The sequence below is a fragment of the Stenella coeruleoalba genome (genome assembly GCF_951394435.1).
Source record: "Stenella coeruleoalba genome assembly, chromosome: 1".
NCBI lineage: Eukaryota > Metazoa > Chordata > Mammalia > Artiodactyla > Delphinidae > Stenella > Stenella coeruleoalba.
Genome location: NC_137169.1, coordinates 103015034 through 103303391, shown reverse-complemented (window position 1 = coordinate 103303391; position 288358 = coordinate 103015034). Strand labels below are relative to the sequence as shown.

General features: G+C 40.4%; 2 protein-coding genes and 1 long non-coding RNA gene across 4 annotated transcripts; 1 reads left to right on the top strand and 2 right to left on the bottom strand.

Moving 5' to 3' along the window:
- Nucleotides 1-6035: 6035 nt before the first annotated feature.
- Nucleotides 6036-23415, bottom strand: TENT5C (terminal nucleotidyltransferase 5C). 2 transcript variants are annotated; one of them, XM_079902599.1, is made up of 2 exons: nucleotides 23295-23415; nucleotides 6036-7497 (listed from the first exon to the last, which is right to left on the bottom strand). In XM_079902599.1, the coding sequence occupies exon 2, from the start codon at nucleotides 7469-7471 to the stop codon at nucleotides 6296-6298; it is 1176 nt and encodes a 391-aa protein (XP_079758725.1). In that variant the 5' UTR covers nucleotides 7472-7497; nucleotides 23295-23415; the 3' UTR covers nucleotides 6036-6295. The 2 variants fall into 2 exon arrangements, with proteins under 2 accessions (XP_079758725.1, XP_079758726.1); XM_079902600.1 differs by having other exon boundaries at nucleotides 23268-23393.
- A 683-nt stretch (nucleotides 23416-24098) lies between these two features.
- On the top strand, nucleotides 24099-27217 carry LOC307184741. Its single transcript, XR_013827817.1, has 3 exons — nucleotides 24099-24163; nucleotides 24817-24887; nucleotides 26694-27217. It is a non-coding gene; the product is annotated as an uncharacterized lncRNA (long non-coding RNA).
- Nucleotides 27218-87418: 60201 nt separating this feature from the next.
- Nucleotides 87419-248650, bottom strand: MAN1A2 (mannosidase alpha class 1A member 2). Its single transcript, XM_079931821.1, has 13 exons — nucleotides 247455-248650; nucleotides 200029-200284; nucleotides 191523-191619; nucleotides 173984-174102; nucleotides 168549-168629; nucleotides 152200-152294; nucleotides 148367-148490; nucleotides 143252-143345; nucleotides 135729-135844; nucleotides 131679-131898; nucleotides 125995-126167; nucleotides 122454-122569; nucleotides 87419-93299 (listed from the first exon to the last, which is right to left on the bottom strand). The coding sequence occupies exons 1-13, from the start codon at nucleotides 247754-247756 to the stop codon at nucleotides 93167-93169; spliced, it is 1926 nt and encodes a 641-aa protein (XP_079787947.1). The 5' UTR covers nucleotides 247757-248650; the 3' UTR covers nucleotides 87419-93166.
- Between the last annotated feature and the right edge of the window lie 39708 nt (nucleotides 248651-288358).

The following is a 288358-nucleotide window of genomic DNA, read 5'->3' as shown; positions in this document are numbered from 1 at the left end:
GGAAGCTCTGGCCTGTGTTCCTCCCAGAGGTTGTTTGATACACCCTCGCAGGTCCTGTTCATGTTCTCAGCATCTTCCAGCAGATGTTAATCCCAAATTACATGTATGTGACTCTCCCACCCAAGTCACTACTTAGACAGTGAAGGAGAAAAAAATGCCCCACTAATTGAAAGTGTGCTCCTGGAAATCCTGGGTGGCGCTGGGAGCAGTATTCCAATGCCAAGGAATTAACCCTCGGAGGTTGATTCAGGAGTTCTACTAAAACACCGGAAGGGAAAGTCTGGGGGAGGGGGGTGGTAATAGGTGGGTGGGGAGTTCGGGAGGATACAACAGAGTGTGAAGTTTGCAGCCGTTAAGTACTGACCTTGTTCAGGAGGTCAAGAGCTTGCGGTCAACAGTGCTCCAGCGTCCGGGAGGTAACTACTCATTCTGGGGAACTGAGCACCACCGCTGCCCACATCAGTTGCTCTGTAAATATTGGTCTGGACGATGCCTGGACTAAAATGTTTCCCAGCACGAGAATGAGGCATGATAACACATCCATGTTAGTATCCAGGATTCAGCCTCCTGGTTGCTAGTGGCCCCAGTCCAAGTTCTCTACGGGCAAAAACACCAAGTTCAACATTTGCACAAGTTCAATCTCTGACAGTTGTGTGGGAGGCAGGCTGGGGAAAACGAAACAAGCAGGTGTTCATGATCTAGGTGAAGCGCTGATGCAACACAGTAAGTACAGGAGTCGAAACAGAAGCGGGGAAGGTGGCCTGGGAAGCAGGGTAGATGCGACAGCCCGGCTGACTTTAGGGGCTCGCTGCACAGAAGGACCTGTGCGCCCCGGGACTGGAAGGAGGGCTGCTTAGCAGGGGAGGTGTAAGGCTGGAGCTGCCTGCAAAGGACTCCTCATGGGTTTAAGTCTGACATCTGCCCTTGCACAGCAGAGCCTTAAGCAGTTTTTAATGTCTGGAAGGAGCACAGGCAAGTCTGTTTTAGAAAGAGCCCTCGGATGAGTCGAGAAAAGCGGAGGGGAGACACATGATCTGACTCATGAAATAACCCAGGCAAGAGGTGAAGGCCACACTAAAACAGGCAGAATCAAACATTTCAGAAGGAACATGCAGTACAAACGAGGAGGAAGAGGATCCTGGCATTGGCTCGTAGGGAAACATAAAAGATTGTAAAATTGCTCTCTGGTGGATCCTAATTCTTGTGGCCATGGAGGGAGCTGCTCCAAACTTCAGGAGCAGCTCTAGGTCCACACAAAGTATAGCCGGTGTTGAGTAGGTGGCCAGAACGGGGGTAGTCAACGTAAGGCTGATAGAGGCCACTGATTCGGATGTTGACGGCGCCAGGATAAAGGGCGGGGTGAGGAAGCAACAGAGGTGGTGCAGGCTGGGACTCAGGGCTTCAGAGAAAGTGTCATCAGATAAACACGCCATAGTGATCTGGAAGGACTCCGCATACTGGACTGCAGGTCATTCTCATCCTCAGACCAGAAGGTCTAAGGAGGAGGAGCAACAGGCAGATTGAAGACAAGGGGATGAAGGATTTTACACATTTAAAGACAAGACAACCACTCAGGCATCACTTGGTCCCTTCTACACTTCTTTTCCAATGTGGAGACACCATGATAGCAGTTGCATACAGTATAGTTGAGGTTATTTTGGTTCTCTTATTGAAATAGGTCTGGGGCCAAGGTCAAGCTCAAGAGAATCTAGCCTTTAGCACTGAATCGAACAAGGTGCCAGAGAAGGTGGATTATCAAGACCACACCACCTAATGCAAACGTTAGCCGAGATGCTGTGGTCGATAACAAAGCTCAGTTTAAATCCAAATATCAAGGGAATTGCAGCCCCCGAGGTAACCACACAGAGAAAAGCACCACCTTTCGGACAAGTATCCAAGGCTGATAACCGCTGACCGCTGTGCAACGTGTTTCCTGAAACCTAAAACAAGTTCGCCGTGGAAGAGACATAAAGAAATGCGCAGAACTGACATGGTCTTTTTAAATATAGCTTTATTTCTCAAACTCAAAGCTTTATTTCATCAAGTTCTAACACATTTTGCATTGACAAGTGATTTCACCTGCATCCCATAAGAAGGTCAGTGGCCATTACACCAAAGAGGAAACCTCACATATCCTAGGAAATTAGTATTTGAAAGGCTACGCAAGTATACGATAACAAAAAAGCTTCCAATTTAGTCTAATTTGTACCTTTTCATCTATAGTAAGTTGGAAATTAATGGATGAAAACCTAATTTTCCTAAAGCAGTGAGTTTATTTTAAATTCATGAAAAAAAAAAAAAGACCAGATTGCTTGAGTTTTAAAACACCCACAGATCCATATTATTTAACGACTTCCTCTTTAGCGGATGGTCTTCTCACCTTCCTATGCAAACACACATGACAATTTGCACCACCCCTCACTAGCCCAGGCAAAACTCCAAGCATTTTCTTTTGCTTCCACTTAAACTATTCTTTAAGGGATAGGTAAACAAGATTTAGAACTTGAACTCAGAAGAAAAGCATTTTCTTTCCTGATCCTCACTTTGGAAGTCTCCACAAATAATCCTGAAAACTTGCCAGGTCTCTTTAAACACATCCCCTGCTACACACCCCTCCCTTGGTCCTCTGAATGGAACTGGCCGAACTGGAGTATGTTCCAAAGTCAGCTGTGACATTCTGGTCTCTGCCAGGTTAAAAATCGAGTCTAACCTTGGCACCTGGATGTTCTTCCACCTCACAGAATCTACCCCAAGGGTTCTTCCCTAGTGTGGAGCCCATCAGATACCCGGGAAGCAATGGCCCCAAGGAGCATTAGGGTCTCTGCTCACGACTAGATCACTATCATTTATTCTCTGGAAGAGGACATTTGAGCTCAGAGTCTAGCTGCATCCTAAAACAAGGCACTGGTACCAGAAAGTGAACTAGAAAGGAGGTATTCCTAAAGTTAGGAAGTTGCTTTTGAGTGGTACCATTTCCCAAAGTTAACAAAGCAGGACTAGGTTAAAATCCTAATCTACCATGAAGGTAAGGGGCTAGCGCTAGCAGACAGGCTGAAGGACAAGCACATTCGGGGCTTTAGCAATTTCATTATTATTGCATCACCACAAAACACACGTTCACACACAGTTCTCTGTGACTCAAATCCCCGGGGCGGGGGGCGGGGGGAAGAATATCAAACTGGGGGAAAAAAAAAACAAACTCTTGAATGCCAAACCACATCTGTTGCCACACACCAGGAACCCAGCATCTTTCCTACCCGCCTCTCCCCACCTGCGAGGCCCTCCCAGCTGTGAGCCATGCCACCTCCCACGTGCAGTCAGCAGGAACCCTGATTTGAAGGTGTCGGTGATGTAGTTTAGTTTCAGAGTTGAAGTTATTGAGTGAGGAATAGTGTCTCACTGCCAAGGTAAGATTTAAAGGTGAGATGAAGCTCGAGGCCAGGAATTGAGCGTGTCCTCTTCTGCCAACGCATGGGGGAAAAGGTACAGCTTTAATCTCACAGCTGCTCAGCCTGATTCCAAGAAGCAGGCTGGGGTAACATGCCCGCAGGAAGCATCCGAAAACTGCTAAGAGTCCTGAAGCAAATGAGGCTGCTTCCATTTATATTAGAACTTGCACTTGAACTTTAGTGCCCTTTGCCACTGCCAAGTTTCATATTACTCAACACACAAAGAAGAGGAACCACTGGACTCAGTACAAGTTCAGAGTACCTGGTGCTTGTGTGAGCAGCACAAAAGGCAGGTTCCAGCTAGAATTTCCAGGCACCTGAAATTCAAGGTTACCTGTTCTGAGGCAGGCAAGAGGCTCACAGAGCAGATGGAGACAACACTAGACCAGGGTGGGATTTAAAAGTGCAGCTTTGGGCGAGGGTAGCTTTTTACCCTGATGGTGCTGGAACACAGGTCTACCCTCAAACTTCAAAACAGCTGGGCTGACTAAGAACTTCAGGTGCAGGGAGTCTATCGAGATGGCCATCGTGCAATGGTGGTAAATAACTGGGGGGGCTGGGGATTTCTAGCAACTTCTGTGCCTCCCTTCATCCTTAAAGGAGGACTAGTACCAGATAGCAGACAGAACGCCAAAGACAAACCGGAAATTTAATGACTTGATGCAGTTCTGATCCCATCTTCATCCGGACCCTCGTTACCCTGATCCACAAGCCTTCTAGTAGAAGCAATACTGACTTCTGAGAGCAAGTGCTTATGCTGGCGGCTTTGTCACATTTCAGAGCTTTGGTTAAACAGATCTGTCATCTTTGTGCAAACATGTTGCCATCTGACAACAATGGCAGCCTTTTAAGGTCATGGATGACCACAGAGTTTTTAAAGTTGGGGCTCACTCTTCACTGCCCTTTTTAACACTGAAGCACCCCAGGACCCGCCTCAAGGTAGAACCAGCCTTGACTCAAAGCCAGTGAATTCAAATCTAACTACTGGTTCACAGGGAAACAGAAGCTGGTTACGCTAAGAAGTGGCTTCTATTCAACTAGTCCACAACATGGATACCAACTAAGCCTCGGGTTTCAGTCATGCCCGATCTGCTTTCAAGAGGACAACATATTCCAGAGAAAAACCTGAAAATATAATCTTCAGAAAAAGGTACACCACTCCTTTCCTACTAAGCATTAAGGTAACTTCATTGCTTCAAGCAAGGAGAAAGCAATCACTCAGGGCTTGGCATTTTTATGGCCACAAGAGAAAGTAAAACCCAGGAGCATGGATTTAATTAAATCACTCAAGAAACGAAGCTGGCTGGCAACATGGAGTTTCTTTGCCCTTGACACCCTAAAGTGACGCTTTCTAAGAGAGCCCACGAAAAGCTTCGAAACACAAAGTCCCTTCCTCTACTGGGAACGCAACAGTAGCCTAGAATTCTCCCATGTGCTAAGCTTGCTTCAGACTAGAGAGTAACACTGTTTGCCTTCTAAAGTGCAGAGTATAAACAAGTCTGGTCAATCTACCAGCGTAAGGGAGATTCTTCTTCTTCGTCCTCTCAATTCTTCCCAAATACACCGGCAGGAATCCTCTTGAGGATGCCTCGGGGGCTCGGACACACACGAGGCCCTGCTGATGGAAGGAGCGCCCGCCTCACACGCAGCACGGGGACAGCAGGTGCGAATCTAAAGCAATTCTAAACCAGAGAACTCTGCCCGCAGGCGCGGACCATTCCACAGGTCACTCGGATCTACTGAAATCCCTGGATTGGTTCACGGTCCAAAAAGCCTGGAGAAGGAAACCACTATTTCTGAAAAAACGAAAACAGAAATCAGCCAAAGTACTCCAGAAAAAACAGCCGGTCATACTTGGAATGTGACCAAAATGGGTTTCCGATTAAAACATGGGAAGACCCTCACATCAGTTACGGCAATGACCCTAGACTCGGCACAATCCTTAGTCTTGGGAAGAGCAAAACAAAAGTGATGAGCTGATGAGGGAAACAAAAAAGTGTCGTTCAATAAGAATTCCTCACTTTTAAGAAAAGAAAAATTGAACATTCACGTTTCCTATTTACAATCCCCCACCACAATTCTACTGAACGTTATGTTGCACAGTTTATTTTGTTTTCAAGTTACATTTCAAGAAAAGGTCTTTTTTTTTTTCATTTTTTTTTTTTCTCAGCAATATCTCACAACTCCTCGTGATAGCACGGCATCTAAACCATAAACCACTTCCAACCAGATAGTAATTCTCCAGCTATCGGCTTTGGTTTATTGAGGAGAGAAATCCTCAGCTCTGCTGACAGAGAATAAACATAAGCAATTTAGTCCCTTGAACAAAAATTAAGCCACAAGAGCACCCTCATGTTTACCATTTTCTGCAGGACTAAAATGGACACAAGAAAATAGACCATCCGCACAACTTTCACGTAAGTGCTGAGGATTCCAAGTGAGGGCCGACACCCCCTACCCTAGGCTCCAGTGAGAAGCCCAGCAGCTGGAGACTTCTACACTGCCCACGTGTTTCCCAAGCTCAACGACCGCACGGAGCTCGGACGGCCCCGTGCCGACGTTTGGAACACGGCATGTTAGTGTCTGTCTTGGAAAGATGTGGATGGGTCATAGTTCCTATAGCATTTTCCAAAGTGGCCCTGGAATAACAGGTCCCTTTAGGGTTGGCTCATGATATACTGGAGACCCATTCCAATGGGCACACAAAGAAAAAAAAAAAAAAAAAGCATTATCAGAGCTGAGTTCCCCTTTAAAAGCCAAACATCTACATCTAGAAGGAGTCTCCCCTACCTGAGAGCCCTCGCCCTACGGGGGTTCCCCCCTGCGGAAACCCTCGGGTCTCAAGGTTAGTTACAGGGCAGCCAGGTGGGGTAGGGCTGGCTGTAGGTGACCGGAGGGTGGGCCACGTAGTAATTGTTGAAGTTGCCGTCGCTGACGTACGGCGCGGGCTGGTAGTAACAGGTGACAGTGGTGGCATTGGGGATGATGTTCTGCTCGGCCAGCACGCGCAGGGCCAGCAGGGAGATGAGGTTCAGGGTCTGCCTGCGCTCGTGGCCCATGAGGCACACGGTGCTCTCGTTCACTACCCTGCGCAGGGTCATGAGGTAGTCGTACTTGCTCCTCTCCTCCTCAGCGAAGTGGTTCTGCAGGTAGGTCTCCAGCTTCCTCTGCTGCTCGAGGATGTCGGGGAAGTCGATGAAGAAGCGGGAACACATGTAGCGCTCCAGGGTCTTGATCTCGTCCTGGTCGGTGGGCCTGAAGTCCCGCACCAGGAGGTTGCTGTACTTGAGCAGCCCCCCGCCCCGGATCTCCTCGGGGTTCTTGGTGGCGATGAGTCTGTTCTGCAGGTGGTCCAAGGCTTCCTCGAAGTCCCCGTACACGCTCTCCCCGATGACAGTGGGGTGCAGGTGCTCGGAGACGGGGTGGCTGGAGCAGTCATAGAAGAAGAGCAGGGAGTCCAGGATGATCTGGAAAGAGTCCACACTGAACTCGAACTGACGCCGGATGGAGTCCACGAACTTCAGCTCCACGTTCCGCCCGTTCTTGTTGGAGAGGGAGATCAGACTCCAGCGGTCGGTGTCCGTGCGCACCTTCACCAGCTTCTGGACGTACGCCTCCTTCAGGGTGACTGGGCTGATCCGCAGCTTGTTCACGCCCTCCGGCAGGAAGTTCAGGAGGGAGCACAGAACCACATCCCTGACCAGCTGAAACTCGGCCTCCGTGGGCAGAGCCACGTGGAAGATGAGGTCCAGGTCTTTGCAACCCAACCCGTTGTCTTTGACCAAGACGTGGCCGGCCGCGGAGCCGTTCAGCCGGACGTCCTGCACTTTGATGCCCGCCTCCTCCAGCCGGCCGCGGACTGTCTGCACGATGTCCTTCAGCGTGATCTCCAAGGTGGGGAAGTTGCCTCGTCCGTGGATGGGTACGACCTCGGTCAGGACCTCATGCAGCCGGCTCACCTGGTCCCAGGTGAGCACGCTGAAGGACACGCAGTCGCTGGTACTGGGGCTCTCCTCTGCCATCTTGGGGGATGTTCTTGCCGGGGAAACTGAAAGAGAGGGAAGAGAAACAGAGTGAGGATTCACTTCTATGTGGCAAAGCAGCTCCAGGGACTCAGAGACGATGCTGGTTTCTCTCTGAACATCTTCCTTACTGCAAAGTGGCCAAGAGCACCTGCTGCCCGGTGCTGCTGCTGAGGATTAAGTGAGTTTAAGCACGTTAAGAACAGTGCCTGCATGGAGTAAGGACGATATACACATAAACTTACTCTACACCAAATCTGACAACTTCGGACTTTTGTTTTCTGTGGGGTTTGTTTGTTTTGCCCGTTTTGTCTGCATGAGGGTAGGGTCGGGGGTGGAGTCTGTGTGTGAAGGGAAGCAGACAAACTTACTAAACCGAGTAACCTAAACACAACATTATTCAGTAAAGGGTCTATAGGTTTTGCTGATTTTCCTTGTTTTCCATGGAAATCACCTCTCCTGCTTTGGGCTCCCTAACTACAGCCTGAGCTGGTTGATACCTCGGGACAATGCCCACACAGAACACAGGATCCACAAGAGAAGCTTCCTTCTCTTCTCAACCCTGGGCTTAGTCCTGCTAGAATCAAATACGCCGATATCCTCTTCACTTACGGGAGCTGTCTGCCCCGTAACAAACAATCCTGTTACCCAGGGGAGGACCAAGGAGGTGTCCGAATGACAAAATTCCTGAGTAACAAAGGGTTAGGTCAGCCAAGCAGTGGAACCGCTCTGCCCAGCAAGGAGGCCCCACACAGGATATGGAAAACCTCCTCAGGGCAGTGTGATTTTTCAACTGTGTTTTGAAAAAGAATCCCTGCAGTCTACCCAAGGAGAACAAAGTTAGCACTCAGTACTAGGAGCAAAACATGTTTCTCGCACATCACCGGCTAGAACCACAAGGTTACCAAAGTAATTTTCAACTAAGTTATATTGTTCAGAAAATGAAACGACAGATCCCCTGGAAATGCTAATATGTAATAACAAAAACGGATACATTAGAAAGCCCAGGTGCTTTGGATCCACATGGGTCACATATTAGCTAGATGGATGTAAAAGGCTGAGGCGCTGCCCTCAGACTTCACTGCAAACAGAAAGTTTGGCCCCCCCTTCACTTTTCTGACTCGCTAGACACACAGAATCCATCCCAATGACCTGCAGCTTCATTGTTTGGAAGCAGCTGCCTTTGAAAGCACGTCCAGCGTGCGTGGTCCTGGGGTTCCAGCTTGGGTTTTTAATCCTGCACTGGCGCCAGGGACCCTCGCCTTATCTATAGAGCTCAGATCAATGGGATGGTTGTCGATCCATGTTGGGGGCACCATTGGACACACCAAGACGAGCTTTCTGGGAGCTGGCCGTCAAGGAGGAGGGTGAGAACACAATGTCTCAATATGAGGCAGTGTGTCGGCGAAAGAAAACGTAATATGAAGGTAGAAGAAGTGTCAGTTGATTGGGGCGAACGGGAAGGCCACAGAGGAGCTCATTTATGGGGCGGGGACACAGCTGACAGAAAGGTAACAAGAGCTCTCAGCTGGGGTTTGAGGGGCAGAAGACAGCCGAGACTTGACAAGTTGTCCAGTCCGGCCATCATGCGCCTCTTCTCAGGCCAGATCACAGGCTCCCTTTAGTATGTAGGTTAAGAGACTGAATTCGCTTAGTCGGCCATGGGAAAGTAGATCACGTGATTAAAGCAGGCTCCAGGAAGGCCAATGGGGGATGGGCACTCTTCTGCTTGCTACTGAAGAATACTTGCCAAAGGGAAGGTAAACGTTTTCCTTCAAACCTGTTTGGACAGCGTTAGAAAGCCCTAGGCTATCTAGATTATCCTACCAAAGCACTTCTAAGTTACGGATACCATGCAAAATTTGTGATGAAATACCTGATGTTTACTGAGGCCGTCCTTTGGTTTCAAGTCAGATTTGGGACAGTAGAGATCTCTTTTTAACGTGCTCTATATGCGCTTGGTTCTTTGTGGCCCCTTTAATGACGAGCGTAGCACACGTTACACTTGTGCCAAGTGTGTAGGGCACTACACGATTAAGTTCAAATGGTTACAGAAAGGTATGGGTCCAGCTTTGTTTTGAAACACTGTTAAACTATGATTTAGTGACATAGATTTCTGCCAGGTGTGTTGATTTACCTATAAAAATACAACTTGCTTTACCCTGTGTATCAGCTGTTAGCGTGCTTCCAAGGCTCGGGTTTCTGATGTGGGCATAAGAAGTCGCAGCCACAGAGGAGCTGCAATTCAATCAGTACTTGGAAAAGAAGGAACAATTAATTTTAAGAAAATCTCTAGGAAGAAACTCGATAATGTTGTAGAGGAGAATAGTTGTAGGAATCACTTTTGACTCGTGCCTTTTTTTAAGGACTTGTTTAAAAAAAAAAAGAGTCATCTAAAGTCAGGACTACTCCCACCTCTAGAACAGTAGCTCTTAACATTAGAAGCGGAACATCTAAGACCAGAGAGAATCTGAGGAAAGCTATCACTCATTCTTGGGGCGGGGGTGGAGGGTGGGAGGTGTAGTACCTATGCATGAAAATGTTCACATATTTTAAAATCTCTGACATTGTAGTAGATTCAAAGTTAGAATCTATTTTAGACTGAAAATTTGTAAGGTTCTAATGGGAAGAGGGGCAGGAATAGCCAGAGAAGTTATTAAACATTGGAATGATGTCTACTAGCCTCTGGTAAGAGATATTATGAAGCTACAATAACCGATAACAGCAATGATATGGGCAGGAAAAGGCAGACAAAGAGATGAAACCGAATTTTTAAAATCTAGAATGAAAATCTAGTACATAAGGGGATTTAGTGTATAAAAAGGAGGCATTCGAAATAGTAAAGGGAAATTTTTGAGACATCTGGATAGTTTTCTAGATTTTAAAAATAAGCAAGGATGGCTCCTTAGCTTGTGCCAATCTAAGATCTAGATGGATGAATCAAAGACTTAAGTGTAAAAGGATGAAACCCTAACAATACCAGAAAAACATGAAATTTATGTAAATTTACATAGAATGGGTATTCCTTTCTAAATCACACAGAAGTCGCAAAAAATTGATACATTTGCCTATATAAAAATTAAAACATCTACATGGTGAAAACACCATAAAGACGTGAGAAGACAAAACCAGGAAAATACTTGTCACATTAGACAAAGCAGTCATTTCCTTAATGAATAAGGAGCTCCTACACATCAGGAATACTAGAACCCCAACATAAAAGAAGGGGCAAAGGACATTAACAGTGGCTCAGACACTTAACATATTCAAACTCACCTTAAGGGGTGAGCAAATTTAGACTCCGGTGTATCATTTTTCCCTATCAGATTGGCAAAGACCGAGAAGCAGACACTTCTGGTACACTGCCCGCGGGTTCTCTCTGAAGAACAACATGGGACCCTCAGTTTAAGTGGACACACTCTTGGGCATAGCAATTCTACTTCTAGGAAGTCCACTTTGGATTTTATCCTGTGAGTATACATGCAAGTATGCGCAAGGATATTCGCTGAGGAATCATTTATAAAGCTACAAAGAGTCACCGGTAAAGGAAGTTAAATGACTCGATGCATGTATACAACAGGATACAAATGCCTGCAGTTGTCCAAAAGAATGGTGGCTGCTCTATCTGTATGAATATGAAACGCTTATCAAGATTGATTAAGAAAAAGCAAGTGTGAAACTGCGTGTGTAAAAGCACAGGTCTATGCTTACACAATCAAAGATCTCCGGAAGGATATCCAAGTAGTTCAGCTTACACCAAATACCACTTCTAGGCTGGGGTACAGGGTACAAAGAAGACTTATTTTATCTCTTTTGAATTTGGAACCTACATATGTATTAGTTGAAAAAAGTTAAAATCTTATGAGCCATATTCCAAAATCTCTCCCCTTTGAGCCGTCTAATCTGCTACCTTGTTTAATTCCTTCAATTCCTTTCCTCCTAGCCCTCCCCACCATCCCTGTGTCCACGTGCCAAAACCGAATACACTTAGAAGCTTCCCCTCCAAGCCTAAAAACCGATCTCTAGAGGGGCAGGCAGAGGAGGAGGGACAGTGTTTATCTGGAATGGCTTTTAGTCAATTTTCTACTTCTGCGGTGTTTAAAAGATGATGTCTGTTGTTTATCCAAAAAAAAAAAAACCCAAAACTTTCAAAACGATGGATAAGTCATCTCATCTAGTGTCATTCTATGTTTAGTATCCAAAAATGTTTTCTGTAGTTTTACAAGAATTACTATGTCTCATTTCAGACGTATTACAGCTACCCTCATGGTGCTGTTGGTTACTGGCTACAGTTGCAAGAACCTTAATAAATGCAGTAAACACTTTTTCAGAAACCTAAGATGCCTATAGTTGGCATCTTCCATGTCAACGACTTCTGACACATATATCAATAATGGAGTTAGCTCTTAGAAAAAAGTAGTCTATATAAAAGCACAGTGCAGAACATGTGCCCAGTCCATGGTATAGTTTTTAATTCTCCCAATTTACTGTGCCATAGATCTGGAGCAGCTCTCGAAGCTGTTGAAGGCTCAAATTTAGGCTGAGTTATATTTGTTGTTTAGCTTATTAGAAGAGCCCAACGTAAGTTATCGGTGCCTATTAGAAATGAATCCTTTGTTTTCCCTCACCCATCCAAACAATTTCAAATATCAAAAGTACATTTACAGGTTACTTAGACAAACGTATTACCAGAATAAATCCAAGTCATAGGCCCTTAGTGCTTAGATAACACACCAGAGCGTCGTGTAACGGTTTTAGTTTTGATTAACCACTTGAGATCAACATTGATATAATCCCCGTATAAAAGAATCACTTGAAACACACAGTCTCAATTCATGAAAGGCTCTGGTTAAAGGCAAATTCTAATTAGCAGAATTAACGAAATAGTAACTAGAAAAAAAATTAACTTGCAGCCTGGTAAATTCAGACTAAAGTGTTTGATTTCCCTTTACTTGTCTGAGAAGCAGATGCCTTGTATTTTGCACTAGAAACTGGGAAAGGTGGGAACCGTGATTTCTCACTGATTTGAAAATTCAGGCACCTTTTTACAAGTGAGGACGACCAGCTGCCTGCTCCGTTTAAGCTACTTAATCTTCTAAAAAGTTTGACTTGTGATGAATGACTATCTCAGGTTCCCCTGAATTCCCTTTTCTTTTAGCATCTGGCTGCAGCAGAAGGATAAAATACACACATGAGTGGAAAACGAGTTTGTAGAGATGGCAGCAGAAGGTGAGAGGAAAAGACGAACTAAGCCCAAAGAGTAAACCAAGCTCCCTGAGCACACTAACTTTCCTTTGTTTCCCACTGCCTGGCACACTCGGGGCAGGCTGATCTGAAAACCAGTTTGAGCCCTCATTGAAAAGAGAAAAAAAAAAAAAGTTATTTCTACTGCTGCTCCCTGCCTTATCTAGATCCCAGAAACAAGAGTGACAGAGGCTACGAGAGCACGAGGGGACTCCGGGTAGGCAAGAGGACAGGCAGATGGACAGGTTGGAGATGAACGCTAAGAGCACTTGTAATACGTCTAGGCCTTATGGACGAGGGCTTGGGTCAAATCAACACTGATTTGTTTGTGCCCGGCCTTAGCTGTAGAAATGCCCAGAGTCTCCTTGGCATGTGTGGAGATGTATATCCGTGAAGTTAAAGACGGTATATATTTAAGCCTAGGCCTGTGACATCTGACATGGAAGCTCCAGAAGGTTTCATGGAAGTGCCGCAGCGTGAAAGAGGCGCTCTCAGCTATGGCGGCCCATCTAGCCCACAGACAACTGAACGGCACCCACTTCCCCTGACCCTGCCGTGGGCTTAAGAACACAAAAGAAACTCAAACACGTTACAGCATTCCTTTGATGACAATGTGCTGTTAACCGGATGTTACCCCAACGGCCTGGATCTTCCTAGTGACCCTTTCCAGCTCAGGGTCAGAGACCCAGCCATGCGCGGTGGACTGACTGGTGACAGACTCCAAGGGAGGTGTGTGTGGGGCACAAAGACCCCTGCCGTCCCCGGCTCCTGGCCCAGGGGGGGACCCATGTGCCCGTGGCTGCGATCTCCCACACATCATCTTCTCCTCCGTGTACAACTGAGGGCACTTTAAGCAAAAAGAAACTACTTCCTTGCCTATAGAAGCTTAGAGAATCTAAGCAGAAGTGAAAGTAGATGGCAACACTCGTCATAACATCCCATCCCACCTCTTCCTTCATCTAGCTGACGGAATGGAAACCACAGCTCTGGGCCTATTTCTTTTTCTCCTCTAAAATGAAGGCGTAGAGGTGTGTGGGCAAGCAGGCAGAAGAGTACTCAGTACAAGCCGCTTCACGTCCACTCCCATTCATCCCCACAAGCACTCTGAGGAAGCGACAACTGTCCCTTTTACACAAAGAACAAGGATCAGGAAAGATTCAGCAAATTGACCCCAGATCCTCAGCTCTGGACCTAATGTTCTGACTCTTGGAACTGGAAACAACTTCCACCAAGGTCAAGTTCTGCCACTGGTGGGCAGCAGGCGGGGAGAAGGCAATAAGCTCTTAAGCTACAAACCCACACGTGCACTGGGATGACCAGAGCTCACTGCTACCAAAGCGATCTTTTCTAAAACAGAAATTGTACTGGTCTTATCCCAAAAAAAGGAGCTACCTTCTGCCAACTCTACGACTGCGACGCCTTACCTTCCCATCGGCCCTTATCCCCGCTGTACACGCTGAAGACAGCAAAGCTTCAGTCAACCAGCCTTCACTGCCTGCTTGAGTGCAGGCTCTTCCTGTAGAGACGGCCACAGCCAGGGGACGCCAAGTGTGACCAGATGTTTGGCCAGGTGCCCTATGAGCCACCAAACTATTTGACAGTGTCCCAAACAGGCGGCGAAACAGTGCTGTAAGTTCACCTGGATCAACCCATCCGGTTCCTACAACAAGCCTGTACGGGAGATACTATTTCACTACTTTCACAGGTGGGGAAACTGGAGAACAAAGAGGATACACACGTTGTGAACTGTCCAAGGACACACTGCTGGGAAGTGGCAGAAGTGGGACTTAGGAGGCTTCCTAGGTGGCAGGCAGCTTTGGTATCCGTGTTGGGGTGAGGGCAGGGCTTTGAAGGTAAGCTGGTTGTTCAGGTAGTTGTAGGAAGGAGACAGAGAAGAAAGGTATGAAGCTTTGTTATCAGAGGGTGGGAAAGAAGTTGGCTACAAGTGTTAAGGCCCCCGGCGTGGAGTAAGGCCAGACGGCAAGTGCTGCAAGCAGGCAGAAGCATTTAGAATGAAAGTAACTAACAACTGTCAGTACAGAAACTCCCTCCCTCAAAACCATCACGGATTTGGGCGTGTGTCCAGCCTGATGGGAGCCACCAGAATGAACATAATTAAGTGTAGTCATGCGAATGTTTGTTGTAAAGGAACAATGGCTGAAAGATGAAGGCCTAGGATCCTCATTTCTGAGGAAGCTCCAGGATACCAGCCAGGTTGGGAGGCAGTGGTGATTTCAGAAAAGCAAGTCCTGAAGGGAGAGAGGAGCCAGGAGTGGAAGGAGCTGGGATAGTCAGCTTACTGGGCAAGCATTAAGAGGAAAAAATAATAGCACAGGAGAGAGCTTTTAGGAATGGGCTGATCCTGGTCTGGACCTGCAACGAAGGCACATGCCCTGCTCACAGAATAAAGGAACAGCTGCTGGGAGTCACTCTGGTGGCTGGAAGATCAGGATTGTGAATCTGCGGATGAAGCAACAGAACAAGACACTCCCTGCCGACAAGACGGTAACTTTATCAGATCCAAGAACAAATAACCCAACGGGAGCTGCAGAGAGAAGGTAGGTAGATTGGCAAGAAGTGATCAGGACCCCAAGGGCTGGCACAGGAAGGAGAGCTGGAACAGACTTGAAACAGAAACAGCCTGGAACAGACTGACGAAGGCCTGCACGTTGAACCTAAGACTGGACACCTGCCCCTTTTCCCACCTGTGTGCAGTCTGACCCCTGAGATCCTTTCACCCTCGAGAGAGAGCCAGGGACTTGGAATGACCACGGACTTGATATATGCTGCAGCAGATAAGGGGGCAAAAAGGAGAAAAACCAGGGTCAACAGGGATTCAGCCTTCTGCAGAGAAATCCTCCCTTACTCCTTGAATTCCTAGGGAGGTGAAGGTCAAAGTCATCTAGGACCAGAGGGAAGCCTGAGGAAGCCTTTTGTCTGCCAGCTGCCAGCCCCTCGGCAGGGCCCCCAGCCCACCACCTGGGAGGAGGCCACATTCTGGAGACGCTCCCCGCTGCCCCCAAACACACTATGAAGTCACAGATCACTGAGACCACACCTGTGGTTCAGGTACCTGAATAAGAATTTCCATTAGTAGACAGCCCAAAGCAACAGAACCAGATAAAATAACCAGATAAAATAATGCCTCGCTTATTAAAAGGACAAGAAAATTTATCCTTTGTTAACTTTTTACAAGAAGTTATGCTTACAGCTGCTCACTCAAACACCCACAAACACACTCTACCTCAGTCCAAAGATATAAGTGCCCCATGCCACAAAGCTGCGCCCGGGGAAAACTGCTCTCGGTCAGGGACACAACAAACCCCGCAGGTGGTCTTTTCTCACTCAGCTCCAGCACGTTCAGCCAGAGGCCTCAACCTATTTTCTCAGGGTTAGCAGCATCCTCCTAGCCATTCAGCGCTCATGTGTACTAGAGTCTAAAAATTTGGTTCAATTCCCACGGCAACAGGGATGCTGCCTGAGCCAAAGGCAAAGAGTGTCCCAGATGGAAGCAGAAGTGGGAAGAAAGGCCAGTGCCCCGTCGCTCTGCCCAGGCTTTCCCAGCGGGAGGGCCCTCACAAGCGCTCCCTCCCCACTGATGCCAACATACAGTCTTCACGGTTATCAGTGCCTGGGCCCCGTCCACAGACACCCGCCCTGAGACGACTCCAAACAGAAAGCTCTTTCCTGTCTTTCAAAATAGGACGCTTAAGTAAGTGTGGTTGGAGAGATAACGCTGGAAGAACTCACGCTGTGGCAGCAAAACAACGTGAGACAGAATAAAAACACTGTCCCGGATGTTGTAACAGGGACACCACAGAAGTTCAAGTGCTTAAAGGAATACCCTGAATCGTTGCAAATGTAAGTATTAACAAGGTCAGAACACAGATATCTCTGGATGGGAGAGAGGCATAGAAGCCTTGATTTTTCCAAGGTGTCAGCATGATTAAGTGCTGCGTACTCAACTTGAACTGGAAATAATCCTTGCTGCTCCTGGGTACCTCCCTCCCTCCTACCAAATGCCTGTTTCTAAGGCAGAGATGTTACTAGTCTGAACTCATTTAAAGAGACCCCCAGAGCTGGCCCTACAGTTTTAGAGACTGACTAGGCTGAGGAAAATAGGACAATTCCTAGGAGACTTTACTGTAAAGATGAACAAGTTTACATACAACCTGTAGGGTTTAAGGGCTGACAGCCCCCAGGTTTTTATCAAGGGCTGTGTCCACAAACGAATTTACCATCTAACTTTCTAGTTCAGAGCTTTGAACTGTTGTTAGTTGTCCAAAATGAGGGCCTCAGTCAGCTAAAAGCCCCACCTCATCACCAGCAGCAACCCGTGGGCCTTATCAGGAAAGAGACAAGCACTCTCAGTTGCTCAAATGTAGCATTTCTCCTGCTTTGGACATATACCCCCCTTTACGGATACCTGAGCATGAGCCGCCCCCATTTCAGGGAGGATGCTAATTACACATCCAGTTCCACCCCAGTCGTAGTTTTGCATAGATCCTTCCCTGCAGAGTTAACTTTCGCACAGCAGGTACCTGACCTCCAGGTACTAAGCATGGTGGCAGCCCAAGCGAACATCACCAGGCTCAGGGGTCCTTCTGACATCATCAAAAATACTGCTAAGAACAGAAATCGGGGTAGGAGGGCAGGGGAGGGGGGGAAGGAGTGGAGGGGTAGGATTAAAGTGAAGGAGCAAGGCCATGGAGTGGTAGCTATTTCCGCACCAACTGCACAGGAGGAGGCCAGACCCCCTCGTCTTTGGTGTCTTCACCTGTGTGAGCTGTACAAGCCCTGCATGTGGCCCACTGGGATGCCTGTCGTCAAATTAGCATCTACCAAGTCACGTGCTGCTGTTATCAGGCATCTTGTGGACACCTTTTACATGAAAGTTATTTTCTCTACCATTTTCAAATTTTAATTGTCGATAAATTGTTAGAGTCCTGGTCCCCTGCCAATCTCAGAAGATTTTATCTTCAGTTCTTCGAAATTCTATTACTACCTTATGATGATTCTCTAAGAAACTATAGACAAACAAGAGAACAAGCACTGGACTAGGACTCAAACATCCTGTGTTTCGGTGTCAGGTCTGACTCACACAGTGAACGATTATCAGCAAGGGGGCCACAACGACTGAGCTTCCTTTCGTTCCTTCAGATATCTGAGTACCCACAACATTCCAAGCACTGTTCTAGGAGCTTACGGTCTATCGGGAAGCAAGAGACCAAGATCTCTGCCCCTGCAGAGCTTAGAGCCTATAGGTCCTAGCTCACACAGTTCCTCCAAAACCTCTTGCCTCCCACACGAGGAGAATCAGGATTTAACAGTGAAACATTTTTGCAGATGGTCTAGATCTGGTCTAGATACAATAATGTATCCACAAGCTGTTGGGCGCCTGAAATGGGACAAGTCCAAATTGAGATGTGCTGTGAACGTAAAATACACACTGGATTTTGAGGATTCCGTATGAGGGGGAAAAAAGTAAAATAACTCATTAATATTTTTATATTGATTACAAATTGAAAAGATAGTATTTGACATGACGGGTTAAACAGAATTATGTTCACCTGCTTATTTTTACTTTTTAATGTGACTACTAGAAACTTAATTGTGACTCATATTTCTACTGTCCTTCTTACCGTGAAGAAACTGAAGAGGTAGAACCTAAAGAAAGAGGCAGTGGCGCTTCCAGGACCAGAACCCAGGTGTCCTCACAACTAAAGCAGCCTCAGAAGCGGGGAGGGGGTAAGGATGAAGACAACAAAGGGTCTGGGCAAGGGAGATAGCAGCAGCGCCAGTGCCCCACCCAACACCCCCAGGGCCGGCACCTGGACACACGGCAGGTGCCCAGTTCGCACCCGGTTCATCTCTGCATGTGGGTCAGCAACCTTCCCAGGACTGGCCAAGCCCACACAGAGGCAGCCGGCTGCGGTGGTCCTGATGCCCACCTCCTCAGCCGTCGCAGGTCAGGGATAAACAGGGTGTGTCTGGAGGATAAGGGGTAGCCAGCCAGGCGAGGTAGAGGATTACCCCTTCTCCCATCCTAGTAAGGGCTATGCAAGGTGAGAGGAGCTTATGACAACACGACAGGGTGGGAGCAGTTCAAGATTCATGGATAATTTTCTTCTCAAAATGTGTTTACGGGGAGCAAATCGAGAGACAGATATGGAACTTTTTGCGCTCATCCAATTTAAGATAAGGTTTGAAAAAAAACTAGAAAATAAGGCACAAGGTAGAACTGCAAAGAAGTACTGATGAGAAGAGGTGTGGGATAAGGGGATCCCCAGATGGGGTAAGATCAGACGCCTCTGAGAGGGTCCAAAGCTGGATTAAAATAAAGTTTGGTGAGGAAGAAGGAGCACTAACTTGCTCAAATATTTGAGTGTGTATTCCATGAGGCAAGGTAGGTCAGTTAGGAAGGGAGGTCAGGAAAGAACAGAAGGTCAGAAAGGTACAGGTCCTCAAAGGAGCGCATCTTCTAGAGGGAGGGGCAGTTCCCGTGAGTTCTTAAGGTGTTTGTCGGAGGTGCCGGGACGGAGAGCTGGCCAGAGACAGGGAGAGGCGCTGGGCCAGAGCTCTCATGGAGCTGCTGTCTGCAGCCCTAAACCAGGTCAGCGATGGCAGCGGGAAACAAAAAGTTAAAAAGAGAAAGACTCAGCAGAACGAGCACCCAAGTGAATGTGGAGAGAGAGAGGCTGAGTGCGCGTTGCGAGGCTCTGCTGGGGTGGATGGGCAGGGGGAAGGGCTCGAAGGGGGCGGGTCTGGAGCTCAGCCTGAGGGGTTTCAGCTGTCGGCCAATTAGTCCTCACTGCTCCTCGCTCCAAACCTACACCAGAGGCCTCCGTTTTTAAAAAGGCCCCGAAGCCACTCAGCATTCTGGGCCCGGAGCTTGCGATCCAAAAACGTGTGCCAGCACCTTGGCCCATCAGGACGCCATCTCCTGAAGTGTGCTTCCCTCTCTGAGAGGAATGGCAGTCGGATGCCAGCAGAGCACTGGATCCAGTTAACAGGCACACCTTCTGAGTGCCAGGTCCTGCACTGGGCATTCAGCAATGAGCACAGACCCCTGCCTTCCTGGGGCTCACAGGCCAGCGGCTGCGACAAACCGGCAAAACCCAAGTGCCTCAAGGACATTCTGAGGTGGACCCAGCTCCTCTTGCATCCAGAGCATTTCCACAGGCCTTTTCACATACCATCAAGCACCTGGCACAAACTACTACCTAGGAAGCACTTAACCACTTACGGACTCAGTCACTGTTATCCAAGAAATAAACACTTTACACAGTTGGGTGACCAAGACTCCCAAAGGCTCTGAGACTAAAAAACATCCTACACAGAGAGTTGCTTAACATCAGCAATTATTTCTTCACATTAGTTTTTCCCTATTGTTCCAAGAGTTTCTGCAAACAGTTCTAGAACAGGCTACAGGGCCCAGCTGTACAAAATCTATTAATTCTAAACAATTCATAAGGCTTCCTTACACAGTTGGGCTACACAAAGATGCTTCCTCTAAACCATTTAAATTCCAAATATAAGCTTCCTTATGAATGCATGTAGTGAAAGGATAAAAACGTTTGAAACCAGAAGTTCCAGAAGCATCACAAGAGATCAGCACGACTGCTGTACCCGAGTGGCTTTAAACACATGAACACTTCTTTAAACACAGAGGTGTCTGCTTCATCATAATACTGCTTATGCCCATTTATTTAACATGTTACAGTCAAAACACCAAGATGGCAGAAAGCATTTTTCTATATCGCCTTGTTTACCTCAGTGACAACACATAAAAGCAATGGACCTTATCTAACCAGAGTAATATTTTATCCCAAGTAACACCTCAGACTCTGCACTGCTTCCCCTTAAACCCCGCCCCACCCCCACCCCCCAATAACAACAACAACAGATACACCCCAGAGCCCCGTGTGAGACCGAGAAACCCAAACACAACATCACTAGTTTAACTTAACTCATGAAACTAGGCCCGGGCATCCATAAGATGTTTTCTCGGCAACACAACAAGGGTTTACCACGTCCGTTCGCTGCTCTTGGCTTGTCATTCTTTAGTGACTGACACCATGCACACAACATATCAAAGGTGAAAATGAAGACACGGTACTACTTAGTTGAGCGGTTGAAAAAATAATGGCATTTTCTAATTTTGTATCGAATGTGCCCAGTTTCTGGCACTGGGAGAACAAGGACGCTACAGTCCACTCTAAGTTATCTTTACTGCTGGGCAGTTCCTCGGACTCTCAGAAGTGTGAGGACTTCTCTGTTCTGATGGGCAGTGCAAGACGTGCACAATCTGGCCTGGCCTTGAACACTGCGGGACGCAGGCCCAGTGCGGCACTGAGAGGTGGCGCAGGGGAGCTTCTGCAACTCAGGATGTGATTTCGGTGGCTACTTGTACGCTCAGGAGAGCTGAGCACATTAGTAGGCAGAGCCATAGGTGCTCAACCAAATCACGGTCATTCTGACAAACAGGCCAAACGCCAGTCCTTTCCTTCAGTTACCCCAACTTAATCTCTGGATACAAGGCAGGTATTGTGGAAGAAATTCAACATAAAAAGTGCTGCTGTTCGCTCTGTGGACACACACTAACTTATGAAATTAGGGACCTTTGTTTGGGGTAACAATTTAGAGGCCTTCCGGCAGAGAAAAAAGTTTTTTTTTCACTTTGAGGTTAAATTTACCCATAGCTACCTGAAAAATTATATATAATATACCAAAATCTGCTTTCTAAAAACTCTTTATTGAGAATAAATGGACTCTAAAGATGTGGGTATACCTTAAGACACAAGGTTTCAGTTATCTCAAGTAAAAGCTTGACTCCAGAGATACTAAGCTCTCCATCTTCCCAAACAAGAATGTCAAAGGGCAGAACCCCTGCTGGTCCAGCTCAGAGCTTCCCTGAAAGGGAAGAGAAAAGTCAGCGTTCTCTAGTCCCCACCCCAACCCCTTGGATGGCAGGGTCTCACTCCCCCAGTAACACCTCTGGGGGTTTAAGAAGGCACAGTTCCTGGTAAGCGCTCCTACCACCCTGACGGCTGCCTGGCTTGCTTCCCTGCCAAGTTACTCACGTTGAAAGGTTAGTGTAGCCAACAACGGCCACTCACATCCCCCCTGCAGGGCAGCTGGGCCAAGCCAGAAGTCTACTTCAGGAGGATTTAATAATCTTCACTTTATTTCCTGGGGAGGTTCAGGCTCCCAACCCACCTACCAAATATCCTGAATACCAACTGTCACAATACAAATGATTACAAAGTCCTTATAAACGCTTACTGTAGTAAGTGCACTTGAAGAGTCCACGGTTTGCACGTTATAACTCCATAACAGATAAACAAACGTTAAAAGGCAGCAGGTCCCTACTTAAGACAAAGATTTAGTCAGCCCCGCAGAAGTCTTCCTCCGGACAAAAAAAAAAAGCGGGGGGGGGGGGGAGCGGAAGGGGACCGAGCTGATCGTTGCCGCGGGGTCCAGCTCTAATATTCGGTTCTAGTGAGCCCTGCTCAAGTCGCGTTCTCCAGAGAAACTCGCCAGGCATTTCCCCGGAAGTCCTCCCTTCCTTCGAGGCAGCGTCGTTTTGTTTTCTCCGGGCGTTCTGCGTTTAGGTGTACAGGCTACCAACCTGTACTCGTCAGGTTCGTCCCCCTCCTCCGACTCCCTCCCACCGCCGCGATCTGGACTGCGACACCTCCCGGGCACCGTGCCTCTAAGCCGCCCGCGGCCCCGCTAGCCGACTCCACTTAACGGCCGTGGCTTTCAGACTACAGGTTAAGCAAGTTTCACTCCTCAAAGGGGAGGAACCAGGTCACCGACGCAGTATTCCTGAGAAGTTTCCGAGAGGAGCGCAGCGCACGAGTCACTCGCTTGGATCACTTTGCGGCTCTCGGTGTCCCCAGTCTAGTGCGAGTGCAGGAAAAGTTAGGGATCTCCGCCCTCTCCTCAAAACCCCGGCCCAGGTTCCGAGCCTGGGGACCACCCCTCCCCTCCCCGGCCAGATGCAGCCCCCGGCCGCCGCGTCTCCAACTGCGCCTTCCGAAACCGCCGCCGTCGAATTTGCGCCCGGCCGACCGGCCGAGGTGTGCGCGCCCGCGGGAGCGCCGGGGCGAGCCCGAGAGACCGCACGCAAGGCAGGGGTGGGGCGGGCGCCGTCGGACCCGGGGAAGGTGCTGAAGGGCCCCATCACACACTCTTCGGCCGCCCGGCCCGCGCCCGGCCAAAGCGCAGCCTGCGCGATGCGCGGAGCAGGAACTCGCTGAAGTTTGCCAGCCCCGGCCGAAGTCTCTGGAAAGTTGTAGCTCCCTCTCGGAGCGTCTCGCCTGGCCCTCGGGGGCGGGCTGTTTAGGGGGCGGGGGTGACGTCGCGGGGGCTGGAGGGGAAGGGAGCACGGGGGCCCGGCACCTGTCCGCACCTCGCCTCTGGCCGCCGTGCCCCCACCAGGCTTGGAGAAGACTGGAGCTCCGCTCGGCCGGGGCAGATTTCCCAACCCCCCCACCCCACCCCGAGGGCAGAACTCGCGGCTCTCCGGAACTGCGCATCCTCGCACCTTTAGAGAAGGGGGCCGTGGACTCACCCGGGCGGCAGCGGAGGAGACCACAGATGCAGGTCCTTGGCGTGGGCAGCCCCCAGCAGGAGCGGCGCGGTCACTACAGCCCCCAGGCAGCGGCACAGAGTGAACCGTCCTGCCGCCGCCCCCTCCGTTCTTAAACGACCTGACCACGCCCCCGCCCGCCACGACCGCCCCAACCCCCGCCCCTTAGCCTGCCCTCCCGGGGGAGCGAGGGGCGGGGCGGGGCGGAGCCGTCGCCCAAGGGATCCTTCCGCCTGGGCGCTGACGGCGAGGGCAGGGCGAAAGGTGCCCTCTGATTGGCTCCTCGGGTGAATGGTTGCCGAGAGACGAGTAAATCTTCGGCGGCTAGAAGGGGCCGGGGTGCCAAAGGGAGTAGCACTACGCAGGCGCAATAGAGAGGGGCTGCGTCGACACCCCCTTAACTTTGGAGCTGCTGGGACTCCCTTCCTTTCTGCTTTTCACTACGCTCTTTTCTGCCATTCCTATCACATAACTTCTCCACAACCCTCCACATCCCGCCCAAGTTTTTCCCGTCTCTATTCCGCTCCCGCGCAGGCCTGTTTTTCTTTTGCTCCTCTGGGGATTTTCGCTTTAGTTCTCTCTCCAGGAGTGGGGAGTGAAATCTCCAAGCCTACCTCCGACGTGTGTTTTGAAGTCGGAAAAAACTTTTGGTTTCTGAGCGGGTCGAGCCTTCCTGATTCCCCAAACAAATTGGCTGGAGGTCATTGGGGAAAGGGCAGGCACCATTGGTTCTCCGGCGTAGTTACCACCTGTGTGCAGTTAGTGGGACTAAGAGCGGTGAGGAATCCATCGCCAAGTCTGGCAACCGTGACAGCTTCAGCCCGACTCGGAATGTCACAGAGCTCAGTTGTGTATGTTATACAACATGCAGGCGGGGCTTGGACACCGTCCAATCACTCCGTAGCAAATGGTTTCGAGTCCTGGTTCTAAATTCAGATTAACCTGGGTTGGAATCTACATTCACCACCTAACTATCTGTAAGGGCTTGGGCAAGTAACTTAACCAACCCTCCATAAGTCTCTGTTTCCTCACCTGTACGGTGGGACTAAAAATGGACAGCTTTTTAGGGTTATATAAGTAATAAGATAATGGAAAGCTATTAGTGCAGTGCCTGATATAAAGTGTGTGGTGACTATTATTTATATCAAGTTGTAGTTGCTATTATTTATCAATAAACGTTTATTGAGCTTGTAGTGATCTTGTATTAGGTTGTGGGAGGAAAGATTACTTCCTAGATGAAGTATTTCTCTACCCAGCCCTTTCCATCCCTGCCTGAAATTAATGTTCTCAACGTCTGCCAGGATAGAGTTCTCAAGTATATGCCTTCCCTGGGGAGAGGGAGGTCCCCTGGAATATTAATGAGATAGGATATCGGTGTGAACGCTTGTAGGGATCAGGATAGATGGTCTAATTTTTTTTAAACTTTTTGTTTTTGAGGTACAAATTCGGTAAAGTGCTTTGTGTACAGAACAATGAATTCCTATGTATGTGTATCCCCATGTAGCTGCCACCCAGATCAAGACATAGAACATCTCCAGCTTCCTCATGCCCCTTCTCATCCAGAGTCCCACAAAGGTAACCACTCTTCTCACCTCTATCACCAATGTTTGAACTCGTTGTGGATGAATTACATAGTATGTGCATTTTTGTGTCTAGCTTCTTTCACTCAACAATGTGTCTATGAAGTTCATCCATGTTGTTGCATATAACATGGTTCATTCTTTTCCATTGCTGCGTATTATTTCATTACGTAAATATTCAATAGTTTATGTAGTCATTCCACGGGTGGATGTTTGAGTTGCATCAGGTTTTTGCCTATCATGAATGAAGCTGCTACAAACAATACTTTTTACCAGCTTTATTGAGGTATACTTAACAAAAATTGTATATATTTAAAGTGTACTACATGTTGTTTTGATATACATGTACCTTGAAGCTAATTAACAGCCAAGCTAATTAACATATCCATCACCTTACATAATTACCTTTTGTATGTGTGTGTGTGTGTTTGGGGACGGGGGTGGGGTACGGTGAGAATGATTAAGATCAAATCTCAAGTATATAATACAGTATTATTAACTATAGTCACCATGCTGTACATTAGATCCCCAGAACTTATTCTGAACCTTTTTACCCCCTGACCTACAGACATTCTTATATATGTCTTTTGGTGGAAATACATCCATTTATGTTGGGTTTATACCCAAGGATTGGAATCGCTGGCTCATAGAGTACACACATATTAAGCTTTAAGTATACTGCGAAACATTTTTCCAAAGTGGCATAACAATTTATATTCCAGTGACATGAGATTTCTGGTTGCTTCACATGTTTGCCAGGGTTGATACTGTCAGTCTTTTCAATTTAAAAACGGGGTTGTATATTTCACTGTGATTTCTATTTACATTTCTCTGATAATGATGTTGAGCAGCTTTTCATATGCTTTTTGGCCATTTTGATACCCTTTTAGTGAAATACCTGTTCAAGTCTTTTGCCTATTTCTCGGGGGTTTTCTGTCTTAATGATCTGTGAGAATTCTTTACCCATCATGGATGAGCCCTTTGTCCAATACACGTATTACAAATACCTTCTCCCAGTCTGTGGCTTTCTTTTCATTCTCTTGATGTTATCTTTTGATAAACAGAAATTCTTAATTTTAATGACATCTGATTTATTAATCTTATCTTTTATGACTAGTGCTTTTAATGTCCTGTTTAAGAAATCTTTGCCCAGCCTAAGGCCATAGAGGTCCTCTCCTTCATTTCCTTCTAGGAACTTGGTTGCCTTAACTTGCACATTTAGGTCTATGATTCATCTCAAATTAATTTTTTGTGCAGTCTGGGGTCAAGATTTATTTTTTCCCATACAGATATCCAATTAGCTCAGCACCATTGGCAAGTAGTTTTGTTGAATGAATGAATGGATATTTATTAAATGAAAAATTTGGTTAAGAAAACAAAGTGACCAGTTACTTAAAATCCAGATTGTCCAGAAAAATCCAAGGTACATGATCACAATAAGACAAATACAAATTATCACATTACATTGGTCCTAGGACCATTTCTACTTTTTCAGTGTGTCATGGATACCATTAGCGCAAGCAGCCTCAGGGTAGAACACGGGTCAGAAATTCTTACCTAGAATTTGATCTAGCCTGATTTAGTCCCATCTTTGCTTAGGTCACATTTTGTTCAGCGTCCTGACCCTTAGGCGATTTTGTGGTAGGGGGGAGGGGAGAGCCAAGAGCCAGAAGAGAAATTCCTTATTCGTATGTGTGTATATATTTTTCTTTGAGCCCCTTTTTATTCCTGGGGCATTACTTGACTTTTATAGAATTTTATTCCCATTTTTTTGTTTGTTTGTTTTGTTTGTTTTTTAAAGTACACAGTTCTTTCTACCCCATGTGGCCTCCTGGAACTGGAAGGAGCCTCGAGAAGTCATCAGGTACTGCCCATGGGACATGGACCAGATATTGAAACCGTCTTTCCGAGATTACTGGAGCCTCCTTGCCCATTCAAAATGATTTAAAGACCTTTGCTTTAATTCACTGATCTGTACCTAGGAAAGCTGAGAAAAGGAATGAAGAGGGAGTAAATAGTCTTTAAAATGCAGGCATGACTCAACTGTCACCATGACACTGAAGAAGTTTTATGTCTCAGTAGGATTTAATTTAAATACTTAGGAAATTCTATCGTTAATCCTCATTTTCAAGGCTAGAAATACCTTTTGTATAGTGCCCAGTTATCCTCATTTATCAGTTTTCTTAAGTCTTAAGTATTTGTATTACTTTATCCCAAGGTGGATCACCTTGGTAAGCATTTATTAAAATGCCCTTATCTAAATATCTTGTCTTAAAATGATTTTTAAGTTTTTATTGATGTTTATTGACATATAGAGAAGTACACAGATCATCAGAGCACAGCTCAATAAATTTTCACAAACTGAACAAACTTGTCACTAGCACACAGATCGAGAAACTAAGGAGCACCACAGCACTGGCAGACCTGTTTTAGAACAGTGGCATTTTCTACATCCTCACAGGTCTCGGTGGGGGGGCCAAGGCATGACTCAGCTTTCCACTTCCCACCTAGAACTCTCGCCAGTAAATCCCTGTCTCTTTTCAGCTTCTTTAGACCAATATTTTTCTTGGGTGTTGCAGAATGAGAGCTAGGTTTGGAGTAAGAAGGTGTGAGTTTTATGGGAGGAGGTAGAGGGCTGCATCTTTGGGCACAGCTATGACAGCAGGCTCAAGCACGACATGGCAGTGGAAGCCCTGGGGCACGGAGGCAGCATGAAGCAAGATGGGGGACCAGTAAGGGGAAGGGGGTGATGGTGGCACTGCCAGAGAAATGAGGATGCCAAAGATGAGCAGGGCTGACCTCACCCCTCTGAGGTAGTATCTCTAGACACCCTTCCTGCCCACCACCCTAACAGTGTCACTTGAGAAAGGATGTAGGGTTTAGTCAGATGGCTGGTATCCCTGTCAAATGGCTTAGCCCCTCTGAGTCTCAGCTCCCTAATCGACGATAACTGGCCTCCCTGCTTCGTGGAGGTGTGTGCTGATCAAATGAGGTAGTGAATGCATGTGAGAACAGTTGCCCTGTTCACAGGATTTATCTCTGCCAAGCTTGGGCCCTTTTCTCTCTTTCTGTTTGAAGAGCTTGGCAAGCAAGTCGGATGAGAGCAGAGGAGGGTAAATTCTCAACACCTTGCTATGGCTGCCTTCACTTCTGGGGCTCTGGATCTCTTATCTGAGGATTAAAGTTTTCAAATCTCCCTTCAGGGAAAAGGAATTCCATGAAAGTGTAAATTGTCAACTGATCGTTTCATATCTCGTGACCAATCACTGGGTCCATTCTGAACCTGCCTTACATTTAGGTCCCAGATGTCTGTCTCGCCAGCCACCATAACGCCTGAAACTCGCAGCACAGGAGTCTGTGCCTGTTGGCGAAGAGACTCCCGCCATTTCCACACAGATTACCAGAGGAAGAGGATGCCTCCCTGCTAGGAATGTCTGCCTCACCTCCCAGGGGACCTCAAACATTGTCTTCCAGGCCACATATTAGCCTAGATTTTCAGGTGCAAGCAATCAAAAATGACTCTGGGGCTTCCCTGGTGGCGCAGTGGTTGAGAGTCCGCCTGCCGATGCAGGGGACACGGGTTCGTGCCCCGGTCTGGGAAGATCCCACATGCCGCGGAGCGGCTGGGCCCGTGAGCCATGGCCGCTGAGCCTGCGCGTCCGGAGCCTGTACTCCGCAACGGGAGAGGCCACAACAGTGAGAGGCCCGTGTACGGGGAGCCCACGGAATCAGCAGGATGACTAGAGAACTTGACCAGTTGGATGTGCTACCAGGAACAAGGCTTAAAAATCGTACTGTAGAACTGGTCCAGGGAAGATGCCATCACCACAGATATAGGCAATGCACGTTGCTGCTGCCGCCTCTGGAAACGATGTAATTGCCACTCCCACCACTGCCGCCACCCATTGGTAGGTAGAATTTTTGTGTCCCATCACTAGCTTCTGATCCAAAATCTGGGTTGGAACATCTGATCAGCAGAGCCCAGATCATGTGCCCAAGCCCTGGTTGCAAAGAAGGCTCAAAAATCAGGTTATGTGATTTAACTCAGAGTTTTAACTCTGCAAAGTGGGCTCTGCCTCTTAAGGAAGGGAATTCTCCAAATTCAGATGCTGGATGGCCAGAACATGTGCCTCTTCCTTCCAGTCTTTACATCCATCTCTTGTGAGCATTGATTGAATGAATAAGCATTCTTTGATCCATCTAGCCCTGGGACACAGATCCAGACAAGTTTCTGAAGCTTACAAGTTGGAGAACCAGGAAATGGATTCTTGAGAAGCTTTGAGGATGGAGGCCAGCCAGCTAGCCTCACCTTGCCTGTACACTCTGCTGTTTGGCCAGGTGATACTTTTCCTCTTCAAAATTCTTCAAATAGACACTGAGTGAATGATGTTTGGTAAAAGGAAGGAAGGAAGGGGACTTCCCTGGTGGCGCAGTGGTTAAGAATCCACCTGCCAATGCAGGGGACACGGGTTTAATCCCTGGTCCCGGAAGATCTCACATGCCTGCGGAGCAACTAAGCCCGTGTGCCACAACTACTGAGCCTGTGCTCTAGAGCCCACATGCCACAACTACTGAAGTCCACGCACCCTAGAGCCCGTGTGCTACAACAACTGAGCCCATGCGCCGCAACTGCTGAAGCCCATGCTCTAGGGCCCGTGCACCACAACTACTGAGCCTGTGCTTTAGAGCCCGTGAGCCGCAACTACTGAAGCCCACGTGCTCTATGGCCCGTGCTCCACCACAAGAGAAGCCACCGCAATGAGAAGCCCGCACACTGCAATGAAGAGTAGCCCCCGCTCGCCACAACTAGAGAAAGCCCGCACACAGCAACAAAGACCCAATGCAACCAAAAAAATGTTTAAAAAAGAAAAAAAAAGGAAGGAAAGTGGGAGGGAGGGAGGGAGGGAGGAAGGAAGGAAAGCGCCTTGAACACATCACCCACCCTTCCCCAAGTCTCAGGTTTCATTCCTAGCTCTGCGTTACTTTAACCACTGCTCTGGGCCTCAGTTTCCCCATCTGTTAACAAAGGAAAAAAAAGGACCCAGCCTGGCTTACCTCCAGCACCTCCAGCTCCAATAGTGTCATGAAGGAGCTGAAGGGTATGTGGCGCGGCTGCCCAGCACATCAGGGGGTTGGCCGCGTATACTGACAGTGTCCCAGAGCTGGTGCTTGTGTAACAGGCGGATTTACCGAGAGGGGACGACTGTTTGCTCAGCAGCCGAGAAGTCTATAATTAGACTGTCACAACATCAGCAAAAGTACAGGATCAATGTAATCAGAGAAGAAATGGAAAAGAACACGGCGTCAGTCAAAGTCTCCAGTGGGTCCCCGTGGTTTCCGGACCACTAATCGCCCAGGCGATTCAACCTCCCGCTTGTGGGTTTCCTCCTGGTGATGACCAGGTTGGTTTGGGCCTGACTGCCCTTTACCACTACCCAGCTCTCCTCCTTCTCTTCCCCTTCTCCCTTCCCCTGCTCACTGAGTCTTAGGAATGAGAGACCAGAGGAGGCAGGACCTGTGCCACAAACTCATGGGCCGAGGCACCTCTTTTCCTCATAATGTGTATGTGTGTGGAGTGGAGGAGAGCCAACTATAAAATCCAGATCCCTGGGCCCCATCTTGGCCCTACTGGGTAGGTGCCTTAGAATCTGCATTTAGCACATCCTCAGGTGGTTCTAGGTACGCTGAAGCTTGAAGACCACCGGGCTGAGCCATCCTCCTGCCTCATGGCAGCCCTGCCCTTTTGCTTCTACTCTTCATCTGGCCCGGTCATAACCCCGTCAGGATGGCAGCAAGATTTGAGGCAGCCCAGGTTAAAGGGCCCTTCCAAAGCCAAGAAATGATAATGGGCCTCTTATTTTCTTTTTAATCACCTTAAGAATTCCAGGGCTTCCCTGGTGGCGCAGTGGTTGAGAGTCCGCCTGCCGATGCAGGGGACACGGGTTTGTGCCCTGGTCCGGGAAGATCCCACATGCCGCGGAGCGGCTGGGCCCGTGAGCCATGGCCGCTGAGCCTGCGTGTCCGGAGCCTGTGCTCCGCAACGGGAGAGGCCACAGCAATGAGAGGCCCGCGTACTGCAAAAAAAAAAAAAAAAAAGAATTCCAAGCTGCAGACGGGTTTACCTCATTAATCCTCACAACATCTGATCTAGGGGGTAATGGCCAGTGTCTTTAGTTTCTTTCCATCAAAGTGGATCAGGGCCCAGGTCTGCCCCTGAAGGATCTGGATCCGAGGGCTTCTAGGCTCCCCCAAGCCCCATCCTCCTACATAGAAACAACTGGATTTCATAAACCTGTGAATCTTCATTTCAGACACAATTTTTTAACATAAATAACACAAGTTGCATTGTATAAAAATCAGAAAGTGCAGGGAAGCAAAAGGAAGAAGGAAGTCATTCCTCATCCCTGATCCCACAGCAACAATTTTGTAAATACTTTGGTGCTTATCCTTCCACACTAGTGTGTGTATGAATACACACACACACACACACACACACACACACACACGTATTCTGTCCCTGCTTCAGTCTGGGTCCCAGAGGAAAGAGATGGCACACTCAGTCATGGCTACTCAGAAGAGCTTGATGAAGGGACCATTTATCTAGTCATGGGCAAGGTCCAGGGAAATCTTCACAAGGGATGGGCACTAGCAGCGAGCCATTTCCACGCTACGCCTGAAGAGATGAGAAGAGGGAGGTTCCCAGAACCTGGGGCGCCTCACTGCAGCTCGGAGAGGGCCACCTGACAGGAGCTGTAGCCTCTGGCCGAACAACAGTCTGCTCCCAGCACCGAAAGAGCCAGGGGAAAGCCGCCTGACTGCTGGTTCCTCCTGCCCTCTGCCCTCCTGCCTGGGCCTCCCTGTGTCCCGACTCAACCAGAAGGCAGGTGGGTGCAGTCACCGGAAGGCATCCTCCCCGAGACGCAGAGCCGGGAGTTAGAAGGGTGGCGGGAGGGTCTGGATGGGCAGATGGAGACTGTCCCACACACTTTCCTAAGTGCCTTTATGCACGCGATGATTGGTTTTGAACTTCTAGAATTGCAGATCTAGGACGTGCAGTGTTCTGAGTTCATTCTCTCCTGGACCACAGCGAAAGAGTGAGTTGTGGCTTTGTGGTGTCGCCTTCAACACGGTGAGCTAGGAGCCCTGTCTGCTAGCTCTGACCCCTCTATGCGGTCCTTTGAGGCAGAAACAGCTGTTGAGTTCTTCGGCCCGTGTGGCCTCCTCCACGTCGTAAGACCCAGTGCCGGGGATCAAAGGCAGAATCCGAGCAGACTGGCCCCCAGGAGGCTATAGCCGCACGGGGTGCTTAGAGACCCGACACCAGTATCTTAAACCAGGCAGAGGGGCAAAGCCCCACGGGGAAGGCACAGCGGTCTACACCAACAATAGTGAGTGAGTAATAAAAGCTAATATTTTCGGCCAGTGGTAGCTAATATTTATTAATAACGTTTACTATCCTGGCCTGTTCTAAGTGCTTTATAGGTATTTATATCATTGAATCTCCCAGCAGCCCCGTGAGGCAGGTCATATTATCAGCCCCATTTTCGAGCTGAAGAAACAGGCATGGAAAAATTAACTCACACAGAAATTGAGGTATAGAAAGGTTAAATGGTGAAGCCAGAGTTTGAACCCAGGCAGGCTGATTCAAAAACCCACTTTCTCAAAATCTATGTTCTATTCCAGTGAGTCTGCCATCAAAACTATGTGGAAGATGATACTAAGTCATCATTTGCCGTTTGAATTCTCATCCCCTCACGAGTACCCTGCGAAGCTTCCAGAGGCTGCATGACATGGGATGACATCATTCAGGCTACTGGAATGTTCTGTGTTTTAAAACTTTCTCAGTTTGAGTTTCTAATACAGTCAATCCCGATAGACTTAACTCACATAGACAAAAGTTCCTCCGTGTCTTCAGGTGGGTCCTGCAGGGTCCTGTGAAGGACTCTTGAGACCAAAAAGTATGAGAACCACTGTACTACTCTTTTCCTGTGGGGTTCAGAGGAGGGGGTCCCACTGGATTATGAGATCAAATTTATTATCACTAGTTTCCTTGCCTAAATCATACGATGTGTAAGGCAGATTCTACACTAGAAAATTATAGAACCTGAAGGAACCCAGAGGGGTCAAAGGGCCATTTTCTTGGTTTGGGGAGGATGGCTGCAGCTGGGCTGTGGGCTTCCCTGCCCCTGGCTGCCTCATGGGCCTGCTGATGGCCAGGGGGGCCCTGCTGGTATTGTCCAGGACCCCTGGGCCAAGCCCAGGTCATGTCAGGGGAATGGAGAGTATCTGGTTGAAAGACCACACCAGTAATATTTGTCATCTCATTTGCAAGGAAGAGTGGAAGTTTAAAGCTTTGTGATTTTCAGTAGAAGAGTATAATTTTACTTATCTGTCAAGATTTATAAAACATGATTGCCAGGTGCCCTTGTTTTTTTAGTCTATGAAATGGGGAATAAGTAATAATAATTGCTTTTTAGTTGGTAGATATTGGGAATTATAGCAAATGAAGTTAGCCAATCATGGGGAAAGGCTAGAATCTAACACTGGGGATGGCATAAAGTCATTGATGTTCCTTGCTTCAAAGTGAAGAGATAATGGGAAAATGTACGGAGTGGACATTCTAGGCTGGTACCCAGCATCCATTTCTCCTTCCGCAATTGGGGAGCTGCCATGTTGCTTGGGTAGAACTGATGTGGACACCCCAGTGTCCTCATGATGGGCCTAAGCCCATCAGTGTAATTCCACCCCTTGCCCTTGACCATGACCAGTCAGGGATGAGAAGTTATCTCAAGCTCACGTTCAGTGGCTGGAGGAAGGGAAGCCACAGATGTGCGTTTCTTTCTGGACAGGATGATGTGTAGATGTGAGTCCTGGGATGATTGACGTTACTTTGCTGCCAGGAGAGAAGCTGATGTGTGATGAATGAAGTCTACACTCCAGCAAGAGCAGAGCCAAAGACTCAAGGACAGACAAGCCAGAAGACCACACTGCCACCGAGCTCTTCTCTTCCAGAAGCCCAGGACTCCCTGTGTTTTAGCCAATTTAACTATTTTTCTGATACTTAGCAACCAGAGCATCTGATATAATTAAATAACTTTTTTCCAACTCAAATACTGTCAGAGACAAAAAGTAGGACTGTCATGTTGACCAAAGAGTGTCAAATCTGACAATTTAAGGATAATCAATCCTGATTTTCTGTCACCTTCACTTCCAAACCTTCCACATAGGCATTTCCTATGTTAGTCTTTCTTTCCAAATAAAACGCTCCTTCCCTCTTTGACTGCATAGTGACCAAGCATCAGATACTTGAGTCTCAACAACTGAAGCTTCTCAAGTGTAAAGGAACGTGCGGGGCTCAAAGGACAGCACCACATGTCTCACGAGGGTCACTTGAGCCGACTTCTCTGCAGCAGGACAGATGTGGCAGGCCGAGGGGCAGGACTCATCTGATGGTTGGAAGGATGGGCTCCCGGATCAGACTTGCTGGGTTCAAGCTCTGCCTGTCTCTCTGGGAGAGCTATTTGACCTTGCTAAGCCTCAGCTTCCTTATCTCAAGATAACAAGATGGTGATAATAAGAGGACCTCTAGCCTCTGGATGTTGCAAGGATTAAACGAGCTAATGGATGTACCATGCTTTTGTGTGGCCAACGGGAATTTTTCCAAAAATGTCAGAGACAGTCCAAGAGACTTCCCCTCCCTGGGACTCAGGTTCCTCTCCTGACAAAGGAGGGGGGATGTCCAGGGTCCCCTCCAGCCAGACGTGCTGCCCTTGGCAGAGACAGGAGCCGGGTTCTCTGCTTGAGCAGCAAGGGGCCTGGGGCAGAGCGCTCTCCTGCAGGGAAGCCCGCCTGCCCTCAGAAATGACGCAGGGGCCATCTGTCAGGTGGCCTCAAGGGCCTTCAGGAAAGATACCTATGTTTGTTTGGTTTGGGCTTTGGTGTTAAGTGTAGAGACTGCAGCAGAGAAACAGGGCCACGCGTGCTGGTCGGCATGTCATGAGCGGGGCTGAGTGTGCAGACAGCATGGGTCCAAGGGTCTAAGAGACTGTGTTGTTCATTCTGCTGGGCCTCACGTTGTTCATCCGTAAATAGGGACACCCTCCCTGTCTCTCAGAGAGACTGTGAGGGTTACAGAAAACAACCCACGCGATGTGGGAAAGTGCCTGTCGCACCTCAGTGCCTTGGTGTCAATACTGTTCCTTTCCTCTTTCTGGAGCCCAAGTCCACCAGCCGCCACTGCAACAGGAAATGGAGCTGGAAAGTGCACCCCCTGAGGGTGCAACCCAATAAGCTCTCTAAGCTTCAGATGGAGAGTTGCTGGGGTCCTGAGGAGACAGGCATCATGCAGAGACCCCCGACGGGGGAGAGCTGACCTCACGGCACCCGAGACCCACACCTGGATGTGCTAGTGTGGGAACTAAGACATCAGGGTGGCTCTAGCGACCCATGTTCCTCATTGCCCTTCAGAAGTCTATTCATGATTTCTGTTAACTCATGAGACTTGGCTACTCTCTTTTCTAGAGTCTTCTCCCCCCACAAATTCCCAACTCCTCTGTTATTTAAAATTCAAACTCCCAGAGGGAGAATCTGAGGGGCAGGTTGGCATCAGCAGTCACCATGTGGGCGCCTTCCCTCTGGTGGCCTCCCTGGCCCAGGTGCTCTCAGCTGAGGTCACAGGGATGGGATCACAGGCACAGGTGCTCAAGGGACAGCAGAGGGGGGCCAAGAGCCTGAGGTCGTGCAGCTGGATGGGGTCACCAGCTTCAGGGACAGCAGTGTGACACAGCTGTCACCAGTGTGGGCTCCTTGCCCAGGGCTTCCTCCCCCTCTTTCTCATTGTCTTGTTTTGGGGCAGCTCCACCCCAGGCCAAAGATCGTTTCCCGTCAAGATGGTACCACCCCCAGAGCTAGAGGGATCATGCTATGAGGGCCTGGCAGCTGTCTTAACTTATCTCGCAAAGGGCTTGTTTCTTGTTGGAAGAGCCTGAAATAATCACAGGCCTGGGGCTTGCAGACAGTACCGGGGTTTTGTAACCACGTTGGCCCTGATCTGTACACAGTCGCTGAAGCCCAGGGTGAGATGCTGCCGCGGCCTGGCCTGTGGGTGCAGGTTTCCTGCCCCAGTGTTTAGAAGTCTGTTTCCGAGCTGTCTTGTTCGTCATCACGTACACAGGGTGAGGTGACCCCTCTCCCTCGTTCTTGCTGGTGGGGTCTGGGGCAGCCTGGATAACTGAATGTCGCAGCAGTGAGGGATGACCCAGTGTACCTGCATGGCAGAAGACGCTCTGGTCACTGTACTGAACCAGCACGGAGGACCTACCCTGGGGACAAGGCTGCCCTCTGTGAGGAGGGGGAGGGTCACCTCGCAGGGTGGGATCAGACCTGCTGTCAGTCACCTGGAGAAGAGGTGTGTCTCTCAGATTGCAATCAGCTGAGCTTCCGGGAGGAAGCCCATCCCTGGCATCTTGACCTGAAATGCCTAGAGAGGGCATCCTATCTGTGGGCATTAACTTTGCTCCTTTATTTAGGACATTGTTCTTCAAACTTTGAGACCATTGGAACCCCCCGGGGTACTGGTTAAAAAGGCACGTTCCCATATCCCAACCCCAGAGGCTCCTATTCTCTGAGGTGGGACTCAGGGGTCTTTGATCTTGACAATCACCCCTAGTAGTTCTGATTCAGATGACCATGGACCACATCTAAAGAAACCTGGTCTAAGAGGAAGGTTAGTGTGTCAGGTAAGCCTGAATTCAGAGTCTGGCTCTGCCACTTGCATGCTCTCTGGCCTTTGGCACGCTCTAATCTCTCTGTGCCTCAGTTTCCTCTTCTGAGAAATGGGAACAATCATATCAACCTCATTGGGGCATTAGGAAGAATAAATGAAGTGAGATGCTGCTCTCAAATGCTTGGGAAGGGTGGACATGGGTGATTGATAGAGTCCGACTGAAATCTCACTTGTAGAGCTGTACTTATCAAGGGACACGTTGCAGGAATGAATGGTAATTCTAATGTCCTGAAGAAATGCCACCCTTAGCTGCTCCATTCAGAATCATCATTGGTAAACAAGGCAACCCTAACACACCCTCACCCCAGGCACACTCACACCCTCCTCCCTTCTCTCTCAACTGGCCAAGCCCTTTGCCTGGAAGCCCAGTTCTCCATTGCCTGGTCCATGGTCTACCCCATGACCCCCAAACAGACCACCTGTCAGCAGGAAGCCTGTGTCCCGTGCTGACATCCCAACTGTGCAGCCACGCTGAGTACTCTTAGGTCTCAGACTTCTGGTTTTTTAAGTAGTTCCAAGAACTGGTATCCAGCTCTTGGAGAAATAGGATATTCTGTGTGGTCAACCATCTGGGCTCACTGAGAGACGGCACGAATCAGTTGTTTGGCTGATTTTATATACATTAATATTCGAGAATATTTACTTTATACAGAGCGTCTGGCCACTCCCAAACTCAGCTAAAAATAATTGACTGTTCAAGCATTAGAAAGTTACATTAAAATCTTCCAAAGCTCTGTTGTCCTTAGTATGAATAGTGATTATCATGGTATCTGAGAATCCCCGAAAGGGCATTTCTAATCATTAGAATTCAGGGTAAGCCAGCTTCTACCTCATTAAGCCTAAAGCCCTGGCAGACATCCAAGAATTGTGGCTATGCCACACACCCAGCTGGGGACCCGGGTGGGGAGGGTTCAGAGACCTGGCTTCCGGTCATCGCCCTCACCTTGCTGTGTAACCTTGGGCAAGTGTCTCTGAGCTTGTCCCATCCATACAGCTAGGCGGTTATTCCTCAGTCCCATACCTTCTAACGTAGAGTCTGTGTGTCTGGGTGAGCTGACCTTCATGTTTCCGTAGAATGACGCTTGGTCTTGGTTCCAGTTTAACAGGCCAGAGGGCAGTTAGAATCCATCCTTGTTGCCAATGATCCGGTACAAAATGCATTTCTATTTGTTTTGTGCTAAACCAATTCCCCAGGGCAGCCATCCAAGCAGAGCGGAGTTGGTGGTAATGGAGAAAGCCCAAGATGAGGACGTAGTTTCCAGCACCAAGGCCATTAGCCAAGTCTTCCTGACGCCAGGATGGTGAGAGGAAGAGTGGACAGCTCCTACGGGCACCCACGCTTTGGTCCTGACCTGTGCCTTTGGCCCCCGTGCTGACAGAGTCCCTGCTTCTCTGGCATTGTGTAGAGGGGACACGGCTTTGAGGGGCTGGCAGAGCAGCCATGGGTTTGTGCCACCCACCGTGCCCCTGCCCTGTGGTACACATCCAGGAGAGCGGGACCAGCTTCTTAATGGCCATCGTTTCCAAGATGGCACCTGGCAATGTCAGTCAGAGGGTGAGGGCTTGACCCGGTTTGTCCCTTCATCTGGCCAGCTTTCCATGGGTCACACTGATGAAAGGAGAGGCTCTGCAGGGTCGGGGAGAGGGCGGATTACAGAGCTTTGGAGCGAAGCTGGCCTGACTCTTTTGTTGGATTTGCCCCTTCTCCATACTCACCCTTGTGCCTGTTTGTTTGGCTGGGTCTGGCTCTAAGCTGTGGAGAAGTAGCAGATGAAGAGGAGGAGAGGCTGCCGGAGTTGATGGTAACGATGTTCCTAACAGTAGCTCACACATTTGTTTAGTGCGCCAGCAGCTGTACCAAGGGCTGTCTCCTAGAGGGAGGATCTTTTGTTCCACATGGAAAAACTGATGTGAGAGATTGAATGACGTGTCAAGGCTACAGGGCTGGTAAACCGGGAGAAAGCATTCGAATCTAGGCCATCCAGCTCCGGAGCTGGCCACTATTGAAGAGCAATGCCTTTGTAGAACTTTCCAGACACCTCCTAGGCAGCTCTGGGCACACCCCCTTTCCACCTCCTTTAATGGAGCTTAATGCTGTGGCCTGGAGGGAAGCAGACTCCCCCCCTGAGAAGTTTCCACTATTCACCCAGGGTGAGCTGCTTTGCTCCTTTGCTCCTGAGGGACGCGAGTGCGGCGGCCTCCCTTAGAAGCAGCGGGCAGGGGGCATGGCCTCCGCCCTCCTAGGCCCAGCTTTATAAACGCTCCTCAGGCCACTGTCTGGGGGGACACCACCTCTCACCTACCTCACACCGTCTGAACCTTAAGCAGCCAGAGGGCCTCTTTGGGGCCCCCTAGCCTGGGGACCTGTGCTCCAGCTTCGAGATGGAAAGACCTGGGCGTATGTGCCATCCATAACCCTCTGAAACTCTTGTTTCCTCTGAAAACACGGATAATGATGACTGCCTCATACCTACTGCAGCTTTACCGTGAGGGTGCAATGCAGTCGTCGATGTGACAGGTTTTTCATGAATTTTCATAACGAGCTCACCTTGACTGAACTTTCAAACTTGACAAGCAGCATCTTCATCTTGTTTAGATGCACAAAAGGAAGTTCAGAGGAGTTCACGAACGGCCCAGCACCCTGCTTAGGAGCAGCAGGCCCACGCTTGCTCTTGACTCACCTGAGTCACAGCTGTCCCCTCCCTCCCCAAGCCCCGGTGTCATACAGATGCAACGTGATGCTGATTCGGGACCCACTGCGAGGTGAGCCCGGTGTTGCAGAAACCAGGGCGGAGCGGAGATGCTCTGCAGAAGTGTGGGAGCTGTTCCACTCAGAAGCGAGCCTTAGAAACATCTCCTGCCAACAGAACCTGCCGCTTCGGTCACTGGGCGCGGCTGTGTCACTGCTCCGCCTGCGGACAGGGACACCAGGTGGCAAGCATGTTCAAGCCAGCCCCAATTCCGTGCTCTGGGTAATGGCTTCACCTGCTGCCTCCATCGCATGCTTTCTCGGAGGCGTAGCCAAGGAGCAGGGAGACATTGAATCGGAAGGCATCATTACCTCCACCGCTGAGTCCAGTTCACCACCAGCGGGCTTCTGCACCCCAGTCTTTCAGCCACGCTGGCCCGAGGGGCAGGCTTCAGTGACCTCCCTGAGACCCCAGACACAGGTGTTCGCAGTCTCTTGGGACCCCCGTTCTGCAGCTGAGCTCTTGTGCCTAAATCTTTAAGCGTGAGTCCTTCCAGGTCCCGGTTTGTGTAACTAACATATTATTCTCTTACAATAATGTTAGCTACAAAGGAGTTGTTACCATTTTCCAGAGGACTAAGTGCTCCCATAGGGCATTGTGCTGTGGCCTCTGCCTGCATTATCTTAGGGAATCATCCCAGCTAGGGCGCTGTTATTCCCATGGAACAGATCAGGAAACTGAGGTGCAGAGATCGGAAGTGATTAGCCATGCTCAGCAGGCTAGTAAGAGACAGAGGGGGGGAGTGAGCCAGGCTGTTGAGCCCCCAGGCCACACTGGCACGGCCACTGTCCTTGCTCCCGGTCTGATCATCTGCCCCTATCCAGACGCTGCCACTCCTCTGCCCTCCTAGAGGTCAGGGTGTGGGACCCGTGCAGAGACCCTGGGACCCTGAGCCCCCATCTTCCCGGGCTTGACTCCTTCCCCACTCCACCAGGCCTCCGCACCGTCCATCCTCACGGGCCCTGCCCAGCCCTTAGCCAGGCCCGGCGTATTTCCAAAGCGTCCCAACCTGTCTCCCAGCTTCCAGGTTTCTCATGCTTCAATCCATCCTCTGGTGGCTGCCAAAGGCCTCCTCCTGAATCATTCATGCTCCTTCCTCAGCAAGACGCCCCAGCCCCAGCTGCAGGTGACAGAGTCAGGCCCAGACCTGAAACCTGGCATCCAAGGCCTCAGAGCCTGACCTGAACCCCCTTCAGCCTCTCTCCTGCCCCGCCACCTTCAGTCCAGCCATGCCTGCCTCCTCCCCTGCTCCTCACGGGTACCTACGATTTCTCCCTCCGGTCACATCGATTGTGTGACTGGATTGCTCACTTAGCCACTCAGAAATGTCCATTGAATGCCTACACGTGCTGAGCATCATTCAGGCACCGTGGGGGCCCACATGGCCAGCTCCTGTCGCACGGAGCTTGCAGATTCGCAGAGGACACAGAGTTGGGTGTCTCTGAGGAGCTGAGAAGCCAGGGTTGTGGTGCAAGGTGGGCTGGGGGCCTCTCAGGAAGTTTGACAGCAGTCACACCGAGGTGGCTCCAGCCAGTAGGGGGCAGCAGAGCTGAGAGACCCCCACGAGGGACGGCAGTAAGCAGATGCCACAAAGCACTAGACGGCGTGAGCAATCAGAAGCATATGAGATGGGGAGGAGAGGAAAGAAAGATGGCGGGTAGGAGCCACGGAGGCAGCAGCCGAGACAAGCCGAGCTGCAAGGATGATGAAGACACAGGAGCAGAGAAGAGATGATGCAGCATCGGAGGGACCACAGGCCTCTGTGCGGAAGCCCTGCTGAGGCAGCCCGAGCTTCATCCCTGCTCACTGCTCTGCCAGCAGTGCAGGAGGTTGCCCAAGCACGCCCCTGGTCCTTGCATCCCCAAAGCACCAAACGCAGGACAAAGCTGCCATGAGCTGCCATGAGCTGCCATGAGCTGGGCGGCCACCAGCCTACAGAGGCGGCTTCTTTAAGGCCTCCTGTGATGATTACCCAGAGCGACCACACCAGACCAAGATTTGCTCGGAAAGTCCTAAGTGCAGGGAGAGCCTGCAAGAGCCTGCCACTGGGTGGCAAATTGCAGGATTGGAGACCACAGAAAGCCACAGGAAAATTCCCGTCAGGGCCAGGAGCAGACACAAGGGGAGAGGGGCTATGAATGGCTCCCTGGATGGGAGGGGAGATAGAACGCTCAGCTAGCTGGTATGGAGGAAAATAAAGAAACGATGGAACAAATGCCTGGAATCCCTGAGTGGAAAGGCTGGCACGGAGAAAGGGAACTATGTGACCAGATGTTTGCTTTGCCTCCTGGATGGAAAGCACTCCAAATGGAAAATTTTCCCGTACCAGTGAGGTCAGAATGTATGAGCAGCCCCTCTTCCAAAAAGCAAGATGGTGGTGTCTGCCAGCCCCTCTGTGCCTCTCGGGAGGACTGCTGTGGCTGGAGGGCAGGCAGCATGGCGGAGACCTCAGCCCCTTCCCTCTCTGGTCCTCTCTGAGAAAGACCACTTGTGGACCGGACAGAGTGTGGCAACACACCATTTGCTCCCCAAGTTTACAGACCTGGCTCTGGAAGGAAGACCCACGGGAAGGGAACCACATCCAACCGGAGGCCGGGAAATGTTTCCCTTGGTCTGTGGCAGCAGCTGGTGTTGGCCTGCTCCCTTCTCACCCACAACAGCATGGCATGAGCGAAGGCAAACAAAACAGCAGCCAATGCAAAGGGTTCTTGGGCTTTCTGATGTGAACGATCCAGGAACCAAGGGCAGGAGCAACGGAGGAGCCCCCGGGGGAGGGTGGGGGACGAGAAGACCCTGTGGGAAAGCTAGCCGGCTCCAGGGACCTGCTGACTAGTACAGGGTCTTATGGAAATAAAGGGCAGCCGATGTGGAGGGTTGCCTTGTGTTTCACGTGTGTGTATGCCCGTGCACACCTGCGTGTGCATGTGTTTTGTCTACTTCAACCCCCTCCTTGACTTCAGCCTCCAAGGCCTGGCACCTCTCCTCTCTCGAGGCAGTGGGACACCTCCTTAGAGCCCCTCCCCCTTCCCCCTCCCCTCCCCCCTCCTCCTTTTTCCCCCAGTTTTATTGAGATATAATTGACGTACAGCACTGTATGAGTTTAAGGTGCACAACATAATGATTTGACTTACATAGATCATGAAACGATTACCACAGTAGGTTTGGTGATCATCCCTCTCATACAGATACAACATTAAAGAAATAGAAAAAAAAAAGTGTTTTCTCTGTGATGAGAACTCTTAGGATTTACTCGACAGCAGCTTTTATTTAAAACCTACAGCAGTGTTAATGATCCTTATCATGTTATGCATTACATCCCTAGTACTTATTTATCTTATAACTGGAAGTATGTACCTTTGACCACCTTCATCTTATTCCCTTCCCCCGAGCCCCCTACCTGTCTCTGGTAGCCACAAACCTGATCTCATTTTCTATGGGTTTGCGTGTTTGTTTTTGAAGTGTCATTGACCTACAACACTATGTTAGTTCCTGGGGTACAACAGAGTGATTTGATATTTATATACATTTCAAAATAATCACCATGATAAGTCTAGTTACAAGATGTCACCCTACAAAGATATTACATAATAATTGAGTATATTCCCCGCACTGTACATTTCAGCCCTGTGACTCATTTATTTTGTAACTGCAGGTCTGTACCTCTTAATCTCCATCGCCTATTTCTCTCCTCCTCCCCACGCCCCGCCCCTCTGACAAGCACCTGTTTGTTCTCTGTGTCTATGACTCTTGTTTCTGTTTGGTTATGTTTGTTCATTTGTTTTGTTTAGATTCCACATGTGAGTGAAATCATACAGTATTTGTCTTTCTCTGTCTCATTTCACTTGGAATAATACCCTCTAGGTCCATCCGTGTTGTTGCCGATGGCAAGATTTCATTCCTTTTTATGGCTGAGTAATATTCCAACCCCTCTTCTTCTCGATACTGTGTCAGTTCGGCTGTGGTAACAAGCAGCCCCAGTGTCTCGGGGGCTCACAACCACGCACATCTCCCTCGCACTCACATCACCTGTGGGAGGCTGTCGGCTGTGGCTCCACGGGCTCCGCCCCACAACTCCTCATCCCAGGGCCCAGGCTGTAGGAGCTTCCCCAGCTGGTCAGTGCGTTCTTCTGACACACTTCTCAAGCAAGTGCGATGATGGAAACTCTCGCTAAACTTCTGCTGAGACCTGGAGTACATCACTATATTTATTCACATTCCGTGGGCTGAATTGTATTACATGGTCAAGTCCAATGTCAGTGGGGTGAGAATGAACATTTCTCCCAAAGGGAAGGAGGGTGAGAATGAGTGCAAACTACCATGTTATTTCATATTGTATGTCAATATTGTCTACCTCCCTTCCAGCAGGTCTCTCCACAGCTCAGCAGTCTCCTCTGAGCAAGCCTCTTTTGTTCTCCTAACAACCTTAAGAAATAATCGCAATGGCAAAAGTAATTAACTTTAAAAACAAAAAAGTAATTAACTTTTACTGCCTCTTTCTTTGTGCCAGGTGTTGTTTAAGTGCTTTACAGGCGTTCTTTGAGTTAACACTCACAGCAGCCCCATGATGTAGCGACCACTGTTATCCCCATTGTACGTGTAAGAAAACTGAGGCTGAGAGGTTGACTGGCCCAAAGTCACACAGCTGCTAAGGGTCAGGTCTGGGATTCACTCCGAGGGCGCCAAAGGCTGTACTTTCAACCCCAGCAACTACACGGCTTCTTCCTATGAGGCCAGGGTGGGGTAGTGGCCCCATATGACAGATGTGCAAACTGAGGCCCAGAAAGTTGACTTGACCTGACCAAAGATACACCCTGTAAACAGAACTAAAGTAGAAATGCCGTCTTCTCCTCCTCAGCAATCCGTCCCCTACACCAAGCCGGGGACATTGTCGTCTAGCACTTTGGGGACACTGACTGCCACCCTGGCCTGGAGCCGTGCAGAGGGAGGCTCCAGTGATGGTGCCTGTCTGTCGGCCTTTTCCTACCGGTCAGCCCAGGGTGCTGAAGTAGCCCAGTCCTGGCTCGACCACTGACGACCTCAGGCAGGTTCCTCGACCTCTCTGAGCTTTACCTTCCTGGTCTACAACATGAGAGCCACAGAGCTTAGAGCATAATGCCAACCAGAGTAACTGGCCTCATTTTCACTCTCCAGCTCCTCCACTCTAAATCCTGCTGGATTTCTTTGGTTAAGACACTCTTGCCCTCCACCTCACCTTCACTTCCTACCCCAGCCCTCCATCCATCCTTCTTGGGTTCGTGTCACCTCCACTGCGCACTCAGACAGGTTTGAGAGGAGGCGTGAGATGAGGTGGGGGCCACAGTCCCACCTGAGCGTCAACAAAGAACCGAATGGGCTGGCTCTCTGTGCTCCCCACCTGGATACACGTATACACGTGTGCACAGACATGCCCACATGTATATATCACACGCCCACATCACATGCGCGTGTATACAATACGCAAAACACTTACATACCTGTACACAAATACACACATACCCATGTACCTGCATGCACACGTGTACACACAGACACCTGTACACATATACAGAGACACACATACATATCCACACAAACACACACATACATATACGCACCTACACAATATACCTGTGTACATGTGTACACACATACCCACAAACACACACATGCACATGTCCACAAATAAACACACAAATATGCACACATACATACACTCCACGCAGGCACAGCCACTGGACAGGGTGTGGCTTGTGGGGCATATAATGCTGTCTGTCCAGCCAATTCCTCCCCTGGAGGGTAAGTGCTCTTCTGGGGGCGGGGCCTTGGTCACAGCCAGAGAACGGCAGAACACGAGGGCCCGTGGGGGTCAAGCCCCTCCCTCAGCTGCGTCTTGCAGGTGAGGAAACCGAGGCCCAGAGCATAACGGAAGCACACAGTGCTCCAATATGCCAGGCACAGTTCCAAACTCTTCATCTGTACTAACCCACTCACTGGACACTCACAGTCACCCGCTGAGGGACCCACTGTCTCGTTTTTCCAAACAGGAGAACTCAGGCCCAGAGGGTCACGCGTTAGTGGTCCCCCAGTGGGCAGTGGAGTCAGGCTCAGGCAGCAGCTCCGGTGCCCCTGCTCCTCACGGGCAACCTGGGCTGCCCCTCTGCTGCCATCGCTGATCGCGTGACACTGGGCAGAGGGACCGTGATCGCTGCCGAGTCAGGTCGGACCCAGCTTCCGACCCCTGCTGCCTCAGGCAACCTGGCCGAGAGGCTGTCGTCTGACCACGTGGTAATTTTCAGGGACACGAGGACACGCCAGACAGGCGGGCCGAGGGAGGGAGGTGCCTGGGCGGGCAGTGCCATGCGTGCTGCTGTGGTCTCTGCCCCTCCTGCTCTCGGGGCATGAATGGCCCGCCTGCCCTGAGACGGGAGCCCAGCGTCTGAGCAGGCCGGATGCCTGGTTTCTTTGGCAACTCAACTCACATTCTCCTGGCTGTGCTTTCTGGGGCTTGATTTAAGTTTAATTCCAGCCGGAATGACTGGAAATACCAAGTATTTCACTAGGATTAGTGCTTGGCTGGAAGGGCCAACTGCCTCTGCCACAACCAGGTACCGTGGACCTCAGAGGAGCGTTAATCCCAAGGAAGTCTCCGTGACTCAGCCTCGGGTGGCTTCTCAGCCCCAGGAGGGCCAACGCGAGGCACAGACGCCCGGGCTGGGCCTCCGCTGAGCTGGGGGAGGGGAGAGGCGGCACAGGAGGGCTTGCCGAGCTCAGAGCAGCCCTGCTCTCCCACCCACGGCAGGGACCCATCCAGCCCATCCCCCAAAGCACACGCTTCGGGGAGAGCGGGGAGCAGAGTGGGGCGGGGCAGGCACACAGTGCGGGCACCCCTCTGTGCCCGGGGTGGGGGGCGGTAAGGAGGCACCGTCTGGTGGTCCGGGGCACAGCTGCCAGTCTCACCAGCACTTAGTTTCTCGGCCCTGGCCACGTCTAACCGCCCTGAGCTGTGGTTTCTCGTCTCTAAGTAGGGATGATAACAGCACCTCCCACGCGGAGCGGAGCGGAGCGAATATGAAGATTAAATGAGGCAGGGTTTTCAAAACACATAGCACAGTTCCTGGCACATGGAAAGCCCCAGATAAATACTAGGGATCAATGTGAACCATTAGCTTCTCACACCTGCCAAGCCTTCAAGATTCTGTGAAGGAAAACAGTCAAAAATGTGAAGCACCTCCCTTCCCAAGGTAATGGAGCTGGTTTTCCTTCCTACCTATTGGCTCCAGCCTGACAAAGGTGTCTACATCAGAGGAAGGTCTTCTAGCAACGGGCTCAGCCCCACCTGGCAGCTCCGGGCTCCCATGTAGCTCTCTGAGCCCCCATGCTGCTGCCCAGAGCAGGCATCCCTAACTGCCTCTGTCCTACCCCATGGGCTTGGCTTCATCTTCTCTGCCCTGGTTCCTATGCCTGGTTCTGAGCAGCCCTCCTACTGGGATCCCAGGTGCCCTCCGAGGTAGAGCCCTGCTGTGAGCCCCACATGGTGATCAGTGAGCAGGTGGGGAGATTGCCCTTCAAAGCTGGGGTCCTGTCACCCACAGACAGATCCCCACTAGTTTCCTGGGCATCAGCTGCCTGCCCGAGTCCCTGGCCTGCTTCTCGCCTCTCCACGAGCTGCTGGAGCAGCTCTAGACCCTGCTGTGTGGCTGGGAGGGTCCCGCAGTGCCTCACACCCAGTCCCAGACTATCATAGAAGGGGCAAACCCAGAGGGAGACAGGGGAGTTAGTTAGAGGAAAGACAAGAGAAGGCCACGGGGAAAGGATGGCAGGGGCAGAATGCAAGCAAATGCCAATCAGACATAATTTGAGGCTGAAAGCAGTCAGTGAAGGACTGCCCACACTGCTCTCCAAGATGAACGTCTTCCTCCCCGCAGTCACGCTTGGTCACCCCAGCAACCCAGCAAGGACTTTATCAATGATCCTAGCTCTGTACCCATCATGGACCTTCAGTCCTCCAGGCCCTGCAGAAACTTTTCTTTCTGCTGGAATACCTGCCAGCCTTCCCTAGTATGCACCATGAGTGAACTCCTATTTATCCTTCAAAACCCAGCTCAAACGTCACCTCCTCTAGGAGGCTTTCCCTGAACACTCCCTCCCATATTCAACCACAGCCTCTTGAGATGCCCCACAGTGTGCTCTACATCTATGTACCTCTCTTTGTTGTGGTTTATTGGCTCATATGTCATCTTCCCTTGCTGTGCTCGGGGCAATGAGTGTGTCTTATCCATCTCCACATCCCCAGCTCCTATCACAGAGCTAAGCACGGAGTGAAGCCTCAGCTAAAATTTGCTGACATGGAAAGCAACAACAACAAAACAACATCTTTTGACTAATCCTTCACACCTCCCTGGCGAAGCAAATCTAAAGTCCTAACTCAAGCCCTCTGAGGGGCTGAATGTCTAAGATGGACTTCAAGACAAAGTCCCAAACATCACACAGCCTCATGGAAGTATCAGGACATGCCCGGCCTCTGGAAGGGTGAGCCAGAAGGAAGCTTCCAGAGGGCTCAGAAATCACCCACTGGTGTCCTGCAGTGAGAAAGCCACCCTGGCCGGTGGCGATCTGAAGCACCAGCAGCATGAAGAATGAAAAGGCAGAGTGTGGCCAGAGCTGAGAGGTTGGCATTTGCAGGCTAGGAGCCGAGGAGGAGTGGCCCTGGGGGAGAAACTGAGCTAGGCGTGACCCCTAGCCCAGGGGGTTCCAGGCAGAAGAACAGCCCACTGATGTCCCTCTCAAGCTATGGGAATATTGTGGGCACTGAAACCCCATCTCCTAAGAACACTCTGCACTGCTCCAGTCCCAGGCCTGACTCCATCGGGACCGTACTGCCAGGGGCGTCAAGTCCAAGCTCCAAGTCTGCCTCCCGGCCCCCCCCCCGACACCGCTGCCACCAACTGCTGCCCTCACTGAATTCTCTCCTCTCCCACCCACTGCCCAGGCCCAATCTCAGCCACCATCACCTCCCTCCCAGCTCCTAGGGGCCAGCCTGTGGGGCTGTCACTCTTCCAGCCTTGCCCTTGAGATGCACCTGGACAGTCCCCATTAACATGTGGATCAGACCCTGTTTAAAAGTCTCCCTTATCGATCCTGCTCTGGAGGAGGCTGCTTTGGGGAATAAGGTAGAGGGTCAAATGCGTGAGAAACTCCCTGTCCAGCAGAACTGATGCCCTCTGCTCACCTCTCCAGCCACTTATCATTCCCACCATACGACCTCTTATGCTCAGATGACAACGTCCTTTCCTCCTTTGTCCACCTGCCGCCCTCTAGGTCTGTCCCCCCAGCTGAGGGAGGCACCCCCACTGTTCCCACAACCCCCCCATCTCTGTTATCTCTCTCTCTCTCTGGACTGGGGGTTCTGAGCTCTCATTCCTGAGCGCCGGGAATACAACAGCAAACCAAACAGAAAAATCACGTACGGGATGGAGAGTACGTAAGATGCGTACGTAAGTATATACGTACACGAGATGTCTGGTGCTGGGGAGAAGTTTTAAGCAGGACAGAGGGAATGAATGCTGGTGGCGATTTAAACAGGATCCGAGGAGGCAGGGAACCAGCCGTTGGATCACTGAGGGAACTTCGTGCGGTGGGGAAATGTTCTATGTCTTGCCTGTGGCAGGAGGCTATGCAGTTGTATACGTTTGTCCAAACTCCGAACTGTACGCTTAAAACCTGTGGATTCTACTTGTATAAATTATATACCTCAGTAAATCTGACATCATAAAAGGGTGTCCCAGACAACAGAAACCTAGAGGCAGGAGCATGCCCAGAAGGACTGGTACAGGGGTGGAGGAGCCACAGGCCAGGCACTGTGGACAGGGCAGAGGTGATGTCCAGCGCGTGCGTGCGTGTGCCTGCGTTCCGTGTTCTGGGTGGGCCCAGGCGTCAGTCTCCTTCTAGATGTCTGCAGGTGGCGCACCGCTGGTGTAGGTGCCGCTTCTCAGCATCTTCCTCATCACCTGGGCTGGCAGCCCCCGGAGGGCAGGAATTGTGCTCTACTCATCCCTGCATCCCTGGGAGGTACTGAGGAGGGGCTCGGTGCACGGTGCATGGAGGTTAAATGGAGCTGATTCCCACTGAACCACGTCCAAGGAATCTGAAGCTGTCTGCAGCAGTGGACATCCCCCATGCTGGAGGGGCAGGGCCCAGTCAATTTCACTGTGGATTTGGGCTGGGACAACTCTGTCTCTGGGGTTCACCTGTCCCAAGATGATGTGTAAGGAGGGGCCGGTCAAGGCCCGCTGTTCGTCGTGTGGATTCCAGACTCTCTCCCCCTCTACCTGACTCCGAGGGCTCCGGGTGGGGTGTGGGCCAGCAGCCCTAAGCCTGGACACTGTCAGCCGCCTCTGTCTTCAGGGGCAAGAAAAGATGGCAGAAAAAGGCTGATGAGCAGCTCAGACTCCTCTCCTCCTCAGCTCAGACTCAGCTTCCTTGAATGAGCTTGAGTGGCAGAGGCCCTGCAGGCTTTATCTGTGTGCACCTCTGGTGGGGGCTCCCGGAGCCTCACTTCAGAGACTCTGAGAGCAGAGCCTGCGGTGCACTTGGAGAGGAGAGGAAACCTCACATTTCTTGAGCAAATGCCATGTTTTGGGCACTAAGCCAGCACATCACACATGTCATTGCTTTATCTTCACTGCAACCTGCAGGGCGCCAGGGTCCTTGTTTACAGGCAGGGAAAATGGGTCACAGAGCGGTTGAGTCATTGTCCAATGCAAGCGTGGCAGAACCGAGGTCTTTCTGTTCCCAGGGTCAGTGCCACCTCAGAGGCGAAGGAAGGAGGGGGCTGCTGTGAGGAAGGTCACTGGCTGAGAGGAGCTGGGAAGGGGATGGGGTGAGTGGAGTGGCAGCGGCTGAAAATGGGCTGCTTTGTCCAGAAGCCAAGGGATGGCCCGGGATTCCAGGCAGAAAAGGTGCTGTTTCCCCCAGGCCAAGGTGAGTAAGTCTGGTAGGGGCCTGGGGTGAAAGTAGGGTCAGCCCAAGGAAAGGACAGTGGCCGCAGCAGGGCTCTGAGCCAAGGGCGACCGGAGCACAAGGGAGTCCAGGAGGCCTCACTTCCAGCCTGAAGATGACAGATCCCTGTGGCTGTGATTCACCAGCTGCCATGACCACAGTCACAGCCCCTGACATCTGCACAGCGTGTGGCACTCTCCACGGACCTTGCAAGTGTCCACACATGACCACGTTCCATCTCACTAGCAGCCCCCTGAGGGTGGCAGGGAGGTGAGGCAACGAGGGCTGGAGGGCTTAAGTGGCCGCCGAGGTCACACAGGGGTAAATGGCAAATCAAGGCTTGAGCGACCCCCATAAATGGCAATGCTGATCCCCTGTCTGTCCATCTTTATAATCATCTGTGTGCTTCTGGAAGGCCTGTATGACCAGACTGAACGGTGGCCCTGGATGGAGCTGGTAGAGTGCTAGAGACTAAATGTTTGTGTGCCCCCAAATTCTTATGTTAAAACCTAACCCCCAAGGAGATGGTGTTGGGAGGTGATTGGGTCCTGAGGGTATAGCGCTCAGGAACGGAATTAGGGCTCCTGTGAAAGAAACTCTGGAGAGCTCCCTCACCGCTTGCACCACGTGAGGCCACAGCGAGAAGAGAGCTGACTAGGAACCAGGAAGTGGGCTCCACCAGGCAGAGTCAGCCAGCACCTTCCTCTTGGACTTCCCTGCCTCCAGAACCGTGAGAAATAAATGTTTGCTGTTTAAGCCACACAGTCTGTGATATTCTTGTTATAGCAGCCTGAACAGAGTTAAACCAGGCCAAGGATACCAAGATCTCAGCCTCTGGAGGAACAGTATCACCCTCCCTGTCCATGCTCCCCGTGGGGCTCAGGGCTGAGCTGGCCAAAGCAAGTTGAGTCAATGGGCTTTTGGTGTGGGGACTGCCAAGGAAATATCTGTTTCAGCACTGGGGCTGTCAAACATGCAGAGACTGAAAACCATCCATCCATTCATTTTGCCAGCCAGCCAGCCAACAACCAGAGCTCAGGTGTGTGCACGTGTATATGAGGAGACCTCTGACCCCAGGTCATCAGGTTATTCATGGTCCTCAGCACTTACCTCTTTGGGAGTCAGGCGTGAGGGTCGTGCCTCCCTCTGGCCTTGCTGGTGGGAGCCTGGAAGGAAAGGAAACCCCGTCCTTCATTGGGCACAAATGCTGGCGCCTATGGAGCTCTGTTGGGAAATAAAAGCTGCCTTCATGCCGGTCCTCATATTTATGTTCCCCCAGGTTCCCAGACAGGTATCCAGCAGATGGACCTCGGAGCCAATACGCTTGGGATATTGTCTTCAAGGCCTGAGCAAGCCCCTCCCTGATCCAGGCTCGGAGAAGTCTCCCTAATACAGGGACCAGCTGACACTGTCGCTCAGTGCTTCCCAAGCGTATCATCCCCAGGTCCCTTTTTGGGGTGTGTAGAAGTTTTTAGCCTGGCACACCCGTTGCCACGGGACGCACTGGAAATCACGGTGCCAGAGAAACTTCCTGCCTCGGGGCTCCCGTTTCCCGTTCTGGGTCGGCACTCAAGGGCTTCGCACGCACACCTGCGGGGCTCCCAGAATCAACGTGCTTTCTCATCAGAGGCGTTTTTGAGTGTGCAGCATGGAGAGGAGATTTGTGTTCCCTTATTCAAAAAATATTTATTGAGCTCCTTAACTGCCTTTCCCTTTGTTAAGTAATGGCTTCATATGTACTTTGCAGGTGGATCCGCAGGGGGCAAGCATTTCCCAACACAATCCTGAGCCTTCGGCCCTTCCCTTACTGCCCCCTTCGTGGGGCCGAAGGAGAGCTCCGGACCGGGGGCCCTGGCCAACCACAGAGCCAAGCGAGATCAAGCCTACGGCCAGTGAGGTACGTGCATGGTGAAGGGGATGTGGGGGAAGGGCTGGGGCTTCAGAGACGCGAGAGGGTGGCCCTGAGAGGACCGAGGCCATCCTGGGGTGAACGTGGGGAGGGGCCCAGGGAGAGGCCTGAAAGGCTGACGGAGCTGTGTCCTAGGGAAAAGGCAAAGGGAAGAGGAACGAAAGAGTTCCTTCTCTCCAAGGGGCAAGGAGCCCCCGAACTCAGTCCAGGTTTGGGTACCCTTCTGGAGCCAAGGGCTAAGGACGCAGAGCTGGTTTGGGGAGGAATGGCAGAAGGGCAGAGGCCTGTGGGCCAGACCAGGGACAGAAATAAGCCTCTGCCGTGACAGTAGGTATTGGGGGCCTGCCCACCAAGCCACACAGCAGTCACCAGCCAGCACAGGTTCCTGTGAGCCCCTCGCCGGTGACATCGGGTGCGAACGGTGCCAGGCCCCAGCACCGTGTTGGGTGGAATCAGGAGAAGGCCTGGCAGAGATAAGCCTAACACAGTGGTCCTCAAGGTGTGAATCACCCCGGAACTGGTTAGAAATGCAGACTCTCACGCCCCACTCCAGACCCACTGAGTCAGAACCTCTGGGAGGGGGCCCCATAGTCCACTAACAAGCCCCCAGGTGATTCAGAGGCGCACTCAAGTTTGAGAAACTCCGGCCTAAAGGAATCCCTGACTCTCCTTCCCCCCAGCATCCCAGGCCGCAGCTGGATCAGGGCAGGCGGGGCCTGTAGGGTTGGGCTCTCGAGAAACCCACGCAGGAGCACCGGAAGCCTGAGTGGTTAGAGTCTGTGAGCCGTGCCCTCTCCTGAAGGGAAGCCTGACAGATGAAAGGCAGCAGCTGCCGCCCTGCTGCTCTGCTGCCGGGTTTGCAGCCTGGCTTCCCCGGGCCTCGGGCCCTCCCGAGACCTGCCGCCCAGGAGGAGGCCTGGGCCAGGCACAGCCTCCCATGCGGGGACTCGGCTGGCCCCGAACGAGACCCATCAGGGCACCAGGAGTTCGCCACATACATTTCATCCCCTGTTATCTCCACCCCAGCCTACTGAATTGAATGCTTTCGGTACGCTGCCTGTACAGATGCGGGTTTCAGAGTTTCAGAGTTCAGTAACTTGGTGATGCCACTCCCTCCTAAGCCGCGGAGGTGGGTCTTGAACCCGTTCTACACGTGCACTGCCTCTTCTAGCCTCACCTCTGATTCCCTAAGCCTTCACTCTGAGGACCTGCTCCCCGTCCCCTCAGCTCGGGGGGTGCAGACTGGCATCTCAGGGGCCAGTGGGTTCCCTTTCAGGAACAGGCATTTGACTTGGTTTTCTCATCCCGGAGCATGTGAATGTGTACGCTTTGTCCAGCATCTCTCAGGAGTCTCCTTCCGGAAGGAGTCTCTAGTTCTGAAGCCTCCCCTCCTGGCCTTCCTCCCACCCCAGCCCGCCACGGGCATCCGCAGCCGTCTGCAGGCGACGTGGAGACAGGCCAGAAAAGCCCACCTTGTTTCGGGTGAGGCAGCGTGGTGGGACGACGGCTCGCTGGGGCCCTACTTCGTGCTGCTCTTGACGTCTCGTTTCCACCGTGTGCTCACGCAAGGACCTCGCTTCTGGAGGAAAACAGATGTGACTGCGTGTGGGCAGGAAACCACAGGGCGGCCTCCTGCCTCATCCGTCCCCATCACTCGAGGCAGCCTCATGTGCTGACGGGGGAAGCTCCCTGGTGGTGATGCTCCAGGCTCAGCCTGCGATGCAGGGCCAGGGTGACCCCAGGCAGCAGGAAGGTGGGGCTCAGCGCTGTGCAGCTGTCAGTAGGAACGGCTAGACATGCAGACTGTCGGCCCAAACCCAGATCTACTGAATCAGAGACCCTGGGGGTGCAGCCGGGCAGCCTGTGTTTTAACAAGCCCTCCCGGCAATTGAGATGCACCCCGCAACGGGCGATTCCCAGACGGCCCCCATCCCTGTTTCCAGCCTCTTCTCTCACCACAGCCCACACCCTCGCACAGCCCTCCTGCGGCGCTCACACCCCTCCTTCAGCCGGCACGTCCGCTTACCTCTTCCTGGCAAGCAGGCTCCAGGTTACACTTCGTCATCCCAGGTCCGACACACAGCATCTCACGTCACTTCCCTTCACGGCTCTTTTCTTCCACGTCCGACTTTCCCTTCCTGGGCTTTATGTCTATTTTCCTAACACCAAAAAATTGAAGCCTCTGTTCATAGCGCACCTGCCTCCACCCAACATTTGTCAACTATTTACCAGGGGGGACGTGGCAGCCGACAAGCAGCAGGGCCCCAGCTCTCACAGAGCTGACAGTGCAGTGGGAACTCATGGAAGAGGTGGGCTGAGGCCTTTGCTGAGCCATCCCTTCACTCTCCAGGCACCCATCAGGCCCCTCCCGGCTTTGTCACCTCTCTGAGCACATGCCATGCCCAGTGCCACGCCAGGCCAGCACAGCGCTTCCTCCCCAGGCCAGGCCCAGGGCTCAACGCTGCTTCAGCAAACCGGAGGTGAGCACGAGTGACACACACTGGCACACACGTGCCCACACACACCGCACTCCTCAGCCCTGCTGGGACGGGGGCAGAATGCAGTGGGCACGGCTAGGCAGGACCCTAGAGAATCTTGGTGGCTACATCGATCCTTAGTACTGGTCACTCTTGGTAGCCAAGGAAGAGGTACAAGGAAACATCCCCTTCCACTGAACGCAAAGGAAAATGGATAAAAACCATTTTCCATCTGTTTTCTGTACCTTGCCTCCTCTGATGGACACCAACACCTCACTAGGTCGTCTCAGGTGTTGCTGAATCTCCCTGTCAGTGCTGTTCTCACAGGGGCTGACCAGAAGCTGGCCCCAGCCATGGGGTCTCAGGTCTCTGTACCCTCCTGCCAATTCAAGACTGGTTGACCAAGAGTACCTGTTGCCCATCACCAGACAGTACAGCAGCGGTACACGGTGCTGGGTGAGGCTACGGTCTGTAGAGTCAGACTGTCTGGAATCAAATCCCTAATCTACCACCTACTCACTCACTGTGTGACCTCAGACACGTTACTCGACCTTTCTGAGCCTTCATTTCCTCATCCCCCTGTTAACACGGGCATAATAATAAGGTCTATCTCATAGGATTGCTATCAGGATTAATTACTTAATACACACAGCTTACTGAGTAAATACTCAGTGCACGTTAGGAATTGTTATGATTGACTGGATGGAAGACGACAGACTCAAAGGCCCGTACTTCTCACAAGGACTGGCAATTTCAAGCAGCAGATGGCACCTGAGATCTCAGCACAAAGTTTCTGATAGGAGGCTGTCAGCAGGAGGGGGAGATAATAAATCAACTCCCTCTTGATGTATTATCTACTTTACCAATTAGGCTTCCGTGGGAAGGTGCCCTGGGGATTTCCATAAACCCATAGAATAGATGCATGGAATTGAGTATTTCCAGTTACTAGTTAAGATAAGTTTTAACAAGTGTGAGATCAGGTCAGTTTTCAGGGGATCATCCCAATGGACGAGAGAGAACAGACGCCCAAGCTGGTTACTAATCTACCCCCACTGGCGTGGCCACTGCTGCTCGTGGGAATGTGGATGTCTCAGCCTTTCTTTTCTGGAAAGCCGCCTGGCAACACACGAAGAACAGTAAATGAGTTCATACCCTTTCACCTGGTAATTCCTCTTCCAGGCATCGACCTCAAGGGAATAAGCAGAGAGGTGCACAAAAATGTATATGTAAGTTTGTCCATCACAGCGTTGTTTGCATTTTAAAATAAAATAGGAACAAATGTCAAATACTAGAGAAACAGTGAAAGGAGGTACATGCCTAAGACAGAATACTATATGGCCTTTAATCATCTCTTCAAGGAATATGTAACAGTGGCACGATGGCTGGTTTGCTCCTCTGTGAAAGAGGGTGACCACACTGAACTCACAGGCTCTCCCGAGCCTTAGCCCAGCGAGGCCCTGAGTCCAGCAGAGCGCAGGCCACCTGGTAAACACTCAAACGGGGGGCTGCCATTACTAGGAGCTCCCACCAGCTGCCATGAGGTAAGGCCTAGCCTCCCATTTCAACAAGAAGAAACACAAAGCTCAGGGCCTGCAGGTTGGGACAAGGCTGTCCCAGCCTCAGAGGAAGTGGGTACAGGTGTGGCTCTCCCCGACACACCTCTCCCATCCTCACTGGCTAGCACGCACCCCATCTGTAGAGCCCCTTTCGGCTCTCAGAGCACACTCTGCATTATTGCTGCAGATCTCTCTGCAACCCATGAGCCCAGCTGGGCCAGCGTCATTCCAAGTGACCGGCCTGAGAGAAACAAATTCAAATTCCGACACCACACCACTTAGCGGCTATGTGAACCTAGGCAAGCCAGCCTCGCGGGGCCTCCGATTTCGTTTCTCTGGCTTCCGCCTCTTCCTGGAGACGCTGCAAGGAGCAGATGTGGAAGTGTCTTTTTCATCTGCACAACGCAGAGTCGTGCTCTGAGCTGTGCTCTTCAGAGGAGGAAACCAAGGGTTGAAAAGGCTTAAAAAAAATCTTGCTCCAGGTCCTGGGAATAGGTGGACACAAAGTTGGGAAGCACCCAGCTCTTCCAAAGTCCTAACCTTTCTTTTCTTTTCTCTTCCCTTCCTTTCTTTTTCTTTCCTTTCTTTTCTTTTCTTTTTTAACAGCTTTATGCAACATAATCCCCATGCCATAAAACTTATTCCTTTAAACTGTACAGTCCACTGGCTTTTAGTGTATTCACAGAGTTCTACCCCATCAATACAATCTAACTTTAGAACATTCTTCTCACCCGCCAGAAAAACCCTGTGCCCATCAGCAGTCATTCCCCATTTCCCCCCAAGTCCCTCTGCCCAGGGCAGCCACTAACCTACTTTCTGTCTCTATAGATCTGCCTAACCTGGGCATTTTGTATAGCTGGAATTATACTGCATGGTCTTTCAGGACTGGCTTCTTTCATTTGGCATAATGTTTGCAAGGTTTGTTTATGCTGAGCATGAATCAGCACTTCATTCCTTTTTATGACTGAATAATATTCCATTGTGTGGGTAGTTTGGTTATTCATTCATCAGTTCCTGGACATCGGATTGTATTCACTGCTTAACTATTATGAACAATGCCACTACGAACATTTGTGTACAAGTTCTGTGTGGACATGTTTTCAATTTTCTTGGGCATATACCCAGGAGAGAAACTGCTGGGTCACCCTGCTTTTCTGTGCTGTTTCTCAGAACTTTTGACATAATGTGCATTTTCCAAACTTACTTGGCCAGGAAACCTTTTTTCCACAAAGCATCTCGGATGCCTTTGGCAAAGTCTGATTTAGCCCAACCCCCCTCATTTTGGGGAAACAGAAGCCCAGGAGGGTCCAGCACACTGCCAAGATCACACAGGAAGTGAGACGCGCAGCCACCGCAGAAACAGAAGAAACACGTGACCATCTGAATGGGAAAGGCAAACCAGGAGAAACAGGAGGAACCCCTTAAACACGAAAGATACTGAAGAAATCATAAAGGAAAAGAAAGATGAACGTGGCTGTACACATAACATTTAAACTTCTGAACCTCAAGCTGCTTATAAAACTAAATTAGCAAGCAGATGATGATACAAAACTAGACCACCATATCCCAGCCCTGGCTACCTAGGAGAATGGCCTCGGGAATGCTAACAACCTGGCCTCACCCACAGAGATGGATTTAAGTTTTAAAAGCTTGTAGGTGATGGGCATCTGGAATTAAAATTTAGAGGACCTAGTGTTCATGTAATTAACAGATAAAGACTTATTAAAAGATCAGTAAGAAAAAGCCCTGTACTGCCATAGAAGAGTGGACAAACAACAAACACATTATCTGTCAGAGAAGAAAGATAAGAAATATGAAAGTTCAACTTTACCGCTAGCCAAAGAAGTAGAGATGATACATTTATTAAGCACCTACCGTGCTCCACACAGCTTACATTAAGGTAGTTAATTCTCACAACAATTCCACAATGTAACCCCATCCTACAGATGAAGAAACCGAGGCCAAGGAGTGTGGCCTAGTGTGAACAGGGCCATATGGCCCTAGGGGCAGGGCCGGGACTCCACCCATCAGTCTGCCCCTAGAACCTGAACTTAAACCAGCACACAGCATGCTTAATCACAGGGTGGATGCCCTTGTTACCCATCAAACTGGAAACACTCTGGAGAAGCTAACTCTCCGTGTTGAAGAGGATGCAGGGAAAGAAGTGCTTTCACCTACTGCTGGCAGAATTCTCAACTGACACAATCGCTCTGGATAACCATTTGGCAATATGTAGCACCAGCCTTAAAGGTGCTGATGCCCTTTGATCCAGGACTCCCGCTTCCAGCCATCTGTTCTGAGGAATAAGTATAGGTGAGGACACAGGACGTTCCAGGCAAAGTGGAATCCTGACCCCGTTTCACAAAATGAGAAAATAGGGGCTCAGGAAGATGAGTAATTTGCCGAGGTATCTTGGGTCATTGAAGTTGAGGGGTTGCCATGCAGGGTCAGAAGCCCTGAGCCAAGCCTAGGGGTATGGCTGGTACCTCTCTTCCAGGGGCCGTGTACGGTTCCTGTTGGAACAATCCTAACCCTCCCAGAAGCAATGGACGGCACTGGCTGAGCCCTGAGAGGGCTGGTGGCAGGCATGGCAGGGGTGGGGGTGAAGGGAGAGCCCACACATGGGGTTTAACACGTTTCTTCCCGTATACCAGGCATATGTATGTATGTATGATTATTCTTATTTGCCCAAGGCTGCCAGTGGAGAAGCCACCAGCTCATCACTGAACACTCCACAGGCACCACTACACGGCAGTCCTGAGTCCACCGCCTGCTCCAGAGTCCTGGAGGTCAGGGTCCGTGGTTTGCTCCTATCTTGATCCCCAGCCCCTGGCCCACGTGCTGTTTGGATCACCTGACATCAAGGAAAGAAAATGTTAACTATTTAATAATTGTTAGTTATCCTTTGGTGACTCTTGCCCATCAGATCTGTTCTGCTGCAGGACAATGGCATCAACGACTGCCTGAGGAACGGGTCCTCACTGCAGAGGCCTGCGGACGGAGAGACAAGCCCTATGCCCGGAGGTACGTGACCTTGTTTCCAAATTATGTGACCTCTGGAAGTCAGCCTTCCCAAGCCTCAGGTTTCTTATCTATAAAATGGCTGCAATGATAGATTGGGTGGCCAAGAGGTATTCTTCGTAAGGCGCCCTGGCTTCCTCCTGATTCTTGCATTTCAGGGCCTGTCACAGGCCAGAGGGTAGATACGTGGTTACACACAGGCCTTCCCAGTCCCTCAGATCACATACTGTTTCCCCTGGGACCCATGTCCTGAAGTCAGATGGTGCCGCACGGTTCTGTGCCAGGACTGGGAACCGGTGGAGGTTGAGCCACCATACCTCTGCCTGTCTATGAGCTCTCCATGCAGCAAGGCGGGCTCCCCCCAGCACAGCTGTGGCTGCTGTCCCATCCCGGCCTGCCTGAGCCCTGCAGTCAGCACCCTTCCGGGCTAACCAGGCAGATGGCTGGCCCTCTCCCTGGCCCTCTCCTGCCCCCGACCTCCCCCGCCCATTCTCCGTTCTGTCACCAAGGTGATGCTGGGCAGTGGTCTGTGAAAGCAGAAAGCAGGTGTCCGAGCTCCCGCAGGTCCATTAGTCGTTAAGTTGGAAGCGCCCTGGAGCCTGGAGCCTGAGGTGCAAGCAGACACCTGTGCACCCTGGGGAGGGCAGCTTCCCCGGAGCGGTCTTGGAGGCCCGCCTGTTTGTTGGCCTCCTCCCAGCCCCATGTGTGCTGGCTAGCCCAGCTCACTCAGAAGTGTCCGGCCAGCCCTGCAGGGGAGATCTGGCTGGGGAGACATGACCCACAGCTCCTGCAGGGGCTTCCAGAGGCAGGGAATACGGTCGTCAGTGAGGCAGCCCTACAGCCCACTGCCCGTCCCCCAAACTTCTCTCCGACTCGCCAGCCACAGGATCGAGGATTCATTTTTTAACATATACAATGTTCCAGGCATCAGGCTAGACCTTTGAGAGACCAATTGCAGTCCCTGCCTCATGGAACTCACAGTCTAGTCGGGGCACCGACAAGCAGAAGGAAAAATCACAACTCAGCCTAAAAAAAGCCACGACAGGGTATGTGTAGGCCGCTTTGGGAACACGCGTGGGGTGGAAGCAGGAAGGCTTCCCAAAGGAGGGGACGGAGCCTTGGATCGAATGGGGGCTGTGTGAGGGCGGCGCTGTGGACTGTGAGGCTGCACCCTGGCTCATCCAGAGAATATCTTGGTTGATTGGTGATGTCTGTTACAGAGAGAGAATAATGGCAGCACTTGTGCCAAATACTCACTGACCCTGTATTAGGCCTCAGCACGAGCAAGTTCATCAGATTCTTTCTAAGGAGCTGACAAGCGGAACTCAGATTATTTTGATTATAGCAGACGCTTATGGATTATTTCTTATATGTCAGACATAACCCTAGATGATTTCGCGGCAACCCTCTGAGGTAAGGACTATTTTTATCTCTATTTTCTAGATGAGGAAATGGAAATCTGGAGAGGTTAAACAACTTGCCCAAAACCACAAGTCATCAAATGTCAGTGCTGGGAGGAACCTCAGTGATCACTGGTTGAAAGCCCTTCTTTTACAAATGAGGAAAAGGAAGGCCTGGAAGAGACACGTTTTGTGCCAGGTCATTCAGAGCTGGAAGGATGAGGAAGGTCCCCATGTCCAGCCAGCTCGGGGGTGGGCTGTGGGCAGCCAGGGCCTGTGGAGGAGAGCCAGGAGCTATTTAGAGTGGGACAGTGAGTCAAAGACCACTAACTGCCCCAAGCATCCTTGCCTCCTTTTCCATTTGAATAATAAACCTCGCTGCATTTCAGCAGGGCACGAGGCTGCTGCACTAGAAACTACATTTCCCAGGAGCCACTGTGGGATGCGTGACCACGTGACAGTTTAGGCTGCGAGATGTCAACAAAAACAACTCTAAGTCACTTCCCTAAAGACCAGCTGCACGCCCTCTGTCCCCTTCCTGCTGTCTGGAGAAATGGTGACACATGGGGCAGTTGCCTTGGACACATCAGGTGTGGAGAGTAGCAGGGCTGCCCCACTACTGGTCCCTGGACGGCCTCTGGGCCTACTCAGGAGAAAAGAGAGTCCTTGAGGGTCTCATGCAGGTGATGAGATATGCATCTCGGAAGGGGTCTGTGCCACTTCTGCCCTGAACTAGCTCCCTGCCTCGACCCAACCACAGGAGACCTGGGAATCTAATCCTACCACGTGCCTAGAAGGTGGAGAGCCTCTGGAGAGTAGCAGTAGTGAGGACCACGGCCTACTCTACAGTTCTGCCTGGCCTGGTTCTGCGAAGGGCTGCCCTTGACTCCATGAAGTCCAAAAGCCACAGTGTCTAGAGCCACGGCTCACAGACTGGCCCACAGACCAGCGTGGGAGAGGAAAGGCCTCCTGTGTTCCCTGGGCCATGTACCCTGGCGTGCCCAGAAGCTCCACATGAGCTCAGAGCTGTGTACCATCACTCTTCCTCCCCACGCCTTCCCAGCGCCCAACCAGGGCCTGACCCAGAGCAGACGCTCAACCCAGGGGATGGATGGATGGATGAAAGGAGGCTGAGTGGCAAGGTGACAAGTAAAGGAACAAAGGGCTTAAGCCTCCCTCCTACGGTGGGCCTCCCGGGGGCTTGTCTGCTTCCTTCCTGAGTCCAGATGCAGCTAAATTTGCTCCCAGGGTTTCTTAGTGGTGCCTGAGTATTAGATTGATATGATTCAATTCCACAGGCACTGATGGAGCAGCTTTCAAATGCCCGACCCTTTTCTGGGCTCTTCTGGGGCAACGGGAATGGATCAAGCACAGCCCCTGCTCCTCTTGGCCTGGAAGGACTAAGAGACGGTTCCAAGGAAGGAATCGCCCAGGGTGAAACCGCCTAAGCGGGATAAGAGAGGAAGCAAGCCTGTGCTTCAGGAGCACTGAGGAAAGAGCAGTGACTTCTGCCGCCTGGAGGTGGGGGGAGGGGGGAGGGAGCTGAGAGGACGTCCTGAAGCGGTGACAGGTGAGCAAGGCCCTGAATGATGGGTGGTCCATAAGGGTTCGGGAAGGGAGGGATGCAGGTAGAGGGACCTTCCTGAGCGAAGCAGGCGGGCAGGTGCGTGAATGCCAGGCTCTGGGTCCCATAGGCAGAGCAAAGAGGGCTGATCACCTCTCATTTCCAGCCTGGTGAGAGCTGACCCTCCCTGCTGCCTTGAAGCGGAAGACCTGGGCAGACCTCGCTGTTTACCTTGGAGACCCAGTTATCTCTCTGGGCCTCAGGTCCTTCCTTGTGAATGAGGGCCCCGAGCCGCCACAGGAGGAAGCTGCGCGTGGGAGGCGTGTCTTTCGTCTCTGGTGCCAGGCTCTAGTGCCAGGTTCTCTCTACCCAGAGGGACTCGGGCACCTGTGGGGCCAGCTGGCTGGCTGAGGTCTCAGCCCTGGGGCCTGGGGCTCCCCGTTCTCTCTAAAGGTGAAGCGGTGACATCAGCCGGGGCCCTGTGAACGTCTCCCACTGGTTCTTCCTCCTCTTCCCAGGCGCTGATGACAGAAACGTGCCCTGACAGCTGTGGGGAGCAAGGGCCTTTGACGAAGTGGGGCTGGGAGAGGCTCGGCTTTATTTGTTGACTATAAAAATGTCAGCTCCTTTGGGCAGCTTCTTGAATCAATATTTGCTGTTCTGAGGCTGAGTTCAAATGCTCAGTAATCCACTCGGCTTGCCTTCTTCCTCCCTCACCTGGGTGAGGACTCAGCCACAGATATTTAGCAGGGCCCCTTACTGCCCAGGATGGGGAGCCTGTTCCCTGCCTTCCCACCCCATCCCTCAGAGGGGCTGCCCTGAGAGCTCTGTGGCCCAAAGGGAGCTCCCTAGAAAGGAGGGTTCCAAGAGAAAGGATTTCTGAGTTTCATTTTGTTCATCTGAAAAATGGGCAGAATAATGACTCCTCCCGCCCAGGGTGCCGTAAGTTCGAATCAAAGAAGGGATGTGCAAGGGTTTCATCAGTTGTTAAGCTGGGCAGCATGACAACCGTAATGACGACGACGATGATGACGATGATGATGATGGGGAAAGCCACCTGCTGAAGCTTTCCAGGTGTTACTGTGGGGCAATTTATCCTGTAGCCCAGTCTTGTGGCAGTGATCTGAGAGCAAACAGATTCTGGGACACTTTTCCTTGGGAACCTCCACACCAACTGGTAGTTCTCAACCTCCCGCAGCTGCCCACTTGAGGTCTCTTTCTGGTAAGGGGCCAGAGGAATGTTGGTGGAGAAACATGGGACTCTGAAGGTAGATGGATCCTGATTCCCCACTTAGTGCTGTGTGCCTTTTGGCCAGTTACTTAACCTCTCTGAATCTCAGGTCCTCATCTGCAAGGTGGAACAAAGCTTACCCGGCAGAGTTAAGTGGGGCTCAGAGACAGTGCACATAAAAATACCCAGCAGGGCACCTGGCACCCAGTGGGTGCATCATAAGCGCTCATTCCCCTGTTCCACAGTTGGTGTCTCCCAGTCTAACACAATTCTCCCCCTCGCACATGGAATTTGTACTGGAAAACACTGTCCTGGACATCAGCCTGAACAACACCATCCTGAGAAACGGTGAGGCTTCTTAGCTGGCACATAAGCTCTCATTATACAGACTGCTTCCAAGTTCCTCTGTCCCCTGCCTTTGTTTAGCTTCTGAATTCGCTTGGCTGCCAGAGTTGGCAAGCAGCTTGACACCCGCAAGGCACAAGGGCAGGTGGAAGCCTGGTGTTTGATGCCAAGGGTGGCCTTGGGGTGAGGGCCACACAGCACCAGTCTGGGGCTCTTAAGCATCACTGCAGATGGACGCAGGGCCCCCCAGACTCTCCGTACCTACCGCCGTTTGCCATGAAGTTCGGACGAGATGGCCATACCTTTGAGGAGGCATCATGGGGAAAAGTCTCATGTGCTAGAGGGAATAAAAAATTGTACCATTACTCCAGAAAACTGGAAGTTTCTTTAAAAGTTAAACACATATTTACCCTAATTTGATTTTATAGGGAACAACAACAAAACCACACTCCTGCATTTGGGATGTATTTTTAAATGTATCTTTTAAAATTGAAGTTATAAAGGTAAATGGTTGAAGAGTCAAATAATTCAGTATGATAAAAACGAATTGTCTTCAATTCCCCATTTCCCTTTACCAAGAGGGTTATCATTTTTCAATACTATTAGTTGTTTCTTTTAGTTTTTTTTTTCTTCAGGTTTTCAGATTTTTCAGTCTAACTGTTTCTCATCAGAAGATGAGAATTTAGGTCTCTTTAACCACCACTACTACACATATTGGTATCTCTTCCCCCACCATCCTTCCAGTGCAGCTATATCTCAAATTTTGTTGGATATTTAGTATTCATAATGTTATGACTGAGCCATGTGCTATACTAGTATTATTTTTCCTTCCTTGTACTACTTTTAGTTTTTGTTGAAGTTTCTTGTTGAGTCATTGGTTCAGTTTTAATCTTAGGCTAGGTCCTCCAAAAAGCAGAGTCTGCACTAGGGATTAAAGTGCATAAACCTCCTTTGGGAGATGCAAATCCAGGTGGGTGAGGATAGGGAGGAAGGGAGGCAAGGAAAGATGGGAAGCAATGCAAAGTGGTATGCTGTCAGGCTTGGCAACAAAAGAGCCACTAAGAGACAGAGCAGGTTGCTCAGCAGGTATGTTCACTTGCACCTGCCATTTCTCCAGATGAGCCATGCCCAGTGACTCTATGGAAAAGAAGAAGAGAGAATTTATCTGTCTGGCTCCTTCTTCTCTCTGGTTTCTCATTTGGTAAAATTCACCCCCTGTGAATTTATTCCCTTGTACTTCCAGATTGCATTATGCAGTTCCTTAGTGGGCTGCCCACTTGGGATACCAGATCCCACACCCTGTGGTGTAGTGTTTCATCCCTGGAAGTGATGGAAGGAGACGAACTCTGGGAACTGGCTAGTTGGCCCAGCGGCGGTAATAGCCAGAAGAGGCTCACAGAGTTTGTGTCTGATACAGTTTTCCATATACTTATTACTAAATGCAAGCCCAGCTCTCATCTGTCCATCTAAAAGTCCCTTGAACAGCCAAACCCATCAGGGTTTCTGTCAATTTCCACTTCCTGGAGCTCTGCCTCTGGATCCTCCTGACCTGTCTGGGACTGGCTGCTAGCTACACCTGTTGCACAACTTTTGTCCTAAAATCTCCTTTCACCATAATTTGGAGACTTTCTTCCTCCCTTTCTCAAGTTGGAACTCCTGTTTCCTGAATCTCAGGTTTTCTTCTTTCTTGGTTTACACCTTTGTTTTGGTAGAAGACTGCCTAAGAAATGGGGCATGGTATGCACACGGTGCCTACTAGTTCAATTTTGGCCTTGCTGTGAAGCCTCAGCCTTAAAAAGGCCAAAGACAGGAACAGAGACACAGACGTAGAGAATGGACTTGAGGACACGGGGAGGGGGAAGGGGAAGCTGGGACAAAGTGAGAGAATGGCATGGACATATATACACTACCAAATGTAAAATAGATAGCTAGTGGGAAGCAGCCGCATAGCACAGGGAGATCAGCTCGGTGTTTTGTGACCATCTAGAGGGGTGGGATAGGGTGGGTGGGAGGGAGATGCAAGAGGGAAGAGATATGGGGATATATGTATATGTATAGCTGATTCACTTTTTTATAAAGCAGAAACTAACACACCACTGTAAAGCAATTATACTCCAATAATGATGTTAAAAAAAAAAAAAAAGGCCAAAGAGCCAAATGCATACTTCAGCATAATTTCTTGCATTCATGAGTTTGTAATAATCAATAATCATGCGACCTTGAGAGTAACTACCATATAAAATTAGTGCAAAAATGTCAGCAATATAAGTCATGCCATCCAAATTACTGTTAATATTAGAATATTCACCTTCAAATATAAGTAATCATTTTTGATGTATTTTGGAGAGAGAACCACCTTGTGTGTTAATTCTACACATTAGTTGAATATAAATATTATTGCAAAATTGAAATACTACCATAATTAATGAATAATTTTGTGTACAATAACAATTATTTAAAAAATTCAAATAGGGAATTCCCTGGCGGTCCAGTGGTTAGGACTCTGCGTTTTCACTGCTGAGGGCCCAGGTTCAATGGTGGGGGAACTAAGATCCTGCAAGCTGTGTGCGGCATGGCCAAAAAAAAAATTCAAAGAGTTAAAGATATAGGAAACAGATTGTCAATTGATATGAAGTGTAAGAAAGAGTGGGTTAGAAAAATAACTATAGGGAGAAATTTCTGAACCAAAAATGTTAATAAAAAACTAAATACTATAGAAAAGAATAATAGAGTTTACATTATAGCATGACTCGAATGATTATAGAATGGTTTGATATACTAGCATTCACAAAACTAACAAATTTCAAGAACTATTTTTAGCTTTGTGTCACTTAATTCCATTTAGGCCAAAGATATTTCAGTAAAATTTGTCACAGCTTGTGAGGATGTAATTTGTCCCCTCAACATTCCATAAGAAAGAGAAAAACTCCAAAACCATGTACAACATCATCTATGATAAACCATCATCTGTCTAAATACAGTATATAAATAATGTATAAAAAAAGAAAATTTTCAGGAAAAAAATGAGGTAAACAAAACATATTTTCTTCTCACTGATCAGATTTCAAAGTAATAGACATCACAAGAGTGCTTTAAGATAGTTTTTCGTAGTTTTGAGTCCTAGGAGGTTAAAAACGTAAACAATATACTCGATAAAAGAACTGAATAGAATGCCATTAATTTTCAGTAATTAAAGATGATGTATTTTTGAGATTTGTTCAAGCTATGAATTCCAGGTCAAAAAAAAAAAAGAACTATGATATTAGAAAACTTACTCCTAATATCTGCTATGCAGAAAAGGCAATATTATCAGTAATATTTCTGATATATGCTTACTTTTGATTAGTATTTCCATGGTGTGCCTTAATCCATTTTATTGTCTTTAACATTTCTTATCCTTATATTTCAACTGAATCCCTTGACAGCATCATATAACTTAGTTTTTTGTTTTTTACTCCTTGCTGACAATATTTGCTTTTAATTGCAGCATTTAGTTCATTTATATTTAATGTAATTGTTGAGGCATTTGGATTTAAATATCATCTCATCATTTGTGTTTTGTCTCACCTGATCTATGTGGCTTTTCCTCTCCTGTCTTCTATTAAGTTAATAAAGATTTTTTATTATTTCTTTCTTCCACTCCATTAGCTTTTATTTTCCTTTTCATGATTACCCTTTGAAATTACAACAGGTGTCTTTGACTTATTAAGGCCTACCATAAATTAGTACTTTACTAATTCCCACATATGGTATAATATTGTGATATAATAAGAGAGATAAATTTTGGTCTTCAGCCCAGCTCCTGGTCAGTGCTCCTAGAACTCTTTATAATTTCCTAAGTGATAAAGGTGCTAGGAACATCTTTTGTCCTAATATTTGGTCTTTGATTTTGGCTCCTGACAGAGATTTTCTAAACCCCTTGGAATTTCCTGGGTGATAGGAGCATCTTTTGTTCTAATGAGTTGACTCTTGGTGGGCTCCTGGATAGCTTCAGGATGGAGGCTGGTCACCAGAAAGACCAACCAATGATTAGCAGCTTGGAAATTTCAGCCCCAATCCCCTCCTCCAGGGAGAAAAGAGGGGCTGGAGATTGAGTTTATAATCAATTATGCCTACATGATGAAGCATCCATAGAAACCTACATGGTTCAGAGAGCTTCCAGGTTGGTGAAGACATTTATGTGCTGGGAGGGTGACATACTCCAACTCCACAGAGACAGAAGCTCCTGCTCTCGGGGCCCTTCTGGACCTCCTCATGTATCTCTTCATCTGGCTATTCATCTGTATCCTTCATCATATCCTTTATTATGTAATAAACAGGTAAACATAAGTGTTCTCCTGAGGTCTGTGAGCTCTTATAGCAAATTATTGAAGCTGAGGACAGGGTCTTGGGAACTCTTCATTTGTGGCCAAGTCAGACAGACATGTGGGTAACCTGGGGACCCACAGTTGTGACTGGCATATGCAGTGGGGACAGTCTTGTGGGGCTGAGCCCTTAACCTGTGGAGTCTGATGCTAACTCCCTGTAGATAGAATGCGAACAGAATCTAGTTGTAGGATACCCAGCTGGCACTGGAGAATTGGTTGGTGTGAAAAAAAATCCACACGTCTGGTGACCAGCAGTATTGGTGTGAGTAGTAGTAGTAAAAGGAAACTGGTGGTTTTTTTCCTTTTCATAAGATAAGGACTTAAACATTTTAATTCCCTTTACCTCCTCTTGCTTCTTGTAGTTTAAATATACATGTATTTTCAACCCAACAAGAAATGACTGCTGTTTAATACAGTCAATATTCATTCAGATTTACCCATTTATGTACCCTGACCATTACTCTCCATTCCTCCTGCATTCCCAGGCTTCCATATGGGATAATTTTTCTTTTTCCTAAAGAAACATTTGTTTTAGTACAGCAGCAGATTCTCCCAGGCTTTGTCCCCCAGAAAATGTCTTTATCTCATATTCATTTTTGAAGGATATTCTAGGTTTCCAGTTATTTTCTCTTCAACACTTTATCAATATCATGCCAGTATCTCCTATCTTCCATGGCTTTTGTTGAAAAGTCAGCTATTGGTTTTTTTTTTTTTTTTTTTTTTTTTTTTTGGTGGTACGCGGGTCTCTCACTGTTGTGGCCTCTCCCGTTGCGGAGCAAGGCTCCGGACGCGCAGGCTCAGTGGCCACGGCTCACAGGCCTAGTTGCTCCGCGGCATGTGGGATCTTCCCAGACCGGGGCATGAACCCGTGTCCCCTGCATCGGCAGGCGGACTCTCAACCACTGCGCCACCAGGGAAGCCCAGCTATTGGTATTTTTGTTGCTCCTTTGAAGATGTATTTTTTTTTCCTCTGACTGCTTTTGTCTTTGATTCTTGGAATTTTCATTCTGATGTATCTATTCTTTGTAGCCATACTACTTGGCTTTCATAGAACTTTTAAATCTGTTGCCTGAATTTTAGAAAATTCTTGGCTAGTGGCTCTTAAAATATTGCTTCTGTCCCATTCTCTTTCTTCTCTCCTTCTGAGACTCTAGTTGCATTTATATTAGAACTTTCACTATTGCACATATATCTCACACTCTTCTTTATGTTTTCCATCTTTTTTTCCTCACTCTTTGCACTGCAGTATGGATCTTTTCTATTAACCTGTCTTCCTAGTCATGACTTCTCTCTTCTGCTGTATTTAATCTGCAGTTAATCTGTGTAATGCTTAGTTTCAGTTATTTTATTTTTTACTCCTGTAACTTCCATTTGACTCTTTATTTTTTTATTGGAATATAGTGACTTTACACTGCTGTGTCAGTTTCTGCTGTACAGCAAAGTGAATCAGCTATACGTATATATATATCCCCTCTTTTTTGGATTTCCTTCCCATTTAGGTCACCACAGAGCACCATCCATTTGACTGTTTTTATAGGTTCCAGTTCTCTGGTAAAATTCTCCATATTGTCATCTTTTCTTAAAAATATTAATCAATTATTTTAAAAATCATGTCTGATAAACTCCAATACCTGGATCATCTGTGAGACTGTTTATATTGTAAGGTTTTTCTTCTCTTGGATTTTAGTTACGTGGTTCTATTTTCTATCTTGCCTGGTATTGAATGGTGACTGTTATGTGTAAAAAACTGTAGAGCAGATTTGAGGCTCTGGATGATGTTATATTCCTCTGGAGGGGAGTTAATTTTGGTTTCTGATAGAGTTAGAGGAAGGACAGGTTATATTAATCCAGTGTGGGGTTGTACTGCTTCAAGGTTGGGTTTCAGTCTTCTGTGAGTACCATCTATTTCTGGTTTACCCTGGCTCCCAGAGTCAGGCTCTTGGGGGTCCTAATGGGAAATCTGGGGTGTTTATTAGGGCCTGTTCTTGGTAATCCCAGAACTCACATCTTCTTTTCCTCAGCTTTTTTAGACGACGGAAAGCTCTGTTCAGCTCCCTAGCTTCTCAGTTCTGTGCTGCTCCTAACTTGGCAAATGCGCAAATGTCTCCAAAGAAAAGCACTGCAGAATACAGGGTTCATCTCAATGAATCTTTCTTCTCTCAGGGATCTGGCCACTCAAGTCCAAGGTACCTTGTATCCAGCTCTCTGATGCCTTCAAAGAGATGCATTTTTGTATTTTGTCTAGCTTTTATGCTTTTCCTTGGTGGGAGAGTTGATCTGCAACAAACCACCCCACCATTACTGGAAGTATACATTTTCATAATGTTATTCAGTGTGCTACTTCTGTAACCTGTACTTCAGTCATTTAGATAAGCAGAACCGAGCAGAAGAATTTGTTTTTTAGAGATTGTCACCACAATGGATTAATGATGAATGCTTGCCAAGGAGTAAAACCAGGGAGTGGGGGTAGGAAAGGGCAGTCTCACCAAGAGAATGGTGAAACTGATAGAAGACTTATTCACAGAACAGAAAACCAATCTTTAGACTGACAATAGAAAAATCAAAGTGAAGAAATTACAAGCAAAAAATGTCGTGTACATCCTTAAGTTGTGTATTAAGAGTTATAACAGTATGTTTGAACAGAGTTCCAGGCTGAAGCAAAAAGATAGTGGGCCATTTTCATCATTCTTCTGCTGTAAAAGAGAAACTACATGCCTTTGAAATGGATTTGCCATTTACTGATACAAGATGGTCAAACAAGTTGGAACTGCAGCTATTACATATTAAAAATGACTTGACTTTTTAAAATGACTTAATATTGTGTGTCAGGTAATAATACTAAGTTGGTGGGATTTGCTAACACCCAAAGGTTAGTTGCAAAGAAATAATTCATTTGCTGGAATCTGCCGGAAAATAATCAAAATAATGGACCTTGAGAGGGCAGCCTTTTCTTAAATTATATCTGTTGAAATCCTCTTTTCATCCTTCTCTAGAAAAATGCCGAAATTGGTGTGCGTGCAATAAAATCTTAGGTCCAGATGAAAAAATTTTTTAACAACTTCAAAACTCCATCATCTTTGTTTACCTTTATTTTATTATTATTTTTTATTTTGCGGGCACGTCACGCAGCTTGTGGGATCTTAGTTCCCTGACCAGGGATCAAACCCTGGGCTCTGGCAGTGAGAACATCGAGTCGTAACCACTGGGCTGCCAGGGAATTCCCCAGATGAAAATTTATAGAAGATTCTGAAACCCAGTTATGTTATTTCATTTCCATAATTGATTATCCCAGGTTTAAAGAAATACAAATTTAAGTGAGAACAAAAATCTGAAGTTTCCTTATGAAAATATCCCAACAGTACAAACCTTCAGTTTGCAGGACTGCTTCAATCAAATGACATCTTCATCAGCAACCAGATTTTCAAGTAGGACTTGAAATAAGCAGTACCTTAGTTACAACAGAGAAAAGAAAAGCTTAATATGTTGGAAGCATCATTACCATCAGGGGTACCTTGTGCTGGCGAGGAGACAATCAAAATAGTTGCTCTTCTAAAAAACCTCAGTTGAAAGTGAGCATCTGTTTGTATGACATATATAATGATCATAGGAGTAATCTAGCATCTTGATATGCTGACAAAATATCATTCCTGCATTATAATGCAAAACTTTAAAACTTGACCTCTAAAACGTTTAATAATAAAATTATATTACTAAGTAAACTCTAAAAATAAAATTTCTGGCTTAGTCATGTGTCTCAGGAGTTCATTCAATAATGGGGACTTTTGGCTTCAGCCAATTACCAATTTTAGCTTGCTATTCTTCAGCATCTCCTATTAGGTGGTACATTTTTAAGACCTTGCTTGTCTGAAATGTCTTCATTTTAAGCCTCTTGCTTGATAGTTTAACCAAATATAAAATTCTGGGTTGGAAATAATTTTCTCACAGAATATTGAAAGTAATGTTCTTGCTTCCGGGGTTACTATTGAGAAATCTAAACCTATTCTGTTTCTGATCCTTTTTATCTGACTTTTATCCAACTGACCCTCTTTAGAAGCTCTTCAGATTTTTCTTTGTTCACAGTGTTCAGAAATGTCACAGTTTCACATATGTAGTCTATTTTCATCTTTTGTGATGGGCACTCAGAATCCTTTCAATGCATAAGTTCATGTTTTTTAGTTCGAAGAAATTATCGTTATTTCTTTGATGATTTTTCTCCTCTATTTCCTCTCTCAGGAAATGCTATTAGTTGGATGTTGTGCCCCACCCCCACCCCCGCCCTGCAGGAATTGCCTTCTGCCTCTTGAACTGAGAAATCTGTTAAAACCTAAATGCCAGGTTTTATACTTATCTAAAAATGTTCCTTCTTTGTTGGAAAAACACACAAACCAAAGAAGAAAGACTAGTGGGTGGGGCTGGCTGGAAATATCGGCTGGAGTTGGCCAGTTTCCCTTCCACTGCTCCCTCTTCCCACCAAAACAAGCTCTCACACCTGACGGCAGAAAGAGTTGGTTCCACACCAGACAAGCTGGTTTCCATTCTCAGCTTTGCCACTTACCATTGAGTGATCCCGGGCAAGCCACATCGATTTCTAGGTTGGTGTCTCCTCATCAGTAAGAGGAAATGTGGGAAATAATAACGCATCCAGCCTAATAAAATAATAAGATCTCCTCACATGGTGAAGTGTGAAGGACTTGTGAGAGCAGGGTTTTTGATATCATCCAAGCTTTGTTCAAGAGGGAGGAAATCTTACTGCGATAACATTAGAGCTGGTAGTTTTAAGATACTGTGTGTGCGTGTGTGTTTCTCTCTCCTCCAGTGTTTTTCTAGTTTCTGGGAGAGCAGAGTCTCAAATGACCATTCCAGAGACAGGGTTTCAATGTGACAGTTTGACAACCTCCTCCCTCAACAGCAGGATTAGAAGGCCCAGGCTTCTTAGAGCACTAACGATGTCACTTGTAAGTGAAAAAGGGTCAGCTTCTCACAGTTCCGGAGGCCTTGACGTTGAGCTCAGAATTCAGGTCTGGTTTCGGCACAAGGGCTTATGTGTCCCTGTTTGAGATCAGAGGCCCGAGGCTGTCATTCTGACTTTAAGGGCATGGCCATTTGGGGCTTTATCTTAGGATAACTGACATGTCTTTTTCATCTCCCCCGCCCACCCTGCCTATCCCTGCTGTCGCTGCCAGAGCCTCAGCTCGGGCCCTCATCATTCCCAGCCTAGATGATGGTGAAGCTTCCTAATGGTCATTCCTGCTTCCTGTCTCGTCCCTTAGTCCACACTCCATGGTCCAGGCAGTCTCGTCTTTCTAAAGCACAAGTCTGATTAGTCACTCTCTTATGTTCAACCCCTCAATGGGGGCACTTCACTTTTCCATGTCCTTAATCATGTAGTCTTGCCTGGCATTAATAGCCTATCACGGTTTTATTTTAACCTGACAATTTCTGGTTTTCTCCATTTTTTTTTTTTTTTTTTCCCAGTACGTGGGCCTCCCACTGTTGTGGCCTCTCCCGTTGCAGAGCACAGGCTCCGGACGCGCAGGCCCAGCGGCCATGGCTCACGGGCCCAGCCGCTCCGCGGCATGTGGGATCTTCCCGGACCGGGGCACGAACCCGTGTCCCCTGCATCGGCAGGTGGACTCTCAACCACTGCACCACCAGGGAAGCCCAAGGATGGTTTTCTCCATTTTTTCCCTTTAAAAAAATTCATCAAGTTATTTCCTTTGTTTCTTTTTTTCTCTCTCTCTTTACACATTTGGAATGTTTGTGTGCTATTTCTGGTCTTTCAGTGGCTACCTTCAAAGTTTACCATACATATTTAACCTAAAGTCTTAAAGTTGAACTACATCTTCCTTCCTCTCCTAGAATTCACCTCTCTTCCCCCCTCTCTGAACTCACACCGTGCTGTTTAGAATATTTTTTAACTCAGCAAAGACATTTTTGAGTTTATTGATATAGTTGCCATTTATTTGCTTCCCATTTTGCCTTGTACATCATACCATCCTGTTGACATCACTTTCTTCCTTGAATTTTACTCTTCAGAATAGTTCTCCTCGTAGTAAATCCTCTCAATTTTGTTTCCTATATATAATTTGCCCTTATTCTTTTTTTTTTTTTTTTTTTGCGGTATGCGGGCCTCTCACTGCTGTGGCCTCTCCCGTTGCAGAGCACAGGCTCCGGACGCGCAGGCTCAGCGGCCATGGCTCACGGGCCCAGCCGCTCCGCGGCATGTGGGATCTTCCCGGACCGGGGCACGAACCCGTGTCCCTTGCATCGGCAGGCGGACTCTCCACCACTGCGCCACCAGGGAAGCCCTGCCCTTATTCTTGAGCAATACTTTTCGAGTAGTACACAAATCCAAGTTGACAGCTATTTTCACTCAACCCTTCTTGGTCCAAGTTCTGGCTTCTACTGTTCTGTTGAGAAGCTAGCGTCATTCTAACTGGCCTTTTCAAGTGATCTGTCTTCTCTTTCTGGCTGCTTTCAAGGTCTTCTCCCCATCTTGGATGTTTTGTCATTTCACTACAGTATGTCTAGACACGGACCTCTTTTTATTTATCCTGCTCCCTGAAGTTCAGATCCAAGTATCCCAACTGCCTGCTCTGTATCTCCACTCAGCTATCTAACAGCATTTTACACTTGCCACGACCAAACTTAAGCCCCGGAAGTCCCCCGCCCCGGCATTACTCCTCTTGCTATTTCCCTATATCAGAAAGGTCAACTCTATTTTTGTTTCTCAAATCGAAAAGATTTCACAAGTCCTCCTGGCTTCCCCTTTTGACATTTTACAGTTTATTCTCAACCCCACAGTCATAAGCATCTCTTAAAAACACAAATCAGATCATCTGAGTGCCTATCCAAATCCTCCAGTGGCTTCCCATCACCCTTAGAACATGATCCAAACTCCTGGTGTTGGCCCTTCCAGACCTGGTCCCTGCTTGCCTCTCCATCCTCATTCCCTTGCTATTCTTCTGCTCATTCATGATGCTCCTGCCACCTGGCACTCAAACATGTTTCTACCTCTGCCGTTCCCTCCGCCTGGAGTACTCCTCCCCCAGCGCTCCCAGGCTTGTCTGCCACTTCATTCAGGTCTTTGCTCAAAAGTCCCCACCTCAGAAAAGCCTTCTCTAACACTGTATTTGAGATGGAATACACATGCCTTTCCCATTTGTCCTATTTGTCTCCTCCACCCTGTTTTAATTTACAACACTCATCGTCACTGAAATTATGATATATTTATTTATTCACTTGTTAGTATCTGTTACCCATCCCTTCCCTACTGGAATGTACACAAATGGTTAGGCCTTTATCTGTGTTACTCATTGCTGCATCCCTGGTCTAGAATGGTGCCTGGGACATAAATATTTGGTGAATCCCTGGATGAATGATTAAATGAATGGACTTGGCTGGGAAAAGAAAAAGAGGATAGGACAGATAGAAGAGTGTGCAGAATTGAGGAGGACTGTTTTAACTGTCTAAGGCCAACTTCTTCAGAATTTCCAGCCACGTGGTTGTACTCTCTCTGCCCACAGCATGTCATGCCTTTTTATGGCATGTAATTCACCTTGTAGTTCGGATATATTTAGACGGTGACCTTCTTGAGAACAGGGACTGTATCTTATTCACCTCCACACCCCTGGTGTCTAGCCTAGTACCTGCCATATAACAGATGCTCACTCAATGCTTGCTCAGTTGAATTAAACCCATATTGACTCAGCTAACTCTGATTAAAAATGTCTTTAGCTTAATTGTTAGCTGAGTCACTTTTGCCTAAAAACCCAGATTTAAATTTTACTGACAAAAAGCCTAGCTGGAATGAAGCCCTTTCCAGGACAATTTTCCTGATTCAAAGCAACCTGAGAACAAAGTTGAAATGACAATATAGTGATAGGTCCTTAAGGGTAGGGACTAAATATAACGAATCTTTGTAAACACTCCAGTAACTTGGCACTAATGATTACTGAATGTGCTTTGTAAATAAACAAAAGTTGCATGAATGAATTTTTAAAAGAGCCCTCCTCCCTCTCCCATTTTCTTTCTTTTTTTGGTTTCCTAATTTGCAAATTATCTTCAAGGACAGTATCTAGGACCCATTAAACTAGATTAAAAAAAAAATTCTAGCTTATTTTAGGAGGAGGCTGGTGGTTCTCAAGCCCAAGAAGGAGAAACCTATGGGAAGCTCAGTCTGCGGCTAACGTGTGCTGGGTGGTTTTGCCCTTTGCATCCTCTGCTCTCCTGATATTGCTGGGAAACCAGGAAGCATGTCAACTGAGGTCCCTTCTGGCATCTCCTGGGTCCTGGAGAGGCCAAGGAGGACCCTGCCTCTCTGTTCTTTTTTTTTTTTTTTTTTGGCGGTACGCGGGCCTCTCACTGCTGTGGTCCTCGGGCACGAACCCACGTCCCCTGCATCGGCAGGCGGACTGTCAACAACTGGGCCACCAGGGAAGCCCTGTTCTTACTTGTTAAGAAACTTTGCTGGCCTAGGAGCATAGGGGCAGGCTCTGGGTGAAGTCGGGGGTTCTCCTCTCCAAGAGGTCTCCCTTGGTTCCTCCACCAAGGGCTCAAGGCCTTGTGAGCTGAGTGTGCACAGCTTATCTAGGCCCTCAGCCTGAGCTGGGCTGACAGGTAGTGTGGGTGGAGGAAGAAGGAAAGGACTGGAGTGAGCGACGAGTAACATCTGCCCTATAAATCATAGATGTTTGCCAAGTGGAAAAACACCCAACCCTCAGAATGTTTCATTTTGTGCTTCTTGTTTCATGAAAGGGGTCAAATGTAACGTGGCATCTCCACTGGAGCCAGGTGTGAGTTGCTTCCCTCTGTCCTCCACAAACAGGGCTGTTTCCCAGTATTTGGTCTGAAGTGTGCTGGGCCCCGAATGCCCAAGGGCAATGGCACACACTGCATCACACACGAGTGCCCTCTTCAAGAGAGCATCTTTGACGAGCCTGGAAGCTTCCAGCAGTGCCCAATGCTCTCCTCATTCCCGAGCTCTTCAGGGACTGCACCCTGGGCAGCACAGCTCCTGTAAGCCACAGCCCGAGCAGGGAGGAACCTCAGGGCCACACGGGCACCCCAATGAGCCCTTGAGGGCGGAGGCTGGCCAGGCTTCTGAGATCTGTTAGGTGCAGATCCCCGTGGGCAGCCCAGTGCTCCAGCTAGACTCACCCAGGCCTGGCAACACGCTTGGACCAGGATGGGGAAGAAGCGGCCCACCCGGCTCTGAAGGGAACTGCAGGATCCCTCTCCCTTTTCCAGCGGGCTCTCAGGGAAGGTTGGCTTCATGCTTAAGCTAAAGTGGCCAGCGCTGGGCCCGCAGGTGGACTCCATCAGCCCGTGTCAGAGGTGGTACGGCTAGAGGTTAGGAGTATACGCTCTCATTTCAAATGACCGTGGGGAAGCTACTTAGCCTCTCTGAGGCTCTGTTTCCTCATCTGAAAGTGGGAGTGATCATAGGACCTACCTCACGCTGTTAGCAGGATTATATGAGATGATGTTTGCAATGCGATTAGCAGGGTGCCTGACATTTTAGAGGGGATTGGGATACAAGGGCATTATTGTTCATCTGAATGAGGAGAGCCTGAACGATAGAGGGATTTATAGTCATCACAGGATGTCCGGCAACCACCCTCTACCTATAAAAGCGGTGGTAGACTGGGAGTTGTTGGGCAAGGCTGGAGCCAGGTGGTGGGTCCGTGAGTGAAGTCCTGACTCCTTGGCCTGGGCTCCCATCCAGCAGGGCAGCTGTTCAGGAAGCAAGGCTGGTCTGAGCCTCAGCTGGTCTGGCCTAGTGGTGCCATGTGGGACAAGCTATTTAAGCCTCCCAACCACCCTGTGAGAGGTATGTATTGTCCCATTTTTCAGATGAGAAGATTGAGACTTAGACATGTTGGATGTGTGGCTCGTGGTCACCAAGTGAATATGCACCAGACCTGGGATTTGAATCCCTAGTGTTCGACTTTATAGAATATCTGTCTTTTCTGTTGTTGTTTCTCGCCAGCACTTAGAACTTCCAAATTTTAGGGAATCCCTTACTACATGATTCTCGATGGGCAGAAAGCTCCTTGCCCCCGCCAGCCAGAGTAGGCAATTGGACCCTTCTCCACTGTTCACCAAACACAAACTTCCAACCTCACATGAGGCTGCAAAGCAAGGGGCCCCTAAGAACAGGTCTGTGACAGACCCACGATGGAGGCTGTGTCTGACAGTGGCCTCCTGCCCAGGGGTTTCTGTGTCCTGGCTTCCTGAGTCCCTGGTTCCCACCCAGTCTCCAAGCCTGTGCCTCGAGCTTTCTGCAGCTTTGCCCTAATAGGAATTGCAAAATTCACATGTTCAAGAACAAATTTCTAATTTCACCCTTCCTAAATATTAACCATTCTCATTCTGTAAGTGGTAACTCCATTCTGCCGGGTGCTCAGGTCAGAAACTCGGCAGTCAACCTTGACCCCTCTCTCTTTCACATTCACCCCCACCCACGAACAGATCACGTCAGCTTTACCTTCAAATTATAGACCCGATCCCCGTCCTCGCCACTGGTCTGAGTCACCACCATTCCTCACCTAGATTATTTCGGTAGCCTCTAAACTGTCCCCCAACAATCTGTTCTCCACACAGAAGCCAGAGGACCCTTTACAGCCACAGAGCTGATCACGTTGCACCTCGCTCAGTCTTCCAGGGGCTTCTATCTCACTCAGCGTAAAAGCCAAACTCTCTACAGCAGACACAAGGTCTCAGGTGACTGGGCCCCTGTCACGTCTTGGGTCCCCTCCCCTTCTACTCCCCCCAGCTCATGCAAACATGTCATGCAGCCCTGCCTGGAAGGACTGGTTGCTCTAAAGTGTAATCCCTTCTTCCCTCAGCATCTCAAATATGATCATATTGAAGATCATATTCCTTTTCCTAGAATGACTTTCCCTTGTGTGTTGCAACTGGACTCCTACCACGTCCAACAAACTTCTCATTCCCCAAAGTTCAGTCAAATGCTTCCTCTCTGAAAGCTCGAGTGAGGATGGTTTGGTTCCTCGGCACTCTTTCTTCACCACCAAGTAGCTTTGCCTGCTCCAAAAGGTACAAACCCAGCCCTCAAACCTAGTCTTTGCTTAGGAAACTCACTTCCCCTGCTTCACAGACGGGGAAGACTTGATCAGGGCTGGTTATCGGTAACCGTGTTGCTGTCACATCCTCCTGCCTCCCCACCAGCAGCAGTTTCTCTTTTCTAAACTCCGGGAGCATTTGGTACACACCTTTACTGGAAAACATAATTTGTGGCTTGCCAATCTATCTTCTTCTGGCCCAGCAGATCCACAAGTTAAGTGTCAAAGTTGGCTCTGTATCTTCAGTGCCTTGCACGATTCTTGACACATAGATGTTCAATAAATGTTTAAAGAAAAAATAATTCCCAAAGGACTTAAGCAGAGTTGTATAAATAACTGCAAGCATTAGAATTTGACTTATAAAGTGTCATTAAATACACTATTCCACAACATATCGATTGTCTGTGTGAGCTAAAATCATTCGTAGGGCTCAAATTAGAATTCTTCTAGGTCTATCTTCTGGTATGAGACGTTTTTCGTCTTCTAATAAGTCTTACCTATTAGTTCAAAGCCTTTAAAGGAAGGGAGGTCATATTAGGAAAGAAATGGAAAAGTCTTTTTTAGGCAATATTTGTCTTCTGTTTGGCAAACGTTTCATCACTGACTTGGTTTCGGTGGGGCATGAGCCGAGGGGTGGGCGGAACCCTGTGCTGAGGCTGCTGTAGGTCCCAGCAATTTCTTAGTAACAGGCTTTCCCGAGCAGCCAAGAGCTTGTGGCATCTGTCCGTTCATCAACGTCAGGGTGTTTTGAAAAACTTAAGCAAGAGGTTTCATTGCATCTCAAGCCTCCCAGGCTTCAAACAGCTGAAGATTAAAAAAAAATTTTTTTTTGAGATTATCACTCTGTGGTGGCATACATTTCTGGCTACTTACTGCTGAACTGTTTCAAAATACCGTGCCCATGCTAATTTGTTTTGGAGTCATCCAAAGTTTTTTGTTTTTTTTTTTTGCGGTACGCGGGCCTCTCAGTGTTGTGGCCTCTCCCGTTGCGGAGCACAGGCTCCGGACGCGCAGGCTCAGCAGCCATGGCTCACGGGTCCAGCCGCTCCACGGCATGTGGGATCTTCCTGGACCGGGGCACGAACCCGTGTCCCCTGCATCGGCAGGTGAACTCTCAACCACTGCGCCACCAGGGAAGCCCCATCCAAAGTTTTGATGAGTATTTTTGAAAGATATTTCCAGGGGACTCCCTTAACCTCTCCCTAAATAACATTCATTTTGTGTATTTCATGGGCTCCTTGATATTGGTGGATGACTGAAACTAGACTTTCAGAAGGGACAGCTACTCCTGGGATCTTGGTGGGTGCCCCTGTTGGCCCACCCTGGCTCGTGGACAATGCAATCTCAGGGCCTGAAAAGGACTGCATGAGAGGACTGTTCTATGGGTCTCAGTGAAATGGTGTACTTTCTCAAGTTCAAGGCTAGTCTTCCTACCTGTGCTCTGGATCTCATATCCCTTCCTTCTTCAGGCATCGCTGCCTTATCAAATAGCTCCTTTCCCCCTTACCTTCAAACTCTACTTCCTTGTGAAATTCAATTCGAATGTCTGGTTCTTGAAGAATCTTTCTGGATTATCTTCTCCCCTCCCAAACCTACCCTAAGCTTGATGAGATGCTCCTCCTACTCTGCCCCTATAATATGGAGTGCATTCCTCTCTTAGAGCATTTGTCACAATATTAAGCAGGCCAATCCCTGTTTGGGGGTGGAGATTTTATTTTGATTTATGTATACTTGAAGCTTGCTAGAGCTTCTGGAAACAGCAGGTAAAAGTTCAATAAATGTGTGTGCTATATAATAACCATATTAATTATCTCATGAATCACATGCAAATTTCCTAGTCCAGGTTCCTCATTTTATAGAAAATACACGGAGGTCCAGAGAAGTTGAATAACTTGACTAAGGCCCTACAATCATTCAGAGGAAGACAATAGACTACAGTTTTCGACTCCTGACTAATCGAAGATACCTGTTCCTCCCACTAGGCCCTTCTGATATTCTGTGCACCAGCTGCACTGTGTATTTCCCACATTTGCATAAAAAGGACACAATACATGACATATCCCTTTTCTAACGTTTAGACTTTTCTTAGTGTATAGGCTTTGATAAAGTTTTTGCTGCAAGAAAACTCCAAATCAAGAGAAATGGACCCTTAAATGGGGTAGCCTGATCTGGTGGAGAGTACTGAGGTCTGAGAAACGGGTGCTTATTCAACAGATATATAAGTTGTTAAGTGGGTTAAAAGATGACTACCATACTTAAACGTTGTCCTTAAACGTTGGACAAGCTAGTAGGGGACGTAAAGGCATGTTCACACATAAATGTAAGGTAGTATGTGATAAATCGTAAGAAAGTTAAGAATAAGAACAATGGATGTACAAATGTGGAAGAAATCCCTCGAAGTTAAGGAAGTTAGGGAAGTCAGGGAAGGTTCTGTAAAAGTTTCATTGCGTGAGAACCCCAAAAAATAAGTAGAATTTTGATAGAAGTGGATAAAGGCCTTTTAGGTGGGAAGAGCAAGGCTTTAAAGCTAAAATTTCTAGAGGAATTTACAAAGAATGTCAATAAAAATATCCATCCATCCATCCATCCATCTTCTACTTATTCCTGGAATGGCAAATGGCAGAGTGAGGAGCAAATCTCTTTCCCCAAAGGAATAACATAGACAAACTTTCTAGAAATTGAGCAAAGGCATACAACATATCAAGAAGCATTTATGCAAGAAAAATTACTGACCTTTGGGTGAGAACAGTGTGTCCGCAGTATTTCAGCCTAGGGCTGCTCCCATGTCCTTCCAGCTCCATCAGCATGGCAGTTCTCCCAGGCAGGACAAGCTGGAGTGGAGCGAGGGCAGAAAAATTCCATTCTCCTGGGCATTGTTAGAAATAGCAATCTCAGTGGCAAAAGAACTCGAAAGATCAATGCAGCTAGCCTGAGGTTTTGGTTCTGGTTGGGACCAGCAACAGTTGGCAGACTGGCCAGAAATTTAACAGGGAGATAGGTCCATGGAATGACACAAACATGGTGCACCTTGCCACATGTCCCTGGTGGTTTGGAAGGCTGCAAGCAAGAGCAAGGCAGAATATATATTCAGGGGAGACTAGAGAGAGCCCTAGCTATTGGTATACATTCCTGGCTGAATGTGAGGCCTTGGACCCAGGCAGTTATCACTAGTGAGGGCCCAATGTAAAGTAAAAGCTACGTGAACTTGTAAGATGCACACAGTTTGAATGTGTTCCACAACCTACACACAGATCCACTGGCAAGGGTGGAAGCCCTTACTGGCTCAAGATATTTGAGCACAACTTCTGACAAATCACTGGCTGATCACTAAGCTATGCTGACGCAGGGCTTACTCCTAGGAAGATGTATTTAAAAATATAAATAAGATGTAAAACATACAACACTGAGCAGAGATATCAGTGGTCATACACCCCAGGAAAGGTGATCTCTATAGAATTAGACCAGGGAAATCACTAAACAAAAAAACAGAGAAATGGCAGTAGCAACAATCACCACCTCCCTGGGTGGAGGAGATCAGATCAGAATCCAGAGTTGCTACAATATTACCTAAAATTTCCAGTTTTCAATTAAAAAAATATAAGATATGCAAAGAAACAGGAGAGTGACCTATTTTCCGGGGAAAAAAAAGTAGCTAATAAATACTGTCTCTTGTCCATGACCTCCACTCACTAGATGCCAATAGCACCATCCCTCCTACCGCCCCCCCGCCAAGGTCACGACAATCAAACATGTCTTCAGACATTGGGGGATGCAGGGCAAAAATATCCCTTTATTGAGAACCACTGCTCTAAAGCAACAGTAATCAACATAATGTGGTATTGGCATAAGGAAAGACATAGATCAAGGAACAAAATTAAGAATCCAGAAATAAAACCTTACATTTATGATCAATTGATATTTTGCAAATGTGCCAAAGCAATTTGATAAGGAAAGGACAGCCTTAACAAATATCAATAGTACTGGGATAATTAGATACCTACATACAAAAATGACTTTAGACATTTATCATACATGAGAAATTAATTCAAAATGAATCATACACCTAAATGTAAGAGCTAAAACTATAAAACTTTTAGAAAAAAACATAGTTCTAAAGTCTTTGTGACCCTGGATTAGGCAAAGAAAGGAAAATCCATAAAAGAAAATATTGTTAAATTACTTTATCAAAATCAGAGTATTTTGCATTCAAAATAGAGCATTAAAAAATATTGTAAGGGCTTCCCTGGTGGCGCAGTGGTTGAGAGTCTGTCTGCCGATGCAGGGGACACGGGTTCGTGCCCCGGGTCCGGGAAGATCCCACATGCCGCCGAGCGGCTGGGCCCGTGAGCCGCGGCCGCTGAGCCTGCGCGTCCGGAGCCTGTGCTCCGCAACAGGAGAGGCCACAACAGTGAGAGGCCCGCGTACCGCAAAAAAAAAAAAAAAAAAAAAAAAAAAAAAATTGTAAGACGACAAACCCACAATCTTAGAGAAAATAAATACAGAATATATAAAGAACTCTTACAACTCAGTAAGACAGTCCACTTTTTTTTTAAATGGGCAAAATATTTGAATAGACATTTTACCAAAGACATATGCACAGCTAATAGCATAGACTCAACATCATCAGTCATTAGGGAAATGCAGATGAAAGCCGTATTCAGATACAACTTCACACCCACTAGAATGGCTATAGAAAAGACAGTAACAAATGTTAGTGGGGATGTGGAGAAGCTGGTACTCTCACCCTTGTACATTGCTGGTGTGTATGTAAAATCAGTCATTTTGAAAGACAGTATGGAAATTTCTTTAAAAGTTACACATAACTTTGCCATATTATCCAGCATTTCCAACCCCTAGGTAGGTACATACACAAGATAAATGAAAACATATGTCAACACAAAGACTTGTATGAAAGGTTCATAACAGCATTGTCCACAATAGCAAAAAAGTGGAAACCAAAATGTCTATTAATTGATGAATGGATAAACAAAATATGTTATATCCATAGAAATGAAATCTTTTCAGCAATAAAAAGGAACATACTCTTGATACTTGCTACAGCACAGATACAGCTTGAAAACCCTATGTTAGGTTAAAGAAGCCAGATGCAAAAGACGGTATACACAGGATGCCATTTGTATGAAATGTCCAGAAAAGGCAAATCTGTAAGACAAAAGGCAGATTAGTGGTTGCCAAGGGCTGGGACAGGAACAGAAACCATCTGCCAATGGGCATGCAGGATCTTTGTGGATTATGGGAGGGTTGTGTAGCTCTATAAGCTTACTAAACATCACCGATATTCCCACTTACAATGGGAAAGTTTTATGTAAATCATACCTCAATAAAGTTAATTTTAAAAAGCAAATGGCAAAAAGTAATTCTCTTATATCCTTGCCAAAGGAAGATAATTGCTGTTAACTTTCAGTGTATTTATTTGTTGGTGTTGTGTATGTGTTTTAACAAAAAGTAACTTCTACTGTACAGTTTTTAAACTGATTAGTTCATATATATTAATATATTTGTATGTCACTAATAACAATAACAAAACTGGGGCTTCCCTTGTGGCGCAGTGGTTGAGAATCTGCCTGCTAATGCAGGGGACACGGGTTCGTGCCCTGGTCTGGGAGGATCCCACATGCCGCGGAGCAACTAGGCCCGTGAGCCGCAACTACTGAGCCTGCGCATCTGGAGCCTGTGCTCCACAATAAGAGGCCGCGATAGTGAGAGGCCCGCACACCATGATGAAGAGTGGCCCCCACTTGCCACAACTAGAGAAAGCTCTCGCACAGAAACGAAGACCCAACACAGCAAAAATAAATAAATTAATAAACTCCTACCCCCAACATCTTCTAAAAAATAATAATAAAAATTTTTAAAAATAACAAAACTGCATGAGACACTTCATGAAATCATGAATGATGAAATTGCAAAACCACTTTAGAGATCATCTAATGCCTTCACTTTATGCCCTTTTGTTTCAATTTCCTTACGTATAAAACAGGAGGTAGAACTATAGTTTTCTTGGATCTTTATTGCCTTTCCCCTCTTTATTAATTCTTTTCTATTTCTTTTGGAATTTTTACTCCAATCTGCTGCTAATGAAAATAATTTAAAAACAGCAACTCTTTGCTGTTTGTGAGCTTATTTCAGTCCAGGTACATGGATTTTTTCTTATTTAGTTCTCCTAAAAAATCGCTATTATCTTCCTTTTACAGATAAAAAATTAAGATTTTCTTCGGGTTAAGAAATTGAAATTTTCTTGAGGGAAGGAGAGAATGGAGAATTATTGCTTAATGGTTACAGAGATTGTCTGCAGTGATGAAAAAGTTTTGGAAATAGATAGTGGTGATGGTTGCACAACACTGTTAATGTAATTATTAATGCCACTGGGTTGTACACAAATATGGTTAAAATAGCAAATTTTAAGTTATATTTTATCACAAAAAGAAATTGAAGAAATTTGTTAGGTCTACTAACAAGGTACAGTCTCTCACCATCTGAACCCACAATCTTTTTTTTTTTTTTTTACAGCCTTACTGAGATACAATTGTCATAACATGATGTAAATTGAAGGTGTATATGATTTGATATATGTATGTACTGTACAATGATTACAATAAGCTTAGTTAACACATTCATCACCTCACATACATTTTTTGGAGTGTGTATAGTGAGAACATTTAATACCTACTCTCTTAGCAACTTTCTAGTATACGACAGTGTTAACTATAGCCATCATGCTGCACATTGCATCCCTAGAACGTTTATCTTACAAATGGAAGTTTGTACCCTTTGACCAACATCTCCCCATCTTCCCCACTCACCAGCCCCTGGCAATCACCAATCTACTGTTTCCATGAACCCATACTCTTAACATGATTGCTATTTGCATGTTGACAGTGTTTTGTAACCCAGTAAAATAATGACGAAAATTTCAGATAACTGGCAGAGGCCCAGACTTTATCACATTATAGTCACTCAGAGATCTTACTCTTTTATCTGGTCCTGTTTTAGTTGCTTCTGAAAAGATAAGTCCATAATTAATTGATACATCTATAATTTAAATTTCCTAGTTTAAAATTTTGATCAAGTTAAAATCTACTGTGCCAGGAAGAAGTAGACCTCAATGATGTAAATTGGTTGTTATTTTGGGCTTTACTACTACCTCATTTGACGCTCCATGGGTACAGAGTTTTAAATACACTGTGCTTTACAGTATCAATAGATTAAGCCACTATCTATAGTTTAGCTGATCCTATTCCTAAAGCCCCTTAGGCCTATTTTTGCTCAAGAATCACTTAAGAATTCTTAGGGTCAGGTCAGATTTTAATGTGACAGAATGAGATCCAGTGATTAAGGCAATTTTTAAAAAATATTTTTTTACCTATTATTTATTTGGTTGCACTGGGTCTTATTTGCGGCACTCAGCCTCCTTAGTTGCAGCATGTGAACATTTTTTTTTTTGTTTTACATCTTTATAGGAGTATAATTGCTTTACAATGGTGTGTTAGTTTCTGCTTTATAACAAAGTGAATCAGTTATACATATACATATGTTCCCATATCTCTATGTGAACTCTTAATTGCAGCATGCACGTGGGATCTAGTTCCCTGACCTGGGATCGAACCTGGGTCCCCTACTGCATTGGGAGTGCGGAGTCCTATCCACTGTGCTACCAGGGAAGTCCCAAAGCAATTTTTAAGCTTGATGGTCTCAGAGGTTGGATTAGACTAGGTCTTGGAGATAACAGGCACAGTCATACTATAAGATTGTTGCACAGGCCTATAGTTTGTTTTCTTAAAATTAGATGGCATGAAAATTACCCTTTAAGTAATCTCTTCATGTTTCTATAACATCAAGGAATGTGAAGATTAGCTGAACCAAAAGAAATACTCTCTGAACGTGGGAGACTGAAGATTACCAGTTACTGTAAAAGCCAAAGTTGTTCTGAAAATAGGAAGATTGAACTGTATTGTCATCCTGGGTACAAATGAAAGCTAAACAGACTTTTCACTTAAAGAACATCTTTATTTAATCTTTAATATACAATATTACCTTTAATTTATAAAAATTACATATGGAGGACATAACTGGAAATCAGTTCAGGAGCGGCCAGTGGGTACCGATTTAGGAGGTTATACTTGCCCCTCTCATTAGTTTAGGGAAAAATTATACCACTGAATTTGAGACCAGTAAGACTGAGGAACGGCATTTCAACTTCCAAATCCAGTATTAAAATTGGGGATGCTTTATTCAGTTAATCCGAACAAAAACTAATTTCTAAGTTTTCTAAAAAATAACTTTTCCCAAGAAGAGCTGAGCTTATCTCCATGGAGTTTTCTGGTATGCAATTTGCAGAATTCTGTAGCATCCAAATTGTTTAAAATCCTCTGCACATTAACATGTATGTATGTGGGTGTGTTTGTGTACTCACACTTAACGTTCACACTGGGCTGAAGCCATCTGTATAGTATGCTGGACCTAGAAAGGTAGCTCATTTAGAACATGTGCTCCCCTATCACTCTGAGTACAGGCTTCCCCTCCTCTAGAATTTCCAAATACAGTGAAATATTTGATAAACTTCTTCGTGAAAAAGCTATTCTCAGGATGACTGGTGCATTGCAACGTACATACATACATACTAGCAATATGGTGTCGTGTAATTTCATGAGTTCTACTGTGCTCAAAGTTTAAAATGGATTAGTTGTTAAACAGTTAAAAGGCTAAGGCTGAGGATGCTTTAATTTAAATATGATGCACACTGACATTCTGAAATAATGCTATTGACTTGAAAAGAATTTGAGGCAAGTGCAAGAAGAGGAAGGGGAACTCTTCTTTTGGATCCATCTTTTCTCTGCACTCCTCAGATTTAGGCTGTTGTAGAGGTAATAAGGGCAGTACCTTTCTGCACTCTAAAAAATAGTGGTTGCCAAATGGCAACTGAGGCACATAACCCATTTCTCCTGTTGCTTAAAATTTTTCCAAGAGATTGGTTTCTTTAGCACAAAGGTCAGAAATTCTATCATATTCTTGTCATAGGACTCTACGAGTATTCAAGTGGAGGAATTTTTGCAGCTCCAGCAATCCAGAGTCGTTGGTCCAAAGATCAATGAGCAGGCAGAACTTGGAGCAAATATACTATTTTGACACCACAGAGACCCTTCCTTTTACACAGAGACTCTGAAATTGTGGCATTAAATGACAAGGCAAGGATAAGGACTGATAGCATACCCCATGAACAAAAAAATGCCTCTTTCAAGATAGTTGTACCATATTGAAACCTGAACAGACTCCAGTAGAGTATAGCTGTTTTCAAGACAACAAAATATATAGCTTTAGGTTACACAAATACATACAATCTTACATACACACATCTTTTTTTTGCTCTAAAAATGAATTATGTACTCAAAACACAGATAAAAGATGCAGGTCAAAGATTATAGGGTCTTATACAAATTTAAATGGGGATCGAGGGTTAACAACTATGATCCAGAGGCCAAATCTAGCCCTCCATGTTTTTGTAAATAAAGTTTTATTGGAACACAGCCACACCCCTTCCTTTATATATTGTCTGTACTTGTTTTCACAGTTCAACAGCAGAACTGAGTAGTAAAGATAGAGACTGCATGGCTCACAAAGCCTAAAATATTTATCATCTAGCCCTCTGGAGGAAGCTTGCTGATCCATTATAGATCACAAAGAGTGTGATCTGAATGAGCTGAAGGAACAAAAAATCATCTTCACCAATGTTCCTGAACCAAGTAAGTGCATTAAAATATCTCCAGATCATATTTGGTTCCTCAAATATTCTGCTTAGAATTTGTGCAGCCAAAAACACGTTAACAACCGTGTTTGTTAATTAGCAGACAGAGACAGTATTAAAAATCTCTGTGTACAACTGTATTTATGTATGTATCTACGTAAAGAGTGGGTAAGATATGAGCTAGCCAATTTGAGGGTAAGGAAACCTAAAGAAAAATAAGAACTCAAGATACCATTACTAGGAACTGTTATTAGCAACTCAGAAATATTTCAGTATATTTTTCTTTATATTTAACAGCATGGGACCATTACTAGGAACCATAGCAGAGCATGAACAATTCACAACTGCAAATTTTACCCATGAATTATGTGACAAAATTTTTGAATATAAAATAATCAGCATTTCTATAAAACATTAACTTTTAATTATGTAATTAAAGTGATAATAGCAAAATAAGAATGTTTTTATTTCTAAAGTAGATATTTTAGTTAAAGTTGCATCAGAAATCAAGTATTTCTTTGACATTTTCCAAGAGACTTATTAACTACAATTATAGCTGTTAGTATTATATAGTAATACATTGTTTAAAATATATTATAAACCATTTCTTTCCTTATTTAATTTAAATGAAATACAAAATTAAGGATTTTGTAACATGAATCATACTGGAAAACACTTAAAATGGTATGAACAACTCTTATACAGAAAATGCCACTGGAATCACAAAAAGTTCTAATACTTGAAAGTAGCTAGCACAACGCTTGGCACATATTAGGTACCCTGTGTTTATTCACTCACCCTCTCATTCACTCACTCATTCATTCAAAGAAATCCAGGCCTAAGGAGAAGCTCCATGATGAGAATGGCGAGCACAACCTTTTAGCAACAAATTTGTAGTTTTGACAAAGACTTTGGCAATGGAGAATGGAGATGAGAAGTTAATGATCAAATTTTAAACTGCTTGGTTAAAATCTACCAAGTGAAGCCCTGGGTTGTCCTAGAGGACATCATAGAGAATCAGGGTCAATATTCCACAGAAGGAATATATTCCTTCAATATCCAGGTTTTGCTTTTACATATAAACATCTGTTCAAAGACAAGAATAAGTTGGTGTCAGAGAGACATAAAAGAGCATATCTGTGCAACCCACGAGAAAGTAAGAACCCTGTGACTGGGTACTTACTTTTCTGCACCAAGACTTCTTTTTGATTGGGACCACATTCTCTTGGTTTTAACAACTTTATACTGGTTTGAACCAAAAAGTATGATCCTAAAATTCTAAAAGAAAAATAAATATAGAAGGTAGAGGGGGTGTTCAGCATCTCTATTCTTTTTTCTTATATACCAAATGATCTATCTACTCTGCACATCTGTGCCAAAGGCACAAAGTAATGTGTCTGCTTTTGAGGAGGCACCTGGAAAGGAGCATTTCTGGGCTCTCTGCAGAAGGTCTTATAAATGTAATGAGTATTTAACCTGAGTAATAAGGTCTACAAAATGCAAAGGACTGTAAAGGACAGAACAAAGTAAAGTATGTTCTTGGAAACTAGCAGAATATGGGATACTATGGAATAAGGATGGATCTTGGAGAAAATAATTTTTTTAATCTATAACAAAAATAAAACATGACACTGGCAGGTCATATGTAGCTGACTTAAATTTAATTGCCTTTGGTATTCAGAGAAGAAAAAACAACAAAAAAAGGAAGCACACTCATAAGCGCTAGTCTTCTCACAAGGAAGGTAAGGAGATGATGAAGAAGACTCTTCCTTTGTCTCCCTCAAGCTTTTTGCTTGTACCAGAACTGGCTATGCCTGTACACTTCTCTGCCTTCTCCCGAGCTCCAGTTATCCGAGAAACACAAACAGAGCACTTGGGGCGGGGGTTCTGTCTTTTCATTCCTTGGGAAGTTCTTGGGGAACCAAGAAGGCCCCTTTACTCAGCATTCTTCTAAACGAAGTGAGGGAGGGTTCACTGCCATCTCTACAGCTGTTCTGGGTCTTTTGCCAAGTCAAGTTTTTCATTCTTTTTAGTGACCCATAAGTGGGCTTCTGCTGTTTTCAGGAGGAAAGCTAACATGTTTTGAGAACCAAATACTTTCCCCTTTCTCTTCTAAAGTTAGTCATCTACACTTTTCATTTAAAAATTTTAATTTTTCAACTAGTAAAAGGTATTATAGTCTCAAAATATGTGTAAAATTAAACTCTCCTAAAGATTTAAATAATGCAACTGGCTCTACATCCTTACTTTCTATGTATACTGAAAATCTTGAGGTGGTTATCATTTATGGATCATTTGCTGAACTGTGAGGACTGCTTGACTATGTGTGATATAAGATGATCACCCTTAAAACATATTTAATCATATTAATTTATTAAATCTTTTTCCAATTTAAATCTACCACATGCTAATGAAAGAGTAAACAAAATAAGAAAATAAGCCTTCAGAACTCTAAGGTGGGCTTCCTGCACACTGTTTCATGAAATCTTCAAATTCAGAGTAAATACTAGACTAATACTACTACTCCCAACTATTACTGTCAATGGAAGCTGTCTGTATTAAAGGTAAGGAAGAAAAAGTGTCTTGCACTGCGACATAAATTCAAGGGACAGAAAATTTATTAAGTCAGATATTTATCTTACAGTTCTTGATAAAATTTAAGTTCTTCCCCTCCCAATATAGAGAAATCATAATTTCTTTAAAAAGAAATATCATTGCAAAATCTACTGATGGTAAGAGAAAGCCCCTTAGATATATCCCATGTTTAGTGTAATATAATTAATTATACCACATTTAATCACTAAAAATTATTTTGAAGCTATTCTGATTAATTGTTTGAATTTCTGTAAATACCCTTGGAGAAAAAAAAGTTGAATTTATTTTTTACATAAAATATTTGTGAAAAGCTCCCTCGTCTAATGGGATAATAAAGGATCCCCTGTCCCAAAAATAGTTAAGGAAGTTTCACTATATTTTGTTTTTGATTTAGTAAATTGTAAAAGTAATTTGCCTCCTCAAGGTAAATTCAGAGCTGCAATGACAGTACAGTGAATTTTGCCAAGCCCCATAAAGAGAGTTGTAAATGGAGGGATTCTACTAAGTTTGTAATGAGGTTGAAGTAGATAAAATTTACTTGGTAGATTTGCTGCTTTGGAAAAATAATCTCCTACCAACAAAACCAAGGCTTTCTCTTAGGACAGGTTTCAAGGCAACAAACTGCGGCATTGTCCCCACTTTTTGTCATGCTACCAACACTAGACTGAACAACATGCACAAAATCCCAAACCCAGGTTCGTAAGTAGTGGTTATGATAAATAGCAGTTTCAATGATTCTATATGGAGACAAAGACTTGAAGAGTATTCTTTGTGAGATCATGCCTCCAGAGAAAAGAAATTTAACCAAGGAATTTCAATGGAATAGATAGACTGAGATTTGAAATGGCTGCCAGTCTGGTCATCTAATACGAAACTTGAAAATTCGGACAGGGATAGTATTCTGTTTCCTTTTTGAGTCTTCTTGCTGCTGATGCAGTTACACTGTTCTTTTGTTCTTATTTATTTTAATTCATTCCGTTATTAAAAATGGAGAAAAAAGGGATAAACAATGTGTAAATATTTTGACTTGAGAGCTGCTCCACTTTGGGAGGAAACAAATATATAATTGGTTCCAAAGGCCATCTCCAACTCCTGCAAGGTGCTCCACATTCTTGGCTTATTCTCAGGAAATCTAGCCTCCAGATTCCAGGACTCTAAAAGCAATAAGCAGTAACAGGCATAATTTCTCAAGTGACCATCTTGTTAAGAATCAAAGCACATCAGGTCTCTGTCCTACACACACCAGAATATGTTTTGGTCAGGTATAAAATGGAATCATTTCAAAGTTGAAACATCTACAAGTTGAAAAGTCTTGCAGGGAAGAGTCACGTTTCACCCTGCCATGTTGACTTAAGAGGTCCAGGTTTTCAAAAGGCCCCTCTCCAGACTAATTTCTGTAGTGGTCCATGTAAACAAAACACAGGTGAGAATGGTCTTTCTGCAGCTGCTTTCATCGAACAGCAGGGTTTCTTGAAAGTGTGGTGTTGGCTAAATGTAACACAGGCAGAGGGTGAGCCTCTGTATTAAATACCCAGTGGTCTAAAGGTAAAAGGTCATCACTGGAGAACAGAAGATACAAGTATCTGAAAATAAAAGGGGAAAATGAGTTTCAATTAGAATTCAACAAGAAGATCAAGTGATCTCAGTTATAATGGCAGAGGACACCCATGACCTATTTTGAGCAGGTTTGATGAAAAATACACCAGAAAATGAACCTCATCCATTCAAATGATTAGAAACACAAAATATTCCAGAAGAGTGCATAAGAAAATCCAGTAAGATGAACAACTAGACCTCTGAAATAAGGCAGTTAAAAAGCAAATCCCATATACCTGCCTGAAACATATAAAACAACAAACTGTAAAATGGCATAAAACAAACCAATTCACAATTTTTTAGAGACCTTCTTTTAAAACTCAGATATAATATCAATCATATGTTTTGGCAGCTTGGAGACCTCATAGTATAACTAGAAATTAATTAATCTATATTTATTAAGAAACACAGAAGGAACAAGTAAAGCACATTATTTGGACACAGCAAGGACTTTCACATACTCCTAATACATTAGTTTTTGCAGTTCTTAGAGCAGGTACTGCAAATTTAAATAAAGGTTTCAGAAACATTATGGATTTACAGGAGGTTTAATAATTAGTCTCTCTTAATAGGTAATAGCATTGTTTTTTCGGGGATATTTTGGCTGCATTGGGTCTTCGTTGCTGTGCGTGGGCTTTCTCTGGTTGTGGCGAGCGGGGGCTGCTCTTTGTTGCAGTATGTGGGCTTCTCATTGCAGTGGCTTCTCTTTTTGTGGAGCACGGGCTCTAGGTGTGCAGGCTTCAGTAGTTGCAGCACGTGTGCTCAGTAGTTGCAGCGCATGGGCTCTAGGGCATGCGGGCTCCAGTAGTTGTGGCTTGCGGGCTCTAGAGCGCAGGCTCAGTTGCTCTGTGGCATACGGGATCTCCCCGGGCCAGGGCCCAAACCCATGTCCCCCACATTGGCAGGCAAATTCTTAACCACTGCACCACCAGAGAAGTCCAATAGGTAATAGCATTGTTTATATGAAGGCATATGTTTATACCTTTCCATAAACACTGCAGGCCACAGTGGTAACTTAGAAATTAAAAATGATAGTTTACAAAATGATTCTTACCACTATAGGTAAGAATATTATATACTATAATTGGGCAAATTCTAATCTGAATTCTATTAGGGGGTCATCAAAGTAAGCTTAAAGAAACAGCTATACAGAGTCAGGAAATCTGGGTTCTAACTCTTGATCTTAGCAATCGCTGGGCCTTACTAGGCTTTGGTGAAGAATCCCTTTACAATATTCTAGCTAAACTTACTTTAAAAATAGGCACATTAATATCTTTTCTGCTTACTGTTATAGTTCTGGATGACAGAGTAAAAACACAGCACTGGGGTAAAGGAGGGTTGCTTATCAACTTTATAACTGATAAAGCTAGAATGGAGAGTGACAGTGCTTCTAATTTCACTTTGATTCTAGACCTTGAGATCTGCTTGACTGATTTACTCACCAGGTTACAGGCAGAGAAGGTAGAACTGAAAAAAGACTTGGATGGACATAGCAAGAGACTCTGCTGGGTCAGCTTACTGAATGGAGATCAGAAGCACAAGCCCTTTGTGTTCTGGGCACAAGTATGTCCAGGAGAGCTATGTTCTGTGCAGTTCCATGTCTCTTGGTTAAATGTGGGCAAATGTATCAGGCTCATTCTAATCTTCTCACTACTTGGGAGAGGAGTAAGTGAAGGAATAGAGAGAAAATGCAGTTTCCTGCAAAATGATTCCTTTCCATTGGGGATGCTATAGAAGTACCTCACATAAACACACAAGTTATAAAAATCAATAAGATAGTGATTGTGGAAGTTTTAGATAACAGAAAGTGGTATTATTATTTTTAAACAATCATTTAAAAAATAATCTTAATACTACTGTAGTGGGTTGAACAGTCCCCATGCCCCCCAATTCATGTCCATCTGGAGCCTCAGAATGTGTCTTTATTTGGAAGTAGGGTCTTTGGGGATATAATTAGTCAAGGATCTCAAGAGGAAATCATCCTGGGTTTAGGATGGGCCCTAAATCCAACGACTTCTACCTTTACAAGAGAAAGGAGAGAGAGATTTGGACCCAGAGACATATAGGGACGAAAGTCATGTGAAGGCAGAGGCGAAGACTGAAGTTAAGCTCCCATCACCCAAGGAACACCTTCGGAAGAAAATGATTTCAGACTTCTGGCCTCCAGAGATGTGAGAGAATAGAATCTCTGTAATGCCACCAAGTTTGTGGTAATTTGTTATGGCAGCCCTAGGAAACTAATACAACTTCCATGTCTACCCTCCTTAGGACACCTCTGGAGCTTAAGTAGGGGTTTGGAATAAGACTAACTACTTCTTGGAAAGTCAAATAATCCCTAGGGAGCAGAGGCTAGACTATAGATATACAGATATATTTAAAATTTATAACAAATGTTTAAAAGTACAGTAATATAGCTAAACAATTCATGTCAAGGACATGGTACACTACTACTGACTTAAATTTAAGATTTTTAACTTGGATTTTAAAAATAGAACAATTGGAGAAGTGTGATCTTTGCTGCAAAAGTTGAGGAAAGTCTAATCTAAATTAGCTATCAGACTACTAGATGTTTTTTCCTCTAATAAGGATTTTTTTTTTTAGTGTTTTGTTTTGTTTTTGCGGTACACGGGCCTCTCACTGCTGTGGCCTCTCCCGCTGCGGAGCACAGGCTCCGGATGCGCAGGCTCAGCAGCCATGGCTCACAGGCCCAGCCGTTCTGCGGCATGTGGGATCTTCCCGGACCGGGGCACGAACCCGTGTCCCCTGCATCGGCAGGCGGACTCTCAACCACTGCGCCACTAGGGAAGCCCTAATAAGGATTTTTTAAAACTATAGTTCAAAGTTAGAGATAATAGATGACAAATGGCATTGACAAAGGCCTGTAAGTATATAAAAAGGTGCTATTTAGTACTTCAGTTTTACTGGATGTCTTGCTGACTTTTTAGAGCTACTTTTAAATGCCGCTCACATACATCTCTTTTATCTTTCTCTTATCTACAAAGACAAGACATTCAGAGGAGGTGATGGTGCCAGAAGTCATCTCAACATAAGTGTTGGCGGTAACCACCAAATAGGAAAGTTTTACAGAAAGAACAGTCAACAAAATCTGAGGAGAAACATTTAAGTATCTATGGAGAAATGGTAAGGCTAAAAGAACCAACTACCAAGCTAATATGTTCTTTATTTAATCCTTTATGTTTACCAAATGAGACTTGTCTATTCTTTTTCACAACTAGCAGTGGCAGTGTCCAGGGTACTACAGATAGATGTTACAATGCTAAAGGCTTGCATTAGGGACTACTACAAGTAACTCATAATAAAACCTCAGATTGCTTGAAAAATAATTTACTTAAACCTTCCATTTCATTTATACTCCTAATGTTTAAATGATGTCTTAGAATAGACTGGTTAGAAATCGAATTAAAGACACTCAGTGGAAATTATGTTCTAAAAGATGATACATTGAAATATACAATTATTAACCTCTCCAAAAGATCTGCCCCTCTCTGCCTTTCTCCACATCTTTTCTCAAATCTTAAAAGTTGTTTTTTGGTGGGGAAGAAAAAATATTGAAACAAATGTGGGTGTACTGTGGATTCAAATGCATTTTTTAAAAGATAAACTGAAGGAGGCAGAACATTTCTGGTATGCTTCAATGGTTTAGGCTTTGTCGTGAAACATAAGGGGGCTGGGGAAAATTCATCTTCCTCTGTCTTTAGGGGTCAAATAATTTAGGATGACTTTCCTATAGGATAGAGGATACCTATACTATCAATACATAAACAGTTGGGGTTATCTCACATAACAAAAAGCCCAGAGGTAGATGGTAGCAAAGGTTGGTTAATTCAGCAGTAAAACATTGTCAGATCTCTGGGTTTTTAAAGATTAATGAAAAATATTAAATTTTTCCTGGTGCCAAAAGACCTTATCCCTTTTTCCCTATTCTTAGGTCACTGCCTTGAGTCCCTTTGATATGTATGTAAAATCTTTTTAAAAGCTTCATAAACCTCTTACCAGCTTTACAATCCAGGAATGTTTTTCTTAAAAGGCCTGAGAGCCATGACTTTGAAATATAAACATCAAGGAAGATAGCACCCCAATCTCTCTGTCACTGTGGGAGGTTAGCTTAGGTACCTTTCTCCAAGCTCTGATTACCCCTTTGTCATAAATACAGAAGTATTACTTTTCCACTGGATAAAGGCAATTAACACAGATGGCCACCCCAATCACCATGTGAATTTAGAAGGTACTAGGTATAGCAAATGGTGTTGTCAAGAAAGTACCCCTGATCCCTAAACTAAGTGGGGGTTAATTCGAGTACAGTATCCCTGAGTCCTCTGTATTCCTAGTTCCTCCACATCCATGGATTCAACCAACCTCGGACTGCGTACTACTGTAGTACTGGATTGGCCAAAAAGGTTGTTCAGATTTTTCCATAATATGGCTCTAGGAGCGCTTAGTTGTCTAACTTCATTCAAAACAATTTTGTTAGATTGTATTGTGACAGCTGTCATATCAGCATGCATTTAAAAAAAAACATCAAAATTGGTGAATATTGTGTAGCCATTTTTATATTGAAGATTGAAGAAAAAAGCAACATTTTCGGCATATGCTTTATCATTTCAAGAAAGGTAAAAATGCAACTGAAACGCAGAAAAAGATTTGTGCAGTGTATGGAGAAGGTGCTGTGACTGATCAAACATGTCTAAAACGGTTTGTGAAGTTTCATGTTGGAGATTTCTTGCTGGATGAGGCTCCATGGTTGGGTAGACCAGTTGAAGTTGATAGCGATCAAATCGAGACATTAATTGAGATATAACAATCAACGTTATACCACGCAGAAGATAGCCAACATACTCAAAATAGCCAAATCAAGTGTTGAAAATCATTTACACCAGCTTCGTTATGTTAATCACTTTGACGTCTGGGTTCCACATAAGTTAAGCGAAAAAAAACTTCTTGACCACATTTCCACATTTGATTCTCTACTTAAACATCATGAAAATGTTCCGTTTTTAAAACAAATTGTGATGAGCGATGAAAAGTGGATAGTGTACAATAATGTGGAATGGAAGAGATCGTGGGACAAGCGAAATGAACCACCACCAACCACACCAAAGGCCAGCCTTCATCCAAAGAAGGTGATGTTGTGTATATGGTGGGATTGCAAGGGAGCTCTATTATGAGCTCCTTCCGGAAAACCAAACGATTAATTCCAACAAGTACTGCTCCCAATTAGACCAACTGAAAGCAGCACTTGATGAAAAGCATCTGGAATTAGTCAACAGAAAATGCATAATCTTCCATCATGATAACCCAAGACTGCATATTTCTTTGATGACCAGGCAAAAACTGTTACAGCTTGGCTGGGAAGTTCTGATTCATCCGTCATATTCACCAGACATTGCACCTTCCAATGTCCATTTATTTTGGTCTTTACAAATTCTCTTAATGAAAAAATTTTCCATTCCCTGGAAGACTATAAAAGGCACCTGGAATAGTTCTTTGCTCAAAAAAAGATAAAAAGTTTTGGAAAGATGGAATTATGAAGCTGCCTGAAAAATGGCACAAGGTAGTGGAACAAAACAGTGAATACGTTGTTCAATAAAGTTCTTGGTGAAAATGAAAACTATCTTTTATTTTTACTTAAAAACCGAAGGAACTTTTTGGCCAGCCCAATATTTACTATTGATAAATATCCACGTATAAGTGAACTCATGCAGTTCAAACCTGTGTTGCTCAAGAGTCAACTGTAGGGCTTCCCTAGTGGCACAGTGGTTAAGAATCCACCTGCCAATGCAGGGGACACGGGTTCGAGCCCTGGTCTGGGAAGATCCCACATGCTGCAGAACAACTAAGCCCGTGTGCCACAACTACTGAGCCTGTTCTCTAGAGCCCGTGAGCCATAACTTCCGAAGCCTATGTGCCTAGGGCCCATGCTACGCAACAAGCCACCACAATGAGTAGCCCACGCACTGCAGTGAAGAGTAGCCCCTGTTTGCCGCAACTAGAGAAAGCCCGCATGCAGCAACAAAGACCCAACACAGCCAAAAATAAATAAATAAAAAAGAAAGAAAGAAAAGAAAACAAAAAGGGTCAACTGTACTTTTACAGAAGGATAAATTATCATTTATCTTCAGAACATGTATGTAACTGATATATCTGCCTGGTTATATAGAAAGGTAAGATTTCTTTCTGTCTTTGCAATCTGCCTGTGATGGAAACTGTACTCTGGTTTAATGCTTATTCAACAATAAAAATGTTTTCTTTCTCTGCTACATTTGCAAAGGCAGGAGATTTTGTTTCTAATTCTTTCCCCAGTAATCAGAATCTCCATGATTTTCTTGACTTTCTCCTCAGAATTATAAGATGCTCCAAGCATTGTATCTCCACACAAAAAGTCCAAACTCCAGAAATTAAAGAGACATCTTCAGGTGTGGGTAAATTCTGACATTCTAATAGGTGTGTAGTGGTATTGCATTGTAGCTTTAATTTATGCTAATGATGTTGAGCACTTTTTCATGAGCTTATTTGTCATCCTTCCCTCTTCTTTGAAGATATAAGTGACGTGTCTGTTAACTCTTTTGCCTGGTTTTAAACTGGTTGTATATTATCTTATTCTTGAGTTTTGAGTATTATATAACCTACAAACAAGTCCTTTACCAGATATATACTTTGCAAAGATTCCAGTCTGTGACTTGACTTTTCATCATTTTACTTCATTTCCTTTCAAATGTTTCTCAAAGAGCTTATGTTTTTATATTTTTTAATGTTTATTTATTTTCTTATTAGTCATCAATTTTATACACATCAGTGTATACATGTCGATCCCAATCTCCCAATTCATCACACCACCACGCCCCCCACCGCTTTCCCCCCTTGGTGTCCATACGTTTGTTCCAAAGAGCTTATGTTTTTAAATTTTAGACCAATTGATCAATTTGTTCTTTTATGGATTATGCTTGGTATAATATCTAAGCAATTTTTGCCTAGCCAAAGGTCACAAAGATTTTCTCCTATGTTTTCTATTAAAAGTTGTATATTTTTAGGTTTTAAATTTAGGTCTATAATCCATTTTGAGTTGATTTTTGTATATGCATACAGAAATCCAATTATTCTAGCACCTTTTGTTGAAAAGCCTATCTTTTCTCATTGCATTGCATTGCATCTCTTTGTACCTTTGTCAAAAATCAATTCCCCCCCATTTTTTTCATATATTTGGCTATCAATTATTATTATCTATTACACCAATACCACAGTGTTTTGATTATGATAGCTTTATAATGAGTCTTGAAATCACGTAGTATTAGGCTTTCAACTTTGTTCTTTTTCAAACTTGGTCATTCCAGGTTCTTAGCATTCTCATATGAAATTTAGAAAGAGCTTATTAATTTCTACCCAAAAAAGCCTCCAGGGATTTTGACCGGGATTGCGTAACTATAGAACAATTGAGGGAGAATTAACAATACTGAATTCTCAGAACCATAAATAAAGTGAGTCTCTCCATTTATTTAGGTCTTTAATTTCTCTCAGCAATGATTTTTAGTTTTCAGTGTACAGGTCTTTTATGTGTTTTGGCAAGATTTATCCCTAAATATTTCAATATTTATAAGTGGCAATTTTTTCAGTTTCAATTTCTGATTGTTCACTGCTAGTATATACAATTGACTCTAATATATTAATCTTCTATCTGTAACCCTGCTAAATTCACTTATTAGTTCTAGTAACTAATTTTTGAGAAACTCCATAGGATTTTCATAGAGAACAATTATCCTCTACAAAAAAAAAAAAAAAGGTAGCTTACTTCTTTCTTTCTAATCTGGATGTCTTTTATTTCTTTTTCTTGTATGGCTGCACTGGAGAACCTCCAATACAAGGCTAAATAGAAGTGAAGCGAACAGACATCCGTGTCTTGTTTCTGACCTTAGAGGAACTTAGGAGGATTTTAGTTTTTCAGTGTGATGCTAGATATATGTTCTTCATATATGCCCTTTTTCAGGTTAAGAAAGTTCCTTTCTGTTTTTTGTTTGCTAAGAGTTTTACCAGGAATGGATGTTCGATTTTGTCAAATGATTTTTCTGTCTATTGAGGTGATCATATGGTTTTTCTTTAACAGTTCACTGATTGATTTTTCCAATGTTAAATCAAGCCTCCATACATGGAATAAATCCATTTGGGTCATGATGTATTAACTAATATGCTGTAGATCTGATTTGAAAAAAACTTGTTTAGCTATTTTATAGTTACGTTCAGAGGGATATTAGTCTTGTTTCCAATGAGAACTCTGATGTCATTCTTATATTTGCTCCTTTTTGGCTAACTTGTGCTTTCCCTCTGGTTGCTTTTAAGATTTTTTTCTTTATCACTATCTTTGAGCAATTTGAGTACAACGTGCCTTGGGGGAAGTATTCTTCATGTTTCTTGTCCTTGAAGTTTATTCAGCTTCTTGGATCTGTGAGTATGGTGTTTACATCAAGCTTGGAAAGAGTGTGGCCAATTTTTTTTTCATCCATATTTCTGTCCTCTCCTTCAGAGACTCCCATTTCATATATTTTAAGCTACGTGCAGTTGTTACACAGTTCACTGATGCTCTTTTCATTTTTATAAGATTCTTTTTTTTGTTTCATTTGGATTTCTATTGCTATATCTTCTAGTTCAGTAATCTTTTCTTCTGCAATGTCTAATCTGCTATTAATCCTATTTGGTATATTTATTTTCCAATTCAGACATTGCAGTTTTCATTTCTAGAAGTTTTATTTGGGTTTTTATATCTTCCATGTCTCTACTTAACGTTTTGAATGTATAGAATATAGTTATAATAACTGTTTTAATGTTGTCTGCTAATTCTAACATCTGTGAGTTCAAAGTTAGTTTCAATTGATTATTTTCATGATAGGTCATGTTCTCCTGCTTCTTTGCATACACGATATCTTTCAGTGGATGCCAGACATTATGAATTTTACCTTGTTGGTTGCTAGATATTTTTGTAGATTATCCACCTCTACTGAGGCAGGACTTTCCTGAGTACTCTACTTGGTGCACACTAAATTAGGAGTTTTTCCAGCCAGGCTACTGAAACCAGACACTATTCCTGGTCCAATGTGATTACCATAAACTGTTCCCTTTAATCCCTCACAGATGAGTCCTTCCCTCAATTCAGGTAGTTCCTTCATTCTGCTGAACACTCCAGGGGGTTTTCCTGGGATCCCTGTGCAGCTCTCTCCTCTCTAGTACTCTCCTGTGAACACTAGCTATCTTAGTTTCCTTGGAATCACAGCTCCATCTCCTCAAGGAATCTGTTGCACTCTGCCTCAGGTCCCCTTCCTGTGCAGTGGACTGGAAACTCTATCAAGACAGCAAGCTGGGGCAAACACAGGGTTCACCTGGCTTGTGTCCCATCTCTCAGAGATTACAGTCCTTCATTGCCTCTTGTCCAGTGTTCTGAAAACCATTGTTTCAAACACAGTTTATCTGTTTGTTTCAAGAGGAATGGTAAATATGATCCCTGGTATTCCAGCTTGGAGGAAGCAAAAGACCTACTCTTCCATTTTGAAATACTTTGTCAAATGATTTGCTGAACATTATGTAACTATGTTCATGGAATCTCTTACCCTCTATTATTAACCCGATCCAAAAAGATCATTAGAGTTTATCCACCAAGAACTTGTTCTTAGGAACCCTTTCTGGCTCTTCATGATCACTGATTCTTCTCTAAAGACTTCATACCATGACTTTCTAGAATTTTGTGAAAATGGACATTAAGTTCATCTATCTTTATTTTTCTCAATCCAACTCTTCCCTTCTTTAAAATTATATATCTATTCTGTTGTGTTTCTCTCCATCATTCCTGAAAGAACATTAATATTGATTACAAAATCACATTTGTTGTAGTATCTTGATGTGTAATTTCTTTGGGTCCTTGCAATCATTTAAAATAACAAGTTACTTTTCTCCCTTTGGGGCTCTCTCAGTCATATTTGTTTTCCTTTCACTACATTCCAGGGTAAGCTATAGGGGTTAGAGTTAAAGTACAGATGTTTTGGCACTTTATCTTACAATTCCCTTTGTAGCACGACATTGATTCTCTAGTTTTTTATTGTGGTAAAAACACAGAACATAAAATTTACCATCTTAACCGTTTTAAAATTCAGTGGTGTTATGTATATTCACATTATTGTGAAACATATCTCCAAAACTTTTTCATCTTGCAAAACTGAAACTCTACACACTGTAAACAACAACTTCCCTTATTCTCCTCCCCCAGCCCCTGATAACCAACTTTTTTACTTTCTTTTTCTATGAACCTGATTATAGATACTTCATGTAAGTGGAATCATAACAGTATTTGTCTTTTTGTGACTGGCTTATTTCACTTCACATAATGTCCTCAATGTTCATCCATATTGTTGCTTCCCTGATTTTGATTCTAGAATCCTATCTCCCATTACTTCTACTGAATATTCTTTAGTCAGGATAATTTTCTTACTGTATTTTTAAAGAAAGGTAGCATTTATTTTCTCAAGCTGGATCCCTCTTTTCATGAAGTGACTTTCTGCTTTATATCACCTATTAACATCTTACGTATCACTTAGCATCATTTCAATCTTTTTTCATAACTACTCTAGCTCATACCAAAGTTCCCTTCTCTGAATTTCCAAAACATTTATATTCTATTTAGCACTGTATATATACTTTGTACTTTTATTGAGTTTGCCCATGACCAGAAGTAAGAGCTTTCTTAACTACACTGCAAGCTCACGAGTAGAGTATATGTTTCATACACTTTAATTCTCAAATAGCACAATTCTGAGATGAGAACAACTCCTTAATAAATACTTTTGACTTGACTTAGTCTATAAACCAAGCTTCAGGGCTAAGTGAGCAGAGAATAGCAGAGAACAGGAGATTTAATGCTCTTTTCTCATCCAGCTGGAAAAATAGTCTTCTCATGGTAGAAAGTTAACTTTAGGATACAATTACAGATAAGATAAAAGATTTTAAAAAAAGATAAATGGAAGAGAATAGTGGCTTTGTTTTTTTGAGTCTTCCCTCTTGAACTACTTTTTCCTGTCTAAGAATCCTTACCCCAATAATCTATCTCATTGATTCTTCCTCTCTCACAAATGTATTACTTAGACACTTATGATGACAAACTGGAATCATACTACTCTTGATGCTTTGTTGACAAAACCATTATCACAACTGTCTTTGAACCTACTTCAAAACCTTGTTCACTAGGGAATTAGCTTTAACAGTCTGGTAGCTGGCTAACTGTACATTCATTTGCTTATATTGAGAATAACTTTACAGGCAAAGGAAGATAACAGTAGCTATAAAAAGAAGAATTGGAACTACTATAGGATATGATAACAACATCAGCAATAATATCTGTCTCCTGGATAACAATTTACTGGCTCTTTTCCTCCTTTCTCCCACCTCAATATTTTATTATAAAACTTTCAAACCTACAGAAACTTGGAAAGAATTTTACAGCAAAACCCATATACACTCATTTTCTAGACACTACAACTAACATTTTTGGTAATTTACCACAAATCTGTTACTCTATTTGTATATTACTAGCTTTCTTATAATACTAAAATATTCCCCTAGAAAAAGCACCTAATTAGCCAACTTAGGTAAATATCAGGAAAAACATGCATAAAATTGCTTGCAAAGGGAGAAACAGAAGTCTCACTGGAATTTTTTGACCAGGACAAGCTTAGAACAAAAAACTTCAGTCAGCAATATTTACTTGAGTTTTGAGAGGAAGACTGTTGCCACAGATTTTAGCTCCTACAGTTCTATATCTGCCGTCTCTGCTTTAAGAAGCCCCAAGATTAAAAACATTTAGAATTTTGTTTAATAGCAAATTATTTGATAGTAATTATTTGGTAACAGCAAAATAGGTGGCATTAGTTACTTTTAAGGGAGAAATTTAAAAATTCCTAGATAGAAAAAACTAAGAGCAAGACACTGATGTGTAGTCAAATGGTAAACAAACATAATTCCTTTCAAAAGCATATGACTAATGAACCACCAAAAAGTGAATGAATAAAGAATATGTGGCACAGCCATACAACAGAATACTACCAAGAGAAAGGAATGGACTACTGATACATGCAGCAACACTGACTGAGCTAAAAAAATGATGCTGAAAAGAATGCCAAACAAAAAAAAGTGCATAATACAGGCAACCTATAGTAACACAAAGCAGCTATGTGTTCAGGGTTGGGGTGGAACTCACTGCAAGATGAGGATGGAAATATTCCATATTACCTGTGGCTGTAGTTACTCAAGCTTATATATTTGCCAAAATACAATGAACTGTACACTTAGAAAACTTTAATAAAGCCAATTTTTATTTTATTTATTTTGTATTCATTTATTTTGTATTGGCGTAGAGTTGCTCTACAATGTTGTGTTCGTTTCTGCTGTACAGCAAAGTGAATCAGCTATACATATACGTATATCCCCTCTTTTTTGGATTTCCTTCTCATTTAGATCACCACAGAACACTGAGTAGATTTCCCTGTGCTATACAGTAGGTTCTCATTAGTTATCTATTTCATACATAGTATCGATAGTGTATATATGTCAATTTTTAAAGTTAAGAAAAAAGAATGATGGAAAAGGAAAATAATCTTATTATGTGTTACTGCTACATAAGTATAATTTGAATTGTAGCTCCCTCTACTGCAGCAAAAGAAAACTGGCAAGGATATTTCAAAGTACACAGCTTGCAAACTGAAAAAAATGCTTATATTAAACAGCGCAAGTGAAATTCACTCTGTGTGTGTGTCCCCTAGTGTCTAATATGTGGATTGCAGTGACACTGTGGTAAGTCCTAAGAGGGATTAAAAAATATGGTATACCTTCAGTATACCATTTGAGGAGACTGGACCACATAAATATAGCCATGATTTGTCCACATGACCTCATGGTATACTAGCTATTCCTTGTCAGTATAGGTAATTCCTTGATCCCTAATTGCTTCCATAAGTGGTTTACGGAGTCACAGGTGTCAGTGGTCTCAAAGTGTGATCCTCCAGACCAGCAGCATCAGCATCACTTGGGAACTTGTTACAGATGAAAATTCTCAGATCCCACTCTAGACCTTCTAATCAGAAACTTTGGCAATGGAGCTCAGCAATCTGTTTTAAGAAGCTTTCCAGATGATTCTGATGCATGCTCAAGTTTAAGAACCACTGCCCTAGGTTTACCAATTTTGTAACTTCTATCACCAGTTTGTACTGTTTCTGCTTTTCTCCTTCATGTGGGCATCTGAACCTTTGACTCTCTACTGAAAACAGATCAACTGCCCTGACTCCTCCACTTTTCACATCTTGCCTTGTGCCTTTCCTTCTTGCTTTATTAATTTCTTGACCCGCTCATTATTAGCTATATTCTAGCACTAACTGAATTCTGAGTTCAAGCCCTGAGCCTCAAGCAGGAAATAAAATAGTTCTATTATTCTCTTCTCCTTCCCACTCTCATTTTTGTAAGATCTTATAAAATGGCTGTTTTTCAGCTCTCTCTCAGAATCAAATGATTCAATCCTTTACTCCACAAATATTTAATACTGAAACAACTATGTGTGGCTCCACCACTGATGCTGGGGATAAAACAATAACTAAAATATACAAATATCACCGCCCTCGTGGAGTTCATATTCTAAGGCGTATATTCTTATATGCCTAAGGGAATTATACAGTATGTTAGAAGACAGGTGCTATGGCGAAAATTAAAGGAAGAGAAAATGAGGGAATAAGGGGACAAACTGAAATTTTATATAGGATAATCAGGAATGCTTTAAAAAATACAATTAGAAATGATAAAGTGATACAATCAGAAGCTACTTAAGACCTGAAACTGTAAAACTCCTAGAAGAAAACAGAGAAAGAGCTCCTTGACATGGGTCTTGGCAATGATTTTTTGGATATGACACCAAAAGCACAAGCAACAAAGGCAAAAATAAATAAGTGGAACTACATCAAACTAAAAATCTTCTGCACAGCAAAAGGAACAATCCAAAGAATGAACAGGCAACCTATAGAATGGGAGAAAATAGCTGCAAATCATATATCTGACAGGGGTTAACATCCAAAATATATAAAGAACTAACACAACTCAATAGCTAAAAACCAAACAACCCAATTAAAAAATGGGCAGAGAAACTGAACATTTTCCCAAAAAGACACACAAATGGCCAACAGTTGATACACGTAAAGATGTTCAACATTACTAACCATCAGGGAAATGCAAATCAAAACCACAATGAGATACCACCTCACACCTGTTTCAAAGACTATTATCAAAAAGACAAAAGGTAACAAGTGTTGGTGAAGATGTGGAGAAAAGGAAACCCTTGTGTACTGTTGGTGGGAATGCAGTAAAAAGTCTTGCACACGATGTTCTACACGATGAATACTTAAGCGATGATGATGACACAAAAACATCTCATTCCATACAGTTCTTGCCATACAGTTATTAGATTTTCACACGGAGACACTCACACACATGCACAACAGATAAGTTTATTAACTGTACAACATGATGATCTAATCATTAAGTGGACCACCATCAGAAAGGTCTCCATCCTCATCATCTTCATGTTGAGTAGGCTGAGGAGGAAGTGGAAGAGAGGAGGTTGGTCTTGCTGTCTCAGACGTGGAAGGGGAGGTAGGAGAGGAAGGCGCATTCAGTACAGCTTTATGGAAACACATCATAAATTCTGACTTTTTTGCTTTTTCATTTCTCCAAAAAAGTTTCTATGTGGTTCCAATCCTTCCTCCACTGTTTGCTTTAGTTTCAGTGCCCATATCATAGAAGGTCCATGTCATAAAAGAAGTCAAAAGCAGTCTTGAATAATTGGAACCCTCCTGCCAAATTGTCTAAGGTCCATCTGTTTTCTGCACTGCTTCTTCCATGTCTTCTTCCTCATCATCTGCCACTGGTTTGGAAGCGCTCATCTTTTGTTAATTCCTCTGGTGTGGTGTCTAATAGCTCTTAAATTCCTCCAACATCTGTATCTTGAAACCCTTCGCCTCCTCCCTGTTTTGCCATATCCACAATCTCTTTCATGATTTCCTTGACTGGCTCTGTTGTAAATCCTGTGAAGTTATGCACAACATCTGGACACAGTTTCCTCCAACAAGAATTTAATGGCTTTTTCTTTAATAATGATGGCATATTCAGTGGTGTAATCCTTCCAGACTTTCATGATGTTTTCTCTGTTGTGGTTCTCTTCCACAGCGCTGACAGCCTTTTCCATAGAGTACTGTGTAAAATGTGCCTTAAAGGTTCTTATGACCCCCTGATCTAGAGGCTGAATTAGAGATGTTGTGTTTGGAGGCAAGTAGGCCACTTTGACGCCTTTGGTGGTGAACTCTGGGGTTCTAGGGGGCCAGGGTCGTTGTCCAATAACGAAAGAACTCTAAAAGGCAGTCTTTTTTTTTTTTGAATTTTATTTATTTTTTTATACAGCAGGTTCTCATGAGTTATCCATTTTATACATATTAGTGTACATATGTCAATCCCAATCTCCCAATTCTTCACACCACCACCCCCGTCCCCCCGCTGCTTTCCTAAAAAGCAGTCTCTTACTGGCAAGGTACTTCCTGACTTCAGGGTCAAAGCTACGATGGAACACATTCAGAAAAAGGGTTCTCCTTCAGGCCTTCTTACAGTATAACACAAACAAAAGACGTGCTGCTGGTGTTTGTCTTTGCCCCTCAAGGCTCAAGGGTTAATTAGCAGCTTTGGAGATAAGGGCAGTTCTTACAATAAACCCAACTGCATTTGCACAAAACAGTAGAGTTAGCCTATCCCTTCCTGCTTTAAATCCTGGTGCTTATTTCTCTTCTTTACTAAAAAATGACCTCTCTGGCATTTTTCTTTTCCAGAAGAGGGCACTTTTGTCTGCATTAAAACCTGTTTAGGCAGATATTCTTTCTCCTCAATGATTTTCTTAATGGTGTCTGGGAACTCCTCTGCTGCCTCTTGGTCAGCAGAAGCTGCTTCTCCTGTTGTGTTACAGTGACATTTTTTAAGCCAAAGCTCTTTCTAAAATTAGCAAACCATTCTTTACAGGCATTAAATCCTGCACCTTCCTTTTGCTTTAAGTTGTCATATAATGACTTTGCTTTTTCTCAAATTATATTAGAGTCTATAGGAATGCCTCGCAATCCTGCACCCACATAAAAAGCTGCATTTTCGGGGCTTCCCTGGTGGCGCAGTGGTTGGGAGTCCGCCTGCCAATGCAGGGGACGCGGGTTCGTGCCCCGGTCTGGGAGGATCCCACATGCCGCGGAGCGGCTGGTCCCGTGGGCCATGGTCACTGGGCCTGCGCGTCCGGAGCCTGTGCTCCGTGGCGGAAGAGGCCACAACAGTGAGAGGCCCGTGTACCGCAAAAAAAAAAAAAAAAAAAAAAAAGCTGCATTTTCAATACAAGATAAAAGGGTATTTTGCAAAAAGTGCAAGGTTTTTGTGCCTGCTGGTGTAGCTGCAGTGATGGCTTAATGAATTTTTCTTTTTTTTTTCACACTCGTCCTTACACTGGATTCATCTATCATGCAGTCGTGAGAAAACACAGCTACAGACCTCAATCTACAGTACATATCAAGCAATTCAACTTTTTCTTGAAATGTCAATGTCTTGACTTTTCTCTGCTTCTTAGGAACATGTCCAGCATCACTAGTGGCACTTTGTAGGGGTCCCATGGTGCTATCCAAGATTTACAGCATTACACTAAACATGATGAAAAATATACTTAAAAACAGGGAGAGATCGCTTTTTTCTTGATACACAATTTACTAGAGAGATGAACTGCTCACATGGAGATGATTAGCATCACTAGGCATCTTTTTTTAATTTTTGGATTTTATTTTACTTTTTTATACAGTAGGTTCTTATTAGTCCTCAACTTTACAAACATCAGTGTATACATGTCAATCCCAATCGCCCAATTCATCACACCACCATCCCCACCCCACTGCGGCTTTCCCCCCTTGGTGTCCATACATTTGTTCTCTACATCTGTGTCTCAATTTCTGCCCTGCAAACTGGTTCACCTGTACCATTTTTCTAGGTTCCACATACATGCGTTAATATACGATATTTGTTTTTCTTTCTGACTTACTTCACTCTTACTTACAGTCTCTAGATCCATCCACGGCTCAACAAATGACCCAATTTCATTCCTTTCTATGGCTGAGTAATATTCTATTGTATATATGTACCACATCTTCTTTATCCATTCGTCTGTCCATGGGCATTTAGGTTGCTTCCATGACCTGGCTACTGTAAATAGTGCTGCAATGAACATTGGGGTGCATGTGTCTTTTTGAATTATGGTTTTCTCTGGGTATATGCCCAGTAGTGGGATTGCTTGATCATATGGTAATTCTATTTTTAGTTTTTTAAAGAACATCCATACGGTTCCCCATAGTGGCTGTATCAATTTACATTCCCCCCAACAGAGCAAGAGGGTTCCCTTTCCTCCACACCCTCTCCAGCATTTGTTGTTTGTAGATTTTCTGATGATGCCCATTCTAACTGGTGTGAGGTGATACCTCACTGTAGTTTTGATTTGCATTTCTCTAATAATTAGTGACGTTGAGCAACTTTTCATGTGCTTCTTGGCCATCTGTATGTCTTCTTTGGAGAAATGTCTATTTAGGTCTTCTGCCCATTTTCGGATTGGGTTGTCTGTTTCTTTAATATGGAGCTGCATAAGCTGTTTATATATTTTGGAAATTAATCCTTTGTCCACTGATTCATTTGCAAATGTTTTCTCCCATTCTGAGGGTTGTCTTTTCGTCTTGTTTATGGTTTCCTTTGCTGTGCAAAAGCTTTGAAGTTTCATTAGGTCCCATTTGTTTATTTTTGTTTTTATTTCCATTACTCTAGGAGGTGGATCAAAAAAGATCTTGCTGTGACTTATGTCAAAGAGTGTTCTGCCTATGTTTTCCTCTAAGAGTTTTATAGTGTCTGGTCTTACATTTAGGTCTCTAATCCATTTTGAGTGTATTTTTGTGTTTGGTGTTAGGGAGTGTCCTAATTTCATTCTTTTACACATAGCTGTCCAGTTTTCCCAGCACCACTTACTGAAGAGGCTGTCTTTTCTCCATTGCATATCCTTGCCTCCTTTGTCATAGATTAGTTGACCATAGGCGCGTTGGCTTATCTCTGGGCTTTCTATCTTGTTCCATTGATCTATGTTTCCGCTTTTGTACCAGTACCATATTGTCTTGATTACTGTAGCTTTGTAGTATAGTCTGAAATCAGGGAGCCTGATTCCTCCAGCTCTGTTTTTTTCCCTCAAGACTGCTTTGGCTATTCGGGGTCTTCTGTGTCTCCATACAAATTTTAAGATTTTTTGTTCTAGTTCCGTAAAAAATGCCACTGGTAATTTGATAGGGATTGCACTGAATCTGTAGATTGCTTTGGGTAGTATAGTCATTTTCACAATATTTATTCTTCCAATCCAAGAACATGGTATATCTCTCCATCTGTTGGCATCATCTTTAATTTCCTTCATCAGTGTCTTATAGTTTTCTGCATACAGCTCTTTTGTCTCCCTAGGTAGGTTTATTCCTAGATATTTTATTCTTTTTGTTGCAGTGGTAAATGGGAGTGTTTCCTTAAATTCTCTTTCAGATTTTTCATCGTTAGTGTATAGGGATGCAAGAGATTTCTGTACATTAATTTTGTATCCTGCAACTTTACCAAATTCATTGATTAGCGCTAGCAGTTTTCTGGTGGCATCTTTAGGATCCTCTATGTATAGTATCATGTCACCTGCAAAGGGTGACAGTTTTACTTCTTTTCCAATTTGTATTCCTTTTATTTCTTTTTCTTCTCTGATTGCTATGGCTAGGACTTCCAAAACTATGCTGAATAATAGTGGTGACAGTGGACAGCTTTGTCTTTTTCCTGATCTTAGAGGAAATGCTTTCAGTTTTTCACCATTGAGAATGATGTTTGCTGTGGGTTTGTCATACATGGCCTTTATTATGTTGAGGTAGGTTCCCTCTACCCACTTTCTGGAGAGTTTTTATCATAAATAGGTGTTGAATTTTGTCAAAAGCTTTTACTGCATCTATTGAGATGAGCATATGGTTTTTATTCTTCAATTTGTTAATATGGTGTATCACATTGATTGATTTGCATATATTGAAGAATCCTCACATCCCTGGGATAAATTCCACTTGATCATGGTGTATGATCCTTTTAATCTGTGGTTGGATTCTGTTTGCTAGTATTTTGTTGAGGATTTTTGCATCTATATTCATCAGTGATATTGGTCTGTAATTTTCTTTTCTTGTAGTATCTCTGTCTGGTTTTGGTATCAGGGTGATGGTGGCCTCATAGAATGAGTTTGGGAGTGTTCCTTCCTCTGCAAGTTTTTTTGGAAGAGTTTTAGGAGGATGGATGTTAGCTCTCCTCTAAATGTTTGATAGAATTCCCCTGTGAAGCCATCTGGTCCTGGACTTTTGTTTATTGGAAGATTTTTAAATCACAGCTTCAATTTCGTTACTTGTGATTGGTCTGTTCATATTTTCTATTTCTTCCTGGTTCAGTCTTGGAAGGTTATACCTTTCTAAGAATTGTCCATTTCTTCCAGGTTGTCCATTTTATTGGCATAGCGTTGCTGGTAGTAGTCTCTTAGGATGCTTTGTATTTTCTGCAGTGTCTGTTGTAACAACTTCTTTTTCATTTCTAATTTTATTGATTTGAGTCCTCTCCCTCTTGATGAGTCTGGCTAACGGTTTATCAATTTTGTTTATCTTCTCAAAGATGCAACTTTTAGTTTTATTGATCTTTGCTATTGGTTTCTTTGTTTCTATTTCATTCATTTCTGATCTGATCTTTATGATTTCTTTCCTTCTGCTGACTTTGGGTTTTGTTTGTACTTCTTTCTCCGGTTCCTTTAGGTGTAAGGTTAGATTGTTTATTTGAGATTTTTCTTGTTTCTTGTGGTAGGCTTGTATAGCTATAGACTTCCTTCTAAGAACTGCTTTTGCTGCATCCCATAGGTTTTGGATTGTCGTGTTTTCATTGTCATTTGTCTCTAGGTATTTTTTGATTTCCTCTTTGATTTCTTCAGTGATCTCTTAGGTTATTTAGTAACTTATTGTTTAGCCTCCATGTGTTGGTGTTTTTTTACCTTTTTTTCACTGTGATTCATTTCTAATCTCATACCATTGTGATCAGAAAAGATGCTTGATATGATTTCAATTTTCTTAAATTTAATGAGGCTTGATTTGTGACCCAAGATGTGATCTATCCTGGAGAATGTTCTGTGCGCAGTTGAGAAGAAAATGTAATCTGCTGTTTTTGGATGGAATGTCCTATAAATATCAATTAAATCTATCTGGTCTATTGTGTCATTTAAAGCTTCCGTTTCCTTATTTTCATTTTGGATGATCTGTCCATTTATGTAAGTGAGGTGTTAAAGTCCCCCACTATTATTGTGTTACAGTCGATTTCCTCTCTTATAGCTGTTAGCAGTTGCCTTATGTATTGAGGTTCTCCTATGTGGGGTGCATATATATTTATAGTTGTTACATCTTCTTCTTGGATCGATCCCTTGATCATTATGTAGTGTCCTTCCTTGTCTCTTGTAACATTCTTTATTTTAGAGTCCATTTTATCTGATATGAGCATTGCTACTCCAGCTCTCTTTTGATTTCTACTTGCATGGAAGATCTTTTTCCATCCCCTCACTTTCAGTCTGTATGTGTCCCTAGGTCTGAAGTGGGTCTCTTGTAGACAGCATATATATGGGTCTTGTTTTCATATCCACTCAGAAAGCCTGTGTCTTTTGGTTGGAGCATTTAATCCATTCACATTTAAGGTAATTATCGATATGTATGTTCCTATGACCATTTATTTTCTTAATTGTTTTGGGTTTCTTTTTGTAGGTCCTTTTCTTCTCATGTTTCCCACTTATAGAAGTTCCTTTAGTATTTGTTGTATAGCTGGTTTGGTGGTGCTGAATTCTCTTAGCTTTTGCTTGTCTGTAAAGCTTTTGATTTCTCCATCGAATCTGAATGAGATCCTTGCAAGTTAGAGTAATCTTGGTTGTAGGTTCTTCCCTTTGATCACTTTAAGTATATCAGGCCACTCCCTTCTGGCTTGTAGAGTTTATGCTGAGAAGTCAGCTGTTAACCTTATGGGAGTTCCCTTGTATGTTGTCGTTTTCCCCTTGCTGCTTTCAATAATTTTTCTTTGTCTTTAATTTTTGCCAGTTTGATTACTATATGTCTTGGCATGTTTCTCCTTGGGTTTATCCTGTATGAGGCTCTCTGCGCTTCCTGGACTTGGGTGGCTATTTCCTTTCCCATGTTAGGGAAGTTTTTAACTATAGTCTCTTCAAATATTTTCTCTGGTCCTTTCTCTCTCTCTTCTCTTTCTGGGACCCCTATAATGTGAATGTTGCTGCATTTAATGTTGTCCCAGAGGTCTCTTAGGCTGTCTTCATTTCTTTTCATTATTTTTTCTTTATTCTGTTCTGCAGCAGTGAATTCCACCATTCTGTCTTCCAGCTCACTTATCCGTTCTGCCTCAGTTATTCTGCTATTGATTCCTTCTAGTGTAGTTTTCATTTCAGTTATTGTATTGTTCATGTCTGTTTGTTTGTTCTTTAATTCTCCTAGGTCTTTCTTAAACCTTTCTTGCATTTTCTCGATCTTTGCCACCATTCTTTTTCCGAGGTCCTGGATCATCTTCACCATCATTATTGTGAATTCTTTTTCTGGAAGGTTGCCTATCTCCACTTCATTTTGTTGTTTTTCTGGGGTTTTATCTTGTTCCTTCATCTGGTACACAGCCCTCTTCCCTTTCATCTTGTCTAGCTTTCTGTGAATGTGGTTTTTGTTCCACAGGCTGCAGGACTGTAGTTCTTCTTGCTTCTGCTGTCTGCCCTCTGGTGGATGAGGCTATCTAAGAGGCTTGTGTAAGTTTCCTGATGGGAGGGATTGGTTCATCACTAGGCATTTTAAGCATATACTCGAATCACTGGATGCAAATGTCACCAACTATAGCCTAAGTGTTTGTGTAAGTTTTGAGAAATTTTAACTTTTAATAATAGATTTGTGTATATTTTATGGCAGTAAATGGTATAATGGACCAGTATGTACATATATTTTATGAATTCATGATGTACCTGACTTTTTCCTTAATTTTTTCAATATTTCTAGACCACTCAGTTCACCTGCATATTTTTTCAAATTGTCACAAATCTCCAAAAACTTTCCAGTATATTTATTGAAAGTAATCTGTATATAAGTGGATCTGCAAGGTTGAACCTCTGTTATTCAAGGGTCAACTGTAGTTATCTTTGGGAAGTGAAACTACATGTGGAATACAGAGAAACTTTTTTCATTTTTTCTGTTTCATACTACTTAATTCATTTTGCTATATCCACATACTGTTTTTACACTTTAAAAAATATCTGTATTAAAAACAAACCATATTAGCCTTGATTTCTCAGGACCTACACAAGACAGAGGAGACAGATGTTTATCTGACTAATTTTAACATGACAAGTGCTATGCTGTTATTTCTGTACAGTTCAACAAACATCTGTTGAATGTATGTATACTCTATCCCAAACATGAAAGTAAGCAGTGAGGATATTAATATTTCACGTAGACTATCAGAACAAAGGAAGTATTTTAAGTATACCTAAAAATGGCTTAATTCTGTCTTAGTGTTGAAGAGGATTCACAGAGATAGTAATATTCGAGCTAGACCTTGACAAAGTAATAGGATTTTGTAAGGGATTAAAAAAAAGGAACGTAAATTTCACGCAGAAGGGAAAGCAAGAGTAAAAACACATAAGTGAAAATGTACAGTGGGCAGGTATGGATCAAATAAATGCATGGGGAAAGTGGTGTAACAGGAGATGTGCCTAAAAAGGTACATGCAGCACTTAATCTTAATTATTCAGTATAAGAGAAAAGAATATAAACAATATGGAAGTAAGGAGCAATCTTTTTTATCCATCTTTCTCACTTGGGGAAGTATACCTGTAGGGTAACTTCTAGAAGTAGGATTACTGAAGCAAAATTAATGTGCTCTTAATATTTCAACAGGTTCTTTTTCAGATTTCACTGAAATCACTCACATCAAACAACATACATTCTCACTTCCAGTGTTTATAAGTGACTGGATCCATACATCCTTATTAACACCAGATTGCAAACTTTTAAAATCTTAAGTAATCTGATAGTGAAACATGGTATTTGATTATTAGTTTTATTTCATTTCTTCATGAGTGGGTCAAATGTTTATTTTTCATGTATTTATGGTATTTTCCATCTGTATTTTGCAGTGAACTGCCTTTACTTATTTTAGCTTAATACTTATTCCTTAATAATTTCACATTTTAAGAAAATTTACCCATTGACTATCAAATGTATTGCAAATATATTTTCCCAGTGTGTCATCTGTCTTACTTTGTTTAATGTTCTTTTTTTTTCTTACAGATGTCCATTTTTCTGTAGTTAAAAATTTAAATCTTTTTCTTCTATGGTTTCTGGGGTTTGTGTCATGCCATCTTCACCCCCGGAGTTGGGAGAAAAAAAAACTTCCAAATTTTTTCAGGATTTTATTTCATGTTTAATATTTAAAGCTATGTTCTATAAGATCAGTTTTATTATTTACAGGAATACCGTTTTATTTTTTTTCTAATGGATAATTTTTCTAACTTCCTTTATTAAATTATTTAATTTTTCCTCAATGATCCGAACTGCCATTTTTCAAAGATAACATTTCTACATATAAGTGGGCCTATTTCCAAACTATCCTGTTCCACTGTTCCATTTATTCTTGTACTACTACTAAAGCCTTTTAATTAGTATAGCTTTATAATACTTTTAAAATGATCTCTTTTATATACAAATACTGTATACCATATGATATAAAGCAGGTTATAATATTTTTCACTATCTGGAGGGACCTGTCTCCTGTGGTGATTGTATACTTTGTCAGCATAGCTAAGCTGGAACTGTATTTATCAGAATTACTTTCTCTGTATATTCTGGGTTAGGGTTGGCTACAAAAACATATGCATGCGATGTGGAGGCTGAAGTAAAGCAGGAGCCATAATGCTCTGAGGGACGGTGCAGGGTTGCCACATGCTGTTAAAGTTATGCATGTTGTCAGTGATTACCTGGCTCACCTCAGAGGTGTGGGGCAGCTGCCAGACCTGCAATTTCTGCAGTTCCTGTTGGAGCTCCTCATCAATTTCTCCAGTTCCCAGGCCAGGCATGTATAGCCCTGTGGCAGAAGGTGCCAGCTACTTCTGCAAGTCACCTGTTTATCAACGCTAAAGGCAGTGAGACACATATGTGGGATCGTTGGTCCTTGTGAGTTCTAGTTTGTCCTTGTCCTCCATTGCTTCATGTCTACCTTTTTTCCCCATCTCCCAGCCCTACTGTCCTATAGTGACTTTATACCTGCTATCTTGTATTTTGTGCCAGGTATAATTCTAAGGGCTTCGCTATATTAATCCCCATAATAAGGCCTTGAGATGATACTATTAGTAATTCCTCTTTTACGGATGATGAAACTGAGGTAGAGAAATTAAGTAACTTGTCCAACGTCACACAGCTATTAAGGGAAAGAGTTGGGAAAAGATAGGTAAGTATGAACTGGTTAAGAATACATAGGTTAGATGTCTTTAATGTTTGATTAACTTGGGTATATACAGAAAAGGCATACCTATTAAATCTGTAAGTGACACAAAGGTAGAATAGCTAATACATTAAATGAAAAACTCAAGAGTTCAAAAAAATTTCAATAAATTAGAATATGTTAAATCTAACAAAATAAGATTTAATAATGGATAAAGGTAAAATGTAATAAATTTCATAAAAGCTAATCATACCAATGTAAGATAGAAAATAATTATCTTAGTTCATGTTAAAAAAAAAAAAAAGACCTATATCAAAATTTCAAGCTATATTGACAGGGCTACCAGAAAACAGAATACAATAGTATCTTGCTTTGATGAAGGTATAAAGACCAAATTAGCAACTGGTACTCTGCACTGGTTTATTCACATCTTAAATGCAGTGTTCAGTCTAGAAAACCATGGAATCATCTCTAGAGAAGTCAACCAGACTGGTATCGGAAAGAAATAGTACAGAAACTTGTCACCTTTAGCCTGATAAATACAAGTATTTTTAGTTAACATCCATGTAGAAGACTCCGTATTTCCAAATGGTAAAGTATGGATCACTGAATGGAACGCACAGTGAAGCAGATTTTAACTCAATATAAGAAAGATATTTCTAACAATGAAAGCTTCTGAACAATGTAATGGGTTAGCCTTATGAGGCAGTGAGCTGCCTGTTAACTAGAGATTAACAAAAAACTAGAGATTAACAAAAGACTTTATGACAAAATATTCTGTATGTTGTAAAGAGATTTTTTAGCATTGGGAATGTCTATGTGTAGAGGGGAGGAATGGATTGCAGTGGTGTATGTTGGATCTCTAAATTTTTTTGCAGCTCAAAAAATGTCTTTTGATTCTAGGCACAAAGACAGCAAATGAATTTGAGACAGGAAAATGTGACTGCAGTTTAACTTATTTAAAAAAATGTTTTACCTGATTACAAAAGCAAAACCAGGAATGGATTTAAAAGAATACCACCAATTAAGCTAAATCACAGTATACATTTTGATGTTATTGAAATAATATTAAGATGTGCATCTATATATGTATATATGCACTTAATAGCTCACTTAACATTATACTGTGATGAGTCTATAATTGCTGTTGGTTCCATAATACCCGCTGTGGATGTGCCATAATTTATTTAACCTTTCAACTAATATTGAACATATAGTAACTCTTTATTTTTATAACTTCAATAAACATCCATGTACATCTTTTTCCATAGCTTTCACTATATAAAAGTATTGACATATTCTTATATATATAGTTTTCCAGAATTTTGCCATTATATTCAAATTTTGAATTTTAAGATAGGAAGGGGGAAAAAGCACACAAGCAAGATACACAGACAGGTGCACACACGCAAAACAACTTCTGCCCTGGAGATTCTGATACCACTGAAAGCAGACACACCATGGTGGTAAACTTGGTCTTAATTTTATGTATTTCTCTTTTCTTTTAATAATAAATTCATTAAGAAGACTATGTTTCCAACTAACCTGTGATTTTTCTTAGCCATTTAATATCTGACATATATGAACTCAAGAAAAACTGACTGAAATGTATCCTCAACATGCACAGTTTTCTCAATTTATCAGACCTTCAAATAAACATGCAACAATTGAGCTGAGGTGAAATGAATGTAGTGCTCAACTGTGATAATTTTCTTAGCCTAGGTTTTGTTATAAATACCTGTATGATTCCTCCTTTGACTTTTTCTACTTTTATTTATCCAAATGTATTTGTGTGTGTGTATATATATAACTGGTTACCTAGAGTACTGCGTTGAGAAGGATTCTTCCTGAACTTGAACTTGGCAGGGAAAAGTACCAAGGTCAACTGGTGATATCCCATATACTACAAGGGGAAAAGCAGCACGGCACATGTGTATTTGCAGCCCTACCCCATGTGCTAAAGTGCTCAAGGTGTGTACTGAGGAGGCATTTGAGAATTAATTATGAAAGCCAACCTGCAAGAGGTAAGATCTGAACTTTATTTAGAGAGGGGCATTAACTGATAGAAAGAATAAAGACATTCCTGCCAGAGCCAAAGAAATATCAAATAGACAATGAAATTCAAAAGAACAAATTATAGATGGGTAGATATATAAACAGATAGATTAACTTGGTTTAAGGATAGAATATATAAAGAAAAGACGTGAGAAATGAAGCTAGAGATGAATGAGCCATTGGAGCTTTTGAGCAGGAGAAGAGTGACATGAAGAAAATGGTATATGAATGTTGAAAATCAAGTAATTTCTAAGACTAGAGGAGGCCTCAAAATCAGCATTTTACCTCTACTGTAGTAATATTCAGTTCAGGGAAGATGCTCAGGAAAGATGCTAATAACACTGAGTGAGAAAGACTGTTGGAAAAAGGATATTCACACAGTCTCAAAGTTATCACTCCACAGATCACTTATTACAAAAAGAAAAAAGATTCTTTACATGACCTTATAATCAAATCTAACCCTATGATCAAATTTAAAATCATCAATGAGTTAAACCGTTATCATGTGCCTCTTTATGAGATGAAATGAGGCCACATCATCTATATAATATTCATGCCAAAAATGTTTAACCTAAATCTGATCATAAGGAAACAATCACAAATATCTAAATTGAGGGACATTCTTCAAAACAACTAGCCTGAATACTTAATGTCAATGTCATAAAAGACAAAAGAAGAATAAGGAAACTTTGTTCTAGGTTAAAGTAGACTAAGAAACATGAGAAGTAAATGCAACAATTGATCCTTTATTGGACCCTGGGTTGGGGTTAAAAAAAAATTATAAAGTACATTATTAGAACAATTGAGAAATTTGAAAATGGACTACATACTAAGCAGCAGTACTGTATGAATGTTAAGTTTCACAAACGTGATAACCGTATTGTGATTGTGTAAGATATGCCCTTTTCCTAAAAATTCCTGGGTAAATAACAGAATGCTGGTAACTCTCAAATTATAAAGCAAATAAATAAATAAGCAAACAAGTAGAACTGTGTCTATGTATACATATACATGGGGGTATGGGAATGCAGCAAAAATTAACAAAAGGTAACTCTAGGTGAAAGATACAACCATTGTACTATTCTTACGATTTTTCTGGGCTTAAAAAACAGTAAACAAAATTTTAAAGGAGAGAGAGATCTTACATAATTTGGGTCAAATTCCACAGCTGACAACTATGAAAACTGAAAGCAAGGAAGTTTTATTTTGACATGTTCCTTCAGCTAGGTTGTAGCAAGTGTATAACTAAAGCTCCTGCAGTTTTAGCTTCCAGTCCAGTGCTCTTTCAACTATCTCGTACAGTCTCAAGCCTAATGACACAGGATAAACAAATACAAGAAATGACTGGAGGGAGGGAACTGACTAACCCATCTCAGCAAAATAAGGGTTTGGTCTAGGGTCAACTACAGATATGGAAACAAGGGGGCAAAATAAAGAAATGATATAACAAGAAAGTGATATATTAGAATGAGAAAAAAAGAAATAACCATAATGTACAAGCTGAGAAGATAGGAAAATAAAAATGTGAGGGATAATAAAAGAAAAATTGGAGTAAGATTGCCATTTAGGATAAGAAACGTAGTTTGAGACATGTACGTTTAAACCATAATACACCAGAATGTAAGCTAGAAGTATACTAGAATGTAAAGTCCAAGAGACTGAGAATTTTTTTCCCTTTTGCCTACTGATATATCCTCAAATAACCTGAACAATGTCTGGAAATAATATTTTTTGGGACAAATGTAGTGACAGTTTATGAGGTATTCAAGTAGAGACTGACTGGAAATAGAAATGTGAAATTTAAAAGAAGGTATTAAGGACCTTACTTTGCAGGGGTTTTGGGAAGTAGACATATTTAAGGTCTCCACCTTCTTCCAGGAAAGTTTGTATAATTCTGCCTGGGATTCTGACTATAAGCCCAAATAATAAAGCTGTCTTTTTTCTTTTCAATTATTCCCTTTATACAGATTTCTTTACAGGAAACCTCATTGGGAGGATGGGTGGCTATGGTCATACACCCTCTAGTAACCATCAGAACTCTTATGATTGTTCCTAACAGATTTCATTAGCTAGAACAGGGAGTTGAGGTGTGATCCCAGGACCAGCATCATCCGTACCACCTGGGAGTTTGTCAGAATGTAAATTCTTAGGGTCCACCCTAGACCTACTGAATCAGAAACTGGGCATGGCCTGGTAATCTGTATTTTACGAAGTCTTCTAGGTGATTCTAATGCATAGTAAAGAGCTAAATACAAAATAAAGGTACTCTTATTTGACAAAATGCCTTCATGAGATGTAGCTAAAAATTGAAGACACAATTACATAGAAAGATTTTTGTAATAAAATATAGTGTAACATCACATAGTCATAATTCATCATGTAGTGACCACAGAGCAAAACCCCCCTACAATTAAAAAAAATTTTTTAAGGCATCTACTTACTTTAATGTTTCAGCAAGAAAGAAGCTCTGCTGTACATCATCATGTGTAGGAGTAGAGGAATATACATCCTTCACGCCAGAAAATCCACCAGTGACTCGGCAATACTTTTCAATAGCCTGTAAAAGAGATGAGACAAAAGAGTCAATTCCATAGAGTTTCAAACTTGGAAGGACAAGTTAAGGAACCACAGTCAAAAGTTTACAGAGATCTCTATGAGAATTTGACAGTTTCAGAATAAGATTTTACTTGTCTGGTCTTCCTCCTTTCTAATGAAAAGCTAATTAACACTAAAAGTGTTTATTTAATCAAACTGTTAATTTTTATATAGTTCCATTTTGATTACAGCTTGGTTTATAAAGTCTCCTTGCCAAAGGGTTGGTACTTTTCTCTAAGTATTTTAAACATTTTTATTTTTTACATCTTTATTGGAGTTGCTTTACAATGGTGTGTTAGTTTCTGCTTTATAACAAAGTGAACCAGCTATATGTATACCTACATCCCATATCCCCTCCCTCTTGCATCTCCCTCCACCCTCCCTATCCCACCCCTCTAGGTGGTCACAAAGCACCGAGCTGATCTCCCTGTGCTATGTGGCTGCTTCCCACTAGCTATCTATTTTACGTTTGGTAGTGTATATATGTCCATGCCACTCTCTCACTTCGTCCCAGCTTACCCATCCCCCTCCCCGTATCCTCAAGTCCATTCTCTACGTCTGTGTCTTTATTCCTGTCCTGCCCTTAGGTTCTTCAGAAATTTTTTTTTTTAGATTCCATATATGTGTGTTAGCATACAGTATTTGTTTTTCTCTTTCTGACTTACTTCACTCTGTGGGACAGACTCTAGGTCCATCCACCTTACTACAAATAACTCAATTTTGTTTCTTTTTATGGCTGAGTAATATTCCATTGTATATATGTGCCACATCTTCTTTATCCATTCATCTGTCAATGGACACTTAGGTTGCTTCCATGTCCTGGCTATTGTAAACAGTGCTGTGATGAACATTGTGGTACATGTCTCCTTTTGAATTATGGTTTTCTCAGGGTATATGCTCAGTAGTGGGATTGCTGGGTCATATGGTAGTTCTATTTTTAGTTTTTTAAGGTACCTCCTTACTGTTCTCCACACTGCCTGTATCAATTTACATGAATACGTTTTTAAACACATATTCTTCACAATGATCATGCATCTTTACCACTGAAGAACATCGGAGCAGTTTAAGGATACTGTGAAAGTATCAGGGAGGCATGACTAAACTTTAAGCCATTTAGAGACATTTCTTAAAGGCACGTTTTCATGCATAACATATTCAAGTTTGGAAATTTGAATATGTAAATTGGAATAGTTAAAGCTACAGAAGACATGAGATACCACTATTCTATTCCAGCTTGTCTTCCCTTTTCTTTCTTTAAAACCAACATGGGAGCCAGTGGTGGGCAAGAAGGAAAATTCTATTTAAGATGTGAGTTCTTCGCTTTTGTCTCCACACTGCACCCCCTTCTCATCATGTCATACTTTTGAAACTTGAATTTTAAGTATAATTATTTCAGTTCTTGTTCTTCAGAGTTTGTGTGTGTCCATAGAGGCTACAGAAGCAAAATTTTAACTCTGTAATTCAAATATGGACAGATATGGGTTAAAGTTTGAGCTTGTCAAACCTTTAAGAAGGCGCACAGGAAAAAAAAGAACCTTAGGAAAAGGACAAATTATCCTTTAGTGTTTCTCAATGAAAAGATGCATTTCTGCCACCATCCCTCACCTCCCTGCCCCACATGATTCAGATACATCTCCCATATTCCTCTAAATAAGAAGCATTAAATATTAGTGGACTTTCAAGTCATATTCATCGCAGGATTACTTTACCTATTTCCCCTATATAAAATATTGCTTGATATATGTAAGCGTTAGTAAAAGCCATTGCTACACTTCTGTGTGTCTGTATGTGTGTGTGTCTTATTCCCAAACCACTGTGCCAACATTTTGCCTATCTCTCAACTGCAGCAGGATCCTCCTGCACAGAGAGTTTCACTAGCAGCTGTGTTTCCAATTTTGGACACAGGTAGTCAGAGAAAAGCAGCAACAATAAATGCTTCATCTGTTCCTGCTCTGTATTCATAACTGCCTTGTTTCCATTAATATTCTCTTATTGTTAAACTCCATAAGGACCAACTATGTCTGAATGACAACACGTAAGTGTCCTCACCTTAGTTCGTCTTTATCACATTATTCCTAGATTATCACAGTGGTCTCCAAAACCCACCAATTTGCAGATTATAATCAGATTCTTTTGTTTTGTTACTCCCCACTAAAAAGTCTTCAGTAGTTCCTTCCCCTTTCAAAAACCTTTAGTAGTCCCATAACGGATTCTTAAAGTCAGGGAGCTCTGGTGGGTAGGAGATGGTGAAGAAAAAGAAGACCTGAGGGGCTTTTTAGACAGGAAAAGGACTTTTAATCCCCACCTGCCAAATAAGAAACACTTATATAGTAACTGAGAAAACTAAGTATGTGTGTGTTATTCCTGAAGCACTAAGTAAAGTATTCATGCCTTGATCTGGCATGTAAGACCATCTACATAATGGCTCCAAACTTCTCTCTCTGGAGTTGCCCCTGCGAAACCTTTTTACATAAATTGGTCTATATTCTGCCCTAAAACACATCATGCACATTCTTGTCTGAGCAATTTACTAACACTACTTACCTCACCTAGAATGTCTTCATTCTATCTAGATTGCAAGTTTAAGCTAAACAATTTGAATATGAATATCCATCATAATTAGTACTATTTATCATAATTAGTATGTCTTAGAGAATAAAACACCTCCTCACTCCCAGTGATAAGCTATACTTTCATGAAAACCCTAATGATTTCTCTTCCTCCCAGGTACTGATGACAATGGAATTCTCTGAAAGGCTAGCATTTTATGAGTAAACGATTTGCTTACTTTACTAACCATTAAAAATTCCTCATTACAAATACACACACACACACACGTGTGTGTGTGTGTGTGTGTGTGTGTGTGTGTGTGTGTGTATATATATATATATGGAGAGAGAAAGAGAGAGAGTGTGTTGGGGTTTTTTTGTCTTTCAATGTAGAAAATTTTTAACAATTCACTTCTTATGGCGCCACTAAGGAATTACTCTGAACACAAGCTGAAGTGAATGGGGGTTAATCTACCCAGGCTGTGAATCTGGGCAATTTCACAATGATTTTATTTTTCCCCCAGAGGTTAAGCATTAATAGGCAAGTATAGAAATTTTATAATCATAGTGAAAAACTGCCATTTAAATGACTCCTTTAGTTATTCAGTAAGAATAATGAGTGAATACTAGGAGGAAAATAGTTCTAACAGAAAACTAAACTGGATTTTAAGGTTTACTTCTACTGCTTAAGAAACAAACTAACAGTTTTTCCATCAAAAAAAAAATGAAAGTAGCCCTGTAGTTACTGAACATGAGGTAACACGGATGAGGATACATGGCACTACAGGAGGCTTAATTGAACACTCTTGCACATTAAATGAAATATCGGCTTATTTACCAGTGCTGCTTCCCAGCCCCACTCCCTATATCTTGGATCGTGAGTGAATCGCCACAGGTACCAATAGGTTTCAATTACTTCTGGACGTAGGATGTAATACTTTTCAGCCTGCCGAACTGCCACAGCCTCTACTGCACCATCAAACTTGAATGATTCAGGACCTAGCTTTAATGCTGTAACATGACAAAAGAAATAAATGAACAGAATAAACCATTTGTGTTTGTTTGCCAGAGTTTTTTCCTCCCCCTGAAAGAATGCAGCATGAAGTAAAGTTGTTTTGTTGTTTGTCTTATTTTTATTGTTGCTGTTTTGCAAAATCAGTGATTTTAAAAGATCCGCATTTGATTTTCTTATAAATATTCCTATTATTCTAACGTGAAATATTTCTCATAAATAATGTACATCAACATACTGCTATATCTAACTAAACTGACAAAAGTCTAGTAATCCTTTGGAAACAAATGCCAAGCTAGACATAAACACATTACATATTCTGTTTTGGTCCAAAATCAAATGAGACAGGTAACCGTATTGTGCACAATAATTTTTTTAAAAGTCAAGACAATTTAAAAGTCCTTTTAATATAACACATACATATAAGAAAACATTTTAGAGCTCAGATTTTGAATTAGATTTAGTTAGTCCCTAACCTTTTAAAGCATACCACAGTTAAGAAACAATACATTTTTAAAACTTAACCCAGTTTTAAAAATCATCTCTCTTTGCCTATAGCTTCTGTATATACAGCTAGGAAGAGGTTCAAAACGCCAACCACTAAGAATTTCATCAGTAAATTGCCTATTTATCAGTTTGAATAAACACCTGAAACTAACACAATATTGTATATCAACTATAGTTAAATAAAAATAAAAAAATTTTTAAAACATGGCCATAACACATATATTTCAACATTACATAATACTCCTTAAATGATATGACTTCCATTCAGGCTGGAATACAGCACTACGTGAAAGGCTTTTTAAGAACCTCTTTCTAATCACACCCAGAACCCTAAACCTGGCAATATAAAACCATCCTCCACTGGGGTGCTGGAGTCACACACAATTACCACTCTCAGCTGCCATCTTTCTTTCTTTTTACTAGTTTGTACCAGTGGCAAACAGTTTCGAAGTCTCTTGCCTCTTTCAAGAAATGCTGGGCACTTTTATATTTTCTCAGAAAAGGGAGAGTAAGAACTATACCATAAACAAAATCATGCCACAGTTGTTGGCATGACATGTGTTGCAGCAGCCAAATTTTAGCATTACCAGGGTGATGCCATAAACTCCAAATAATCACAATTCAAAGGAGGTGAAAATAAAGCATTTCGTACCACTCCCCAACCCCAAGAAAAAACACAAAACCAGAAACACTATAGTGATGGTAGACAGCTCTATTAAAAGCAAGGCGTGTGATCCAGAAGAGTTAATACTCACAGTTTGTTTACTGCTAAGTCTTGGAGAACTAAAGCAGAACTTAAGCAGGGGTTTTTAACCTGAGGATCATGAACTCTACGGTAGGCTTTGGAAGAGGGAGATTAATGTGTGCCAAAGAAGCCTCTGAAATTACATGCTAAACTTTATGTGTGCTCATACAGCTCTGACCACCTCCTCAATGGGATTTGAGGTTAAGACTAACTAAGAAATTATCAATGTTTTGTAAGAAAACTTCTGCTCAGCTTATTGACAAGGTCTGGCATACAATCAAATATTATTTGTCATTTAATAAATGTTTTAAAAATAATAAAAGTCAAACATCATAAGCACTGAGATGATGGTAATCCAATAAATAGTAAGATAAGTCATTTTGTCTGGATTTCTTGTTTTTCTTTTCTCAAAGACTACGAGTGTTAATTGATCATACAGAGTTTTCAAATGATACTCTTAAGGCTAACTTTAAATTAGATAATAACTTCTGTAATTATAATGATATTATCACCTGAATTGAAGTAGAAATTGGCTGCATGGAACTAATATTTTAGACTTCTTATGAAAAATTTTATTTCACTGATCATTCATAACTTCACAAATAAAACACACCAGAAAGATAACATATTTGTTCTGTGAGGAGCTGGTGAGTAAAAAACATACAAGCCACAGCCATTGGTATGCGGTATGTAACATATACATACCACATACCATTGGTATGTGATATGTAATATATTACACACCACATCCATTATTTTTGTCAAATCATTGCTTTCATGTTTCTGAGGGCATTATTTCTTAGGTGCTCTTCTGTCTATGCAATGCTATAAAAAAATAATTTCATAACATTCTACCTTGCACTTAATTTCTATTCCCTGTCTTAAATTTCCCACTTATATTTGATATATCATTTCTAAAAGGAAAATAACTAATCCAACAAGTAAAAATTGAGTCAAAATCATAAATAATTTAGTGTCTAGGTAAAAAGAACTCTAGAGGATGCAAAAATCATATAATGTAGGTAAAGGAAAGAGACATGCACAAAGAAAACAATTGAAGTAAAGTATCAAATGTGCTAAAAGTCAGTTGTAAGAAAATAAAAGATCATTTTAAAGAAGGTACAGATTAGTCCGTAAAGTCATGGGAAAAAAAATATTCATGAGTCCTCCAAGACAGGCAGAATCTGTAGAGATGGAAAAATAAGTACACTTAAGTCAACAAAAGAAATTCAACAAAAGCTAAAAAGCATGAGGAATATCTGGGACAGGCAATCTGAATACAGTTTGAATGGGCTAATAGTAAGGGAAGAACTTAAACTATTTTCCTGTATCCTTCCCTCCTATTAACTTCTCTTAAGGAAAAAATAGTTGTAGAAACTCTTAAAATATGTCCATTACTCCATGTTCAATGGATGTTTTGTCCATTGGACATGTTATATGTATCTAAAGAGATTAAATTTCCCCCCAAAATGCGATAGCACATAGTCTAAGAAAGGTGTTATCCAATTTCAATATGAAATAAATTAAGTTATATAATAGTCATTATTTTAATGATGTTCAGCAATTTTTTTTTTTTAATCTAGAAACCCAGATCAAGAAGGTACTATATTTTGGAAGTCTAAGATCTAGTTTGGGCATTAATTTTGCATTTTACCTCAGAATAAACTAAAACAATGTATCAAACTAGCTTCCCATGTAGACATAATAATGTTTAACTACCAGTAAGTTACTGCTCAGTCTCATGAAAAGATTCAGCAACATTTCCTACAAACCCAGCTAAGTATTAAGCAGCAGGCCATGTTTATCAGTAAGTGGAATATATGAAGAATACCAGATTTTGAAATAATGTTAATTATAATTCCAACAAACTGAAGTAAAATCCCAAGGCAGTAATTATTGTATGAATTTAGCCCAAATAACTGCTAAGAAGTGAATATATTTTTAAACAAGGTTGCCAAAAATTATAGCCTAGCTATAAGAAAATACAGCAGAAGATGTAATGGTAGGAAGTAAGCAAAACTAGAATTGTACTTCTTAATTAAAGGATCTAAGGTGAGATTAAAGATAAGTAAAAACAGTGAAAGATGTGAAAATACAGGATACAAACCAAATAGTAATCTTTTGGGGCATACGATGGCAAAGAGGGTCACAGGTTCATTGACTGGCAATGTGAAAATGATGTCAGAACAAGCATGACAGCAACAACCAGAGACTGCATTTTAAAATTTTTCATTTGTACTCACAACATTCTGAGGAAGACAGCGCAGGTATTATTACCCCAACTTTTTGCAGATGGAGCAACTGAGGCTTTAGGAAGGCTAAATGATTTGCCTAAAGCTCATAGATAATAAATAGTGAAACAGGGGCTTTTTGCATCCTAGCTCACATGTTCTTTTCATAATATCAGTGTTTCATATCAGTATGAAATGTGAAAGTCAGAAATATAGGGCATCCTTTCGTAACTCTGGTATTCTATGAATTTCTCAAAGGCAGGGAAGATATCTTGTTCACACTTCAACCTGTAAGAATCCAGCATTAACGCCTGGCGCATAATATGTGCTCCATGTTTAATGGAGTGAATGATTAATATAATAACCATAATATACCATATTTTAATACATCTGTTGCATGAAATGCTACTATTTTAGATCTAGTATTTGATTTGTGGTCAAAAGCTGCATAACAACAAGTCTTATTATCATGGGTCCTAGTACAAACACTTAATATCCACTCTGGTCCTCAATGTTTTACTAATTTCAGCTTTAAGTATATATTTGATATTCTATACCGACATCATGACAATATATTTTAACTTCTATTTGTAACTCAGATAACAGACTTTAGATGTATTATATACTAACTTAAACCACCACAAAATAACATCTGCTTCAATGTCCCTTTGACTTAGTTATATTTTGTCACGAAATGGAATCCTTGATTTGGTTACTGAGAGAGCTGAAGGGTCAATTTCACCACAAATTCAATTCTTTATTATATAAAAATAACTTGACAGATTTATGAACTAGGATAAATTTTAAGCCAACCATATTTGTTTCATGGTACCTGATGATAAATTAACCCTAAAACATAAATTCAGTTATTTAACTAAAACAACAATTCAACTTCTGAAATCACAATCAGAAATTCCTAGTTTTTAGTTTTTCAGGGAACTCATTTTCTATTATTTCATATAGAAACATACATTTTTGGGATTTCCCTGGTGGAGCAGTGGTTAAGAATCCGCCTGCCAAAGCAGGGGACACAGGTTCAAGCTCTGGTCCGGGAAGATCCCATATGCCGCGGAGCAACTAGGCCCAAGCGCAGCAACGAAGACCCAACGCAGCCAAAAATAAATAAATAAAATAACAATAATAATAATAATTTTTTAAAAATACATTTTTAAAGCCAGAGAAAAACTTGGAAGACCTAGTCCAGTGTTTCTCAACCCTATTCTCCAGGCTTTTATTTAAACCTAATTGCCTTCTCCTTCCATGAAATATTATTAACAAATATATACTGTTTATCTATCTATGACTCTGTGTGTGTGTGTGTGTGTGTGTGTGTGTGTGTGTGTGTGTGTGTGTGTGTGTGTGTGTGTGTGTGTGTGTATGCTTTATATTTAAAGATATTTTTTGCCCCCAGGAACCAATTTTTGTCACCTGTAAAACTGAGAATCGTCTCATTTTTTTAGGTAAGGACACTGAAGCCCAGAAATATCACATACTTGCCTAAAGCAACATAACAGGTTCTTTTTAAAGGCACAAACAACTTAAAATTATTGGTGAACTGACCAAGAGACAAACTACTAGTTATCTACATACCAATTATACATATAACATACAGTTATATACATACTCAATATAACTAATATCTTTATTGGCAAGGCGTGTAACCTAAATCAACTCTGTATTCTTTTAAGCAACTGATTTTACAGAAGCTGAAATAAATGGATGAAATGGATTCTTCTATATTAAAATAAACAACGTTAGCCCATACATCCCTAAAAGCCCTACCTATTGTCTTTAAAACAACTTCTTCAAAATCTTTATTAACAAAAACAGAATTCAGAATAATAATTTAGAAAGATGCAGGAACATTATTTTCAGAATTAAAATTCATGTTTTTAAGAAAATTTACTGTGTTAGAATAAATTATTTTGAAGTAAAAACTGCCTATTTATTTCCCTTCTAATTCCTGGACATATTTTTATCTTAGAAATTATTTTAGACTAAGTAATTAGCATTATTAATATTCTTACCAGTTCTGTCATATGACTCATGACATGTACGTGCAATTTCCGCTCCTAGCTCTAAATAATGTCCAGCTCGATCCATTCTAGAACCATCTGCTCCTAGCACAAACATTCCCCCAGCAAAGCAGGCCAAATGCCCCATCTTCTTTTCCAAGTGCCCGTTCTTCCATTCTCCAATAAAGGTAAGACCTCCCCGAGACTTCCTAATAAGATGTTTTTCTATAGCCTATAAGAAAGAGTAGATATTCAAAATTTTAGAGGAAAAGTGTTAGTATTCAAACTTACTACATCATTCTCACACAAAACCTTGGTAATATGAAATTCTACAAAGCTGTAACTTTCCCAAACTGGAAGACTTAATTTACAATAATTAAGTTTGGGAGTGAGCAATCAAGTTACACATCATCTTGAACAAATATCCAAATCACAAGTATAATGAGACAAGGTGGGAGACAGGAGACTGGCCTCAAGATTACCTTTCAACACAACACTACCCATATTACAGGTTTTTTCTTCTTGCTCTAAATGAAATTCATAATAATCAGTGAGCTGAGGTCAGGTTGACAAGTTAAAACCCAGAGGCTCTACCGGTTTATTTTCTATTTCAAACAACAAAAAATGAATAGGAAGAAAACACCCAAGTTAATCAGAAAAATGTGATTTTGATAATCAGTTAAAATGGTTTCTTTTTCATGTAACTATACATGTTGTCTAAGTGTTTTAAAAAGGCATATTAGGTGAGATACATTATATGTTATAAAACTTAGAAAAACACTTGAAAGTTCAAACTTAACTCCTTAGTTCCTTACTTCACAGACTTAGGCATTTGTTTTGGATGCTGTGCCAGGGTTAAGACAGGCCATGGGACAATGTCAATTTTACTTCTTCTGAAATGTCAACTTTCCTTAAAGCAGTGGGAATGGAAAGATAAATATTTTACATTAAACCTGAATATAACACGAAGTAGAGTCCAACAATCACATTTCATTTTAAAAATGAAATAGTTTAAGAACTTTGGACCATGTTCTTAGACTTTGCTGAGAGGGGCTAAAGAATAATTCTCTACCTTTAGAGGCACTTCTTTGTAAAAGTATAAGGAATTGCATTAATTCAGTTCTCTTTGGTAGAAATTATTATACATAATTAAATACTATACTTTCCTGACAATAAAAAGTAATAAGACTCAATTCACATTTTTATTGTGGGCTGTTTTCTGACAAGCTCAATAACAATCAGCTTTTGAAAAATTTATTCTATGTTCTTTATCACAATAATGTTTGTTCTACAGAAACACAAGGACTATGCCTTATTCATCATCTTACACTCCACAAACCCTATAAGTGTAGTATGCATTCAACAATTGTTCAATTAATAAGTCATTTTATAAATAAATGGTACTCTTTGATAATTGTATTTGACCTGTTAGAGGAAGAAGGGGTAGCTGATAAGTAAAATAATAAGGGACCACCATTGGATTATAAATGTTTATTGTTGTTTTATTTTAACCATAGTACTATGAAGCACAAATGAAAACATTAGTTTTTTGAGTAAAGGGCCAATGTTTTTCATCTTTGTGGACCTCCCTACTTCTAACATGTGGGTAAACTTTTTACCAACAATTCACTTACAGACCCCTGAAATTTCTTGTATGGCTCCCTTCTCTCAGTAAAATTAAGACAAATGTCTAAGAGTTCAACTTATGTAAAAATTTTTGAATGGCAGTTAAGAGTAATATTATTGCTCTTCTATTAAAAATTGTTAAACAAATCTTCATAAATAGTGGCATTAATTTCTTCCTCCAAAGGGACCTTTAAAAAGGTATAATTTTTCTTCATTATTTTAAATAAAGACTAAATATAAACTTGATCAGAATATAAAACCCATAACTACATAATTTTTAAAAAGAAAGCTAAGATGTAGGAACCAGGAATATGGGTAGCCATAAGTGTAGAGGAAGGTAAGATGAGGATGGAATAATTTAAATATATTAGTTCAGAAAGACAAATTAAAAAAATGACTTATCTCAAACTAGAATGGGATCTTAAAATTCATAATCATTCCTATCTCTTCTGTGCACACCACATGTCATTTATTTTACAATTTGTATATACTGTCTCCTAACAGAATTAACAGTCATCGAAGATAATTAACATCGCAAAAACTGCATACATGTCTCAAAATGAAAGTTAGCCAACTGGTTATTTAAACACACTTAGTAGGTGCTCATTTTAGACTTAAGAACTAATAAAAACAGGACACAGAATACAAATATAGAAAGATTTTTAGGACACATATATAGCAGATGATTCATGGAAAATAATTTTAATTTATGAGATTAACTTTCAAAACAGGTATCATGCTTTTCAAAATATATGATTTAAAAAGCAATGACAGTACAGATGAACCAGTTTGCAAGGCAGAAATCGAGACATAGATGTAGAGAACAAACGTATGGACACCAAGGGGGGAAAGCGGCAGGGGGGTGGGAGTGGGATGAATTGGGAGATTGGGATTGATATATATACACTAATATGTATAAAATAGATAATAAGAAAAATAAATTTTTTAAAAAGCAATGACAAATATCATGTTCTTTTTCCTTTAGGAAACATTATGCAAAACAAGAGAAAATGGTTTTAGATTCAAAATATTACAAGCAGCGAACTATGAAGAAAAAATGATTACGTGGTATATGACATGTCACACTTTCTCAAAAATAAAAACAGTAAATACAGTCATTCATTTATCAAATACTTACTGAATACCTATTGTTTCAGGTCATACTAGACAATAATAAACAAATTAGTCTGTCTTCAAGGAACCCACAGACTAGTGGGAATGACTAAGGGTGGCTGTTTCCAACATTGCAATTCTAAAATTATTACATTCTTCCTAGATAATGACTTTTCTTGCATCATAAAAATTTCTAGGTTTAAAGTTTAATAACAGAATAAAATTCTACAACTTTTCAAAATACAGGTCTTCATAAAGAATTTTAGAAGTCACATACTAAAGTGGAGATTCCTGATTACCCATCAATTTAGTTCAATTTCTTAGTCAACACACTCCTTCAAGAAACATTTATTGAATGCCCACAATGGGTGAAGCACTATAATGCCACATATTAGTTCAACTCCTGTGCATTTTTATAAACAACTATAGAGATTAGTTCCTCAAAAAGTAAGGATATAAATGGGTAATAAGATCCTTGGTTTAACTTAAATACAAAACAACTGTAACTTTGAGTATGGATGATTGACTAGAGTCAGAAATGGTGTTACATACAAAATACACAATTTTTAAAAGTGATTAAATTATTACAGGGATAGGGGTTTATACTAGATCAGAAAGCAAATAATTTACAAAGTAATTAAATCACTTTTCTATGTCATAGTTTCCACTTGGAGGTATCACATATAAGTGTTTCCAAGAATGAAACTTGTTCCAATTTTAAACTTTTATACTGTGATACGGGGTTACATAAATATAAAACAATACAGAATAGTGGTTAAGAGCATAGGCTTTGGATCTAGACTCGAGTTCCAGGCTCCATCACTAACTAAGCTATGCGACCTTCAGCAAGTTACTTAACCTCTCTGCACCTTAAGGTCCTCATGTACAAAATGGTAGAGAAGATTAAATGATTTCACATATGTAAAAGGGGTCAGAACAGGGGTCAGAACAGTTCCTGGCATGTAAAAAGTACTACAAAAGTGTTTTGTCCTTATTATTTACCCATAAGGCTCTCAACATGTAGGTTTAATGGGTCATTTCAAAAAAGGAATGTTTATGGAAAAGTATGTGAAGTTAGCTTTTCCAGTCTCTGTAGAAAATAGCTACAAGTAATTAAGATAAATTTTCATACATAAATATGTTACACTAAATTCCTCAACAATTTCTTTAAAGTGCCACAATAAAGAAAAACTTAATATATGACTATTAAAATACTAACAAACTCTAAGGAATGTATATAATATGTACAGATGCTTATCAATTTCTATCAAATACATCATATATTCGATATGTTAATTAGGTAAAGGTTCTGATAATAATTACCTCAATAGCATCATCATACATTTTTCTGGCCTCATGATCTGTTTTATCTGACATCAACCATGCTTTTAGTAAGTACTCATAAAAACTGTCTCCTAGCCCGCCAACTGATGTATGATCTGCAACAAAAGAGAAAAGAGAAGGATGGAGGTGGAAGAAAGAGAAGACAGAGGATAAAAAATAATGTTTTTTAATTACAATGACTATATTAAGACCAATAATTTAAACATTATAGTGACAGCCGTATTTCCAACATACTTCAAATTTAGTCCAGTAGGAGTTTACCATAATCACTCTCCTCAAATATGTATCCAAGTTTCTAGGATATCTTTTTGTCCTGGATGTGGTATTTCACATATTTAGTAGTCTTTTTCACGTATTGGTGATTATGTGGAAGAACACTATTGATGGGAATGTAAAATGGTACATCCACTTTGGAAAACAACTTGGCAGTTTCTTAAAAAGATAAATATACACACCTACCATACGATACAAACATCCCGTTCTTGGATATTTACTCCTGAGAAAGAAGAACACACGTCCACTCGAAGGCTTGTGTGTGAATGTTCAAAGCATTTTATTTGTAACAGCCCCAAAGTGAAAATAACCCAGATGTCCATCAACAGGTGAATGGATAAACAAATTGTGGTATTCCACAAAGTGGAACTGTACTCGGAACTACGGATATACACAACATGGATGAATCTCAAAATAATACTGCTGAGTGAAAGAAGCCAGACAAAAATTAAAAGTACATATAAAGGATTGCATTTATATAAAGTTGTAGAGAATACAACAAACCTATCTGTAATGATAGAAAGCAGATCAGTGGTTGCTCGAGGAAGGAGTGAGAAAGGGAGTGAGGAAAATATCATAAAGGGGTATGAGGAAATCTTTTGGGGTGATATGTTAATTATTTTGATTGTGGTGATGGTTTTCATAAGTGTATACTTACTTTAAAGCTTGTCAAATTGTATACTTTATTATGTACAGTTTATGTCAATTTTACCTTAATAAAACTGTTTTTACAAAAGCAAGTAAACAAAATAAAAAGGATATTTGGAATCAGCCCAAACCTATCAGTAACATCAACAAATCAAATTAAACTCATCTTTTAAAATAAACTGAGACTCTCACACAGGAATTTTTTTAAGTTTTATTTTATTAATCTATATAAATACTTTTTACTAAAGACACACCTAAACTAAAACTGCCCAGGAAATTGAAAATAAAGAAACAGTCAAAAGAGAGATGAGGATGGACAGGAGGTTTATACATAAGACTTAAGGAGAGTAAAGAATAAGAAAGTAAACTGATCAAAGTTAGAGTTGTGAGGGGTGATCCAGTTAGAATTGGAAATTATAAATTTATAGTGACTTTACCCTGTATTACTGATGATTTTCATCAGCAATCCTCAGTTGACTCTGTAGATGAATGCAAAAGGTACATGGCTACACTGATACAAGTATTGGGATTTGTAGGACAGGTAACACAGAAGACTAAACGTGCTCGCGTATTCTCACACTATTTTGGATCCTATGCAGTCTAGGCTGGTTAGGAAAGGAAGCAACAGGTGATCCTCTTGTCCAACCATTCAGGATCCTCGCGCCACTGTTCACCTATTGCATGCAACCAGTAAAACATCGGCCCACCTGTCAGTCTACTCTACTATTATCCCCAAATTCACAATTTTCACCGCCAATGAGAACCTCAGCATTGCTTGTCAACTTTTCTATGACCCCTTGATTAGTGCTCTTTCCCATTCCCTAAAGCAGATTTTTGAAATCTCTTCTTCAAAAGGCCTCTACAGCTCTACCTTCTTCCTTACTCTCAGCAGACAACCAAGCCTTCAAATTCACATAAAAAATACAGATCATTCACCCCAAAAATGTATCTTTCAACTTCCTATACCCCCACCTATCAATTTATCTATTCCCTTTGCCTGTTAAAGAGGAAGAAATGTTCCTTCTCTACTCTATGCACTCCATCTAGCTCTGGACACTAACCACTTCTGCTTCCTTTCCAGGAATCCCCCTCTTGGTTTATCAACCTCTACCCTTCAACTGAAACTACCTCTTATTATTAACATCTTAAAATAATCTAATTTTTCTTAACTCTACCACACTCTTTTGGTTTGATATCTATCAGGTGTTTACTGAAAGAATGGAGAAAGAGAAATCATGGATGATGTCTAGATTTCTTGCTGGGGCAAATGAGTGAACAGTGGTGCTCTTCACTGAAACTGGGAATACTAGAGGGGGAAATGGCTTAAAGTGGAAGGAGTGTGAATCTTGGGCATGCTGAATTTGAGGGACTGGCTGGATAGCTAAATGGATATAACAAACATGTGGAAATCCAGAGAGAGGTAAGTTGGGGGTATAACTTTGGGAGTTATAAAATTGGGATTTATAAAAGTGTATTTGAGCCATAATGGAGTTTACTCAGAGAGAATGTATGAAATGATCAAAGGACACAAATGGTACTTAGGAGCATGGTCTCAAACATATATTTGGTCTCAACTTTGGTCTCAAACATATATTTCTGGATATGTCGTAGATCTAAGGATTAATAAATGAGCAGGAAAAGAAAACATAACAAAATTAAAGTAGGTGAAATAACGAGAAAAAGATGGAAAAGGCAAAAGTCTTTGGCATCACGGTTTAGGGGAAATGATTTTTAGATATGTTAATTATTGCTAGGGATTAGAGATTTAGTTACAGGTTACTTAGGTTACAGGATGTAGTCTCAGTCCTGCCTGACAGGCTCTCTCCAGCCCTTCTAGACTCTAGGTCCAGTGGAAGTTTATATGCTTAATAAATGAATACACAGCAGACGCCTGCAATCCTTGGTTAACTACGGAATTTATCACCCAGCAGTCTGACTTTCTTATTTGAACCACTGAACCATGCCTGCCTAGATGTCAAATCTGATGAACCATGTCACTCCAAGGTCCTTTTGAAATTCAGAAATTGATAACACATTATAAAGTATTACTAAATACCAGTGGTTCATATTATCTGTCTTAGCATGTCATGAAGTTAACGGCAGGTTTCTAAGAAGTTAATTCTTGAAGTGTTCTTACAAGAAATTCTAGAATAAAAATATTTGTATCATGTGTTATAGTTTATGAAGCATTTTCAAATATACTTATTATCTCATAAATATGACCCACACAACTGTCTTATTAAAATAAGTACAATTAGAACAGATGAAGAAACAAAGGCATGAGGTTAAATAACTTATCTAAATTATTAAGCAGGAAAGCCTGGATTAGTCTTCTAACTCCAAATATTATACCCATTCTTGCTTTTCTTTCACAGTTTTTAAATCAGTAGTATAAAATTTAGTTAATCAGTAATGATAAACTTCCTATATTTTCTTCACTTAAGTCATTAAACGGCATAGGCTAAGTGTTGTACTTAGAAAACTAGTGAAAAATAGAGTAAAAAAAAAAGATATTAATGATGTGCCTTTAAATCTAGGTTGCTTACTATATTCTTTTATATCTGTTGCCAAGTACTCTTCCTGAAGGTAATTACCATAACTATTCTCTGTGATTGCTGTGTGCATGTCACAGACATTATCATTACTCTAATTATAATACAGTTAGCCAAAGCTGAATTGTTAAATTTCAGTTCAATTCACTGTTTGTTTTGCAGACTATTTATAGTTATGACAGATGTATACTGCTCAAAGATAATAATGGAATTTGATACACTTTTCAGAAACTGATACGAAATATACAAAAATACTAAAAGGAATAAATTGGACAATTTAAAAGGACTGCAGCTGCTAAAGGGATATCAGGATAGCTCCCCTAGAAGTTTAAAGACCTCTTGTCAAAACAACCAGTGAATAGCTCTTTTTATAACAGTCTCAAAATTAATAAATGCTGAGAGTGAACATACTCTAAAGAAGTCATCTGGATTTGTTTTGTGGGAAAAAACAAGTATGAATGAAAGAATTGTTTTTTACTGCAATTTTTTATTGTGGTAAAATACATATAACATGAACATTACTATTTTTACCATTTTTTAAGTGTACTATTCAGTGGCATTAATTACATTCATAATGTGGTACAAACATTGTCATTATTTCCAAAACTTTTTCTTCACCCCAAATAGAAACTCTGTACCTATTAAGCAATAACTCTCCATTCTCCTCCCACCCAAGCCCCTGGTAACCTCCAATCCACTTTCTGTCTCTGTAAATTTGACTACTCTAGATATCTGATGTAACTGGAATTATACAGTATTTGTCCTTTTGCAACTGGTGTTTTTCATTTCAGCATAATATTTTCAAGGTTCATCAAAGTTGTAGCATGTATCAGAACTTTATTCCTTTTTATAGCCAAATAATATTCCACTGAATGTATATACCACATTTTGTTTATCCATCTCTTGGACACTTCGGTTGCTTCTACGTTTGGGTATTGCAAATAATGTTGTTGTGAACACTGGCATACAAGTATCTGTTGGAGTCCTTGCTTTCAAATCTTTTGGGTAGATACCTAGGAGTTGAAATGCTAGATCATATGGAATTCTATGTTCAACTTATTGTGAAACCACCAAACTGTTTTTCACAGTGGCTACACCATTTTACATTCCCACTAGCGGTGTGAGAGGGTTCCAATTTATCCACACATCCTCACCAACACTCATTATCTGTCCTTTTGATTACAGTCATCCTGGTAGGTGTGAAGTGACATCTCATTATGCTTCTAATTGCATTCCCCTAATAACTAACGATGCTGAGCATTTTTTTCATGTGTTTATTTTCCATTTGAATATTTTCTTTGGAGAAATATCTATTCAAGTCCTTTACCCATTTTTTAATTGAGTGTCTGTCTTTTTGCTGTTGAGTTTTAGAAGGTCTTTATATATTCTGGATGTTAAGCCCTTATCAGATATATGATTTGCAAATATTAACTCTCATTTATTTGCAAATAAACTCTTGTTCTGTGGGTTGTCTTTCAATCTCATGACAATATCCTTTGATGCACAAAAGTTTCTAATTTTAATGAAATCCAATTGATCTATTTTTTCTATTGTTGCCTATGCTTTTGAAGAAGTCACTCCCAAATCCAAGGTCATGAAGATTTGTCCCTCTTCTAAGAGTTGTATAGTTTTGGTCCTTAAATTTAGGGTCTTGGGTGCATTGTGAGTTAAGTTTTGTATCTAATAAAGGTAAGGGCCCAACTTCATTCTTTTTCATGTGGCTATCTAGTTTCCACAACACCATATGATGAAGAGAAAGAGTTATAACTTTAATAATTAAGATGCCATCAGTGAGACACTGCTGGTCATTTCAAAGGCTGGCGATTCTCAAACAGTGATTTATTTTTTCCAGTATTCTAAGATTTTGGTGTGGAAAATAGCATCTTCTTATTTAAAAATGTTTTTAATCTTACTTCAAAAGTAATACATGTCCATTATCAAATTTAGATTAATAGAGGTAAACAAAACAAAAACAAACATTCAGTAAAAAACCACAGGTAACACTTTGGTTTCTATCCTTGTGGTATTTGTTTTCTCTCTTTTTCTCAATATCTTTCTAGATATTTCATATTTACCTATGTCAAGTATTCTATAACATAACTTTTAATGACTATATTGTATATCAGATCTGGAGGGATTATAATTTAACCAAATTTCTTTCATAGGATGTTTAAAAACTGCACTGTCCAATGTGGTAGGCTGTAGTCACAAATATCTAATTAAATTTAAATTAACTTAAAGTAAATAAGATTTAAAATGCAGTTCCACAACCATACTAACATTTCCAGTGCTCAATAACCACATGCTAATAACCACTACTATATTAGACAGGACAGAAATAGAACATTTTCATCATCATAGAAAGTTCCATTGGACTTTCTATGGAGTGCTTTAGAATGTTTCCAAATTATCCCTATTATAAATAACTCCAAAATTGTAAATTACCTCTCTATATATACATATATATGTGCTGGGTGTGTGTGTGTGCGTTTGTGTATATCTATCTATCTATCTATCTATATATATACATATATATATCTGAAAATTTCTTTGGAATAAATGCTTAGAAATGAGTCACTAGTTCAAAGGTCATACAAATTTTAATACTTTTTTTTTTAAGAAGATATTGGGGGTAGGAGTTTATTAATTTATTTTTGCTGTGTTGGGTCTTTGTTTCTGTGCGAGGGCTTTCTCTAGTTGTGGCAAGCGGGGGCCACTCTTCATCGCCGTGCGCGGGCCTCTCACTATCGTGGCCTCTCTTGTTGCAGAGCACAGGCTCCAGACGCACAGGCTCGGTAGTTGTGGCTCATGGGCCTAGTTGCTCCGCGGCATGTGGGATCCTCCCAGACCAGGGCTCGAACCCGTGTCTCCTGCATTAGCAGGCAGATTCTCAACCACTGCGCCACCAGGGAAGCCCTAATACTTTTTGAAGCACTGGATACAGGGATGTGTCCACTTCCTTTATAGATTTAATAGATAAAGAACAGTGTCTTCTGTTTAAAAGCTTCATTGATTTGATTAGGGACTTGGTGAAGTGGGAAGACAGAGGGACAAAGGTCTCTGATGACCAGTCTATGGAGATGCTACAAATATGGTACTACAGATGGCAGTCTTTTGTACATTCTAGTAAAGTAGCACCAGTCTGTACAGAAAGAGTGTACTGTTACACTACGTTGTCTCCACGTATCATCCTCATTAGCACCACTTTTAGGATTAAATATGAACATCTGTATATTGTCCATTTGTGTCTTGTTTTTTTCATGAACTAACAGAAAACATTTATTATTTATTGTTTTTAAAAAATCAATTCCTTCAAAGATCAATTCTAAAACTCTAATAAGAAAATCACCCCCTCCCCAAACAAAACACTGTCTCCTGAGACAGGAAATCACTTCTACCAGTCTCACCTAATAATTGGTACATTCCTCTACTATCAATACATCTATCACATTATATTTCAACTACTTCTAAGTGTGTCTGCCTACCCTGCCTGCTAGCCAGAGAGCTGCCTGAATTCAGACCAAGTCCTATATATTCTTTCCCTATCTCCAGTCTCATTCAAGAGCCTGAATAACAGACACTGATACCTTCTTTTAAAATGAATGACCAGACATGGCCTGTCTAAGAGCAATCACCCCATTTTCTAGTCATTTGACATGCTCAACTGTTCTTCATATTCCGCTACTACATACTTATATCAAGCAATGCTCTTATTTACATGAAGATATAGTTTACAAATAAGGGCTTAAAAGTACACCCCTGCGCAAATGCCACACTATATTTTAGCAAAGTACTTACACATACACGAAACAAAATACTCCTGTGAGAGGGGAAATTCATGTTTCCATTTTACAAGTAGAAAACCTGAAGCTACGAGAGATTAGAAACTTGCCAAAGGTAACAGCACTAGCAGATCACAGGGTTATATACTAACTGAGGTTTCTAACACTACATGTAGTATATTTATCAATACATCAAGCACAAGTTTCAATCTTTCAACAAAGCATCAGTTGTAATAGAAATACTTACACTGACCCCAGCGACCTGTTCGTGGATTCAAATAATTTGGATAAAGACCATTTGGACGATCCATTTTCTGAAGTAGTTTCCGAATGTGCATGACCTAATAAGCAAAATAAAATTAAGAATGCAATTAATGAAAATAAAATCATTAAGGTTTTATATTAATCTGGGCTTTGTTTTTCTCCTCACTCAGAGCCTACACTGTCATCCCACCCCCAATCTTGTGTGTGTGTGTGTGTGTGTGTGTGTGTGTGTGTGTGAGAGAGAGAGAAAGAGAGAGAGAGAGAGAGAGAGAGAGAGAGAGAGAGAGACGGTAAGGAAAGGCTTCTAATGACTCATTATTTTTATACGATGAAATATGAGCATTATTTAAAAGTCAAGAAATAAAAATACAAAGAAAAGAGCACAGACGGAAACCAATTTAAATTCCAACACTGTACTATCCAGAAATAGCCATCAGAAACATCGGTGATAAACATCATTCCAGACATATTCAATGTATGCATAACTAAACATAAAATCAGAAATAATTTCATAGAAATATAATCATAATAGGACATTTGTAATAAAAAAGTATGAAACCACTCTGAAGTTAATAGATGAAAAAGTAAATAAAGTAAAACTAAATTGCTGAACTTTAAATATTGATCCCATAATAGATATCCCTATATTTCTAAAATTCCTAAACTTCCAATTCCTAAAAGACATCCTGAAGTTAAGGGGGGAAAAATCATGAAACATATTAAGACGCTAGAGACTTCCCCAGGGACTTTGTTTTGATTCATCTCTAGATTGGATGACGGATTTTTTAAGTGCTTAAAAAAAAAAAAAAGCACGAAGGTATACCATTTCTCATATTCTTATTTGAGAATGTTATCTTCTCATCTGAAGGATAACTTAATTGGCATAAATGACTTGGGGAAACATTTTCTTTTTCACAGGACCTTATATGTACTTCACTATTTTTTGGACTTGAGCATTATAACATTAATCCTTTTAACACAAAGTTCCCAATCATCTTTCACTCAGCTGGAATCTGTCATCATGCAGTTTTAGGAATGGGCTCAGGGATGTTTATTACCTGTGTTCTTTCATGTTTGAGACCAACTCTATGTACAACAATCTCAATCTGAATAATTCCATGAACCAGGTTTAGTCAGTTCAGGATGATGTTGTTATGAAAGACGAAAAAATTAGCGTTCTTTTGTCTCCTGAAAATAATGCATACATTGAATCCTCTCTGCTTCTCTTCTACATCTATTATTTCCTTTCTAAATCCTTTTATCTATCTTTTCATTTCCATACTTTTACTAGCCTGTCTCAATTTTGTCTTCTAAGTCTCTTACTGTATTTTGAATGCTTTCTTTGTATTGCTTCCATTTTGCCCTTCATTTTGACGATAACTTAATTTTTTCTTATACTTTATTAATGATATCACATCCTATATGCTTGTTTCACAGAGATGAGTGCTTCATTATCTTCTCTCTCATGGTGATGTTTGGTCCAGGTCTTCAATTGCTATTTTCTGATAAGCATTTTTTGGCCATCATTTATTTTTCACATTTTTTCCTTCTTTTTTTTTCTGGTAATATTTTTGTATAAATTTTATACATGTTCTTTTTTGATGACTTAGTCATTACTATTTTTCCTGAACCAGCAATTCACATGAGTTTTGACATAAAAGGATAAGTAGAGTCCAAATGTGAATGTGCTTTTTTAAGCCTTTGCTTCTCCTCAGGCAACTGAAACTAGCAATGCAGCACTACGCATAATAGAGAATCTGTCATTCGTTCTCTTCCCTCACCGAAGTGTATGGGCACAAATACAACTTGTCAGTGAGATTCCTAACTGAATTCTGTTTTTCTAGCTTCTCAACACATCATATTTAGTGGGGTCCAAAGAAGCATCCACCATCTGTCTGTGATCCTGTTCTCATTGCTGCTAATGAGGATTTGGTTTTGTACCTCAAGATGTACCACTTAATCTAGAGAACTGCTCTATTAGCTTTTTTTTTTTTTTTTTTTTGCGGTATGCAGGCCTCTCACTGTTGTGGCCTCTCCCGTTGCGGAGCACAGGCTCCGGACACGCAGGCTCAGCGGCCATGGCTCACGGGCCCAGCCGCTCCGTGGCATGTGGGATCTTCCAGGACTGGGGCACGAACCCGTGTCCCCTGCATCGGCAGGCGGACTCTCAACCACTGCGCCACCAGGGAAGCCCCTCTATTAGCTTTTCATTTTTGAAATCTGTAGCCATCAATATCCTCTCCCCAGTTACCCAAACCTCTCTGTGACCTTGATTGCTTATGCCAACCTTTCTTCCTATCTTGTTACATGCAGTATCAAGTATCTCCTAATTTTGTTAAAAATGGAGTTCTTAGTTCTGTTTCTCCTTTTTGTTGCTCTTAGGTGAGTTCTATGGGTTAGGTCCTCCACTTAAGAAATACCATATAGGACTTCCCTGGTGGTGCAGTGGTTAAGAATCCGCCTGCCAATGCAGGGGACATGGGTTCGAGCCCTGGCCCAGGAAGATCCCACATGCCACAGAGCAACTAAGCCCATGCACCACAACTACTAGAGCACTCTAGAGCCGGTGTGCTACAACTACCGAGCCCACGCACCACAACTACTGAAGCCCATGCACCTAGAGCCCATGATCCACAACAAGGGATGCCACCACAATGAGAAGCCCATGCACCGCAACGAAGAGTAGCCCCTGCTCGCCACAACTAGAGAAAGCCCACACACAGCAACGAAGACCCAACGCAGCCAAAAATTTAAAAAAAAAAAAAAGAAATACTATAGGTTAGATTATCTCTGTTTTACAAATTTATCATCTTTTTAATCTCTTTATGTTTTTCCCTATTTTCACTATGATTATCTCTTGCTTTTATTCCATGTCAGTAATTCAGTTTTCAACTATGTACAAGTTACTTGTTATCTTTCATTTATTTATTTTACAGAAATATATTACGTAAGGTCTCAATTTGTTTCTTTAGCTCTACAATTTTCTTGTATTTTACTGTTTTATTTTGGTTTTGAGTTCTAATTTTACTGAATTCAATCTCTATTATAGTATGAATTGCTCACAGAGACCTTTAAAATTTCAAACTGGGTTCTTTATCAGTCTTTTACATGCTATTTACTGCCCTGATTTTGCTTCCTGCAGTATGTCTGTATAATTGCCATGCTTTCTTTTTCATCTTGCTCACATTTAACTGAGTCAGCTCTGACCTGAACTTTGGTTTGATAGAGTATAGCTGAATTGTCCTCAAATCCCTTCCTACTGTGTGTGCGGGGATATTCTCCCCTTCTGGATACACGTTGAGATTTGGAGTACTAGTGTACTAGCTCATTTCCTGAAGCCTCTGTGCTCATGAAGGATGGAAGGTGAGAACCCCTCTCGTGCTGTGGGAATTATATACTGGACACCCTACGCACTGGTCTCCCCTGTAAGATTAATGGGGAATACCAGGAATTTGCTGACTTTCTTCCTCTGCCCAGTAAGGATTCAAGATAGGGTGGGAAACAGACTTAAGTATCATAGCAGAAATCTTTTGCTTTTTTTTTTTTTTTTGCCATGACATGAGGCTACAGCCTTTCCTTCTTACATTGTAATTGATGAATTTTTGCTGGTCTTTATTATTTTCACTGTTATTGTTAAATTTAATCAGGAAATGGAAAATTCTGTGATCTGGCTCCATTTTGCTATCTTAGCTGAAAATTCTTCTCAATTGATGAAATATTTCATACACAGAAAGGAATATATATAGATTCTACTCACATCTCAATTTAAGAAATACAACACTACATAACCTTTGCTGTTCTGTTTACTGCTACCCATTCACATACCACTGCCCTTGTCCTAGATATCATCACAGCTCTGAATTTTATGTTCATCATCATCCTGATTCTATTAAAATCACTTTTGAATCCCTAAACGATATTTTGTTCAGCTCTGCTTCCTTAAACTTTATGAAAGTTGTATTATACTCTTTTGATTGATGAATGTGACCATAATTTATTTTCACTGCTGTATTAAATCTTATCATATAAATTGCTAATATAACCAATGTTTTTATGTATATGATATAAATGTACATACCAAAGAGTGGAATTGCTGGCTTACAGAGTATATGTATTTTCAACTTTATTAGATTTTGTCTTTTAAATTTAAACCTTTAATGCTCCTAGAATTGTTATAATCTACAATGCTATCGTTGTTACAACATTTCCACAAATATGTGGGTCTGTTTAAGGGCTATTTATTCTGTTCATCAGTCTTACTTGTCTCTATGCACCAACACTATACTGTTAGTGTTGATAACTAGGTAATACAAACCCACCCAACATGTTTTTCTTCAGGAATATTTTGAATGTTTTCTCTTCTATTTAAATGCTAGAAGTGCATAGTCAAGTTCCATTAAAAAAAAAAAGGTATTGGGGAATTGATTGGCATTGAATTGATGCTATAGATCAATCTGGAGATGACTGAAATTTTTATGGTGTTATTTTCCTATACGTGAACGTAATAGATCTCTTGATTTATTTAGGTCATCTTTAATGTCACTTAATAGTTTTGAACTTTGTTTGTCTTTTGTTAGATTTATTTGTGGGAAACTTATACTTTTATCCTACCACATAAGATATGTTTTTATAAATGATACTTTCTTGTCTGCTGTACCTGGTACAGAGAAATTCTACTGATTTTTAATATTTATATTGACCTTTTATTCAAAATATAAATTAAGCTCTTATTTCTAATAATTTATATGTAGATTGTCTTAATATTTTAGGTAATCATCTAATCTGTGAAAAGTTACTGTTTTCTTTCTTCCTTTTCAATTCTTTACCTTTTTGTTCATTTTGTTTGTCTCACCTTGCCATGCTGACTAGGAACTTCAGCACAATGCTAAATAGAGATAGTAACGGAATTTTAAAAAAACTTACTAGTGGTTATATCTTCTCAAATAACAGTAAATATTTTAAATATGTTCTAAATAGAAGGGACATTTCTTTATATAATTTTTAAAAAGGCAAACATTTCCTAAGCTTTAATCAAATCTTTGGGGTAGAATCCTAAAGGATTCTTTTATAACAAAGAAAAGAAGGCAAGGAAACTAACCTTTTTGTAGTAAATCGGGTTTCCTGTCAAGTAGCTGAGGTGGACAAACTCCATATGCAGTGTACCAAATTCAGCAAGAATGCTGCTACCTGCAGATGCCCAGCCCCAGTTTCGCCCTACTCCACTGAATGAAAGAAAAGTAAAAGGAGACAGGATTGAGAAAAAAATGAAACATTTTTTTAATGAATACATAAATTTTAAACATATCTCTTAGAAATTATCTCAAACAATAGATTACTTATATCTAAAATTTTATTATTTTTAAATTATTGTTAATAGAATATCCACATGTTCTAAAAATCAAAACAATGTAGAAAAGTATACATTAAATATATTTCACCCCATTCTCATCTCTCTTCCCCTTACAGGCTCCAAATATAATCATTCATTAGCTTATGTATAAGTACAGAAATTTCTATGCATATATAAGCAATCCAAATATATATTCTTATTTTCCTCCTTTCTTAAACAAAACATAGCAAAGTACACTTACTGCTCTGTATGTCAGATTTTGCTATTAAGATGTACCTCAGTAGGCATTCCATATCAGTTCATAAACAACTTTCTCATTTTATTTTTTTAATAGATGCACAGAATTCCATGACATTAATGATTTTCAATTGAAATGTCTCACCCCAGAGGCATATGAAAATGTGTGAGAGCATTCTGAGTTGTTTCAAACCTTGAAGGTGCAACTTACAGTTATTGTGCTGGGGCCAAAGATGTAACATGACAGTATCTTGATAAAGAACTGTCCTGCCTCAAATGCTCATAGTGCCTGTATGAAAACTACTATGTTATATGAATAGACATAACTTATTTAATCAATCCTCTATAGTGGTCCTTTGGCAAATTTCTAATATTTTGCTATTATGAAAACTTTTATAGTGAATAATCTTGTGTACATCTCATTTGTGCAGATATATGTCTAGGACATCTTCTTACTTTTTTTTCTTTTTTTTTTAGCCTGCCTTATAAATTTTTTTGGAAGCCAAACTATATAAATGAAAAATTGTAGACTTTTTGGATGTTATCTTCTTTCTCAGAAGGTTGAGTTTCCTCTCAAACATAGGTTGAGTATAGGCTGATTACCTTGGTTTCACCTCTCCCTCTAGGAAGTGGCCCTCTGGGATCTCAGCTGAAAGCCTGGGGTGTTTATCAAGGGCCCTTCACCTTGGCAGCTTTAAACACTAACCTCTGTCTTCCCAGTACCATGTACTTGTTAAACTTTCCCCTTTATATCTACTTGTATACTGGCAATTCAATTTGATATGTTCTATTTATGTGTTGAGAAAACATTAAAATTGGTATCAGGGTATATCACTACCTTGCTGAAAGTTCGTTAATTTTTTGGGTGCTATTTTTATATTGTTTTTGAAATTATGACAGGCAAATGCCAGTAATGTATTTTTTTGAAGCCAGACATGAGAATCAAGGAAGAAATATGGATACAGTAACTATGTAGGACAGTCATTCATTTCACAAATATTAAGTGCCTACTATTATCTGGGACATATAGTAATGAACCTGACATATAACATTCCTGTTTCCATAGTAAATTGATTAAATTGATTAAAAAATCTACAGCCAACATCATATTTGATGATTTTTTTAAAAAAAGCAGTATTATAAAAACATTTTATGGAAATCCAGAAGACTATAAAATACAGGTGAAGACAATCTTTTTAACCAAGACTGAAAACCCCAAAGTTATAAAAGATATATTTGAATATATAAACATCTAAAACTTAGGAATGAAATATTATTATAAATAAAGATAACAAACAAGTAGTAGAACAGGGAAAAAAGAAATAATTCTATAATCTACAAGGCTCTTTTATAAACTAACTAGAAAAAGACAAACAATCCAATCAACACTAGGAACAGACAATTCACAAAAAACAAATCTAGATGTCCGACAAATTTATGAAAAGATGCTCAAATTCACTAAGCAGAAAATACAAATGAAAATAACAATAGTAACACTTTATAGCCATCAGTCTCTTGAAAATGAAACAGAACATATACTTGTAGACATTTTGGTACTCTCACACACTGTTGATGGAAATATGATGACCTACAGCCTTTTGGAAAACATCTGGGGAGTAACTACTAAATTTAAAAATACATATATGCTTTGATCCAGCAATTCCACACTTGGGAATCTATCCCACAAAGATAAAAGAGACATATGCCCTTTGATACAGCAATCACATTCCTAAGAATCATTTTCAGAGAAAATTCCCCACTACACAAGGACACATATAACAGGATGCCATTGTAACAATGTTTACGGTAGCAAAATAATGGAAATAAACAAATATCACTGATATGGAATGATTAAACAAATTATGGTATAACCTATGTGTTATAATACATCCTATATTCCACTATGCAGTCATCACAAAGATTGATTTAAAGTTCTGTGGCATGACCTGGAAGAGTATTTCCGTGAGATTTTGTTGAGTGAGAAAAATAAGAAGTAGAAAAGCAAGTATCCAAACAAACCATAAAAAATTTTAAAAGCTCCACCAGTATCTATGTTTGTGCTTCTATATGCTGCATATCATATTGTAGGAGATAAATAATGTTAGATTATTAACATGAGTTGGCTTTCAGACAGCAAAATTGGTAGAAAGTCTGTTTGTGAGACACATGTAGAACTCAATCAAAAACAAAAACCTTTAAAAAATAGGTAAATAATTACATCTGTGGTCGGTAAACCCAAGTAAAATACTTATGTGTATGAATATATACAAAGAAACAACATGAAAATTAAACTTATGTTCAAGACATGGTCCTTGAAAACCCTTCTATTTTCATCTCAATCTAAGTTTGAAGTTCCGCAATGCTGGATTTTTAGGTTATTTTCTATATAGACAAATAATAATAACATCCTGCAGTCTTTCTTCATCTCAAACTTAAATTGTAAGCTAATTAAGTTAAAATTCTTATTATCTAAGAAAGTTATATGATATGACTCTGACAATGCTACTGAAGGAAACATCAGAAAATCTATCGTGAAACTAAGGACAGAGAACAGGTATGTGACCACATCCTTTTGTGGAGGTTGGTCTGGAACTCTAGCTAGCTTTTTCCTCACAAACAGGGAGTTTACATTATATATATTGCATGACATCAAAGAATAGTAAAGCTAGATGTCATGTTCAGTATTAAATACTGATTTCTCAGTGAAAATTAAAACTTTATAAAGTTCTCCATTAGAAATGACTAAAACAGATTAGTTTTCCCAAATAAAGCTGTCACAGAATCATGCCTCACTTTGAACTTCAACAGTGTAAATACCATAAAAAGGACCCTATAGTCAACGTCAGGAATTATGTCTTCCTTTATCATCAGTAAGACATTCAGCAATAGGAAGTCCTGATTTTAAGGTATACTGTGTTCCATTTTGACTTAGAAGAAGATCAACATGCCGTGTACATAAAACAAAAGAGGGAAAGCACTTTGAATCCATTACAGCACTAAGAGACAGAAATCTAGACTTAGAGAAAGTCTAGATTTTGTAAGAGACAGAAATCTAGACTTAGAGAAACAAGCAGTAGAAACTGGAATACGGTTACGGCAAGCGAACTGTTTCAAAGTAAAGAACATATTTTAAAAATCAGACAATGTTTTAAAGAAATATGCTTCTGTACATATGAAGAGAAAAACAGTTTGCTTCTGTACATATGAAGAGAAAAACAGTTTAAGTCTTAAAAAGTATGGTGGGGGCTGATCATTAGAAATTTCTAATACCTTTTTAAAGGGTCAAAAAATCAGTTAATCTAATTTATTTAGAACAGGAATAACCACATAAAAATAGAATTTACCTTTTCAGATTCACCATTGCCCAAGGAATCCCCGTAGGTGTGTTAAAGGCAGGAAGGAGTTTCTCAGCCAATTGGACTGCTTTAATCTTGAATATCTGAGATAAAAACATGAACATTCATAACTTATGAAATTACTGTTGTCAATAATATTTCCTGGTCTCTTATAGGATGCACACCACAATGTACTGGATACATGAAAGTACGAGGGAAAAAAATGCCATCTCTTTTGGTACCACAGAGCATACAGCAATCAGAGAAAATGGTTGTAAAGTGGATGGATACTGAGGAAAAAGCTACCCAACGTGAAATGGCCAGAAACTGCAATTAATTGAAAGGGAAGGACATGGTTTTGGTGTTGATATTATCTTTATTTTCAACTGGGAAAAAAATCTGAGAGAAAACACTAGGCTATGAAATCTTCATCCATGGTATACAAGCTTAGTACAAATATTAAAACAAAAGAAAGAGATGCAACCCAATTTGGATAAATGCCCTTGAATTACCATAAGCTTGTTAATACCTCAACATTCTCCATTAAGGTTCAGCCACATTTATTAAAAGAAAAGAAAATGTTTATGTTCACATTCCAAGTTTATTTTATGAGTTATAAATGCTTCACCCCTTGGTCCCAGCTGCTGCCTTTTTTGGTACAAAAAACAATAAATTGGGCTTCCCTGGTGGTGCAGTGGTTGGGAGTCTGCCTGCCGATGCAGGGGACACGGGTTCGTGCCCCGGTCCGGGAAGATCCCACATGCCGCAGAGCGGCTGGGCCTGTAAGCCATGGCCGCTGAGCCTGCGCGTCCGGAGCCTGTGCTCCGCAACGGGAGAGGTCACAACAGTGAAAGGCCCACGTACCGCAAAACAAACAAACAAACAAACAAAAAAACCAATAAATTGCCTAAATATCAATGGCTCTCAAACTTTCAAAACCATGTACTATTACCAAGACGTATATAATAAGATTTCTAATATTCTTAGCATATACCAACAGATTTGTGTACCTCATTTTGAAGACTACTGACTTAATAGAGACTCAAAACTGAGATTAGGTCATAATATCCTACTAGGAAAAGTGGCGTGTTCTTCTATATGCCCCAAATCTGTCCTCTCTCAAATTAATTTCAAATTCATTGGACATTTAAGGTTCCATCTTTTCATTGCAGTCAAGTATTTTTGTTAAAATATTATTAGATTTTTCAAATAAGTAAGTAGTTGAAAGCCAGGACTAGATCAAAGTTCTAAGGTGACATTATATTAACAAAGCATACCAACATTATTGGGGGTCTAAATTAGAGAGGAGTATGTGCAAGTAGAAAAGCAATATGATGTTAAGATATTTTTCAAGGTTCCTTAAATAAGGAAAAGCTCAGCAGAACTTTTAATTAGATATTCTCATATATCTACAATTTACCATTTCCTTGAATACTTACTTTAACACAAAAATACCAGTGAAAAATGTAACAATGTAAAAAAAATGTAAAAAGGTAAAAGTTTTAATAATTTTCTCATATTCATTCCATTAACTCAGAAAAGCAAATGGAAAACTCAGTTCTCTCTGTATTAACATTTATATGTTAGTAAAGAGAAATTGCATTATACAGTAGAGTATTGCTTCTTTACCTCATGCTTTACCATGAGGACAAAGGGACTAAGTTCTTATCTAAAAACTAATATTAATGCTATGTATTTGTTAATCACATATTATCACATCTTTTACATATAAAACTAATATTCAAAATAGTAAATTAACTTATAAACATAAGCTTTTTCTAAATAGAAAGCATTCTCATTTCACTTCCAGAAGTAATTAGTGACACATTTTCTAATTTTCAGCTTCTTATGTCAGTTAACATACATAGTAACCAATTATACAACATGACACCAAAATACACCACCCTTATGTCATTGAGAAAAAATTCCTTATATAGAATTCTTAATTTATTCAGGAATATACAAAATCTTTAATGATAAATATACCACAGCCTTACACTCCTTATTTGCAGAAACATAGTTTGGCAGACAACAGCAGTAGCTAATTTAAAACAAATTAGTTAGTATGCAATGCAGGCAAATAATATAAAATCCAAAAAGTATCAAAGTAAAACATAAGTCCCTTTTCCAGTCCTATTCCTTGACCACACAGTTCCCTCTATTGATACAATGCAAATAGCTATCGATTTCTCCAATGTCTAGTAAATATTTTGTGCTAAATCAGTTCTATGGTATACATGGCTCCCAGCATGTCACATCAAATCCTCATTTTCCATGTCTCAGAAATAGAAATTCTATTACAGTTTATACACACATGTCTTTGTCTTTGTCTTTCAAACACAGAATATCATATACTCTAGGCTCAACTTGCTTCTTTCATTTATTGTACCTTGGAGATCTTTCCAAATCATTCCACATCCTTCTCTTTAGTGGCTGCAGAATTTCCCCTGTATAGATCATACTGTAATTTATTTAGTCAGTCTCCTATTGCTAGACGTATGTTTCCAAACTATGTGACTCTGTATGATAAATTCCAAGAGTGGAATTACTGAATCTATGGGTACATTTATTTGTAATTTTAATAGTTAATGCCAATTTGTTCTCTACACATTTCACAAATTTATATTTCTACCAGAATTTATGACCAGCTGTTTCCCTGTATTTTTGTTAACATAAAAGTTGTCAAACTTTTGATGGCTGCTAATCTGATAATTGAAAAAGGAAACTCCACTGTCGTTTTTATTTTCATTTTTTTTACCATGAATGTGGTAGATACTCAACACTCACTCAAATCTTTCAAGCATACCTTCATACATTGCAGAGGATGGATAACATACATAACATTTTCCAGACTCCACTCCAGCTAAAGCTCGGGACAAGGCCTAGGCATTGCTGAGTATACATAAATATGCAATATTTGGAAGGAAGAAGTAAATGATCTGAAGCAGTGATCTTTCAAGCACAGTGGTGACAATGTCTGATTCTTCTGTGGTAGCTCTGACAGAAGTTCCAGTGACTGGTGCCTAGCTTCAAAGATAACATGTGGGCAACAGAGGGAATGGAGCTGGATCATACCATGAAAGCCACATGGTATGCTTGAGCATTTCTCCTGCCTGCATGTTTCCAAGCTATATAACAAAAATATCTGATTTCATGGCCCTCCCAAAGATTCTGTTAGCTGGCCAGTACCTTCTAATAAATCACTAGATAAAACAGATTGTTTTCTGCAACTGGGACTCTTGACTAATGAGATGATGAAAGTGAATCAATTATTTACATGTTTAAGAGCTTCAACAACACTTAAATGAAGATTTCCAAGACATTTATTTATAGAAAGAAAACTTTTCTGTATTCATTGTCCATGTTGTAAAATCTCCCAGTTATTTTTACCAGAACAAATTTTAAGTAACGGAACTATGCTAAAACTGGTCCTAGGTTTAGAAAAATTAGGACTAGAAGAATTACCTAGGTCTGGAAGAATTGGAGGAAATGGGATTAAACAGGTAAAATGTGGCAAGACTATGAAGAGCTTTAAAACATAAGTAATGAAACTTAGGGTAACACAACAGATAACACAGAAGCACTGTAGATTCTTGGGGAGGGAAGTGATATTAGAATCCATGTACACTTTTAGTTGTTCTTTTCTAATTGGAGTATTTACTAAAGTAATAATCTGTTTTCAACCTAGTAGAGTTAGAATGTAAAATAGAAGTCAAGAGTTCGTAACACACAAATGACTTCCCACCTCATTCAGAGTAAAAGCCACAGCTCTTTAAAAGCCTATAGAATATGTTTTTTCCAAATAAATCTATTACTTCTGTGGCCTCACTCCCTTTCTCCCCGCTCCAGTAACCTTCTTCAGCCCCACTAACCTCTTTTATTATTCTCTGAGAATGCCAGTTATGCTTTTTCTTCACTAACTTTAACTTTCATTTGCTGTTCCTTTCAACTAAATGCTCTTATAAACGAAATCCTCAAGGCTCTCTCGTATCACCTGCAGCTCTTTACACAAATGTTATCTTCACATGCACTCCCTGATCATCCTATTTGAAATTAAAAACCCCTTATCCCCTTCCATGCTTTATTTTTCTCCTGAGCACTTATCACTAACAGTGTATATATGTGTATGTAAGTGTGTGTATACACACACTCTCCCATATATACTTTGTTTATTGCCTTTTACCCTCACAGCAGAATGTAAGCCACGGTTGAACAGGAATTTTTTTCTTGTATTCACTGTTGTATTCTTAGTACCTAAAAGAGCGCCTAGTGTATTCAACATGCTCAACAAGTGTTGAATGAATTGATTTAAGAAGCCAAAGTGGGGCTTCCCTGGTGGCGCAGTGGTTGAGAGTCCGCCTGCCGATGCAGGGGACACGGGTTCGTGCCCCGGTCCGGGAAGATCCCACATGCCGCAGAGCGGCTGGGCCCGTGAGCCATGGCCGCTAGGCCTGCGCGTCCGGAGCCTGTGCTCCGCAAAGGGAGAGGCCACGACAGTGAGAGGCCCGCGTACCGCAAAACAAAGTGTACAGAGATTTAAAGTAAACAAGTAAATTATCTTCTCTCTCCTCCATACCAACCCCATCTCCCTGAGATATTCAATGTTAACATATAAAAGTTTTAAGGCCTCTTTACAATATTCTACAAAAATGTTGGGTTGATGATAATGATGATGATAATGGCAAGCATATATATTAATCCATTTAATCCCCACAACAACCCAATGAGGTAAGTATTATTGTTACTCCCATTTTACAGGGTTGAAACTGAGGTATAAAACAGAGAAGTTAACTTGCCCAAGGTCATACAGTGGTAAGTCTGAATTTAAACCCAGGCAGTGCAGCTCAAGTTCATGTACTTGCTTTACTATTTCACTATATTAGATATAAATACAGATACAGATGTAGACAAATTTTATACTGTGCTTTTTTTTTCATTTCCTGCTACTAACATAGTATCATAAGTACCTTTCCAATTTTTACAAAACTGCCTAATTTACTGTATCTGTTTCCTCTCCTACCACTCACTACTCCACCTATTTCAACCTAGTTTCTGCTCCCATCATTTTACTTAAAGGGATCTTGCTAAGGATTAGCCACACATTTGAGCAAAGAGCATTTTCAGACATTATTGACCAGTTCCTCCTTAAAATACTTCCCTTGTATTTAATAATACTACAATCTCCCTGCCTCCTTCATTGACTCATCCTCCTCATACTTGACCTTTAATGTGGTGCTTCTTGAAGGTTGGTTCTAGGTCTCCTCTTCCTTTTCTAAATTGTCTCCCTGAGCAAGTTGCCTGTTTTCAATTATCAGCAAAGCAACTGACTCCCAAATTTATATCACCAGTCAACACCTCTCCAGTGAGTACCAGATCCATTACATCTGTCTACTACTTAGTTCTACTTAAATATAGCAAAATCCCCTCAAATTCAAAACACCTGAAACAAACTGATGACCTTCCCCTCCCAATCCAGTATTCTTAGTTTTCAATATCTAGTAACTGCCCCACCATCGGTCTAGTACCAAAACCCAGAAAACTGGAGGCGGGACCAACTCCTCCTTCTGCCTCATTTCCCCCTGCAAAATATCACCCAATCCTTTTAAATTTATCTTCCTTGATATCATTTATCTCTCTCATCTCTACAACCCATCTTAGTCCAAGCTGCTATTATTATTTGCCCCAAATACTGCAATGGCTAACTGACTGGATGAATGGAAACATACACATACACACACACACACACACACACACACACACACACAAGCTATTGGTCTATAACTTGCTTTCATCACTAAATATATCAAGCCTATGTTTACTGGTTGAAATATATCAAACTTATGTTCATAGTTGTACAATATTCTATAGTAGCAGATGTATCAATTTATTTAACCATGCCCCCAGATGAATATTCAGGTCTTTGCAAACACTGGCCTACTACATGTTTTCAAACATTGGATACTACAAACACTAATGCAATGAAAAAAATCCTTCTGAGTATACCTTATGTATCCACATTGTTACTTTTAGATAATACATTCCTAGAAGTGCGTTAGTGGGTCAGAGAATTTTAAATTTTAAATGCTTACTTGACACAAGCGAAATAATTTTCCAAAAAGTTTGTATTGTTTGTATTCTCTCCAACAGCATATCAAACATTTGTTAAAATTTAAATGTATTTAATTAGATACTATACATTTAAAGTGGGTACATTTTATTGTATATAAATTAACTTCATTCAGTAGCGTTGCTTAAAATAAACAAACTTTGAAGTTTTAAGTTCTTTACCAGGCAGAGAATGTGGAAGGGTGAGAGTCTATTTCAGGCAGAAAATTATGGTATAGCTTGATAAACATAGGGAAATAAAACCAAGTGGTCTAAATACACAGTTTCATGCATGCAAATCTGGGGCTTCTCCTGTGGCTCTCTCCTGTCCTGGATTTTACCCCTAAATTTCTAGCACCTGTGGTAGCCCTAAACTGTCTTCTGACATGATTTTAAACAGGATTTTTTTACCTTCTCTTTCTGATATTTCACTGTTAGTGTAAAGAAATGCAACAGATTTCTGTATATTAATCTTGTATCCTGTTACCTTGCTGAATTCATTTATTAGTTATAATAGTTTTTGTGTGGATACTTTAGGGTTCTCTATAGAGTATCATGTCACCTGCATATAATGACAATTTTACCTCTTTCCTTCCAATTTGGATACCTTTTGTTTCTTTTTCTTGTCTGACTGCTGTGGCTAGGACTTCCAACACTATGTTGAATAGAAGTGGTGAGAGTGGGCATCCTTGTCTTGTTCCAGCATTTAGCAGGAAGGCTTTCAGCTTTTTGCCATTGAGAATTATGTTGACTGTGGCTTTGTCATAAATGGCTTTTATTATGTTGAGACATGTTCCCTCTATACTCATTTTGGTGAGAGTTTTTATCATGAATGGATGTTGAATTTTATCAAATGCTTTTTCTGCATCTACTGGGATGATCATGTGGTAAACTCTAACTTCTGATCAAACCAGTAATCATAATCATAATCAACTGTGAATTTGTATTAGTACTGTGACTTTAAACATGTATGAATGTATACAAATATGTAGATGAACTCACATATTTAAGATGAAATGTTGGAGAGTACATTTAAAATGGTATCTAGGTCAGCAAAGCTTAGTGGAATGTTTTATCCAATTACTAACACATCTACAGAAAATGCAGAGGTCAATGGAAATTGCAGTAACTTCTGAAGCAAAAATATAATGAAAATTAGTTCAATAAGGACAATAATGGCTAATATTTAAATCAGGAAAAATTAACACTGTAACATTTCTCTTTTTTTATTCAGAACTTTAGGGCAAAAAAGGGACACTCTATTTGCCTTAGAAAATACCCCTGGGACTTGCCTGGTGGCGCATTGGATAGGAATCTGCCTGCCAATGCAGGGGACATGGGTTCGATCCCTGGTCCAGGAGGATCCCACATGCCGTGGAGCAACTAAGCCCGTGCACCACAACTACTGAGCCCACACGCCACAACTACTGAAGCCCGCATGCCTAGAGCCCGTGCTCCGCAACAAGAGAAGCCACTGCAATGAGATGGCCGCGCACCGCAACAAAGAGTAGCTCCTGTTCGCCACAACTAGAAAAAGCCCATGCGGAGCAACGAAGACCCAACGCAACCAAAAGTAAAAAAGAAAATATCCCTGAACTTATTCAGAAACGATCTTACCTACTGGCAATGAAGTACACAACTGTGTTTTAGTAAAGAAAAAGTTTGCTGTTGTTGTTTCTTTTATTTTGTGTTTATATTCTGTGAAACGTATTAAACTCTACATAACCATTTCTCTGTTTTATCTGACAGATTTCAGATGCATTTATCCACATAAATTACATTGTTATCTTACTCAGGAAGGGATGCCACTTTGATAGCCGTTAAAAAATGAGAAAATACTGTAAAAGAAATGTCATATATCTGAGGCTCAAGTAAACATAATAAATCATCAATATTTTTAAACTTGTGAATATTTAAAATAAATAACCTTGTTCTGAGAAAATATTATAAAGATTCACATTTATAATATTAATAAATCACAGGACAGAGGAACACTGTGTTAGGATGGCATATAACCCTCATTTGGTTCCCACACCAGAACACTGAATGCATATAAAATGTTTTATTCTAGTTACACTCTATCTAAATATAAGAGAGGTGGTTTGCCATGTTATAAATTATAGTTAATTTTCTGTCTTATGTGAGACATAGGAATTTATTGGCTATCCAGTATTAGAATAATCTTATAGTCAGTGTTTTATTTATTTTTAGCAGATTTCAGGGATTTATTTTTGGTTTCCTGAAATAGATATGGATCAGAGCTTTCAATGTAAAATGATCAAGTATGAAAGTAAAATGGTCAGTGAAATCTGATTGTATGAGAAAGTCAGAAAAGTAAAACGTTCTCTCTACCTTTTAGTAGACTCTAACCTAAGAAATTAACTTATCTATTTTTAAATAAGTAGAAGGATTTCCCAGCTGTTAGAAACAGTATACTTACCACACAGGAAAAAAGTCAAAGGAAGAGGAAAGAAAAGTAAAGTAGTATCTATTGAGTCAGGTGATATTGTCAGGCACCTTCACATAATTTAATCCCCCCAACAACTCTCAGGTGAACTCTCTCGTTCTTTTATAAATGAGGAAACTTAAATTACAGAAGGTAAATAGCTTGACAAATATTTTTATGAAACGGAGGCAGAGGCAGAACAGAGCCTCAAACCTCTAGCTCCAAAGTACTTGTGCTTCCCTCCACTTCACAATGTTTCTCCCTGAAGTCTGAGGAGTTAAAACTGCAAAAATGGAAATACTGGTAACGTATACTTTTTCAGCATTTTAGTGTTTTCCTATTACAACAGCAACCAAAATTTCAACAGTTTGCTTCAACCTTCAGATAAGGAGCCTAATGAAATGGCAGAGGCTGACACTTCTCTTTCATAAGCTGTTCATAGGTAATTTTGAATCATATGCTTTTTGGTACGCAAATTAGTCAACTATACACAAACAATTTAGTATTTCCTCTACATAGTCAGGCATGAAAGTAAGAAAAAAATACTCTATCTCAAAGACATCATACAATGTTTAACCTGGTAAATATTAGGAAGCATGGAGTAGCAAGTAACAGGAGTTCATGGCTGGGAGAGAAACAGGGTGTAGAGGCAGACCCTCTCTGAGGCACAGGCATACAGGGAATGCCTAAAGTGGACAGTAGAGCAAGAGCATTAAGAAAAACTTGCCTGCAAAACAGGCCCACTCTAATTACAAGGTAGTGTTAGAGGAATTTGAAGCTAGTGGTACTTTGTAGGTAACCTTAGCAATAAAAAACCCAAACCTGGTTCAACTCAGACTAAACTGACTGAGCTCCTAACACTAATAGCACAGTCATGCTATTCCAGGCATAAATATTATTAAACTCTGTCTTTACTGTCTCATCCATACATGATATTTTGCATTAAATAAAAAATTATTAAATACTTAAGAAAGCAAGAAAAATTAATCCACTTTCTAGAGACAAAGCAAGTGACAAATCAGACTTAATGAAGTTGAAATAATCAAAGAATTTTAAATGACTATAATTACTATTGTAAAAGACCTAGTGGATAAGGTGGAAAACATACATGAAGACAACGAGGAATTTTAGCAGAGAAATGAAAACTGTAAAGGTCAAATGAAGTATTAGAAATAGTAACTTGAAAAATCAAGGTAAAACAGAGATGCAAAATGCCTTCAACAATGATCCAGCAATCCCACTACTGGGCATATACCCTGAGAAAACCATAATTCAAAAAGACACATGCACCCCAATGTTCACTGCAGCACTATTTACAACAGCCAGGTCATGGAAGCAACCTAAATAAATGTCCATCGCCAGATGAATGGATAAAGAAGATGTAGTACATATATTAAATGGAATATTACTCAGCCATAAAAAAGAATGAAATTGCGTCATTTGTAGAGATGAGGATGGACCGAGAGACTGTCATACAGAGTGAAGTCAGAAAGAGAAAAACAAATATCGTATATTAACGCATATATGGAATCTAGAAAAATGGTACAAATGAACCTGTTTGCAAGGCAAAAATAGAGACACAGACATTGAGAACAAACGTATGGACACCAAGGGGGGAATGGGGTGGGATGAATTGGGAGATTGGGATTGACATATATACACTACTATGTATAAAACAGATAACGAATGAGAACCTGTTGTATAGCACAGGGAACTCTACTCAATGTTCTGTGGTGACCTAAATGGGAAGGAAATCCAAAAATGGGGATATATGTATACATATAGCTGATTCACTTTGCTGTACAGCAGAAACTAACACAACACTGTAAAGCAATTATACCCCAATTAAAAAAGAAAAAAGCCTTCAACAGGCTCAAAAGTAGATCACATACATTAAAAGATATACCATGTGATACCACCTGAAAGAAAGTAGAGTGACTATAACAGTATCAGACAAACTAAAGAACAGAGAATATGAGCAGAGATAAAGAGAAAAATTTTAAAACAATAAAAAACGAAATTCACCAAGAAGACATAACAATCCTAAATATGTACACACCTAAGAAGAGATCTCCAAAATACATAAAGTAAAAACTGATAGGACTGAAAGGAGATAGACAAATCCATAATTATAGTTGGAGGCTTCAAGACTCCTCAAAACTTAGTATTTGACAGAACAAGTAGACAGAAAATTAGTAAAACTACAGAAGATCAAGCAACACTATTATCTAGCTTGACCTAATTGACATCTTAACCCAACCACGGCAGAATACACATATTTTCAAGCATACATTCTTTTTGATAGACCATATTCTAGCCCATGAAACAAATATCAAAAAATTCAATAAATTTGCTCTTTATTCACTGCCAATTAAACTAGAAACCAATAACAGAATGCTATCCGGAAAATCCTCAAATATTTGGAAATTAAACAGCATACTTCTAAATAACTCAGCAATCAAAAAGGAAGAAGAGAAATTAGAAAATATTTTGAATTAAAGGAAAATAAAAACATAACATATCAAAATTCATAGGATGCAGTTAAAGAAAGACTGAGAAGCAAATCTATGATATTAATGCTTACAAACTACTGGGAAAAAATAAGTTACAAAGATGTAATGTACAGCACAGGGAATACAGTCAATATCTTAAAATAACTCTGTATGGAGTATATGCTATGAAAATATTGTATTACTATGTATACATCTGAAACTAATAGAATATTGTTAAGTCAACTATACTTCAGTAAAAAATAAGATAAAAATAAATCAATAAAATAAAATAAGAAAAGGTGTCATATTAATGAGCTAACAAGCTCCAACCATAAGGAACTGGAAAAAAACGGGAAAAGAAATGGGAAGAGAGAGGTGCAACTTAACCCCAAAGCAAGAAGTAAGTAAAGATAAAAGCAAAAAATTAATAAAACTGAATACACAAAAATAGAGAAAACTCAATGAAACAAAATCTAGTTCTTTGAAATAAAAATATTAATACACTTGTAGCCAGACTGACAACAAAAGAGAAGATGAAATGGGGAACATTACTAAAGACCCTACAGATATAAAAAGGATAATAACAAAGTAATACAAACAACTTTATGTCCACAATTTAGAGGAAACAAATTCCCTGAAATACACAAACAACAAAAGCCACACAAACTACAAAAGCCACTCAAGAATAAATAACCTGAACAGTGTTATATCTACCAAAGAAACTGAATATATACATTTTAAAACTTAGTGGGAAAAACAAAAACAAAAAACTCCAACCCCATGTGGCTTCACTGGGAAATTCTACCAAACATTTAAGGAAGAAATAATACCAATTATACACAAACTTCTCCAATGGAAAAAAAGAAGAAACACTTCCAAGCTCATTTTACAAGGTCAGTATTACTCTTATACAAAACACACATACACAAAAAGATATTAAAACTGTAGATCAATATCCCATATGAACACAGATACAAAAAAATTCTCAACAATACATTATCAAATCAATCCCAGCAATATTTAAAAAGGATAATACACCATGACCAAGTGGGGTTTCTTCCCAAAAATGCGAGGTTGGTTTCATGGTCAAAAATCAACCAGCATAATTCACATTATCAACAGATAAAGAAGAAACACCATATAATCATCTAATTAAATGCCATAAAAACATTTGACAACATTCAACATCCATTCATGATTTTAAAAACCTCAGCAAATAGGAATAGCAGGGAATTTCTTCAAGATGATAAAGGGCATCTACAAAAACAAACAAACAACAAAAAATAAAACCTTATGTCTAACATTATGCTTAATGGTGAAAAACTAAATGCTCTTCCCCTAATATCAAGAACCAGGCAAGAATGCCACTCTCACCACTCCCATTTAACTCTGTATTTAGTGAAGGTTCTGGGCAATGTGATAAGGCAAGAAAAAGAAATAAAAGAACTATACAAATAAAACTGTTCTCTATATAGAGAAATAAAACATCTCTGTTCACTGACGACATGATTAGTTACAAAGAAATTCCCAAAGAATCTATTAAAATCCATTTAAAAGTGACTAGAATTAACTAGTAAATTTATGATAATCTCAGGCCACAAGGTCAATATAAAAATCAACTGCATAGTGCACAACAATGTGAATGTTATTATTTTATGTTATGTACATTTTACCACTTTTTTTTTTTTTTTTTTTTTTGGCAGTACGCAGGCCTCTCACTGTTGTGGCCTCTCCCGTTGCAGAGCACAGGCTCCGGATGTGCAGGCTCAGCGGCCATGGCTCACAGGCTTAGCCACTCCATGGCATGTGGGATCTTCCCGGACTGGGGCACGAACCCATGTCCCCTGCATCAGCAGGCGGACTCTCAACCACTGTGCCACCAGTACAGTACCACTTTTAATAACATCAAAAAATATGAAATAGGTACAGATCCATCAAAATATGTATAAGATCTGTAAAAACTAGAAACATCAATGAACAAAATTAAAGAACTAAATAAAGGAAGAGATAAGCTATGTTCATGGATTGGAAGATATCAATTTTCCCTAAACTTCCTGATAGACTTAATATAATCCTAATCAAAATCCCAGTAAGATATTTTGTAGAAATCAGGAAACTGATTCTATAATTTATATAGAAAATAAAACTAGAATAGCCAAAACAATTTTGAAGGGGAACAAAGTTGGAGGACTCACACATAACCTGATTACGAGACCATAAAGACCATGATTTCAATTCCATAAAGCCGTAATTATGAACACAGTGTGGTAATAGCAAAAGGACGGATACACAGATCAACAACAGAGTCTAGAAATATACCCACATTTGGTCAGTTGATTTCATATATGGTCAATTGCTTTCAACAAAGGTGCAAAGTCAATTAAATAGAGAAAGACGAGTCTTTTCAACGAATGGTGCTAGAATTTTTGGATATCCATATGGCAAGAAATGAATCTCAACCTCTACCTCACAGCATATAGAATTTCACTCAAAATGGATTATAGATTTAAAAGTATAGTAAAGTAAAACTATAATATATTTAGAAGAAAACAAGAGAAAATCTTTGTGACCTTGGATTAGGCAACACTTTGTAAGTAAAATACCAAACACATGAACCATAAAAGATGAAACTGATAAACTGGACTACTTCAAGATGTAACAACATCAGTTCTTCAAAAGATATTGTTAAGTCACTGAAAAGCCAAAGACAGAGAGAAAATATTTACAAACACATAGGTTATAAAAGTCCTATGTCCAGAATATATAAAAAACTCTCAACATTCAATAATGAGAAAACAAAAAAAATTTGATGGCCAAAGAGTGAACAATTAAAGAAGATATATGAATGACAAATAAGCACATGAAAAGGTGCTCAACATAGTTTGTCATTAGAGAAAAGTAAAATAAAACCACAATGAGATACTAATACACCCCTATTAGAATAGCTAAAAATAATAAAGAAACTCTCAATACCAATTACTGGTCATGATGGAAGGGAACTATTTGAAAAAGTCTGGGGAGTTCTTCCAAAGTTTACTTACCATTTGATCCAGCAATCCCACTTCTAGATAGTTACCCAAGAGAAATAAAAATTTATGATCCCACAGAATCCTAATGCAAATATTTATAGCAGCTTTATTCAGAATCTCCAAAACTAAAAACCAATCCATTGGTGAATGGATAAACTGTTAGAGCCACACAATGGAATACCATTCAGCAGTAAAAAGGAATGAATTACTAAATACATGAATAAATCTCAAATGCATTGTGCTACATGAAAGAAGCCAGTACTCCTTACTGTATGAACAGAAAACAGATCAGTCGTTACCAGAGGCTGGTGGTAGCATGCGGGGTAACTATAAAATGGTAAAAGGGAATTTTCTGGGATGATAGAATTCTTCTATAGCTTACTTGTGCTGGTGCTTACTAGATTGTATGCATTCTCAAAACTCAAAGAAGTATACACTAAAGTGGGTGAATTTTACTCTATATAATAATACATCAATAAACCTGACCAAAAAATCCTATCAATTAATTTACAATGATTTTATTCATATAAGCTAGGTCAGAGTTTCTCAAAGTATAGAATCAGCATTTCCAAAATCACCTTTAACACAGAGTACTTTATTAAAACCATAAATAATGGTTTCCACCTCAAACCAACTGAATTTCAGTCCTGTGAGCAGGGCTTGGAATCTTCATTTTTATAAAGCACGCTATGTGACCCTGAAACACACTGAAGTTTGAAAACCTCTTTGCCAGAGTATAAACCTTTTATTTTATTAAATGGGAACTGAAGTGTTCTGACAATTGAAACATAGTTTGGAGGTATAATCAAATTACATAGTAAAGGCTGACAGTAAAATCATATATTAAGATAAATGTTATTTATCTAATACTATATATTAAATACCATCATCTTCAAACATATTTCTTCTACAGAAAAAGTTGTACATGGGTATCTCACTCTTTACACACAAAAGCACACAAAGATAGATGAAATAATTAAATATAAGCATATAAAATCATAAAAATCCAGAAGAAAAGTAGAAATATTTGTTTTATAATGATACAGCCATAGGGAAGGCTTTCTAAAGACCAAAATCTAGAAGCCATAAGGGGAAAAACAATCCTAAAAATGACCACTTTAAAGTTAAACACAAAAAATAAAAACTGAAGACAATATAAAAATCCATCTTTACAATACATATAATAAAAAGTGAGTTTTCTTAAATTTACAAAGCTATCTTACAATCATTTAGGCCAACAAATCAAGTAAATCTATGTGCCAAGGAGTTTCTCAGAAAACAAAACAGAAATGACTATGACCTCTTCCTTTAGCTTCTCTTTCTCGCACTCTCCAAGCCCACCCTTTAACCCATCTGAGTAGTAAAAAGCAATTTCCTACACCCACTTCCCCATCACCGGTAAGTCTCAAGTGTGCCTGTGTGTATTACACCAAGACTTCCATAAAGGAGAATTCAGAGCTGTTGTTTTGTTTTGTTTTAATTTACAGCAATAAATTGCACTCAATTTCTAAATAGGCAGTTATATTAATTAATTTTTGGACTTAGGAGGATCCATATTCATTCTTACTGATTCATTCCTTAATTCTAATCTTATTAATATATTTTCTACTTTTGTTTCAACCATGTAATTAATTGCAATGGTAAATCCTGGAGAAGGATAACTCTTACAGAGGAGACATAGTATATATAGTGCTAGGATCTGTGATGAATTTGTTTCACTGAGATTCTCAAAATGGAAAAATCATTATTTCCAAGAAACAGAGCTCTACCTGAAGATCTAGTTATTTCAGCAAACCTGTAGATTAGTCCAATACTGGACAATTTAAAAAGACAACATGGGGCTTCCCTGGTGGCACAGTGGTTAAGAATCCGCCTGCCAATGCAGGGGACACGGGTTCGAGCCCTTGTCCGGGAAGATCCCACATGCCACGGAGCAACTAAGCCTGTGCGCCACAGCTACTGAGCCTGCGCTCTAGAGCTTGCAAGTCACAACTACTGAGCCCAAGTGCTGCAACTACTGAAGCCCGCACGCCTAGAGCCCATGCTCCGCAACAAGAGAAGCCACCACAATGGGGGGCCCGCGCACAGCAACGAAGAGGAGCCCCTGCTCAATGCAACTAGAGAAAGCCTGTGCGCAGCAACGAAGACCCAACACAGCCAAAAATAAAAATAAATAAAATAAATAAATTCATAAAAAAAATAAAAAGACGACATGAAATCTTTCATTTTACTAAATTCCATTCACAACCTTTCCCCCCAAACAACGTATCACTTGATTTTGCTCACCTCCTCTCCTGAAAGGTAATATGCTGCAAGTAGGCCTCCAATAAATCGAATGTTGACTTCAAACACAGACACCTCTGAATTCTGTGAAAACATATTGAAAATATTCACATATACATAAAGCTGTAAAGGTTTCAAAATATCTTCAATCCTTCATATGTTTCTCACAAACATGCTGGGGAGAATGGTTTTTTCCACTTTGTATGTCTTCGTTTCTCACGCAACTGCAATCTCACCTCCCATTTGTTAATGTTACTGAAACTCCTCTACTGCTGTCAGCACAGCTTCCTAATTGCCATAACCAATGGGCCATTTTCATGTGCCTTACATATTATTGTGAAATTATCAAGATATTTGATGCTATTGACTATTCTCCCTCATGAAAGCCTCTACTTCTTGAATTTTGGAAGTGTTCTCTCTACGGGTCCCTTTCTGTTCTAATCACTACACTATAACGTCCATTTTTACTTCTATCTCTCCTCATGAATTTTAAATGTTTTTCTAGTATATGTAACTTAATCAACGTTAAAGCAGGTACCAAAAAATAATGGCAAGATGATAGATTTTTCAATTAATAATGTTGAAAAAACTGACTCCTAGGTAATAACTGAAATAAAAAAGTAGAAAAAATGTGACAATATATCTATACTCCCTTGAGAAAGCAGGTACTTTGTAAGCATAAAATCAATAGCATTGATAACAAATGATGATAGAAGGACTTCAATTTCCCCATAATGAAAATTACCTATAAGAAAAAAAATCATGAACAAAATTAAAAGGCAAATGACAAACGGAACGAAATTTGCCACAAGTATAGCAGTATTAATAACCCTACCACATAGAGTCTATAGGTTTGTATTTAGATATGGATAAAGATATTGCTGAAGAAGATTCTAATGCATGGAAAGAAATTAGAAGTGGCAAAGAAAATAACCAAAGAATCCACAGAATATACAAAACTGACTAACAGAAAAATAACATTCATAATTAATTTTTAAGTAAAAATTAAAAGGAAATATATATTACCCTGAAGTCTTTCCAACATTCATAGGCAGAAGACATCATTTGCTAACACAAGCATAATTCTCTAATATAGAATTTTCACAATATAATGTAATTTTTTAATAACATAACTGTTATCCTACCCCATCCTCAAAAGCAAAGTGGTTTATACTACTTCATATATTCCCAATATATAGCATACTGCAGGGTACATAGTAGACATTCACTAAATATACAGAGGAAGGAAAAGAGGGAGAGAGGGCCTCTCTCCACTCCCTAGAACAATAATACCATCCTTACCCTCTTCTCAGCACTCTACTTATTCAGCACCATATAGTTACAGTGGTGAACCTTTTAAATCTAAAGTTAGCATAGGTTACTACTCTGTGCAAAACCTTACAATGACTTCTGGTTACACTCAGTAAAATGACTTACTAGACCCAACATAATCTGATTCCCCACAACCTCTCTGACATCATCTCCTACCAATGTCCCTCTGACTCACTTTTTTATTACCCAGTGGGTCTACCTGCTGTTTGAGAACTGTCAAACTCACTTCTGTGTCAGTCTTTATACTTTACCTGCAGATCTCTGAGCAAATTTCACTTAGAAAGTTTTTCTGACCACACAATATAAAATTGTGAAGTAACCCCTCATCACTAATATTCCTTACTCTGTACTATTTCCCCAATTAACACTTATCATCATCTGAATATTATATAATTCTCATTTGTAAAATTCATACCTTCCCTCACAGGAGACAGAAGATAAGAAAAGTTTCTAGAGGGAGAGAAGGGAGAGACTGAGGGAGAGGCATTATTCACAGGAGAAATGACTGAGAATCTTTCTAAATTGATGAAAACAAAAGTCCTCAGACTGATAAAACATGAGTCCTTTAAGGAATAGTCTAAATACAGAATGGTAATGGAATTACAGAACAACAAAGCAAAAACAAGAAAATGTTAAAACAAGGGGAAAAAAGACAGATTACCTTTTGAATATTAAACTGATAGCCTACTTTTCAATAGCATAACAGAAACAGGAAGACAATAGAACTGTATCTTTAAAAGGTTAAGAGAAAATAGTCATCAACCTCTAATTCTATACTCAGCTATAATATCTATTAGGAGAAAGCTTGGATCTCTCATATCCACATGGCTTCCCTTGGGTCTCTTCTCAGAAACGTCACCTTCAATAGCCAATGGATATAAAATAGCAACCTCTCACCACCACTTACTCCAATCCTACTTACTCTTCTTTAAGAGTAAGCACTTATCACTATCTGACATGCTATATTCAATATATCTTGAATATGTATTTACTGCTTTTCTCCTCAAACTAGAATAGAAACTAGTATAAACTAGAGATAAGACTCTGTTTTGTTAATTCCTGTATCCACAGATTTAGAACAGTGTCTGTCACAGAGAAGGCACTCAATAAATACATTTATTTATTTATTCATTACTTAATTTGGAAGTTTCAACTACAAGTTGGGACCAACTAGACAACAATTACACATAAGACAAGAGGGAGATGAGCTAAATTAAAGCATTCTAAGATCCTTATGTTTTTCAGAAGAAGGATAGAGAAAATGATTAATTTTAAACTTTGGTAAGTATACCTATTAAAATTTTAAGGGTAACCCCAAAATGAATGGAAATGGAAAGTATAAAGTCAAACTAGTAGAGGGAAAAAGAGACATGAAGTAATTTAATCCAAATAAGATAGACAGAAAATAAAGGCAAATGAGAAGTATAATAATGATATAGGTAGCAAAACAATGACTGAAGATTCAACTCTAAAAATATGTTATGCTAAATGTAAATATTTCAAGCTTAACAGTTAAAAGACTCCAAGATTGGATAAAAATAACAAAATCTAAATACGCACTATATGTAAAATATAGAGCTAAAACATATGACACAGAAAGGGTAAAAGTGAAAGAATGGAAAATGACTGTGCTGATTATTAAGCTATTTTTTCTCAGCTTCAAATCCATCCTTCTACACTCTACTTCAGTATACTGAAACTAGAACTATTCAAACGCATCTGGCTTCCTTATAAGCCCTGCTGATGACAGAAGGTTCTACAAAGGTCATACAAAGCTGAAGGAAGAAAAAGGAACTTATTCCTTCCAGTCTCCTTCTAGCTTCTGACAGTGTCAAACCAGCCATGGTTCTTCACCCTGGCGGTGGCAGGTGGTTCCAGGTTACAGTTCCCCTGCCACAGACACATTCCCCAAATCAGCCTCCTTGTGCCCTTCAGAGATACCAAGCTCTAACTAGGTACCCCCTCCTCAGAGGTCTGAGTCCCAGGTCTGAGAAGCCCCTTTTAAGAACTCCTAAGGTATCAAAAACAGAGTCCCAAGCTAGTAAATTTTAATGATCTCAACCTCTCCCCATTGTTCTCACAGTTCCAGGCATGGCAGCCATTTATTGTAGTTACTACCTCTTGTAATACCACAATGTTCCCTTTCTGTCTTTTCAGTGCCCCATTACTTGGTTAACAATTCTAAACACTAAATCCTCTAATTAAAAAAACTGTACAGTTCTGGTTCTTGATTGAGCCAACTGACACAATGATATACCAACCAATTATGAGGCATAATAAAGCTGCCATATTAACAAACAGGAGTATCTGAGATTCACAAATGCCAATTCTCGCCAAATCTATAAATTGAATGCAATCCTCATCAAAATTTCAACACAGTTTTTCCAGAGCTTAAAAGAAGAACTGAGAATTGCTAAGATAATTTCCTAGTAGAATAAGATCAGATATCAAGATTCAGCTATAGATATTAAGCTTTTCTTATAAAACTAGTTAAGAATATAATAAATATTTAGACTACTAAAATATTGATGTAGGGAATAAAGAGAAAAGCCAGTAGAAAAGAATAGAGTAATACAACTAATACATGACTAATGTGGCATGTATAAATAGTAGAGAAATAAATGTGCTAGGATCCATTGAGAGCTGCCTATCTTAACCTACCCACAAACTCAACTATGTAAGGACTAAAAACCTAAATGCAAAAGCAGAACTTTAGAACACTTAGAATTAAGTACAAGAATGTATCTTCATGACCTTGAAGTACATAATCTCTAAGAGCTACATAACTATACAGGGGAAAAACCCCTGTATTTCTCAATCCCCTTTTACAGTAAGGTGGGGCCACATGAGTTAGATTCACTCAATAATACACAAGCAAAAATGGGGTAACCAACTTCTGAGCAGTCACATATCTTTTCTCTACCCCTTCCTCCTTTATGCCACTGGAAGGTTTATCTACCTTATCTTGAGGAATCATCTTGTACCATGAGGTTGAAGCTTTATACTGAAGTTGACAGAATAATAAGACAAAGGATCCTAGGTCCTTGGTCATCGAGGAGCTACCCAAACCAGCCCTAAACTGTTTATCTTTGTACTTGACTTGCATGAAAGAGAAATGAACATGTATCTTGCTTAAGCTATTTTATACTAGATTTTCTGTCATTCACAGCCAAACCTAAACCTGATAATAAAAACTGTTCTGAGCTATGTCCAAAATGCTAAAATAATATAAAAGAAAGTAATCAGTTTTTGTCTAATTACCATCAGGAAAGGCTAATGATACAGAGTTTGAATGATACAGAGTTTGCCAAAGAGAAAAACAGATAAGGAGTGGCTTCTCACTACAGTCAGAAGGAACAGCAAGTAAAAATATCATGAAAGATGAAAATGAATATGACAAAATAGTCCACACATCTTTTAGGTGAAGACTGGTAACGAAGAAAATAACTGCTAACATTTACTGAACACTGAATATCTACCAGATTATTTCAAATAATCCTCACAATATTGCAATAGGATAGCAATTTTATGACAGGTTTAGAAAGAATAAGTAGCACTTACTTATAGGTAGGTTTCCCAAATATCACTAGAATTGTGACTGTGCTGGGCTTCAAACCTAAGGAGCACTACTTAACAACTATGCCAAAATGCTGGAAGGATGAGCATGTACCTAACTATGAAGGCGCTTCAAAACTGTGCCAAAGCCACAACACTGTAAATCAACTATACTTCAATTTAAAAAATAAAATAGATTTTTTAAAAAATGTTTAAAAAAACTGTGCCAATCATTATTTCTTTAAAAAATAATAAAACACTTAATATTTATAAAGTAATTTATGGTTTCCTGATGTTTCTAATTCAATGTGCTTTTTCTCCCTAACTCTTGCCTTAACACATGCAACACATTACCTTAAATGATAAGGGTAAGAAAAGGAAAAGGAAAATGGTGAGAAAGGGTGTTTATTTTACGCAAAAATTGAACAACTGACAATCGCAAAAGAAGAAGGGGGACTTAGGATTTCCTTAAACTGCTAGTATAACACTCAAAACTAGTGTTACAGTGTCTTTTCATAGTCAATGGAATAAATTATGAATTGTATACTCACCACGCTGAAATCAAGGTTGTTTTCGATCCATTTTTGCCCATCTCGGAATTCATCATGAAGTCCCATAATATAAAGGGTATCCAAAGCATCTACTATAGTAGCACCCATTTGTGAACTTCCTATATATGGGGGGAAAATGTCATTAAAAAGATGCCCTTCATACAAGGTCTATTTTAATTTTCTATAGTTAAAAAGTAAATCAGGACTTCCCTGGTGGCACAGTGGTTAAAAATCCGCCTGCCAATGCAGGGGACACGGGTTCAAGCCCTGGTCTGGGAAGATTCCACATGCCGTGGAGCAACTAAACCCGTGCGCCACAACTACTGAGTCTGCACTCTAGAGTCCGTGAGCCACAACTACTGGGCCCGTGTGCCACAACTACTGAAACCTATGAACCTAGAGCCTGTGCTCTGCAACAAGAGAAGCCACAGCAATGAGAAGCCCACACACCACAACCAAGAGTAGCCCCCGCTCACCGCAACTAGAGAAAGCCCCACGCAGCAACGAAGACCCAATGCAGCCAAAAATATAAATAAATAAATAAATAAATTGTTTTTAAAAAAAGTAAATCAAAGTAGAAATATAAGGATGAAAAAAATACTCAACATGGTTCACTTTTCCATAAGAATAGATAATATACATTGTTTAAAACATTTTCCTAAAGATGACACATTGATAACTAATAGGAAGATAAAGGAAAACTAAAATTATAATTCTCCTTAGTTTTCTTCCTGGTCAGAAAATGAGATCTATCTACTTAACTGAGATAGATTGGGGGGAAAAAATAAAGAGGATTAATTTAAGAAATGGGGACGGTGGTTCAAGATGATAAACTAAGTCATAAGACAACCAGGAACCATGCTCTTTTGGTACAAATTCATAGAAAGGTCAAAAAATATACTTAAAATAATACTAAAAGTATAACAAGGCTATATAACCGTGATGGAATATAAACTATAATAGTCCTTAACAATCAAAAAGCAGGTAGAACATATTTAAAAAGAAGTCATAAAATAAAATGTGAGTAGAGAAAATCAAAATAGTAAGATCTACCCATCTTCAAGAAAGAGATCATCTTGATCTTAAAAGAAAATGTTTCAGGGAGGGAGGAACTAATTCAACAAAGCTAGCCTAACTGATACCAAAAACAGATACTGTAAACACAAGAAAACAGAACAGGCCAATCCTACTAATGAATATAACTGCAAATATCCTGAATAAGATACTAGCAAGACAAATCTAGTAGTGTAGTAAAAGAACAAATAACATGGAGCAGCTGGGTCCTCCCTAACCCCAGGAATTCAACTATTATTTCTACCTTCTGAGAATGAAAATCACCCACACAGCTTATTGTCTACATTAACATGACTTTACTGTTACACTGTCTTCATCAACATGAGTTTACTCTTCCAGAAAACTCTTGCTCAGAAAGAGAGAAGCTGCAAAATAAGTTATTGTTGATTCCAGGAACTTCGTGAAAGATCCATCAACTCTTTAACAGAAAGTATCAAATGATGGTTAACACTCTAAAACTCTAAACCTCTTGCCTCCAAATTCTCCACTCACCAATCCAAAACTATTATATCATGATCCTTACCCAATCATAACCAAGCCATAATCAACCATAACTCTCCAACTGAAAGGCCCTTGTTAAACAAGACTTAAAATCTCAATATATATCTCAACTTTGTCCTTCCTCGTCTGACAGGCTTACTATGGCTCTGGTGAGGTAGTGATCTCCCTTACCATGGTAAGCATTAAACTGAGCTTTGTCTTATCAACAAGTTATCTTGGTGATATTTTAGGAGTCAGCATTCGACACTACTTAGGTTCACATTTTCCATTTAGTATTCCTTCTTTTCTTTCCTTTTTAATTCCGTTCCTTTTTCTCCTAAATAAATAGTGTTTTCTTGTGATGGTTTAAGGCTATACAAATTTGTTCTTATAATGACTGTCCTCAACCTACATCACATTTTCTTATTCATGTGCTCCTAATAATTTCTTCAACTTATCAAGAAGTATATCTTCCCACTAATAAAACAAGTACTACACCACACTCTGATAAATCCCTTGGTCTTCTCTCCACTCAGTTCCCTTCATGTTGATATTAACTGGGTTATTACAGACATACTTTCCCTTTTCTTTTCTTGTTCCTCAGCTTTTAATTAAGATAATAAAAATTTTATCAAGCTATTGATAGTCACCCATATATCCCTATCTCTTGCATAATCATCTGAATTAAATATGTACCTCTTTTTATTTTTGTATTTTGTCCACAATATCATCCTTATTTTAAATCCTTAGGAGTCCCTGTTTTTGTTCTTATTTCAATTTTTATAGGTAGTTATGCTCAGTTCTCTAGTTATTTATTTAGCTCTGTAAGTGCATGCTCCTCTAAGGTGCTGACTACTCTGAAATGGAAAAAGGCCTGACCCACATATTTATACCAATTCTAGTTGGTTCCACAAGGAGAGGTTTGTGCCACGAGCTAAACAGTACAACGAAGAAAAAGGCAAAACTGAAATTACTGGCTATCACTGTGAGTGCTTATCTAGACAACTCAAGGTTTCAACTGGAAAAAATTAAAGGGTCTAAAACTACACTTGGGTCAAATAAGAATTAAAATATGACACAAAAGAATATATAAAGCATTAATAAAGATTTATTACAAGAACATAGGAGTCAACTGAACCAGTTCTCTGAGAAAAACTCATAACTTAAAAATTGTATACTATTTAATGAGAACAAATGAAAATGTTCTACTAAGAAAATAAGAAAAAGAATGATAAACTTGAGCAACGAAGTAGAAGAATCAGAAAAGCTAACGAAATAAATGAATTAGGAATAAAGAAAACTGTCAAAATAATAAATTCAAGAGATGGTTCTATGAAAAGAACTATACAATAAATCTAGGACCAACTGACTTTTTAAAAGTAGTCATGTGAATATAAAAACACAAAAAAAGGAATTGAGAGTATATTAAAAGGCAGATACAAAGGAAATTAAGAAAACTATTTTTAAAAAAGCCTAATTTAGCCATATCGTCCCAATAAATTTGAAAATGAGTGGAGTTGACAATTTTCTAAGAAAATAGGTATTATTTTGACTTATGAAAAAGGAAACAGAAAATCTAGATAAGCAGACCAAGAAACAGGAAATTGAGAAATTTTCAAAGAGCTACACACTATAAAAGTATCACACTCTAGAAGTTTCATAGAATAAATTCTACTTTAATTTTAAGGATGATAACTTCGACATAAATTTTGATAGAACATAGGAAAAGAAAGCTTAAAATTCAACTTAACGAATTCTGCATACCACTGATGCAAAAATATAATTTAGTAAGAAAAATAAAACTATTATCTGATCTCACTCATGAGCATCCTGGAAATATTTAGGAACAGGCTTGCTGGGGGGTATAGTAAGTTTGTGTTTATGAGAGACTGACAAACTGCTCTCCAGAGTGTACCACTGTATACTCCCAGCAGCAATGTATGAGAGGTCTAGTTGTTCCATCATCCTTCTCAGTATTTGACATTGTTGGTCTTTTTAATTTTATTCATTCTACTGGGTATGCAGGATTTCGCATTGTGGTTTGAATTTTAATTTCCCTGGTGACTGATGTGCTTATTGGGTACTCATTTACTTTCTTTGGTGAATTATTGGTGAATTATTTATATATTCTGAATACATCCTTATACATGTATCACAAATATTTTCTCCAATTCTGGGGCTTGCTTTTTCATTTCCTTAATGTCTTCTGGAAAGCAGAAATTTTTTATTTTCATGAACTCCAATTTAGCAATTTTTTTTCTTAATGGTTTATTCCTTTTGTATTTTAAAAATTCTTTGCTCACCTCAAGGTCACAAAGATTTTCTCAAATATATACATATATATATATTTTTTTTGCGTTACGCGGGCCTCTCTCACTGTTGTGGCCTCTCCCGTTGCGGAGCACAGGCTCCAGACGCGCAGGCTCAGCGGCCATGGCTCACGGGCCCAGCTGCTCCGCAGCATGTGGGATCTTCCCGGACTGGGGCATGAACCCGTGTCCCCTGCATCGGCAGGCGGACTCTCAACCACTGCGCCACCAGGGAAGCCCTCAAATATTTTTTACTGGAAGTTTTATACTTTAAGTTTTTATCTTTAGATCTATGATTCATTTCAAGTTCATTTTTCTATACAATGTTGAAGAGTTAAGGTTTTTATTTTTCTATATGAATATATAACTGACCCAACACCACTTATTAGAAAGACTTACCTATAACCCACTGAAAGCACCCTTGTTGAAAATCAATTAAAAATGTATGTGCAGTTCTATTTCTATTCTTTTCCAGTGACCTCTATGTCTATCTTTATGCTAAAACCATACTGTCCTCATTACTGAAGATTTACAGTAAATCGTAGAATCAAGTAGTGTAAATCCTTCAACTTTGTTCTTTTTTAAAAATTATTTTGATTATTGTACATACTTTGTGTTTTCATACAGATTTTAGAATCAGCCTATCAATTTATGTGGAAAGGTCATTTTTACTTAGATTGCTTTAAATCTAAATATGGATTTCAAGAGAACTAACATCTCAACAATACCGAGTATTCCAACTCATACAGGCATCTCTCTCCTTTAAGTCCTTTTAAATTTCTTTCAATAATCACAGTTTTCAGTGTACAGACTTTGCACATAGTTTGTTAAATTCATCCACATGTACTTCATATTTTTATGCTACTGCAAATGGTATTATTTTAAAATTGTACTTATAACTGTTTATTGCTAGTATCTAGAAATATAATTTATTTTGTATATCAAACTTGTATCATATGGCCTCATTACTAAATTTGTTTTCATTCTAGTACTTTTTTATTGTTGTTTGGTAGATTCCCTAGAATTTTCTTGTGTGTGTGGGTGAGTGGGTGTGTTTTAATACTCTTTATCAGGCTAAAAAAGTTCCCTTCCAGTCCAAGTTTGCTGAGAGTTTTTATTATGGATAGATATTGAGTATTGTTAAATGCTTTTTCAGCATCTGAGATGCTCATAAAATTTTCCTCTTTTCATCCCTTAATATCTTCAGTTATATAGACTAATTTCCAAATGTTAAACCAACCACACATTCCTTGGATAAACCCCACTTGGTCATGAGGTATTATTCTTTTTACATATTGCTGAATTACATTTACTAAGATAAATCTAATTTGGTCAAAGATTTTTGTGTCCATGTTCATGAGGAACATTGGTCGATAGTTCCCTTTTATTGTAATATCATTGTCTGGTTTGGGTATTAGGGCTTTGGTGGTCCTACCAAGGAGATATAATTATCCTAAATGTGTAAGCACCTAACAAGAGTACCTCAAAATATATAAAGCAAAAGCTGACAGAATTGAAAGGAGTAAGAAAGAAATCCAATATTTCAGTTGGGAACTTCAACACCCCTCTCTCAGTAATTGACAGAACTACTAGATAGAAAATCAGCAAGAACAGAAGAAGCCTGAACAACCCCATAAACCAATGAGGTCTAACTGACATTAACAGAACATTCTACACCCAATAACAGTCACTACATATATAAACATTCTTTTCAAGCACCAATGGAACATTCACCAAGACAGGCCATATTCTGGGTCAAAAAGTAAACCTTAAATAACTTAGAAGAATTATAATTGCACAAAGTATATTCTTTGACCATAATGGAACTAAATTAGAAATCAGTCACAGAAAGAGAAAAGAAAAACCTCTAAGCATTTAGCAATTAAACAACTTACTCAAGGGAAGTTTTAAAACATACTGAATTGAATAAAAATGAAAACACAGCACATCAAAATCTTTCAGATGCAGCTAAAGCACCACTTGGCAGAAAATTTATGGCACTAAATGCTTACACTGGAAAAGGGGATTATGAACCTATAATCTAGGCTTCAATTTCAAGAAACTAGAAGAGCAAGAACAAAAGAAACCCAAATCACGCAGAAGAGTGGAAATAACAAAGAGCAGAAATCAAAGAATTGAAAACATAAAGAAAATATACAGAAGATCAATGAAACCAAAAGTTGCTTCTTTGAAAATATCAATAAAATTGATAAACTTCTAGCAGGACAAAGAAAAATTTATTGAAAATATCAATAAATTTGATAAACTTCTAGCAGGACAAACAAAGAAAAATTACCAGTATTAGGAATGAAAGAGGGTTATAACTACAGCTGCCACAGATACTCAAAAGGTAACAAGATAATACTCCAAACAACTCTATGCACACAAAATCAGTAGCTTAGATGAAATAGACCAATTCCTCAAAATCATCAACTACCAAAACTAACCGAAGGTAAAACAGATAAACCGAATGGCCCTTATAGAGGATGTGAAATAAACTGAAGTTGTAGTTTAAAAACCTCCCAGAGGGCCTCCCTGGTGGCGCAGTGGTTGAGAGTCCGCCTGCCGATGCAGGGGACATGGGTTCGTGCCCCGGTCCGCGAAGATCCCACATGCCGCGGAGCAGCTAGGCCCGTGAGCCATGGCCGCTGAGCCTGCGCGTCCGGAGCCTGTGCTCCGCAACGGGAGAGGCCACAACAGTGAGAGGCCCGCGTATTACAAAAAAAAAAAAAAAAAAAAAAACCTCCCAGAAAAAGAAGCTCCAGATGCAGATGGTTTCACTGGCAAATTATATCAAAAACTTGAGAAAAATATAAAACCAACAGTACACAATCTTTTCCAGAAAAATGAAGAGCAGAGAACACTTCCAAACTCATTTTATTAGGCCAAAATTACACTGATACTGAAACAAGACAATAGTTCAAGAAAAATACAAAACAATATCCTTCCCAAAATATGAATGCAAAATCCTCAACAAAATATTAGAAATCATTAGCAAGTTATAAATATCAAGAAGAATTTATACATACACACATACACTGAAAATAAAAGGTGCACTTCAAAAAGCATTGTAAGATCAAGTAACATTCTGTTCCAAATCAAAATTCTTTTAAATGCAAAAAAATCTATTCCTACAAAAATCTTTCAATTCTCCAGGATATCTAAGTAAAAATAATTAATTGTGACTATGAATCACTGCTGGAAAAGTTATTACCAGTGATAACTTATGTCCATCAACATTTTCCTCTTCCCACTCACAAGCTCCAGGGCTGAGCCCTAACTAGGCAAAACCAAAGGAATCTATCCCAACCCTCTGGGTATAGCTTTCAGGTCAAGGCTGGACACAAGACCCAGATAAACAAGAAACAAGGTGGTTTCTGAGAAAACCAAGTGCTTTCTTCTCTACAGTGTTCTCTTTTCTATAGATGTGTTAGTAGGAAGATATGAAGCTTCAAGTTGCTGCAGCCATCCCTCTATGAAGCCAGCCTGAAGATACAAACACAAAGAGGAAAATAGAGGAAAGAGATAAAGAAAAAAGCTTAGCTGGTACCAGATCTACTCTAGAACATCACTGAGCCGATTAAATTTCTTTTTTAGTTTAAGCCATTTTGAAATGGATCTTCTGTTATCTGTACATAAAGAATCCTCTGATGCCAAGGACCAACTAGACAAAAGTCAGAGCAATATGATTTCAGTTACCATATAAAAGAATGTTTTAATAGTCAAGGCTAAGAGACAGGAAATGGACACATTTTAAATTGTTCTCCTTATAATCTAGAATATTGTTAAGAGTTCAATACCTGCCTATATGTTCCTATAGTAATAGACTAGACTTTTAAAGTTCCTCCCAACTCTTAAGATTCTGATTCTGTAAAGGCATACTGATTTGGGAGGTCAAATGAGACACTCAGAACTATGACTCCTCCCTTAGACTTCTTCTATTTAAATAAAAAGGTTAAAAACAGATTTTTTTTAAAAAAAATCTCAAATCATACTCACTAGCAAGAATATGAGATGCAGAAAAGGAACAGAGCAAGTAGGAAACAGAGTCAAACTCTTTTTTATTAATCCTCTAATAAACTAACTACATGTCTAAAAATATAAGACAAAATAAACAATAAAGGATCCATTCCCACTTAGCTTATTTGGCTGAGAAAAAAATGTAACCACTCAAAAGTTTTTCTAAAAGTATAAGCAACTAATCTTGACTACTGAAAATAATACAGATTGCATTTTCACTTTTCTACCATTTCACTGTAATTTTGTCATAATGGATTTTTCCCATGTGCTGGTATTAATTTTCTTCTATCTTTAAAGTTTACTGAAGCAGAACAAAATATCAATTAGAAGCATGAACCTTAGCACTAAGCTGCCTGTGATCAAATTCTGGCTACATTATTTACTAGCTGTGCAACCTTGAATAAGTTAGTTAACCCTAACTGTGCTTCAGTTTCCTCATCTGTAAAATGGGAACAGTAATAATAGTACCTGTCTCCTAGTGCACATAAATCACTTAAATCAGTCCTTGGCATATAGCACATTTATTAGTCTGCTCAGGCTGCCATAACAAGACACCAACGACTAGGATGCTTAAACAACAAAAATTTATTTTCTCACAGTGCTGGAGGTTTGAAGACCAAGATCGTGCTTCCAGTTTTTAGAGGAGCACCTTCCTCTTGGCTTGCAGATGTCCACCTTCTCACTATATCATACCCACATGGCCTTTCCTTGGTGTATGTGCAGGGGGAGAGAGAACTTGGGTGTTTCTTCCTCTTCTTTTAAGGGTACCAGCCCTATCTGATTAGGGCCCCTCGTTCAATCTTAATTACCTCTTAAAGGCTCTATCTCCAAATACAGTCACATTGGAAAGTAGAGCTTCAACATGTGAATTGATGGGGGACAAGACTCAGTCCACCACAATATGCATTATATAAATACTACAGATGTTGCTACTAATAACGTGTATATGACTATTGTTCTAAAGGAAAATACAGTTTATGCAGAAACCCAATCACAGAATCTCTAAAGCAAATAACTGACCTCATGACTCAATAAAAAGGTACAACTTTTTATTGGAAAATACTTAATTGCTACTCATTACAAGATGATCCCTCAGAAATGGTGGACCAAAACTGACAAAATATTGCTTCTGCTCTTTTAATGAGTTAAAAGTCTCATTTTGTAAAGTCACCCTTTCCATCTCTAAGCTCCTTTAATTTCTATGACCTCACAAATAACTTTGTTTACCCAGTAAATCAGCTTAATGATCCTAATGAGCAGCTGACAATAACTCACCTGACAATAATCTGAAGCTGCCACTGCCCTGGTCATCATTTAACAACCTAACTAAATAGTGGTCTACAAAGGTCACTTTTGAAGAAGTCTGACAAAAGTGCCACAACTTAAAACCACCTTTCCTAAAAAAATAAATGCTATTATTTTTAAAAAGAAAAAAATTAAGTCAAAACTTACTCATTACGATTTTAACAGAATCACATCATTTAAGAAACATTCCTTTTGCTCCCTAAAAGAAATGATTTATATTGACTTATAAGGAATAAAATTTTAAGAAGTTACCTGGGTTTAAATTCAGCAAACAGTCTTTCCTTACACAGTTATTGCAATGATTAAATAAAATAAATGTATATTATCTACCTACTACCTTGCCTAGGACGATCTATCTGATAAGTGTTACTACATTAGATGTTCTGAGAAATAAGGTTTAAAAAACCAAGCAGAAAATTAACATCCAACTCATGTTTGATACATGTTCATATTCCAATTTTTTAAAAGGGCTCAGAGTTTACCACTGAGTTTAATATAAAGGGATGGTTACTTGCAGAGAGGATCTAATTTTAATTAATCACTAAATATAATGACTTTTAGTCCATTAATGTCTCATGTGGCATCCACGAAGCAACAGGAACTCTTCAGATCACTCTATAACCTCTGCTGAAGAAATAAACTCTATTTCATTAAGTGATAGCCACTAAATTAAATGTCACATATGAGATCTCTGGTGTCCTTGATTACCTAAAGGAAAATTTTTTTCCATTATTCCTCCATCCCAACATCTCTCAAACCCAGGAGAAATGATCTTTTCAGTCATTTTCTTTTTTGACAGAAAACAATCAAGCATCAAACAAATTATGAGAGAAATCATAGTGCTAGAAAAATTCTTCCAGAGTCACATTTTTTAAAAATGTTATTTGGATTACTGTGGTGTTGCATTACAATTACTAAAGATGATTGCCCTGCATATGACTAATGTATGTGCTTTCTGCCCCATTAATATTTTCTTGCTTTCACCTACTGTTATTTAAAAGATATCCATCACATCAAGAAGCATCTAAAATGGGGGAAAGAAATGAAGACTATAAAGAACAACTTGGTAATTCTCAAGACTTATCCTTGGATTAAGTAAAAGTTAAGTAAGTTAACTTACTCTTTTCAACTGATAAGTTTAACAAGAGAACTGAACTCAAGAGAGGTAGAAAGAGCAAATCCAAGTTAAACAAAGCTCTTCCCCAGGGGCTTCCCTGGTGGCGCAGTGGTTAAGAATCCACCTGCCAATACAGGGGACACAGGTTCAATCCCTGGTCCGGGAAGATTCCACATGCCACAGAGCAGCTAAGCCTGTGCACCACAACTACTGAGCCTGAGCTCTAGAGCCCACAAGCCTTAACTACCAAGCCCACGCACCACAACTATTGAAGCCCACACACCCTAGAGCCTGCGTGCCACAACTACTAAGCCCGCATACTTCAACTACTGAAGCCCACACGCCTAGAGCCCATGCTCCACAACAAGAGAAGCCCACACACTGCAACAAAGAGTAGCCCCTGCTCGCCCCAACCAGAGAAAGACTGTGCACAGCAAAGAAGACCCAACGCAGCCAAAAAAAAATCCTCTTCCCCAGACCTCCATCCAGACACACACACTGTCAATTTTTCCCTTGGAACTATGAATGTAAAATATAATTCACTCAATTTACCGAATGAGTCACCTTGGCCATGTTACTTTTTTTTTTTTTTTAACATACATAGATAGCACTACTGGAATTTCCCATCCTTTTTCTCCTCCTCTAAAATGTACAAGTATCAGAATTGGTATTGTGTTGAAGATAAAAGATTACAAATTGGTACCTACCTTGCTTAAAGTAAAACGATGCAGAAAAAGCTTCAAAATACTCAAATAAATGACTAAAACATCTGTATGTAAATAGAAAATCTATCACATCTGTGTTTTCAAAAGCAACTATAACTAAATCTTGACTGAAACTTGCCAAAAAATACATGTTGCTTCAAATTATAGTTCCACAGAAATACAACAGTTCCCCCTCATCCACAGGGAATTCATCCCAAGATGTCCAGTGGATGCTTGAAAGCCTGCATAGTACTGAACTCTATATATACTACGTTTTTTCTCCTATACACACACACGTATGTTAAAGTTTAATTTATAAATGAGGCACAGTATGAGATTAACAACAGTAACTAATAATAAAACAGAACAATTATAATAATTTACTGTAACAAAAGTCATGTGAATGTGGTCTCTTTCTCTCTCTCTCTTCCTTAAAAGATCTTATTGTACAAATTTAATGCCTTCTCCATCTTAACTAAGCACTTATTGCACTGTGGCCATAACTTGTACAGTTTAAGGTATAACAGCAAAACTAGCACAGTATTTCTTTCCTCACAATTTCACAAATAAAACATTCGTGCTTACCTTAGATCCATCAGCAAACAATTTTTTTTTTCTTTCCTTATTAAGTCAAGAACTTTCATCTTTTCACTTAAAGCAGCGGTCCCCAACCTTTTTAGCACCAGGGACCAGTTTCATGGAAGACAATTCTTCCATGGGGAGCGGGGGGTGAGGGGGGGATGGTTCAGGCAGTAATGTGAGCAATGGGGAGCAGCAGATGAAGTTTCACTCGCTTGCCCGCCGCTCACTCCTGCTGTGCGGCCTGGTCCCTAACAGGCCACAGACCAGTACTGGTATTCAGGCCAGGGGTTGGGGACACCTGACTTAAAAGAAGCACTTACAGCTTCTCTTTAGCAAATCCAACTTGCTGGCATCACTACTCTTGTGGTTTGGGGCTATTATTAAGTAAAATAAGGGTCACATGAACAGAAGAACTGCAATATCTCCACAGTTGATCTCATAATCCACATGGCTAATAAGTAACTAACAAGCAGGACAAAGGGATGGTTCACACCCTAGCCTGGAAGGAGCAGGATGGTGCAAGATTCATCACACTACTCAGAAAGACACACAATTTAAAATTTATGAATTATTTCTGCAATTTTCCATTTAATATTTTCACACCAAAGTTTACTATAGGTAACTGAGTACTGCAGAGGGAAAAAAAAACCTTAGATAAGAGGGGACTACAGTACTCAGGTTTTAGAAAGTACCTAAAAAGTTAGATCCTACTTTTAAAATGAAGGTAGAAAATGAAAACAGTAATTAGAAAAAGTAAACAAGAGAGCAACAGCCAGCTCTACCCACCACCAGTCCCTCCCATCAGGAAACTTGCACAATCCTCTTAGACAGCCTCATCCACCAGAGGACAGAAAGCAAAAGCAAGAAGAACTACAATCCTGCAGCCTGTGGAACAAAAACCACATTCATAGAAAGATAGACAAGATAAAAAGGCAGACGGCTATGCACCAGACGAAGAAACAAGATAAAATCCCAGAAAAACAACTAAATGAAGTGGAGATAGGCAACATTCCAGAAAAAGAATTCAGAATAATGACAGTGAAGAAAGTCCACGACCTTGGAAAAAGAATGGAGGCAAAGATCGAGAAGATGCCAGAAATGTTTAACAAAGACGCAGAAGAATTAAAGAACAAACAAACAGAGATAAACAATATAGTAACCAAAATGAAAAATACACTAGAAGGAATCAATAGCAGAATAACTGAGGCAGAAGAACGGATAAGTGACCTGGAAGACAGAATGGTGGAATTCACTACTGAGTAACAAAATAAAGAAAAAAGAATGAAAAGAAATGAAGACAGCCTAAAAGACCTCTGGGACAACACTAAATGCAACAACATTTGCATTATAGGGGTCCCAGAAGGAGAAGAGAGAGAGAAAGGACCCAAGAAAATATTTGAAGAGATTATAGTCGAAAACTTCCCTAACATGGGAAAGGAAATAGCCACCCAAGTCCAGGAAGCACAGCGAGTCCCATATAGGATAAACCCAAAGAGAAACATGCCGTGACACATAGTAATCAAACTGACAAAAATTAAAGATAATGGAAAATTATTGAAAGCAGCAAGGGAAAAAGGACAAATAACATACAAGGGAACCCCAATAAGGTCAACAGCTGATTTCTCGGCAGAAACTCAACAAGCCAGAAGGGAGTGGCAGGACATATTTAAAGTATGGAAGAGGAAGAACCTACAACCAAGATGACTCTACCCGGCAAGGATCTCATTCAGATTCGATGGAGAAATCAAAAGCTTTACAGACAAGCAAAAGGTAAGAGAATTCAGCACCACCAAACCAGCTCTACAACAAATGCTAAAGGAACTTCTCTAGGCAGGAAACACAAGAGAAGGAAAGACCTACAATAACAAACCCAAAACAATTAAGAAAGTGGTGAGAGGAACATACATATCGATAATTACCCTAAACGTCAATGGATTAAATGCTCCAGCCAAAAGACACAGACTCGCTGAATGGATACAAAAACAAGACCCATATATATACTGTCTACAAGAGACCTAGGGACACATACAGACTAAAAGTGAGGGGATGGAAAAAGATATTCCATGCAAATGGAAATCAAAAGAAAGCTGGAGTAGCAATACTCATATCAGATAAAATAGACTTTAAAATAAAGAATGTTACAAGAGACAAGGAAGGACACTACATAATGATCAAGGATCAATCCAAGAAGAAGATATAAGAATTATAAATATATATGCACCCAACATAGGAGCACTTCAATACCTAAGGCAACTGCTAACAGCTATAAAAGAGGAAATCGACAGTAACACAATAGTGGGGGATTTTAAAACCTCACTTACACCAATGGACACATCATCCAAACAGAAAATTAATAAGGAAACACAAGCTTTAAATTACACAATAGACTAGATAGATTTAATTGATATTTATAGGACATTCCATCCAAAAACAGCAGATAACACTTTCTTCTCAAGTGCACATGGAACCTTCTCCAGGATAGATCACATCTTGGGTCACAAATCAAGGCTCAGTAAATTTAAGAAAATTCAAATCATATCAAGCATCTTTTCTGACCACAATGCTATGAGATTAGAAATCAATTACAGGGAAAAAAACATAAAAAACACAAACACCTGGAGGTTAAACAATACGTTACTAAATAACCAACGGATCACTGAAGAAATCAAAGAGGAAATCAAAAAATACCTAGAGACAAATGACAATGAAAACACGATGATCCAAAACCTATGGGATGCAGCAAAAGCAGTTCTAAGATGGAAGTTTATAGCAATACAAGCCTACCTCAAGAAAGAAGAAAAATCTCAGATAAACAATCTAAGCTTATACCTAAAGGAATTAGAGAAAGAAGAACAAACAAAACCCAAAGTTAGCAGAAGGAAAGAAACCATAAAGATCAGAGCAGAAATAAATGAAACAGAAACAAAGAAAACAAGAGCAAAAATCAATAAAACTAAAAGCTGGTTCTTTGAGAAGACAAACAAAATTGATAAACCATTAGCCAGACTCATCAAGAAAAAGAGGGAGAGGACTCAAATCAATAAAATTAGAAGTGAAAAAGGAGAAGTTACAACAGACAGCGCAGAAATACAAAGCATCCTAAGAGACTACTACAAGCAACTGTATGCCAATAAAATGAACAACCTGGAAGAAAAGGACGAATTCTTAGAAAGGTATAACCTTCCAAGACTGAACCAGGAAGCAATAGAAAATATGAACAGACCAATAACAAGTAATGAAATTCAAACTGTGATTAAAAATCTTCCAACAAACAAAAGTCCAGGACCACATGGCTTCACAGGTGAATTCCATCAAACATTTATAGACGAGGGAACACCCATCCTCCTCAAACTTTTCCAAAAAATAGCAGAGGGAGGAACACTCCCAAACTCATTCTATGAGGCCACCATCACCCTGATACCAAAACCAGACAAAGATGCTAAAAAAGAAAAAGAAAATTACAGACCAATATCACTGATGAACATAGATGCAAAAATCCTCGACAAAACACTAGTAAACAGAATCCAACAACACATTAAAAGGATCATACACCATGATCAAGTGAAATTTATCCCAGGAATGCAAGGATTCTTCAATGTATGCAAATCAATCAATGTGATACACCATATTAACAAACTGAAGCAGAAAAACTATATGATCATCTCAATAGATGCAGAAAAAGCTTCTGACAAAATTCAACACCCATTTATGATAAAAACTCTCCAGAAACTGAGCATAGAGGGAACCTATCTCAACATAATAAAGGCCATGTATGACAAAACCACAGCAAGTATCATTCTCAATGTTGAAAAACTGAAAGCATTTCCTCTAAGATCAGGAACAGGACAAAGATGTCCTCTCTCACCACTATTATTCAACATAGTTTTCAAAGTCCTAGCCACAGCAATCAGAGAAGAAAAAGAAATAAAAGGAATACAATTGGAAAAGAAGAAGTAAAACTGTCACTGTTTGCAGATGACATGACAAATTGGAAAAGAAGAAGCAAAACTGTCACTGTTTGCAGAGAATCCTAAGGATGCCACCAGAAGACTACTAGAGCTAATCAATGAATTTGGTAAAGTTGCAGGATACAAAATTAATGCACAGAAATCTCTTGCATTCCTATACAATAATGATGAAAAATCTGAAAGAGAAATTAAGGAAACACTCCCATTTACCATTGCAAAAGAAGAATAAAATACCTAGGAATAAACCTACCTAGGGAGACAAAAGACCTGTATGCAGAAAACTATGACACTGATGAAAGAAATTAAAGATGAAACAAACAGATGCAGAGATATACCATATTCTTGGATTGGAAGAATCAACATTGTGAAAATGACTACACTACCCAAAGCAATCTACAGATTCAATTCAATCCCTATCAAATTACCAATGGCATTTTTTTATAGAACTAGAACAAAAAAATCTTAAAATTTGTATGGAGACACAAAAGACCCCGAATAGCCAAAGCAGTCTTGAGGGAAGAAAACAGAGCTGGAGGAAACAGGCTTCCAGACTTCAGACTATACTACAAAGCGACAGTAATCAAGACAATATGGTACTGCCACAAAAACAGAAATATAGATCAATGGAACAGGATAGAAAGCTCAGAGATAAAACCATGCACCTATGGTCAACTAATCTATGACAAAGGAGGCAAGGATATACAATGGAGAAAAGACAGCCTTTTCAATACGTGGTGCTGGGAGAACTGGACAGCTACATGCAAAAGAATGACATTAGAACACTCCCTAACACCATACACAAAAATAAACTCAAAATGGGTTAGAGACCTAAATGTAAGACCAGACACTATAAAACTCAGAGAGGAAAACATAGGAAGAACACTCTTTGACATAAATCACAGCAAGATCTTTTTTGATCCACCTCCTAGAATAATGGAAATAAAAACAAAAATAAACAAATGGGACCTAATGAAACTTAAAAGCTTTTGCACAGCAAAGGAAACTACAAACAAGATGGAAAGACAACCCTCAGAATGGGAGAAAATATTTGCAAACGAATCAATGGACAAAGGATTAATCTCCAAAATATACAAACAGCTCATGCAGCTCACTATTGAAAAGACAAACAACCCAATTCAAATATAGGCAGAAGACCTAAATAGACATTTCTCCAAAGAAGGCATACAGATGGCCAAGAAGCACATGAAAAGCTGCTCAACATCACTAATTATTAGAGAAATGCAAATCAAACCTACAATGAGGTATTACCTCACACCAGTTAGAATGGGCATCATCAGAAAATCTACAAACAACAAATGCTGGAGAGGGTGTGGAGAAAAGGGAGCCCTCTTGCACTGTTGGTGGGAATATAAATTGATACAGCCACTATGGAGAACAGTATGGAGGTTCCTTAAAAAACTAAAAACAGAATTACCATATGACCCAGCAATCCCACTACTGGGCATATACCCAGAGAAAACCATAATTCAAAAAGACATGTGCACCCCAATGTTCACTGCAGCACTATTTACAACAGCTAGTACATGGAAGCAACCTAAATGCCCACTGACAGACGAATGGATAAAGAAGATGTGGCATATATATAGAATGGAATATTACTCAGGCATAAAAAGGAATGAAATTGGGTCATTTGTAGAGACGTGGATAGATCTAGAAACTGTCATACAGAGTGAAGTAAGTCAGAAAGAGAAAAACAAATACCGTATACTAATGCATGTATATGGAACCTAGAAAAATGGTACAGATGAACCGGTTTGCAGGGCAGCAATTGAGACACAGATGTAGAGAACAAACGTATGGACACCAAGTGGGGAAAGTGGCAGGGGCGGGGTGGTGGTGTGATGAATTGGGAGATTGGGATTGACATATATACACTGATGTGTATAAAATGGGTAACTAATGAGAACCTGCTGTATAAAAAAATAAATAAAATTAAATTTAAAAAAAAAGTAAACTTACCAAATATATTAGTGGAGTGTCCTTTCCTTGCAATTGGTCTCAATTCATTATGTCCCCATCCATATATCCTGTAATTATCCCATGCATGTTTCATCATCTGAGAAAGGAAAAATTATAACCCATCAATTTATATTTTTCACAGACTGTTATCTTTATATTTCACATAATTTAGAGATTCTATTACTATATCCTTACACATTCTCCTGTATCTCCTACTTTAGTATATTATTCTATTAACACCTGTATCAGTGTGAAAACACACATAATCATGTTTACCTTAAGTCTATACAACAGAACAAAAAATGAGTTGTAATAGAAAAACTGTTTTTATTGGGGAGAAAGGTGTCTATTTGGCATTCTTTCCTTTTAGGAACTGCCAATCCTTTTGGAAACAGCTCTCCTTCCCTCACTGTGATTCTGACAAAGCTGTCAAAAAGCGGCTCTGATTCCACAACCAATTAACACAGCCTAGCTAGAGTATCCATAACCTTTAGACCAAAGATCAGCAAACTCTTCCTATAAAGTAAATATTTTAGGCTTTGCAGTCCGTAAGCATGTATGGCAACTACTAAACTTGGCTACTGCAGCATAAAAGCAGCCCTAGACAATACATAAACAAATGGGCATGACTGGGTTCTAATTAAACTGTATTTTAAAAAAATAAAAGCAGCCCTAGACAATACATAAACAAATGAGCATGACTGGGTTCCAATTAAACTGTATTTTTAAAAAATAGGCAGCAATCAGAATTTGGCCAGCAGTTTGTAGTTTGCCAACCCCTGACCTACACAAAGTGATTGAGTACATGTGACTCAAGTAAAGGCAGTCAAGTCCTTTCATACATATTGTTATAGACACCAGCAGACAGAGGGACTCTCATTTTGCAATCTCAAGATCTATGTAATATATAATCCTGGAGCTGATGGGGTCTCTCTCCCAACATGTAGAAACTAAATAAAAAAAGAAAACAGAAAGAGACATGCATATTATTGACAATAACATCTACAGACTTGGATTCAGCCAAACTTGAAGCTCTAGTTCAGAGCCCCTAAGCTAAAAAATATTTTTATATCAATTAGTTTGAACTGAGTTTCTTACAAGCCAGGGAGTACTAAGCTACACAACAGCAGAGTATTTAATTATATATTAGTTGAATTATGTAATAGTAGCCTGTGGTATCTCAAACATAATATTCATTAAAACATTTATCAACTTGTTTTTTGCAGCCAGCATTACTCAGACACCAAAACTAGGCAAAGACATTACAAGGGAATTAAAAACCAACATATCTCAAAAGCACAGATGCAAAATTCCTTAACAATTCTTTAACAAAAAGTGACAATATATAAAGAGGATACTACACAATGACCAAGTGCAGTTTAACCCAGGAATATAAGTCTAATTTAACATTCAAAAACACATCACTATAATTCACCATGTTAACGGAATAAAAAGAAAAAAATCATACAATCACCTTTTTAGATGTAGAGAAAACATTTGACAAAATTCAACACCAATTCATGAAAAAAACTTTCAGTAAACCACAACTACAAGGCAACATCCTCAACTTAATTAAGGGCATCTTCAAAAAAAACCTACAGCTAACATCACACTTAATGGTAAAAGACCCTACTCCTAAAGTTGAGAACAAATCAAGTACATCTATTCTCATCACTTCTTTTCAACAATGTACTGAAAGTCCTCGCCATGGCAATAATAAGAAGAAATAATAGGCATAAAAATCAAAAAGGAGAAAGGAAAAGTACCTCTATTCACAGACGACATGACGATGTACAAGGGAAATCCTAAGCAATCTTAAAATAAAAAGCCACTAAAACTAGAAGATGACTTCAGTAAATAAGATACAAGTTCAGCAAACTAAAATAAATTATATTTCTATATGCTAGTAATGAACAGAAATGGAAATTCAAAAACAATTCCATTTATACTAGCATCAAAAAACATGAAATAGAACATGTGCAAGAACTATACACTAAGAACTACAAAACACTGCTGAGGTAAATTAAAGAAAACCTAAGTAAGCGGACAGATATGCTCAGGGAATGAAAAAGTCAATACTGTTAAGATGACAATTCTTCCCAAATCATCTACAGATTCAATGAAATCCCAATCAAAATCCCAGCAACCTTTTATTTTCACAGAAAAGCTAATTCAATAAAGTCAAAGGACTTAGAATGGCCAAAACTATTTTTAAAAGAACAAAGTTGGAGGACTTAACTGATTTCAAAACTTAACTATAAAAGTCAATCAACACAGCGTCCTACTCTCATTAAGGACAGGAATATAGATTAATGAAACAGATATGAGTCCAGAAAGAGACTCAACATCTGTTGATTTTATCAATTGATTTTGAACAAAAGTGCCAAGGTAATTCAATCAAGAAAGGATGATCTTTTCAACAAATAATTCTGGAACACTAAAAAGCCCTATGGGGAGAAAATGAAGCACAACCTTTACTTCACACAATAAACAAAAAAAAATAACTCACAACAGATCACAGACTGAAATGTCAAACTAAAACAAACATATGCCCACAAAAAGACTTGTACACAAATGTACATAGCAACTTTATTCATAATAGCCAAAAACTGGACCAAAGGTTGAACAAATGTTCAACAGGTGAATGAATAAAACAAATCATCGTATAGCCATACAATGGAATACTACGAAGAAAAAAAAATTACCTTTATTGTAATATACATAGATGAATCTCAAAAACATGCTGAGCCAAAGCCCAGAAACAAAATATCACATACCTTATGACGCCATTTCACTGAAACTCTAGAAAAGACAAATCTAATCTATAATGATTAAAAGCGGACCAGCAGTTGCCTGGGGCCAAGGAATGGGGTAGACTGAAGAGGGGCACAAATAAACCTTTCTGAGATTATGGACCTATTCACAGCTTGATCGCCACTGTTGTTACTCAAGTATATACATCTGCCAAAACTCACCAAGCTATACTCTTAAAATAAATACATTTTATTGTACATAAATTATGTCTCAATAAAGTTGAATTTTTAAAAAATCTAATAGCCTGTCCTATCTTCCCCACTTTCCTTTCCTTCCACTTTCCTGAGCCAATTACTTAAACTCTTTGACCTGCTTTTCTATTTACCACTGTATTTCTAAGTACATTTTTTAGTGCTATTTCTTGATTTTAAAAAAAGTTTTAGCTATTTACTATATTCCCCTATAGTTAAGATAATTTAGCTTTCGTATACACTATCAGCTCACCTCCACATAAACTTCCCCACATATATTCCCTGGCTCACATCCTTCCAATGTAGTTGACAACATGTTTTTCTTACAATTACTATATTATTTTGTTCAACTTTTGTTTTCCCTGATGTTAACTACTGGTCTGAAGTTTGGTGGGTATTTTTGTTGATGTAGTTTTAAATGTAACAATTATTAATTTACTTCCAAATTATACTTGAGTTTCAAAATTTGTCTCAATATAATTAAACACATCAGATAAACCATCAGTTCCATTTTATTCTCTGATAAATCCTTCCTGAGGCTCTCTATCCTCCTAACTCTAACCTAGACTTCCATTCTCTCAACCTGAAGCACAGCCATCATCTGATCCCCTTTTTCACATTCCTGAGACTGACCTTCCTTTCTCTCTCTAGTGACAGATCCTGTTTCCAAAATCGTTTATCTTCCTATTTTTATGCTGAAGCATATTTTGCAGTAGCAATCTGAGAAAACATCTAAAAATATCTTTACCCTCAGATTTGATTCATAATTTGGCTGAATATATAATTCTTCCTAACCTTAGCTCCATTCTCTTCCACTTTCTAATATTATTGTTGAGGAATCTAATGTGCCATTATGTACAATCCAAATCTTTTGGGTGAAACTATTTTTTTCTCTGTAAACTTTTAGGATCTGTTTTTTATGCCTCTTTTTCTAAAATTTCAGTAGGAGCCTTTGAATTGTTTCTTTGACTTCTTCCCCTCTATTTTCCCTGTTCTTTTTCCAAAACTCCTAATTAATCACTTGTTAGATGTTCCAGATTGATCTTATCATTTTTCTTGTTTTCTTAATCTTTTGTCCTTCCAAGAGATTTGCTCAATTTTATCTTCCAACTCTTCTACTGAATTTTTTAATGTATCAATATCTTTAATTTCCAAGAACTCTTCCTTATTCTGTAAATGTTCCTTTTTATAACTTATTCTCATTTCATGAATTTAACTTTTTGGCATCCTAAAGATATTCTTTTTTGATATATGTATTCTGCTCCCTGTATGGTTTCTGTATCCTCTAAATTCCTTTCTTCCATTTGTCTCATGTGAGAAACTTTCCTTACATGTCTGGTGATCCGTGGTTTGCTCTTCACATATGAGTGAAGCACTTACAAGACAATCAAAGGCTGTCAGTGAAGAGGCAAGACTTATTGACTGAGCTTCATCTTAGGGAGCTCAGATGAAACCCAGGGGTGTTTCACTGAGAAATAGACTAGGTCTTTCCTCTTGGGCCAGTCAAGTCTCTCCAGACAGAAGTCCTTCATTTTCCTGCTAATTGAAAATACACCTGGCTGCCAGAATTCAAAGAGTTGACCAGGATAAAGTTGTCTCAATATTCAGAATCCATTTTTCACTTAATTCCCTCCATCCCTACTACTCGCTTCACTTTTTTTTTTTAAACATCTTTATTGGAGTATAATTGCTTTACAATGGTGAGTTAGTTTCTGCTTTATAACAAAGTGAATCAGTTATACATATACATATGTCCCCATATCTCTTCCCTCTTGCGTCTCCCTCCCACCCTCCCTATCCCACCCCTCTAGGTGGTCATAAAGCACCGAGCTGATCTCCCTGTGCTATGCGGCTGCTTCCCACTAGCTACCTATATGTATATATGTCCATGCCACTCTCTCACTTTGTCCCAGCTTACCCTTCCCCTTCCCTGTAACCTCAAGTCCATTCTCTAGTAGGTCTGTGTCTTTACTCCCGTCTTGCCTCTAGGCTCTTCATGACCACTTTTGTTGTTGTTGTTGTTAGATTCCATATATATGTGTTAGCATACAGTATTTGTTTTTCTCTTTCTGACTTACTTCACTTTGTATGTCAGATTCTAGGTCCATCCACCTCACTACAAATAACTCAATTTCGTTTTTCTTTTTATGGCCGCTTCACTTTTTAGAATGACCTCTGCCCTTTCCCCTCAGCCATACTTGGTATTCCCAAAGTCTAGATCTTCCCTAATTCATCCATCCAAAAGTAAACTTTTAGTCTTCTTTTGGGGAAGGGAGGACAGCAACTAGGATGCTTAGGCTAGGGAACTAGGGATCTAAGGGTTAAGAGCTCCTTTAAAAACTTTCAAATAATCCTTTTCCAGCTCTATTTTATACCCCTGCCTTCAGAGGTAAATGGTGTTTCTAATTCTTGATACTTTCAGATATTCTGCAGGTATTCACATCACCTTGCCTCTTGTTAGCTTCTTCCCCTGCAGGCTTAGATCCCAACTTTCTCTGCTTACTAAGTCAGTTACCATAATGTTTAACAGGAGCCTACACAGGGATTCTTAATATGTTTTATGTTAATTTACAAGAACCCTGGATAATATTGTATGCTCTATAGGATTCACTTAGCAGGTCTGGGTTGTCCAAACCCTGCACATCCTCAAAAAAGGTCTGGCCTGTACCAGTCTCCTGGAAAATAACCTCTAAACCTTTATTATCCTGCCTGTTAAGAGTATCTTTGTTTACCTGAAGTCTTGGGCCATGTCAGATAGTTTATGCTAAAACGTGATTTACAGTGGGGACCTTGAACCACACGGTATCAGCATGACCTCTGGAGGGGCTGAAGAACTAAGATTAGCCAACCCTACATAATGAACTCTTGATAAACAATCTGGACACCAAGGCTGGGGTGAACTTCCCTGGCTGGCAATACATTGTGCACATTGCCACAAATCATTTCTGGAAGAATTAAGCGCTGTCCGTATCATTCCACTGGGAGAGGACAACTAGGAGTTTGTACCTGGTCTCTACTGGACTTCGTCCTATGTGCCTTTTCTATTGATTTTAATCTGTACATTTTCAGCTGAATACACCAAAACCATGAATGCAACAGTTTTGCTAAGTTCTGTGAGTACTCCCAGTGAATCACTGAGCCTGTGGGTGGTCTTGGGTCCTCTCAACACACACTGTTACCTACCTGAATTATTATGTACATCAGACAGTATTTCAATAAATTCTAATGACATCTAAAAAAAAGGTAAGGCATCTGAAAAGAAATGTATCAAAGTCCTCAACACTGTCCAAAGAAAGTGCCTCAAGCAGCCTGAGTATAAAACACAGAATCCAAAGGTGAGGTAAAATCAGAGGACATATTTTATACCAATTCATAAGGCCATGCTTAAAATACCTGCAAATCTTCCATATTCGTTACTAGAATATATCCAAATAGATATCTATTTGAACTAAACTTATTGTCTTATTTTATGATGAACAATAGATTTGAAATATTGTTGATGCTATTACACTCTAACGAAGTCTTTTTCTTCATAAGCAGTACAACTACAAACTCCACCCAGAATTAGGAGTTCTAATTAACAAAGTTCTACTAAAATATTCACCAGATTTCCTCTCCCTCTGGTACTCTCTTTATCTCCAAATAACTCCTAGAATAACAAATTGACAGACTTCTGAGACCAAAAGAAATTTCAAAAAAGTTGAAATCAATCCTTCCCTACTCTTCAATCCATTGAGACTCTTTGGAAGGATGTGTTCTTAATCTGCAGTATAGTTAAGTGGTATCACAACGGGTTCCTTGAAAGATGGCAGACATAATGCTAACTCTTCAGAAACATGTTTATGAGAAGATTTGCATAATATCTAGCTGAGTTCCGAGTAACTAAACACTTAAGAAATTTCTTATTAAATGATAAATTGTTATGGATATACTCTACATTATTTATAAAATACTGAACATCAAAAGATCTCTGAACACAGGGTGAGTAATGTAACTATCCAAACAACATTATATCAAAAATTTTAAGTATTCTATAATCGATATTAAGAGAGTTTTAGCTCTTACTGCCAACTTGCAAACTGAACTACAACTTTGACCTCAAAACAAACAAGATCGAAGTATGACACCATAGATGGTACAAATACAGATAGATATTGGGTTGGGTGGCCAAAAGATTCATTCAGTTTTTTCTGTAAGATGGCTCTAGTAGCGCTTAGTTGTCTTTAACTTCATTCCAAACAATTTTATTAGATCGTATTGTGATAGACCTCATATCAGTGTGCATTAAAAAAACAAACCAAAACTGGTGAATTTTCGTGCAGCCATTTTAATATTGAAGATGGAAGAAATAAAGCAACATTTGGGGCATATTATGCTTCATTATTTCAAGAAAAGTAAAAACGCAACTGAAACGCAAAAAAAGATTTGTATGGAGAAGGTGCTGTGACTGATCAAACATGTCCAAAGTGGTTTGTGAAGTTTCATGGAGATTTCTCGCTGAATGATGCTCCATGGTCAGGTAGACCATTTGAAGTTAATGGCAATCAAATCGAGACACTGAGAACAATCAATGTTATACCACACAGGAGACAGCCGACATACTCAAAATACCCAAATCAGGCACTGAAAATCATTTGCACCAGCTTGGTCATGTTCATCACTTTGATGTCTGGGTTCCACATAAGTTAAGCAAAAATAAAACTTCTTGGCCATATTTCCGCATAGTAATTCTCTACTTAAACATAATGAAAATGTTCTGTTTTGAAAACTAATTGTGATGGGCGATGAAAAGTGGATACTGTACAGTAACGTGGAATGGAAGAGATCACGGGACAAGCAAAATGAACCACCACCAACCACACCAAAGGCCGGTCTTCATCCAAAGAATGTGATGTTGTGTATATGGTGGGGTTCAAAGAGAGTCCTCTATTATGAGCTCCCTCCAGAAAACCAAACCATTAATTCCAACAAGTACTGCTCCCAATTTGACCAACTGAAAGCAGCACTCGACGAAAAGCATCCAGAATTAGTCAACAGAAAATGCATAGTCTTCAATCAGGATAACCCAAGACCACATGCTTCTTTGATGACCAGGCAAAAACTGTTACAGCTTGGCTGGGAAGTTCTGATTCATCCGCCGTATTCACCAGACATTGCACCTTCCGATTTCCATGTATTTAACTCTTTACACAATTCTCTTAATGGAAAAAATTTCAATTCCCCGTAAGACTGTAAAAGGCACCTAGAACAGTTCTTTGCTCAAAAAGATAAAAAGCTTTGGGAAGATGGAATTATGAAGTTGCCTGAAAAATGGCAGAAGGTAGTGGAATAAAATGGTGAATACATTGTCCAATAAAGTTCTTGGTGAAAATGAAAAATGTGTCTTTTTTTTTTTTTTACTTAAAAACCAAAGGAACCTTTGGCCAGCCCGATAGATAGATAGATAGATAGACAGACAGACATATCCATAACACCTCGTATCACAAATCTCAGCTTATTACCTCTTTAATTTTTTCCCTTTTCTCTCTTAGGTCATTATCTTCTGGGTCTCCACCATGTGTTCCTATAAGGTTTGGTATAGGAACTGCTGGCAGTGGCTTTTTCTCTTTTGTCTTCATTTCTTGGACTACCTTATTTTTCTCTGTCTGTATTTCTGCTCGGATTTCCTCTCTTGACTTTTTTAATTTTTCTTTTGCTTCTTCCAGGGCCTTCTCATGATCAGCTCGAATTTTATTTCTCAAACGTTCTTCTTCTTCCCTATAAGAAGAGGAGAAAAATAAACATAAAACTTAAAGTTTCCTCCACCAAACCCTGATAGTTGTTTTCTGCTCCTGCCATTAATAAGAATGATCCATGGGCTTCCCTGGTGGCGCAGTGGTTGGGGGTCTGCCTGCCGATGCAGGGGACACGGGTTCGTGCCCCGGTCTGGGAGGGTCCCACATGCCGCGGAGCGGCTGGGCCCGTGAGCCATGGCCGCTGGGCCTGCGCGTCCGGAGCCTGTGCTCTGCAACGGGAGAGGCCGCAGCAGTGAGAGGTCCGTGTACCACAAAAAAAAAAAAAAAAAGAATGATCCGTGAGAGAGACTTGGATCTACCTGCCTGAAGAAGAGGATAAATATATCTTAGTATGAGAAAGAAAATGAGCTCTAGATGCTGAAGAGCAACCACCTCACACAGTGGAGAAAAAGGGAACCTAGAAAGTTACAATTGAAGGGCCAAGTAAAAGCAGAAAATAGCAATCAATAACTTATTAGTAGACACATGAGGAAAAAAAAAAAGAGAGAGAGAGAAAGAGAGACCAGTGAAAAACTAGATGGGGGAGACAAAATAAAAAATAGAAGTAAGTATCAAGAAGGGACCAAATAATAAACAACAAGGTCCTACAGTATAGCACAGGGAACTATATTCAATATCCTATAATAAACCGTAATGGAAAACAATATGAAGAATATATATATGTATAAGTGAATCACTTTTCTGTAAACCAGAAACTAACACAACATTGTAAATCAACTACACTTCAATTAAAAATAAAGCTTAAGTAAATAAATAAATAAGAGCATTTCATAAACTGATGTGAAGAGGGGACAAAATATAAACATAGGGTCAAAGAAAGAGAGAGAAGCAGGAAAGATAAGAGGATGGGAAATTTTTTATTTGTTAAATATACATCATACACTTCTAAACTTTTGGAAATTCCATCGATCTTACAACACAATGGTCCAACTGATGTGAGCATGACCACTTAAAATTCTCTTGAGCCCTTGTTAAAAATACAGATTCCAATTTAGCAGGTCTGTATGAGACCCATGAATTTGTATTATTAAGAGCTCCTCTGATGATTCTGGTGTGCATACAGGTTTGGAAACCACTACTGCAGTAGATACCTACTGGATTTCTACCCAGCGCTGAATCTTTTCTCCACCTCCACCCCAATCCACGTGAATGAATACAGGAGTGGTAGTTACTATTTTCCAAATCATCCAGTGATGACTACTCTAAGGGGGTCACCAAAGTTACCTCTCTAGAAATTGAATTCAAACTCTGGACTTAACAACATTGCTGGTGAGATTGTAAAACAGTACAGCTACTTTGGAAAAATTTAGCAGTTTCTTTAAAAACTAAACGTAACTATCACAGAATCCTGCAATTGCCCTGGACATTTATCCCAGAGAAATTAAGGCTTATGTTCACACAAAAACCTATACACAAGCCAGTTACAAAAAGACAAATACTATATGATTCCAATTATATGAGATTCTTAGGGTAGTCAAAATTATGGAGACAGAAAGTAGAATGGTGGTTGCAAGAGGCTGGGGGAAAAGAAAAAGTAGGAAGTTATTGTTTAATGGGTGCAGAGTTTCAGTTTAGCAAGATGAAAAGAGTTCTGGAGATGGATAGTGGTGACGGTTGCACAACAATATAAATGTATTTAATACCATTTCACTGTACAAGTAAAAATAGTTAAGATGGTAAATTTTATGTTATGCATATTTTACCACAATTTCAAAAATTGGGGGGGATCCTATACAAAAATATTTATACTCATACTCAGCTTTACTCGTAACAGGCAAAAACTGGAAGCAATCCTTATGTCTTTCAACAAGTAAATGGTTAAGTAAACCACTGTTTATCCTGTGGTATAGCCACACTATGGGAATACTACTCAGCAATAAAAAGAAACTATTTGTAAACACAACCTGAATGCATTTCAAAGGTATTATGTCAGTGAAAGGAGACAGTCTCAAAATTTACATTTTACTTGACATTCTCAAAAAGACAAAAATAGAAGGATGATGACTATATTAGTGGATGACACAAGTTATGGATAAGGGGAGAGGTTAACTATAAGAGAATAATACAGGACAGTTTTTCTGGATTATAGCATTGTTATATATCCTATTTCAGTGGTTACACAAATGTGAACATGTGCTGAAAATCACAGAACTGTATATCAAGAGAGAAAAAAATCAATTCACAGCCTAGTACTTAAAATAAAATGTTAAATGTTTAGAGAAAAAGAAAATTGGATACCTTGCTGTGAAAAGGGGCTGATGAGGAAAACAGAGAAAAGAGGAGGAATCACAGCAGAGCCAGAGAGTCAGGGACAAACAAGGTCATTTGGGTAGCAAGAAAAAGTCCATAGGGCCTGCAGACAGAAAAGTATGGCACAGAGGAGCCAAGGTTGGCCCCAGTGTGGGTCCAAGGGTAATCCTGGGCTGATCTGTTCAGGAGACTCAGGCAGATGAGGGCAGCAGCAGCAGACAGGTGCTGAATAAAGTCTTAGATAAGACAACCAAAGTAAATACAGGCAGGTACCACCCAATTGCCTTCCAATCCCCTCCCCCTCCTTACCAACAGAAAACATTGTGCCTAGGCCTAGAGAATAGATCCAAGAAGAATCATTTTGTAGTTGGGAAAAAAGTACGTGAAGTAGAAGTACTTAAGCAAAAAGTTAGGAGACAAGGATTCCAGTTCCAGCTCTGCTCCAAACTCACCCAGCAACCTGGCACAAATCACTCAAAAACCTCTAACATCAGTACTTTCTTCAATAAAAATAGGAAAACAAATAATACTCTCCTAATACACTTGGCTACACTTATCCAAGGTAAGTACAAGTATTTAACAAAACTGTAATTTTCTATACAAACATAAACCATTAATTATATCAAATCCTCCAATCTCTGTTTCAAAATACAAGTGAATGCAGTAATCCCCACAACTTACCAAAAAATGCACTTTATTCCTGCTTTTCCTTTCTTCCTTAAGAACATCTTTCCACAATAATCATTTAGTAGCACCATGAGTTTTCTTTCTCGTTTTTTCCCCTATATATCTCAAATTTTTATTTTGATCTCTTTTCAAGGAGCTCCTCAAATTTTGCTTTAGTGCCCAAATTTCTAGATTTTAAATTACACCAGCTGGATCAAATGTTCTGGATGTTTATTTTCACCTGAATGATCTTTGTTTTACTTATGTGTTTTTAAGATTTTTTTTAACTTTGATATCTTCAACAGATAATCATGTTGAACTTCATTTGCAAATGTCTCTTGCTTTTCATCAGTGCCTTATATCTTTCTATGTAGTAAAGAATTTGGCCTTGCCCAAAGAGAAGTCTGGACTTGTCCTCAGCTTCTGGGAGGTAATCTGTCAAACTTCATAGAAGTGTCCTTGTTTATGGTGGGTGCTGGCCACACCAGATTTTAGGATGGGGTTGGCCACATCCAATAGTCCTAGGGTGGGGGCTGGCCATGCTAAAAAAATCCAACAATACCACTTAGGGTAAGGGTTTTGGGTCACAAAGTATGAGCCAACATGGAGACTGAGTTCAACTACATGGGAAATCAATTAATCATGCCTTGAAAACTCTGGACGCCAAAGCTCATGTGAGCTTAGGTGGGTGGCAACACATACTGTCACACACTGATGCTGGGAGAGTAATGTCCTGACTTTAAAAGAAGAGGACACCAAAAGCTCCACATTTGGAACCTTCCTGGAATTTATCCTATGTGCTTCTTTCCCTTGGCTGATTTTAAACTCCATCCTTTCTCTGTAATCTATAATCCTTTCATGAGTGTGATAACTTTCAGTGAGTTTTGTGAGTCCTAGCAAATTATCAAACCTGAGGGTGGCTTTGGGAGTCCCCTGAAATTTCAGGTGGTATCCGAAGTAAGGGTGGTCTTGTGGAGGACTGTGCCCTCAAACTTTGCAGTCTGGCTAACTCTGGGTACCATCCAAGGCTTCCAAAAAAAAATCTAATCTTAAATCTACAGGTTCCCATGAGATTTGAAATTACTTTTTCAATTATATCCTATGCGTAATAGTTAAATCACTTTTTGATATCCCATAAGTAATATTAGGTTTGGGGTTTTTTTTTAGTTGTTGTTGTTGTCTCGTTTTGCTTGGTTTTTGTTTTTTCCTTCCACACACCCTTGATCCTTGAAAATCAGAGGCAAATGACAAAACTAATAATTGTTTTTGGGTTAGATATACCAGGCACTGACTTAGTCAACTACTTAGATTATCTTATTTAATCCTCATACCAATTTATGAGGCACCTTATATTTAACACTGTTCTCCATCTTATTAGGAAAACACTAAAGCACAAAGAGAAAAAGGAATTTGCTCAGGGTCACAGAGCTAGTAAGTAGAGAGCCTAGGTACAAACGTGCATTTTGACTTCTTAAACTATGCAAATACTGCCTTTCACACAAAAGATGAATTTTATTTAAGAGATTGTCTCTACTGTGTAGACACTGATACCATTCTCTCAATATCTTGCTCCCTTCCTCCTTAGTCTTAGAGCCATCAATTTTTAGCTAAGCATATGCTCCTGCAAAATAAAAATTCTATTTTTCAGCTTCCCTCATAGAAACTGCCCTATAGATCAGAAACAGACTTCTACTTTGCTTCAGCTTAAGCCACTATTATTTTGTGATTTTTATGGCTGATGAATGACCTAGTCTTTACTGAGCCACTCTCCACCCTAGATGTCCTCTTTCCCTGAGACTCTCGTTAGTATCTAAGGGCTGATCTGCCAGAAATAAACTAACCAAGTAATAGATTTCCTTCTCCAATTAGAGTGTTTAAATAAATCATGTTTGGAAACATTCTGAAAGACAAATACAACCCTAGATTACAGAAGAACAGATAAAATTACATTGAAATCTTGTTTGGCAAAGATTTAGGTGAATATACATTTCCCCATATTCACTACATCCTTCTTTACTAGAGTTTTACTCTTCACCTACAAACATGAAGTCTCATCCACCCTTAAAAAATTAAATAAAAACTTCCTTCAAAACTGCCTCCAGCTCCACCTTCATTGGTGTCCCCCCTCCTTCCTTTTACCACCATACTTTTTCAGAGTACTACATTTGCTGTTTCCACTTTCTCTAACCTCACATCTCTTCTACCCACCACAGTTAAAAACTGATAGCTAAGTTTTTCCTTCCTTTGAATTCCCTGTTTCTCACACGTGCCTTTCCAACAAGCCTCTAATTATTGGCTTTACCATCATCGATGAACCCCCAAAATGTTGTATTCCATCCTCATTTCTGTTCTTACTCTATATACCTTCCTATTCAACATCATCCAGCTGTATTTTCTCAACTATTATATCAAAATATTTATAGTCAGCCTTTTCCACGTTACTAAGTACTCCAGATCCAAATTTCTAATATCATGTAAGACACTTGCCAAACCCCTCTAATTTAGCATGCGCAAAACAGAACTGAATGATTACCATGGAAAAAGGACAATCACAGGCTAAGCTCATTCATGAACACAGATTTTTTTTTAATATTAGCAAAATTATCAGTAACATTTAAAAAATAGAAAAAAAAATTCATCATAACTAATTGGACTTATCCCAGAAGTGAGAATAGTTTAACATCAGAAAATTCTATCCACGTAATCTACCTATTATTAAACAAAAATTGTACAAAGTAAAAACAGAAAAGTGACAAAATTCAACACCCATTTTTTTTTTTTTTTTTTTTGCGGTACGCAGGCCTCGCACTGTTGTGGCCTCTCCCGTTGCAGAGCACAGGATCCGGACGTACAGGCTCAGTGGCCATGGCTCACAGGCCCAGCCGCTCTGCGGCATGTGGGATCTTCCCAGACCGGGGCACGAACCCGTGTCCCCTGCATCGGCAGGTGGACTCTCAACCACTGTGCCAGCAGGGAAGCCCTCAACACCCATTCTTAAAACTCTACAGCAAAGGAGAAAAAGAGAACTTCAATCTAATAAAAGATATCTTCCAATACCTACAGCAAATATCATTCTTCATAGTGAAACTTTAGAAGCGTTTCCTTCAAAATGAGAGAAACAAATAAGGATCCTCACTATCACACTTCTGTTTGATTGTACTTCTAGCCAGCAAAGTAAAACAAGAGGCAAAAGTAAGATTAAAATATAAGAAAAAAATTAAAGTTCCAAAAATAATGCCTTCTATGACATAACATGCTTTTTATATAGAAAATCCAAAGAATCTACAAATTATTATAAATAAAAGTACAACAAGGAAAGGAAAGAAACTATCTAACAGACAGAAGGTACTCAGTAATTTCCTTCTCTTCCTACTCATTGGGTCTCATCTTTCTAGACTCCAAGCATTTAAACTTCCTTTGATAACATTCTTTCCTCATATTGATAGAAACACTTTTTACATCAGCTTTCATTCACATCCATTATTTCATTGCTAAGATTTCCAGGCCCTGTTCTTTGACCTAGATTTAAGAAACATGAGAGCCCTTAAAGACTTTGGCATATATTAACTACCCTCAACCACTATAAGGGAATTTTACTAAATTGACTCTTACTAATCTCCAAATTCTATGAAAACTCACCAAAGCCCCTATGAAGTGACTTTTTAAAAAGTGCTGAATAAATCAACAATGTAATTCTATCTTTTAAAAGATAAAAGACAATGCCCATACAATGGTCCTTGTTTTTAATAACAATGTTAGATACTAAATAACCTTTCAAACACCCTAAATTTTAATAACACCCTAAAGATATTTCAGAGGATCCAGGAAAGCACAACAAAAATAGTTGAAACAGTTATGTAAATAGCTACTTATGTACAAGTATAGGCCAAGAATGGTTTTAGGAAACAACTATAGGAGAGGGAGCAACCAGTACAGAAAATACTCAACAGTATTCTACAGAGCTCAGTGGCACGTGCCTAAAGGAATTAAGCCCTTCCAAAGAGAAATGTCACTCCTTCAATGTCATGAGTAACTCTTTAAACTCTAAGTAACCAAGAGGTATCAACCATTATAAAAGTGTTGTTCACAAATACAGTCTAAGATGATTTGCAATAGCAAATTAATATATCCCATTTGCACAGAATAACACTGTCATATAAATAACAAAGACCTTTCTGAATGTTACCCTTTTAAGCAAAATCATGTATTCTTCTGGTGTACTGATTTATAGTTAAGAACCAAACAACACAAATTCTATCACACCTGGGCTCACAAATTCTATAAGAATGGATCCCATTCTTAAGAAAACATGTTAATAGAAAAGTCCAACTGTTTCTCAATACGAGTAATTGTCAGCTACCTGAAAGAGGATGAAAGCAATTCAAGGTGAAGCACAGAGAAATTCACTGACCCTCAGCTTCTACACCAAATCCAATTACTCTGGTCATGTTGCTCCCACAAAACACCAACTTCTTTAGTGTTCCCACTTTAATAAAGCAGTTGATGAACCATCAACACAAACTCACTGTCTCCATCTTAAAGTTAGTTAGATACAGGTCATTTATGTGGCTATTAACAGATTTTATTTACATAAAGAGCTGTTACAGATTAATCTAACTTGGGTTTTAGGGGATTTTAGTTTGAATTAATGGTAATTTCAGGTTAGTTATCAGTCACTGAATTAACTTCAGCCTAACTCAATGATAATCAACAAATATTTACCAAATGTGAGTGGCACTGAGCTAGATGCAGGGAATATAAGAAAAATAAGACACATTATTTGCCCACAGGAGTTCACAATCTAATAAATATGTAAACAAAATAAGCACCAAACAGGAAGATCACAGCAGAGGAAGTAAATAACTACAGGTGAGGTTCCAGGGGACCATAGGTTAGATAGAAGAGGTGTCTAACAGCATAGGCATATTCTAATAAGCACACGAGTACAACCTGAAAACAGATTTACATAGGAAATAGCATTAGAAAGGCATGATCTTCAAATAGAAATTAAAAGGAAAAAAAAGAAAAAAACAAGTTTGCCAGGAAGATCAAGAAAATAAGGGCATACTAAGTAGAGAAGGAATAGTGTACAAAGATATGGAAGAAGCGACACAATACACCAGTTAGGAAATAAGTTGGTATGGCCACTAGGGTATAGTATGCAGGGTGGAGAAGGGTGCAGTAGCATAGAATAGACTGGGCATAATAAGGAAGACAGAGAAGACGAAAGCTCAATCATGAACAGAGCTTGTGTTGCAACCTGAGGACAAAAGCAAACCATTAAAGTACTTCTAATTGAAAATGGCATACCTGTACTTAAATCTTCAGAAAAACACCTCCTCAGGATTGACCTGGGAGAGGAGGTAGAAAGGGAGATACAAGGTTGGCAGTACAAAAGGGAGTTAGGTGATCATAGCAGCCACCCAGGCAAAAAATGACCAAAAACTAATAAAATCCATCTAGCGTAGATATGGAGAAGGACCAAATATCAGCGACCTTAGAAAGTCAAGAATAGTAAGTTTAGGTAAATGATTAAACATGAAAGGGAAAAGAAGTTAAGGATGATAGGTTTTCACTATAGTGACTAAATAGAAAGGAGTACCATTAACTAGACAGAGCCTAGAGGACAGGTGACTTGGAATAAAGGGAAAGAGTAAGAAAGAATTATTAAGTACGGTTTTTAGACACGCTAAGTTTAAAAGGTCAGCAGCACACAGGTTAAGACGTCCAGGTCTGAAGACTTGGATTTGGAAATCATCAACCTACTGGAGGCAGCTAATGCTCCAACCTAACTGTTCACTTATATGGGTGAATTTTATGGTATGTAAAGAAAACTTCAATAAAGATGTTTATTAAAAAGCAGGAGCAGGGGCTTCCCTGGTGGCACAGTGGTTGAGAGTCCGCCTGCCGATGCAGGGGACACGGGTTCGTGCCCCAGTCCAGGAAGATCCCACATGCCGCGGAACGCCTGGGCCTGTGAGCCATGGCCACTGAGCCTGCGCGTCCAGAGCCTGTGCTCCGCAACGGGAGAGGCCACACAGTGAGAGGCCCACGCACCACAAAAAAAAAAAAAAGAACGGTTAGAAGGAAAGTCATAGTATTAACCAATCTATATTAGAAAAGAAAAAAAGATCTCACATGAAGGACCTCAAGTTCTAACCTCAGAAAATAAGCAGAATAAAGGAAATAATAAAGATAGAAGTGAAAAAATAGAAAACAGAAGATTGAGAAAAAGCAATAAAAAAGCTGGTTCTTTGAGATTAAAAAATTGATTAATTCTGACAATACTAATAAGAGGGGGAGGGGGAGAAAAGCCACAAATCACAATAACACAATGAAAGAAGCATAACCACAATCCTACAAATATTAAAATGATAGTAAATAAGTATCACTAACAACGTTACACCAAAATTTCAACAATTTATACACCTTGTTAGAAATAAAAAAATACTCAAGTAAATTTAAGAAGACCTAGATTAACTAAATAGCCTATATCTATTAAAGAAACAGAATGTGTAGTCAAAAACTTTTCCACAAAGAAAATTCCAATTCAGACAGTTTCACTGGTGAATTCTACCAAATATTTAGGGAAGAATTAGTATCAGTTTTACAGAAACTCAGAAAATTGAATAGGGAATACTTTCAACTCACCTCATAAGGGCAACATTACTCTGATAGCAGAACCAGACAAAAAAAATAATAAATTAATGAAAAAACAGAAATGGGGGCTTCCCTGGTGGCGCAGTGGTTGGGAGTCCGCCTGCCGATGCAGGGGACACGGGTTCATACCCTGGTCCGGGAAGATCCCACATGCCACGGAGCAGCTGGGCCCATGAGCCATGGCCGCTGAGCCTGCGCATCCGGAGCCCGTGCTCCACAACGGGAGAGGCCACAGCAGTGAGAGGCCCATGTACAAAAAAAAAAAAAAAAAAAACAGAAATAGTGTTTTCCCAACACCATTTATTGAAGACACTATTCTTTCCCCACTGAACATTCTTGGCTCCCTTGTCAAATATTAGCTGGGCTCTCAATTCTGTTCCACTGGTCTATGTATCTATTTTTATGTCAGGACCATATTGTTTTAATTAGTATAGCCTGGTAGTATAGTTTGAAGCAAGAAGTGTGATGCATCTAGCTTTGTTATTCTTTCTCAGGATTGCTGTGTTTATTCAAGATCTTTTGTGGTTCCATACTAATTTCAGAATTGTTTTTTCTAGTTCTGTGGAAAATGCCATTGGAATTTTGATAGAGGTTGCACTGAATCTATAGATGGTTTGGGGGGTGTATGGAAATTTTAACAATATTAATTCCTCCAATCCAAGAACATGGGATATCTTCCATTTATTTGCATCTTCTCCAACTTCCTTCATCAAAGTCTTATTGCTTTCAGTGTACATATTTTATACCTCCTTGGTTAAATTTATTCCTAAACATCTTATTGTCTTTGATGCTACTTGTGAATGTGACTGCTTTATTTCTTTTTCAAATAGTTTGTTGTTGCTGTATAAAAACATAACAGGGGCTTCCCTCGTGGCACAGTGGTTGAGAGTCCACCTGCCCATGCAGGGGACACGGTTCGTGCCCCAGTCCGGGAAGATCCCACATGCCGCAGAGCGGCTAGGCCTGTGAGCCACGACCACTGACCCTGCGCATCCGGAGCCTGTGCTCCACAACAGGAGAGGCCACAACAGTGAGAGGCCCGCGTACCGCAAAAAAACAAAAGAAAAAAAAAACATAACAGATTTCTGTATGTTGATTTTACACCCTGCAACTTTACTGAATTCATTTATTAGTTTAACAGTTTTTTGGTGGAGTCTATCTGCAAACAAAGACATTTTACTTCTTCCTTTCCAATTTGGATGTCTTTTATTTCTTTATCTTGCCTGACTGCTCTGGCTACAACTGTCAGTACTATGTTGAATAGGAATGGTGAAAGTGCGCATACCTGTCTTGTTTGTGATTTTAGAGAAAAAGCTCTCAACCTTTCACCACTGAGTATGATGTTGGCTGTTATTTTATTATATACGGCCTTTAAGTTGAGGTATGTTTCTTCTATATCCAACTTACTGAGTTACCATAAAAGGATGTTGTATTTTGTCAAATGCTTTTTCTGCATCTACAAAGATGATCATATGATTTTTTATGCTTCATTCTATTAACATGTTGATTGGTGTATTTGAGGCATTCTTGCAACCCAGGGATAAATCCTGCTTGATCATGGTGTATGATCCTTTTAATGTGATGTTGAATTCTGTTTGCTAATGCTTTCTTGAGAATTTCTGCACCTATATTCATCAGATAGCCTATAGTTTTCTTTACTTTCAGTATCCTTATCTGGCTTTGATATCAGGGTAATGCTGGCCTCATTAAATGAGTTTAGGATTATTGTCTCCTCTTAAACTTTTTGAAGAGTTTGAGAAGGACTGGCCTTAATTCATTCTTAACTGTTTGCTAGAGTTCATACGTGAAACCATCTGGTCCTGGGCTTTTTCTTATTGGGAGGTTTTTTATTACTGATTCAATCATCTTACTCATTATTGAACTGTTCAGATTTTCTCTTTCTTCATGATTCGGACTTGGTAAGTTTCATGTTTCCAGGAATGTGTCCATATCTTATAGATTATCCAATTTGTTGCTGTATAATTGCTCACGGTACTCCTTTATGATCCTCTGTATCTCTGCAGTATCGGTTGCAATGTCTCCGCTTTCATTTCTGATTTTGAGTTCTCTTTTTTCTTAGCCTAGCTAAAGATTGTCAATTTTGTTTATTTAAAAAAAAACAAAACAGCTGTTAGTTTTGTTGATCTTTTCTCCTTTTCTATTGTTCTTCTGTTCTCTATTTCTGCTCTGATCTTTGATATTTCCTTCTTTCTGCTAACTTTGAACTTAGTTTGTTCTTTTTCTTAGTCCCTTGACGTATAAAGTTAGGTTGTTTATTTAAGAGCACTCTTTTTTCTTAATGTAGAAAACTACATTGCTAGAACTGCTTTTTGCTAGATCTTCCATCCTAGAACTGCTTTTACAGAATCCCATAGGTTTTGGTATGTTGTGTTTCCATTTTCATTTGTTTCTAGATATTTTTTAAATTTCTCTTTATATTTCTTCTTTAACCCACTGATTGTTCAAGAATGTGTTGTTAATTTCAACATATTTGTGAATTTCCAAGCTTTCCTCCTGTTATAGATTTCTAGTTTCTCTTTGTCTTTGACTTTTGGCAGTTTTATTGTAATATGTCTTAGAGAAGATCTCCTTAGGTTTGGTTTGTTTGGTGACCTGTGAGGTTCACGAACTTGAATATCCAAATCTCTCCCCAATCACTATTTCATTAAATAAGCTTTCTGCTTTCTTTCCCCTTCTCCCTCACTTCTTCTGGAATACTAAAATTCATTAATTGGTTTTGAACACATCCCCTAGATCACATAGGCTTTCTTAACTCTTTTTCATTATTTCTTATTTATTTTCCTCTGACTATAATTTCAAAGTTCCTGTCTTCTCTTTCACAGATTCTTTATTCTGCTTGGTCCATTCTACTGTTTATGCCCTCCACTTCATTTTTTCTTTTTCTTTTCATTCATTAAATTCTTCGGCTCCAGAATTTCTGTTTGGTTCTTTTTGATGATTTCTAGCTCTTTGTTAAACTTCACATTTTGTTTGTATTGTGTTCTTGATTTTGTTGAATTGTCTGTATTTTCTGAAGTTTCCTTAAAACAGCTATTTTTTTTGTTTTGTTTGGTTTTGGTTTTGCGGTACGCGGGCCTCTCACTGTTGCGGCCTCTCACTGTTGCGGCCTCTCCCATTGCTGAGCACAGGCTCCGGACGCACAGGCCCAGCAGCCATGGCTCATGGGCCCAGCCGCTCCACGGCATGTGGGATCCTCCCAGACAGGGGCACGAACCCGTGTGCCCTGCATCGGCAGGTGGACTCTCAACCAATGTGCCACCAGAGAAGCCCCAATACAGCTATTTTTGAATTCTTCATCAGGTAACTATAGATCTCCATGTCGTTGAGTTCAGTTACTAAAAGTCTGTGATCCTTCGGTGGCGTCATGTTTCCTTGGTTTTTCACGTTCCTTAGAATTTTGTGTTGCTGTCTTCACATTTGAAATATCAGTTAGCTCCTCCAGACTTTACTAACTGCCTTCTGGGGAGAAATATCTCCCATCAGCCCTGTTAGAGATTCTGGGGCTTTCTCAGACCTCCTATGGATACACTTGATCCAAGCTTCTTGTCCCCTCTTGTGGCAGAATTCTTAAGCTTGTATGCTTTCTCTCAATCCTGCAATGCACCAGACCGAGGGCTGACAGCCTCTCTTTTGTCTTCCCAAAGGTGGCACTACGGCTCAAGTCTGTGTTCTCTCCCTGGCACACAGATTGGAGAATTCCAGAGCTTGCTCTCACCACTACCTTCAGGAACACAGAGAGCCGGCTGCAGAGTGGGAGGGTATGTGAATGATACATGTGGGATGCTAGGGATGCCCATGGGCCAGCTGGAGGAATCCACAGGTGAGGCTTCCCCGGCAACTCATGGGCAGGCTTCTTGATGGAGTCCATGAAGCACTTAATAGGATCCACGTCCCTTTAATGTTCTCCAAGAGTCCTATCTGCACTATCCCACTCTTTTCCCACCCCCCGTCATAGAGCTCACAATTTAACACTCTGGATAGGCTGAGAGAAATGAGCCTCTTTGGCAGCATCCTGCACAACTAGGGAAGCTGGTTGCTCACTCACCTGCTCTCCCTTTCCCCAGAGGGAGAAACCACAGGTTGAAATAGGCTCTCTTGGCCCTAAGCTGTGCCATACTGGGGGAAGCATGATTCAGGTAAAGTCAAGCTGTTCCTTTCACCCACTCCAATGAATCCAAACTCTTTTTTCTTTTTCTTTTCTTTTCTTTTTTTTTTTTTTTTTGCTCTAACAGAGTGTTAGAACTTCTCCTCTGGAAATCCAGATGTCCACTAAGGCTCTCTAATCCATGGATGACTGTCTAAGTCAGTGTTCTCCAGAGGTTCCAGACCACAAGAAAGGCTGGAGCTGGTTCACAGCTGCATGGTCCACAGCTGGGATCAAGGTCTATTATCCAATGCATGGATGGGTGAGACTCTTCCTGGGTCCCTTGGTGTATGGTGTTGGGTACCACAGTACCCATAAAGGCATTTTTGTATGTGAATGGATGCCAGAATTTTGCTGAGGGGTGGTGAGGAGGAATGATGTATGTCTGATGCAGCCATGATGCTGAGGTCACTCTTCCCTTAGTCCTTTATTTATAAATCTTACAAACTTTCATATTTATCATTTTCCTGTGAGCTTCTTAAGCTCTTTGAGTTTAGAGCATTGTCTTACTCTGTTAATCCTTACTGTAAAACACAGTACTCAATAAATATTTGATGAATGAATGATCACATGGAGAACCACCTTAATTCTCTTTATGTATCTCAGACCCTATATTATTTGAAGCTGATCATCTATGTTGACCATACTATTTCAACCCCCAAAATAAATATAGTGCTGTATAACAAGTTTCTGTTTCCTTCATGTGATCATTTTGATTGTTGTTTCTCTCATGTATTTTTTTTTAACCAAGCCAATTTTTATAATATATTTTCAAGGCAAAAAAAAAAACAAAACAAAAACACATTTTGTCAATTCACTTCTCTCCACCCTCAGGTATCACCTATAGCCTGAGATTAAAATCTAAGCACATCCAGACATAGAAAACAAACTTATGATTACCAAAGTGAATGGGGGGAGATAAATTAGGAGTGTGGGATTAACAGATACACACTACTATATATAAAATAGATAATAGACAAGGATTTACTATATAGCACAAAGAACTATATTCAACATCTTGTAATAACCTACAATGGAAAAGAACCTGAAATATGCATGTGTATGTTTCTGAATCACTTTGCTGTACACCTGTAACTAACACAATATTGTAAATCAACTATACTTCAATTTTTAAAAAAATCTCAGCATAGGTAAATGCAGACACACAGATAACTAAACAATATATGTAAAAACTCATCATAAACTTTGTAAGACCTTCAAATTGTTTTGCTGGAGTTTAAAAATACATAATAAAAAAAACAGTAAAATCACTACCCCAGTATGCACGTTCTATATAAAACAAAGCCTGGCCTTTCTGCAATGAATCAGGACTGAAAATGGGTATAAAGTTCAAAGGAAAAGGAAATTATCATGCATACTAACTCCTCCCCACCTTCTTCCTTTCGGCTTCAATATTTTATAAGACTTTCACTGTTTTTTGGTCTTAGAAGGTGATTTGGTATTTTAAGTAGTCCCTCTGATTGACTAAAAAAGTATAAAGGATGAAAGTTGAATGGTTTTCTGATTATAATCAAGATCCTCTCCCCCCAAATCATTTATGATCATCAAAAAGTTACCATTAAATGCAGAGATGCCAAAGACAACACTAATGCATTAGACTACTGATTATAAAAAATCATCAGTACAAAATAAAACATCACTACAGGTCATCTGTCAAGACACAAAAAGTTTATTTAAAATGTTCTTTATAAAACGGTTTTGTTAAGTTATTCATTATTTGCTTATGGAATAAAGTATTATCCACTCAGGCTTCAGTGCAGCTCCTGGCCCAAAGCAGCTATTTCAATTTAAGTATCCTTACCAAGTACCCTCTGCCTACACCTAAGGCAGTGAGACTCAACAACAAATGCTGAAGCCACCTCTCCTTGTTCCAGGGAATTCTCTAAGCTCTGCCTTCCCATTTTCTGGTTTAGAGCCTTTATTTTCTTCTTCTTTCTCTAATTTTCGTCTTATTGGCTCACACCCTCCTTCTCTGACAAACTGACCCCCTTCAAACTAACATTTTGTTTCTGTGGTCTACCTAGGTTTATTTGTTTTCTCCCTAAGACACTATCTCTTAAACTAAACATGTCCTTCAAAATTCATACTAACAAAATGTTTGTGTCCCTAGAAATTCATATGTTGAAACTCTAACCCCCAACATAGTATTTGGAGATGGGCCTTTAGGAAGTGATTAGGATTAGATTAGGTCATAAGGGTGAGACCCTCATGATGGGTACTGGCTTTATAAAAAGAGGAAGATAGAAATAGATCTTTCTCTGCTGCCCTCCCACGCCACCACAAGCACAAAGGAAAAGCAATTTGAGGGCACAGCAAGAAGGCAGCCACCGGTAAGCCAGGAAGAGAGTATTCACCAGAAACCAAATCTTGCTGGGCCTTGATTTTGGACTTTCCAGGCTCCAAAACTGTAGAAAGTTGTTACTTAAGCCACCCTGTCTATGGTATTCTGTTATGGCAGTCTGAGCAGACTAAGACAGCCCCTGACACTCAGCTCAAGCCCTGTGGTCCACAAACTAACAGTGGCACAACAATTTTTAATTTTAATAAAGTCCAACTTATGTATTTTTTCCTTTTGTTGCCTGTGCTGTTGATGTCATATCCAAGTAATCATTGCCAAATCCAACGTCATGAAGCTTTTCCCCTAACTTTTAAGGGTTTTATAGTTTTAGCTCTTACATTAGGTCTCTGACCCACTTTGAGTTAATTTTTTATACAGTGTTACAGCCAGATTTAAAAAATTTTTTTAAGGAATTAAGCCCCCTGAAGTAAGGAAATGGACCAAGAAGCAAAGCAAAGAAGCGAGAAATAATGCTCAAGTTACAGTATAAGACAATGAAGCAAAGGAAGCCACTAATAATTTTTAGCCCTTCATTAAAATAATCCATATAACCTAGTATTTCTCAAAGGCAATATGGACATTTGGGGCAAGACAATTCAAACCTTTTTTGTGTGCAACCACCAGGACACTATGGAATGGTTAGCATTCTTGGCCCCCATACACTAAATACCAATAGTGCCACCTTTCCCCTCGTGACAACCAAAAAATGCCCCCATGTTTCCAAGAATCCTTGAAGGGGAGCATTACTGGCTCCTGTTTTAAACCCCTGCACAGAAGGTCTGAAAAGGTAGAGTCTAGAAAGACTATTTATATCTACACCTCTAAATAGTACAACACAGATAAGAAATTCATGCCTAACTATAAAACAAGTCACTGTAATAAAACTTAGGGTTCTTTTCAGTTTACTTTATGTTTCTTAAGCTGTTTACATGTAATTCCCTACTTAAATTCAGGAATTCACCAGTATATTGGTAGCAAAATTCCTTCCCTTCCTATAGAAGCCAGAAGATTCAAGATCTTTCTATCTTTCTATCCCCTAACAGCAAGGCAAGCGCCTATGACTACACTTAGGCAATCATATGCTCTGGCCGGGACTACAGATCCAGGGTAGGTGATATAAAGAAACGAGAACTCAATTTTACAAATCACTCAGGAAAGGAATTCCATGCAGAGGTAGCAAAGCCATAACTAGTGTTCAGAGACCAGCAGCACTGACAGTGGTACACTAACTGTTCCTTAACCTTCACTACAGTTCTGCATATGTGACTTCCTTTAATGCTTGACTACACTCAACTTAGTTCTCCAGACTTTAGGTCAATTCTGAAAGCCAATATCCTTCCAATAAATACCTTTTTCTGCATGCGTTACAGTTGGTTTCTACTATTTGTATCCAAGATTCCTCTCCTATAATTCTTTTTAATGTTAATGGAAGAGGTATTCTGGGACTATGACTTAAGCACATAGCTTTGACTCATTCCCTCTCAATTCTTGCTAAGGCAATTAAACCAATGTACAATGGAAAATTCTGACCCATCAATACCACTGAAAAATAGAGAAGTCTCACCTACATGTTTAAAACTCCAAGTTATTTTGAAAATGGCATAAATGCGAACAAGATAAAATGCAAGAATGTAGTCAACCAGCCCATAATTATTATTTACTACTACTCACTCATATAGAAGGTATTTTTCAGGAATCTGGGAAGAGACCTGGGACCTAGCAAGGGTCTAACCTATACAGCCTGCTCTCCTGCAAGGCTATTCACCTGAGTTGAGAACTGCTGTAACTTCCATAACTTCTAGCACAAGCAGAGAGAACCTACCTCAGTTGCTCCTGGGGAGAGGTCCTTTTGATCATCTACCCAGTTCAAAACCACCACCTGAAGGAAACTGCAAGGCTCTCCAGAGAAAAGGCCGATCCCAACAGGCATTAAATTTTGCCTGAGGCTGGGGAGGAAAGGGGAAAAAAAAAAAATTTGCCTGAGGTGAGGTGCTAGCTATTCAACTCCAATTCTATAAAGCGGCCCTTCATAGACTGCTTCACTGATTGTTCATCTAGACCTAAATAAAGTCCACACACTAAAAACAAGGAAGCCAGGTAGCATCAGTAAGTAAACCCAAATCCTCAATTCCAAATTCACTCTTCTGTGCTCTCCTTCTTGATGCTGGGTCTTAGACTTTGTAAACTACCCCTCTCCCTTTTGTCAGCTGGTTTCCTATTAGGTTCAACCAACAGGCAATACCAAAGGGAGACTGGAAAGTAGAAGGATCAAATCTTGATACCTAATTCTAAGATACTTATGGAGGCCAGTCATCAAGAAGACACAACAGTATAGAAATATATACACTGAGAGAAAGATGGATTATGTTGTGCATTTACTATCTTATCCAGACTCTCTGACTTGACAAACTGAGAATAGGGAAGGCACAGCTAACTGGCCAGCCATGAACTGAGGAGGCAGACCTACACCTCAAGTCTCTATGACATCCTTTCCAAGACATTTAAGAAGCATCAGCTATTTTTCAAGCATTGGCAAAATAGAGATGAGCAAGTGATGGCACGCAAGAAGAATATCATATCAGGGAACAGTAATTAAAAGGTTGCCTGCTGTGCAAAAGACTCTGTTCTGCCAGCTTGTAACCTGACTGAACGCAGCATTTGCCAACCATGTGCCGGAAGCAACAGTGCAATGAAACAGCAGCTTTTCTTTTATTCTGTTTTTTTTTATCTTGTTTTGTTTTTTGTCTTCTGTTTAAGTTAGTTTTAATTTTTATTATTGGTATTCATTTTGGGGCTCTCTTGTTTCTTTGGGTGTCTTCTTGTTTTCTGCTTTCCATGTTGTCTCTTTTGATGTTGTTTGCTTGTTGATTCGTTTTTTGTTTGTTTGGATTTGTTTTTGTTACTTATCTTGGGTTTTATTTGTCTGTTTGTTTTCTTTTGTGTGTGTGTGCTTGTTTTTCTTTTTGTTTGCTCGTTTTGTTTTTATTATTTGCCTTGGGCTTGCTTTGTCTGTTTTTTTTTCTTCCGGCTTGCAGGGTCTTCGTTCCCAGGCCAGAGCTCGGGCCTGAGCCCCTGTGTGGTGGGAGCCCCAAATCCGAGCCACTGGACTACCAGAACACTTCAGGCCCAAGGGAATAGTAATTGCTGTGAGCTCTCCCAGGGGTCCTCATCTCAGCACCAAGACGCAGCTCCACTCAACTGCCCACAAGCTCCAGTGCTAGACGCCTCAGGCCAAACAACCAGCAAGAAAGGAACACAGCCCCACCCATCAACAAGAATAAGACACAGAGAAACATGGAACAGATGAAGGAGCAAGGTAAAAACCTACAAGGCCAAATAAATGAAGAGGGACTGGGCAATTTACCTGAAAAAGAAATCAGAGTAATGATAGTAAATACAAAATCTTGGAAATACAATGGAAGCAAGAATCGAGAAAATACAAGAAATGTTTTACAGGACGTAGAAGAACTGAAGAACAAACAAACAGTGATGAACAACACAATAAATGAAATGAGAAATACACTAGAAGGAATCAATAGCAGAATAAATGAGCCAGAAGAACGAATAAGTGAGCTGGAAGATAGAATGCCTGAAATAACTGCTGAGGAACAGAATAAAGAAAAAAGAATGAAAAGAAATGAGGACAGTCTCAGAGACCTCTGGGACAACATTAAAGGCACCAACATTCAAATTATAGGGGGCCCTGAAGAAGAAGAGAATGAGGTAAGGTCTGAGAAAATATTTGAAGAGATTATTAGTCAAAAATTTCCCTAACATGGTAAAGGAAATAGCCACCCAAGTCCAAGAAATACAGAGGCCCATACAGGATAAACCCAAGGAAAAACACGACAAGACACATATTAATCAAACTAACAAAAATTAAATTCAAAGAAAAACTATTAAAAGAAGCAAAGGAAAAGCACAAGGGAATCCCCATAAGGTTATCTGCTGATTTTTCAGCAAAATGTCTGCAGGCCAGAAGGGAGTGGCAGGATATATTTAAAGTGGTGAAAGGGAAAAACCTACAACCAAGATTAATTCACCCAGCAAAGGCAGCATTCAGATTCGATGGCAAAATCAAAAGCTTTACAGACAAGCAAAAGTTAAAAGTATTCAGCACCACCAAACCAGCTTTAGAACAAATGCTAAATGAACTTTTCTAGGGGGGAAACACAAAAAAAACAAATCTAAAACAATTTTTAAAAATGGTAATAGGAACATACATATCAATAATTACCTTAAATGTAAATGGATAAAGTGCTTCAGCCAAAAGACATAGACTGGCTGAATGGATACGAACACAAGACTGATATATATGCTGTCTACAAGAGACCTACTTCAAACATGAGGACACATACAGACTGAAAGTGACAGGGTGGAAAAACATATTCCATGCAAATGGAAGTAAAAGAAAGTTGGAGTAGCAATAATCATATCAAACAAAATAAACTTTAAAATAAAGACTATTATAAGAGAAAAGAAAGGACACTACATACTGACTGAGGGATCAATCCAAGAAGATGTAACAACTGTAAATATTTATGCACCCAACACAGGAGCAACTCAATACATAAGGCAATGGCTAACAACCATAAAAGGGGAAATCGACAGTAACACAATAATAGTGGGGGACTTTAACACCCTACTTACACCAAAGGACAGATAATCCAGACAGAAAATTAATAAGGAAACACAAGCTTTAAATGACACATTAGACCAGACAGACTTAATTGATATTCATAGGACATTCCATCCAAAAGCAGCCGAATACACTTTCTTCTCAAGTGCACACAGAACATTCTCCAGGAGAGATCACATCTTGGGTCACAAATCAAGCCTTGGTAAATGTAAAAAAACTGAAATGGTATCAAGCATCTTTTCTGACCACAATGCTGAGATTAGAAATCGATTACAGGAAAAAAAAAAAAACAGTAAAAAAAACACAAACACGTGGAGGCTAAACAATATGCTACTAAATAACCAAGAGATCACTGAAGAAATCAGAGAAAATCAAAAAGTACCAAAAAACAAATGACAATGAAAACATGATGACCCAAAACCTATGTGATGCAGCAAAAGCAGTTCTAAGAGGGAAGTTTATAGCAATACAATCATACCTCAAGGAACAAGAAAAATCTCAAATAAACAACCTAACTTTACACCTAAAGCAAAAAAGGGAGAGGACTCAAATCAATAAAATTAGAAATGAAGAAGGAGAAATTACAACTGAAACTGCAGAAATACAAAGGATCATAAGATGTTACTACAAGCAGCTATATGCCAATAAAATGGACAACCTGGAAAAAATGGACAAATTCTTAGAAAGGTACAACCTTCCAAGACTGAACCAGGAAGAAATAAAAAATATAAACAGACCAATCACAAGTAGTGAAATTGACACTGTGATTAAAAACCTTCCAAAAAACCAAAGTCCAGGACCAGATGGCTTCAAAGGCGAATTCTATCATTTAGAGAAGAGGTAACACGATACTTCCTCAAACTCTTGCAAAAAATTAGAGGGATGAGCACTCCCAAGCTCTTTCTATGAGGCCACCATCACCTTGATACCAAAATCAAACAAAGATATCACATAAAAAGGAAAATTACAGAGCAATATCTGTATTGCTCTGTATACAGATATTGTATATCTGTATATAATATATATACAGAGGGGGAGCGGGGTCAACTGGGAGATTGGGATTGACATATATACACTACTATGTATAAAACAGATAACTAATGAGAACCTGCTGTATAGCTCAGGGAACTCAGTGCTCTGTGGTGACTTAAATTGGAAGGAAATCCAAAAAGTAGGGGATATATGTATATGTATCACTGATTCACTTTGCTGTACAGCAGAAATTAACACAATATTGTAAAGTAACTATACCCCAATAAAAAAATTTTTTTTAAAATATATACACTAAACAACAGAACTCCAAAACATATGAAGCAAGCACTGATAGGAATGTAGGAATAAAACAGACAATTCCACAATAACAGTTGGAGATTTCAATACCCCACTTTCAATAACCCCACTTTAAATAGACAGAAGAGTAATATGGAAAGAGAAGACTTGAACAATATAAAAACCCACTAGACCTAAAAAGCATATATAGAACACTCTACCCAACAACAGTAGAATCCACATTCTTCTCAAATGCACATGGAATGTTCTCTAAGATAGACCATATATTAGGGCACAAATTAATTATCAATAAATGTAATGAGATTAAATCATACAAAGTATCACTGATTACAATAAAGTGAAATTAGAAATCAATAGCAGAAAAAAATAAAAATTCAAAATATGTAGAAATTAAACAACACACTCTTAAACAAACAATGGGTCAAAAAAGAAATCACGTGGCAAATTAGGAAATACAAGAAGAATGAAAACAAAATCACAACATACCAAGAATTATGGAATGCAACAAAAGCAGTGCTCAGAGGGAAATTCATAGCAGTAAATACCTCCGTTTAAAAAGAAGGTATCAAATTAATAATGTAACTTTACATCTAAGTAGCTAAAAAAACAAGAGCAAACTAAAGCCAAAGCTAGCAAAAGGAAAAAACAATAAAGATCAGAATAGAGATAAACAAAATAGAGAATAATTTAAAAAAGAGACAGATAATGGTTCTTTGAAAAGATCAACAAATTTGACAAAACTTTAGCTAAATGACAAAGCAAAAAAAGGGAAGCAAATAAAATCAGAAATAAAAATGGGGACCTCACTACCAACTTTACGAAAATAAAAAAGATTAAAACAGAGTACTATAGGTGGCGCAGTGATTAGGAGTCCGCCTGCCAGTTCAGGGGACACAGGTTCGATCCCTGGTCTGGGAGGATCCCACATGCCACGGAGCAACTAAGCCCGTGCACCACAACTACTGAACCTGCGCTCTAGAGCCCATGAGCCACAACTACTGAAGCCCTCGTGCCTAGAGCCCTTGCTCTGCAACAAGAGAAGCCACCACAAGAAGTCCGTGCACTGCAACTAAGAGTAGCCCCCACTTGCCACAACTAGAGAAAGCCTGCGCTTAGCAACGAAGACCCAATGCAGCCAAAAATATATTTTAAAAACTTAAATCTTTAAAAAAATATAAATAAATAAATAAAAGAAAGTACTATTAACAACTGTACACCAACAAATTAGATAACCTGGATAAACCAGATACAATCCTAGAATGGCACAAATTACCAAAACTGACTCAAGAAGAAACAAAATATCTGCAGAGACCTATAACAGATAAGGAATGAAGAACTGATACATGCTACAGTGTGGCTGAGTCTCAAAAACATCATGCTAAGTGAAAAAAGCAAAAGCTAGATACAAAAGGTCTTACATAGCATGATTCCATTTATGTGAAATACTTACCACATAGGTAATAATATTTACCAGAATAAGTAAATCCTTAGAAACAGAAAGCAGACTGGTGGTTTGCCAGGGAATGGTGGAGAGGAAGGAATGGGGAGTAACTCCTTAATGGGTTTAGAGTAACCTTTTGGGATATGAAAATGTTCTGGAACTAGACAGAGGTGGTGGCTGCACAACACTGTGAAATGTATTAAATGCCACTAAACTGTTCACTTTAAAATGGTTAATTTTATGTTTTGCAAAATTTACCTCAATTAAAAAACTAAATACTTGTGGAACAGCTTAGAATCAAGAAGGCAAACACAATTTTAAAGAATGAGGTAGAACCCACCCTACCTGTCTTAGTCAGTTTGTGCTGCTATAACAAAGTACTATAGACTGAGTGGCTTATAAACCACAACAATTTATTTCTCACAGTTCCTGAAGGCTGGAAGTCCAAGATCAGTGTGCCAATATGGTCAGGTTCTGGTGAGAATCCTCTTCCAGGCTGCAGACTGCCAACTTCTCAAATGGTAGTAAGAGCACAGAGAGAGAAAGCAAGCTCTCTCGTGTCTTTTTATAAGGGCATTAATCCCATTCATGAGGGTTTAATCCTCATGATCTAATTACTTCCCAAAGGCCCCATCTCCTAATACCATCATATTGGAGACCACGATTTCAACAAAAGAATTTGGGGAGGACACAGACATTCAGTCCAAAGCAATTCCTAATATCAAGACTTTCTAAAGCTACACTTTTTTTTTTTTAAGATTTATTCTACTTATTTATTTATGTATTTATTGGCTGTGTTGGGTCTTCGTTGCTGTGCGTGGGCTTTCTCTAGTTGCGGCAAGCAGGGGCTACTCTTTCCTGCAATGCGCAGGCTCCTCATTGCAATGGCTTCTCTTGTTGCGGAGCACGGGCTCTAGGCGCGCAGGCTTCAGTAGTTTCGGCATGTGGGCCTCAGTAGTGGTGCCTTGTGGGCTCTAGAGCGCAGGCTCAGTAGTTGTGGCACACGGGCTTAGTTGCTCCACAGCATGTGGGATCTTCCCGGACCAGGGCTCGAAGCCATGTCCCCTGCACTGGCAGGCGGATTCTTAACCACTGTGCCACCAGGGAAGCCCCTATGCTTACCATTATTAAAACAGTATGTTATGCTAGTTCAACAAATATACAAAAGAACATAGAGAATCCAGAAACAAACCTATGGAAATATGAAAAACTGTTATATGGCAGAAATGGCATTACACACCCATAGGAAAGGAAAGACTCTTCAATAAGTAGCAAAGGGACAAAGTGGACACCCATATGGATAAATATAAATTCAGTCCCTACCTCATCATACACAAAAATCAAAACCAAGTAGATTAAATCCCTAGATGTGAAAAACAAAACTTTAAAACCACCAAAATTGAAAATATCGAAGACTGTAACTTCAGGGTATAAAAGCATTCCCTATGTAAAAATCCAAAAAGCAAAATACCATAAAGGAAAATATAATGAACTTCAATCACACTTAAACCTCTATAAAACTAAAGAGACCATAAACAAAATAAAAACTCAGACATCCATTGCAAGAAGATATGTGTAATGCATATAACTAATGAAGAATTCATCTAGAATGTATAGATAATTCCTACAAATGAATAAGAAAAACAATCTCAAAAAAAGTTGGCAAAAAAATGAACAAGCAACTCAAAGATGAGGAAACCCAAACAACCAATAAATAAAAAATATCCCACCTCACTAGTAATCAGAGAACTAAAAACTAAAATTGGCATCAGATTGCTAAAGATTTTTAAAATTTAACAATGCCATGGTTTGCAAAGATGCAAATGGGAGTGTAAACTGGTACCCCTTTAGAGACTAACTTAGCAACAAACTATGGAGACAATGATGCATATACTTTACAACTCAATAATTCTACTGCTAAGCTTTTACCTTGAAGAAAAAACACATGTGCCCAAGAACACATGTACAAGAATGTTTTTGCAGCAAAAAATATGGAATTAACCTTAAAAAAATCTATCAACAGGGGCATATATAAATAATTTGAAGTTTAATCATACAATAGAATATGTAAATGAATAAAATAACTAAGCCAGAGCCTGGTATGTTAATATACATAAATCATTTTTAAAATGTTGAATTAAAAAAAACACTTGCTGAATGAGATATACAATGTTTAAGAACGTGTAGAACAATACAATTATATATTTTTATATTTATTGGTATATATAATTTATATTGATACATATGTAGTAGAAGTACAAAACCATGTACTGAGAAAGACAATGTCAAACTCAGGCTAGAGCTTTACCTCAAGAAGGGTAATCTTCAGCTAAAATAGAAAAATGTTAAGATTTAAAATAGTGGATACAGTGACAATATCAGCTGTTAAGACTTTTATGTATGCTTATAACTTTAAAAAAAATAATGATAAAGAGGACTTATAGCAGCTATCAAAACATACTATTGTACACTATTATAAAACTATTAAAATAGTGTGTTATTTTAGGGAGTAATTGGAAGGATCCATAGGGGGTTTAAAGAAAAAAAGAACTCTCTATAATCTGGGATATATTATCTTTTATTTAACCAATTCTCTGATAACAGACATTTGGATCATTCACAATATATCATGTTATAGCTTCAGGGGACATTCTTAAACATCTCTTTGTGCAATGATGTAAAGATTTTCCAAGAATAAGTTCTTAGAAGAATTTCTAAATTAAAGAATATGTACTTTAAAGTAGTTGATATTTACTAAAATAGTTGATTACTAAATTGTTCATCACAAAAATTCTATTAATTTACACTTACACCAACAGTATAAGTGCAAGAGGAGCCAGCCGATCAATGTTCACTGCACCCTAGATATAACCAATCTTTTGAAGTAGAGGAAAAAAATCTAGGTCATGAAAAGGTAAATGTTTATTAATGGCATCACAAATTAACAGAAAAAATAATTCACATTTATTATACACACCAAAAAGATATAAACTTTATATCAGATGCCACCTTACTGCAAAGTAATTAAAGAAGTCATGTACACACATGTAATTTTATAAATAAACTTACAATATAACCCTATAGAGCTAAACATAAATAGTTTTAGATACACAAATACATATAATTGTACCAAATCTCAATTTAGCACAATGATTGGCATCATCTTTTAGATGCCAGGGTCTAGCTCCTTATTAAAGAACGCTTCAGAACATTGCATCTCACTTCCTGATAACCCTGTCCATACGTCAGAAATGCATAAATTAATGACATAAATGCATATTAGGAAAAAAAGAAAGGAAGAAAGGTAAGGTAACAACTTATCTGAACTCTCAAAAAATACCAAAGAACTAAATGTATATACTTGAGCCTCACCTAGGTGAAAAGACATCTCTAAGACCCTCAGAATCTGACTCCAAAGATAATACTATATGCTTTAAGACAATGTTAAGATCTGAATCTAAGGTTTAACTTTCTCAGTAGTGTCCAACTGAAAATTAATCCTCTGTAATATTCTCCAATAACCCCAATACTTAGTATAATGCTTGGTACATCATACTCAAAAACACTTGCTTAATAAGTGAATGTGATATCACTAAGGAGAGACCAAGAGATCTACACAAGTAACAGAGGTTGATATTATAAATATGCAAACGTCAAAAATGTAAAAGGAAAAACAATACACACATTGTTCTCTGTAGTCTCCAGATTACTTCACATCCTTTTTTTAAAAACTATTTATATAACTTATCTCTAAAGCTCTTATTAAGATATGGAGAACAAAAGAACAGACACTTTCAATGGCATCTTTCAATACTGAGGTTAGGAAATTATAATCTTAAAGAAAATTTGGCATCAGGGTAATAAGAGCCTTCACAGGGTCTGAGGCCTGAATTACTCAAGCACTCTTGTTTTTCCATAGAATCTATCCTAAAGTTTTATATGAGAGATGTAATTGTTAACTGAGCTCAAAAATGACACCTGGAAATACTTTTGTAAATATACCTATTACTTTCAGGCCGGTATAAAATATGTCTAGTAAGTTATACTTTTAAACTTGAGAAGTAAGAATGTATAAAAACAGCATTTCAGTCACTTACACTCTTTAAATTGGTACACATTTCATTATATAAATAATCATAATGATATAAATAAATTAGTCATTTATAAAATGATTTTTTAATCTTAATTTTTATATATAGAAATGACACTAATTCCTATTTAGTATGTACTTTATTTTCAAAGTATCTGTAATGCCTTGAACTAAATTACTACACATTCTTCAGTCCCCACTTCATAAAATTACTGGTATTTCATATGCATGAGCTGGAAGGAATCTTTAAAGGTTCATTCAATTCCTTCATTTCATAAATAAGGCACAAAGGAAGTTGAATAGCTTGATGAAATGCATCCAGCAAGTAAGGACAACACTGAAACTAGAGCCCCTATCTCTTAACACTGAGCCCAATGCCCTTTTAAATATACAATGATGCCTTCCTTCTGGACTACATAAAATTCCAAGATAAATCATTGGAATCAATGCCTTTTAAAGTGGATGTTGCTTTATAATAAATCCTAAAAGCCAATCTGTAAATAAATCTCCATCCATGCTTCATTACAACCATGTTCTAAAAGGGAAAAAACTCCAGCAAAAATTTAGTGACAATCAAAACAAAGTTTTCTGACAGAATTTGCACAATTATGGAAAAAGAAAGTAGCAAACATTTTCCTAGCCAAGAATATGTAGTCAGCCTAAACCGTAAGTTAAATATTTTTATAACCTTCAAACAATATGTAAACGTAACATTTGCCCAGTTAATCAATTAAATTAATGTTTACCACATACTACAGATTTTAAGTAGATGCTTAGCTTCTGTGGTGCCCACTTTCCAACTATGGCATGATCTAGATTTTAAAGTGTTCATATTTGTAAAAATAAGATTAGTAATACCTAACTTACAGGTCTGATGTAAAGACTAAAGGTTAAACATGTGAAAACACTCATCACATACTCTCTACTGTTATTTTTTTTCCTAAAGAAGGAAAAATTCAATGTGAGGACATGTAAAATACCTTAGATACATGTGTATGAAAAAGTTTTTTCTAGAAAGGGCAAATATGAATAATTCCTGAGTTTTTAAAATTATTTTTAATAAAGAGCCTTTATTAAAGACTGTATCCTTCACACTTTAAGACATCATTCGTCCTACATCTTATCTCTCAATACCTCCTAGCATTTTGTTTATATCTTCTCTTGCGGAATTTGTCACCTTGCCATGGACATCGTTTATTCAAGATATATACTTTTCCAGATGGCTTCAATGGGGAATTCTACCAAACATACAAAGAAGAACTTATACTGATCCTTCTTAAACTCTTCCAAAAGACTGAAGAGGAGGGAACACTCCCAAAGTCATTCTATGAAGCCACCATCACCCTGATACCTAAACCAGACAAAGACAATACAAAAAAAGAAAACTAAAGGCCAATATCTCTGATGAATAGAGATGCAAAAATTCTCCACAAAATATTAGCAAACCAAATCCAACAAGACATGAGAAAGATCATACACCACAATCAAGCTGGATTCATCCCAGACTCACACGGATGGTTCAACATATGCAAATCAATCAATGTGACATACCACATCAACAAAAGAAAAGACAAAAATCACATGATCATCTCAATACACACAGAAAAAGCATTTAATAAAATTCAACATCCAATCATGATAAAAGCTCTTGCCAAAGTGAGTAGAGAGGGAACATATCTCAACATAATAAAAGCTATTTATGACAAACCTACAGTTAACATAATACTCAATGGTGAAAAGCTGAAAGTCTTCCTGCTAAAATCCAGAATAAGACAAGAATGCCCGTGTTCACCACTTATATTCAACATAGTATTAGAAATCCTAGCCACAGCAATCAGACAGTAAAAAGAAATAAAGGGTATCCAAATTGGAAGAGAAGAGATAAAATTGACATTATATGCAGATGACATGCTACTATATATAGAAAATCCTAACGACTCCACAAAAATCTACTAGAACTGATAAACAAATTCAGCAAGGGAGCAGGATACAAGATTAACATACAGAAATTGGTTGCATTTATGCTCACAATGAAATATCATAAAGGGAAAGTTAAAAATCCAATCCCTTTTAAAATTGCATCAAAAAAAAAAATACTTAGGAATAAACCTGACCAAGGAGATGAGAGACTTACATGCTGAGAACTATAAAACATTGATAAAGGAGACTGAAGATGATTCAAAGAAATGGAAAAATACCCCATGCTTTTGGATTAGAAGAATTAATACTGTTAAAATGGCCATACTACCTAAAGCAATCTACAGAGTTAATATGATCCCTGTCAAATTACCCATGATATTTTTCACAGAACTAAAACAAATAATTCTAAAATCTATATGGAACCATAAAAGACCCAGAATTGCCAAAGCAATCCTGCAGGAAAAATAACAAAGCTGGAGGCATAACCCTCCCAAACTTCAGACAATACTACAAAGCTACAGCAATCAAAATATCATGGTATTGGGAATTCCCTGGTGGTCCAGTGGTTAGGACTTGATGCTTTCACTGCCAGGGCCCAGGTTCAATCCCTGGTTGGGGAAATACACAAGCCATGCAGCATGGTCAAAAAGGAAAAACAAAACAAAACAACATGGTATTGGCACAAAAACAGACATATGGATCAATGGTACAGAATAGAAAGCCCAGAAATAAACCCACACACCTACGGTCAATTAATTTGCAACAAAGGAGGCAAGAATATACAATGGAGAAGACAGCCTCTTCAGCAAGTAGTGTTGGGAAAGCTGGACAGCCGCATGCCAATCAATGTTAGAACACACCCTCACACCATACACAAAAATAAACTCAAAATGGCTTAAAGACAAATATAAAACATGACTCCATAAAACTCCTACAAGAGAACACAGGCAAAACATTCTCTGACATAAATGGTACCAATGTTTTCTTAAGGCAGTCTCCCAAGGAACAGAAATAAAAACAAAAATAAACAAATGGGACCCAATCAAACTTATAAGCTTTTGCACAACCAAGGAAACCTCCAACAAAACAAAAGACAATGTACGGACTAGGAGAAAATATCTGCATATGATGCGACTGACAAGGGCTTAATTTCCAAAATATACAAACAGCTCATACAACTCAGTAACAAAAAAACAAAGAACCCAATCAAAAAATGGGTAGATTACCTAAACAGACATTTCTCCAAAGAAGACATACAAATGGCCAACAGGCATATGAAAAAATGCTCAATATCACTAATTATTAGAGAAATGTAAATCAAAACTACAATGAGGTACCACCTCATACTGGTCAGAATGGCCATCATTAAAAGGTCTACAAATAACAAAGGCTGGAGAGGGTGTGGAGAAAACGGAACCCTCCTACCCTGCTGGTGGGAATATAAATTGGTGCAGCCACTATGAAAAACAGTATGGAGGTTCCTTAAAAATAGAGCTTAAAAACAGAGCTGCCATATGATTCAGCAATCCCACTCCTGGCAATAGAACCAGACAAAACTCTAATTTGAAAAGATACATGCACCCCCATACTCATGGCAGCCCTATTTACAATAGCCAAGACATGGAAACAACATAAATGTCCATCAAAAGATGAATGGATAAAGGTGTGGTATATTTACACAATGGAGTATTTACTCAACCATAAAAATAGTGAAATAATGCCATTTGCAGCAACATGGATGAACCTAGAGATTATCATACCAAATAAAGTCAGAAAGAGAAAGACAAATATCGTATGATGCCACTTATATGTGGAACCTAAAATACAACACAAATGAACTTATTTACGAAACAGAGACATATTCACAGACATAGAAAATAAACATGGTTACCAAAGTGGAAAGGGGGTGAGGGAGGGGTAAATAAGGAGTTTGGGATTAGCAGATACAAACTACTATATGTAAAATAGATAAGCAACACAGTCCTACTGTATAACACAGGGACCTATATTCAATATCCTGCAATAAACCACAACAGAAAATTAGATGAAGAACATATGTATATATAACTGAATCACTTTGCTGTATACCAGAAACTAACACAACACTATAAATAACTATACTTCAATTTAAAATAAAAAAATATATACTTTCATTAAGGGTCAAATGTACCTCAAGCATTGGAAATACAAAAATAATTAAAAGAACAGTCATTTGTCCTCAAAGAGCCCATGTTCTACTGGGAACAACAGATAAGTAAGCAGATGATTATAAATATGCAGTCACAGACAATACATGAGAAAGATAAAAGTACATGGGAAAAAGATTACGTAAAGGCAGGGAAAGTAAGGGAATAAATCTATCTGTGGATGTGGGCAATCTCAGCCGTTAATGGGTAAATTAATATTAACAAGACTGCTGTAGATCAAAGAACACTATTATTAAATAAGATTAAAAGCAAGTCAAGGTAATTCAAGCACAGATTTATAATACTAAATGATGATTAAAAAATGAAACCTAATCTTAGACTACATATTACAGAGGCTTCATAATCTACATAAGTCTATGTTAGTAATATAGAAGGAATATTCTGAGATTGTATGTTTCATACTTTAATAAGAAGAAAAATCAAAAGAAATATTAATAAATAAAAATAAACATTTCACAGCCCTAGAACACTTGCTATGAAACCCAAGAGAAATTTTGGAAAGGCTATTATAGCTTTAAAGCAAATAAACTATCAATATGTTTGAACAAATTTTATTTCCTTAAAACATTTAACTTCATCCAATAAATAATGTTTACCTATTAGCATTCAACTTCTGGGGCACTGAACAGTATGTCATCTCCTGCAATTTCCAACACTTCCTGACCAACATGAAAATCAGGACATACCTTGGCATTCTGCAATTTAACCATACCATACTAATACTTTATTCATTTCTGAGAAGAATGAAAAACATACTGATTTTATAACAGTGATTTTATAATGCTGAACTAATAAAAGCAAAGTCACTATCACTTTGCTTAGGATCAAAATTAGACTTTAAATAAGGGTATACAAAATTTCATCTGATGAGCAGACCCAAAACACAGCTTCTACCAAATTACTATTAATACTTATGAAACATGCAGAAAATAATAAAAACTCAGACTATCAAAGAAATAAGAGCCATCATGTCAGAATCTGGAAGAATTCTTCAGTAACTTATAACCATATTTAACTCATGAAACAAAAAATATCCAAACTACTACACAACCCCAACTGTAACTTATCTCAGAGACCCAATGATAAAATGGGACAGAAACCTTTATATAGTCAGAGCACTGTCCAACTTTCCTTTCCCCACAGTCTCTTCCCAATTCTTTCCTTATTATTTAATTAGCTAGGCTATGTCAGAGAACAACTCCTGGAGGATGGGGGAAGTAGAATGAAAAACTGTATTCTAAGTGGTATGAAGCAGAACAAGAAGAATCTCAGTAGTTGTCCATGATGCCAATTGTACTCGGAATTGTGAAATCTAGCGCCACAGTTGAAACGACTTAAAGATATTAGAACAGAGGAAAACAGACTGAGAGCTATACAAATCAATTTGTACTCCAACTATGGAGTTGAAAAGGGTATTCACTCAATATGCAAGTAGATCAATATACAAGTAGAACAAAGGAAAGCCCCACAGACTTAGAGGATAAAATGTGTGACCTCCCTAAAACAGGAGCAGTAAGCCCTGAGTAAAGAACAGGATGAGGGTGAGGGTGAGGGTGGGGGTGGGGGTGGGGGAGGCATGGAAGAGAGATGAAATGAGGAAAGATGATAAGAAAGCTAAAATCACAATAGTGAGATATAAAATCTCTACTCTTGCAACAGAAAGCAAAAATGAATCAAGCAAAAAATACAAATCATGACATGAAAAACTTGAGAAACTCTCACCAAAGCATGCTACAATCTGGTGTCAAGTTCAAAAGCCATATGACATTAGTGACTACCATATATCCAGCACAGGTTTAGAGTGATTATGTCTAGTAAAATGTCACACAGCTAGTTAGTAGAACCAAGATGCAACTTTAAGTCCTTCTAACTCCAAAGCCTATGCTCTTTACGTCTGAGGAAACTATCAGAAGTTAACATACACCCAACCCGCAAGTATTCAATTCATACTTGCAAAATCCTGACTGGAGGAAGAAACTTACTGGCAGTTCAACTAAATATTTTAAAAACAAAACAAAACCACAAAGCCCATTTACATAATGCCAATATATAAAACAAATGTCAATTTCAAAGTGAAAATTAATGAAATTCTTATTATAAAACAAACATTGTTTATATTATCCTCAACTTAAAATAACACAAATGGCCATTAATAAGAGACTGAATTAAGTAAACTGTAATATTTTCATATAATAGAATGCTACATAGTGATGAAAATAAACTACCACCACAAACTTCAACATGATGGAATCTTAGCAAGATAATATTGAGCCCCTTCACACAAAAAAAGGCAAGACACAGTACATACATCATTTATATACTTACGTAAAAGTTAAAACAGGAAAATCTTAACTATATTGTTTAGTGATGTTTACCTAGTGGTAAAACCGTAGGGAAACACACGGTAGTAATTACCATAAAAGTCAAACACACGAATGGAGCCAGGAAATACTGAGGAGGGTTGGTTTGGGAAGTGATGATCTGGAGGCTTTTGGGGTGCTGACAATGTTTGTTTTCTCAATCTGGGAGGTGGTTGCATGAGTATTTATATATAAATACTATCTATTATAGTGTGGATTATTCTTTTATGTATTTTTGTATAATAGTTACATTTTACAAATTAGAAAGGTTTAAATAAAATGAATGTAATAAATGAAAACTAAATGTAGGCACAGAAATAGGAAAATGTAAATAACACGCTGACAATATATTGTACGCATGTATTTTATATATATATGTATAAAACTATTGTGGATAAAGGGTTACTATCAGGCCTGTTTCAGGAAGAAAAAAATAAAATTCTTATTAGATAAGTCTATTATGTACACAAATTATGAACATGATACTTTATGTGTATCATTGTATATTTATAACAATATTCATGTATACTATAACCAATACCTGTTTTGGTTACTTCAAAATCACAGATGCTAATAAACATGACTGTCATGAACATCAAACTATACATTTTATGTCATCATCTGGAAGATATATATTGTTTGAAAACTCCGGATTATTTATGAACCACTTAACAGAAGGAAACATACAGGTTTTCTCATGAAAATACTTTATCTTAAATTCATGTAGTAACAATTACATAAATTAAAGTATTAGTTAAATATAGCGGATATTTCTGGGACTTTCCTGATGGTCCAGTGGTAAAGAATCCGCCTGCCAATGCAGGGGACATGGGTTCGAGCCCTGGTTGGGGAACTAAGATCCCACATGCCATGGGGCAACTAAGCCTGTGTGCTACAACTGTTGGCTCGCGCGCCTCAACGAGACAGCCCACATGCCGCAAACTACAGAGCCCATACTCTGGAGCCTGCGCGTCGCAACTAGAGAGAGAAAACCCACATGTCACAACTAGAGAGAAACCCGAGCAGACCACGAGCCATAACGAAAAGATCCCACATGCCTCAACAAAAAGATCCCGTGTGCTGCAACTAAGACCCAACGCAGTCAAAAAAAATAAGGTAAATAAATAAATAAAATAAATATTTTTTTTAAAAATACAGTGTATATTTCTTAGTAATCCATAATCATGTCAGCCAGAAACTGGGAGTTATCCTGGACTACCTCCTCTTCCTACCTCAGCCCCCATATTCAATCAACCACCAACTTCTGTGAAACTTAATAGTTTGACATCTCTTGAATCAACTACTTTTCTCCACTAATTTCTCTCCTTCTCCACTTTCATCACTCTGGTCTAAGCCAGTATCCTCTGTGACCTAGGCTCTCCTAACTGATTTCACTACATTTCCTCCTGTTCCTCTCCAATCCACTGTTTACACTGTAACTAAAGTAATTATTTAAATTTTTAAAAAATATTAAATGATTATGACATTCCCTTGCTTTAATGAAAACTCTTCAATGACTTCCCATAGTACTTAACATAAAGATCAAAATACTTGACTAAAAACCCTCCAGGATCCTGCCTAGGGATTCCAAACTCAACAACAACCAGGTTAAACACTGATTCATTAAATTTACTTATCGGGCAACTTAATTGAGTGGCATAAAATGAAGAGTCCATGCCCCACTAGAGGGAGTAGCAGCTGCCTGGATCCAGCTGAGCGTTGGCATCTGAAAATACAGACTTGGATGTTGTTATATCCTCTCATTTTTCAAGAGAAGCCAGAAATCCAGACTTTTGTGTGAAATTTTCCTGATATGTCAATGCTGGCAACTCATCCAAACTTTCCAATCAATAAGGAGGCCAAATCTGACCTATCATCTAGTCTCTTCACCTAACTGCACACCACTAATCTCTACACCAGCCATACTGAATCTGAATATTTCTCAGATCCTCAATGATACTGAAACCGAGCAGGACCCCATGGGGGCCTCCAGGGCACAAAACCCTTTCTGCTTCTGGTTTCTTGTTTGTAGGAAAAAGGCTTTCCACCTCCAAGACCTTTCCTAAGTTCCACAGGGCAGATTCAGTTACTAATTAGGGGAATGAGGGAACAGCAGAAAGAAACGATAGTGCAGTGAGGGGGCAGGGGCCTAGTTCTTCCCCAGGGCTGTGCATAACAATCTCATACATATCTCTGAGTTCTTCTACAGAAACTAGGGCCCGCATCCAGGTGGAGGGTGGTATTTTCAGGCTGAGCACAAGCATGTGGACCTCTGACTAGTTGGAACCAGAAGGCTGATGATTGAAATTCCTAGAATACCACGCTGTTACCTCACCACCAACCAGTCAGAAGTAGGTCACACACCCTGCAGCTCTCCCCTGAAATTTTGCCTATAAAAACTCTTCCCCCAAAATCTTTAGGGAGCTCGGGTCTTTTGAGCATGAGTCACGATTCTCCTTGATTGGCCCCTGCAATAAACCTTTCTCCACTCCAAACTCTGACGTTTTGGTTTGTTTGGCCTCACTGCGCATCAGGCACATAACTTGGGTTCAACAACAGTACTACTTAGGGCTCTCACACATGTTGTGTCCTCTGCTTTGACCACTTTTTTTCCCACAACTCTACCTGACCTAGCAATCTCCTACTTGTAAGCTTCTCAGCAGTTGTTTCCTCAAGAAGCCTTCCCTACTCCCACTGCCTGTCCCCGCGACCCCCACTCCACAGGCTAAAACACATCATTATGTACTCTGATAACACTGGGTACACCTTCATAACACTCATCACACCTAAAAAATAAATTTGTTTATTTAATGCTTGTCATCCCCTCTCACCCCTCCCCCAAGATGCGAAGCTCCATAAAAGTTGGGCCTGATACACAGCAGACATGCAATACACATTTGTTGCTAAACAGTTTGGTTATAAAATATTCCTTTAGACAATAAGGGTCTGGTGTACTTATAAAATATTAATTAATCTCTACCCAACTTTTCAGGAACATGTACAATATTTTAAAGTAAGTAGACTCAAAATATTCAATTAAAACTATAATTAATGATAATAATAACTAATATTTATTGAGCATTTACTAAATGCTAAGAGCTATGTTGAGCACTTCACGTGTACTATCTCATTCAATATAACAATCTATAAAGTGATGCCACTATCATCCAAAGGAAGCAACTTATGCATAGAGTTTAAAAATTTGCTCAATATCACACATCTAATCAGTGACAAACTAGGGTACGAAACCACGCAGTCTGACTCCAAAGCTTAAGCACCTAACTACACTAATTAAGAAAAGCCAATTCAACAAGTATCTGTTAAATACTGTAAGTAAGAAATAATGGCCATGATTTATTTTTCATTACTTCTCCGTTAAAGTAAGGTTCCTCATCCCACTAACCTGCACTCCTCTCCACACATATAAAATTAAATCATCAAGTTTTATTTTCCAAATTAAGAAAGATGGTTCTTTGACCCACATCCAAAATAAGCATGATCTTAGTACCAACTATATCTGTTAAAATGCTATCTTTCCGAATTATTTTTAAATATGTTAATGTTTATATATTAATGTTTTTACATTGTAGTCTTATTATTGGAATGATCTCTAATTTGAAATGTATTTCATTGATCAAATTAGAAGAGTTCTTATAACTACAGACTGTGTTTTCAGATACGGTGATAATCGATATAAAAATAAACTGAGGGGGGGATCTTCAAGATGGCGGAGAAGTAAGACTTGAAGATCACCTTCCTCCCCACAAATATATCAAAAATACATCTACATGTGGAACAACTCCTATAGAACACCTACTGAGTGCTGGAAAAAGACCTCAGAACTCCCAAAAGGCAAGAAACTCCCCACGTACCTGGATAGGGCAAAAGAAAAAAGGAAAAACAGAGGCAAAAGAATAGGGACCTGCACCTCTGGGAGGCAGCTGTGAAGGAGAAAGTTTCCACACACTAGGAAGCCCCTTCACTAGCAAAGACGGGAGGTGGGCGGGGGAGGGGGGGGGCCTTCAGAACCACGGAGAAGAGTGCAGCAACAGGGGTGCAGAGAGCAAAGCGGAGAGATTCCCGCACACAGGATCAATGCCAACCAGGGCTCACCAGCCTGAGAGGCTTGTCTGCTCACCCGCTGGGGCGGGTGAGGGCTGGGGGCTGAGGCTCGGGATTCGGAGGTCAGGTCCCAGGGAGAGGACTGGGGTTGGCGTTGTGAACACAGCCTGAAGTGGGCTAGTGCACCACAGCTAGCCTGGACGGAGTCCGGGAAAAAGTCCGGACCTGCCTAAGAAGCAAGAAACCATCGTTTTGGGATGCGCGAGGAGAGGGGATTCAGAGCACCGCCTAAACGAGTTCCAGAGACAGGCGCGAGCCACAACTATCAGCGCGGACCCCAGAGACAGGCATGAAACACTAACGCTGCTGCTGCAGCCACCAAGAAGCCTGTGTACAGGCACAGGTCACTATCCACACATCCCCTCCGGGGAGCCTGTGCAGCCCGCCACTGCCAGGGTCCCGTGATGCAGGGACAACTTCCCCGGGAGAACACACGGCACGCCTCAGGCTGTTGCAAGGTCACGCCAGCCGTACCCCTCCCCCCACCCCACCCCCCCCCCCCCCGCCTGACTGAGCCAGAGCCCCCTAATCAGCTGCTACTTTAACCCCATCCTGTCTGGGTGGGAACAGACGCCCTCAGGTGAACTACATGCAGAGGTGGGGCCAAATCCAAAGCTGAACCCCAGGAGCCGTGCAAAGAAATGGAAATTTCTCCCAGCAGCCTCAGGAGCAGTGGATTAAATCTCCACAATCAACTTGATGTACCCTGCATCTGTGGAATACCTGAATAGACAACGAATCAACCCAAATTGAGAAGAGAAGGTGGACTTTGGGAGCAACTGTAGACTTCGGGTTTGCTTTTGGCAACTAATTTGTTTCTGGCTTTACGTTTATCTTAGTTTAGTACTTAGAGCTTATTATCATTGGTAGATTTGTTTATTGATTTGGTTGCTTTTTCTTTTTTATATATATTTTTATCCTTTATCTCTTTTTGTGAATGTGTATGTGTATGCTTCTTCGTGTGATTCTGTCTGTATAGCTTTGCTTTTACCATGTGTTCTAGGACTCTCTCCTTTATTACTTTTTCTTTTTTTTAGTACAGTTTTTAGTGCTTGCTAACATTGGTGGTTTCATTTTTTGCTTTGGTTGCTCTCTTCTTTTTTTTATTACTGTTTTATTTTAAACAATATTTTTTATTTTAATAACTTTATTAATTTTTTTTAATTTAATTTTTTCCCTCCCCTTTCTTCTGAGTTGTGTGGCTGACAGGGTCTTACTGCTCCGGCCAGGTGTCAGGCCTGAGCCTCTGAGGTGGGAGACCCAAGTTCAGGACACCGGTCCACCAGAGACCTCCCAGCCCCACAGAGTATCAAATGGCGAAACCTCTACCAGAGATCTCTATCTCAATGCTGACGCAGCTCTACTCAACGACCAGCAAGCTACAATGCTGGACCCCCTATGCCAAACAATTAGCAAGACAGGAACACAATCCCACCCATTAGCACAGACGCTGCCTAAAACCGTAGTAAGTTCACAGACACCCCAAAACACACCACTGGACGTGGTCCTGCCCACCACAAAGACAAGATCCAGCCTCATCCACCAGAACACAGGCACCAGTCCCCTCCACCAGGAAGCCTACACAACCCACTGAACCAACCTTACCCACTGGGGGCAGACAGCAAAAACAACGGGAACTACGAACCTGCTGCCTGAAAAAAGGACACCCCAAACACAGTAAGTTAAGCAAAAGGAAAAGACACAGAAATATGCAGCGGATGAAAAGAGCAAGGTAAAAACCCAACAGACCAAACAAATGAAGAAGAAACAGGCAGTCTACCTGAAAAAGAATTCAGAGTAATGATAGTAAAGATGATCCAAAATCTTGGAAATAGAACAGAGGAAATACAAGAAACGTTTAACAAGGACCTAGAAGAACTAAAGAGCACACAAACAATGATGAACAGCACAATGAATGAAACTAAAAATTCTCTAGAAGAAATCAATTGAGGGCTTCCCTGGTGGCACAGAGGTTGAGAGTCCGCCTGCCAATGCAGGGGACACGGGTTCATGCCCCAGTCCGGGAAGATCCCACATGCCGTGGAGCGGCTGGGCCCACGAGCCATGGCCGCTGAGCATGCGCGTCCAGGGCCTGTGCTCCGCAACGGGAGGGGCCGCAACAGTGAGAGGCCCGCGTACAGCAAAAAAATAAATAAATAAATAAATAATAGAAATCAATCGAGAATAACTGAGGCAGAAGAAAGGATAAGTGATCTGGAAGGTAAAATAGTGGAAATAACTACCACAGAGCAGAATGAAAAAAACAGAATGAAAAGAACTAAGGACAGTCTCAGAGACCTCTGGGACAACATTACACGCACCAACATACGAATTATAGGGTCTCAGAAAAAGAAGAGAAAAAGAAAAGAACTGAGAAAATATTTGAAGAGTTTGTAGTTGAAAACATCCCTAAAATGGGAAGGGAAATAGTCAATCAAGTCCAGGAAGCGCAGAGAGTCCCATACAGGATAAATCCAAGGAGAAACACGTCAAGACACATATTAATCAAACTATCAAAAACTAAATTCAAAGAAAACATATTAAAAGCAGCAAGGGAAAAGCAACAAATAACACACAAGGGAATCCCCATAAGGTTAACAGCTGATCTTTCAGGAGAAACTCCGCAAGCCAGAAGGGAGTGGCAGGATATATTTAAAGGGATGAAAGGGAAAAAACCTACAACCAAGATTACTCTACCCAGCAAGGATCTCATTCAGATTTGATGGAGAAACTAAAACCTTTACAGACAAGCGAAAGCTAACAGAATTCAGCACCACCAAACCAGCTTTACAACAAATGCTAAAGGAACTTCTCTAGGCAGGAAACACAAGAGGAGGAAAAGACCTGCAATAACAAACCCAAACCAATTAAGAAAATGGTAATAGGAACATACATATTGATAACTACCTTAAATGTAAATGGATTAAATGCTCCCACCAAAATACACAGACTGGCTGAATGCATACAAAAACAAGACCCATATATATGCTGTCTACAAGAGAGCCACTTCAGACCTAGGGACACATGCAGACTGAAAGTGAGGGGATGGGAAAAGATATTCCATGCAAATGGAAACCAAAAGAAAGCTGGCGTAGCAATTCTCATATCTGACAAAATAGACTTTAAAATAAAAACAATTACAAGAGACAAAAAAAGACACTACATAATGATCAAGGGATCAATCCAAGAAGAAGATACAACAATTGTAAATATTTATGCACCCAACATAGGAGCACCTCAATACATAAGGCAAATGCTAACAGCCATAAAAGGGGAAATCGACAGTAACACAATCATAGTAGGGGACTTTAACACCCCATTTTCACCAATGGGCAGATCATCCAAAATGAAAATAAATAAGAAACACAAGCTTTAAATGATACATTAAACAAAATGGACTTAATTGATATTTATAGGACATTCCAGCCAAAAACAACAGAACACACATTTTTCTCAAGTGCTCATGGAACATTCCCCAGGATAGATCATACCTTGGGACACAAATCAAGCCTTGGTAAATTTTAGAAAATTGAAATTGTATGAAGTATCTTTTCTGACCACAGTCCTATGACACTAGATATCAATTACAAGAAAAAATCTGTAAAAAATACAAACACAGGGAGGTTAAACAATACACTACTAAATAACCAAGAGATCACCAAAGAAATCTAAGAGGAAATAAAAAAATACCTAGAAACAAATGACAATGAAAACATGACGACCCAAAACCTATGGGATGCAGCAAAAGCAGTTCTAAGAAGGAAGTTTATAGCAATACAATCCTACCTCAAGAAACAAGAAACATCTCAGATAACCTAACCTTACACCTAAAGCAATTAGAGAAAGAAGAACAAAAAAAACTCAAAGTTAGCAGAAGGAAAGAAATCATAAAGATCAGATCAGAAATAAATGAAAAGGAAATGAAGGAAACGACAGCAAAGATGAATAAAACTAAAAGCTGGTTCTTTGAGAAGATAAACAAAATTGATAAACCATTAGCCAGAATCATCAAGAAAAAAAATGAGAAGACTCAAATCAATAGAATTAGAAATGAAAAAGGAGAAGTAACAACTGACACCACAGAAATATAAAGGATCATGAGAGATTACTGCAAGCAACTATATGTGAATAAAATGGACAACCTGGAAGAAACTGACAAATTCTTAGAAAAGCACAACCTTCTGAGACTGAACCAGGAAGAAACAGAAAATATAAACAGACCAATCACAAGCACTGCAATTGAAACTGTGATTAAAAATCTTCCAACGAACAAAAGCCCAGGACCAGATGGATTCACAGGCAAACTTTATCAAACATTTAGAGAAGAGCTAACACCCATCCTTCTCAACTCTTCCAAAATACAGCAGAGGGAGAAACACTCCCAAACTCATTCTACGAGGCCACCATCACCCTGATATCAAAACCAGACAAAGATGTCACAAAAAAAGAAAAAACTACAGGCCAACATCACTGATGAACATAGATGCAAAAATCCTCAACAAAACACTAGCAAACAGAATCCAACAGCACATTAAAAGGATCATACACCATGATCATCATCCAGGAATGCAAGGATTCTTCAATACATGCAAATCAATCAATGTGATAAACCATATTAACAAACTGAAGAAGAAAAACCAAATGACCATCTCAATAAATGCAGAAAAAGCTTCTGACAAAATTCAACACCCACTTATGATAAAAACCCTCCAGAAAGTAGGCATAGAGGGAACTTACCTCAACATAATAAAGGCCATATACGACAAACCCACAGCCAACATCATTCTCAATGGTGAAAAACTGAAACCATTTCCAATAAGATCAGGAACAAGACAAGGTTGCCCATGCTCACCACTATTATTCAACACAGTCTTGGAAGTTTTAGCCAAAGCAATCAGAGAAGAAAAACATATAAAAGGAATCCAATTTGGAAAAGAAGTAAAACTGTTACAGTTTGCAGATGACATGATACTATAGAGAATCCTAAAGATGCTACCAGAAAACTACTAGAGCTAATCAATAAATTTGGTAATGTAGCAGGATATAAAATTAATGCACAGAAATTTCTTGCATTCCTATACACTAATGATGAAAAATTTGAAAGAGAAATTAAGGAAATACTCCCATTTACCATTGCAACAAAAAGAATAAAATACCTAGGAATAAACCTACCTAAGGAGACAAAAGACCTGTATGCAGAAAACTATAAGACACTGATGAAAGAAATTAAAGATGATACAAACAGATGGAGAGATATACCATGTTCTTGTATTGGAAGACTCAACATTGTGAAAATGACTATACTACCCAAAGCAATCTACACATTCAATGCAATCCCTACCAAACTACCAATGGCATTTTTCACAGAAGTAGAACAAAAAAATTTCACAATTTGTATAGAAACACAAAAGACCCCGAATAGCCAAAGCAATCTTGAGAAAGTAAAACAGAGCTGGTGGAATCAGGCTCCCCAACTTCAAACTGTACTACAAAGCTACAGTAATCAAGACAGTATGGTCCTGGCACAAAAACAGAAATATAGATCAATGGAACAGGATAGAAAGCCCAGAGATAAACCCACGCACCTGTGGTCACCTTATCTTTGATAAAGGAGGCAAGAATATACAATGGAGAAAAGACGGCCTCTTCGATAAGTGGTGCTGGGAAAACTGGACAGCTACATGTAAAAGAATGAAGTTAGAAAACTCCCGAACACCATACATAAAAATAAACTCATAATGGATTAATGACCTAAATGTAAGGCCATACACTATAAAACTCTTAGAGGAAAACATAGAAAGAACACTCTTTGACATATATCACAGCAAGATCCTTTTTGACCCACCTCCTGGAGAAACGGAAATAAAAACAAAAATAAACAAATGGGACCTAATGAAACTTCAAAGCTTTTGCACAGCCAAGGAAACCATAAACAAGACCAAAAGACAACCTCAGAATGGGAGGAAATATTTGCAAACGAAGCAACTGACAAAGGATTCATCTCCAAAATATACAAGCAGTTCATGCAGCTCAATATCAAAAAACAAACAACCCAATCCAAAAGTGGCAGAAGACCTAAACAGACATTTCTCCAAAGAAGATATACAGATTGCCAACAAACACATGAAAGGATGTTTAACTAATCATTAGAGAAGGATGTATCACTAATCATTAGAGAAATGCAAATCAAAACTACAGTAAGGTATCACCTCACACCGGTCAGAATGGCCATCATCAAAAAATCTACAAACAGTAAATGCTGGAGATGATGTGGAGAAAAGAGAACCCTCTTGCACTGTTGGTGGGAATGTAAATTGATACAGCCACTATGGAAAACAGTATGGAGGTTCCTTAGAAAACTAAAAATAGAACTACCATACGACCCAGCAATCCCACTACTGGGTATATACCCTGAGAAAACCATAATTCAAAGAGTCATGTACCACAGTGTTCATTGCAGCTCTATTTACAATAGCCAGGACATGGAAGCAACCTAAGTGTCCATCGACAGATGAATGGATAAAGAAGATGTGGCACATACGTACAATGGAATATTACTCAGCCATAAAAAGAAACAAAGCTGAGTTATTTGTAGTAAGATGGATGGACCTAGAGACTGTCGTACAGAGTGAACTGAATCAGAAAAAGAAAAACAAATACTGTATGCTAACACATATATATAGCATCTAAAAAAAAAAATGGTTCGGAAGAACCTAGGAGCAGTACAGGAATAAAGACGCAGACATAAGAGAATGGACTTGAGGACATGGGAGGGAGAAAGGTAAGCTGGGACGAAGTGAAAGAGTGGCATGGACATATATACACTACCAAATGTAAAACAGATAGCTAGTGGGAAGCAGCCACATAGCACAGGGAGATCAGCTTGGTGTTTCATGTCCACCTAGAGGGGTGGGATAGGGAGGGAGGGAGGGAGACGCAAGAGGGAGGAGATATGGGGTTCTATGTATATGTATAGCTGATTCACTTTTTTATACAGCAGAAACTAACACACCATTGTAAAACAATTATACTCCAATGAAGATGTTTAAAAAAAATAAACTGACATAACCACATAAGATATACACAAAGTTAATACAGGGATCCCTCAATACCTGAACTCTATCTGAATTCTTGCCTTCCAAAACTCAGGAACCAAATAGATTTGAGTAAGTTCTCACATGTATCCAGACTCTTACTACCCAAAACCCAGAATTTGGCTCACTCACCATCCCTTGTTAAGAAAACTCAATGACCAATCTCTCACTCCAAACTCCGGGATCCAACAGTATCCAACAGTCTTGTACAGCGAAACAGAAGCATATGTATTCAAGGGCTATATAAATTTTAGAATTCTTGTTTTAAGAGATTTAAGCAGATTTTTTTAAATGTGAAAAAAATGGACATATCTGTATTTTCATTCAAATTTGAAATTTAAATTCCACTTAACAAAGAATTTTTCTATGTGAATGTTTTTAAACTAGAAAGTGCCATATTTTTTAACCTTTAGACCACACAAAATATAAAGTAAATTGTTAAGTATATGACAGACAACTTATAAGAGTTAAATAAAGTTAATTCATGACTTCAAAGAGCTCTGAAGTCAGTCTTAACATCTTTTTATAAAAAAAAATACTTATCATTATAAATAACATGGGAAATAAGGTTTTCAAGGAAAACAGTACTTTCAGTGTTAATTTTTCAGCAACGTTATTTCACAGATTATATCAGATTTTTCTTGAAGTCACAAAGAGCAAAGGGCAAAAGAAAAGAAACAAATGAAAAGAGTACAGAAGTTGAAAATGATGGCAAAAATTTCAAATTAATTTGGTTACAGACGAATGATATGAAACAATTTTAGAAGTAATTACTCCATAAGGTTCAGCCCAAAGTCAAAGAAACAGCAAGCAAAGAACAAATTAACTAGACTGAGAAAAAGGAAAAACCAGCTCTCATTACAACAGTGCATTTTTCTAAAGTATTTAACTTAGGATAACATTTGAACACAAGCTTTTTCAAAAACCTCGTGCATGATGAAAACTTACAGCATCAGTTGAGAACAGAACTAAAACATATGATTTTTTTACATGCTCAAAAATTATTTTAAGAAATAGAGAAAAAAGGAGAAAGGTTTAGCAGGTTAAAAATATATATATACTGCAGGTTTGAAGAAAGCAAACTACTTGCCCAGATTCTTTTGATACAAATTACATAAATGATTTAAAGAGACTGTAACTAGAGCTCCCATTTTATACTAATTTGCCCATATTCTCCCAAGAGCTCACTTCGGATTTACTGATTTTAAAGAATGTGAACCCTTTAATCAAGCAAATTCTAAGAGTTATTCGATACACTCCATCTTTCACATTTAGGAAAAAAAAAAAATTAAATTTTAAAACATAACCAAACCTTGTCTACAAGAGTCACAAAGTGAGTGACTTAAGATTCAGTGATCTCTTTAACTTAACTGATTCCACAGAGTACCAAAACACATCTATTGTGCCTGTGTTTGTCTTTCTAAAAAGCTAAGATTCACTATTAACTACCAGCCAGAGATGAGAGCCCTTTGGGAGAGAACAAACCCAGAGAAGATGTCAGGATTCCATGGATCTATTTCACAGGGTGGCACAATAATTGAATGCAACACATTCTTAATAAATGAAGGCGCAGCATATGTCACTATTTCTTCAGGTTAAGTCTTCATACCTCCATTCCCAATTGTTCACATCAGACACAACAACCCTGAGCACAAACACTCCTCCTACATAAAAGGAAGGAGCTGGACTTTGGATGGGGCTCTAGGTGTCCTTCCAGTTTATGATTCTATTTAACTAGTTGTGTAAAAATACAACTCTCACGACTCAGGGAAAGTTACATTTTACTGCCAAAAAAATGACAGATTTGATGCAATAAACCATACCTTGCTCTGCCAAATGTTAATACCAGAACTTCTGAAATAAACAAACCTGTGTCTATGTTCATCTGGTCCATGGATCAGGAAGACTCCAGGGTTTTTAGCCCCTTTGCCGGCATCTACATGAGGAATTAACACATCTTCCAAACCCAGATCAAAACGTTTGTGTTTTGAAGAGTCTGGAAGGAAGAAGAATGCCCCAAAACACAGGGTGATGAAGGCACTTAGAATAAGGAGGAGGATAAACTTCTCAGAAAGTCTCAAGGTAGCCCTGTGATGCGGGAAGGAAGGCGGCCCCAGGTTCAGAGGTGGTATCCTTCGTCCAGAGAGGGGTAGCAGCGCTGGGGTAGTCATCGTTTACGCTCTTGGGCAGAATATTTTATAAAGTTCTCATCTTACATCAAATGTACGATACATTGAACAGTCTTCAGAATCCTGGCAAAAATGGGGAAACTCAATTTTCCTCCTCTTAAAGGACTGCTGTGCGTTTCAACAGGGCACCTCTTTCACGCTCATCCAATTACATGCAGAAATGAGTGTGGCCCCCAAACGATCATTAGTTTAAGTCCTGTGATACTTTCTTTGCCATCTGGCTCTCAGTACCTCACCGGGTGATTACAAGTCTCCTCTCCATTCCTAAGGGTAGATCAGACAAGCAACACCGCACTGAGGATGCAAGGTGGGTTCTTCCATTCCTGAACCTCTGGGAGATGCTCCAACGTGGTTTCCCGCCCCAAAAGGGAGCCTGACGTGATCCAAGGAGCTGTAGAAGGTTCACTTGAGCTCCTCGGATGCTTCGATTGCAGAATCTCTGAACCTCAGTGGTGGAAAAACAAGGGGCTTCTCGGAAGTCAGTCAACCGGGAGGAGGGTCACCCGCCTCGCCGGGAAACCGAAGCAGCCGCGCTGGGCGAAAAGCAGGAAGGAGGGCTCGGACGCCCGCGCCTCCCGACGCTGTCCCCGGGCTCCGACGCTGCTCCCTCGACGGCTGGCGCGAAGGGCATCCGCGTCCAAAATACCTGCGCCCTCCCAGCCGCGGCCGCCGCGGCCGCTGTCGCTACCGCTCGGGTCTGTCAGGGAGCGGAACTTCCTCCTCCGCGGCCACTGAGAAGCCCCGGCGTGAGCGGGGGGAGGGAAGGCGCTGCGGCCGCCCCCGCTCGGCTCCTCCTCCTCCTCTCGGCAGCGGGTTAAGTTAACCCAGGCGCCGGCTCCCAGAGCGAGGCCGCTTCTGACCCCGCCGTGCCCGGCCGCGGCGACCGAGCCTCCGCGACCCCGCGGCGTGGGAAGAAGCAAAGCCGCGGCCCCCCTGTCCGAGAACCCGGGGCAGGCGCCTGCTCATTCCTCGCTCAGCCCGGGGGCGGCGGCGGCCCTGGGCTCGCGAGAGCAGTCGCGCCTTGGGCGGGCAGAGGTCAGCTGCGTCTCCTTCCTCCCTGGCCGCCGTGGGGGACTGCCTGGCCGCCGTGGGGGCCTCCGCGGCGCAACCTCCGGTAGCTCGCAGCCGCTCGCTCTGGTGGTGGCGGCGACGGCTGCGGGAGAGGCAGCGCGTCCACGCGGTGCGGGGCTGCGGCCCGGTCCTCGTCCCGTGGCTCCCTAGGCCGGGAGGGCGCGGAGCAGCCGACTGCCGACACCCGTTGGGCACACTCCTGAGGGGAGCCGGCGTGCGGGGGTGGGGCGGATGGCTCGGGCCTGCCTCCGGCCCCGACTCGCGAGTGGGCGTCCCCGAGCGGCGGAGTGTGAGGTGCGCGCGCACGCTCCCGGCCTCGCCGCCGCCGCCCCCGCCCCTTCCCCGCCCCACCCGGCCCGGCCCGCGCTCCGGCCTCGCGCTGCTGCTGCGGGCTCCAGCGCCCGCCCTCCAGCCCGTCGGCTGCGCGACCCCCGGAAGCGTCCTGCAGCCGGCGTCTGGGCACGTGATGGGAGAAGGTCGACCGTTCGCGCTTCACTGATAACTTCACCGGTGCCAGGCTTCGGCATCGCCAGTTCGTGGGATTGACCCGGCGTTTGGGAGGTTGGGGGCGGGGAGGGCGGGGAGGCTCAGGTCCCGAAGGCTTCGCTGCAATCCAAGGGTTGCTAGGACTAAAGGGATCTGACGGCCAAGGTTAACGTTTAATATTGCTTTGTGGAGATCGTGTCTTCAGTTATGGACCATTGGTCCCTACGGCTCAACAACTGAGCCTCCAACTTCTTCCTTACAGCCCACGTGCACGTCCTTGGGCACCCGAAGCTCGAGTCATCTCTACTGAGCAGCAACCGTGTGCCAGGCTCTGTGTTAAGAATAAAATGGCGACCTTCAGGTTAGGTTTCCTGGCTGAGGTGTCTCTGACAGCAGCCCATATGACCCTACAGGACAACAGCTTCCTCGTGGTTCAGTTTCTGGAAGATGTTCTCCCATCATCACACTCCTCACCACCACTCCTCCCATAAAAGAGATAAGTATGAACGAGAAGGTGCTAAAATCCAAAAAGACAACAATGTTGTTTAAATTCAGGCTTAAAAGCACCCTGAGTTGATTCTGTTATCCGTAATCTTAAGAACCATGTTGTGATTAAGTCCAAAAAATTTCTATGTAATACACAAATTTTCTCACTTGTTTGATACTAAGATGTCAGTGCCTCTACATATCCTTAGTGATGACTGGGAGTTGGAGAGCAGTCCCTTCAGCGGCAGGGACAAAAGGTCAGCCTTAGTTAAAAATCAAGCAAAAATCCTCATCTTCACTGGCACAATTCGAAGTACAATTACGGTCTGCAGTATTTCCAGAAGCTCTGCATATCTCATTATCTACCATATGCCAAAGAAGTCATTGTCATTGATTCACCAAATAAAGAGATAAAAATGTTAGGTGCCACCTCTCACCCAGTCAGGCTGGCAGCCCAGTCCAAAATGAAATTTTTGTTGGACACTTGTGAAAAGCAGGTATAAGAAATTCCCTGCCTTCCCAATGTGTCTTTATAAAGTGTGCCAATTTTATGAATAAGTTTCTAATGCTGAGCCTCTCTGTAAGCCAAAGGAAGAGAAACACTTGGGTTTCCAACTACTGAGGTCATTAATTTCCATGGAAAGATCAGGGGAAATAAATATTGACATCTGAATGAAATAGCAAGTTACATAAGCCTTGAAAGGTAAATGTTATCTAGGTTGACACCAAATTGTTAACCACAGAAATATCGATCATGAAACCTGCCTTAACCTGGTTGACAAGCATGACTTAAGCAGGCTCAACCTCATAACCAGTGGAGAAGACTTATCTGTGTCCTTTCCTCTTTCTTGCCCTTGCCTGTTTTGCAAAATTCATTTTTCCTTCAGGAGAGTAAAAATATTATTTAAATTAGAGGTTATTGCAGATGTCCAAATGCAGTCTGCAATTCTAAGGCCCTTGATGATGCTATCCGTTATTATAATCCTACACAAGCATCACAAAGTGTGTGTGTGTGTGTGTGTGTGTATTCTCTTCTAGAGACTAGGGCCCTCTCAATTTGAGTTTTAAAAGAATTAGTATTAGGGGCTTCCCTCGTGGCGCAGTGGTTGAGAGTCCGCCTGCCGATGCAGGGGACACGGGTTTGTGGCCTGGTCCGGGAAGATCCCACATGTCGTGGAGCGGCTGGGCCCGTGAGCGATGGCCGCTGAGCCTGCGAGTCAGGAGCCTGTGCTCCGCAACGGGAGAGGCCACAACAGTAAGAGGCCCGCGTACCGCAAAAAAAAAAAAAAGAATTAGTATTGTTTTGTTGGTTTTTAAAAGCAATTTGAAATTTGAAAAAGATTATAGCTGTTGTGTTAAGATGTTGGTATTATATATAGTTTTTCCCCATGTTCTCTGTTTGTGTTACTTTTATAATTAAATAAATAATTTTTAAATAAAGTGATACTTGAGAAAGTTAAGGTCAGATTTCAAATAGGTGGACTCAGTTGTATCAAGATGAACACGTCTGAGGGCAATCAACAGAAATCAGAAAGTACATGAAATATACATATTTTTTTCATATATACGTGTAATAGGGACGTATCTCATTCTAGACAGTACAAAGAGAATATTTCATTTTCAAGGAGTAGCTGTGCTTTGATCAATGGTATAGACAGGATTCCAAAGTGGCAGATAAAGTGGTAATTTCCCTTTTATAAATCCATGTAAATTAATTAATATTTTAGGAAATAGGAATTGTTCAATTCCTAACAAAACAAAATCTACCCCGACATATTTCAGATTTATAGGACCATTACTGGGATACACTTATGTATTACAATGCAAAAGTTATTTGTACAATCATACGTTAACTTTTCTATTATCGAAACAGTTTAACACCTATTACACACACACACACACACACACACACACACACACACACACACCATCTAGCTCTGTTTTAAGTGAAACTGAAGTCATATGCTAGAGAAAAAAAATACAGCTGGTATGCAAAAAGAGGCTTTTGATTTACTTACATGACTTGTTCCTTCTTAGTTTCAACTGGTTCCCAAATATCCCAAAGACATGACCCCTAAATGTGTAGAAAAATAACCAAGCTCTGGCCCTGCTCTTTCCACTCTTGCATTCTTCTGTAAAGCTTTTTTCCTACAGGTCAGGGATAACCTAAGTTCAATGTTATGAAACTCTCACTTCAGCTCCATGGTAAGTCAGGAGAGCCAAAAATCTTCACCTGTCTCTCTGAGCCAAAGTATTTAAGGCTCATTTGCTTATAAAAGACACATTTGTTGAAGGGTACTGTGTGATACAGCCTCTACTAGGTGCTAGAAGTTTGGAGAAGTCAGAATCCCTGTCTTAGTGAACTCGAAGTCTTGTGTGGGGTGGTAAATGAGCACTGACAATTACCTGACAGGGAAGAGTGCTGTTAGACTAAAGCCCCAGGGGCTCATGTGTTCACTGAAAGGGCACCAGAGTGAAGGGAGGGAGATTGGGCCTGTGTCAAGGAAGGTTCCTAGATCAAGTGCCACCTGAGCTGAGCCTTTAATTAACCAGCAGGGAAGAACGGTGGTGTTCCAACATAGGGAGCAGAACATGCACAGGCATCCACAGCCGTTTGTTCTTGCCACTTATCCAGAAACTTCCCTGCTTTACTCTTCCAATAAATCACTTGCCTGGCCCTAAACCCCCAATACTCTTGAAGGGGGAAAGTGAAATTTTTAAATTTCAGAAAAACATATGACTATGGAAACACATTGCTCTCTCCCAGTGCCTAAGACAGGGCCAAGCAATGAGGAAGCCAGAAGCTTCAGCTTCCCTGGGCTCATAGTAAATCTGCTTCTGCTCTGAACCCAGCCATATCTAAGGCTAGTTCATCCTTTGAACCTCTCAGTTACACAAGCCTATAAATTTCTTTTGCAGTCAGAATTAGTTTCTGTGGCTTGCAATGTAAAGTCTTGACTAATACACAGCGTGTCTTTGCATGGAGGTGCTGTGGCTGCCTGTAGTATGTGAAGCACCAGTAGTTTCACAAGCGTAAAGGATCGGGAACCAGAAGGAGCCCACTCTTTCAGGCCACCAACAGGCTTGGGCCAGGGACAAAAGTGGGGAGAAGACCTAAAATTGAAAGGATTGAACATGGGCTTCCCTGGGCTTCCCTGGTGGCGCAGTGGTTGAGAGTCCGCCTGCCGATGCAGGGGACGCAGGTTCGTGCCCTGGTCCAGGAAGATCCCACATGCCGCAAAGCGGCTGGGCCCGTGAGCCATGGCCGCTGAGACTGTGCGTCTGGAGTCTGTGCTGCGCAACGGGAGAGGCCACGACAGTGAGAGGCCCGTGTACCGCAAAAAAATAATAATAATAAAATAAAATAAAAAATCACTGAGCCTGGAGGGGTGAGCACAAAGAGGGTGAGAGGGGGAAAAAAAAAGCACACTAAATTAAAATAAGACAGAAAAAAACAAATAGAACCTTTCCACTCAAAATGATCCTGACCAGCAAATTCCAAAGACATTCAGATGTCTAATACTAAGAAAGATTGCTAACAAAATGAACACTCAGAATATGAACTTACTCCAGATAAAATTAACTCTATGGTACTGTGTAACAAAGATTTTTTTAATTAATATTTTTGCATTCTCAAAGCGATCAATGAAGGCATAGCACTCATTTTAAAAAGAAAAGAAATTAGGAAACAGATAAGCTGAATAAAGAACAGGTAAATAAGGTAAATATGGCAAAAAACTGATAGAAATCTTGAAAATAAAAATCTGGTCATTGAAATTTTTTAAAAAGTCAATACATGGGGTTAACCCTGGAGCTGGCCAAAGTTGAAGAGAAAAAGTAATTCGCCCAGAACATAGTATAGAAGAATTCACTCAGAAGAATTCACCCAGAACATAATATAGAAAAATAAAGAGATTTCAAAATGTGAAAAATAATTCAGATTCACGGGGTTATATTGAGTGGCTTCAACATATGTCTCATAGGAGTTCCAGAAGGAAAAACTGAAGGGAAGAGTGGATAAGCTATACTTTAAAAAAGAAGAAAGAAATGACTGAAGATTTTCTAATCAAAACATCAGAACACCATATGTACTGAGCAAGGTAAATAAGAGTAAAGGAACACTTTTCTCACTATAGTGAAACAACAGAGTAATACGGATAAAGATAAAATCTCAAGTCACCAAAGGGAAACCACTGATTATTTACAAAGGAACTATAACCAGAGTTCTCAAAAGCAACCACAGAAACAAGAAAACAATTGAGTTTTCTCCAAGTATTGAATGGAACACTATCAACCAAGAATTTGATTTCCAGATAAACTGCCATTTCAGGGAGAGGGCAAAACAAAGACATTTTCAATCATAAAAGGCAAGGGAGTTTTCCACCCACAGACCTACACCAGAAGAACTGTTAAAGAATGTACTTCCCCCAATGAGAAAATTAAGCCCAGAGGGAAAGCATAAGATACAAAAGATACTAGTGAGGGAAGAAATTAACAAAATGTGATGGTAGAATTAAAAATAGCTACTTAAGGAGTATGGGATTAACAGATACAAGCTACCATACATAAAATAGATAAGCAACAAGGATTTACTATATAACACAGGGAACTATGTTCAATATCTTATAACAACCTATAATGGAAAATAATCTGAAAAAATATATATATAACTGAATCACTTTGCTGTACGCCTGAAACTAACACAATATTGTAAATCAACTATATTTCAATAAAAATAATAATAATAGCTACTTTAGTGTTTAAAAGAAAAGAAATGGTTACAGTGGGTAGTTAAAAGATGCTACGGTCTTTGTTATGTTTGGAAGAGGAATATAAATAATAACTGTCTGAATACTTTGTCTCTAAGATATTTTATATTAATAAAAAACTGATTTAGAGCTTCTAAACATTCAGAGAGAAAAGAGTAGCAAGGGATGAGGATATTTGATATGGAAAACTGATCCTTCAGTAGAAGGCAGGAAAGGAGAAAAAAGAAGAAAAAGACACGTCAAACAAAACACACAAATTAAATAGAATAGTAGAATTAAATTCTAATAACAGCAAGCACAATAACTAAACAGATTTAAATTAGTTACTAAAAGACAGATTATCAGACTGGTTTAAAATAATATTCAGGTATGTAACACTAGCAAAAAACAAAACTAAACCACAGAAATATTGGATATAAAGGGATAACAAAAGAAATTATCAAAATGCTGTCAAAAAGAAAGTCAATGAAGCATTATTAATATCAGACCAAATAAAGTCTTTTAAACCAAATGTATTAATAAAAATAAAGAGGGTCAGTACCAAAAGTCAAATGTACCTAATAACATAGCTTTCAATTACAGAAAGAAAAATTACAAAGAGAAACTGACAAACCCGCTCTCTGAGTGGGAGATTTTAACAATCTATCAGACATGACTAGATCAAGAAGAACAACAAAAAAAAAAAACAGAGGTAATAGGGACTGAACCATGAAGGGCCTCTAAGAAGGCCACGTTAAGGAGTTGGCTTTTATTCTGAGAGTAATAGGAAGCCATTAAAGGGTTCTAAACAAAGTAGTGATTAGATCAGATGTCCTTTTTTATAAGGATCACTCTGGCTAGAAAATGGAGAATGGACTTCAGGGTGGTCAGACCACATAAAGACAAGAAGACCATTTAGAAAACTCTTCCTTCCCTCTAGCTAAGAGATATTAATGACCTGAACTATAGTAGGGTCATTGGTGAAGGAAAAGAGTGGGCATTTCAAGGGACATTCAGATAGCTTATTGATCGAATGGCAGGGGAGGGAATCAAAGATAGCCTCCATATCTGTGCCCTACAAGACTTGATGCTTAGCAATGAGGAGGAAGAGCAGGGTTTTGCTGGAGGCTGGGGGGAGCAGGGTGTGGGTGGAAGTAGGGAAAGGTAGAGATATTGTTTCCTTGTTTCTGGTGATAGCACTTAACTCTCAACCCCTCAATTTTGACATTCAAACTGGTTCATTAAAAAGTTAAATTATAGTCAATGTACAAGGAATATGTAAATCAATTTTAAAAGATGTTTACCAGGGTTTCCCTGGTGGCGCAGTTGTTGAGAGTCCGCCTGCCGATGCAGGGGACGTGGGTCCGTGCCCCGGTCCGGGAGGATCCCACATGCCGCGGAGCGCCTGGGCCTGTGAGCTGTGGCCGCTGAACCTGCGCGTCCGGAGCCAAAAAGACGTCTACCAAAAAGTATTCTGTTTTAAACTATTGGTGCTTAGGGAATGTTTCAATCATCTGGGGGAAAATTACACTTTAACAATATCAGAAAAATGTGTGTATATTCTAAATAATCATTTTCCATATAATAATAATAGTCCTTTATGATTATTTTTATTGTAGATTTTCATATTTTTCTGTACATAATGGATTTTCAGACATACCTATTTGCCTAACTACTACAGTAATAAAGTAGTCATGACTTTCCTTAGTGCACAGCTGGTCTTAAAAACAAGGAAATCCAATCTGTTGACCTGTGAATTTTCAGAGTCATAGATTTCATGGCACATAACTCCCTTTCTTTTCCAGGTTGTTATTAATTACCTTAAACTAATTCCAAGTTTACAATGTGTGTTTATCTTTCAGAGAACAATGACTCTGCATTGACCGAAGTTGGGAGGTGTGTCCAATTATACAACCAAACTGAGGTTACTTACAAATGCTGGAAATTAGGAGCTATTTTTCCAAAGACACTTTATTCAGTAGCTTCAAGCATGAAAACAGTTTAAAGAACTTACAGATTTCCAATTATAATTTTAAGCTTTGTATTTATTTTACAGCTATTCCAAAATGCAAATGAGGTTCAAAGTTCCAAACATGCTGTGCAATTTCAATTTAATATTCTAATGCATGGAGTGAAGTTTGAGCCTATAATACAGAAACAGGACTACTTGAACAGCCAAGAAACCCTTTGGAGCCTTAAAGGGAAATCTGTTTGGGAGTCTGCAGACTAAAATGTTTCTGGTAGGAATGGAGCCACAGTGAGATGTGTGGCTCTAGCATTGCCTCTCAAGTGATGGCCAGGATGTGTTTTGAAAAGACAAAACTCTTTTTGTGTCTGATTTTTAAAGTTAACACTTATTTGAGGGCTAATATTGCACTAAATTTCATACATGGAGTCTGCTGTTTATTATGAGCCATTATGTTCAAGTTCACTTCAGACAATATTGCTCCTTCAATTGCAGTCCTCTGCATTCAGGGGCAGTGCAAGCAAAATAGTGAAGAGGGCTCTTCTCCTTTAGGGCCAGTTGCTGTATCACCCTACCTAAAACCTGATTTGGTTACCATCATGCTATATAGACATCTCTGTCTTGATGCAGAAATGCTAAACTCAGAGATTCCACTATCAAGATGTTGTAGGGTTCTTCCCTATAACGGAAGTTGAAAGAACGGATGCATTACACTTTTCTGATGTTTTTCGAAATTATAGTAACATGTTAGTTTTAAACAGCATGAAAAAAATTAGGCAACATCAATAAAATTATAGTTCTTTATATTTCTAGTTGAGCCAGATATGCATTAAAGTTGAAGGGGGTTTTCATTTTTGTTTTTGTGTTGGTGATAGTTTTTTTCTTCAAATCTTTGTGCTTCCTGGAAATATATATGCAAGGAAGGAAGGAACGAAGGAATTGATGCGCCAGTAGATGTGAATAATGCTGAAGATTTACATACACTACACAGAAATTACTACTACCTCTACAACTACATCAAGATTTGAAGATGGGATTAGTACCCAACAGAAAAAAAAAAACTAACTGTATCATTTTCACAGTAGCAACGTTAATCATTACGTTAATATATCAATAATAACAAGGAACTTGGAAAGGTCTTTAGTGCTTTCTCTCATTTTTAAGCAAAATATCCACAGTGTCCCCTTATTTTTATGAACTGGAGGAAAATGAAGACCCCTCAAACGGCTGTCTTGCTCTTTCTTACAAAGTTGTTCTCTGCATCTAAACTGAACTTCTCTCCTGACTTAACTTCTCTACCAGGGATTCCTATAGGCAGTGGGGAAAATGATAGTCACAGCCTCTTCTGGGTATCAGGTTCATTTAGGCTGATGTAACAGAAGAAGCAGAAATTCCTTATACAGATAAAAGCAGAGCTGGGGAGCAACCCCTAACCCCAAAGTAAGCAATCAAATGAAGCACTGCATAAATATAGAAAAAAGAACACCGAGAAGCAATATGAATAAAACCTGGAGGGAAGATGGACCAAGGGGCACAGAGCTGCAAGTCAATGATGGGTAAGGGACACAGAGGTCCCAAGTTGTAACTTTCCATAAAAGAGCTGGGTCTCTTGACATGACTGTGGCACAGCAAAGGCAGGGAAATGTTTATTTCTAATGAAATAACCAAATAGTCTGGGAGCATTTAAATCCCAAGATTACACTGAAGCATTCATTTATTCATTCATTCAACTAATTTATTTATTATTATTATCATCACCCCCACCATCACTGGTGTCAGGCGTTCTTTACCTTTTTCTGTTAACCGGAGAGATTAATGACTCCCATCTGAGTAACCAATTCCAGGGGTTCTCACTTCTAGCTGTAGCTCATAATCACCTATGGAGGTGTTTTTGTTGTTGTTTTTATGTTTTGGGTTTTTTTTTTTAATTTGCAAGGCCTTGTCCCTTCCCTGAGCCACTAAGTGAGAATCTCCTGGGGCAGGATGTGGTCATGTAATGAACCTTAAGACGCTTCTCCAGAACAGAAAGCTTCCACGTCGTCACTGCCATCGACCTTAGGCTGAGGATTTCTGGAGCTCCCTGAGGAGGAGCCAGGATTCCAGCCTGGGTGAAAAACATACACACCTGCAGGCAGCCACTCCACTTCCGGAGAGCCAGGGTTCAGGCAGTTACCGCTTCTCTGAAGGTACAAGCTTTACAGACATCCTATTGTTTGGTGCAGATATAGGGGGAAATGAGTCAAAAGCACTGGTGGGGGGGGTAGATTTATCCACAAGGTTGCCTTCAAATGGTTTTATTCTATATACTGCTGGAGAATGGACTCATGGCTTATCTTCCAGAATTTATACAGCAAGCACTCCAAAATATCTGAGGAGTGAATAGATAGTTAGATCTAGCTATTGATGGATTAGGACTCTGCCACCTGCAACTGTGAAACTTGGAGCAGGCTACTTGACTTCTCTGATCCTCAGGAAAGTTGTAAAGATTACTTCCTCGTAGGTTCTTGCAATGACTAGAGGATAGAGCATGAGGAAAACAGCTGGCACAGTGCCCAGAACAAAGTTAATATGAATAGTTAATACACGTTTAGAGAAGCAGCACAGCCAAGTGCACCCAAGACTCATTTTCCTGATTTTGTCTTTCCTTATTTAATAAAAATGGATGTTACGACCATAATTGTCACTATCAAAACCCCAGAAAACGGGGGAGACAGGATGAAAGGTCAGAGGTTACTGGTCTGCCATTCTCTCAGGTAGACATTTATGAATTCTGACTCATTAATATTGATTAGACAACTTGTAGAGACCAGGTAGCACATACAGGAAAAATGGCCAACTGAGAGCTTGGCCTACTTTCATACCAGCTCCTCTGCAGAGAAATTAATCCAACGCAAAGTCAACATTTTCAGAACTGAAGTAAAAGACATAACTTAAAGCCCAGCTAAGTGTGCCCCTTTTCCCCATTCAAGAACCCAGGGTCAGGGACAAAAGAACCACCAATCACACATCAGATGCCATTTGAAAAAATCCGTGTCTGTTTTTTTTTTTAATAATGTATTATTATTTATTTATTCAGTTTTTCCCCATTTTTATTGAGATATAATTGACATGCAACACGGTAGAAGTTTAAGGTGTATGGTATAATGGTTTGACTTACACGTATTGCAAATCTGTTTTGCCTTTGATGATAATGATATCTAGCATTTAATGAGTGCTTACTACAGACAATGCGTACATCTCTTGTAATTCTCGGAACGTAGTTATTTCCTTGTTAGAGTTAAGGAACTCAAGGTTGCCGTTGAAACTGGAAAGGTTTAGAAATGTGCCCAAGATCAGTTGGTTAGTAGGAACCAGACTATCAGACCCCACAGCCTGGACTCATAACCACTGCACTGAACCGCCTTGTCAGACGCTAGCCTTGGGATTTCCCTGGCGGTCCAGTAGTTGAGAGTCCGCACTTCCACTGCAGGGGGAGTGGGTTTGACCCCTGGTCAGAGAACTAAGATCCTGCATGCCACGTAGCAAGGTCAAAAAACAAAACAAAACAGATGCTAACCTTCTCCCCCACTGGGTGGGCAGGTCTGGTCCCCATCCTGGTTTCCCATTTCATTCCGGTGTCCAGTTTCCTGAGGCTGAGCTCTTCCGGTCCCTGAGCTTAGCAGCATCTCTCTCAGTCTGACGAATCTGGGTGATATTTACTGCTAGTTCGCATAACATCTGAACCGTAGGGAGGCTGGCCCTTGCCCTTCCCATGGTGAAGGGAATGCTGTGATTTCATGGCAGGATTCCACCGGTGTAACTCCTCTCTCTGCCTATTTATTTAGGCATGCAGTCTCCAGCAGGCTCCCCCCACCGAGGGGACACAGCCACTCGGGCAGATGACAGAGACGATTAAGCAACAGCATGGGCTTTGAGGGAGAAAGAGAGCCAGGAATAAGGCAGGTTATTAGGGACATGTATTCACTGAGTCAGGGACATGACGTGGACTGTAGTTGGTAGCAAGCTGTCACTCCCATTCCACTTGTACTGAGTGTCTTTCTCACTTTGAGGCCCAGCCACTCCTGATTTCCCTCCCCCAGAGCATAGGTGCTCTGGGCTTCACACGGCAGATGAATGATACCCTATTTTGCAGAAAATTCTAATAGTCTTAATTAAGAGATCTCAAAACATCATAACAACCTCGTTTCCTCATATCTCAGCCAAAACATGTTTAAAGGATACTTCTATCTGTTATGATCACATTATAATTTGTAAAGCTTATATGCATTTGAATGCTCTTTTCACAAACAAGAATAATGTGGCTTAGTCTCTGTGTCAACCATTTACGACCCACCCCACCTCCCACCGCACCTTACCCCCACCCTCACTGATAGGAAGATGAAGAATGGTCCTTTAATAGTTTTGAGAATACTCTCTAAACCACATTTTGTACTGATTCTGCATGTGGAATGTTTCTTTGCTAAGAAAAACCTCGTTTCAGTCCAATCCTACGTTGCCTTGGTTCTATTTCCTAGAATGAGCAGGAGGAAACTGAATAGAATATCACCGCGCTTCCCATTTTCATTTTTCTGCATGAGGTTAGTGGTGATGAGAACCTGCTTTTCAAAGCAATTGCATCAGTGGCAACTGGCCAGAGTCTGAGACTGTCTATCCCTAGCTGGCCTCAAGGTGGTCACCGATGCAGTGAGCTGTGGCCAAGGCCCTTCCTGATTTAGCTGTTATTCCAGAGAGAATCCACACAAGAAAGGATCATAGCAAAGGCACTGGCGACAGATTTTTTTTGTTGAGAGAAGAGGATAGCAGGTGTGGGAATAGGGATGCAGAGACTGAGGATTTGAAATGCAGATTTTTTTTTCTCCAGAATTTCACAGCATTAAAGTGAGAAAGATAGATGATATTACTATTGCTGAATCCAAAAGATAATAAAAGAGTGCCCTCATCCTCTCCTACACACATACCTCCCTCCAACTATTTCTGTCCAAGTTTTTGCTTTCACTTTGGAGGAGTATTTTCTTATGGCAGGAATCTAAATGCAATTATGAAATACTGCCTGTTTCTCTAACCCACAGTGAAGCTACCTCCATCCTAAAACGAAAGAAAATGTGGTGGTTGTTTTTGTTTCCCCTGCAGGTATACTAAAATTAGTTGCTGAATTTACTCGTCTCTAAATTGTTTAATGGCAGTGTTTTGGGGCGTCTTCATAAAAACAAACCTCATGTAGCCAGGCTGTAAGCCTCTAATTGAAGGAAATCTTAACTTGCCTAAAGTGATTAAAGATAAGTGAGTCTGTAAGTTTGACTTACCCTACTTGAAATTCTTCTCTGTCCACAAAGTATATATAAATCTTTATGGAATGACCTATTAACTGCCTGCTGCTGGGACCAAGCTTTGGGCTTTGTTTCCATTATAAAATAAGGTCACTCTGCTTTTGGTATAAAAACGGATGTAGCTGCTTTGATAATTAAAATCTACAGGGTCCTGAAGAGATGATATATTTAAACCTCTAAAAAATAATGTGGAACCTATAAAATTACAAAAGGAAAAGGGATGTGTTCCCTATTACTGGTCATCAAATTATATGTTGTAATAGGGTATTGATGTCATTCTTTAAAAAGTAATTTCAAGAAGTTTTTTTTGAACTCTTTCAATCCAAATCTTGAGCCACTCCTTGTCTGGCAGACATTCTCCACTATCAAAGGGCACCTCTAGAGAGGGCTACAACTTGGAGGGTATCACTTAAATGTCTTCCACTTTGTATGAAGAGTCCTACTAAAAAATTCACTGATGCTGCCATTCGAGGAGCCTAGACTTAAAGGAAATCAACCTGACCCTTAACACGGGGGTTTTACTCATAGAGAGACCTGCTCCCTGCAAGCTTGTAGGCCCCAACCTGCTCTAGGAGAAGTTCTTTTCCCACTTTTATCTGCCGTAATTCAGAGCAGGTGCTTCGGCTCCGGTGTGAGAACACCATCTGGAGAGGCAGTACCTAGAAGTGAAATCAAACAAATGCTTTACTCCTCATGAGGTTCCAGTGGTCTCCTGGACTAGAATTTTTTTTTAAGTTACTCTTTGAATCAAAGAACTTTTAGGCTAAATCTTTGAGATTTTTATAACAAAGCTACAGTAATCCTACCTCAGTCAAGATACTTAGCCTCGCTAAGCCTTTATCATTTATAAAACAAGTAAATCATAATTTATTTTATGAATCACAAGATTGTTCTAAGTACTAAAAACAGTGGTGCCTGTCGAGAGAGCACTGAGCATAGTGCTCGCACTTGGTAATTGCTTCTGAAATGCTAGGTACAATAAGGAAAGTCAGGCAAGTAGTTTTAGCTCCATTTTACAGATGGGAAAACTGAGGCTCAGAGAGTTTACGTGGTTAAGATATTTAATGTAGAGGATAAACGGTGAGGCCAGGATCCCAAATTAGCGGTCTAGTGATACAGTGAAATTACTTCTACGGGATATGGGCTACAATTTGCTTCTTGTAATTGGTCGTTCTACAAATCCCCAAATGGCTGATTAGTCCAGTCTCCTCTCCAAATGGGAGGAAGTGCACCCTGGCACTGCATGCTGCAATGCTTGCCTGGCTCTCCCCCTGACTCCCTCACCTACCTCTGCCCCCAGAAGAACAGCCCTACTCCCCAAATAGAGCAGAGCTGTACTCTCTAGATCCTGTCCTGCTGATTGCTCACACTTGGGTTACGGTAAGGTGTCCCTGGAAATGTTGAGATTTACTTCAATTAGAGGCTATATCCTGGCCCTCCCTCACTTTCCCCTCTGTCTCTTTTTCTTCCTCTTCCTTTTTTTCTTTTTTTTTTTTTTTGCGGTACACGGGCCTCTCACTGTCGTGGCCTCTCCCGTTGCGGAGCACAGGCTCCAGACGCGCAGGCCCAGCAGCCATGGCTCACGGGCCTAGCCACTCCGCGGCATGTGGTATCTTCCCGGACCGGAGCACGAACCCGCGTCCCCTGCATCGGCAGGTGGACTCCCAACCACTGCGCCACCAGGGAAGCCCTCTTCCTTTTTTTCTTGATTCTCTCACTCACTCGCTCGCTCTTCCTCCTCTCCCTACTGCCTCTCCCCCATCTCCCTGTTTTCCTCCCCCTCTCCTCCTTTCTCATTCTTCCCTCACCTCCTCTCCTTTCTCGTCTGCTCTGCCACCATCACCACCATCCTTATCATCACTACCACATTCCCTTCTAGAAGGCTCAAGGGTCTTGAAAGCAGATAGACCTGGGTTTGAATCCTGTCTCTCATACTACTTGTGTGACTTTGGGGAAGTTAATTAAATTTTTTATGTCTAAATTTCCTCCCTTCTAGAATGGGACAGTTGATGATAATAAATACTGGTACTAATGGAATTAGAAATCAGGATGGGCACCTTGTGTGAGTACATGTTTCTCCTTGCCTGTTTCTCAACATCCTCCCCTCCCTTCACACCCATCACTGAACCCCACGATTGCAGTTTGTCATCCCACATGATTTGCCACAGGCAGAGGGTACTGCAGTGCGCCAGCACCTGCATGCTATTTGGTTCACATGGTAGTAAGGTTTCTCACAATAAATAGACCAGACTTTTGGTGTAGACTTTGGTCCCTTCTGGGTTTGGTCCAGGTGCTTCAGTTGACTTTGAGAGCAAAATTCTGGGACATTGACAAGCTAGGGACCGATCTTGCAACTTGCTGACTCCGTGGAGTAAGGACACCCGTGAGGTCTCTGAGGAGACAGACAGCTTCTCCTCCCCTGGCAATGCACCTGCCCCAACCCATGCTCATTTTGAATGTCAGCTTCATTTACTGGCTGTGTGGGCTTAAGTCACTCAACCCTGCTGGATCAGTCAACTTCCCTTGTACAGTCTACCTACCTCACAGGATCATGGTGAAGATCAGTAGGGAAAACACTCTATAGACTGCAGTGCACTACACAAGTGTAAACTATTATTTTTTAAATTTTACATTAAAATCTAGGAAGTCTTCTCATTCTGCTTCATTCTGTCAATGCGAGGACGAACCAAAATTGGAAGGAACTTTGAAAATTCAGAAAATCACATTTGGAATGGTATTTGAGAAACACCATTTTGAAGCTTTCAAAAAATACGTATATATATTTACGTCTTCTTATATTATGTATATATTAAGTATATTATTACATATTTATGGTTATTATGTTGAGTCACTGTTATAACCCAGATGGTGGAATTTTTAAAGCAACAATACACAATTTTATGTTAGTTAGCATACATGTAGCTTCTGATATGATACAAAAGTATCTTTTACCTTGAGGTTTATTGGTCTTCTATTTATTTACCCTGCGCCAATCATTAGAAATTATTTTCCAAGGCATAAATGTCAACTATAGGAGCCCCAGGTGACCCATCTTTGCTGTAACGTAAACTAGATTATATAGTGGAATGGGTAAGGGTATTGAATACCAATGCATTGGGTTTGGAGTTTTATTACACTCTCTGGCCACTGAGCCTACCAGTTATAAATTATATTTTATTACCTTCTAGAAAAACAAATTAAGTGATGAGCAACTCACATTCCACATGCAAAACAGCTATCTGAGAAGTAAGATTCGGCTGGGCAAATCCCCGTTTTTCCCCAGGGGGAGGGGGAAAGAGAGGAAGAGGGATGAAGAATGTGTTTGTTTTGAAGTAGCTGAAATAACCTGACTTGCCAGTCCATCCTGTTACTTGAGCCAGCTAGTTCCCCCCTGTGGTGATGTAACAGTGGGCAGGGAAGTCCCTGGCGGTCCAGGGGCTAGGGCTCGGTGTTTTACCCAGGTTCAATCCCTGGTCGGGGAACTAAGTTCCCACAAGCCATGCGGCGTGGCCAAAAAACAAACCGGTGGGCAGTCAGAGGGGTCTGTAGCCCATCTCACCCACAGCATCTCGACTCCCCCTCAAGAAAAGAGGGCAATGAATGACAGTTGATATGGCCTACAGAGTTAGTCCATGTGCTTATTTGGATAATTTCTGCTCACGCTTATCTTGGTTGGATGTTGGTTGGATGTGATGTCACTTGGTAGCCACTTTCAGTCTTAAAAGAGCTTTGCTTCTTCCTTTTGTTAGTCGTCTTTGTTTACATTCAAATAAGTTTATCCCCTCAACTTCTTTTACATTTTGCCTTATGCTTGTTCATTTTTTGCTCCTGCTTTGTTTCTGCTTCATAATTTTCCTAATCTGTTTTCTAGACTTTTTTATACCTTCTTTCTCTGATTCCCCACTGTATTTCCACTCCATTCAGGGTGGATGAGGTTTACATCGTCTTCGGAGGGTCAAGAACTGTGTTTCCCAAAGTACACAGCACACAAACTGTGATTTGGGCTTAAGTGGCATGGGAGAGGATTATCAGTAGTACCCAGACGCTGACATTAAATGACATTGAATCACACAGTGAGAAAGTTATTCCCTTTCCAATGCTCTCTCAGTCCTGCTGATTACTTCAAGGGAAAAGTTTCCATTTGGTCCTTGTACAGCTATCACTTCCTAATCTCCCTTTTTTTTTTTTTAAAGATAGAATGTATTTATTTATTTATTTTTTTCCTCTGTGTATTTATTTTTTTACCCTTTAGAATGAGAGAGCAGGCCTCAGGCTGAGAGCCTCTGGCACGCAGTAGTATCTAGCTGGAGGTGTTTCATTTGCATTGTTTGGGTTTCTATTACATAAGTACTTGTTTTTATTGTTACCTCCTATTTACGGCAAGTGTTTTTTTTTTTTTTTTACAGTCATGTTATAAAGTCTCTTCTTTAAAAGAGTATATGTAAGTTTAAAGTGCATATTGGTTTAAAGAAACACATTAAGTGAAGTTAAGCACAAAGAGATGGCAAAAATGTTGAGGGTGGTAGCGTGGGAATGGCTAAAGTTCGGGAGATAATAGCCTAGAATCACTCCATAAACATTTGTTATTTTCTTTTTGCTTTACGGTATTATATGTTAGTTTTCAAAGCATCCTTGTTAATAACATCCAGGTCTAGACGCAAGTCATTCTACTTCCGAATTTCTCCAATTGAAATTATACACCGATTATGTCATGGTCTCTTTTAGGTCCCTTCAGTCATAGGGTTTTGACAAGCTTCTCTTCAAATAGACACTGAAAGTCACTGATGTTCCAGTAGGCAGTCTAGGACAAGTATTCTGGACAGTGGTCTGCTACAATCTATAGTTGTTTTTTTTTTTTTTAACCCCATCTTCCCTCTTCTGCCATGAGGAAGAATATAGGTCATAGGACTTCAAGACTTTGACATTTCTTTAGAATTCTTCAAGATGATCTCACTAATCCCAAGTAATGCAATCTTTGCAAACTTTTCTCTAAAGGGAGAAGGTTCATGCTGCTCTCTTTTATGCTGTTTTCCCTGAAGACCACTCAGTCCCATTTATAGAAAGAAAAATTTTGGTCTTAGGGTGTAACATTCTCCTCAACCTCTCTTTTCACCCAGCAGCGAAACTCTCTAAGATTTCTCAATTTATTCTTGGGGAACCAGTTGAAACATCCTCAAGAGCAGAGGCCTTTCGCTCCTCCTGAGTCTGTCTCGGTAGGCTTCCGTCTGCAGGGGTTGGGGAAAACTTCTGGATCTCTGTTCCAGCCTGCTGCCCAGTGTGCAGCAAGCCCTCTGAACAAACCAGAGCAGGTTTGAGTCCATGTGGGTGTTCCTTGTCCCACCTTCTTTTAGGCACAGGGACACTGCCACCCGCACCTACCTCTTCCTTTCCTTCAGAAAAATTCAAGCCTTGCACTCACAGTTCCAAAGAGGGTAAAGTCAAACCTTTATGCTAAAACCACATAATCCTAATCCACCCAATTCTCGTAAAAGGAGGCGAGTCGGGTATAGGTCGTGGAGTGATTGAGAGGTCATAACTGCTTGTGATCCGCTGTCCCACACCACGTGACATCAAATCCCCTTTGTTCCTTTTGCATCCACTCTGCTACCCTTAAATCTCTGCATGCCTAGTGACTGCTATTGCGAGGGGCAGGACCAATTCGTATCTTAGCCACTTTGCTGGGTCTGACTCTCTGTGATGTTTTTACCTTGTGAACACTAAAGATGGGTTTTCTACCTGATCAGTGTTCTTGCGTGTAGCCTCGTTCCCTACACCAATAACCCATTAAAGGGCACTTTTTTTTAAAAAATGCTTTTTTTAAAAAAAATTATTTATTTATTTATTTTTGGCTGTGCTGGGTCTTCGTTTCTATGCGAGGGCTTTATCTAGTTGCGGCGAGTGGGGGCCACTCTTCATCGTAGTGCACGGGCCTCTCACTGTCGTGGCCTTCTCTTGTTGCGGAGCACAGGCTCCAGGCACGCAGGCTCAGTAGCTGTGGTGCACGAGCTTAGTTGCTCCGCGGCATGTGGGATCTTCCCACACCAGGGCTCGAACCCGTGTCCCCTGCATTGGCAGGCAGATTCTCAACCACTGCGCCACCAGGGAAGCCCTAAAGGGCACTTTTGTCTTGCAGTTTTCTGAGCACTGCTCCCCACGTTATTTCTTGGAAGACTGAGCCTTGCGACTGGCAAGAGGTCACCTATAGGTCTTCTCAGAAGCCCTAGATCTAGTCAGGACTTCGCCTTCCTGGTAGTTCAGTGGCTGTCCCAGTTGGTTTGGGTGACCTGTTCTTAGACTGCCAGTCAGAGTTTTGATTGACATATTCTGCTCAAGGCAGCCCCAATAATTACTTGTTCACACAGAGCTTGATCTATACCTTCTTCATTACCATCATAGGGTCTCCAATTTTAATAAGTAAGCTTTTTTGGTCTTTTCTGGCTCACTGATGATTTAGCGATTTTGCCTGTGTAACTCTACAGTTGATAACACTTCCAAATACCTGCTCAAGACTTCTCAAACATCAGGTAGTCTTACTGAAATAGCACATGACTTAGGATATCTATAACCTCAAATGTCAAGCTTCTAACGCTCTCCGTTAACGTTCCTCAATTTCCTAAATGAGGTAGTGCTTGTAAAGTGCTTCGCACGATGCCTGACACTTAGTAAGTAAGCAGTAGATGTGAGCTATTGTCATAGCTGTGTTTGGTGCTGTTACTATTTCACTTCTGACACCTGCCATTTTTGCAGTGTCTAAGTGGTTTTCCCTAGCCGCAGTGTAATGTTTTTTTCCCGCAATGCCGTGGTAATTCTCTTGAGGAACACACCACGTTTTGCCTCCACCCACCCCCACCCCCCATGGATTCTACCCCTGCCTGTCCCAGAACATGAGCTTGTATGTGCGTACGGCAGCAGGTAACCTGCTTAGGTTTTAAATCCATTGGGTGATCTTTTATCCGAGGACTCTGGTCATATCTGACATTTACTGCCTGTCTTGATCCAGGAAGAAATTCAGTCTCTACAGAAACTCAGTCTTCAAGGTAGAGAGGACCGGGTTAAAAGACTACTTTCTAATACTTATCTCTCCAAGGGATGCAAAATAATTAAGCTCTAGCAAGGCTGCATTTTCTTTCTCTTCCTTTCCGAAAAACTTGCCAAGCACTTTATGCCTTTCCAGGGTCTTTCAGGAAGACTGTCAGGTGTTTGTAATTTCAACTTCCTCACTACTCACGGGCACTCACAAACAAACTGAGACCCACACCTATTTAGGTCTCCTGCAGTATCGTTGCCATTTCCGAATCCCAATTCACTCTAGGGCTTAGAAGGAACAATTAGTCCTTGTTATATGCATGTACAGCATTAGGATTCATAAAACCCTGGAAGGAACCCTAAAATGTAACAATATTCAGACTTCGTCAACCTGTGAGGTTTCATGGACATTTATACCCAAACTGCAGTGACTCAGAGCACACTCTTCCTGCCCTCAGCCCCTCTGCTAGCTGATTTGCCCTAAGTCCAGTCTTCCCTGGGTTCCATTCTTTAGCAGTTTCCATGAATTCCTGTGAGTGTTTGTACACATCCTCTCTGGCTTACTAATGAAGCTGGTGCTCAGACTCTGCCCACCTTGATAATGCGTGCTTGGAGAGAGAGAATCTCTCTCCCTTGCCTTCTTCAAGGTTCCAGGTGTGATGATCCACCTTACTCTGGTCTCCTCCTCGTCTTGTGTCTCATTCTCAGGGTTCTGTGACAGCTCAGTAATCTTTTCTGAAGTGGGAAGGAGAAGATTCCCTCAGCCAGCTTCCCAGGGTAACACTCAGTGAAGGATATACCATCACAAAGCTGCCTGAGCCCCAAAGTGTTATTGTGCTCTTTGATCGTGCTGCTCTTCAAACTATCTTACACACACACACACATACACACACACACCCCACAAACACTGAGGTTCTGTCACAAAGAAAAAGTGACTAGACTGGGATGGGTCAATGGCCACCCTAAACAGCTATCTTCCTATCATAAAGCTTCAGCATGATTCTAAAAGTCTCATTAGAAAATAACTTCAATGATGATGAAGAATAAAAGCATAGCTATACCAAAAAAGTCTACTGCTCATCCCCAGTAAGCTCAGGTTTGTCATGCTGAAGAAACAGCTTAATACAGGATATGCATTTTGCCACTACAAATGGACACAAACACACAGAAACTTCCCTATAAACCTCTGAGTTCCTGAAGTTTTCTAAATTAATAAATTCCATAATTTTCCTAAGGAAAGTCACAAATTCAGTTACAGCTTCCCTTCAACAAGATATCTTTTAAAAATATCATATGTTATCACTTATGTGGAATCTAAAAAAATGGTACAAATGAACTCACAAACAGAAATAGACTCACAGACACAGAAAACAAACTTACGGTTACCAAAGGGGAAGGAGGGGGAGGGATAAATTGGGAGTTTGGGATTAACATATACACACTACTATATATAGAATAGATAACCCACAAGGACCTATAGTATAGCACAGGGAACTACACTCGATATCTTGTAATAACCTTTAATGGAAAAGAATCTGAAAAAGAATATATACATATATATGTACATATACATATATATAACTGAACCACTTCGCTGTATACCTAAAACTAATACAACTTTGTAACTCAACTATACTTCAATTTTAAACAATATCAAAGTAGTACCTTGTGCAGAAAATCCAGTCCCACCAGGAATCAAATAGACTTCACCTGCTTTTTCATTCTTGCTTTTCTTCCCTCTTCTATGACTGAGACCTATCTTCAGGAAGGAGTGACAAGGAGCTCTAGGGATCTGGTCACTCAGATCCATCAAATTCAGCCTTGACTGTCAAACAGGCCACATGTTTCACTTTCACATTTATTCTTTCCATTTTCGAAGCCTCAGACAGCACATCATATACTTTCCTACATTAAGGTCCCCCAAGGAGTAAATTGTGAGTTAGTTGCAACTTGCGACTGGGAGGAAACAAATAGTTCAGGATGTAGAATACTGACTCTAGTCCTGTTTTATTGTCTGTCTACTATCACTTGAGGTTGTCAAGCAAGATTGATGTACAGAAGACATGCCAGGCCGTGCAGTCCTGTATTAGTAGCAGGTTTGGGCTCCAAACCCCTATGTAGTTCTTTGATGAGGTCTACGTTTTGCCTTCTTTTTAAGGGAATGAAGTTTGCTATATAAAACTCTAATTTTTATGTAATCAAATTTATCAGTCTTTCCTTTACAACTTCTGGGTTTTGTGTTATATTTTCTAAAGTCTTGCCCATTCTAGAAGCACAAAAATATGCATCCATGTGTTCTTATAGGATGTCTGTGATTTCGTGTTTTACACGTATATCTTTGATCCATCTGGAACTTATTTTGGCAAATCAGTAAATCCAGTTACCATTTATTGAATAATGTTCCTTTTAAAGAAGTCCTTAAAATCGCAAACTTTTCCATGTACATTTTAAATATGATTCAATTTATACAAGCTCTATATATATACTTACTTATAAAAGTTCTATTTAAAACATAACGCCAGAAACAGTTATGGGACTGTGGACCGTTGTTCAAATGCTCCCTCCTTGGTCTATTTCCTCACCTATAAAAATTAAGACAACACTATCTACCTTGAAGCGTTCTTGTGAAGATTTTAAGTGTAAAGTATGTATTTAGATAAATGGGAATTTCTTTCTGTTCAATTTTCTGCAGTAAAGCGATGTGAGCCCTCAGAACAAGGATCCAATTTGGGTGTAAAATTCAGTTTCTCTTTACTTCCTGAGCATGTAGAGATGGCAAAGGGGGTCATGGCTTTTTCAACAGTGACACATAATTGTTTTCCTCTCTGGTCAGTGCCTAAAGAGGTATCTTATTTAATCCTCTTGAGGTACCTTTTTGGTTCCCCAAATATTTCATCAAGTTATGGTGCTGGCGGCAAGTGGTACCACACAGACCTGCGTTTGAATTTCAGTTCTGCCACTTGCCAAGTACATGGCCATTCTTGAGGAATAATTTAGAGGGGGAGAATAATAGCCCCTATGTTATAGGGTCATGGTTGGATAAAATACAAATCCTTGTGTAATGCAAGTTCCATGAGGACAAGAACTTTGTCTTGTTAATCACAGTATCCCCAGTGCTAGAATAGTGCTTGGTGTGCAATTAACACTTATTAAATCAGTATTGAAGGAAGGAGGGAAGGAAGGAAGGAGGGATGGAACGAAGGAAGGAAGGAAGGGAGGGAGGGAGGAAGGAAGGGAGGTAGTGCAATTAGCAAGTTGCCAAAGGAAGTGGGCTAAAACTGTTAGCTGTAAGCAGAGGTCAGAGGTAACGAAAATGTGGTCCTGCCTTCAGGGGTTACAATCTGTATCTGAAAACTAAGGTGTATAGTACTTACCTATGAGGCATAAAGAAATGCACAGTATCACATAAGCATAAACAAAGTGCTTTGGAGGCAAGTGGGAAGTAGTGAATTTCAACTGGAGGATTAGGGAAATACTTCACGGAAGAGGGCTGTGTTTAAGCCGGACCTGAAAAGAGAATAGATTTTTTTTTAAAGAGATTTGATTTTCCAGGCTGGGGGAGAAAAAGAAACAACACAAAATGGGATAAGTGTTTGGCATATTCTAGGACCAGAGTTTAGTATGAGCAATGAGAGTGCACGTCAGGTAGAAGAAAGAGTGTCTGATATGTCAATCACGGCAGCCTTGAGTGTTCCACTGTAGTGTTTAATTAAGACAGTGCACAAAACTGAAGGTTTTTGAGTTGCCATGTTATAGGGACAGGATCAGATTATTATTAATATTGTGTTTTACTTATTCATTATTTGTATTCATTATTCAGAAATCAGTGCAAAGGATGACTTAGAAGTGGTAAACATTTAGAAACTGTTGTAATAGCTCAGGAGAGAAGCGCTGATGATCTAAACTTGAGAGTTGCTGAGGAAAGGAAAAGGAGGAAGAGAAAAAGTGAGAGGCGAGTGCACGGTCAGAGATAGTTGAGAGTCTGCCAGGCAGTTAGGTAATGTCAGAAATACAAGAGGACAAACAGGGTCAGTTTAGTCTGGGAAGTGTTGAATTTAAGGATGTCTTCTAGACACTCAGTTGGAAATAGGCCACTGATACCCAAGAAGATGTCAGAAGTAGAGGTGTGTCGGCATTCCTCCGTCATTAATGAGACGATCAGAGTTGCTTTTCTAAGATGTTTACAGTCAACATAAAATATAGAAATGGAAGTGTCTCAGATCAATGAGGAAAGATGAATTATTCAATAAATAGTGTTGATGAAATTGGCTGGTTATGTGGTCAAAAAAAATGTGGCACTCCAGCTCACACTGTACTCAAAAATAAATCCCAGACAAAGCAAATGTGGAATTGAAAATATAAAAAGTCAGAGACATATTTAGGTAAGGAATAGGTATGTATATAAGTATATATACACACATATATATATATGAATATACACATTTGAATTGATTTCCATATCTATATATATTTACTGAAATCTGTGAGCTTACACTGATGCCTCTGATATCACTTCAACAGCACAGTGTTTATTCTCTTTCTCCTTTACTTTATTTTTAAGTCTCTTATATGACAGTGAGAAACTTGGCCCTCATTATTTTTAATCTATTTATGTATTTGATCAACTCCCCAGTATGCTGGCTGCTCCTTTCCCTGAATAGCTACCTTCTCACCCTACTTGAGTTCTGACACCCAACAGTAGGCCACCCATCTGATGTCTACATTGCTTTGCCCTGTATGATGGCTTTAGGACTGAATTATTCAGAAAGGGGAAGGGAAGAAGAGGACGGGAAGAGGAGAAGACCCTTCTGTTTTTTGGTGATTGAGCATGCATCAGAGGGGTCCACCTTCGCAGTTGGGTCCTCTAAGGTAGCTGACAGCACCACAGTGTGACCTGGCATAATCCAGTCAGAGAACTCATTTCCATGTGATCTTTTTTTAAAAGGGTATTACCTTGGAGTGATGAATTTACTTACCAATGTGCTGCCCATTAGTTTAACACAGAAAATAAATATTCCAAATTGCCAAAATCTACATACACATGTAAATATATATATATGCTTCTGTTTCATTCAACTACCATTCATCAAACACCTTCTTTGCTCAATGCATTCTGGGAAAAATAAGGTCCCGGAGCATCACTGGCGTCCAAGAGTTCACAGTCTCATTGGAGAAATTAAACACAGAGACTTAAAGCAGATAAGTACAATTTAAAAATAAGTAGTTCAACACAATTCTGGCGCAAGCTGGCGCCAGATCCCCGATTCTCGTGCAGCCAAGTAGATGAAGACATAATTTCTGCAAGCCTGGCTTATCTGGGGCTGACGCTGACAGCCTGGTAGGGCAGGCTGAAGACTCACTCTTAGTAAAAGGGAGCCATCCTCTACGAGCAAGTTTTCTCTCCAAGGACATTTTATCGTAACCACTTCCTGCCAACTAAATAAAAATTGCTACCATCCTGTATTACACAGAACAAAGGGCTGTCTGCAGATCCTAATGGATCATTGCCCCATTCCCAAATAGAGCAGGGTCTGTGATCCCAGGGGTTCCTCTTCCATCACTCAGACTCCACGTGAGAGCTTCTCCAGGAAAAATGGGTGTGGGAACTCTGACATCCTCTCCTTTGGTTACATAAGTAATACAAATTCTTTTTTAGAAATTATACACAGGCTAAAGTGCAAACATTACCCATAGTCTTACAATTTTTAGAACAAATACTTTCAGAAATTTCTTTCTATGCGTTTGTATAACCTTGGGTAGGTAATGTAATTGGTTGCTGTATGTCAGTTTCCTCATCCATAAAATGAAGATAGTAATAGTAATATGATTCACCTCAGAGTGAGGGCAAAACATGAGTTAATATACACAAAGTGCTTTGAATAGTGATGTTGCATTGCAAGATCTGTAAAAAATAATATTACCTATATTTATCTAGCATTTATCTACCTAGATTCAGCTATATATTTATATTAAGTGGGAAGGAAGTATTAATATTTCTTTGTAGCCTGCCTTTTTTATCTAATGATATAACATGAACTTCTTCCCTTGTGTGACAGTTTTAAAAGTGCAAAGAGACCATTAGATTGTTTGAGTGATTTTTCTAAAGTGAAAAGTAGTGTAGGGAATGGACCCTGGTCCTGCAAGGGTATTAGTTCAAGGTGATGAGCCAGGTTAGGGCAAGGCCTAGATCTAATACTTTTTGAAATCAGAAGGTTGGGATGCTGCTTGTATATAATCTCAGAGTCTAAGCTGAGCACAGCTTTGAGCTCCTCTAGCTCATAAGTTTTCAAATTTTTGTTGTTGTTAAAACAGTAAAGCCATGTTGTTCCCCAACAAAATCTCATGTGGAACTCTACCCAATAAATAAAACAATTTTAGAACATCAGAGTAAATTTATTTCATAAGTTCAAGGGTACAATATTTGCTTATCAATAAGATCACTAAGGCTGCTTGATTAAGAAAAATTGGAACTCCGAAGATACAGATGATGATCACACTCTTATGTAGCAGCCACTTCCATGAAATGGGGTAAAGCCTTTGTGAAGTCCTGTAGCCCCACTGCCATGGAATGAGGTATCAGAACCAGCGTTACAACACCCTTATTTTTCTGATGAGAAAATGAGGCCCAGAGGTGTTGTGTACTGCTCGGGCTTTTAACATGAAAAGTCCCAACAATAAAAATAATCTGATAACAGAATGAAAATAAATATTTCATTGAAGAAAGTATCTGGAATGGTTAAATGTATTATCCACCAAATACAGTTCTTTTCAATTTAAATGATTTCCATAGAGTTCTTCAATTAATAAAAATGGAAATGGTCAATTAACTAAACAGCTGTTCTTTATTGTTTTGAATTATCCTCATAGCTTGTAAGCACTGAATTGTGCTATGTAATTTGTATTTTATTCCATTAATGGATATAGATTTACTGATTATCTCTAATAATTAAATTATGCATTTCAACTTATGAATCAGCATCTCGTTTTCTACGTATCGGCTCTTTTCGTCTTTTAAATATCCATCCCGTCATCTGTAATTTCAGTTGTTTTCTCATCATGAAGCTTGCCTACAAAACTCAGGAAAACACTATTGTCAAACAAGTTCCTTCATTAGTTAAACAAGACCAAGCTTCACTGACAGAAACTTAAAAAGTTCATTCTGTATTTTCCCCTGCCACTTCCTCCTCACACCCTGGACACTTGATGCATGTGCCTTAGTGTAGTTATAGCTACTCTGCCCTGTTTATATGAGGACTGACAACCCCCTGACTTGTGTGTTGGGCATAGTCCTGCAGAACTTTATGTATATTTCATTTTTTTTAAAAACTAAAAAAAGGGGGCTTCCCTGGTGGCGCAATGGTTGAGAGTCCACCTGCTGATGCAGGGGACACGGGTTCGTGCCCCAGTCCGGGAGGATCCCACATGCCGCAGAGCGGCTGGGCCCATGAGCCGTGGCCGCTGAGCCTGCGCGTCCAGAACCTGTGCTCCGCAGCGGGAGAGGCCACAACAGTGAGAGGCCCATGTACCACAAACAAAACAAAACAAAACAAAAACTTAAAAAAGGAAGAAAACAGTTCTCACAAATGATCCAAAGTCAAGTTTTTAAAAATTACATTGGGAAATATATTATATATGCAAAAAATGTATAAAGGTATTTACAGAAAAGTAGTCATTTGTTCTTTTAAAAATTAGTGACATCATAAAATCATACTTGCTTATTGTAGACAGTTTAGAAAATATTTTAAAAGTATAAAAACATATAACATAATTGAAAATCACCCGTAAATAAATCTACCCTTCTTTGTTTTCTCTGTCTGTATCTATAGATGTATACATACATATACCAAATATATGTATATATGCATATTTAAATTTTTTGTGTCCTCCATTTTCACTCAGTAATATAACTTGATTATTTTCCCATGCATTCAATGTTTTGAAAAATCTGATTTTAAAGACATCTTTATTTCTTCCCCCTTTTTTTGAATACTGGCTTTTCTTACAAGTGTTTTCTTATTATGAATAAGACTGTGATGTAGAACTTTAGGCATAAATATTTGCCCTCATCTCTGATTTTTTTTTCTTTGTGTTAAGGTCGTATCTTCTGACATCAGGTTGTGTGACTAGATTGATATTCTCCTAGTAATGCTCCTAAATCTATTCTAGTCAGTATATAAACGATTTTGACCCTAAAGTTCCTGGAAGAATTGTTACAGGCGCATGTTGACAACACTGGTGAATTCTGGTTCCTGCTCTGATTTGGTTGACTGAACTTTGGTTCCTGTATATCTTTTGGCTTCTGGAAGTTTCTTTTGGACCAAACTGTGTTCACATGATAAATATGCAAATAAAACAGACTGAGATTTGATGGCTGTCCAGGATTAATGGGAAGACTTGGATCCAGCAAAGGAGAGATGAGGAAGGGCAGAAGAGGTAGGAGTGGAAGGAAAGTAGCATCAAGATGTGGCACTTGAAATTAGAAAGAGAAAAATCAAGTAAGTCGTTGGGCAATGGTGCCAAAGGCAGCAGAAAGATCAAGATGAAATGAATCAAAGAGACATCATTAGATTTGGTCAGAAAGTGAGCATCTTTTACTGTTGAGCAGTTTAAGTGGAGCAGAAATAAGGATAGAAGACAGGGGATGGGAGGGGATTGTATCAAGGAAACTGAGTTAACACCACACAAAGCCTGAACCTCTTTTCTTGCCCTAAGTTCATTCTGCTGGTTATAGTAGCATAACCCATGCAACTTCATTCATTTTCTCATTCCACAGGTATTTATTTAGCACTATTCTGTATGAAGAACTGTGCCAGGGCAGGGGGACATAACAGTGAATAAGACAGACATGGTTCCTGCTCTGATTAAGCTTACGTTCTAGTAGAGAGAGACAGTCACTTAACAAGGAAACAAATCATCAGTGAAAAAGAAAGTGTGATGTGGTGATAGATACGAGTGAAATAAGACAGAATAGAGGCAGAAATTGTTTAGAGTTGGGGGGAAAGCTAGTTTACCTATGACAGTTAAGTCCTTCTGAAAGGTGCTATTTGAGATGAGGTCTGAGAAAGGGCCAGCCATAGGGGATGAGCATTTTTGGCAGAAAGAACAACACTTAGAAATCTGGGAGATGGGAATGAACTTGACTTTCTCTAGAAACAGAAAGAAAACCCGTGTAACTGGAAGGACGTAAATGAAGAAGAGATTGGGGTGGCTCTGGGGTGATGGTTAAGAAGGTTAGAGATGCAGATGTAGGCAGGCCGCCAGATTTTATACGACCTTACAAGATTTTGAGTTTTCTTCTAAGTGTAGCTGGAAATCAACTTTGATAGAGAAATAATCCTGAAGTCAAACGATTGTGTCCTTGCCCCATGTGGCATAAGGGCCTCATTTAAGTACTCTAAAGATCCAGAATGCTAATGTTTATGAAAATAAGATTTGCAGGTAGAGGGGACATATTTTTATTTGGTCCACTTAACTAACCTTTCCCATCTCTTCTGGTAAGTGCAGCCACTTGACCTACCCCAAACCAGGTATGTCTACTAAACAGAACCTTACTCTCTCCGGCCTCAGGTATGCACACATCACCTAGGTCTAGCCAATCAGGCTCCCGTTCCTCTGGCCACAGTGACTGGCCCAGACATGGGTATCTGACTTAAGCCAGGACTATCACAGTTGTTCCCAACAGAGTCGGATGCTGGATGGGAAAAAACTGTCTCCATCCTCTGGGGTCACCAAGCAGGGATGATGCCAGCTTGACAATATCTGTGACCACTCCCTCCTTCTTCCACTCTAGATTTCTCCTACTCTCACCTCCTCAGCATAGAACCCCCCTCTGTAATTGGAAAGAATTAGGTGAACATGCAGAACAAAGCTGAAAATGGAGGGGGAGAAAAAGATCTAGAGCTGGCAACTGACACACTTCCTAACTCTCAGGGATCCCAGAGGCCATCTCCTTCCTGGACTTCCTGTTTGGAGGGCCTGATCAAATAAATGTCCCTTTTTTGCTCAAGGTAGTTTGAATTTGGTTTCTGTCACAATCCAAATAATTCTGACTATTGCAGTGTGTTAAAGAGGGGAAAGCAAAGTCTGTTAACATTTACACACACTCTCCATGCTTTCTCTTCTTTATCACTAGAAACAGAGGTATGTGAACAGTTGGGATGTGTATCACTTGAGACTTCAGTTTCCCCGCCAAAGACATGTACATGTAAATTCTCCAATGACCATTCACTCTTTCTTTCATGGCTTCCTCCTAATGGTGTGCTTTTTTTTCTTTGGGGAAAAAAAAGAGCTGATTTGTAACACTTGGCAATTTCTGTTCTACAGATCCTCCCACTATGGCAGATTAAACTACCGAAGGTATGGCAACCCAGCTAGAAAAATTTCTGAATGTGAGAGTCAGTAAGAGCAGGCTTCAGCACACCATCATTTTCCTCTCTTTCTTCATATAATCTCCTGTTCACTCTTCCCTGTTCTGTGCAACTGCCTTCCCTCTCTGCCACGTGTTACCCACAATTTCACCTAGGATTTCCTTCCGTTCTCCTTTCCTCTGAGTCTCACCAGCATCATCATCCTGTCTGATGCCAACAACATAAGGTTACTGGGAAGAACAGAGGCCTTGCTGTCATGTTTAGATTCAGTCACTTGTGACCTTGAGCAAGTTACTTAATTACATTGAGCTTGGTTCTCTAATGTATAAAGTGATAAAGACAGTACCTCCCCATAATGGCTATGAGGACTATCTAAGACAATTGTTATGAGAAATGCCAAGTGAAAGCTTTTGTCTTTCCAAGGCCTTCAGAGAGAGTGATAACACCTCAACTGTGCCCCCAGGACATCCCCCCTCCCCGGGCTAGTTCTTGCAACGGGCATTGCGCTTGTCTCTCCCGTCGCTCACGGAACTCTTTGAGCGCAGGGCTTTGTCTTATTCATCTTCATACCCCGGATCCTGGCTCAGTGTCTGGAACATGGTAGATGCCCCAAAAATATTAAATGAATGCTGTCTTACCCATTTCCTATTTGATCATGAGAAGGGCTAGGAGAGAAAGAATTGAGCTGCAAAAGAAAATAGGAGGAAGAGGTTTGGGGCCCGGGAGACTGGCTGGTGTGGATGTGAGCCGCCAGCGCAGCAGTTGGGCAAGGGTGGGAAGGATTGTGTGGAAAGCTGATTTGTTAGCATATGGATGGTTGAGTTCTCCCACAGGCCCAGCTCATTAGTTTACTTGGTACACAAAGCTGAACAGAGCCCAGGGGAAAGATAATTCACTCAACAACATTCACTCTTTTTTCCTCTCTTGTTTATCTTAGTTGCTGGTGCTCATGTCATATCTTTAAGTTTCTTTCACTGAATGCCTTTTTGCTTTAAATCTTTAAGTTATTTTTTTCCTTCCTGTCCTGGAGATATACAAACCAGAGCCAATAAAATAAGAGCTCTCTTTTTCCTTCACAGCTCTGAAAGCTTTACATAAGTGTTTCTGCACTTCTATTTTATGGCCAGGACCAGATGCAGAAGTGCTAAAATATTTTGATAAGAGCTGTCCTGGCAGTACTTCTTGCTTTTACAGCTATCCAGAGGGAGAGAGTTAGCTAGGAAATCAGTCCACAGACAGGAGAGATAGAAGCTATGAAATCTCTCTAACTGACTGAGATTCTCAATTAGTTTCAAAAATCAGTTGGATGATGAGAGAAAGAAAATATTTAGGCCATAGTGCTCTCAAAATGAAAAATGCTAAATAAATTTGAAGGCCATATAATTCCTAGTATTTATTGGGGTGGGTTCCTTCAAAGTTTATAAAATGCCTTTATATACAAACATATCCTGAGACCTCAAGTTAAATACACACTTCCCGATCCCATAGTACCTACAAAGTAAGAACTATTAGTATCCCCGTGGAACAGTTGAAACTAAGGCCCAGAGAGGTTAAGTGGCTTGCCCAAGGTCACACAGCTGGTCAGTGGTGATGCTGGTATTTAATCACTATACTCTACTGCCTCCCATCTGTTTCGCAGAGAAAAAGTGTGAGGTGCAGGGAAGTCAGGTGAGTTGCACAAGATCACATAGAACAGGAAGCAGGAGGGCATCATTCCTTTCTTTCCCCACTCTGCAATGGGATCATCACCTCACTCTGAGCTGTGCATTTGTCTCATATTCTTTTCCATCTTATAACTTTCCCTTCATTCTGCCCATTCTTTTGTTTCACTTCATTCCACCTCATTCTGCCCTCTTCATGTCCTTTGGGGGCTCTGTTTTCATCCCTCCTTCTGTGACTGTGTTTTCATCCCTCCACACATGTGACTGTGTTTCAGCTGATGTGCCTGGGTCCTTAGTATGTGCCAGGGGCCAGTCCACATGTCTACAAATATTAACTCACTTTTATTCCCCACAGCAAATCTATTAAGCAGACACTGTGATTACCCTTATTTTACAGATGAAAAAATCAAGTCACCTTACCTTCCCAAGATCACACAGCTAATAGGTGAAATAGCCAAGTTCAAGCCTGAGCAGTCTGCCTTCAAAGCCCCATCCGAAATCATTTAGCTACAGCTGCTTCTCATTTGGGCCTTGACTGTACCTATATTTGTCCTTCAGGATATGTTCATACCTAGGTTTGCCTAGATATAGACGCCCTGGATAACTTTGTTTTCTACTCCTTTAAATCTACGTGTCGTGTGAACTTAGACAGTGTGAGCTGGGAAGTGGCTCTGGAGAAAGGAATTTTGTATGGGATACAGCTGAGATGAAATTAAAATTCATGGTTTTTGAGCCTTAGTTCAGGATTCTATTTATTCATTAGCTTGTTCATTCATCAGCCTGATGTTTCCTGCTACCTACTTGAGAAATAGCAGCAACAACTAAACAATTAAGCTACTTGAAGGATGGTTCATAATGATAAAATAAACTGTTTGTTGAATAGTTCATGATATGTTTGCAGCTATAGGAAACACGTCATTTTCCAAAGGGAGAGAGGAATTTAGCCTGACAGAAGGGAGGATAACCAACATGGGAATAGGTAATAAAATAAGAATTCTGAATCCAATTTCCTTTGGTGACACATATTTGATTTTAATCATCTAAACCGAATGGCTGAAACCCAATTAAAGCCAGATCAGCTACATTTTACCATGTGTTTGATTATGTAAGTATCTTCCCTCATCTGCCACCAGACTAAAAGCTCCTTGCATATGAAACTGAAGGTTACTCATCTTGGCCTCCCTCAGAATGCCTGGCACAGTGTCTGGCACATAGCAGGTGCTCAATAAATGTTTATTGAATTGAATTAAAAAGAAAACATTCACTGCTTATCAATTCTACACTCACCCCAGGAGAAAAAAGAATGAATGTGATATTATGCCCTATTAAGTGCAAAAATGAAAACAAATACCATCTCAAGGTTGTTAATTTAAGAATATGGGGATTCTGAAATGAAGTCTCTCCACAATGAAGAATTGCAAGCAAAGCATTTTCTATCTCAAGGTTTACTATAACAATACCACACAATAGTCCAAAGCCTTTCTATTTTAATTCCAAATTTTCCAAGATCAAAGAATAAAAAACTCTCTAAAAAACACAAATAATCACTCATTATATTTGATCTCAATTTAAAGTTTGTCTTTTAACCTACTTATATTTGAGGTAGAAGAACATGGGAATTAGAAATAGGCTTGTTAATTTTTCTGGATATGTTCAGGGTTTTTTTGGCGGGGGGAGCAGTATGTAATATCCTTATCCTTTCCACTGTCAGAACCAATTGTGTGAGACACACGGGGGTCAGGCAAATGTAAATCAAAAATTAAATCTTTCTTTATTTCATTGAAGTATAGTTGATTCACAATGTTGTGCTGGTTTCTGGTGCACAGCAAAGTAATTCAGCTATACATATACATTCTTTTTCATATTCTTTTCCATTATGGTTTATTACAGGATATTGAATATAGTTACCTGTGCTATATAGTAGGCCCTTGTTGTTTATCTATTTTATAGATCGTAGTTTGTATCTGCTAATCCCAAACTCCTAATTTATCCCTCCTCCCCCCCCTTCCCCCTTTGGTAACCATAAGTTTGTTTTCTATGTCTGTGAGTCTGTTTCTGCTTTGTAAATAAGTTCATTTGTGTCATATTTTACATTCCACATATAACTGATATCATATGGTAGTTGTCTTTCTCTGTCTGACTTACTTCACTTAGTGTGATAATCTCTAGGTTCATCTTTTTGCTGCAAATGGCATTATTCCATTCTTTTTTATGATTGAGTAGTCAACAATAAAATCTTTATTACTCATGAGGAAGGTGTTTGGAGAAGGTGCTTAGGTCTGTTAGCAAGTGTGCTTGCTGGTACTATGACCCAGATTAAGTTTACCCACCACCCTGCTATGGCAGCCTTAGACCTGAACAGCCTCAGACCTCTGTTACAGGGGCCTGCCCCTTAAAACTTATGGCAGAGTACGGGAGACTGAGTACCCGCTCCCTACAAGCATGTAGATCCTTAGGGAAGAGTGAAATGGGCTGACATTAGCACGCCCTGTTTGGTCTGCCAGATAGAGAGTCACTCCTCTTTTCCTGGAAGGGGTAAGAAAAGGGATGGAACAAAGGCTTGGAATGTTATTCTAATGGCAGCCCCTCCACACAAAAAGATGAAGAGCAGCGACTAATTGTTCCCTCCAACACATAACGTATTTTACAGCAGATGTACTCTATTGCCGATAACTTGTGAACAATTTGAATTTTATCTTTCAGCAGTGATTTATTGAGTCCTATGTGCCAGGCACTATACTAAAAGCTGTACAAATGTGTTGGTTAATTTGATCCTGAAAACAACCCTACAAGGGAAAGCAGTTTGGTGTTTCCTCAACAAGTTAAACTCGGAATTACCATATGACCCAGCAATTCCACTCCTGGGTATATACCCCCCAAAACTGGGAACAGGTACTTAAACAAAAATTTATACACCAATGTTCATAGCAACACTATTCACAGTAGCCAAAAGGCGGAAACAACCCAAATGTATATAAACAGATGGACAGTGAAACAAAATGTGGTATGTTGCCATGGAATATCACTCAGCCATAAAAAGGAACGAAATACTGATACGTGCTACAACATGGAGAAACCCTGAAAACATTATGTTAAGTGAAAGAAGCCAGGCAAACCCATAGAGACAGAAAACTGACTGGTGGTTGCCAGAGGCTAGGAGGAAGGAAGAATGGGGAGTGATTACTTAATGGATACAGGGTTTCCTTTTGGGGTAATGAAAAATTCTTGGAAATAGATAGTGGTAATGGTTGTACAACATTGTGTACTTAAATGCCACTGGACTGTACACTTTAAAACGGTTTAAATTGTAAATTGTGTTATATGTCATTTACCACAATAAAGAAATATAATCCTAGGAGTTAGGTAGCATTATCCCAACGTTACAGATAAGAGGACTGAGGCTCTAAGAGAAGTCAAGGACATTACCATCATACAAGGGACGAATCTAAGTTTGTGTGGTCTGAATTTTTTACAATTTAAGAAAGGGCCCTATTTAAGAAAAACAATACAAAATTATGATTATAAAACTGCTAGGGTTTCCAAAGGTCTTGCAAAGGATCTTCACGAGGGAGAACTCTGAGGCTTAAGCTTTATTAACCCCAAGGTAAATTCACATTTGCTCTCAGTAGGTAGAACTGAAAAATGAAAAAAATTAAAAACCTCTAACTCCATTTTCGATAAGAGCAAAAACATATAATACTTAGGAGTAAATTTAACAAAACATGTGTCAGATTTCTGCACCGGAAACTACAAAAGAGAAATTCTAAAGGACCTAAAAAAATCGATAGCTGTACCATGTTTAAGGATTGGAAGACTCAATATTGTTAAGATATCAATTCTCCCCATATTGATCTATCAATTCAGAGCAATTCCAATCATAATACCACCAAGATTTTTTGTAGAAATTCTCAAACTCTCACATCTATATACAAAGATTGCCCAAAGAATTGCGGAAAAAGAACAAAGTTTAAGGACTTACACTGGCTTCAATACTTACAGTAAAGTTACACTATCAAGACAGAGTACTATTAGGAAAGAAAAATAAATCAGTAGAGCCAACTAGAGTACCCAAGAATAGACCATTTATACAGTCAAAGGCACTATTAATAGTCCACTGAGGAAAGAAAAGTGTTTTCACTGGATGATGCTGGAATAACTGGACATCTATATGGAAAAGTGAGTAGGTAGAGGCAGAATTTGTACACCCTAGGTCTGTCTGCCTCCTTCTATATTCCTTCACTACATCTCTGCTCTCTGTTCCCACCCTTGCTCTGTCCTTGCCCTGCCTATACCCTCTCTGGCCACAGTCTTCAGAAAGGTGACTCTAAAGCTTGAGACAATGAGATCACCGAATCAATCACAGTGCCAATTGTTTGCTAGGAAGATTAAGGGAGTAGAATCTTGACCCTGAAGGAATTTACCTGCCTTGGGTCTTGAGGGGCATGGGACCCAACTGCCTATTGTCTGAAAGGGATTAAAGAAGTCTGTCAGAACAGGAAACTAGAAAATCATAGTACATTTTCACTGTCAGTCAAATGATCAAAGCCTGCTATCAGAGGTCACCCGTAGGGAGGGAGGAATTCTAAACTTGCATTCAGAATTCTTGGGTTCCGTTCTCTCTCTGCCTCTGTATGACTTTGGGTGTGTCCTTAGTTCTTCTTTGACCCTTAGTTTCCTCACATGATAAATGGTGATAGTAAATACCTCCTCTGTTTTACCCCATGGGTTGCCATTAAGTTCAAATGAAGCAGACTATATAAGTATCCTTTGAAAACTATGAAATATTACATGATATAATTTAATCACAGTTCTGTGTATACTCTTTGCAAATTGAAATGAATAATAATGTTACCTTGTCTATTTTAAATTCAAATTTTACATATCAAGTTTATTCTATAGTTATTTTTCTTGTTCCTTCTGTGTTTACAAAAGAAATCTAATATTTTAGTAATGATTCAAAATTCCTTTATAGTGCAGCTTTGAGTCAGATAACCTGTTTTTTTTTAATTTCATCTATTCATTTTTATCACTCTGAGTTTTTAAAAATTCCCCTCATTAATCAATCAATTCATTTTATTTGACAAGTTCTTATTTAGTGCCTACTCGGGGCAAGACACTGTTAAATACAAGAGGTAAATGGATGAAGAGACACAATCCCTGTCCACAAAAAGCTCAGTCTAGTGAGGATACAGACATATACTTAAAAAGCCAATTATGATATAATGTCATCACTGCTATAAAGGACCTGTTTATAAGTTACTGCCCTGGAGGAAGAGCATCTAAGCCTGTGAGTATCAGGGCTTCACAAAGGAAGTGATGTTCCGAGTTGGCACTTAAAGGAGAAAATAGACTTTACCAAGACAGTCTAGGGTAGGTGGTAAGGGTATCCTAGTTCAGGGACACGTCCCATGACATGAAACAGCATGTTGGAGAATTGCAAGAGAATTTAACGTATGTGGAGTCTAAGGTTAGAATAGGTGTGGCCAGAGAAGAGACTGGAGGAGCTTGCAGGATTGGGCCATGGGGGGCCTCGTAAGTCACACAGAGGAGTTTGGTCTTTATCATGTAGATGTCAGAGTCATGGAAGGTTTCTAAGCATAGAGTAATAGGATCAGCTCTGTATTTTAGAAGGGAAAGTATGGCTAGTGGAGGGTGACGTGGGAGCCTAGAGGTGGGGACAGGGGGACAGGCAGAGGTGGGGACAGGGGTATTGAGACAAGTAGGGAGACCAGTTAAGTGGTCATTGCAATGGTCCAGACTGAACTAGACTCATAGTAATAAGACCAGTCAGTCAGACCAGAGACTGATCTGAGACTCAGTTAAGCAGCAGAACCAATAGGATTTAGCAGTTAGTTAATTGAATGAAATGGATGAGAGAGAGAAACTCCGTTCTACCCTGTATTACTGATGTGACCTTGGACACAGTGCCTGACCTTTCCAATTCTCAGGTCCCTCATTTAAAACATTGGGATTAGGAATACCTAATTCATAAGGTTGTTGGGAGCCTTAAAGGTGCTCAGTGTAAAGACACCTATCAGAGAGCCTTGTACGAAATAGATTTTCCCCAAAGACTGGTTTTCTTCCCCGCTTCCTTTTCTTCTCCTCGGCCCACACTGCAGAAGAGCTCTTCTGAATTACAGAGACTTTGCTCTTAGAGATGCTCATGCTGGACACTGAAAACATTTGGGATTTGAGGCTTTGGGGCCAGCATGTCTTCCCCTAATATACCTCTGGAGTTTTCATGATAAAGCAACTTCTAGGCTGGGTGGATCATGTTTGGGGCTCATATGGCAATTCCTGTGTTCTTCTGTTATCTGAGGAAGAAATCAGCGGTTCCTGGTAAGGTTCTGGAAGTTCCCAAATGAATTCCGACATGTAGACCATATTCTTTGCTCCCTACCCTTTAGTTATCATTGTTCTCACCTCTATGAAACAAGCTGATGGGAGCTGGGATGCTATGGCTCTTCTAGGGGCCAACAGGGCTCTGCGTCTCTTTCCTACTCCAGCTTGGTGCCAGTGAAGGATTCTGGAATTTCCCTTCAGCCTCCATAAGATCTCCTTGCTTCCCATTTAGAGACCCAAAACTTTTGTCATTTTCCTACTGTGACAGAGGCCACCTAGGCCTTGAATATGACTTTAGGAAACACTATTCCAATCCTCCCTTTTCTCTGGTTGAGAAGAAATGGAAAAAACCCTGCAATGCTTCCTCCTGGTGTCCTGGCTGGATGTCCGGGTGGCATTAGAGAAACCAACACTTGAAGAGAACAAGCTGCTGTGTGACACATCCCTGAGGAGGTGGAAGCAGATTTTTGAAAAAGTTGACTACAAAAGCTACTGCCTCGAGAAAGGCCTGCCGTCTTCAGAGGCTAAGATAATTAAGAATTTAAGAGCTTTCTTAAATTAAATGTTCCCTTTATTTCTGACTGGTGTTTCTTGGATGTTATTGCTGAAAAGGAGGGACTTATGGGTAACTTGATATTCTTACCCATGAATAATAATTAACTACCTCCGGCTTCCATGGTCACTAACCCGATCAGGATTTATGCCGCTCTTTTGAAAACTAGAGCAGCTCTGAAATTTTTCCTTTGTTAACCCATTTCCCTTTCCTCAGCAGATCAGCACTACAGACCATTCAGAGCCTGAGCTCCTGGGAATCCTATTAAGACACACCAGAGGGAAGTCATCAATGATCTGCCTGCAGAAAACCTAAGCTCTGCTTCTCAACCTTGGTACCCTCCCTTGTGATAGTGCCTTGTCTAATGGTGTGCAATAATGTGCCGAAACCTGGAGGGAAATTGAGTTCTCTCGCAGGAACTCTGGGCGGTGGGGGACAGTTTACTCTCATGAATGGTGTCTCTGCAGTGGGGAAACGTTGGGACCCTGCCTCTTCCTATCAGTTCCTGGGCTGCAGGAAAGGGAATCGTGATTAAACCAGGAAAATGGAAG

What these genes read in the sequence shown, in the direction of transcription:
- TENT5C (XM_079902599.1), bottom strand. Translation starts at nt 7,471, where the DNA reads ATGGCAGAGGAGAGCCCCAGTACCAGCGACTGCGTGTCCTTCAGCGTG.
- MAN1A2 (XM_079931821.1), bottom strand. Translation starts at nt 247,756, where the DNA reads ATGACTACCCCAGCGCTGCTACCCCTCTCTGGACGAAGGATACCACCT. An exon ending in CCAGATGAACATAGACACAG is followed by an intron (nt 200,285 to 247,454) that starts GTTTGTTTATTT and finishes CTCTTCTTATAG; the next exon opens with GGAAGAAGAAGAACGTTTGA. An exon ending in AACAGGTCGCTGGGGTCAGT is followed by an intron (nt 135,845 to 143,251) that starts GTAAGTATTTCT and finishes CTTTTGTTGCAG; the next exon opens with ATCATACATCAGTTGGCGGG.